The sequence below is a fragment of the Ovis aries genome, chromosome 2 (genome assembly GCF_016772045.2).
Source record: "Ovis aries strain OAR_USU_Benz2616 breed Rambouillet chromosome 2, ARS-UI_Ramb_v3.0, whole genome shotgun sequence".
Taxonomy (NCBI): domain Eukaryota; kingdom Metazoa; phylum Chordata; class Mammalia; order Artiodactyla; family Bovidae; genus Ovis; species Ovis aries.
Window position 1 is genome coordinate 185,074,538 of NC_056055.1, and position 224,629 is coordinate 185,299,166.

Sequence of the window (224,629 nt, forward strand, 5' to 3'; positions counted from 1 at the left end):
TGGTGGTCCAGTGGTTAAGACTCCACTCTTCCAATGCAGGGGGTGTAGACTGGATCCTTGGTTGAGGAATTAAGATCCCATGTGCCATGCAGTACAGCCAAAACTAAAAGTTAGAGAAAAAGAACACTAGTCACACTGGATGAGAGCCCCTCCTTAATAATCTCATTTTAACTAACTGTTTAGAGATCACCTCCTAATACAGTCACATTCCGAGGTATTATGGATTAGGATTTCAACATACGAATTTGGGGGAGGACGTAATTCAGCTCAGAACAAGTACCTTATCTAATAACACCCTGATTGTTTTCAAGGACGGGACTAGAATCCTGGCAGGGCAGCACAGGACACCCTGCCCTTAACCATGGTGCAAACCTACCTCCTCCTGACTTCAGGTCGTTCACTTTAATCCATTTGCTCTAACTAAATGCACCAGAGTTTCTAATAAGCATGTTACAAATTACTTTGAGGCAGACACAAAAATCTAAGAACTAATTTCTAGAATGTTAGTATAAGGCCAATAACATGTCCTCAACCATACTGAAATACCTCCACTTCTTCTTCTTCTTTTTTTTTTTTTTTTTTAAAAAAAGGCTCTCTTTCTCCACTGAATTGATCCAGTAACTAATTGGTTTGACATCATTGATACTCAAATAATTCAGAGCAAAATTAAAGCTCTCACCTTGTACATGAAGGAGTTTGGAAAGAGCTTCAAAGACACTTTGACATTTTTTGCTCTTTTCAAAACTGCCATTTTATGTTGTCTTCACTTCACAGGAGCTTTAAAACAGGACCACTTGTGGCTGTCCATTTGGTTAAACTTGGCTTTTATCTGGAGCAATGTGCTCCACACTCACAGGATTTATCTAGTTTTCCCCCCCCCCCCACCATTGGGTTGGATTTTAGCCAAAGTTTCAACAATCCGGGGGCAGCTTTAAAGGTATATCCCAAGAACCTTACGTCAACACTCAAAAGTCTCCCATACTTGGTCTCAACTGTATGAATACCTAGAGATTTACTCCTCATAAAGAGAGGGAGAATGAGTGTACAGGCTTTTAGGTCAATCCTTTCTCCACTGGTCTGAGCAGTTTTTGTGTTGTCTTCATCTCTGCAAACCCCAATCCTGGCATGATGCCCAATACACAGGCACCAGAAGGCACTGAACTAAGTCAAGTGCTCAGCCCTGCTGATGGGGTTAGAGGTCCTTGGATCCCTTCTACTTCAACCAGGATTTAGAATAGAGGTGGGGTGGCAGAATAGCCCCAAAGGACCGGTCAAAGCATCCTCTCGTAAAGGAAGTTGGGTGGTAGAGATGAACTTAGATGAGGGTTGATGGTATTTGAGAAATAGTCAAGTTGTTGGAAAACATATAGCTTCCCCAAATGACTAAGTTGGAGGGCAGTATCAATTTAAATGTGTAGATTCTGATATATCCTTGTAAAAGAAAGATCACCTTACAGTTATGCTTTATAGTGACATCTGCTCCCTCTTCCCTATACACCAAATGAAGATACAATTGCAATTATCTCCTGTTGGGTTTGTTTCTCCTCTTTTCCCCCAGGGATCAGATCAGTGTTCCTGTAAAATCCTTCCTTCCCCTTCTGCATCCCCTAAGCATAAACATTCATATATGAAAAGATTCTGATACATATGATCACTCCAAACATCATATGCCCAAAACAGAAACAAGGCACAGCCTTGGAAAAATTCTCAATTTACTACTGTGATGAAATTGGGATATCTTAAAGCACTAAAAAAAAAAGCTTAGAACAAAGAGCCAGGTGTAGAAGAAGTGGTAACAATCTAGGGTGTTGAGCCTGCCTGCTGGAGGTACAGCTAGAAGTGTGACAGCTGTCAGTCTGATGGTGGTTATTTATTACTGTTTAAGAGAGAGACACCTGCATGGAGTGGGTGTGAGCATCACATTGCTGGACGGAATGCTCCATCACAGAGCAGGGCTTCACCCCCTGTTCCCTAAATAATTGTCTCAGGCCTGAAGACCTTCATCCTGGAAGGAGGATATCATTGTAACAAACATCAGTGTCTGGCCCCAGGAAAGGGGAGTGGTTTGCTTTTAAATTTGTTTTAAAAGGAGAGTGATATTTGCTTTATAAACCAGTTTGCAAAAAAAAAAAAAAAAAAACCCACATTTATCTCATAGGTAGTACCAAGTGCCTGATCATGTGGATGTTCTGATAAGATCAGAGTTTGCCTCTGGGGAGCTGAGGCCTGGGACCCTGGCCCTGATGGCCCCACAGGGCTGTGACTGAGGGGGCAGAGGGGTCCACAGGCCTCCTGCTTAAAAGCACAAGAACAACCTGTGTGTCCTGTCACTACTGCACTGGTGTGTTTTTGGATCTCCTGTCTTCTTCGTGCCCCCACCTTCATGCAGAGCATGACAAAGTGCTGCCCTGCAGAGGGTGTGTCACCAGCTCACAAGTACAGAAATTCAGATTAAGCAGTTAAAACCTTTAAGAGAAATAAAACAGAGAAAATAATTTCTGTTGAACAGTGGGGCTTAGATTTTATAATATGTATTTGTTTCCTCATTTAATTTTCTCAGAATTTCTTTTTATTTGTATTTTATAAAAACGTAGGTCCACGAAGACTGGTCCTTCCACCCCAGGCAGTTTGAGAAGTGCTGATGTAGGATTCAGGGAGTCCCATTTTCCACTGATGTTCTGTTACTTCCAGTGCCTGTCCAAATGGGAGCTGTGGGTCTCCACCCTGTTGCACAGCAGGCTCACCCTGGAAGCTGAAAGAAATACCTACATCCATATCTAAAGAGAAGTCTGGGATCCATCCCAATCAATTAAGCATGGAGGTGGGGTCAGGGTAGGGCAAGGCTCCTATATTTATTAAAAAATGCCCTTGATGTTTCTAATGTGTGACCAGGGATGAGAATCCTTAATGTGGGCCATAGCTGATCAAGGAGCGCTGGTTGAATGAATGTTTAAACATGTCAGCCAGCCACCAGCAGGCATTTATTACACACCTGAACCACACCTGAAAGTGGTGTCCCAGGTGCTGAGTAACAGACTACAAAGGCACGAATATTAACCCAGATTTTCTAATGTGATGTGAAAGCCTCTTCGGACAAAGCCAACATATATTAAAAAAAAAAAAAAAAGATAAGCCCAGTAAACCCATAGGATTCATTTACAAATTAATCTACAGTTACACTCCATGAAGAAATGGAGTCCCTTTTCCCCCCTTAAGCAGTTTATGCAATCATACTCCACCTAATGGGAGATCGCTGAGGCTGGGGCTGCCATTTGGTCCAAGATGCCACTAGATGTCACTCAAGGTCCCTCAGGCTTCCCTCTGCCCAGCCTTCAATTCCTCACTGGATCATTTTCCTCTCCAGCCCTGTGCTGTCCCTGGCATCCCAGGCCCACCTCGTTCATTCATTGACTCAAGAAGAATAACCAAGGGCTGATTATATCTCAGACATTAGGTCAGGCTATGATGAAATAATGGTGACACAGCCAGGGTGCCCGCCCTCAAGGGGTTTAATCTGTGAAAGCACATCTCAGACTAATTAGTATTGTTTGTGTACTTATCCATTCTCCCTCAACTAGAGGCTCTCACACCTTTTTGACCACCACATCCAAAACAGGAAAGAGATTTCACATCAAAATTCACATACACACAAGCATAAACCTGAAGTTTCACAGTCCTTTGTTTACCTTCACTCTGTTTTCTTGTCTACTCTAGTTCATTTCTCTTTTCAAAATCCACTAAATTGATTTCAAAACCCTCTGATAAGTCACAATCTAAGAACGAAAAATTCTTGCCTTGAGGGCAAGGGCCACCTCTTACCAGTGGCTCTCAAATAGTATGTGAGCAATGCATGCGTTTTTAAATAAATGAAAATTATGAGAACTAATTTGCATTAATATTTACATTAAAAAGACTCATAGGTTAAGCGACTTATGGATGATCAGTGTCCTATGAATGTACTTATAAAGATTAATTCACCTACATCTACTATACATCTACAAATAATTTTTTTCAGATAATATATAGATCCTAAATTAGACACACCCTATATGCTATTAATACAATTTAGTATTTTAGTCATGATCTGGGGCTTATATATTTTATTATTTTTCTTTTAAAAAATTTTATTTTATTGAAGTATAGTTGATTTATAATGTGTTCATTTCTGCTGTACAGCAAAGTGATTCAGTTATACATATGTACATTCTTTTTTATATTCTTTTCCACTGTGGTTTATCACAGGATATTGAATAAAGTTCCCTGGGCTATACAGCAGGGACTTTGTTGTTTATCCATTGTATACATACTAGTTTGCACCTGCTAGTCTCAAACTCCCCATCTTTCCCTCCCCCCCTCAGCAACCACAAGTTTGTTCTTTATGTCTATGAGTCTGTTTCATAGATAAGTTCATTCGTGTCATATTTTGGATTTCACATATAAGTGATGTCATATGATGTTTCTCTAGGTCCATCCATGTTGTTGCAAATGGCATTATCTCATTCTTTTTTATGACTAAGTAGTATGCCATGGTATATATGTACCACATCTTTATCCATTCACCTGTCAATGGACACTCAAGTTTCTTCCATGTCTTAGCTTCTGTGAATAGTCCTGCTATGAACATGGAAGTGCATGATGCCCATAGTGGGATTGCCAGATCATATGGTAACTCTATTTTTATTTTGCTTTTAGAAACCTCCATACTGTACTCCATAGTGGCTGCACCAGTTTACATTTCCACCAACAGTGGAGGAGGTTTCCCTTTCTTCCACATCCTTCCCGGCATTTATCGTCTGTAGACTTTTTAATGATGGCTGTTCTGACTGGTGTGAGGCGGTACCTTCATTGTAATTTTGATTTGCATTTCTCTAATAATTAGTGACACTGAGCATCTTTTCACATGCCTTTTGGTCACCTGTATGTCTTCTTTGAAGAAATGTCTATTTAGGTCTTCTAGGGGGCTCAAATATTTTAAAATCATACAAGTAAAAGTATGTTCATTTTGGAAAAAAGTTAGAAATTCATGGTTTCAGATATTATAACTTATTAGAAACTCTAATAGCTTAAAAGTTTGATATTAGACATGGTGACTCATACAGTAATAGTTTTCAAAGATGATCACAACCTCATGCACAGGGTCACTGTGTGAATACATAGCTGACATGGTGAAAGAGACTTTGCCAATGTGATTAAATGAAGGCTCTTGAGATGGGGAGATGGTATTGTGTTGTGTGGGTGGATCCAATGTAATCACAAGGGTCTCTATAAGAGACTTTATAGAGGGCTTTAGAAGACAGAGAAGGTAACGAGACCCAGAGATCTGAAGATGCTAGGCTGCTGCTTGTGAAGATGGATGCAGGGGCCATGTGACTTCTAGAAGCTGGAAAAGACAAGAAAAGAGATTCTCCCCTGGACCCTCCAGAGGCACACAGCATGTTGGTCCATTTTAGATAATTCTTATGTCCAGAACTGCAGTTTAATAAATTTGTGTTTTAAGCCACTGAAGTTGCAGTAATTTGTTATAGCATCAAGAGGAAACTTATACACAGAGGAAAGATAGTTAGCTCTGTGCAGTAATCTAAAAAAATCCCTAATTCAAAATTTTGAATTTAGTATTTGAAAAAAGAAATTTACTGTTTGTGTGTGTGTGGGTGTAATGGAGTATTCAACAAGGTAATAGTAAGACAACTAGAAAACCATTAAAAAATTAAGCAGGATCCCCCACCTCACTCCCCAAAATTAAGCAGGATCCCTATTTCCTTACACCAGAATTATTTCCAGATGGGTCAAGACTTAAGTATTAAAAAAAACCTAAAAGTACTAGAAGAAAATGGTTTTTTCTTCTTTTGTTGTTGTTTATTTTGGACTGAGGAAAACACAAAACCTAGAAATGATAAAGAAGAAATTAATAATAACACACATAGTTGATGGGTGCAACTGGTAATCAAGTTGGCAATACTTGTCAAAATTAAACATATCAGATACTTCAAGCCAGCAATTGTATTTCCAGAAATTTGAAAGAAATGCTTTTATTTATGTACAAAGCTTTGTCATGAAAATGTACTTTACAGCATTGTATGTCATAGCAAAGAACCAGAAATGGCCTAAATGTTCCCCACCTTCATTTTTGACTATGCTGGACCCTAGTTCCTCGAACCTGTGCCCCTCTGCATTGGGAGCTCGTAGTCTTAACCACTAGACCACCAGGGAAGTCCCTAAATGCCCAGTAGAGAAGATTAAATACACTATGATACAGCCCTTTGAAAGAATGACATATATCCATATGTTCTATTAAGAACATTTGTAAGTAAAATATAGTAAGTATGGAAAAAAGACATTGATTGTAGTTAGGGGGAAAAGATATTAAGCTTATGAACGCAGAGAAAATTCTGGAAGCACACTCAAGAAGCTGTGAATACTGCTTACCTTTGGACGCTGGTGCTGGGAGTAGGAGGAAGTCTTTGATTTTTTAAATTTTACATTTTTCTGTATAGTTCTTGATCCCAGGGATTGCTAACGTGGATCTTTTCCTGCTATAGAAAGGAAGGGAGGGAGGGAGAAAGAAGAAAGAAAGAGAAGAGGGAGAAGGAAGGAAGGAGGGAAAAGAGAGATTGAGAGAGAAGTCAGGGAAGAAGAAAGGAAGGAAGGAAAGGAGGGAAGGAAGAAGAAGAGAAAGAATAAGAAAGAATTGCTGGCAAGTGAGGAGGAAGCAGGTTATATCTAAAGAGTGACCAGTCTGGGTCACCTGCCTTAGAGATACAAGTTATGTAATTTTTAAAAATAAATACCTATTTTTAAAAAGTACATTCAAAGGAACTCTACGGGTTTTTTCTTTTTTCTTTTTTTTACCGGAGTATAATTGTTTTACAATGTTGTGTTAGTTTCTGCTGTACAACAAAGTGAATCAGCTATGTGTATACTTACATCCCCTCTCTCTTGAACTTTTCCTCCCACTGCCCCCACCCTTACCCCCCATACCACCCATCTAAGTTATCACAGAACACGGAGCTGCAAAGGAGCTCTACGATTCAAGAAAGCCCAAGCCATAGAGTTCTAAACTTCTTGGGAAAATGTATGACACTTCAAAGGTTTAAGTCTGAATTTGTTTGTCTTGTTTTGCTTTGCTTCAAGTTATGTCTGAAGATTCCAGACAGATGAAAGAATGAAATTAATCCAGCTAAGGCAGACAGATATCCAGTTAAGGTCACATGTCAGAGACCAGGTGTTTGAAACCCTGTTTTCCTTGTATGACCCACCTCACCAGCTTAGGTGACAAAACCGGGTCACTTTAAGTCACGTGTTTTTAATGTTAAAATTCATACCACTCTGAGTTCCACACAGCAAGCCAAGTCTAGCTTCCCGTGGGGTTGTCCTCCTCAGAAATCCCCAGTGACCCAAGAGTTTATCATTCTTCCAAAGGGGTCCTCCTAAGTTGTTGATGGGGAGGCTGGGGCGGGGGGAGACAGTGGTTGGTGAATTGGCCACAAGGCCTGATCAAAGCTCCTTCTCTGCTGCCTTGCAGCTGCCAGAGGTCACTGCCACAGCACAGGCAGCCTGGCTTGGCTGCACAAGCTAGAACGGATGCCTTTTCCATTCTGGCTATAGCTACCCGGGGTTGGGAGTCAGTCACGCAGTGCGAGGCCAGTCCTTTCTGCCAACACCCTCCAAGTGTGGACACAACCCTTGCTCCTCACTCCCAAAGCACAGCCAAGAGCAGGCACAGACAAAGGGGAAAAGTCACAGTCAGCAGCACTGTCTGCCAATATCTAGGAATGTTTGCTGCCACTTTGAACTGAAAAAAAAATCTTGCTCTCAATGTAATATTAAATTATTTAGATTATGTTTCTTTGTTTTATGTAAACATAAGATTAGGTATAAAGTACTCATTCTCATAGCCCTTCTACATCTATAAAATGACAATTTTGAACATTTTATTAATAAAGTTAAAAATTCAATTAATGTTAAGTATGTAATGTAAATGATGTTTTGCTGAAATTAATTTTTTTTTGTAATGAGATTCGGAAACTCACTGCTGTGGTAGGGTCTATTTTTTTTAATTTTTATTTTTATACTGAAGTATAGTTGATTTACAATGTTGTATTAGTTTCAGGTGTACAGCAAACTGGGTTAGTTATACATACTTGCATATCCTTTTCAGGTTCTTTTCCCATATAGATTATTACAGAGTATTGAGTATAGTTCCTTGTGTCTTACAGTAGGACCTTGTTGTTTATCTGTTATATGTATAGTAGTGTGTATGTGTTAATCCCCACTTCCTAATTTATCCTTCTGCCCCAATGGTGTTGTCTTTTTTAGACATGAATTTCTGTGAAATTTTTGCACAGGGTACCATGAGGAATATCAATAACCTCAGATATGCAGATGACACCACCCTTATGGCGGAAAGTGAAGATAAACTAAAGAGCCTCTTGATGAGAGTGAAAAAGCTGGCTTAGAACCCAACATTCAGAAAACTAAGATCATGGCGTCTGGTCCCATTACTTCATGGCAAACAGACAGGGAAGCAATAGAAACAGTGAGAGACTTTACTTTTTTGGGCTCCAAAATCACTGCAGATGGTGACGGCAGCCACGAAATTAAAAGATACTTGCTCCTTGGAAGAGAAGTTATGATCAACCTAGACAGCATATTGAATAGCAAAGACATTAGTTTTACAGCAAAGATCCGTCTAGTCAAAGCTATGGTTTTCCCAGTAGTCATGTATGGATGTGAGAGTTGGACTATAAAGAAAGCTGAGTGCCGAAGAATTGATGCTTTTGAACTGTGGCGTTGGGGAAGACTCTTGAGAGTCCCTTGGACTGCATGGAGATCCAACCAGTCCATCCTAAAGGAAATCAGTCCTGAATATTCATTGGAAGGGCTGATGCTGAAGCTGAAACTCCCAATACTTTGGCCACCTGATGCAAAGAACTGACTCATTTGAAAAGACCCTGCTGTTGGGAAAGATTGAAGACGGGAGGAGAAGGGGACACAGAGGATTGAGATGGTTGGATAGCATCACTGACTTGATGGACATGAGTCTGAGTAAACTCCGGGCATTGATGATGGACAGAGAGGCTTGGCGTGCTGCAGTCCATGGGGTCGCAAAGAGTTGGACATGACTGAATGACTGAACTGAACTGAGCCATGAGGACATTTGACCATCTCCTAGTTAGAAGGCTGTCGTGTCTACAAAGAGTATTCTATTTTTTTTCTGATTAGCTCAAGAAATGCAAGTTATAATTCTTGGTGCCAAATACAAAATCAAATGCCAGCATTTGATGACAAGGTGGTCATCAAAATTGTCCAGAATAGGCATCGATTACTTTTTATAAAGATTATAATTTAAATAAAAACAAACATTTATCCATTTTGATAGATAATTTGCAGATGGTATGATTCAATGTATATGAAATGCCCAGAGTAGGTGAATACCTGGAGGCAGAAAGTAGATTAGTGGTCAGGGGCTAGGGGAGGAGGGAATGAGGAGTGACTGCTAATGGGTATGGGATTCCATTTGGGGGTGATGAAAATATTCCAGAATTAGGTAGAGGTGATGGCTGTACAACTTTGCAAATATACCAAAAAGCACTGTAGTATATGAATTATAACTCAATTTTTAAAAAGTGACTTCATAGTTTTCCTAAAGAATAGTAGATAGATAGACAGTCCATTTACCTAAAGGACTCATCCTTTGGAGTTTTCCAAAACAAAGGGCATCCCCCTCTTGCCTCTCCAATCTTGAGACTCCAGTTATACTTATATTACAATCAAGATTTCTATTTGTATAGAAGGTCACTGTGCTTTATGGATGAGGGTAGGCAGAATGGGCTGAGGGAGAAGTTCTGGAGATATGAAGGTTAGTTGGAGGACTAGTTATAAAGCTCTACAGGACATCAACAAAGACAAATTCAGATCAGGTGAGTGTCACTCAGAGTCACAGCAATTTACCAGATTTGGAGCTGGTACTGGTCTCAAGACCAGCTGGAGCTGGTCTCAAGTACCTTCTCCAAATCGCACCAATTAAAGATTTAAGTATTTCGTTCTCTCAACAAACTTTTTTGACACTGGACAATGTCACTGTCACCCGGCATCAGAAGGGATACAAAGATGACCAAGACAAGATCCTTGACTCCAGTAGCTCCCCATGGATAGTGGGGATAAAACCTGCACAGGGATAAATATCCTATAATAAAAAGAACACTGTAAGAAAAAGGAGGTATAAACCTAAAAGTATCATGTCAAAGAGGAAGAAATTCTTTCTTTTGGTAGAAGTAAGATCCATTGTTGGAGGATGACTGAGTGTAGACAGGATGGAGGTGAAGGAAAAAGCATTTCAGTGGAAGGAACAGTATGAATAAAGGCACAGAGAACAGAGACACAGAAGCCAGAGAACCTGTCTGGGAAGGAGGAAGGAACCTGGCTGGAACCAAGCTGTGGGAAGGAAAGTCAGAACAACATGGACTGATGGGTTGTCTTTTTAAAACAGAAAAACTGAGCCAGGTGAGAGTCCCTAGAAACTGCAAATTTCACAGATCTGTACAGATCTGCAAGGTTTTAGCTTGCAAAAATCATCCCTGATTAGTAAATAGGCCTTTTGTCGGGTTGGAGGGAAAATGATTTTTGAAAGAATGTTTCATGAAGGACAGCCCTGGTGGGGTGCTGAAGCTAAGAGCGAGGAAGAGCAAGAAGGAGTCTGATGACAGAAGGGGACTCTGACAAAAATGAACGCAAAAATTCCTCCCGCCGTCATTTCCACTATCATCCAGCCCACAAGCATTTGTCTCACCGCCACGAAGTTTGTATCATCAAAAAGATTTTAGAATCACCTGGCTAAAAACCCTGACCTGGTGGTAACTGATTCATACACTTGGTTAGCATGAATTAATCTCATATTTAACAGCACATCGTTCCTGGCACACACAGGCACTCAAACGCTGTAAATGAACGTTGTTTGTTCTTTGTTTCAGGGTCTATATTTAGGAGAGGAAATCATTCAAATCTGCACCCTAAAACCTGTATCCTTTTTCAGCACTGAAGTTCGGACAACCTGGGGCCAAAAGGTCAGGTTTTCCACTTTAAACTGAGGTTTTTTTTTTCCCCTCTCTGTGGGGGTCCCTGGAGTCTCTAGGTCCAGCGGGGGAGGGTCCCAGTTTCAATAACCAATCGCCGCGGAGCCACAGCGCCCCGCCCCTCGTAGCCCCTCCCACCCGCTCAGGTCCCTCCTCCCTCGCACCTGCGCGTCCCCCGCGCTCGGGCTGGTGGGGCCGCTTCCAGTCCGCGCCGGCGGGGAGGGGGCTTGGCCTCACCTCTCGCGAGATCGCCTCCCGTGGCCGCGGCCGCAGCTCCGGGCGGCTGACTGGCGGCGTCTGCGCAGCCGCCATGTTCGGTTGCTATGCTGTGGCCTGGGAGACGGGGTGTGCTTGAGGGAGGAGGAGGAGACGGAGTAGGAGGAGGAGGAGGAAGAGGAGGAGGAGGTGGCGGCGGGAGGGACTGAGCGCCCATTGCACTCTCACACACAAACGCTGCTTAGGATTGCCGCCCGTTCGCTCTCGCCGCGCCGTTCCGCTCCTCCTCCTCGCGGCCCCACATTGTTCCCTCAGGACTCCGGGGTCCCCGGGGCTGGATTCTGGGCCCCGCTCCGGGGCCCCCACCCCCGCGACACCGCTGCGGGGCTGGATTAGCTCATCCCCGCAGGGAGGTGCGGGAGCGCGCGGCAGCCCCGCAGTATGAGGTGGTGCCGGCGGCTCGGGGCCGTGGCGCGGCCGCTGCGGCGCCGGCTGCTGGGCGGACGCTGACGGAGCCCCGGGGGCGGCGCGGCCGGGCCTCCAGGCTTTTCTTCTCCAGCCCGGAGGACGCGGCTGGGACACGAAGGTAAGAGGCTCCGGGTCCCAGCCGCCTCTCGGCCCGGCGTGGCACGCGAGGCTGCTACCTGCGGCCCGCCAGGTGGGGCCGGCCGAAGGCGTGAGGCTGATTTCAAGTCAGGGGGGAAGGATGCTTTTTGCCTTACTCCCTTTCTTCGTGGGACCCCTGCTCTCAGCCTCCTGGTGTTTTAGTTGGAATCTCTGTTCTGGGGGAGTCAGGGGAGAAGGGATGGAATAGGCGCGGAGATGGAATGTTCCACGGCCCCTAAACTCTAGGTGAGGTTTTAGAATCTTCAGAGTTTTCCATTGGTGATAGGATTCCTTTTTTTTTTTTTTTTTAAATTGGCTCCTTTGAAAGCTTCCTTCTTGCTACTTGGGCATACTGTCCTACCCTTGAAGTTTTAAGCCTTTTATGATTCTGCCTTTGCATGCTTGTGTTTAGAAACCTGTAGTTGAGCCAAAAGAAAAAGTTGAGGTGTAGCAAAATAGACGTACGGATGCGCTTCCCTGGGTTTCCTTAACATGGAATAGTTTACAGTGGCACATATATACGCACGGATGGTTCTGGGAAACTTAGAATGGGAGACTTTATGCCTGGGAGGCATTGTACAGTGAACCACAGCGGAGGACAATGTGTATGGGTAGGGTTTTTCAGGCGCTTTTTCTAGGACAGTCTGTGTATCTGCAATATACCAACTGCTGTTAAAATCAGAAATTGGAGTAATATTCGGTTTATGTAACCAAATCTTGGGCCCAGTTGCAACATTACAATTTAAACCATGTTTATGGAGAAAAAAAATCAAAACGCCCCAAGTATCCGACTTGTAAAGTATGGTTTGAGTAAAAAGAAGACTGTGGGACTGTTAGGCCGGGGTATTTTTTTATCCTGATTTTTGAACCTTAATCTTTGTTGCCAGAGGGGGGGGAAATGTTTTTTAAGGGGGAAGGAGATGACCTTAAAATAAACGATTGTTCAGAGCCCAAAATGTGCTTAATGGAATAGAGCTAGATAGTACATCAGTTAAATCTTGAATTTGAGAAATTCAACCTATATATATATATATTTAAAGGCTTTTTGTAAGCAAAAGTTTTTCTCTACAGAGCTTCTTTACTAACTCATAGTAGAACACAATCATTTTGTGGATCCCACCATTTTTTGTCAGAATAAATTTATGCTCTAATTACCACAGAAGCTATTTTTATGTCTCTCTCTCTCTCTCTCTTTAATGGCACCCATATCTTTGTCACCTCTTCTTTGAAACATGTGCATGGTCCCACAATATCATGATCTTGAGTGATTTTTAAGAAGAGACTTATGATCTTATTTTTGTATATGGAAGTGTTTGTGACTTAGCTAGCCTATTTTAAACATTTGGCAAGAGATTTTGAAAACAGGGAGCCATCACTGTTTTGCAGTTTTATTGAGTAGGTTAAAATTAGAAAATCATAGGTTCCTCAAAAGTAGTTATGGATGAAGGTATGGCTTTCTTATTGCCTGTTTTCCTAGAACCTGCTTAGATTATAGGCTGTGGGTATTGAATTGTTTAAACTTTGTGGTTTTCCCCTGATTTTCTAATTGAATATCTTTTAAAATATCCCTAGTAACTTTGTTACTTTAAATTTGTGACACCCGATTTCTAATTTAGACTAGGCATAAACCAGCATTGATTGAACACACTTGCTAAAAATACTTTCTGGGTCAGATGTAGTTAGAATGCAGCCTCAGGAAAATTCATTTGAACTATTCTACTGTGACCAGTGTACACTTCATTATTACAGAAGGACTTAAAACATTATAGACTCTCACGATTAGATTTCATCAGTTCAGGCATAGAAGCCTAACTTTAATGTATTAATATAAAGTACTTCATGTGGGATAGTAATGAAAACTTTCTACAGTGCCATTTTTTTTTTTAACTTATGTGACTTCCGTAGACTTATTAAACTCTGATTTGTGTATTTGAGATACTAATATTTTAATTTTGTCTACTAAACATAATTTAAATTGTGTGATAGTATAGTGTGCAATGTTATCTATTTCGTATTTACTTATGATTTATTCTGAGCTCTTTAAGGGTGGGTGTGTCAGTGGTCATGTTTTTAAGTAAATTATCTTTAAGGAACAAAATAAGAATGACAGATAATTTCAAGGAGACATTCTTACTGTTACTGAGAGGATTACCCCCCCCCCCCCCGCCATCCCTGGATTAATATAGTCAGTTTTAAACAACAAGGAAGCTTTAAAAATATGTAGAAACCTTGTTTGTGGATGTTTAAAGACATGTTTTAAAGCTGTCCTTTAATTGTTAGTTATTAGAAATGTAAAGTTACTAGAAATGGCAAGTCTGTGTGACTTAATGTGGGTAGTATGATTTGTTGCTTCTAAATAAAATTTAGTATTGGCAGAAATTCACTGGTTCCAAGCTGAGTTGAATTTTGTTGTTTTTCTGGGTAATAACATGCATGTTATGAAGTTTTTTATATTCAGTAGTCTAGATTTGTCAAATTAGTTTACTACGTTAAGCTGTGAAGCCTTGAAGATTGGCTTAGTATTCTGGAAATCTTTTGTTTGCCAGAAAAGTACTGTAGGAGGAAAGTTTTATTTCTTCATTTAATATTCGATTAGCACAGATGGTGAGAAGGAGTATAGTGAAGAAGGATTGTAGAGTTTTCTCTTAATGTGGAAGTATGGTACCTAGGAGGAATATAATTTATTTCTTTTTCTTTGCGTGATCAGTCAGTACAGTCATATTTAAAATGGAATGGGAAACTAGAGGGGAAATTTATTACATTCTCCTCCATTTCATTAGAGGTGATTTCCCCCACATTCATTCTTCATTATTCCTAAGCAGAAACACTGGAAGAGAGGTGCAAGTATTTGAAGGAATTGAGGGGAATAGAATGAAAATTAGGCACTGTGGATTATCTTGTGGGAAAGATATTCATTTGGGTGAGTTATTGCATTATTGTGAGTTATTGTATATCTTAACAAGGAGGTTTTTATAGAGGAATATAAAGGAAAAAGGATCCAGAATGGACGTGTTTATTGTCTGTTACATGCCAGACAATGTAAAGGGGCTTCTCATGTTATCCCACATAAGCATCAAGTATACTTTGGGAGGTAGAAATTATTAATCCTCTACTTCTCCTCCCCTCTTCCAAATCGGAGCATGAATAACTTGTCAAGGATCATACTGCTAGTAACTAGAATTTGACTAGATTTGTCTGATTCTGAAGCTTATTCTTTAGATCATGTTGTCCAGTTAAACTTTTTGCAGTGATGGCAGAATTCTTATTCTGCACTGTCAGATGTGGTAGCCATTAACCGTGTGTGGCACATATCAAACACTTAAAAATGTGATTGTTGTGCCCAAGGACCTAAATTTTAAATTGTATTTAATTTTAATCAGCTTAAATACAAATAATCAGATTTCGCTAGTAACTATAGTATTGGGCAGGACAACTTTAGATCTTGCTACCTAGAAAACCTGAGGTTTTGTTTGGTTTTGATTTGGGAGTTTTTTCCTTTTTTTTTTTTTTTTTGGCCAAGCCTCACTATTCATCTTGCGGGGTATTAGTTCCCTTACCAGGGATTGAACCCTTGCCTTCTGCAGTGAAAGCCCAGAGTCCTAACCACTGGAAAGTGAAAGTGAAAGTGAAAGTCGCTCAGTCGTGTCTGACTTATTGGGACCCGTGGACTATACAGTTTTTCTGTGTATTCTTGCCACCTCTGTGATGATGTGATCACTAATCTAGAACCAGATATCTTGGAATGTGAAGTCAAGTGGGCCTTAAAAAGCATCACTACGAACAAAGCTAGTGGAGGTGATGGAATTCCAATTGAGCTGTTTCAAATCCTGAAAGATGATGCTGTGAAAGTGCTGCACTCAATATGCCAGCAAATTTGGAAAACTCAGCAGTGGCCACAAGACTGGAAAAGGTCAGTTTTCATTCCAATTCTAAAGAAAGGCAATGCCAAAGAATGCTCAAACTACTGCACAATTGCACTCATCTCACATGCTAGTAAAGTAATGCTCAAAATTCTCCAAGTCAGGCTTCAGCAATACGTGAACCTTGAACTCCCTGATGTCCAAGCTGGTTTTAGAAAAGGCAGAGGAACCAGAGATCAAATTGCCAACATCTGCTGGATCATGGAAAAAGCAGGAGAGTTCCAGAAACACATCTATTTCTGCTTTATTGACTGTGCCAAAGCCTTTGACTGTGTGGATCACAATAAACTGTGGAAAATTCTGAAAGAGATGGGAATACCAGACCACCTAACCTGCCTCTTGAGAAACCTGTATGCAGGTCAGGAAGCAACAGTTAGAACTGGACATAGAACAACAGACTGGTGTCAAATAGGAAAAGGAGTACGTCAAGGCTGTATATTGTCATCCTGCTTATTTAACTTCTATGCAGAGTACATCATGAGAAATGCTGGACTGGAAGAAACACAAGCTGGAATCAAGATTGCCAGGAGAAATATCAATCACCTCAGATATGCAGATGACACCACCCTTATGGCAGAAAGTGAAGAGGAGCTAAAAGCCTCTTGATGAAAGTGAAAGAGGAGAGCGAAAAAGTTGGCCTAAAGCTCAACATTCAGAAAACGAAGATCATGGCATCCGGTCCCATCACTTCATGGGAAATAGATGGGGAAACAGTAGAAACAGTGTCAGACTTTTATTTTTTGGGGCTCCAGAATCACTGCAGATGGTGCCTGCAGCCATGAAATTAAAAGACGCTTACTCCTTGGAAGAAAAGCTATGACCAACCTAGATAGCATATTTAAAAGCAGAGACATTACTTTGCCGACTAAGGTCCGTCTAGTCGAGGCTATGGTTTTTCCTGTGGTCATGTATGGATGTGAGAGTTGGACTGTGAAGAAGGCTGAGCGCTGAAGAATTGATGCTTTTGAACTGTGGTGTTGGAGAAGACTCTTGAGAGTCCCTTGGACTGCAAGGAGATCCAACCAGTCCATTCTGAAGGAGATCAACCCTGGGATTTCTTTGGAAGGAATGATGCTAAAGCTGAAACTCCAGTACTTTGGCCACCTCATGAGAAGAGTTGACTCATTGGAAAAAACTCTGATGCTGGGAGCGATTGGGGGCAGGAGGAGAAGGGGATGACCGAGGATGAGATGGCTGGATGGCATCACGGACTCGATGGACGTGAGTCTGAGTGAACTCCGGGAGATGGTGATGAACAGGGAGGCCTGGAGTGCTGCGATTCATGGGGTCGCAAAGAGTCGGACACGACTCTGCGACTGAACTGAGCTGTGGACTATACATTCCCTGGAATTTTCTAGGCCAGAATAGAGAATACCCATTGGAGTGGGTAGCCCATTCCTTTCTCCAGGGGATCTTCCCAACCCAGGGATTGAACCCAGGTCTGCTGCATTGCAGACGGATTCTTTACTGGCTGAGTCACAAGGGAAGCCCAAGAATACTGGAGTGGGTAGGCTGTCCCTTCTCCAGGGGATCTTCCTGACCCAGGAATTGAACCAGGGTCTCATGCATTGCAGGCAGATTCTTAACCATCTGAGCTATCAGGGAAGCTCCTAGCCATTGGACCAGCAGGGAATACCCAAAAATCTGAGTTTTGATATTGAATCTGCCACTAGCTTATATATGATGTTAGTTAAGTTACTTAGTTCATGAGCCTCAATTTAATCCCTTGTGAAAATGAAGATGTTATCACTAAAAGATTGTCTCTAGTATCCCTTCTTGCTCTAAAGTTCTTTGATTCTTATTAAAATGTACTGTAGCATTTCATATTTGCAAGCATTATATCTGAATGAACCCCTTCCCCATATACTCACTCTTTCCCCATATATTCACTCCTTATATAAAAACTTTTGTTTGTTTAGTCAGTTTCTCTTTGGGAAAAGAGTTATGTTTAAAGTACATAAAGGATAATAGATTATTTTATTCTCAGTTGTTTGGCGAAAACACTGTGTAACCAAAGACAGTACTTTACTTTGAAACAAATTTTGAATCTTTAAATATCTTATTTTCAGCATGCCACTTGGTGGTGGTTTAGTTGCTAAGTTGTGTCCAACTCAAGGACTCTTGGGACCCCATGGACTGTAGCCTGCCAGGCTTCTCTGTCCATGGGATTCTTCAGACAAGAATACTGGAGTGGGTTGCCATTTCCCTCTCTAGGGGCTCTTCTCAACCCAGGGATCGAACCCAGGTTTCCTGCATTACAGGCAGATTCTTTACCAACTGAGCTACAAGAGAAGCCCAATGCCACTTATAATTTGAGAATATATTACAGTTCTTGTTGCTTGTCAGGTTAATTCCAAACTTTGGAATGAATTTGCTTGACCTTATAGGTTTCCTGCCAACTTCATCTCACTAACCCTGTTTCTCATTTTTGCTTAAAAAGAAAGCATTCTTTTTTCGTCCCCCTGCCCTCGTTTCTTCAGTTTAAACATTCCTGTCTCCAGTCCATGGGGCTTCCCAGGGGGCATTAGTGGTAAAGAACCTGCCTGGTAGAGATGCAGGTTTGATCCCTGGGTTGGGAAGATCCTCTCGAGGTGGGCATGGCAGCCCACTCCAGTATTCTTGCTTGGAGAATTCGCATGGACAGAGGAGCCTGGCAAGCTGCAGTCCATAGGGTCGCACAGAGTTGGACACTACTGAAGTGACTTATTAGCATGCATGCACATCTCCAGTCCACAAGTCTTCCACAGAATTCACTGTTTTTTGGAAGAATGCTGCTTAATCCAGTCATGATCAGCTTTTGAATCCTAGTAATGAGTACCCTGGTGTTACTATATGATTATTTAGATATAGTTTCTTGAGTTCTTCCTTCTCCTTAAAAAGAAAATAGTTTTATTTATCTTTTTGCTGTACTGGGTCTTTGGTTGCTTTGGGGCCTTTTCTCTAGTTGCGTTGCTCGGGCTTCTTACTGTGGTTTCTTGTTGTGGAGCTTGACTCTGGGGTGCAGAGGCTTCAGGAGCTGTGGCACGTGGGCTCAGTAGTGTGGCTCCCAGGCTTTAGAGCACAGGCTCAATAGTTGTGGTACATGGGCTTAGTTGCTCTGTGGTATGTGGGATCTTCCCGGATCAGGGATCAAACACGAGTTTCCTGCATTGGCAGGCAGATTCTTTACCACTGAGCCACCAAGGAGGCCCCTAGAGTTCTTCCTTATTAAGTTTTTATATGTTACTTACTGTGTGTCCTTAATAAACATGTTAAAAAATGAAAAATAGGGGGTGTTTGTTCTGTATTGCTTTATGAGTTTAGACCATTTCTCAGCAATTCTGCTTTTAAAAAGTTGCTAATAAAAAATTATAAATACTATAACAATGTTCACCCATATCACTACTCTAAAAGATATTTTTGTTTCCTTCCAGGCCATTGTCTTATTGTAGTTTTTTATACAGTTGTAGAGATAACAGTTTTGGAGTTTAATATATTGGAAATGTTGCATTGTAGAGGAAGAACAATATAGGGAAAAGGAGACAGACTTTGGAGTGAGGGAGATATAGGTAGGAATCTGGTCTCATAAACCTTGGAAGAACTATGTAGCCTCTGTGCTTACTTTCGTGTCTGTGAATTTAGGATAATGGTACTTGCCTTTGAATTGTTGGAAGGATTAGAATAATATATATAAAGCATCCAGCATTAATCTTTAAATAGAAGAGATGATCAGTAAATGGTAACATATTATTTCCCGTTTTCCCATTCCCATCTTCATGAATATAAACAATTGCTTAGACATTCAGGTGATTTATCAATCAGGTGGTTTAGTCTTTTACCTTTTGTTAAATATTTTGGTTGTTCTAAAGTTTCCACTGTTACAATCTGCAGTGAAGATTTTTGTGCTTACAGCTTGTTTATAGGTTTGTTTCCTCAGACTAAAACTTAAAACTCTAGGACTAGGATAATGGTTTGAATATCTCTCTCTGCCAAATCTCTTGTAGAACAATGGGTGTTCTTGTTTTGGGAAAAATATAAATTTTATTATAAAATTATGCTTTGTTGTTTTAGTTAATGTATTTTGAAAATTTTGGCTTATTGGGAAATGATATAGTGAACATTTATTTGTGTGTAATTAAACAGACATTTGAATGTCTGTTATAGAGATCACTGGTATACCAGTAAATAAGACATGATTCTTGTCGCTGAGCTCAAATTCTAGGGTGGTAATGTATGTCAACAATTACAATTCAGAGTGACAAGTGTAATAAGATCTGTGGAAAGGAGAGTGGCATTTGAACAGCGTCTTAAAGGATGAATAGGGATTGATCTCTGGGTAGAGAGAACAGCATGTACAAAAAGGCAAGCATGAGAGGATCCATGCTTTAGAGAAGTGGTCTGTTGGATGGGTGTTGGTGTCTGATTTTATGCGTGAATCCGTGTGCTTGTATATGTTTATTGACTGTAGTAGGAGATAAAACCTTGTGGGGGTCCTTGTTTGGGCTATGAGTGCAATCATATTAAGACCTTTAGAATGGAGCTTCCCAACTGGGCTGCCCTGATGGCTTACTATCGTGCCAGAGAATAAGATAGCTGTCAGTGTATGTGACCAAAGCACATTGGACCCACCAGGGTGGTTTCTTTTGACCCAGAATAATCTCCTTGGCTTGTCCTGGTGTGCTAAAAATTATTTTCTTTGGTGCAAGTTGGGAAAAGCATTGGGAAAAGCACTGTTAGTATTGGAAAGTTTATGGTACCCACACTTCTCCTGACATTCTCATGTATGCAATCAAAAATGAAACCAGTACCAAACCTTAATATAAAAATGAAGGAAGTCCTGTCAAAGTCCTCATCTTTTCTCTCCTCTCCCCTCCTCCTCCCCGCAGGGATTACTAGTTGATTATTTTATGTGTGTATCTGAAATATCTTTTTGGTGCTTCTGTATTGCTAGTGCCCTACAGGAGTCTTTTGTCTGCCTGTTGGGAAATCAACATTTACATTGGGAGCAATTACAGGTATTTAAATAAGGAAAGATAAACCTTGACTTCTAAATAATGATGCAAAGATATAAGGATGGTACAAAGATGAGGTTAGAAGGAGCAGAGAAACCAGTTAGGATGCTCTTGCAGTAGTCCAGGTGAGAGGTGATAAGAGCCAGAAATGAGGGAATAAAGATGAGGGTGTCAGCCTGGAACTGAAAACTGATGAGGCAGTTTCCTGAGAACTGAGAGTCCATTTGGTTGTAGTGGAAGAGGAAGGAGTTGATGCTGCTGCTAAGACTTCTCTTTGGGCAACTGGAAAGGGAAGACCAAATAATTTTTATTGAGTACCTATAGTGAACCAGGTGTTTCGCTAGGCACCAAGGTTTGTCATGAGTTCTCCCTGAATTTTTAAAATTAATTTATTTTGAAATAATTTCAAACACACAGAAAAATTGCAAAAATAGCACAAAGAGCTCCAGAATCCCTTTCAACCAACTTCCTTTTCCTTGAACTATTCTTGCCTCTTAAAAAAATACTTTTTGTAAGACTTGACTCTTCATAGCACTTTTAGTTTCACAGCAAGATTGAGGGCTTATGACCCATAAGCTCTCTCATCTCTACACATGAACCTCAACCAGTTTTGGACACAGTACTACATATATATTGTGTGTAAACAGAATATAAGCCTGCACATCTTGTACTTGGCTCACTCTAGGGGTTGCAGTGAAGCCTTCTCTTTCAGGTGCCCAGAGAAGGAACCTTGACATTGTCGTCAACCCTTTCCTTCTCTGTTACTGAATTCTCAAATTTCAGTGAAACTACCTAATCATCTTATTTTGGGTCTCTCATTTTCATCTCTACTTATAACCATTTCAGAGGAATGTACCACTTCTCATCTAAGTAGACTTTCCTGAACCATCTCAGAGCAAGTTGCAGACGTGATGCCTATCATTCCTAAATAACCTGGGACATGGAGTAGTCTCTACAAACATAGGCAGTCTCTTACAAAACTCCCGAATCAGGAGATCAGCATTGACATAGCAGTAGCTTCAAAATTCCAGATGCCTACAACTCAGTATTAAAAAAAAACCCAATCAAAAATTGGGCAAAATACCTACATAGACCTTCTTCTTCAAAGAAGACACACAGATGACTGACAGGCACTTGAAAAGAAGCTCAGCATTACCAATTATTAGGGAAATGTGAATCAAAACAACTGAATACAATGAGATATTACCTTTCACCAGTCAGAATGGCCATCATCAAAAGATCTACAAATAATAAATGCTGGAGAGAATGTGGACAAAAAGGATCCCTACAACATTGTGAAAATGTAAATTGGTGTAGCCACTATGGAGAACAGTATGGAGGTTCCTTAAAGGACTGAAAATAGAACTACCATATGATCCAGCAGTCCAACTCCTGGGCATATATTGTGGAGAAAACCGTAATTTGAAAAGATATCTGCACTTCAGTGTTCATTGAAGCACTATTTACCTGGCCATGGAAGCAGCCTAAATGTCCATTGACTGATGAATGGAAAAAGAAGGTGTGGTACATATATATGATAAGATATTACTCAGCCCATAGCAAAGAAAGAAATTAATGCCATTGGTGGCAATATGGATGGACCTAGAGATGGTCATGCTAAGTAAAGTAAGCCAGACAGAGAAAGACAAATATCATTCAGTATCACCAGGGAAGTACTATGTGTGGTTAGTGTTATCAAAAGGGGAAAGGAGGCAGGGACAGGGATAAATTAGAAGTTACACACTTGTAACACTTGCTGTTCAGTCTTAAGTTGTGTCCTACTTTGCAACCTCATGGACTGTAGCACACCAAGCTCTTCTGTCCTTCACTGTCTCCTGCTGCTGCTGCTGCTGCTAAGTCACTTCAGTCGTGTCCGACTCTGTGCAACCCCATAGACGGCAGCCCACCAGGCTCCCCCATCCCTGGGATTCTCCAGGCAAGAACACTGGAGTGGGTTGCCATTTCCCTCTCCAAGGCATGAAAGTGAAAAGTGAAAGTGAAGTTGCTCAGTCGTGTCCGACTCTTGGCAGCCCCATGGACTGCAGCCTACCAGGCTCCTCCGTCCATGGGATTTTCCAGGCAAGAGTACTGGAGTGGGGTCCCATTGCCTTCTTCTCACTGTCTCCTGGATTTTGCTTAAATTCATGTCTATTGAGACGGTGATGCTATCTAACCATCTCATCCTCTGCCTCCCTCTTCTCTCTTGTCTTCAATCTTTCCCAGCATCAGGGTCTTTTCCAATGAGTTAGCAGCTCATCGCATCAGGTGGCCAAAAGTATTGGAGCCTCAGCTTTAGCATCAGTCCTTCCAGTGAATATTCAGAGTTGATTTCCTTTAGGATGGACTGGTTGGATCTCCTTGCAGTCCAAGGGATTCTCAGGAGTCTTCTCCAGCACCACAGTTCTAAAGCATCAACTCTTCTGTGCTCAATCTTCTCCGTACATGGCTACTGGAAAAACTATAGCTTTGACTATATGGACCTTTGTCGGGAAAGTGATGTCTTTGCTTTTTAATACACTGTCTAGGTTTTGCATCTAGGTCATTTGATGTGAAGAGCTGACTCATTGGAAAACACCCTGAGCTGGGAAAGATTGAGGGCAGGAGGAGAAAGGGGCGACAGAGGATGAGATGGTTGGATTGCATCACTGACTCAATGGGCATGAGTTTGAGCAAACTCCAGGAGTTAGTGAAGGACAGGGAGGCCTGGCGTTCTGCAGTCCATGGGGTCACAGAGTGTTGGACATGACTTACAACAATAGCAAGGTTTGTCATAGGTTTCTTTTCAAGGAGCAAGCGTCTTTGAATTTCATGGCTAGGGTCACTGTCAGCAGTGATTTTGGAGGCCACGAAAATAAAATCTGTCACTGCTTCCGCTTTTTCCCATTCTATAGGCCATGAAGCAGTGGGACTGGATGACATGATCTTAGTTTTGGGTGTTTTTTTTTTTTCCCCTTTATTTAAATTTACAATACTGTATTGGTTTTGCCATACATTGACATGAATCCACCACGGGTGTACATGCGTTCCCAAATATGAACCCCCCACCGACCTCCCTCCCCATAACGTCTCTCTGGGTCATCACCGTGCACCAGCCCCAAGCATGCTGTATCCTGCGTCGGACATAGACTGGCGATTCGATTCTTACATGATAGTATACATGTTACAATGCCATTCTCCCAAATCATCCCACCCTCTCCCTCTCCCTCTGAGTCCAAAAGTCCGTTATACACATCTGTGTCTTTTTTGCTGTCTTGCATACAGGGTCGTCATTGCCATCTTTCTAAATTCCATATATGTGTGTTAGTATACTGTATTGGTGCTTTTCTTTCTGGCTTACTTCACTCTGTGTAATCGGCTCCAGTTTCATCCATCTCATCAGAACTGATTCAAATGTATTCTTTTTTTTTTTTTTCTATTAGTATTTGTTTATTTTTTTTTCTTTATGAGTATTAACATTTTATTTTATTTATTTATTTTTTTTTAAATTTTAAAATCTTTAATTCTTACATGCATTCCCAAACATGAACCCCCCTCCCACCTCCCTCCCCATAACATCTTTCTGGGTCATCCCCATGCACCAGCCCCAAGCATGCTGCATCCTGCGTCAGACATAGACTGGCGATTCAATTCACATGATAGTATACATGTTAGAATGGCATTCTCCCAAATCATCCCACCCTCTCCCTCTCCCTCTGAGTCCAAAAGTCCGTTATACACATCTGTGTCTCTTTCCCTGTCTTGCATGCAGGGTCGTCATTGCCATCTTCCTAAATTCCATATATATGTGTTAGTATACTGTATTGGTGTTTTTCTTTCTGGCTTACTTCACTCTGTATAATCGGCTCCAGTTTCATCCATCTCAACAGAACTGATTCAAATGAATTCTTTTTAACGGCTGAGTAATACTCCATTGTGTATATGTACCACAGCTTTCTTATCCATTCATCTGCTGATGGACATCTAGGTTGTTTCCATGTCCTGGCTATTATAAACAGTGCTGCGATGAACATTGTGTCTCAAATAGACATTTCTCCAAAGAAGACATACGGATGGCTAACAAACACATGAAATGATGCTCAACATCACTCATTATTAGAGAAATGCAAATCAAAACCACAATGAGGTACCACTTCACACCAGTCAGAATGTCTGCGATCCAAAAATCTGCAAGCAATAAATGCTGGAGAGGGTGTGGAGAAAAGGGAACCCTCCTACACTGTTGGTGGGAATGCAAACTAGTACAGCCACTTTGGAGAACAGTGTGGAGATTCCTTAAAAAATTGCAAATAGAACTACCTTATGACCCAGCAATCCCACTGCTGGGCATACACACTGAGGAAACCAGAATTGATCTTAGTGTTTTTAATGCTGAGTTTCATGCCATCTTTTTCATCTCTCCTTTCTTGCCTTCATCAAGAGGCTATTTAGTGGTATCATCTGCATATCTGAGATTATTAATATTTCTTCTGGTAATCTTGATTCCCACTTGTGATTCATCTTGCCTGGTGTTTCGCGTGATAGACTCTGCATAGAAGTTACATAAGCAGAGTGACAATATACAGCCTTGTCATACTCCTTTCCCAATTTTGAACCAGTCAGTTGTTCTGTGTCTGTTGCTTCTTTATCCACATACAGATTTCTCAGGAGACAGGTAAGGTGGTCTTGTATTCCCATCTCTTTAAAAATTTTCCACAGTTTGTTGTAATCCACACAGTCAAAGGCTTTAGCAGTCAATGAAGCAGAAGTAGATGTTTTTCTCAAATTACCTTTCTTTCTTCATAATCCAATGAATGTTGGCAATTTGATCTCTGGTTCCTGTGCCTGTTCGAAATCCAGCTTGTATACCCAGCTTGTATATTTGGAAGTTCTCGGTTCATGTATTGCTGATGCCAGCTTGAAGGATTTTGAGCACAACCTTGCTACCATGTGGAATGAGTGCAATTGTACAGTAGTTTGAACATTCTTTGGCATTGCCCTTTGGGATTGGAATGAAAACTGACCTTTTTCAGTTCTGTGGCCACTGTTGTATTTTCCAAATTTGTTGACATATTGAGTGCAGCACTTCAGCAGCATCATCTTTCAGGATTTTAAATGGCTCAGCTGGAATTCCATCACCTCCATTATCTTTGTTCATAGTAATGTTTCCTAAGGCCTACTTGACTTCACACTCAAGGATATCTGGCCCTAGATGAGTGACCACACCATTGTGGTTATCCAGGTTGTTAACACCTTTTTGTGTAGTTCTTCTGTGTATTCTTGCCACCTCTTCTTAATTTCTTCTACTTCAGTTAGGTCATTACCATTTCTGTCATTTATTGTGTCCGTGTTTGCACGAAATGTTCATTTGATATCTCCAGTTTCCTTGAAGAAATCACTATAGTCTTTCCCATTCTCTTGTTTTCCTCTATAACTTTGCATTATTCATTTAAGAAGCTCCTATCTCTCCTTGCTATTCTCTGAAACTCTGGTGGAGTGGGTTGCCATTCCCTTCTCCAGGGGATCTTCCCCACCCAGGGATTGAACTTGGGTCTCCTGCATTGCAGTCAGTTCTTTACCGACTGAGCCACTAGAAAAACCCCTTTGTATAAACTACTATGTATAAAGTAGGTAACTGATATGGACCTACTGTATACCACAGGGAACTGTACTCAATAATATGTAATAACCTGTAAGCGAAAAGAATCTGAAAAAGAACAAAGGGACTTCCCTGGTGGCTCACAGAGTAAAGAATTGTCCTGCAATGCAGGAGACCCGGGTTTGATCCCTGGGTCAGGAAGATCCCCTGGAGAAGGAAATGTTTACCCACTTCCGTATTCTTGCCTGGAGAATTCTATGGACAGAGGAGCTTAGCAACCTACAGTTCATGGGGTCACAAAGAGTCAGACACAACTGAGTGACTTAACACACACACACACACATATATAAAACTGAATCACTGTACTGTACACTTGAAACTTAAACTACATTGTAAATCAGTTATCAGTTCAGTTGCTCAGTTGTGTCTGACTGTTTGTGACCCCATGGACTGCAGCACGCCAGGCTTCCCTGTCCATCATCAACTCCCGGAGCTTGCTCATACTTATGTCCCTTGAGTTGGTGATGCCATCCACCCATCTCATCCTCTGTCGTCGCCTTCTCCAGACTTCAGTCTGTCCCAGCATCAGGGTCTTTTCTGGTGAATCAGTTCTTCTCATCAGGTGGCCAAAGTATTGGAGCTTCAGCTTTAGCAGTGGTTCTTTCAGTGAATATTCAGGACTGATTTCCTTTAGGATTGACTGGTTTGATCTCCTTTCAGTCCGAGGGACTCTCAAGGGTCTTCTCCAACACCACAGCTCAAAAGCATCAATTCTTCGGTGCTCAGTTTTCTTTATGGTCCAACTCTCACCATCTATACATACTACTGGAAAAACCATAGCCTTGACTATATGGACCTGAGTTGGCAAAGTAATGTCTCTGCTTTTTAATATGTTATCTAGGTTTATTTAGCTTTTCTTGCAAGAAGCAAGCATCTTTTAATTTCATGGCTGCATTCACCATCTGCAGTGATTTTGGAGCCCAAGAAAATAAAGGCTGTCATTGTTTCCACTGTTTCCCCATCTATTTTCCATGAAGTGATGGAACTGGATGCCATGATTGTCGTTTTCTGAATGTTGAGTTTTAAGCCAGCTTTTTCACTCTCCTCTTTCACTTTCATCCAGAGGCTCTTTAGTTTCTCTTTGCTTTCTGCCATAAGGGTGATGTCATCTGCATATCTGCTGCTGCTGCTAAGTCGCTTCAGTCGTGTCCGACTCTATGTGACCCCATAGACGGCAGCCCACCAGGCTTCCCTGTCCCTGGGATTCTCCAGGCAAGAACACTGGAGTGGATTGCCATTTCCTTCTCCAGTGCATGAAAGTGAAAAGTGAAAGTGAAGTCGCTCAGTCGTGTCCGACTCTTGGCGACCCCATGGACTGCAGCCCACCAGGTTCCTCCATCCATGGGATTTTCCAGGCAAGAGTACTGGAGTGGGGTGCCATTGCCTTCTCTGCTGCATATCTGAGGTTATTGATATTTCTCCTGGCAGTCTTGATTCCACCTTATGCTTCATCCAGCCCGGCATTTTGTATGATGTACTCTGCATATAAGTTAAATAAGCAGGGTGACAGTATACACCCTTGATGTACTCCTTTCCCAATTTGGAACCAGTCCATTGTTTCATGTCCAGTTCTAACTGTTGCTTCCTGACCTGCATACAGATTTCTCAGGAGGCAAGTAAGGTGGTCTGTTATTCCCACCTCTTTAAGAATTTTCTACAGTTTGTTATGATCCACACAAAGGCTTTAGAATAGTCAGTGAGGCAAAAATGTTTTTCTGGCATTCTCTTGCTTTTTCTGTGATCCAACGGATGTTGGAAATTTGATCTCTGCCTTTGGTTCCTCTGCCTTTTCTAAGTCCAACTTGAACATCAGGAAGTTCTTGGTCCACATACTGTTGAAGGCTGGCTTGGAGAATTTTGAGCAGACAGAGCTGGGAAATACATACATATATATATGCATTTGAATATACATATACGTATTTGTATACACATTTGAATCTCTTTCTTCATCTAACTATGTATATATATTTAAAAGAAGAACTGACTCATTTGAAAAAACCCTGATGCTGGACAGACTGCAGTCTGGAGAAGGGGACGACAGAGGATGATGAGATGATTGGATGGCATCACTGACTCAATGGACATGAGTTTGAGCAAGCTCCAGGAGTTGGTGATGGACAGGGAGGCCTGGCATGCTGCAGTCCATGGGGTCACAAAGAGTTGGACACGGCTGAGCAACTGAACTGATATTCAAAAGTTCACACTGATAATCCATTTCCAGTCCAACACTTGAGAGTTCTTTCCAGTTGTCCCTTTTCTATATTTTTAAGTCTCGTCTTCAGCAGTGAGAGATTGGCTCCATTATCCTTAGTACACTTGCTTATTTGCTCAGCCCCCTTGTAGGTGCCAGTCCCTCTGCCCCAGGTTAGTTGTTTCCTGCCCTCTACCTCAGGCCCGTGGCATGGGGTCCACAGGGCATGCTGTCAAGTCTGAGCTAGGAAGGGAAGGAGAATTCTCATTTAATCTTTTTATTTTCCTTATTTAATCCAAACAAAAATTGTCAGAAAGGTGTTATCCCTAGTTTTCAAGGTGTTATCCCCTAGCATAACAATGATGAAATTCAGAAAGATGTGTGACTGTGGATGTATTACCATGTAAATAACAGATACTTTGGATTCAGATGTGCATGATGTTGAAGCATCTTCTTCCTCCTGTACTGACTTCGTAACCTCCAACTTCCTGAAAATTCTTGGGAAATCAAAGTGTCAGAATTTAGTGTTATATAGATGGTAGTTGAAGCAGTGGATGTGACTTGTACTGCTTATGAAGTGTGTGTAAAGTTAGGACAAAGGCCACTGTGAGGGCCCTTCCAGCATCATGTAAAGGATAATGGCTCTCAGCAAAGAGAGAAGAGTCCAATTGTGTGGGGGAAGGTGATGGAAGAAGTTAGTGTAAGGTGTCAGATTCTACAGAGAGAGAGATGAAATCCAAAGTGCTTTGAATTTGAGGGAAGGTGGTTATGATCCTGATGACTGGTGACTCAGTGGTAAAGAACCCACCTCCCAGTGCAGGAGATGCAAGTTTAATCCCTGGGTTGAAAAGAAGGAAATGGAGGAAAGAAGGAAATGGCAATCTACTCTAGTATTCTTGCCTGGGAAATCCCATGGACGCAAGAGCTTATTGTGCTACAATCCATGGGGTTGCAAAATAATTATACATGACTTAGGGACTAAACAACAGCATATTATGACCTTAGCTAATTGGTTTTCAGGTGTTTAGGCAGACCACCTGTACCAGAATCAAGTGAGCTACTGAATAAAAATATCAATTCTGCAGGTTTCTTTTCAGACTGCATAGAGTTTTTAAAGGGTAGGTGAAGAATGTGGAGGTTACCACCAGGAAACCTGCTTAAATGCTGTGCTGCTGCTGCTGCTACAGTTATTCTAAGGTATAGTAAAGTTTGAGATTCATTGTAGCAGAAGAGTTACAGTAGAAGGATGTGATGAAAGTAAATAGAGGAAACTAGACATAGCAGTGAATGTAGACTAGATGACACTAAGAAATTTGGTCGTAAGGGGAAGAAGGAAGATCTCTTAGGTCAGAGAGGAATAGGGAACAGAATCAAGAAAAATATCTTATTTTTTGGTTGTGCCACTTGTCTTGCAAGATCTTAGTTCTCCAGTCAGGGATCAAACCCAGGTCCTGGCAGTGAAAGCGCCAAATCCTAACCACTGGACGCTGTGGAATTCCTGAAAAAATATCTTTTTTTTTTTTTAAGATTACATGTACCTTAATATTTTGGGGGGATTAAGAGAAAGAAACTGTAGTAATTATTTGAAAATAGGTAAGAGAAACTACATAGCAACAGCTGCAATCAAAAAAATGTCCTGAATGAACTTTGGTAGACAACTGAGCCAACTCCCTACACCCATTTCAAATGATTGCCATCTTACAGTGAGTTCTGGAGTTACTCAGGGGTCATTGTTACTTTTGCTATTAATTAAATATGTGTATTGCCCTTTTGTTAGATAATTGTTAAGTATGGCTACTTCATTCAAATTTCAAAATAATATAAAAAAGCATATAATTAGAAGTCTCAATACTACTCTTATCTCTGTCTCTCCCATCCCTGCTCTCTATAGGTAACCACTTTTGGTTTTGTATATTTTACCAGTATTTATGCAAAGAGAAATAAAATAAAAATGTAAATTATTGTTTTCCCCTATCTTTGTATGTAGATGGTAGCCCACTGTATTAATGTTTTATATAGTAATTCTTTCATTTAAAACATACCTTGGAGAGCCTTTGACTCAGTATTCAGAGAGCTTCCCACGTTTTTCCTTCCTTATTTAAATACAGTGACATGTTCTATTGTGTGGGTATACTCTTAGGCTAGCTGATCCTAATTATTTAAACTTATACTCTACTCTAGTTTTTTAGATTCTTTTACTTGTGTAACTCATTTACTTTCACCTCAGTATGGACTGGAGCTCCTGTGAGGCATTTTGCATCAGTGACCAGCCTTACTTTCTTTACCTGAAGTCCTCTAATGCCTCCTTGGCCTTCCTTGGTAGCTCAGCTGGTAATGAATCAGCCTGCAGTACAGGAGACCACAGCTTGATTCCTGGCTTTGGAAGATCCCCGGGAGAAGGGATCGACTACCCAATCCAGTATTCTTGGGCTTCCTTGGTGGCTCAGATGGTAAAGAATCCATCTGCATTTCAGGAGACCTGGGTTCAGGCGCTGAGTTGGGAAGATCCCCTGGAGGAGGACATGGCAACTCACTCCAGTGTTCTTTCCTGGAGAATCCCCAGGGACAGAGGAGCCTGGAGGGCTCCAGTCCGTGGGACTGCAGAGTTGGACCCGAATGAACAGCTAAGCACAGCACAGTGCCCCTTTGGGTAAGCTTTCAGACCTTGTGGCCAAGCAAAAGACTCTTATTTCTGTAGCTTAGATGAAACAACGCAGTAACTTATCTTTTTATAAGAAGAAAAGGATAAAACTAATATTCCTTAAACTCTCCCAGATGTTTTAATGTATGAGGTCACATTTCGTTCTCCTACCAACCCTGTGCAATAGGTAGTGTTATCTGCTTTTTATAGATAGAGAAGCTGAGGCTCAAAAAGCTGAGTTGTCTAGACCTTCACAGCTAGAAAATAATGGATTTAGGTTTTGAAAGTAGGTTAATTTGAGTACTGAACCTGTGTCTTTTCTGCTGCTGTCCTATTTTCTGTCTCCTGTTTTTGAATTCGTGAACTCCAGTATTATAACTGGAGCTCTGTACTGTGCTGTAAGCCTTTTCTTAAGAACCATGAAATAAGACATGTTTCCCTAATGTGTGTTTCTGACGGCTGGGGTACCACCTGCTTATCTGCTCTCTACAGCTCGGGCTCCGCTTCCCTGGGTCACTGCCTATTGCCTGGCACTCTAAAATGGATATCATTTTCTTATCGCCTGTCTGGATTGCCTCTCATCACTGTTCAGTTTCTCTTTCTGCCCTCATGGTGCTGTCTTGTAGCCCTGTCACCACTTGGCAGGATGATGCTTGGGCACAACTTTACAGGTGATTTTTTTGGAAAGGTCATTGTATCTTATCTGGACTTTTATAATAGTCTACTTAAGGTGCATTCCGCCATTGGTGTTGCCCTTTTAATCCATCCTCTTTATTACTACCAGAGTGATCTGACATGCACATCTGACCACTTGATACTTCTGCTCAGAATTTTGTTATTTCCTTTCCATCTACTTGTAAAGTAAAATCTAAACCCATAGTCAGCCCCTTGTCCACCTATTTAAGCCTCTCTACTGGTATTACATGGTACTTATAATGCCTTCAATGTGATATGTGCTCATTAATATAGACTACTGGTGGCTCAGATGGTAAAGAATCTGCCTGCAGTGTGGAGACTGAAGTTTGATCTCTGGGTAGGGAAGATCCCCTGGAGAAGGGAGTGTCCATCCTCTCTAGTATTCTTGCCTGGAGAATTCCATGGACAAAGGAGCTACATAGTCCTGGTGGGCTACATAGTCCATGGGGTTGCAAAGAGTCAGACACAACTGAGTGGCTAACATTTTCACTTTCAGTTTTCACTCTTCAAGTGAATAGAATTTTCCAAGGAGATTAATATTTGGGAAATTTCAGTCTTTAAAATAAGTTGGTATTCTTCTTTTTTTCTTTTTTTCAGTTTTCAAGATACTTCTTGTGAATTATAAAATATTTCACAAACTTCAAGAATTTCCAAATTGTGTAGTATGCCCAATCCATACTTGTGTCAGTCCTAGTGACTTACTACACAATCTAATGGGGAAATGGGGAATCTTCAGTGGAAAGGGTTTTTTGATTTGGAAAAGTTTCCCCAAGTGATCTGATATTGTGACCCACCTTGCATCTGGTTATTTTTATGGTTTTTGAATTACAGAAGTTTTTGTAATTAATTTGGCAGTCATACTTGACCTGTACTGATGTTAGGTTGTTATACATTATTCCCCATAGAGTGAACATTCTCTTTTAAAAAAATATTTATTTCACTGTGACGGGTCTTAGTTGTGGCTCATGAGCTCTCATTGTGGTGTGTCAACCTCTTTAGTTGCAGCATGCAGGCTTCTCTCTAGTTGTGGGGCGTGGGCCCAGATGCCCACCCTGTGGCATGTGGGATATTAGTTCCTTGACCAGGGATTGAACTTGCATTGGAAGGCGAGTTCCTAATCACTGGGCACCAATGAAGTCCTTAGAGTGAACATTCTTAAGGTTTTCCAAAGAAATTTTAATAACAGTGTGGCTAATACAGACAGACCCAACCAAGAATGTTACTTAATCTAAGGTAGCTGTGCACCTCTTTATAATTTAACTATTCTGAAGTTCAAAACACTTCTGAAAGTGTTTTGAAACCAGAGGTTTCGGATACAGGATTGTAGACCTGAAGGAATTTTTACTACTACTAGTTTCCCTAGAGGACAGTGATAAATGAGTTTGTTTTATTTTGTTTTAATAGTTAAACAATATTTAACTAATTTAAGTATTTAAAATAATTTTCTGACTATTTACACTTTACCTAATTAAGATATCTTTAATTAGAATATCTCTTTTAGTGATAGTGTAGCTAGGCTTTTAAAACAAATTACTGATTTCATTTCTTATTGGAAATACTAAGTTTTTTGTTCATTTTTCTGATAGGGTCTTAATTTTTTTTTTCTTGCCAATTTGTGATATTACAGACATTAACTGACTTTTCGGTTAGTGCAGTAGCATGCTTATGACATAGTCTAAGCTTTTTGTATCCAATACATCAGTAGGAAAAGAAGCAAGGTGAAAATTCATGAACTTGTCGTGTAAGAAGAGGGTGACTGGGTTCTTTTGCGCAAGGTCCTGTCTTACTTAGAAGTAAAAAAGCTGAGGTTTCTTACCACGGCCACCAAAGCCCTACGTTGCCTGCAGCTCCTGCTCGCTCTCTGACTACTCTCCTTGTCTACTTTTCGCAGCGTGCACTGGCTTCTTTGCTCTTCCGGGGACAGGCTTCTACGTGTGTGCTTCTACATCAGGTCTTCGTGCGGTTCTTCCTTCTGCCTGGAACACATTTCAAGGCACGTGCTCCAGGCAGAGTATCCATATGACTCACTCTTGCACTCCCTTTCAAGTCTGCCAAAAATGACCTTCTCAGTCATGCCTCCCCTGAGTACTGCATCTAAAATTGCTCTCTGCTCGCTCGAATATTCTCTGCTTTCTACCATGTAACTTTTTTCTTTCCTCATTAGAAAGAAGCTGCATAAGGGCAGGAGCTTTTACCTTCTTTTATTTGTTGATATAGTCATGTTGCTTCCCTGTATATCTAACATATAGACATTTAATTTGAGAGTTTTATTTTTTATAAATTTCAGAGTTTTATTGGTGAAATCAAAATACAGTAATTGAATATAATATTTTGTTGTATTTAGTCTAATAATGAGAAGAATATAATTCTTTTTTATAGGATAATATTTACCTTCAGTAGGGTTCAAAGTTAGTGTCCCCTATCATTGGGTCAATTGAGAATGTTCATATGAAAAATCATTCTTACCTCGTGACCCCAAAACAGTGAACAGGTTTGGTCTGTAGGCCATAGTTTGCTGACCTCTGGACGATGTGACCTTTGCCCAAATTAATGCAAATTCCTCCACAGTAGTTTTTAGTATCTTTCCACCTACAATGGTTGCTGTTCCTCTGATGAATTGTGTTCCATCCAACTGGATTACTGTTGTTTCTTGGATATTAAGTTTCTGAGGCTTTTAATAATACTGTTTTAATTCTGATGTAACTAGAATATTTTAATTAAAGCACGTGCGTTTCCAAATTTCTTAAAGTCAGTTTTTAGTATTTAGAGAGGTATTACCTAATAATGATGATAATATGGCTAACACTAGATATTTCTGAATGTCAGGTACTGTGCTAAAGGCTTCTTGTTATCTTATTTAATCCTCATAGCAGCTCATTTTATAAATGAGGAAACTGAGGCACAGCAGTTTGGCAGCTATCAAGGTCATAAAAGTAATAGGGATTTGAGCCTTGAAACATTCTGATTTCTGAGCCCACAGTTTTAACTATTAATCAGTGTTACTTCCCATAGTTGGTATTTTTTAGTCTTGAACCCTTTGCAGGCGACCTTCTCTTTTAATCTAACTTTATTTGTAAAAGACTAAGAATCAGTTCTTTACAACAAACAGAAAGGACCCATGAAAACATGAGAGAATAAATAGGATTGGATGGTGGTATTAGGAAATGTAAAGTCAATAGTTTTCTAACTATTTGCACTTCAGAGGTTAAAGCGTCTGCCTCCAATGTGGGAGACCTGGGTTCAATCCCTGGGTCGGGAAGATCCCCTGGAGAAGGAAATGGTAACCCACTCCAACATTCTTGCCTGGAGAATCCCATGGACAGAGGAGCCTGGCAGGCTACAGTCCACGGGGCTGCAAAGAGTCAGACACGACTGAGCGACTTCAGTTCACTTCGCTTAATTAAGAGGTACCTTCTATATCATGCTCTTGATAGCTTCTCTTTTATGCTATTCTATTTTGTTAAAAACATCAGTGTTTGGTCCACTAATTTGATTTCATAGCCAGTGAGTTTCAAATTATAGATTGAAACATTTCATTAAACATTTATATGCTATCAACTCTATTGTTTGTGGTCAGTTGCAAAGAAAACTACTTTCCTGAAGTAGTTGCTTTCTAAAGGAAGGATCAAAACTCTAGAGCCCAGCATTCTCTCTTTTTTCCTTCTAAAAATGCTCTACATTAAACCCCTAGTTAATATTCATTCATTTTGCTGAGTGAATAAGAGGGGAACACCAGAGCCACCAAAATGATATGACATAGACTACATGACTGGCCCTTTTTAGACAAGAAAATTTTTTTTTCATTGACTGTTGGTACACGAAGGATTGGATTTATTTTTGGAAGTTTACAAAATGAAGAGGGGAAGAGAGGGAAAGAACTAGTGGCTGCTGAAGTTGTTTCTAGTACTTAGGTAATGAGCTACAGACAGAAGAGAAGTAGTTCTTGGAGTCACTGGGACAGTTTGTTTATATCTTTTTTTAGTATTACTGTTTCACTGAGTTATTTAAAGTCTCTTTCCCAACTAGACTGTGAGCTCATTGAGGGCAGAGATCTAGAGATATATGTGTGTGTGTGTGTGTGTGTGTGTGTATCTAGCATATAATGCTGTGTCTAGTAACTGGGGCTGCTGACAAGTTAACATGAGTAAGCAGGTGTATTGAAGGCGCAGGATTAAGGAACTCTTCAGGGGCCTTAGTCCCTTATGTGTCTGTATCTCACAGACACACAGGCACATAGTACTTTAAATGATACAATGTATAAATAGGATAATGAGATGTAAAATATTAAGTAACAGAAAATGAAAAGCCTCAGAGAAGTAATTTTGATACACAGAATGGTTCCAATTCAATTCCTGTGTTCCTAGTTCACAATGAATATCATATTGTAGTTCAGTCTTTGTAGCAGGTCAGTAGCAGTTGAATAAAGGATATACAAAGCATGTGTGCATGCTAAGTCGCTTTAGTCATGTACGACTCTTTGCAACCCTATGGACTGTAGTCTGCCAGGCTCCTCAGTCCATGGGATTCTCCAGGTAAGAATACTGGAGTGAGTTGCCATGCTCTCCTCCAGGGGATCTTCCTGACCCAGGAAGATTGAACACGTGTCTCTTGCATCTCTTGCATTGGCAGGCAGGTATGTTTGGATTGATTCAGTCTTGGAAGATTGTATGTTTTAGAAATTGTATTGTATTTAGAAATTTATCCATTTCTTCTAGGTTGTCCAGTTTGTTGGCATGTAAATATCTGTAGTGTTTTCTTATGGTTTTTTGGTATCTCTGAGGTCAGTTGTAGTTTTTCCTGTTTCAGTTCTTATTTATTTAGGCTCTCTTTTTCTTGGTGAGCCTGACTAAAGACATCAATTTTATCTTTTCAAAAAATAAAAAATAAAAAGACGCTGCTCTTGGTTTCATTGATGTTTTCTATTGATTTTTATTTTGGTCTCCATTTATTTATTTCCTGTGATCCTTATTATTTCCTTCCTTCTGCTATCTTTGGATTTTGCTCTTTTTATAAGTAACTTCTGTTCAGTTCAGTCACTCAGTCGTGTCCAACTCTTTGTGACCCCGTGAATCGCAGCAAGCCAGGCCTCCCAGTCTGTCACCAGCTCCTGGAGTTCACTCAGACTCACATCCATCGAGTCCGCGATGCCATCCAGCCATCTCATCCTCGGTCCTCCCCTTCTCCTCCTGCCCCCAATCCCTCCCAGCATCAGAGTCTTTTCCAATGAGTCAACTCTTCGCATGAGATGGCCAAAGTACTGGAGTGTCAGCTTTAGCATCAGTCCTTCCAAAGAAATCCCAGGGTTGATCTCCTTCAGAATGGACTGGTTGGATCTCCTTGCAGTCCAAGGGACTCTCAAGAGTCTTCTCCAACACCACAGTTCAAAAGCATCAATTCTTCGGTGCTCAGCCTTCTTCACAGTCCAACTCTCACATCCATACATGACCACAGGAAGAACCTTGACTAGACGGACCTTAGTCGGCAAAGTAATGTCTCTGCTTTTGAATATACTGTCTAGGTTGGTCATAATTTTTCTTCCAAGGAGCAAACGTCTTTTAATTTCATGTAACTTAGGTTGTTTATTTGAAGGTTTTTTTGGTTTGTTTCTTGAGGTGTTTGCCCTAAACTTCCTTCTTAGAATTGTTTTTCCTGTGTGCCATAGATTTTGGAAAGTTGGGTTTTAATTTTTATTCATCTCCAGGTATCTTCTGTTTTCCTCTTTGACTTCTTCATTGACCCAGTAGTTTTTTTTAATAGCATGTTGTTTAGTCTCCACATGTTTGTGTTTTCCCATTTTTTCCCTCTCTAGTTAATTTGTAGTTTAATATGTTTTGGTTAGAAAAAATGCTTCCTATAATTTCTGTCCTCTTAAATTTGTTGGGACTTATTTTGTGGCCTAGAATGTGATCTGTCATGGAGAATGTTCCATGTGTACTTGAAAATAATATGTATTCCACTATTTTCAGATGAAATATCCTATAGATATCTACTAAGTCTGGTCTAATGTGTCATTTAAGATGACTGTTTACTTACTGATTTTCTGACTGATTGATCTGTCCTTTGATGCAAGTTGGGTATTAATGTTCCCTACTATTATTGTATTATGTTGTCAATTTCTCCATTTATATCTGTTAATATTTGCTTTTACGTGTTCCTATACCAGGAGATATATACTTACAAATGTTCCATCCACTTGTATTGATCTGTTTATCATTATATAATACCCTTCTTTGTCTTTTGTTATAGATTATTTTCAAGTCTAGTTCCCCCAGCTTTCTTTTCATTTCATTTGCTTGGGATATGTTTTTCCATTCCCTCACTTTCAGTCTTTGTGTGTCATTAGCTCTGAAGTAAGTCTCTTATAAGCAGCACGTAGATAGGTCATTTTAATCTAATCAGTCACCTCATCTTTTTTTCCTTTTTAAATTTAAAGTAGTTTGTATTGCATTATAGTTGCTTTGCAGTGTCGTCTTAGCATCAACTACATAGAATGAATCAGCCATACGTATACATGTATCAACTCCCTTTTGGATCTCCCTCCCATTTAGGACACGATGGTGCATTAAGTAGAGTTTCCTGTGCCATGCAGTATGTTCCCATCAGTCATCTGTTTTATACACAGTATTGATAGTGTATATGTGTCAGTCCCAATCTCCCAGTTCCTTCCATCCCACCCCTTTCCCCCTTGGCATCTATTCATTTGTTCTCTATGTCTGTGAGTTTATTTCTAATTTGCAACCAAGGTCATTTATACCATTTTTATAGATTCCACATATATGCCTTAATATTCTATATATGTTTGTCTCTTTCTGACTTATCAGTGACCTTCACTCTGTAGGTCACTCTTTCTGCCTTACTTCACTCTCTAGGTCTATCCAACACCTATGTCTTTTGATTGGAGTTTTGGTCAGTTGACATTTAAAATGATTATTGTTAGATAAATACTTCTTGGCATTTTTGTTGTTTTCTGTGAGTTGTTATTCTGTGTTCTTCTTAGTATCATTTCTTCCATTGTGATTTTATTTTATTTAGTGGTATGCTTGTGTTCCTTTCATTCTGATTTCCTGTATCTATTGTAGGTTTTTTATTTATGGTTACCATGGGATTCATATGTGTTGACATATAATTATATCTACTTGTTTTAAACTGATAGTTACAGAAGTTCAAACACATTTTAGAAGATCTACGTTTTTAACTCCCTTTCCCTACATTTTGTGTTTTTTAATTCATATTTTACATCATCATATTTATCCCTGAACAGTTCTTTGCAGTCATGATTGATTTTATGATTTTTGTCTTTTAATCTTCATAATAGCTTATTTAAATAGTTGATCCACAACCTTTACTATATATTTGGCTTTTCTAGTGTGGTTTTTCCTCTTCTATAAATTCTTCTTGTAGCTTTATCTTTTTCACTTAGAGAAGGCTCTTTACCACTTCTTTTAGAATTGATTTAGTATTGATGAATTCTTTTAGTTTTTGCTTCTCTCTTCTTCAATTCTGAATGATAATCTTGCTGGGTAGAGTATCCTAGGTTGTATTTATTCCCCTTTCTGCACTTTAAATATATCATGCTACTCCCTCCTGGCATGCAAAATTTCTGCTGAAAAATCAACTTAAAACCTTATTGGGAGTTCCTCTGTATGTGACTCTTTTCCTCTAGAGGATTCCCTTTATTTATTTATTTATTTTATTTTTTATTTTTTTACAGTGTTGTATTGGTTTTGCCATACATCAGCATGAATCTGCCATGGGTGTATACATGTTCCCAATCCTGAACCCCCATCCCACCTCCCTCCCCATACCATCCCTCTGGGTCATCCCCATGCACCAGCCCCAAGCATCCTGTATAGAATCCTCTTTGTCTTTAACTTTTGCGATTTTACTTACAGTTTGTTTTGGTCTCTTTGGTTTTCTCTTTTTGGGATTCTGTGCTTCCTGTACCTAGATACTTGTTTCCCTCTTCAGGTTCAAGAATTCTTCAACCATAACTTCATCAAATATTTTCAACCCTTTTTTCTCTTTCTTCTTCTTGACCTCAATAATGTGGATAGCATATGCTTAATATTGTCTTAGAGGTTCCTTTCTCATTTTTGAAAAAATTGTTTTTGTTTTTGCTCCTCTGATTGAGTAATTTCCATTATTCTATCTTTCAGAGTGCGTATGCTTTTTTTTTGTATCACCTGGTCTGCTGTTAATTTCCTTCCTTTTCATTTCAGTTATTGTATTCTTCAGCTCTGACTGATTCTTCTTTATATTTTCTGGTTCCTTGTAAGATTTCTCACTGTGTTCATTTGTTCTTTTCCCAATTTCAGGCAGCATTCTTACTATGAATGCTTTATCCAGTAAATTATTTCTTCCATTAGTTTTTTTTTTTTTCCCCTTCTTCTTTTCCAAGGTTTTCTCTCATGTTCTTTCATTTGAGGCAAATTTCTCTCTTTTCATTTTGGTTAACTCTCTGTGTCTATGAAATTGGGTGAAGCACATTATCTGTCCTGGTCTTGAAGGTATATTGACATGGGAGTGTCCCTATACACTGCAGATGCCCTGTGACTTTGGTAGGAGAGCTGGATCTGAAGTGAGCACGGATCACATGTTCACTCAGGGTAGACTCACAGCTATCATCTTGGTAGGAGATGAGACTGGAGATGAAGGTGCTGGAGCTGTTCTCAGGTTTGAGCCAGAGCTGTGCTTAGTGGTTGTCACTGCCCTCTTGGGCACAGAGTCACGTCCTACCATGCTGGGGGAAAAGCCCTGAAGTCTGGGTCTGAGGTGGTTCTGTTCCCTTTAAGTGTGTTCTCTCTCCCCTCTCAGCAATGGGACTGTTGTCCCAAAGGGGAACAGCACTAGAGCAAGAGGAGCTGGTATAGGCCAAGTTGTTTGCAAGGACGGTCACAGCATGCCACCCAGAGCTCATTACAGCCCCCATCAGTTGTCTCCATTAGTATCAGCAGTGGTTGCACGCTCCCTATTCAAGTGCAGTGTCTTGTCCAAGCCAACACTGTCCCCTCCAAGTGTGCACTATCCTTGACAATGCACACTAGCCTTCACTCTGCTGCTGGAGCTGTATCTCACAATATTGTGTGAGTCCTGGTATGACTGCTCCCCACCCCCACCTCCTGAAGTTTTCAACTTTTAAAATTATCCACATTGAGCTGCAAGCAGTTTATCAGCTGAATTCAGTCTTTCCTACCTGAGTGCTGGTTTCTGTGGCACTTTCTGCTTCAAATCTCTGCTCCCATAAGCTGTGACTCATTGTTTTTGCCTATTTCTCCAATCTTTGCAGTTTTCCCTGTGTCCTCTTATGGGTCTAGGAACGGTTGCTGATTTTCCAGTCTGTTCTGCCTTTTTTTTTTACTTGTTAGGACAGAATGAGGACTTCTGAGGTCTTTACGTATGGAACTGGAAATCACTGCCAGTCACTGTCTTTTTTTTTTTCAATTCTTCCATTTTATTTTTTATATTTATTTACTTACTTATTTTTGGTTGTGTTGGGTCTTAGTTGGGGTGAGTGGACTTAGTTGCCCCAGGGCATGTGGGATCTAGCTCCCTGACTGGATATCAAACCCACCTCCTCTGCACTGGAAGGCAGATGCTTAACCACTGGACCACCAGGGAAGTCCCAGTCAGTCACTGTCTTTTAATTGTGAATTTTACTTCGCTAGCCCATCTCTGTCAACGTGCCAAAGCTATTTTCTTCTATACAATTTTTATCCATATATAACATTGACATTTACTCCTAGCTTTAATCATTTTGACATGAGCAGTATGGTGTCAACAGTATTATTGAATACCATCGATTTGAATTGCAATTTATTATTAATTTTTACTTATTAAATTTCTCAGTACTTATTGCTTACTCATATATAAATAAGAATTCTATAGAGTTGTGTTTATTTGTAGTGTAGTTTGTTTCCTTTATCCATTTGTCTTTTGAAAGAGGGAAGTTTTATGGATTTTAAACTGCAAATTCTTGAATGTCTGAAAATGGCTTTAGCCTTATTCTTTTATATGAATGCTGATTTTGAGGGAATATTTTGACGGAATAGAATTCTGTTTCATATGATTTTCTTTCAGAACTTAAAAGCTACATTTCATTGTCTTTTAACATCATAACATGCCAAAAATGATACGATACCAGTTTTTCAGGGGATTTTTCGGTAGGCAGTTTTTGTTCCCTGTTAAGTTAAAAAATTGAGAAGCAAAGGTCTGTAGTCTTAACATTTCTAATTTGCTTTTGTTTTCCTAAGAATAGTTCTATTAGAATTAGTTTGAATTTGAAGATAGGTAAGATGAAGGGTATAGTTATATTTTAAAAATCCAAACTAATAAACTCCCATTTCCCCCCCATATCTTAAGCTTGAATAAAAGGAAAGCCCCTCGGAGTGAAATAACCTTCCCTCCTGTTGTCATCCTGCAGTGTCTTTTTAATGCTTGCGTCAGTGAGTAATGGCCAGTTGCCTGAGGTAGCATATTTTCCTTCCTCCTTTTTGACTACGCCTGAATTTATGTATTTTGAGTTGGAATATAGCTTCCTCAACAGTTTGTTTATTGTCTTCTTAATGGACAGTTCAAAATAAAGCTCCTCCTCCAGGCAATTGTAATTTTAGTTTCGATGATGAGCTAAAGATGGTGTCTTCTTTTATACCTACAGTTCCTATCCAGGTGTTTCAAAATTTGTAATTGCTTTTTAACTGGTTGTTGAAAAGTATATAATAACTTTGTATCTTTTTATATAAATAATTTATATATTCAAGTATCCCTTTATTTAGTTAATTTTTTTTTTCACCCTAGACCTTGTGCGGACAGTAATGACCTCACGTTTCCGATTGCCTGCTGGCAGAACCTACAATGTACGCGCATCAGAGTTGGCCCGAGATAGACAGCATACAGAGGTGGTTTGCAACATCCTTCTTCTGGATAACACTGTACAAGCTTTCAAAGTTAGTGTAAGTATTTTATGTCTTTAAAAATTTTGATATTTTGGTTATAAATCTGAATTTATACTGAGTTTTAAAGCTAAAATTGTTTAATTATAGTACAGTTTGAAAAGCCTTATTCAGTGGGGAAAGTCTTGTTAGTTTGGATTTGTAACTATGAAATACACATTCTAAATTCAAATCGGGTCTATTAAGAGGTTGACAAGCCAGCAGTGGATTATTAGTGGAGCACATCAGTAGTATGTGGGTACATGCATATGTGTGCTCAGTTGTGTCAGACTGTAGCCTTTGAAGCTCCTTTACCCATGAAATTTTTCCAGCAAGAATACTGGAGTGGGTTGCCATTTCCTCTTCCTCTTCCATTTTTTGCATATTCCCGACCCATGGATTGAACCTGCATCTTCTGTGTCTGTCGCGTTGGAGGCAGATTCTTTACCACTGAGGTTTTTGTAAATGTGTTTGAAAGTATGAACAAAGGCATTCCTCTTTTTTTTTTTTTTTAATTTAAATGATTTCAAACCTATAGAAAGGTGAAAGAATAATACCCACCTACCCTTCTTGCCTGGAGAATCCCATGGACAGAGGAGCCTGGTGGGCTACAGTCCGTGGGGTCACAAAGAGTTGGGCATGACTGAACCGACTTAGTGTGCACAGTCAAAAGACTCTGGACAGGCCTGGAGTTCCACCTGCCAGCAACACTGTCCTTCCTCCTAATTTAATAACATTTGGAAACCACTGACCTATTGAATAAGGTCCAGGGTACTTATTTAAATGTGCACATAGTTTTATATAGGAGAGCTAAGCAAATTGGGGCTTTGAAGAGTAAACAAAATGAAGTGTGATAGCACTGAGGTGCCTTAGAAGGCACGTTTCTTACTATTCCTTTGGAACCCAGCAATTAAAAGAGAGAGAGATCTGCCTGGTGGCTCAGATGGTAAAGCGTCTGCCTACAATGTGGCAGACCCGGGTTCAATCCCTGGGTTAGGAAGATCTCCTGGGGAAGGAAATGGCAACCCACTCCAGTATTCTTGCCTGGAAAATCCCATGGATGAAGGAGCCTGGTAGGCTACAGTCTATGGGGTCGTGAAGAGTCGGACATGACTGAGTGACTTCACGTCACCTACCCTTTTCCTGGATTGACCTGTTGTTAACATCTTGCTTGTTTCTTTTATCTTTCTTTTTCTCTCTTTATTTTCCTAGCCTTCTGAAAGTAGATGATACACTTTACCTGTGTTTCAGGAGCCTATTGTGTTTGTCATTCAGTCGAGTCCTACTCTGTGACCCCATGGGGTACATACAGCCCATCAGGCTCACCAGGCTTCTCTGTCTGTGGAATTTTCCAGGCAGAATACTGGAGTGGGTTGCCACTCCCTTCTTCAGGGGATCTTCCTGACCCAGGGATGGAACCCGGGTCTCCTGCATGGCAGGCAGATTCTTTACCATCTGAGCCACCAAGAAAGGCAGCCTAAGAATCTCATAAATTACTGCTATGCCATTGTCACATCCCCAAATTTAACATTATGAAAACAGTAGTACCTAATACATAGTCCATATTGAAACTGGAATTCCTCATTTCTGCATCTCCAGGATAAAACTTTGGTCTGCTTCCTGCTGTTACCCAGGTATTTCTAGACTTTGAAATCTTTATGTAATATAGAATATTAATCTTCAGAATTCCTCCCTTTTGTAATAGCATGGATAGACTTCACACTAAGTGAAATCAGTCAGAGAAAGGCAAATATGGTGTGATTTCACTTACATGTGGAATCTGAAAAAAACCTGAACTCAGAGAATAGAATAGTTTTGGCAGGGCCAAGAGATGGGGAAGATGGGGAGATTGGGTTAAGCTTTCAGTTATCAGATAAGTAAGTTTTGGGGAGCTAATGTACAACATGGGGTCTAATGGCAACAGTACTGTGTTACATGCTTGAAAGTTGCTAAGAGGATGAATCATAATTGTTCTCACCACATACTGTGCTTATGTTACATTTGCTATCTGACATAGTTTTCTTGTTGTGTACTTTAGTTGATAATAGTTTTATATTTTTCAATGTAATCAGTATGCTATCTACTTATTCTTTCAGGAAGATATATATTTAGTATATTTATTTTATATATGTTTAGATCTTTTTCATATGTTTTGTATACTTAAATATCATTTGTAATAGAGTTGAGTATATTACTAGGAACTTTCTGTATCATTACTTTCGGATATCAGAAAACTTATAGGAAACAATATAAGAAATTGACTGTTGGATATGTAATATATTTATTCCTCTTGGTGTCAGGTCTGGAATCATTCAGAGTGTCAGAGTTGCTTTGCACTTCTGTTACTGATGCTGCATATTTTAATCTATGTGAACAGTTCCCTAGTTACGCAACTTACAATCTGTGCAGTGGGTCATGATAGCCTGCACACTAGTAGAGGAGCTTAAAGTTTACTAGCTATTCTTCCATGTCCATTAAGTACCTGTAAGTCTCAGAAATCTCCATTGTGGACAGTTCTAGATTCTCCAGCATCCCTTCATTAGCAAGGAGAACCACTCTGTTTTGTTTGGAGATTACCAGTGAGTGATTTGTAACATCTTAGTTGTTGGAGCCATTACTTTGCCTAAAGATTTTTATATCATAGGTAAAATATTCATTGTTGCCGAAGCCTGCTTTTTTTTCCATCTGATATTCATCTCATTGAAGTTTTTCCTTTATATTTTTCTGAAACTGTTGTGCTAAAGGCATTGATAGAACTTTATTAGTTCTCTCTCTTTCTCTGTGTGGACATAGGAGTGACATAAGCTCATTACTGTTATTTCATTTTCAAATTCTGTTTTCATGGCCACTCATTTTACTGTAACCGGCCTATAGATCTGTCTCCGTCATGCCCTAAATTACCATCAGTTTACCAAAAACATGTTTCTATTAGAAACTTTAAAATGGATAGTATCTGTACTACAAAAGCAGAGACGTTACTTTACCTACCAAGGTTTGTCTAGTCAAAGCTATGGTTTTTCCAGTAGTCATGTATGGATGTGAGAGTTGGACCATAAAGAAAGCTGAGCACCCTAGAATTGATGCTTTTGAACTGTGGTGTTGGAGAAGACTCTTGAGAGTCCCTTGGACTGCAAGGAGATCCAGCCAGTCAATCCTAAAGGAAATTAGTCCTGAATACTCTTTGGAAGGACTGATACTAAAGCTCCAATACTTTTGGCCACCTGATTGGAAGCCCTGACTCCTTAGAAAAGACCCTGATGCTGGGAAGGATTGATGACAGGAGGAGAGGAGAATGATAGAGGATGACATGGTTGATTATGATGGTGATAGAGGATGACACGGTAGATGAGTCAGTTGTATCACCGACTTGATGGACATGAGTTTGAACAAGCTTCAGAAGTTGGTGATGGACAGGACTAGCATGCTGCAGTCCATGGGGTCGCAAAGAGACGAATATGGCTGAGTGACTGGACTGAACTGAATTTGTATTATACATGGATTGATTTCAGTCTATGATGATTTTCTCCTAATTTCTGTTTTTATTTTTACTTTGGTAGAGCTGTTTAGCAGTAGCCTGTGTGACAAGGAAGGGTTCTATAGAACCAGCCTGTTGCAATTATTAGGACCGTGCAAGAAATTATCCCAAAACTTCATGGCGTGTTTATTATCCTCAGGGATTCTGTGAGTCAGGGGTCCAACAGAGATGATTTATACCTGCTGCTGCGTATGTTGGACCTCAGCTGAAAGACTCAAAGGCTGGAGGCTAAAATTGTTTGAAGTCTAGCTCACTCGTATTACAGTTGCCTGAGACCTTAGATGGTCATCTGTATGTGACCTTTCTGTGTCCTGAGCTTCTTCACAGCACAGTGACTGCCTTCTAAAAGTAAGCATCCTTAGAGACAGCACCAGGATGTGGCCATATTACCTTTTCTCATCTGGTCTTGAAAGGCACATAATGTCAGCTCCATCATACTCCATTTGTCAAGACTATCACAAAGTCACACTTGGGATCAAGGAAAGGGGAATAGACTGTCAGTTGATGGAAAGTAGCAAGGTTCTAGAAGATCACATGGGGTCAGACAACTACTGTAGACTCTTTGGGGAAAGTATAATCTGCCAGCGTGTCCCTCTGGTGGGAGGCTTCCATCTAATACATTCTCTTCACACAACTATACCTGTGTTCGCCTTCATATGTTCTTAAGAATGTTCTCCCACAGTTGTCTCCCTTGCTACTTGAAAGATGGCTGGCATATTAGAGGTCAGAGATAAGAGGGAGATTTAATTTTTACTGTCTACCTTTTATATCATTTAAATTGTTTTTCTGGGGTTTATATATTTATTTTATATGTGAACATTTGTAAAATTGACATATATAGTGATATTTGGAAAAACTGAAAAATACTCAAAATGTATGATCATTTATTTAGCACACATGATTCAATGCACAGTTCTGAGGCACTTCATAGGTAGCAGTACTTAAAGACAAAACAAGACTTATGCGGTGAGGATTTATGTTTGTTTCTTTTTCTTTTTGTCCACATAGCATTATTCCCTCAGCTTCCTTTTTGTTCTCTTTGTTATGTATCTCTGATGTACTCAATAAAGAATAACTGATAATTTTTTATTGAAGTATTGATTAATTTATAAAATTATGTTGTTTCTGGTGTACAGTGTAGTGATTCATTTTTGTTGTTGATTATATTCCATTATAGTTTATTATAAGATACTGGGTATAATTCCCTATGCTATACTGTAAGTCCTTGTGGCTTATCTAGTCTATGTATGGTAGGTTGTTAATTCCATACCGCTAATTTGTCCCTTTCCTTTAGTAACCACATGTTTGTTTTCTGTATCTGTGAGTCTGTTTCTGTTTGCATATATATTCACATGTATTATTTTTCAGATTCCACAGAAGAGTGATACATAGCATTTTTCTTTCTGCTTACTTGATATGATAATACCTAGGTCCATCCAGATTGCTGCAAATGGCAATAATGTAGTCTTTTTTATGGCTGAGTAATATTCCATTACTCAGAGAATGGAGAAGGAAATGGCAACCCATTCCAGTAATCTTGCCTGGAGAATCTCATGGACAGAGGAGCTTGGTGGGCTGCAGTCCATGGGTCGCAAAGAGTTGGGCACGACTGAGCGACTTCACTTTCACTTTAATAGTCCATTATGCATATATACCACATCTTCTTTATTCATTCATCTATTGATGGGCACTTGGCTGAATTCTTTTCTTGGCTGTTATAAATTGTGCTTCTGTGAACATTGGGGCACATGTATCTTCAAATTACTGTTTTTGCTTTTTCCAGATATATACCCAGGAGTAGAATTGTTGGATCATATAGTAATTCTACTTTTAATTTTCTGAGGGACCACTATGCTGTTATCCATAGTGACTGCATCAATTTACATTCCTGCCAACAGTGTGTGAGGTTTCCCTTTTCTCCACATCATCTCCAGTATTTGTTATGATTTTTTGATGATAGTCTTTCTGACAATTCTGAGGTGATACCTCATTGTGGTTTTGATTTGTGTTGCTTTAATAATTAACAGTATTGAGAATGCAGGCAAAATACTCTTTGATGTAAATTATCACAATAATTCCTTAGCTCAGTCACCCAAAGCAAAAGAAATAAAAGCAAAAGTAAATAGGATCTAATTAAACTTGAAAGCTTTTGCACAGCAAAGGAAACTATTGACAAAATGAAGACAGCTTATGAAGTGGGGAAAAAAAAATATTTACAAATGATATGACTGAAAAGGGGTTAATATCTAAAATATACAAACAGCTCTTATAACTCAATATCATAGAAACAAACATTCTAATCAAAAAAATGGGCAAAAGACTTGAACAAACATTTTCCCAAAGAAGACATACAGATGATTAATAAGCACATGAAAAGACGTTCTGCTGCTGCTGCTAAGTCGCTTCAGTCGTCTGCGACTCCATAGACGGCAGCCCACCAGGCTCCGCTGTCCCTGGGATTCTCCAGGCAAGAACACTAGAGTGGGTTGCCATTTCCTTCTCCAATACATGAAAGTGAAAAGTGAAAGTGAAGTCACTCAGTTGTGTCCAGCTCTTCGTGACCCCATGAACTGCAGCACACCAGGCCTCCCTGTCTGTCACCAACTCCCGGAGTTTACCCAAACTCATGTCCATTGAGTCAGTGATGCCATCCAACCATCTCATCCTCTGTCATCCCCTTCTCCTCCTGCCTTCAAGCTTTCCCAACATCAGGGTCTTTTTGAATGAGTCAGCTCTTCCTATAAGGTGGCCAAAATACTGGAGTTTCAGCTTCAACATCAGTCTTTCGAATGAACACCCAGGACCTGTTTCCTTTAGGATGGACTGGTTGGATCTCCTTGCAGTCCAAGGGATTCTCAAGAGTCTTCTCCAACACTACAGTTCAAAAGCATCAGTTCTTTGGCACTCAGCTTTCTTTATAGTCCAACTCTCACATCCATACACGACTACTGGAAAAACCATAGCCTTGACTAGATGGACCTTTGTTGACAAAGTAATGTCTCTGCTTTTCAATATGCTGTCTAGGTTGGTCATAACTTTTCTTCCAGGGAGTAAGCATCTTTTAATTTCATGGCTGCAGTCACCATCTGCAGTGATTTTGGAGCCCCAATAAATAAAGTTAGCCACTATTCCCACTGTTTCCCCATTTATTTGCCATGAAGTGAAGGGACTGGATGCCATGATGTTAGTTTTCTGAATATTGAGCTTTAAACCAACTTTTTCACTCTCCTCTTTCATTTTCATCAAGAGGTTCTTTATTTATTCTTCACTTTCTGCCATAAAGGTGGTGTCATCTGCGTATCTGAGGTTATTGATATTTCTCCTGGCAATCTTGATTCCAGCTTGTGCTTCATCCAGCCCAGCATTTCTCATGATGTACTCTGCATATAAGCTAAATAAGCAGGGTGACAATATACAGCGTTGATGTACTCCTTTTCCTATTTGGAACCAGTCTGTTGTTCCATGTCCTAGTGTTTGAAAATTGTCATAGTGTTTGAAAATTCCAACATTGTAGTATGTGATAGATCCTTAAATCTTTTCTTTAATTTGAATATTTTGTCTCTAAGCTATAAAATATTAAGCACTAGAGAAATATCAATTAGATTTATAGTTGTGGATAAAGTCATATTTCTTGGTTTATTCTTTGATTGTTTTTTATTTTTATCACGCATGTGTAGTTCTTAGGTCTTGTATCACGTTTGTCATGTATAAGTCTTTACTGATAAAGACATTTATTTCTTTTTAAAAAATAAATGATAGATACTATTTTTAAAATGTATTTATTTTTATCTGTGTCAGGTCTTAGTTGCGGTACATGGGCTTCTCTGTAGTTGTGGCATGCAGACTTAGTGGTTGTGATGCATGGGTTTGCTCCACGGCATATAGGATCTTAGTTCACCGACCAGGGTGATCAGATATGAGTCCTCTGCATAGAAAGGCAGATTCTTAATCACTGGTCTACCAGGGAAGTCTCAAGACAGTTACTTCTGTTTAGAGATTTTCTTGGCAGTTATACAGTGATGAATTTAAAAGTTTTTATTTTGAAGATTTGCTAGTTCTGTGATTATACACAAGTTGTTCTCCCTTTCTGTATTACAAATTCTTCATTTGTTAAGAAAGAACACATCTTGCATAGGACATTTAGAATTAAATGAGAGTGTTTATGAAGTGTTCTGTATGTGTCTGACTCACAAGATTGATTCTTTATTGCTTGTGATCCAGTCGACCTATTCTCTAGTTCCAGAAGTGTTTTCTTCAAAGAATATTATTATTAAAATTTCACAAAATAGCCATCTCCTAATTGCTTTATACGTATATACACGTATAATTGCTTTATACGTATATATGATATTCTTACCATGTGCTTTGTACACCCAGCTTGTTTCTGGCATATTGATTAAAAACACATGTACAGAGGAACTCCTTGGCAGTCCAGTGGTTAAGATTCCATGCTCTCACTGCTGAGAACCCAGATTTAATCCATGGTCAGGGAACTAGGATCCTGAAAGTCAAGTAGCAGAGCCAAAAACAAACAAAAAGAAGTATACATGAAAATTGTAAAGATGCAAGTTTATTCTTAAAGAGTTGTCAAATGTTACATCTTTGAGAATTAGATATTTTTTATCCTGGCTACTACAGTAAATTGTCATTGTTCATGGACTTCATTTAATGAGTTATTTAGTGCATATTATACATTATGGGGAAAAAGTTTCAGAAAACAGCTGTAGGCCATTAAAATTTTGATGAATATAATGGGTTTTATTTAGAAAGATTCTGTAACTTAGTGCCCTCTACTTTAGAAATAATGTATAATTTTCTTGTTTATTTATTGTAATATGTATAATACATGTTATACAGTGTGGTACACAGATCTTTACAACTCAGTGAATGCTTATCTCCGTATGTATCTGTGGAACTACCATGCAGAGATTAAGATACTGAATACTTCCCTCAGCAAGAAAGATTCTTGTGTTAAGTATTTCTTACTCCATTTTATCTTTGCTAGGATAATTTTTGGTTAACCTTTTAATGTTATGCTTTCAATGATTACCTTAGAAATTGCAAAATTTGTCGACTTATAAAAGCCTACCTTTATTTATACAGTTGACTCTTTAACATAACATGTTTGAAATGTGTGGTTCCACTTGTACATGGATATTTTTAATGAATGCATACTGCAGTACTACACAATCCACATTTGGTTAACACTGGAGATATGGAATCATGGATATGGAGACTGTAAAGTTACACACAGATTCTCTACTATGCAGAGTATCTGTACTCCTAATCCCCAGGTTGTTCAAGGGTCAACTGTATTTATACCATGTTTACTCCAAGTCCAAAAACTTAAAGCAGTTTGAATCTGTTTACTTGTGTCTTTTTTGTTTTTTTGGTATCATTCTTATGTTTACCATTCTCCTCATATATTTTGGGGGCATCCTCCTCATGTTTTTGGGCTTCCCCGTTGGCTTAGACAGTAAAGAATCTGCCTGCAATGCAGGAGACCTGGGTTTGAACCCTGGGTCAGGAAGATCCCCTGAAGAAGGAAATGGCAACCCACTCCAGTATTCTTGCCTGAAGAATTCCATGGACAGAGGAACCTGGTAGGCTATAGTCCATGGGGTTGCAAAGAGAGAGACAGGACTGAGCATAGGATCAAAGTGGTCTACTACCAATTTAACTGGCTGTCAGAATAAAATCCAATACTATTTAGAGGAAGATAACACTCCAGAGCTTCTATACTAAGGTTGAATAGGGGTCAGCAAACCTTTCTCATAAGAAGCCAGCCCTATTAAACTGTCAATATTCTGTTTTCCTTTATATTTACACTATTTGCATCTATTCATTTCTTATATATCTGTGCTTTCATTTAGAATCTTTCCCTTCCTAAAGAACCTCTTTTATTATTTTTTGAAATAGAGTCTATTAATAAGTCTTTCAACTTTTTGTTTGTCTGAAAATGCATTTAGTTACTCCTTATTTTTGGAGGATAGTTTTTCTGGGTATAGAATTCTACATTGATAGGCTTTTTTCTTTGTAGTTTAAAGGTACCATTTCATTGGCTTTCATAGTTTCCCTTGAGAAGTAATATTTTATTCTTGTTGTTTTCAAGCAGGATGAGACATAAGTCCTTTCTCCCTCTGTTGTTTAGTTCTCTCACTTTATTTTTGATTCTAGTCTCTTGTCTATAATGTACATAGATATGGTTTTGTGTTTGTGCATTTGTCTCGCTTGGTATTCACTGAGTTTCTTGAATCCATAGGTTGATATCTTATAAAATTTGAAAATTTCTTATCCTTTACAGATTTAAATATTGCTTCTGGCCCATTTTTCCTTCTCTCCTTCTGGACTCCAGTTGCATCTGTTAGACTGTTTGACTACATCCCACATCTAACATATGTTCTGTTTTGTTGTTTATAATTTATTTCTGTGTTTTGAATAGCTACTAACTTGTTCTTGAATATGCTGATTTCATTTTTTGCTGTGGTTATTCCGCTGTTAAAATCATCCAACCAGTTCCTGTTTCGCATACTGTATTCTGCAGACATGATCATTTTTATAGATTATAACTCTCTTTTGAGGTGTTTCATATTTTAATCTATTTTGTCTATTCTGCCTCTACTGTCCATATGTTAATCATAATTATTTTGAAGCCCTTACTGACCAAGACCAACATGTAGATCCCTCATAAGTCTGTATTTTTGTTGACTGCTTTGTCTCTTGAGTATTAGTCGCTTTTCTTGCTTTATGTATATGATTGATATTGTGAGGGTAATGTAGAGTGTGTGTGTGTGTGTGTGCACATGTGTGTGTGCGCACATGTGTGTGGACCACTTTGATCCTGTGGAAACTTAGTTTTGATTGTTGGTAAGTAAGACAGATCTGTTTTAACTTTGTTTTCTTTCAGGATTTGAGCGTGGGTTGTCTAGGGTCTCAGCTCAATGCTGGTTTTTCTTCTCTGATGAAGGCTGAGCTCCATTTCTTTGGAACTGTGCAGCCTCTGAAATCTTCATTTAGCTAACAACCTCCTAACAGCCGTTCTCTCTTAGGCCTCTAGGAGCTTCACCCTATGTGTGTGCAGTCTAGAAGGCAGATGAGGACCTGGAGGGGATTTTTATGTAGATTTCTATAGCTTTTTTTTTTTTTTCACTGTTTTCCTCTAATAACCTACCCCCACCCCAATCTAGCTATCTTAGCAGTCCCAAAGTTTTCTTATCCCAGCAAGACAGCCACTTTGCTTAGGCTCTGTTTCTCTATACCATAATTTGGAAAATGCCATTAAGGATAAAGCTGGTGTGAATGTAGGATTTGATTGATCTGGATCTCTTCTATCTAGGATAATAGTGTTGTGTTGGTTGTCATCTAATGCTTATAAATAGTATTCTCTCTGTCTCTCTTTCTATATTTGATCCAGTTTCTGTAGATGGTTTATAGCAGAAGGGTATTCTAACACTAGCTGCTCCATCATGACAAGACCATAATTCTGATTGTTTTGAAATGGGAAGTATATCTCATTACATAATAGTGGATTTTGATTTGAGAACACTTAACATACTGCTATCAAGACAATACAGCAATCAAGATTGCTGGAAGAAATATCAATAACCTCTGATATGCAGATGACACCACCATTATGGCAGAAAGTGAAGAAGAACTAAAGAGCCTCTTGATGAAAGTGAAAGAATAGAGTGAAAATGCTGGCTTAAAACTCAACATTCAGAAAACTAAGATCATGGCATCTGGTCCCATTACTTCATGGTAAATAGACGGTGAAACAGTGGAAACAGTAACATACTTTATTTTTGGGGCTCCAAAATCACTGCAGATGGTGACTGCAGCCATGAAATTAAAAGACACTTACTCCTTGGAAGGAAAACTGTTACCAACCTAGACAGCATATTAAAAAGCAGAGACATTCCTTTGCCAACAAAGGTCCGTCTAGTCAAAGCTATGATTTTTCCAGTAGTCGTGTATGGATGTGAGAGTTGGACTGTAAAGAAAGCTGAGTGCTGAAGCATTGATGCTTTTGAACTGTGATGTTGTAGAAGACTCTTGAGAATCCCTTGGACTGCAAGGAGATCCAACCAATCCATCCTAAAGGAAATCAGTCCTGAATATTCATTGGAAGGGCTGATGTTGAAGCTGAAACTCCAATACTTTGGCCACCTGATGCAAAGAATTGACTTACTGGAAAAGACCCTGATGCTGGGGAAGATTGAAGGCAGGAGGAGAAGGGGATGACCGAGGATGAGATGGTTGGATGGCATCACCGACTTAATGGGCATGAGTTTGAGTGAACTCTGGGAGTTGGTGATGGACAGGGAGGCCTGATGTGCTGTGGTTCATGGGGTCACAAAGAGTTGGGCATGATTGAGCAACTGAACTGAACATACTGCTCTCTCTGTTCCTTGATTCATTGTTCACTTGAGCCAAATAGAAGGACTTGGATCTCAGTGTACAATGGTAAATATATGCATCTTACAAAATCAGGTCATTCTAAGATACATAGATTTGGCAAAGGGTATAAAATGACACTGGGACATTCTGTTGGCCCAGTGGTTAAGAATCTGCTTGCCAGTGCAGGGGACATGGATTTGATTACTGGTCCAGGAAGATCCCATGTGCCATGGAGCAGCTAAGCCCATGCACCACAACTACTAAGCCCAGGCATCTAGAGCCTGTGCTCCAGAACAGGAAAAGCCACCGCAATGAGAAACTTACATACCACAACAAAGAGTAACCCCTGCTCGCCACAAATAGAGAAAGCCTGCACGCAGCAATGAACAAACAGTGCAGCCAAAAATAAATAGCTAAAATTAATTAATTTTAAGAAATAAAATGGCAGTTGCTTTCCAAAGAATGTGGCCCTGACCAGGTGAGCCAACAGCTTGCTCTTTTAGAATATTTCAACTCACGAATTACTTGCCACATTTAAGGTACACCTTAACCCTAGATGAGCTGGGCTCAGCATCAGAGAAACTCTTTGGCTGATCAATTCTTAATGATTATTTAACAATTTTGTGTTTGTCATTTACATGTCCAGCATCTTTAAGACAATTTATTAATATTTTAACCCATAGTTTGTCTCTTAACTGCCATATTCACAGTATGCATGGAATGCAGGGCTGATATGCACTGCTGTATGGCTTGCTTAATGTTCTTTGAGGGAATAGTCATTTAAGTGTTTTTGCCATCATATGGAGTTTTTATATTGTACTGCATGTAAGGACTTTCTGTCTAGGCACTGGTTGCCAAGATTAATTTGATGAAACTCAGTGGTTAGCTGGGAGTCTGCTTTCTTCCTCTTGTTCTATGTGTGTCTCTTTTGAAGTTGAATGGCATGCCCTTCTCAGATGTGACCTGTTCTTTGGAAAAAGATATATGACATAGCTTTGTTTCTCTACTAGAATTAGCAAACAACCTGTCAGTATTCTTTGGAGTGGTGCTGGTGACCACAGAAAGAGATGGAGTTTTTTGTCACATAAGTGAGCTACAGGACTCTTTGAGGCCCCACTGCCTGTGATACCTGTGAGAGTGCCTTCCCTGGGTAATTCTCTGTCTTGAGTCCCTTTTGGACCCAACATTCCCCCAGAGGAAGCCCAGTGTGACCCTTTGCACAGAGGCTGATGCTGGGGCTTGTGGTTGGAGTCTCCTGAATACCATACTATAGAAAGGAAATTCCTTCTCAGGTTTGTACCCATTTAGGAGGTTAGGTAGTTAAGTATTTGTATATTAGAAATTTGCTTTTATATTAGAGGTAGCATCTGTTTAGCCTTATTGGAGTCTTTGCCTTTATTTAACATTATTTTTAATTAAAAAAGACTTAAAATAATTTTGCTTCCAAAAGTTTAAAACAACACTGGACTTGCATTGCATGTACACATGCAGCAAAATTGATCACTTTCAAAAACTTTTACTTATCCTGAAACTCTTTTCTCCTCCTGTTTGGGAATTCAGTATAGTAATATGTCTTCCTCTTAAATATTTTTCCTAGTAGCTGATTTTTTGACTTTTTTTGTTTGTCTTTTGAATTCCACACATAATTTTTTAATGTAACAGTTTGTTTAGTTTTCCCAAAGAAAAGCAACAGCTGTAACATATGAGGAATTAGTAGTACTGTTATGACAGACATTTTTCTGAATGTGCATATACTCCCTTTTGATGCTTCCTTTGATTTGTTTAAACTAAACTTGAGAGTGTATAGTTTTTGCTGTTTCTTTTGCAATTATTTAACTTTTTTTCCCACGATAAGGAAATCTGGAGGAGATAAGGCCCTTAATTACATTGACTAGGTAGGTACTCAAATTTGGTACTCGATTAATTTACAACTTTGGTTTCACTATGTATTCTTTTGATATTACTTTACTTTGAATTACTATGAGGTAACTTTTCTTTTCCTTCATCAAAAATACCTTGGATGGGAACTATGATAGTTCTACAAAAACATACTACATAAATCTGGTCCTGGATTCTAGGTATTGGACTATCACAGACAGATCATTTAAGCATATAGTGATGTCAAAATTAAGATCGTAAGCCCTGTATGAATTGTTACAGGAAGCATTGTGGTATGGTGTATTACAATGAAAAGTGCACAGACCTGGGAATCCCAAAGGCTGGAGTTGTATCCTGTACATACTGAGTACTTGCTCTGTGACATCGTTCCACTAAGTTGATTTTTTATATAATTTCCTTATATTTGAAGTAGAAAGACTGTCTTTAATACTAGGGTTGTCAGGGTTAAATGAATGTGTATCAAGCACGCAATAAAGATTCTAGTAGATGCTCTAGAAATACGACACCATCCTCACCCTTTTCCTTTGTTTTCTCTTCTCTTGTTCTTCCTTAGTTGCTCAGAGTTAGCCAAGGCACAGCTCAGAGGGCACAGTGATCCCCAAACTGCCTGCACTTCCAACAGCAGTTGCAAGCTTGGGAGATTCTTTTTGTTTTTGTTTTTTTAATATCTCTAAGGTTATTCCTCATTTTATCATATTTTAAAAATATTTATATATTTACTTGGCTGTGTCAGGTCTTAGCTGCATACATGGGATTTTTTCACTGCAGTGGCGCACAGACTCCAGCTGTTGCATGCAGGCTTAGTTGCTCCACAGCATGTGGGATCTTAGTTCCCTGACTAGGGATCAAACTCACGTCCCCTGTATTGCAGGGCGGATTCTTAACCACTAGATCACCGGGGAAGTTCTGGGAGATTCTTAAAGTCACCCTGAGTTGCAATAATTTGTTAGATGGACTCAACAGAACTCACTGCAAGCTTTAATACTTGTATGTTATGGTTTACTACAGGGAATGGATACGAATTAAAACCAGTCCAAAGAAACACTGACTGCCGTGGGCAGTCAGAAGGAGTCTGAATGGAGAGGTTCTTCTAGTCCTCCTCTCCCTGTGGAGTCAAGAATGACATTGCCGCTTCCTGGTCACTGCGTGTGGCACTTACCCTCAGAGCACTTCCAGCCAGTGAAGCTGCCCTGAACCGTTGGGTCCAAACTTTTTACTGGGACTCAGTCATGTACTTCTTGTGTGACTTATCCAATCTCTGTCCTTTCACAGAGGTCAGGCTAATACCCTTAATCTCCATTCCTCTGAAGTCAGAACTGATGTGATGCAGTCCAAAGCCTCCATCATAAATCATGTTGTCCAGTGACCAAAGTCCCCAGGCAGACAAAGACAGCCCTATCAGATAGGTAGGGCGTATCGGAGGCCTAGAGATCACCTCTTTGAGTAGCCGAAGACAAAGTCCAGCTCTCTCTTTGGAAAAGGTTGTTTCTTCACTGTACATTAGTGCTGTATTTTTGTAGTGGTTAATTAAATTGTTCAGTATTTAATATTTTGGTTGTTAATTCCTATCTAAATAACAGTATATGTAGCTCAGTTGGTAAAGAATCCATTTGTAGTGCAAGAGACTGCCTGCAACACAGGAGGCCTGGGTTTGATCTGTGGGTCAGGAAGATCCCCTGGAGAAGGAAATGGCAACCCACTCCAGTATTATTGCCTTAAAAATCCCATGGACAGAGGGATTTTTATCTAAATAATAGTATATAATGAATACTAAATAGTTTTTTAAAAGCCAAGAAGATAAATCAAATTGTAAAAGAAATAGATTTAAGGACCTAGATCTGATAGATGGAGTGCCTGATGAACTATGGACTGAGGTTCGTGACATTGTACAGGAGACAGGGATCAAGGTGATCCCCATGGAAAAGAAATGCAAAAAAAGCAAAATGGCTCTCTGGGGAGGCCTTACATATAGCTGTGAAAAGAAGAGAGGCAAAAAGCAAAGGAGAAAAGGAAAGATATAAGCATCTGAATGCAGAGTTCCAAAGAATAGCAAGAAGAGATAAGAAAGCCTTCTTTAGCGATCAATGCAAAGAAATAGAGGAAAAGAACAGAATGGGAAAGACTAGAGATCTCTTCAAGAAAATTACAGATACCAGGGGAACATTTCATGCAAAGATGGGCTCAATAAAGGACAGAAATGGTCTGGACCTAACAGAAGCAGAAGATATTAAGAAGTGGTGGCAAGAATACACGGAAGAACTGTACAAAAATGATCTTCCTGACCCAGATAATCATGATGATGTGATCACTAATCTAGAGCCAGACATCATGGAATGTGAAGTCAAGTGGCCTTAGAAAGCATCACTACGAACAAAACTAGTGGAGGTGATGGAATTCCAGTTGAGCTGTTTCAAATCCTGAAAGATGATGCTGTGAAAGTGCTGCACTCAATATGCCAGCAAATTTGGAAAACTCAGCAGTGGCCACAGGACTGGAAAAGGTCCGTTTTCATTCCGATTCCAAAGAAAGGCAATGCGAAAGAATGCTCAAAATACCACACAATTGCACTCATCTCACATACTAGTAAAGTAATGCTCAAAATTCTCCAAGCCAGGCTTCAGCAATATGTGAACCGTGAACTTGCAAATGTTCAATCTGGTTTTAGAAAAGGCAGAGGAACCAGAGATCAAATTGCCAACATCTGCTGGATCATGGAAAAAGCAAGAGAGTTCCAGAAACACATCTATTTCTGCTTTCTTGACTATGCCAAAGCCTTTGACTGTGTGGGTCACAATAAACTGTGGAAAATTCTGAAAGAGATGGGAATACCAGACCACCTAGCCTGCCTCTTGAGAAACCTGTATGCAGGTCAGGAAGCAACAGTTAGAACTGGACATGGAACAACAGACTGGTTCCAAGTAGGAAAAGGAGTATGTCAAGGCTGCATATTGTCACCCAGGTTATTTAACTTCTATGCAGAGTACATCATGAGAAACGCTGGACTGGAAGAAACACAAGCTGGAATCAAGATTGCCGGGAGAAATATCAATAAGCCCAGATATGCAGATGACACCACCCTTATGGCAGAAAGTGAAAAGGAACTAAAAAGCTTCTTGATGAAAGTGAAAGAAGAGAGTGAAAAAGTTGGCCTAAAGCTCAACATTCAGAAAACGAAGATCATGGCATCCGGTCCCATCACTTCATGGGAAATAGATGGGGAAACAGTGTCAGACTTTATTTTTGGGGGCTCCAAAATCACTGCAGATAGTGACTGCAGCCATGAAATTAAAAGACACTTACTCCTTGGAAGAAAAGTTATGACCAACCTAGATAGCATATTCAAAAACAGAGACATTGGTTTACCGACTAAGGTCCATCTAGTCAAGGCTATGGTTTTTCCAGTGGTCATGTATGGATGCGAGAGTTGGACTGTAAAGAAGGTTGAGCGCCGAAGAATTTATACTTTTGAATTGTAGTGTTGGAGAAGACTCTTGAGAGTCCCTTGGACTGCAAGGAGATCCAACCAGTCCATTCTGAAGGAGATCAACTGTGGGATTTCTTTGGAAGGAATGATGCTAAAGCTGAAGCTCCAGTAGTTTGGCCACCTCATGGGAAGAGTTGACTCATTGGAAAAGACTCTGATGCTGGGAGGGATTGGGGGCAGGAGGAGAAGGGGATGACCGAGGATGAGATGGCTGGATGGCATCATGGACTCGATGGACTTGAGTCTGAGTGAACTCCGGGGGTTGGTGATGGACAGGGATGCCTGGCGTGCTGTGATTCATGGGGTCACAAAGAGTCGGACACGACTGAGCAACTGAACTGAACTGAATGGAACGTGCCCTCCCTTTTCTTTTAGTGCTAGGTTCCAAATAGGTTTGGAGATTTCCTTCACGCATTTGGTACTAGTTTTCTATGCTGGTTTATATTTTCTGTTTGGGACATTAGCTATTGACTACCTATTACATGGGTTGAGAATTTCATATTCTTAGTACATTTTACATCCTCACTCCCCCTCCTAAAATTCTTAGGTCATAATTTTTAGTTAAATCTTCTTTGTCAGAATTGCATTTGGCTCTACTAAAAGAAACTGGAAATAGCAGTTAATAAATGAGTTAAGTTCATTTTCTTCTCACATAGAATTCTAGAGACTGACAGTCCAAGGAATGGGATAGCAATTTCACAGTTATCAGGGAACCAGGCTCCCTGTTTTTCCTTCAGTTTGCTGAGAGCATTGCTGTACATAAGATCGCTTCATTATCCAAGATAGGTATTAGACCTCTAGCAATAATGTCAGTTTTCAGGCAGGTTGGAGAAGGCAATGGCAACCCACTCCAGTACTCTTGCCTGGAAAATGCCATGGACAGAGTAGCCTGGTAGGCTGCAGTCCATGGGGTCGGTAAGAGTCAGATACGACTGAGTGTCTTCACTTTCACTTTCATGCATTGGAGAAGGAAATTGCAACCCACTCCAGTGTTCTTTCCTGGAGAATCCCAGGGACGAGGGAGCCTGGTGGGCTGCTGTCCATGGGGTTGCACAGAGTCAGACAAGACTGAAGCAACTTAGCAACAGCAGCAGCAGGGAAGGAAGGGAGGGGTGTTGGAGGGTGGAGAGGGGAAGGATGGAGAATCAAAAAGGGCATATGTGCCAGTTTCTCTCCCAGTCTTAAGAAACTTTGCTTAAAAGTTATACCCTGTAGCTTCTAGTTGTACTTTATTGACCTAAATTTAGTCACAGGCCCTCGTTTAGTCGGCACACTGGGTATTTTATGTTCCTGTTGCTATCTCAAACAATATTGAAATTTTGTTTAAAAGAAATAATAGAAAATGGATATGACAGAAGCAGTTAGTGCTTTCTCCCTTAATTGACTTCACTGATTACCTTTTTGTGACTATGCAAGTTAATTCACTGCTAAGCCATGTAGTGTAGTATGGTTATACAGTATTTTGTTCTTCTAGAATTTATTCATTGCATCTTTTTAAAAAGTATGGTTAGTTTTCTTTCTTCAGTTTTTTTCCTTTTCCAGTTTATTTAAAGAGTTAGCTAGTCCTACCTCTGTTACAAGTCCTATCTTTGTTACAAAGTAGCAGTCATCTGCCCCTGTCCTTATAGTGTGCTTGCTTGAGTGTGTGCTAAGTTGCTTTAGTTGTGTCCAACTCTTTGTGACCCTATGGATGGTAGCCTGCCAGGCTCCTTTGTCCATGGGATTCTCTAGGTCAGAATACTGGAGTGGGTTGCCATGCCCTCCTCCAGGGGATCTTCCTGACTCAGGGACTGATCCTGAATCTCTTACGTCTCCTGCATTGGCAGATGGATTCTTTACCACTAGTGCCACCTCTGAAACAACCAGCTTCATTCTTTTCAGTAGATTCCTTTGATATTTGCTTCAGTTCAGTTCAGTTCAGTTGCTCAGTTGTGTTGGAGTCTCTGTGAGCCCATGAATCGCAGCGTATATATCTCTAAATACCATGTTTGTGTTGCTAATACTTAATTTTTCAGTTTTAGGCATTATATATTGATTCCCCATTTTAAAAGATGAGAATTTGATTCTTCTAACCCTTCTCATTTTATCAATATAATTGACTTCTATAATGTGTTTGTTAGTATTCAATGGGTAGTATGAAAATGCTGTTCATAGCTGAGCCACATAGCACGTTATCCTTTTCTTTTGTACTGAGCTTCTTGGTTTTCACAGTTGGTACTTTACTCTTCTCTTCCTCTCTCCTTCCCTCCTTCCTTCTTTCTTACCTTACTGTCTTTTCCTTTCTCTCTCTCTCCTCTTAAATTCCTGTATATATTATTAATTACCCCAGACTCTCTAATAGTTGTCTGAATCTTCTCTTAATATGTTCTTTGTGTCAGATATTCCATCAAATTCACCTTCTTGGAGAAAACTAAGACCCTTCTGTTATGCCTATACACTTGGTGTGTAACTAGAGTCACCCATTGTTATCATCTTGTTTTGAAGGTTCATGTAGATTATTCACAAAATCCACTGGTTCCCATTATGACACTCCTCCCTATCCTCCACTATGCCCAGTGTCCCTAGGTTTGCAGCCACTTGTGTTTATCTTGGAATGTCTTGGAAATTGTATAGTCACTTAGCTTTAGCAAATGGAATTGGAAATTGAGGGATGTTACAGTTCCCGACAAATTTTTTTTTTACCACTTTTCTTCCAGATTTTAGCCTCATGCTTTCGTCTCGCCTTTTCTGATACGCATGCCTTCAATTTCCAAGCTTTTGCATGCCTTTGACTTCCTTTTTGTTGGATCCTTCTCTCTCTGGTATTTGGTGTTTAGCTCTACCATCTCTTCCTTATGCTTTCATTTTAAAAAACGTGTTCATATTTCTTTAACTGATGTCTTCTCTCTGCTGTGTCTTTGTGGTTTTTATGTTTTTAATGTCTATCCTCCTTTTTTTTTTTAACTTTTTAAAATTTTATTCTTGGCTGCACTGTGTCTTTGTTGCTGCTTGCTGGCTTTCTCTAGTTGAGAAAAAGCCCATGTCTGTCTTATTTTTTCTCTTCAATATAATGAGTTTTTCAGGAAGGAGCAAAGGTAAACACGTGTTCAGTTATCACATTTATACTAAGCAGAAACATTTTTAGAACAGTCTTAGATTGGACTTTTTTGGAATAGTCTTAGATTCACAGCAACATTGGGCAGAAAGTACAGGGATTTCCCATATACCCCTGCTCTCAAACATGCGTGGCCTCCCCCATTTTCAGTCTCCCCACCAGAGTGGTATACATGATGATATACACATTATTACTGTAAGTCCATAGTTTGCCTTAGGGTTGACTCTTGATACTGTGTGTTCTGTGGGTTTAAGCATATGTAAATGACATATATTCACCATTTAAAGTATCACACAGAGTAATTTCACTGCCCCCAAAATCTTCTGTGCTCTGTTTGTTCAGCCCATTTCCTCCTATAAGCCCTGTAACCACTGAGCTTTTTACCCTCTTCATAGTTTTGCATTTTCCAGAATGTCATACACTTGAAATTATACAGTATGTTGCCTTTTCAGATAGACTTCTTTCACATAATAATATGTACTTAAAGTTTTTTTCATCTTTTCATGGCTTGATAGCTCATTTCTTTTTAGTGCTCGGTTATTATTGTTGATTGTTCATTCTGTTGTTTGAATATATCAATACCTCAGTTTATCACTTCACCTACTAAAGGGGATCTTGTTGCTTCCAAGTTGTGGCAACTGTGAATAAACCTGTTGTAATCATTGTGTGTGAGTTTTTGTGTAGACATACATTTCTGTTCTCTTTGGGCAGGTACCAAGGAACATGATTCTGGATCTTACGGTGAGAGTCTTTGTTTTTGTAAGAAACTGCCAAAGTGTCTTCCAAAGTGGCTGTTCCATTTTGCATTCCCATAAGCCTTGAAAGAGAATTTCAGTTGCTCCCCATCCAGCATTTGGTGTTCTCAATGTTACGGATTTTGTCAGTTTTATTGATATGTTGTGGTATTTTACTGTTTTAGCTTGCATCTGCCTAATGCCATATGATGTACAGCATCTTTTTCTATGTGTATTTGCTGTCTGTATATCTTTTATATATTCATTTTTGAGTGTTCTGTATCTTAGTTGTTGCACAAGGGCTTTCTAGTTCAGGTGAGTGGGGGCTACTCTCTAGCTGCGTTGTGTGGCCTTCTCATTGTGGTAGTTTTTCTTGTTGGGGAGCATGGGCTCAGTAGTTGTGGTGTATGGGCTTAGTTGCCCTGCCGCATGTGGAATCTTCACAGACCACAGTATAAGCATACATTATTGATTTAAGATATTTTTTGTTTTTTAATGTAAGCATCTCAAAGCACAGATTCAGCTGTATCCTACAGTGTCATAGGTCATTTTTCTTCATATTCAGTTCAGTTCAAAATAGTTACTAATTTCCCATAAGACTTTCTCTTTGCTCTGTGGGTTGTTTACATGTATATTAGTTTTCAGATATTTGAAGATTTTTCAAATATCTTTCTCTTACTAATTTCTATTTTAATTCTTTTATGGCTACTAAACATACTTCATATGACTTTAGTTCTCTTAAATTTGATAATGTTTGCTTTTATAAGGTTTAAATTTGGTAAGGTTTATGGCATATTTTGGTGAATGTTACATGTACACTTGAAAGTGTATTCTTCTCTTTTTGTGTGGAGAGTTCCAGGACTGGGCTAGCACTGAGGCAGTGGATAGCCTCCCCCCCACCCCACTGCCCAACACACTCCAGTTGATAGAGCTCCTTTTCTGGTCTTACTAGAAAATGGCATTTCCCTTGTCTCTCTTGCTACCCATGCCTGCTGTGCTGTTCTTCAGTGTAACCCACCTTGGAGTCACAGTAGAGGGACAGAAAGTTAAAAAAAAGATAACAGAAAACTCATCATACTTTAGTCCATAATTTTTTTTCTCTATAATACATGGCTTTCAATAATTTGCTGCTTAGATTTCTCATATAACTGCTTTCTGTAATTTTATCTGTAGTCTTAGCAGTAATCAGCAGGAAAAGCAGCCTCTGGTATGCTTATGTCATATTAGTCTACACCAAGATTTAAAGATAAATCTTTTTTTAGCTACAGTATACTAAAGTAAGTTTACCTTTGGCAGTTGCTCACAACCCTTCCTGTAGTATTTTGGATATGTTTCTGCAGAAACAGGTTTTTTTTTAATGTATCCTAGTTAGTGGTGCATTGGATAATTGTACTGGAATCTGTCTCTCAGTTGTACCTTTGTATTCATATCTGTCCAGTGATCTTTCATATAGATGGCTGTGCTATTTCCTCAGAGCTTTCATATCTGTATTTGGTTCTTTATTTCAATATTAATGTGGTACAGCAATTTTTTCTTTTTTACAAATAGAGACTTCAAACCCAGGGGTTTTGTGCCTTTCTCATAAATACATGCCGTTAAATGACAGAACTGAGGCTAGAATCCTGGACTTTGTTCACACTAGTGTTTTATTTTTCATACTATCTGCTATCAATTGAACAGTTTTCTATTGCTTCTTTATATATTTAAATTTGTGATCAGTGACACAAATTTGAAACGTATTACCAATGTGGTCTGGAAGAAGAAGAAGCTGGAATCAAGATTGCTGGGAGACATATCAATAACCTTAGATATGCAGATGATACCACCCTTATGGCAGAAAGTGAAGAGGAACTAAAAGTCTCTTGATGAAAGTGAAAGTGGAGAGTGAAAAAGTTGACTTAAAGCTCAACATTCAGAAAACGAAGATCATGGCATCTGGTCCCATCACTTCATGGGAAATAGATGGGGAAACAGTGGAAACAGTGTCAGACTTTGTTTTTGGGGGCTCCAAAATCACTACAGATGGTGATTGCAGCCATGAAATTAAAAGACGCTTACTCCTTGGAAGAAAAGTTATGACCAACCTAGATAGCATGTTGAAAAACAGAGACATTACTTTGCCAACAAAGGTCCGTCTAGTCAAGGCTATGGTTTTTCCAGTGGTCATATATGGATGTGAGAGTTGGACTGTGAAGAAAGCTGAATGCCTAAGAATTGATGCTTTTGAACTGTGGTGTTGGAGAAGACTCTTGAGAGTCCCTTTAACTGCAAGGAGATCCAACCAGTCCATCCTAAAGGAGATCAGTCCTAGGTGTTCTTTGGAAGGAATGATGCTAAAGCTGAAACTCCAGTACTTTGGCCACCTCATGCGAAGAGTTGACGCATTGGAAAAGACTCTGATGCTGGGAGGGATTGGGGGCAGGAGGAGCAGGGAATGACAGAGGATAAGATGGCTGGATGGAATCACTGACTCAATGGACATGAGTCTGAGTGAACTCCGGGAGTTGGTGATGGATAGGGAGGCCTGGCGTGCTGTGATTCATGGGGTTGCAAAGAGTTGGACACAACTGAGCAACTGAACTGAACTGAACTTAACCAATGTGGTCATGGGAACTTCGCTGGTGGTTCAGTGGTCTAAGAATCCACCTTCCAATCCTGGGGATGTGGGTTCAATCCCTGAGCAGGAAACTAAGAGCCCATATACTGCTGGGTAACTCAGCCCATGCAGCACAATTACTGAGCTCTAGTGCCCATGCTTCACAACAAAGAGAAGCTCATGCACCTCAAGGAAGACCTAGCCCAGCCAAAAAAACGTGTGATCATGAAAGACTGGAAATAAGTAGTCTCTTGTGCTGTTTTTCTTACATTTTTATACTTAAGAATAATTAAGAATTTAATGGTGAGATCTTAAGGAAGGCTTACTGAAAGTTCACATTCCTGCCCCCACACCTCAACTTCATAGGTCCACTGGGGCTCAAGAGTCTGTATTTTAAATATGAACACAAGATGGTACTGATGCATGTAGTCTCTGGCCTTGCAAAGAAACAGCTGGGAGGGATGGAGACTGCTGTGGCCTCATTAACATTCTATTATTAGCCATTATTTATAGAGCACATCTTCCTGTTTGTTCATTGTATATACTCAATGGGACAGAATCAGAATCCATGTTAAATCCCAGCTGTATCATACTTCTCGTTGCTATCACTCATAGAGTAGGGTTTTCTGTTTACTGTTTTTCTAAAACTGAATGAGAAAGTAATCTATATTTTACTAGGGTAATCTCTAGCAAGAGGTTTTGTGCCCCTATACAGAACTGTGACTGTACCTCTACAGTAGGGATATTCAGATGGGACTGAGTTGGCGATGTCATAACATTCCTGGTTGTTAAAGTCCATGCAGGCTACTGGGATCTAGTGTGTAGAAACCAGGAATGCTGTTTAAAATCCTAAAATACACAGGATGGTCCCCCCATACCCTTACTCCCTTCATGGAGATTTATCTGACAAAAATTGTCAACAGTGCCATGATTGGTTGAGAAACTGTACTCTATAAAGTTAGTGTTCAATAAATATTTTTTGATGAATAAATTAATTTTTAAAAGAATCTTCTATTAGTTGCAGTTTTCTGCCAGTTAGGAGTTTTTACTTTTGGAAGTTGAAAGAGTTAAAACATTTAGTTTTATCCCCTTCACACCCCCCTACACAAATATTTTCTAAGTTGATAGTTTGCATTGTATATTTGTATATTAATCATGTTCTATAAATAAAAATGGCTAAATTAAGACAGATCAATGTGCAAATCTGTCTTCTTCCTGTGAAAAAATCGATTTGAGTTCAGCTTTAAAAGAAGGCAAAATGGGAAAGTACAATATTCCCAGTGTTAATTTTGAAGTAGGTAGTTCCTAATATGCAAAGAGTAAAACTGCAAGTTTTGTGTGCATCATCAGTAAATGAGAGTTCCCATTTACTTGCTAGTTTTCCTTGGTTAAACAGAAAACTGTTACCAGTTTAAATGAGTATGAGGTGGTATTTCATTGAGGGTTTTGATAGTGCATTCTGGGTGAAAGTAACTTTTTATTTGAGGTATAGTATGCATACAGTAGAAATCAAATCTTAAATACATGTAAGATTGGGACTTCCCTGGCAGTCCAGTGGCTAAGACTCTGTGCTTCCTATGTAGCGGACGTGAGTTCTGCCTGTGATTGGGGCACTAAGATCCCTCATGCTGCACAGCATGGCCAAAACTAAATAAATAAACATAAGATTGATAAGAATTGTAAAGCATAATACTTTGTGAAACCACCATTAGCTCAAGATGAAGATCATTACCAGTATCTTAGAAGGATAGGGGCTTCCCTCATAGCTCAGTTGATAAGGAATCTGCCTGTAATGCAGGAGACCCCAGTTCAATTCCTGGGTTGGGAAGATCCACTGGAGAAAGGATAGGCTACCCACTCCAGTAGAAAGATAGCTAGCTGTACTTTCTCCTCGTTAGTATGCGTTCCTTGCCTAAAGTAGTCAGCATTCTACTTCATCTGTCACCATAGATGAATTTTGCTTGTCTTTTTAACATTATTAGAACAAACTGTATAATCGTTATTTATATAGGTCATAATATTAACAGTTTCACGTATGGCTCAATGCATAATGCATACATTTCCTTGTTTCTTCATTGCTGTATAGTATTACATTTGTGGTAGCTAGTCTCCAAAGGTGGCCTCCCTCCACACCTCCTGCTACTAACACCCATGCAGAGTCCCTCTCCCCTGAATCTTGCCTGTCTTTGTGATGCCTGGTAAAGTAAGAAGTCTTCCTTCCACCTTCTAGTTGGGTCTCTTAGGACACTCACTCTGTAACAGTTCAGCTCAGCCTCTTAGCTGTCATTCTGTAAGAAGTCCATCCCATATGGAGAGACATAGGTTCTTTGGTTAACAACCACAGCTGATTGTCCAGCCAGCAGTCCACATCAGTTGTCAGCTATACCAGGGAGCCATCTTGTGTGTCAGGTCCAGTCAAACTTCAAGGACTCTAGTCACTGCCATCTAACTGCAATCGAAAGTGAGAACTGAAGCTAGGCTTAGTCAAGCCACTGAAGCATGAGATATATTAATACTTAAAAAAATTTTTTTTGTGGTGTGTTTACCGTATTAGCAATGGATAGTGAGACATTCTTGCATGAGTATATCAAAATTTATCAAATTTACCCTTGTTTTTTTTTTATAGTTTTGGGGTTTCTATGAATGCTGCAGCTCTAAACAAGTCTTATACATGTGTATATTTGTATATATATCAATATATACTTCCCTAGTGGCTCAGCAGTAAAAAATCTGCCTGCAATGCTGGAGATGTGGGTTCACTTGCTAGGATGGGAAGATCCCCTAGAGGAGGGCATGGCAACCCACTCCAGTATTCTTTGCCAGAAAACTCCCATGGACAGAGTTGCCTGGCAGGCTACGTTCCATAGGGTTACAGAGTTGGACACAACTGAAGCGACTGAGCACACACATAGTTCTGTTGAACAGATGTCTAAGGGTGGAAATGCTGAATCAGGTGTTATGAAACAGTTTTCTGAATTGCTTATATCTATGTACATTTTCACCAGCAGTTTATGAGATTTACATTTGTTCTACATCCTCATCAACACTTGGTATATAACATTTTTTGGCCATTCTGATGCTAGTGTTGTAGATCTGTTTGTGACTTTTTCTTCCACTAATGAATTTTTCAAACATTTGAAAATGATGTTATTCTCGCAGTTCTTCCAGAGAATAGGAGGATGCATAACTCATTTTATGATAACCAGCATAACCTTCATACTTATAGCTAATAATATCATTATACAAAAAAGAAATATTATAGACTAGTTTTTTGTGAGCAAGAATTATAAAATTTCCAAACAGATTATTAGCAAATTAAATCTAAAATAAACACACACACACACACACACACACACACACACACACACACACACACACTCTCATATAAATGTGTTAATACCAGGTTGCTGCTGCTGCTAAGTCGCTTCAGTCGTGTCCGACTCTATGCGACCCCATAGATGGCAGCCCACCAGGCTCCCCCGTCCCTGGGATTCTCCAGGCAAGAATACTGGAGTGGGTTGCCGTTTCCTTCTCCAGTGCATGAAAGTGAAAAGTGAAAGTGAACTCGGTCAGTCGTTTCGGACTCTTGGCGACCCCGTGGACTGCAGCCCACCAGGCTCCTCTGTCCATGGGATTTTCCAGGCAAGAGTACTAGAGTGGGTTGCCATTGCCTTCAGGTTAGGTTTGTTCATAGAATGTGAGATGTAAAATAAAGGAGAAAAGCCATATAATCTTTTCTTCACTGTATTAAAAACAAACAAAAACTTAGTGCAGCGGAAATAGAGAAGAATTTCTGTTACCTTATGAAGAGTATTTACAAATACCCTAGAGCAAACATCATACCTAGAAATGAAATACTGAAAATTTCTGCCTGTAAACTGGAAACAAGAATGTTCACTATCACCACCTCATTTTGATGTTTTTGTTACTTATGTTTGTATGATTTTTCCATATAATTATTGATCATTTAGGTTTCTAGCTCTTAACCTCACTCAAAAGTTTGTCAGTAATTTGGCTCCCCTTTGTTAAAATCAAGAAGATTTATCAGTTTCTTCTTATAGGACCTTTCAGCTTTTTATGCTGTGTATTTTTTAATATTTTTATTGAGAGATAATTTACATTTAAAATGTACAGTTCTTTTTAAGTGTATAATTCAGTGGGTTTGGGGGTATATTTTTGTGTGTTCACAGCATTAATTTTTCACTGTTAAAATGTACATACAAAACATAAAATTTATTACTGATTTCGCCATTTTTACATGTAGTTCAGTTCAGTTCAGTCACTCAGTCGTGTCCGACTCTTTGCGACCCCGTGAATTGCAGCACGCCAGGCCTCCCTGTCCATCACCAACTCCCAGAGTTCACTCAGATTCACATCCATCAAGTCAGTGATGCCATCCAGCCATCTCATCCTGTGTCATCCCCTTCTCCTCCTGCCCCCAATCGCTCCCAGCATCAGTCTTTTCCAATGAGTCAACTCTTCTCATGAGGTGGCCAAAGTACTGGAGTTTCAGCTTTAGCATCATTCCTTCCAAAGAAATCCCAGGGCCGATCTCCTTCAGAATGGACTGGTTGGATCTCCTTGCGGTCCAAGGAACTCTCAAGAGTCTTCTCCAACACCACAGTTCAAAAGCATCAATTCTTCCGCACTCAGCCTTCTTCACAGTCCAACTCTCACAGCCATACATGACTACAGGAAAAACCATAGCCTTGACTAGACGGACCTTAGTCGGCAAAGTAATGTCTCTGCTTTTGAATATGCTCTCTAGGTTGGTCATAGCTTTTCTTCCAAGGAGTAAGCGTCTTTTAATTTCATGGCTGCAGTCACCATCTGTAGTGATTTTGGAGCCCCCAAAAATAAAGTCTGACACTGTTTCCACTCTTTCCCATCTATTTCCCATGAAGTGATGGGACTTGATGCCATAATCTTCATTTTCTGAATGTTGAGCTTTAAGCCAACTTTTTCACTCTCCTCTTTCACTTTCATCAAGAGGCTTTTAGTTCCTCTTCACTTTCTGCCATAAGGGTGGTGTCATCTGCATATCTGAGGTGATTGATATTTCTCCCGGCAGTCTTGATTCAAGCTTGTGTTTCTTCCAGTCCAGCGTTTCTCATGGTGTACTCTGCATAGTAGTTAAATAATCAGGGTGACAATATACAGCCTTGACATACTCCTTTTCCTATTTGGAACCAGTCTGTTGTTCCATGTCCAGTTCTAACTGTTGCTTCCTGATCTGGATGTAGATTTCTCAAGAGGCAGTAGTTAAGTGGCATTAATTACATTCACACAGTTGTTCAGTCATTACAGTCACTGTCTATTCCAACACTTCTTCATCACTCCAAACTGAAATTTTATAAATATTATGCAATAACTCCCTATTTTCCCTGCCCCCCAAATTTTATGATTTTACCTGTTCTAAATATCTCAGAAAAGTAGAACTATATAATATTTGCTCTCTTTGGAAGAATGTCTGTTCAAACCCCTTGCCCATTTTGTAATTATTTGCCTTTTATTGTTGAATTATAAGAATTCTTTTTATATTCTGATTCAAATCACTTATTAGATATACCATTTGCAAATATTTTCTCCCAGTCCATAAGTTGTCTTTTCACTTCCTTGATGGTATCCTGTGAAGCACAAGTTTTACTCTTCGATGAATTCTAATTTATCCTTTTCTCTTTTATCATATGTGCTTTTGGTATCATATCTAAAATATCATTCCTTGGTCTATATTCACAAAGATATTTTTTCTCTAAGACTTTTATAGTTCTAGCTATTAATTTTTGGGGGTGTTAGTTGTAAAAGGTCTTGTAGGTCTGCATAGAACCGTTAAGCTTCTTCAGCATTACTGGTTGGGGCATAGACTTGGATTGCTGTGATATTGAATGGTTTGCCTTGGAAATGAACAGAGATCATTCTGTCGTTTTTGAGATTGCAACCAAGTACTGCATTTTGTACTCTTTTGTTGACCATGAAGGGATTCCTGTCTGCAGTAGTAGATATAATGGTTATCTGAGTTAAATTCCCCATTCCAGTTCATTTTAGTTCACTGATTCCTAGAATGTTGACGTTCACTCTTGCCATCTCTTGTTTGACCATGTCCAATTTGCCTTAATTCATGGACCTGACATTCCAGATTTGTACGCAATATTGCTCTTTATAGGGGACTGGAAAGCAAAAGTAGAAAGTCAAGAAACACCAGGCAAATTTGGCCTTGGAATACAGAATGAAGCAGGGCAAAGACTATTTAATAGAGTTTTGCCAAGAAAATGCACTGGTCATAGAAAACACCCTCTTCCAACAACACAAGAGAAGACTCTATACATGGACATCACCAGATGGTCAACACCGAAATCAGATTGATTATATTCTTTGCAGCCAAAGATGGAGAAACTCTAAACAGTCAACAAAAACAAGACCAGGAGCTGACTGTGGCTCAGATCATGAACTCCTTATTACCAAATTCAGACTTAAATTGAAGAAAGTAGGAAAACCACTAGACCATTCAGGTATGACCTAAATCAAATCCCTTATGATTATATAGTGGAGATGAGAAATAGATTTAAGGGCCTAGATCTGATAGATGGAGTGCCTGATGAACTATGGACTGAGGTTTGTAACATTGTGCAGGAGACAGGGATCAAGACCATCCCCATGGGAAAGAAATGCAAAAAAGCAAAATGGCTGTCTGGGAAGGCCTTACATATAGCTGTGAAAAGAAGAGAAGCAAAAAGCAAAGGAGAAAAGGAAAGATGTAGGCATCTGAATGCAGAGTTCCAAAGAATAGCAAGAAGAGATAAGAAAGCCTTCCTCAGCGATCAGTGCAAAGAAATAGAGGAAAAGAACAGAATGGGAAAGACTAGAGATCTCTTCAAGAAAATTAGAGATACAAAGGGAATATTTCATGCAAAAATGGGCTCAATAAAGGACAGAAGTGGTCTGGACCTAACAGAAGCTGAAGATATTAAGAAGAGGTGGCAGGAATACACAGAAGAACTGTACAAAAAAGATCTTCACGACCAAGATAATCACAATGGTGTGATCACTCACCTAGAGCCAGACATCATGGAATGTGAAGTCAAGTGGGCCTTAGAAAGCATCACTACGAACAAAGCTAGTGGAGGTGATGGAATTCCAGTTGAGCTGTTTCAAATTCTGAAAGATGATGCTGTGAAAGTGCTGCACTCAATATGCCAGCAAATTTGGAAAACTCAGCAGTGGCCACAGGACTGGAAAAGGTCAGTTTTCATTCCAATCCCAAAGAAAGGCAATGCCAAACAATGCTTAAACTACCGCACAATTGCACTCATCTCACACAGTAGTAAAGTAATGCTCAAAATTCTCCAAGCCAGGCTTTAGCAATACGTGAACCGTGAACTTGCAAATGTTCAATCTGGTTTTAGAAAAGGCAGAGGAACCAGAGATCAAATTGCCAACATCCGCTGGATCAATGAAAAAGCAAGAGAGTTCCAGAAAAACATCTCTTTCTGCTTTATTGACTATGCCAAAGCCTTTGACTGTGTGGATCACAGTAAACTGTGGAAAATTCTGAAAGAGATGGGAATACCAGACTACCTGACCTGCCTCTTGAGAAACCTGTATGCAGGTCAGGAAGCAACAGTTAGAACTGGACATGGAACAACAGACTGGTTCCAAGTAGGAAAAGGAGTACGTCAAGGCTGTATATTGTCATCCTGCTTATTACTTCTATGCAGTGTACATCATGAGAAATGCCTGGCTGGAAGAAGCACAAGCTGGAATCAAGATTGCTGGGAGAAATACCAATAACCTCAGATATGCAGATGACACCACCCTTATGGCAGAAAATGAAGAGGAACTCAAAAGCCTCTTGATGAAAGTGAAAGAGGAGAGTGAAACAGTTGGCTTAAAACTCAACATTCAGAAAACGAAGATCACGGCATCTGGTCCCATCACTTCATGGGAAATAGATGGGGAAAGAGTGGAAACAGTGTCAGACTTTATTTTTGGGGGCTCCAGAATCACTGCAGATAGTGACTGCAGCCATGAAATTAAAAGACACTTACTCCTTGGAAGAAAAGTTATGACCAACCTAGATAGCATATTCAAAAGCAGAGACATTACTTTGCCAACAAAGATCCGTCTAGTCAAGACTATGGTTTTTCCTGTGGTCATGTATGGATGTAGAAGTTGGACTGTGAAGAAAGCTGAGTGCCAAAGAACTGATGTTTTTGAACTGTGGTGTTGGAGAAGACTCTTGAGAGTCCTTGGACTGCAAAGAGATCCAACCAGTCCATTCTGAAGGAGATCAGCCCTGGGATTTCTTTGGAAGGAATGATACTCAAGCTGAAACTCCAGTACTTTGGCCACCTCATGCAAAGAGTTGACTCATTGGAAAAGACTCTGATGCTGGGAGGGATTGGGGGCAGGAGGAGAAGGGGACGACAGAGGATGAGATGGCTGGATGGCATCATGGACTCGATGAACGTGAATCTGAGTGAACTCTGGGAGTTGGTGATGGACAGGGAGGCCTGGCGTGCTGCGATTCATGGGGTGGCAAAGAGTCGGACATGACTGAGTGACTCAATTGAACTGACTGAGCTATTAATTTTAGGACTTGATTCATTTGTAGTTCATTTTTTTAAAATAAGGGTTTAGTTTCCTTCTTTTGTATGTAAATATCCAATTTTCCTGTAGATTTCTGCTCTTACCTGTATTACTCCCTTCCTTCTGTTTATTTTGCTCTTTTTCTGACTTTTATTATGAGGGAGCTTATACCTTAGTCTACTGATGTGTGAGGTCTATCCCTTTTTAAAAGAAATTTTCCTGAATCTTCTTTATCCTATAGATTATTTGAAACTGTGTCCCTGCCCTCGCTGCCCCCCACCAGGTGATTAGTTTCTAAATTTTTCTTCTTATCTCTCTGCAGTTTTCTATTTTCAATTGATTATGATTATATAACATGCTCTGTATGATACCAGTTTTCAGTTTGGTAAGGTTTGTTTTATTACCATAGACAGTTGAAATGAATGAGTATTCCGTTGTTGAGTAGAATGTTCTTTAAATGTCAGATCCTGTTTGTTGATATATCATTGAGTTCTATATTGTTGCTAATTTTCTATTTAATAATTCTAGCAATTACTTAATTGTTGACATCTTTAGTTATCCTTTTGCCTTTCGTATTTTCTAATTTTCTTTGGATTCTTTTAATTTTTGGTTCATTAGTTTTCTGAGTGTATTCTTTTGTGTAGAAGTATTTTTTAATGTCCTTTTTACCCCTGCTAAAGTTACTTTCTCTCAAACCTACTTTTTAAAATTAATGTTTATAGGATGTATCTTTTTCTTATCCCTTTCTTTTCAAAAGGGGTAAGAAACAAAACAGTTTTGAAATTTTCTGTCCCTTTGCTTACATATATATTATTGATATTATGTTTGAAGTAAATTTCTTTTAGGTAGCATGTAGTTGGATTATGGTTTTTTTCCTACTTTGTCAATCTCTGTGTTTTAGGATAAATAAGGTCCTACTGTATAGCATAGAGAGCTATATTTAACATCCTGTGATAGACCATAATGGAAAATAATATTAAATAAATACATAAAAAATTAACATAACATTGTAAATCAACTATACATCAATATAAAATCTCTGCATTTTAATTAGTATATTTAGACCATGTACTTTCCTAATATTATTATGTTAGTGTTTAAGTTTGCCATATTTTACTTGCTTCCTGTTTTTATGTTTTGCATTTCTTTTTCTTGCCTTTCAAATGCGTTATGTGAGCATTCAAAAGAATTTCATTTTTTTTGTTTTAGTATTTTTTAGTATCTCTGGGTAGGTTTTTTTGTTTGTTTTTGGTGGTGGTTGCTCTTGTTACTACATTTTACATATATAAATCATCATAGAATATTGGTAATAGCATTTTACCACCTTGAGTGGAGTATAGAAGACTTAGGTACCTTTACGTGTACTTTTACCTCCTCCCACCTTTATAATTGTCTTGATTTTTTTTTTTTCCGTACATTTGGGAGCATATCAGATAAAGTTAAATGTTTTGCTTTAACCATCAATCATAATTTAATACTGAAGAGGATAGGCTTTTATGTATTTCTCAGTTTCACCTAGTCATTGCTTTTCTATTTTTCTGCGTTTCTTCATGTTATTATGTCCTTTCTGGCTAGAGAGCTTCTTTTAGGCATTCTTTTAGTGGTAGCCTGTTGATGATAAATTAGTTTAACTTTTTGTTTTTCCTGAGAATGTCATTATTTACCCTTCATTTATTGTTGTTCAATTGCTAAGTCCTGTCCGACTCTGCAACCCCATGAACTGCAACATACTAGGCTCCTCTGTCCTACACTATCCCCTGGAGTTTGCTTAAATTCATGTCCACTGAGTCAGTGATGTTATCTAACCATCTCATCTTCTGCTGCCCTCTTCTTTTGCCTTCAGTCTTTCCCAGCATCAGAGTCTTTGCCAGTGAGTCTGCTCTTCACATCCAGTGGCCAAAGTATTGGAGCTTCAACTTCAGCATCAGTCCTGGCAGTGAATATTCAGGGTTAACTTCCTTTAGCATTGACTGCTTTGATCTTGTTATAGTCCACAGGACTCTCAGGAGTCTTCTCCAGCACCACAATTTGAAAGCATCAGTTCTTTGGCACTCAGCCTTCTTTGTGGTCCAGCTCTCACATCGGTACATGACTACTGGAAAACCATATCTTTGTCTATTTAGACATTTGTTGGCAAAGTGGTCTCTCTGCTTTTTAATACGCTGTCTAGGTTAGTCGTAGCTTTCCTTCCAAGGAGCAAGTGTCTTTTAATTTCATGGTTGCAGTCACCATCCGCAATGGCTTTGGAGCCCAAGAAAATAAAATCTGTCACTGCTTCTACTTTTTCCCCTTCTATTTGCCATGGAGTGATGGACCTGGATGCCGTGATATTTGCTTTTTTAACGCTAAGTTTCAAGCCAGCGTTTTTACTCTCCTCTTTCACCCTCATCAGGAGGCTCTTTAGTTCCTCTTAACTTTCTGCCATTAGAGTGGTATCATCTACATATCTGAGGTTGTTGATACTGCTCCTGGGTGTCTTGATTCTAGTTTGTGATTCATCCAGCCTGCCTTTTTGTATGATGTATTCTGCAAGTAAGTTAAATAAGCAGGATGACAATATAAGCTTTGTCATACTCCTTTCCCAATTTGGAATCAGTCAGTTGTTCCATGTCCAATTCTAACTATTGCTTCTTGACCTGCATACGGGTTTCACAGGAGGCAGGTAAGATGGTCTGGTATTCCCATCTCCTTAAGAATTTTTCCACAATTTGTTGTGATCCACTCAGTCAAAGGCTTTAGTTCAGTTCAGTTCAGTCACTCAGTCGTGTCTGACTCTTTGAGACCCCATGAATCGCAGCACGCCAGGCCTCCCTGTCCATCACCAGCTCCAAGAGTTCACTCAGATTCACGTTTATCGAGTCCATGATGCCATCCAGCCATCTCATCCTCTGTCGTCCCCTTCTCCTCCTGCCCCCAATCCCTCCCAGCATCAGAGTCTTTTCCAATGAGTCAACTCTTCGCATGCGGTGGCCAAAGTACTGGAGTTTCAGCTTTAGCATCATTCCTTCCAAAAGAACACCCAGGGCTGATCTCCTTCAGAATGGACTGGTTGGATCTCCTTGCAGTCCAAGGGACTCTCAAGAGTCTTCTCCAACACCACAGTTCAAAAGCATCAATTCTTTGGTGCTTAGCTTTAGTGTAGTAGTCAATGAAACAAGAGTAGATATTTTTCTGAAATTTTCTTTCTTTCTCCATAATCCGGTGAATGTTGGCAATTTGATCTCCTGTTACTCTGCCTGTTCAAAACCCAGCTTCGATACCCATTTTGTATATCCGAAAGTTCTTGGTTCACATTACTGCTGAACCTTAGCTTGAAGGATTTTGAGCACAACCTTACTAGGATATGAAATCAGCACAGTTGTACGGTAGTTTGAACATATTTTGGCATTGCCCTTGTTTTGGAGAGGAATGAAAACTACCTTTTCCAGTCCTGTAACTACTGTTGAGTTTTCCAGATTTGCTGACATATTGAGTTACAGCACTTTAACAGCATCATCTTTAGGATTTAAAATAGCTCAGCTGGAATTCTGTCACCTCCACTAGCTTTGTTTTCACTAATGCTTCCTAAGGCCCACTTGACTTCACACTCCAGGATGTCTGACTCTAGGTGAGTGGCCACACGATCATGGTTATCCCATCATTAAGACATTTTTCTGTATAGTTCTTCTGTGTGTTATGCCATTTCTTCTTAATCTCTTCTGCTTCTGTTTGACCCTTACAGTTTCTGTCCTTTATTGTGACCATCCTTGCATGAAATGTTCCCTTGATATCCTCGATTTTCTTGAAGAAATCTCTAGTCTTTCCCATTCTGTTGTTTTCCTCTGTATCTTTGCATTGTTCATTCAAGAAGGCCTTCTCTCTTCCTTGCTATTCTGTAGAACTCTGCATTCAGTTGGGTGTATCTTTCCCTTTCTCCCCTGCATTTCACTTCTCTTCTTTCCTCAGCTATTTGTAAAGCCTCCTCAGATAACCACCCTGCCTTCTTGCATTTCTTTCCTTTGGGATGGTCTTGGTCACTGCGTCCTGTACAGTGTTACAAACTTCTGTCCATAGTTCTTCAGGTATTCTGTCTACCAAATCTAATCTGTTGAGTTAATTCGTCACCTTCACTGTATAATCCTAAGGTATTTGATTTAGGTCATACCTGAATGGCCTAGGGATTTTCCCTACTTTCTTCAGTTATGTTTCTTTGCCTTGCAATATTTTCTCTTAATAATGAATTCTGGGTTGATAGTTCTTTTCTTTCAGTACCTAGAGAATGTTGTGCCATTTTTTCTGGTCTTATGGTTGCAGATGATAAACATATTCTAATTGAGCTATCATTCCCTATAGGTAAATTCTTATTGCCTTAAAGGTTTTTCCTCTTCATTTTGTTTTCAGTAGTTTGATCATGATGTGTCTTGGGTAGATTTGTTTGGATTCAATTTGATTGAAGTTCACTTGTATTTTTTTTTTAACGTATATAATTTTATTTATTTGGCTGTGCCAGTTCTTCACTGCTGCATGGGGCTTTGCTCTAGATGTAATGAGTAGGTCCTGCTGTCTAGTTGCAGTGAGCACGCTTCTCACTGTGGTGGCTTCTCTAGTTGCAGGGCACGGGTTTTAGGGCTCGCAGCATTCAGTAGCTGTGGCTCCTGGGCTCTAGAGCACAGGCTCAGTATTTGCTGTGCCTGCACTTAGCTGCTCCACGGCATGTGGGATCTTCCTGGATCAGGGGTTGAACCTGTGTCTCCTTCATTGGCAGGTGGATTCTTTACCAGTGAACCACTAGGGAAACCCTCACTTGGATTCTTAGATCCGTGTTTTTACTTTTTGCCAAACTTGTGAAAATTTTAGTGAATTTCTCAAATATTTTATCATCCTGAAGCTCTTTCTCTTCTAAGTACTCTAGTGCCATGACTGTTACATCTTTTCTTCTTGTCCCATAGGTCTCTAAGGATGCGGTCTTTTTTCTTTTTTTTTCAATCTATCTTCTCTGTGTTGTTTAGACTGAGTAATTTTTAATCAATTTGTCTTGAAATTCATTATTTTCTTTGTCATCTTCATTCTTCTATTGAGCACATCCAGTCAGTTTTTATTTCATTACTGTATTCTTTAGTTATATAATTTCCATATGGTTCTTTTATATCTTATGTTTCTTTGCGGAAATGTTCTATTTTTTAAACAACATTGTAATGGCTCATTGCAACATTTTCATGATAGCTACTTCAAAACACTTGTTAGATAATTCCAACATCTGAGTCATGTCAGTGTTGGCATCTGTTGATTTTTTTTCTTATTCTAGTTGCAATTTTCCTGGTTATGATTACTGAGTTTAGTTAGTATCCTGGACATTTGGGACAATCTATTATGAGATTGTGGATTATATTTAATCTGCTTTGTAGCACAGAGTCAACCTGGTAGTAAACACATCCTGGACTGCTTTTTTGAGTTGTGGTCCTAATGGCAATCTAGTTTCCAGATCCTTTGCATTACTGTTTTGGTGGTGTGTGTGTGTGTGTTCGTGTCAAAATTATACATGTGTGTGTGTTTTATCTAGAGACGTTACTCAAAATTATACATGTATTCCACACTGTAAGTTTTAAACCTTTGCTGTTTTAACTTTGGTCAGTTTTACATATGGTTCATTATTTAAATTTTTATTTCAGGATTTAGCTTTCTCTTTTTCTAGCAGCCTCCCCTCCCAGATCGTCCTGTTTCGTTTTGTTTGGCAGACGCTCCTACTGCAGCTGGGTGGAGGTGGGAGTCTAGGCTTCCCTCTCGGCTCCTGCTGTCACCACCCCAATGGAGGGATCTTAGCACTGCCTGTTACCACTAGTCAGAGGTTCAGCCTGTGTCTTCAGCTTCAGCTGATACGATGCCTGGGGAGAGACTATGTATTGCGGCTTGCTGTTGATTGGGAAAGAGTAGATGACTAGGCTTCCCACTTGATGCAGCAGTACCAGTAGGCAGATAGAACTCCAGGCTCCTTACTGGATTTCCATGGTGCTGTTGGAGACAGGTGCTGTGTTTTCCATTGGGTTTGACAGGATTTGAATCAGCATTAGCAGTATGGTTTCTGTCCTGCTTTAGGTATCCTTTTCTTGGTCATTTGCTGGAGAAAACAGGTTTACGTGGCCTCTTTCCATCCAGCCTATTGGTGTTTCTGGGTTGTAAGAGTCGCTAGTACCAAGTCTTTGGTATGTGGGAGGTAAAAAGAAAACTTGAGAGTCTAGAAATAAACTCATATATCTGTGGTCAGCAGATTTGCAACAAAGTTATCAGGAGTATTCAGTGAGGAAAGAATAGTTTCTTCAACAAATGATGCTTGGACAGTTGGATAGCCACATGCAAAAAATGAAATTTCATCCTTAGCTAGGTATATGGCTACCATATACAAAAACAAACTCAGAAAGACTAAAGGAACTACATGTAAGATTTAAAACTTTAAGAACATATATAGATAATTTTTTATGACCTTGGATTTAGCAATAAGTACTTAGATATGACACGACACTGAAAGCACAAGCATAAAAAATGAATAAATTGGGTTTCACAAAAGTTTAAAACTTCTGTGTATACAAGTATATGATCAAGAAAGTGGAAAAACACCTATGGTAAGGAATAAAATATTCACAAATTATATATCTGATAAGGGTCTAGCATCTAGAATATAAAAAGAACCCAACAACAGAAAGATTATCAATCCAATTTTGAAAATGGGCAAAGGACTTGATCAGACCTTTCTCCAAAGATATACAAATGTCCAACAAGCACATGAAAAAAAATGCTCAACATTATTAGTTACTATAAAAATGCAAATCAGATCAAAAATCTCAGTGAAGTACTACTTCATACCCAGTAGGATGGCTTTAATCAAAAGAATAGAAAAAATGTTGGCAAGGCTGAGGAGCAATTGAAGCCCTCGGGCATTGCTGGTAGGAATGTAAAATGGTTCTGCTGCTGTGGAGAAGTGTTTGGTGGTTCCTGAAAAAGGCAAACAATTTCCATATAACCCATTGATTCCACTTCTGCCTGTGAACCTAGAAGAGTTGGAAGTAGACACTCAGATACTTGTCGTTCAGTTCAGTCGCTCAGTTGTGTCTGACTCTGCGACCCCGTGGACTGCAGCACGCCAGGCTTCCCTGTCCATCACCAGCCCCGGAGTCTACCCAAACTCATGTCGATTGAGTCAGTAACCAAGCATCTCATCCTCTATCGTCCCCTTCTCCTCCTGCCTTTAATCTTTCCCAGCATCAGGGTCTTTTCAGATGAGTCAGTTCTTTGCATCAGGTGGCCAAAGTATTGTAGTTTCAGCTTCAACATTAGTCCTTCCAGTGAATATTCAGGACTGATTTTCTTTAGGATGGACTGGTTGGATCTCCTTGCAGTCCAAGGGACTCTCAAGAGTCTTTTCCAACTCCACAGTTCAAAAGCATCAATTCTTCGGCAATCAGCTTTCTTTATAGTCCAACTCTCACATCCATACATGACTACTGGAAAAACCATAGCCTTGACTAGATGGACCTTTGTTGGCAAAGGAATGTCTCTGCTTTTTAATATGCTGTCTAGGTTGGTAATAGCTTTCCTTCCAAGGAGTAAGCGTCTTTTAATTTCATGGTTGCAGACACCATTGCAGTGATTTTGGAGCCCAGAAAAATAAAATCTGCCATTGTAGATACTTGTACATAATGCCAGTACCCAGAAGGTGGAAACAACCCAAATGTCCACTGACTGATAAACAAACTGTTATGTTTGTTTATCAAACAAACATAATATATAATGTATAATATATAATTTATAATGGGATATTATTTAACCGTAAGAAGGATTTAAATGTAATTACATAGTACAGAATGGAACCTTGAAAACATTAGTGCTGAGTGAAAGGAACCAGATACTAAAGGCCACATATTGTTCAGCTCCATTTACATGAAATATTCATAGTAAGTAAATCCATAAAGACAGAAAGCAGATGAGTGGTTGCCAGGGCTAGGATAAGAGATACTGTTTGATGGATATGGTATTCTTTTGGTGTTGATGGAAATGTTTTGATACTAGATAGAAATGATGAATATAGTAATGCAACAAATTGCACACTTTTGTTTATTTGTAATTTATTTATTTACTTGTTTGTTTATTTTTGGCTGTACTGGGTATTTGTTGCTGCATGCAGACTTTCTCTAGTGGTGAGCAGGCTTGTTATTGCGGTCGCTTTTCTAGTTGCACAGCACAGGCACTAGAGTCTGCGGGCTCAGTAGTTATCATGGGTAAGCTTAGTTGTCCCATGGTATTTGGAAGCTTTGTGGACCAGAAATCAAACCTGTTCAGTTCAGTTTAGTCTCTCAGTCATGTCTGACTCTTTGCGACCCCATTAACCGCAGCATGCCAGGCCTCCCTGTCCATCACCAATTCCCGGAGTTCAGCTTAACCCATGTCCATCGAGTCAGTGATGCCATCCAACCATCTCATCCTCTGTCATCCCCTTCTCCTCCTGCCCTCAGTCTTTCCCAGCATCAGGGTCTTTTCAAATGTGGCAGCTCTTCGCATCAGGTGGCCAAAGTATTGGAGTTTCAGCTTCAACATCAGTTCCTCCAGTGTCCCCTGCCTTAACAGGCAGATTTTAAATAACAGAACCATCAGGGAATTCCCAAAACTGCATACTCATGAATGGTTACTTTTGCATTGTGTGAATGTCATTTCAGTACAAAGAAATAGAAAGAAAACACAAGGAGTTCCCTAGCCCTGCTGCTTGCTACTTCTTTTCTTTCAGAGTTAAAAAAAATGTTTATCTTCCTTTTGTTGTTGTTTGTTGATTTCACTCAGGTGGCGGTATAGGGGAAAATGCATCTACTCTTTTTTCTAAACAAGCACATTAGACTCACCTTATTAGCTTTTTAAAAACAGTAATGTTCAGTCAGTCTTAAAGACTAACCACAATGACAGAAAACTAACCAAACTGTTTACTTGGATCACAACCTTGTCTAACTCAATGAAACTATGAGCCATGGCATGTAGGGTCACCTGAGATGGGTGGGTCATGGTGAAGAGTTCTGACAAAACATGGTCCACTGGAGAAGGGATTGGCAAACCGCTTTGATATTCTTGACTTAAGAATCCCATGAAGAGTATGAAAAGGCAAAAAGATATGACACTAAAAAATGAACTCCCCAGGTCGGTAGGTATGGAATATGCTACTGGAGAAGAGTAGAGAAATAGCTCCAGAAAGAATGAAAAGGCTGAGCCAAAGCAAAACCAATACCCAGTTGTGGATGTGGTTGGTGATGGAAGTAAAGTCTGATGCTGTAAAGAACAATATTGTATAGGAACCTGAAATGTTAGGTCCATGAATCAAGGTAAATTAGAAGTGGTCAAATAGGAGACTGCAAGAGTGAACATTGACATTTTAGGAATCAGTGAACTAATGGATTGGAATGGGTGAATTTAATTCAGATGACCATTATATCTACTCCTGTGGGCCATAATCCCTTGGAAGAAATGGAGTAGCCCTCATAATCAACGAGAGTCCAAAATGCAGTACTTGGGTGAGTCTCAAAACGACAGAATGATCTCTCTTTGTTTCCAAGGCAAACCATTCAGTATCACAGTAATCCAAGTCTATGCCCCAACCACTAATGCTGAAGAAGTGGAAGTTGAACGGTTCTATGAAGACCTACAAGACCTTCTAGAACTAACACCAAAAAAGATGTCTTCTTCATCATAGAGGGCTAGAATGCAAAAGTAGGAAGTCAAGAGATACCTGGAGTAATAGGCAAGTTTGGCTTTGGAGTACAAAATTAAGCAGGGGAAAGGCTAATAGAGTTTTGCCAAGAGAATGCACTGGTCATAGCAAGCACCCTCTTCTAACAACACAAGAGATGACTCTACACATGGACATCACCAGATGGTCAACACTGAAATCAGAGTGATTATATTCTTTGCAGCCAAAGATGGAGAAGCACTATACAGTCAGCAAAAACAAGACAAGGAACTGACTGTGGCTCAGATCATGAACTCCTTATTGCAAAATTCAGAATTTAATTGAAGAAAATAGGGAAAACTACTAGGCCATTCAGGTATGACCTAAATCAAATCCCTTGTGATTATCCAGTGGAAGTGACCAATAGATTCAAGGTATTAGATCTGATAGACAGACTGAAGAACTATGGACGGAGGTTCGTGACATTGTACAAGAGGTGTGATCAAAACCATCCCCAAAAAGAAGAAATGCAAAAAAGCCAAATGGTTGTCTGAGGCGGCCTTACAAGTAGCTGAGAAAAGAAGAGAACTGAAAGGCAGAGGAGAATAGGAAAGATATATCTATCTGAATGCAGAGTTTTGAAGAATAGCAAGGAGAGATTAGAAAGCCTTCCTAAGTGAGCAATGCAGAGAAGTAAAGGAAAATAGAATGGGAAACACTAGAGATCTCTTCAAGAAAATTAGAGATACCAAGGGAGCATTTCATGCAAAGATGGGCACATAAAGGACAGAAATGGTATGGACCTAACAGAAGTAGAAGATATTAAGAGGTGCAAGAATACACAGAAGAACTATACAAAAAAGATCTACATGACTCAGATAATCACGATGGTGTGATCACTCACCTTGAGCCAGATATCCTGGAATGTGAAGTCAAGTGGGCCTTAGGAAGCATCACTACAAACAAAGCTAGTGGAGGTGATGGAATTCCAGTTGAGCTATTTCAAATCCTAAAAGACAATTTTGTGTAAGTGCTACACTCAATTTGTGAGCAAATTTGGAAAACCTAGCAGTGGCCACAGGACTAGAAAAGGTCCGTTTTCATTCCAGTCCTAAAGAAAGAATGCCAAAGAATGTTCAAACTACTGCACAAGTGCACTCATCTCACATGCTAGCAAAGTAATGCTCAAAATTCTCCACTTCAGGCGTTAATAGTATGTGAACTAGGAACTTATGCATTTTTAAACTGGATTTAGAAAAGGCAGAGGAACCAGAGATCAGATTGCCAACATCTGTTGGATCATTGAAAAAGCAGGAGAATGCCAGAAAAACATCTGCTTCATTGACTACGCTAAAACCTTTGAATGTGTAGATCACAACAAACTGTGGAAAATTCTTCAAGAGATGGGAATACCTGACCACGTTACCTGCCTTCTGAGAAATCTGTATGCAGGTCAAGAAGTAACAGTTAGAAACGGACATGTACTGCCTCCAAATTGGGAAAGGAGTAAGTCAAGGCTGTATATTGTCATCCTGCTTATTTAACTTACATGCAGAGTACATCTTGTGAAATGCTGGACTGGATGAAGCACAAACTGGAATCAAGATTGCAGGGAGAAATATCAGTAACCTCAGATATGCAGATGATACCACCCTTATGGCAGACAGCAAAGAGGAACTAAAGAGCCTCTTGATTCAAATGAAAGAGGAGAGTGAAAATGCTGGCTTAAAACTCAACATTCAAAAAACAAAGATCATGGCATCTGGTCCTGTCACGTCATGACAAATAGATGGAGAAACAATGGAAACTGTGAGACACTTTATTTTCTTGGGCTCTAAAATCACTGCAGATGGTGGCTGCAGACATGAAATTAAAAGACTCTTGCTCCTTGGAAGAGAAACTATGACCAACTTAGACATCATATTAAAAAGCAGAGACATTATTCTGGTGACAAAGGTTCGTCTAGTCAAAAGTATGGCTTTTCTGGAAGTGATGTATAGATGTGAGAGTTGGACCATAAAGAAAGCTGAGCACCGAAGAATTGATGCTTTTGAACTGTGATGTTGGAGAAGACTCTTGAGAATCCCTTGGACTGCAAGGAGATCCAACCAGTCCATCCTAAAGGAAATTAGCCCTGAATATTCATTGGAAGGACTGATGCTGAAGCTCCAATACTTTGGCCACCTGATGCAAAGAAAGAACTGTCTCATTTGAAAAGAACTTGATGCTGGGAAAGATTGAAAGCAGAAGGAGAAGGGTATGACAGAGGATGAGATGGTTGGATGGCATCACCAACTCAATGGACATGAGTTTGAGCAAGCTCCAGGAGTTGGTGATGGACTGGCATGCTGTAGTCCTTGGCATCACAAAGCGTCGAAGATGACTGAACTACTGAACTGAACTGTCTGCTCCCCTTTCTATCTTGGGCCAGTTTTATGAGAATGGTAGAGGGGTCGAGGAGCTGAGTTGCATTAATGTGGAAAATGTTCACAGGTTATTCAGATGGGGACCTTCATTGTGAAGCACTGTTTGAAGCACATGGTTCCTACCATTGATGAAACTGTATGAGGCCCTGAAACAGGAAGGGAAGCTTTTTACAATGAAGATTCTCCTTTTGAACCTGTGGGTTTTAATTTTGACATTGCTCTGGCCATCTTACTAACAGCCTATAAATGCAGCCAACATCAGGAAGGTAGATTAGAGAGGTGGAAACCTGGCACTTGATGACCCTTCTCATCTGCTGTTGCTTTTGCTAATGTTTCCAAAGTGCTTTCTGGATAGATAAACCTGTCTACAAGGTTAACAGCATCAAGTGACTTTCACCTTGCTCCTTGTATTTTACTTTTTGGTTGATTGTGGGAAACCTGGGCTTGATCCCTGGGTTGGGAAAATTCCCTGGAGAATGGAAAGGGCTACCCACTCCAGTATTCTGGCCTGGAGAATTCCATGGACTGTATAGTCCATGGGGTCACAAAGAGTCGGACACAACTGAGTGACTTTCACTTTTCGCTTTGCTCATAATGTGTCACTATGGTTTTCCACTTTGATTCTTTTATTGCTGAACGTGTTAGTAGTTTCTCCATGTTTTATTGATTAGTTACACTTTTCTTTAGAGAGTTATCATTCTGTTTGTTCCACAGCTTAGTAGCTATGGGACTTTGGCAAGTTGGAATTAACTATTCTATTACTACAACAGTAGTAATGCCTACATGATAAAATTGGTGTGAGGTTAAAATGAGATATTTTTCTAAAGTTTCCTGTGTATTTGCATAATTACAATAGTATCAGTTTCCTACAAATCAGTTTCTCGGTTTTTATTTTCTTTTTTGTGACATTATTTATTCTACACACGCAAATTTTAAATTGTATTTAGTCAAATATGTCACTTTCGTGTCATAATTTAAAGGACAATAAGACATGGATTAAATACAGCAGTTAATGTAGTAACAGGTCAAGAAGCAACAGTTAGAACTGGACATGGAACAACAGATTGGTTACATATTTGGAAAGGAGTATGTCAAGGCTGTATGTTGTCACCCTGCTTATTTAACATCTATGCAGAGTACATCATGCAAAATGCCGGGCTGGATGAAGCACAAGCTGGAATCAGGATTGCTGGGAGAAATGTCAATAACCTCAGATATGCAGATGATACCACCCTTATGGCAGGAAGCGAAGAAGATCTAAAGAGCCTCTTGATGAAAGTGAAAGAAGAGAGTGAAAAAGTTGGCTTAAAGCTCAACATTCAGGAAAATGAAGATCATGGCATCCAGTCCCATCATTTCATGGCAAATAGATGAGGAAATGATGGAAACCGTGAGAGACTTTATTTTCTCTGGCTCCAAAATCACTGCAGATGGTGACTGCAGACATGAAATTAAAAGATGCTTGCTCCTTGAAAGAAAAGCTATGACCGACCTAGATAGCATATTAAAAAGCAGAGACGTTATTTTGCCAACAAAGGTCCATCTAGTCAAAGTTATAGTTTTTCCAGTAGTCATGTATGGATATGAGAGCTGGACTATAAAGAAAGCTGAGCACAGAAGAATTGATGCTTTTGAACTGTGCTGTTGGAGAAGACTCTTGAGAGTCCCTTGAACTGCAAGGAGATCCAAGCAGTCAATCTTAAAGGAAATCAGTCCTGGGTGTTCATTGGAAGGACTGATGTTGAAGCTGAAACTCCAATACTTTGGCCACCTGATGCGAAGAGGTGACTCATTTGAAAAGAACTTGATGCTGGGAAGGATTGAAGGCAGAAGCAGAAGGGGACGACAGCGGATGAGATCTTTGGGTGGCATCACTGACGCGATGGACATGAGTTTGAGTATGCTACAGGAGTCGGTGATGGACAGGGAAGCCTGGCATGCTGCAGTCCATGGGGTTGCAAAGAGTTGGACACAACTGAGCAACTGAACTGAATAACCTGAAAGCAGAAGACATTTGCAAAGTTCTCCTTATATCTTCATTTTTATTATAGACTCTCTGAACCAATTTGCCCTGAGGCAGACTTTTTAAAGTACTGTGTAATGTATGAAGTCCTTCTGCTCAAGCAAATCATTGGCATGAAAACAGTTGCAAACTTATTGTGAGAGAAGAGTCCAAGAGTTTTAACAGTCTGTAAGTATATAGCCTGTGAGTTTGATTTCCTTCTTGTTTTTCTTCCAGAAACATGATCAGGGGCAAGTTCTATTGGATATAGTCTTCAAGCATCTTGATTTGACTGAGCGTGACTATTTTGGTTTGCAGTTGACTGACGATTCCACTGATAACCCAGTAAGTTTAAGCTGTTGTCTTTCATTGTCATTGCAATTTTTCTGTCTTTATACTAGGTCCTTTCTGATTTACATTGTTCACTGATTTTGTGAGTTTTAAAAAAATTTTTAATTTGAATGATTAGAGGTAATTCTTTAGCCTTGAACTTCAGTTTCTTATGTTTTAATCTGTTAGGTTATTTCCTTTAGGCTTTCATGATCGTAAGTCAGTCTGCTGATCAAATGCCTGTTTCTTTCTCTGTATGTCTTAGACAACTGAATGGCAAACCTCATTCGTACTTCTTTGCAAGAAATATTGGGCATAAAAGTTAAAATGTTAACACTAAAATTTTGAAGTAAATACTTAAAATACTAATGTATCTTGAGTCTTTCATAAATCAGGCTGTATTAAGAGGAAATTAGTTTTTTGTGGCATTCATGGCAAGCTGTTTCTGACAAAAATTCTTAATTTGTTAACTGTAAATTTTCCAAGTACAAAGATTCACAGGAGATGCTTCCAAATGACAGAGGTTAAATTTCAAAGGTCTACAACTCTTGAGCATTAAGTTCCTTTGATTGTTAACTAATTCCTTAGTAAATGCAGTAATGATTCTTTTTATTAGAAAAATCACATGATAGAAATAGATATCATGTGATGAATAACAGAAATAGTGAATTTTTTGTAAATTTATATGGTTGTACAGTTGGGGTTTTTCACAAAAGAATATGATATCCTTTTGATTAGTAAAGGAGAATGACTGTTTGGAAGGAAATGTTTTGTATACAGGAGTGGCTGAAGAAATGGTTCTCTAAATCAGAGCTTTAGAAATCAGTTTGTAAGGCCTTGTTAATAGAAGGACTATGGAAAATATGAATAACTCTTGTGAGAAAAGTAGAGTTTCTTTCTATCTCTTGTTCTCATGTGCTCTCATGGTTAGGTCCTGGGTGTCTGAATGAATGGTTAGTGGGAAGTAAATATAAAATGTTAAATATTACTTTTTCTTCGCTTTGCTTACTGATTTTGTGTGAAAACCTATGAAGATAATGTGGATGAAATAAAGCAAGATCCAGTTAGTCTCAGTGGAAATAAATGCTTTTGTACTGAACTGAAATAAAAACAAACTTTTCTCATACTCTTGACTTCAACAGATGACTTGGGCTGCTCCAAGGGCCTGTAAGAAACAATGTTATTTCTTAATAAATAAATGCATGTGATAATAGAAGTGAGGAGAAATGACAGTAATGCCGCCTTTCACTTAAAGATAAATTGTTAACCAGGCAAACACCTGAAAGGTATCTACTACAATGTGCAATATTGAGATTTAAAAAAATAGACAATTCTTACTTGATGTTGCTGACACTCATAGGTCAGACTTTCTAAATATAAGCCTGTCTTTAGATAGATTGAAGAAGTGATGAGAAAACAGAGGAGAAAGAGATCAATTATCAATACTTAACCACCATGGTCACTGAGAAAGTGTTCCAGAAGGACTTGTATGTGAGACCACATGTATTACAGGAAGTTAAAATTCTGTCACATAAATTTATACACAAGAAGACATTTCTACTCTAAAACAATTACAGCAGGATGAATGTGAGGAAGCAGAGATATTTTGAGCTAGGTTGGTCTTTTTGCTGTCTCCTACTTTTTCTTGGTGGCTTAGTTGTAAAGAATCTGCCTGCAATGTAGGAGACTTGATTTCGATCCCTGGATTGGGAAGATCCCCTGGAGAAGGGAATGGCAGCCCACTCCAGTATTCTTTCCTGGAAGGGGAATGGCAGCCCACTCCAGTATTCTTGCCTGGAGAATTCCATGAACAGAAGAGCTTGGTGGGCTATAGTCCATGGGGTTGCAAAGAGCCAGACATGACTGAGCATTAACACACGTGCTTTTTCTTAATTTGTTTTACTTTTCTATCTTGAGCATTCCTTCTGAAATAAGATACATTCCCAGGGGCCAGTTGCTGATGATCCAAAAGAATTTTACCACTCCCTGCGCACTACCCCCCACCCCCCGCCTTAGAATCATACAGTTTCAAAGAAGAGACCAAATTATTTTGTCTACCACCTTTAATTTTCATGAGAAATACCCCAATCCAAGGACATAAAAGAGATAAAGCCCAAGCTGAAAAAGAACGTTAGTAGCTCAGTCATGTCTGACTTTTTGCGAGCCCACGGACTGTAGCCCACCAGGCTCCTCTCCATGGGATTTTCCTGTCAGATTACTGGAGTGGGTTGCCATTTCCTTTTCCAGCGGATCTTCCCCACGCAGGGATTGAACCTGGGTCTCTTAGATTTCAGGCAGATTCTTTATTGTCTAAGCCATCAGGGAAGCCCTAAAGCCCAAGCTACATGCTGGTATTAATGAAATTAGACTTGAATCTCCTAAGTCCCCCTACAGGTCTTTTCACAGCACTACAACTTCAGTATTTAAATATTCAGAAGAATCGGTGTAATGGGAAAACATGTCTGAGGAGGAGCCTTTAGAGCAGAAATCTCATTATTGCCCCATTTCTGATTGTCAGTATGAAGTGTAACAAGACTTTAAGGATAATTAACGGACTGAAGGAGAAAAATGCCATTTTTAAAAAGAGAAGGAGTAAGGGCATAACATATGAAACATCTATTGTGTACTAGTTAGTAACCAAATTCTCACAATAATCTTATGAAACTGTTATTAAAATTTTCCTGAAGATGAAAAACTGAGGCTTACAAAACTTGTTTAATTACATAGATAATTAAGTAGCTGAGAAAGGATTTGAAGTCATATCTATCTGACTCCAAAGCCTTTATCTATCTACTGAAAAGTATTGCTTCCCAAGAGGTAATGATATAGGTACATAGGACTTATAAAAATGAACATACTGAGGAGAGGGGGTGATCATGCCATAAAATTACCAGCAGTGATCAAAAGGAATTTGGTAATATTCCTAAAAAATGAATTGTTGTCAATTCTTATTAGTTAACAGTTTTTTTCGTCTTAAAGCTTATATATGTTATTTATACATGTACGTGTATAAATGTATGTTGCATATGTATATACACAGACACATACACACTATATATTCACTTTAGGGGATCAGAATTAATATTGTCTTAGGCACATAGCTACTGATATCAATTTAATTGATAAACTAAAAAAGCGCTTAACATTTGATTGTAGAGTTATATGTGGAAATACAGAATCATAATTGACTATCCTTTGCTTTAGAATATTCCCTGGAAACGAGTTTCAGTGCAGCAAACAAAATTACTTAAAGAAAGGCTTTGAATTTTGAAATTTCTGCTGCTTTCATTGAAAACCTATTTATCACAGCTTTAGCTGTTAGCATAATGTCTTATATAATAATTTTGTTCAGTAAATATGTATTGAATGAGAGGGCAAAATAATGAGTAAATGGCTATAATTCATTATCCATGATTTCTTTAATTTCATACACACTTAATGGTGTTGTACCTTGGTGGCCTTTATCAGCATGATTTCATCAGAGCCTTGAGCCTTACATTACTTGTATGCATCAAGGGTGATATATTTATTCCCTCCCCCACCCCCCCCCCCCCGCCAAGTGAATTATAGTGCCTTTCAGTGAGACAAAGAGTGGACTAAATTGATTATTCTTAACTTACTCTTTCTACAGTTTCCATCCTTCTGATGATAGTTTTGTTATGGTTATGGTATTTTACTGGTTTACTACTATTTCCATATCCCCTAACCTTGTGACTTTGAAATTTGAACCGATATCAGAAACACCTGAAGGGTTTCCACAGTTCAGGATTTCTGGACCCTATGCTTAGAATTTCTGATTCAGAAAGTCTGGGATGGAGCTCAGTAATTCACACTTAAAACAAATTTCGCTATAATGCTAGTTTTGCTAGTTCAAGGGACCACATTTCGAAAACCATTGCTCTAACCCAGTGGGCTGTTAATTAAGTAACAAATGATTCATAGAAAATAATTTAGTCTACTATTTGAGTTAGTTTTACCATAACTCAGTATTTTTAAATTATTTTATCCAGTTTGAGGAAATATAGCAGTCACATTGAGGATGATTTGTTTCGACATGCCACATTTTAGTACAATATAGTTGCTGAAATGCTTGTTTTTATTTTCTGTCATGTTCCTATAGTATTTCTCTCACCTTCCATCTGTTTCTACTGTGTACCTCAATTCAGCTCTTGTTACCTGTTGTATAAGCCTATTCAGTAGTCTGCCAAATGGTAGATCTTTGTTTTTGTTCTCTCCTGGTTTCATTTGCGGAGGGAATGGCAGAGGGGTCTGGGGTGCAGAGGACTATTTCACAGAGAATCAGTAGCATATACAGAGTTCCACAGTGAAGAGAGGATGGCTGCATTTGAGGAACTGAAAAAAATCTTAACACCTATGGCTGGACTATAGAGCCAGAAGAGAAGATGGGTCAAAGATGAGATATGAGTAGTACAGTAGATATCAAGTGCTTTTGATGTGAGGTAAGGTTGTACTGGCCTAAGGATTTATTTACACAAGTATCATGAAACTTGTATTTTAGACATATCACTCTAGTTGCAGTATAGCCAGTGGCAAGTAAAGCTGACAAGTAGAGACAGTTGGGAGATTGTTGCACTAATGAAGTTACTAAATTGGCTGTGGTGATGGATGGGTAAGTGCTCAAGATATTTAGGCGATACAGTCAGAAGGGTTCATGAGGGAAAGAGTAAATTCAGAGTTTGATATCTCAGATTCTTCAGTAAGTAAATAGAAGAACCATCCAAATGGTATTGTTGATTTTTCTTTTTCAGTTATCAGTTATTTATTGAAATGGTTTATTTTTTATTGTGCAACCTTCCTAAACTCACTAATTCTTGTCACTGTTTGTAAATTCCCTAGAATTTTCTATAGAGATTGTCATGTAAACATATGGTCAATTACATTTATTTAAAAATTTTTAACCAACTCAGTATTCAAGAAAGAAACCAGTATATACACTTGATTCTATATCAACCTGGTATCTTAAGGCCTTCCTAAATTTACTTATTACTTCTGGTATCTTTTTTTTCATTGATTCCTTAGAATTTTCTGTATAAATCATGTTATATGTGAATAGCAACAGTTTATTTTTTCCTTCCCAGTCTTTATTCTTTTTCTTTTTTGCCCATTATTTTTTCATTCTTTGTTACATGAAAGCTGAGACTATGAGGATACTGATGAATAGAGGTGAAGGGAACAAACTGCCTCGCCTGTTCTCTGTCAGAGGGAGGTACTCAGTGTCTCACCATTAAGTATGCCTTTAGCTGCTGGGTTTGTTTTTTTTAAAAAAAAAAAACACAGTATAATTAGGGCATAATTGGGTAGTTTAGTTGCTAAGTTGTGTCCGACTGTTGCAGCTCCATAGACTGTGCAGCCTGCCAGGCTCTTCTGTCCAAGGGATTCTCCAGGCAAGAGTACTGGAGCGGGTTGCCATTTCCTTCCCCAGGTTATATTCCCAACCCAGGGACTGAATCCAGGTCTCCTGCACTGCAGGCAGATTCTTTATCAACTGAGCTACAAGGGAAGCCCCAAGGCATAATTTACATAGGATAAAATCCAACACCCATTCATAATGAAAACTATCAGCAAACTTGGAAAAGGAACATTGAGTTCAGTTCAGTCGCTCAGTCGTGTCCGACTCTCTGCGACCCCATGAATCGCAGCATGCCAGGCCTCCCTGTCCATCACCAACTCCCAGAGTTCACTCAAACTCACGTCCATCGAGTCCGTGATGCCATCCAGCCATCTCATCCTCTGTCGTCCCCTTCTCCTCCTGCCCCCAATCCCTCCCAGCATCAGAGTCTTTTCCAATGAGTCAATTCTTTGCATGAGGTGGCCAAAGTACTGGAGTTTCAGCTTTAGCATCATTCCTTCCAAAGAACACCCAGGGCTGATCTCCTTCAGAATGGACTGGTTGGATCTCCTTGCAGTCCAGGGGACTCTCAAGAGTCTTCTCCAACACCACAGTTCAAAAGCATCAGTTCTTTGGCGTTCAGCTTTCTTCACAGTCCAATCCGCTGTGATAAAGGACGTATACTAAGCACAGGTGCATCAGGTAACTGTAAAGTAAAAGCACAATGATATGTCACTGCACGTCCACTGGAATAGTTAAAAGATGAGAATCTCACAGTACCATGTTTTGGCTAGGATGTGGAGCCACTGTTAAGAATTGCTGGTAAGACTTTAAAAGGATACAACCACTTTGGAAAGTATAGTTTGGCAGTTTCTTATAAACTTGAACATAGGTTTAATACATATCTCCAAGCAGTCCTACCTTTGAGGTATTTATCCAGGAGAAATGAAAACACATTCTGAGAAACTTTGTATGCAAATGATCATAGTATCTTTATTCATAATAGCGCATTCCTGAATTAACTTCAGCATCTATCAGTAAGTGAATGGATGAAAAATAATTGTTATGTTTTTAGATAGTGGAATAGTATATGATATATACTGGATTATTCTATTCATAGTAAATTGTAGAGCAAGCAAAACTTGTCCATAGTGACTGAAAGCAGATTAGTGATTGCCTGGGGGCATTGAGGGGCTGATTGCGAAAGGACACAGGGAACCTCTCAGGGTGGTAGAAGGAGGTTGGTAGTGAGGCCCTGCATGACTTGGACTGTGGATGGAGAATGAGTGCGGTCTGGCTGGACCCACATCCAAATGCTGCTTCCCTTTGGGTGAACGGTTATCTCAATTATCGGAAATGAATATCATTTCCTTATATTTCCAACTGCTTCTTTTTCCTGGGGTTTTGGGATCTTACTGTGCATGCAAAAGCTGAACCGTCAACCAGAGTTGTGATGGCTTTTATATCTAGACTTGGGTTAAACCCTTCTACTGCTTCCTGTCTCTCAGGATTTCCTCCACCTGGACTCTGTCCATTGACACCTCAAGTTAGTGAGACTGTCCCCTACCTTGTGCTGGATTTGAGGTTGCCTTCAGGGAAAAAAATGCAAATGTATAAATCTTACCCTTGCAGTTTTTCTGTTTTTTCAAGATTAAACTTGGGTACTGTTTCTTCTGCCTGATTTTGGTTGCTTTCTGATGTCAAATATTGTACATACACACAGAATAAAAATGAGTGCCTTGAGCAGACAAGAAATTTTAAGGACTTCTTAGATTCTGTGCTTATAAGGATTAGTGGAAGAATCAAACGGAATCAAAAAGAGAATGTAGAAGAGAAATATGGTGGAGGTGGGAGAGTTTTCAGGGTGATACAGTACAGTTTGTCAAACAGTTCACTGAGAAACTGTTTGAAACATCTAGGCTCTTAACCCCTCAGGCAGCGTGTACTGTTCTTTGTGGAATAAATATATTTGTATGTTTGGCATGAAGGTGCAGAGAACTCATATCTTCTTAGCGATATAATTAATCTGCCTTGAGAGTCCAAATGAATCATTTGGAAAACTTTTTACAACTAGTAGGACTTAAAACTGAACAAAAAAAGTGTCAATCACTTTCTATGAACTGATTAGGGAACATAATCCAACAAAATAGCAAATTAAATAGATTTTCTTTTGAAAACCCCAATCCATTAAATATCTATGAATAAACTTTTGATATTAGAGGTATCAAAACTTATAGGAAGAAAACCATAAAACTTAACAGGAAGAGATAATAGACATGAGTAAATGAGGAAATAGCATGTTCAGGATGAGGAAGATTGAATGTTATGAAGATTTCACTAACAATTGCTAGTTAGAATCTGAACTGAATTTTTGGGGTGGAGGGAGTGAAGTTGACCCCATCACCCTCAAGTTCATCTTGCTCCATCTTCATGGTTTAAGTCAAGAGTATACCTCCTATCTAATTGCCATCACTGAGGAAATCTGTGACAGTTCCCAGTGCCTGTTAGTGTACTTCTCGAAGCTGTGCCAGCCTCACAGATCTTGTATATTTAAATGTGCGGATCTATGATATCAGAATGTTTTGAAGGGGAACTGAGTGAGGAAGGCAGGCTATGGGGAATTAAATGGTCCCAAGTTTTTATTTTAGACAGTAAAATAAATATAATTTATGCTTTTTTTTTCTAGAAAATATGCAGGAAAAAAATCACTAGATTAATAAATACATGAGTGAGACTGTGGATAAATGGGTGGATGCCTAGGGGGAACAGATATGTTAAGTAGGGGTAAAACCATCTGATTATTGGCACAGAAATAGAAACTGCGGAGTCATTCAACAGGGTTAGTTAGCCCTTCACCAGATAATTTTAGTAGATGGTATATGCTATATTTTGTGCTGGGTACTGACCCTTCAACTTTGAATAAATCAGGTATTATTCCTTACCTTAAGGAGTTCATAATCTACAAAAGAATATAGACAATAAAAAGTAAAACAAACACATTGCATTTAAAATGTTACAAAGGAATTTAATGTTCCTTACCAGAGGAAAATAACTAAGTAGATAGGAGCTTTGTGACATACTTTTGATAGGGCGGTCAATGAAGGCCTTTCTAATGATGTGAAATTTAAGTTGAGACAGATAACGAAAGCCATCAACCATGGTAAAAGCAGGGAAAGGACATTCTTTGCATCAGGGTGCTTGGAATTAAGGCATCTTGGAGAAACAGAAAGGAGGCCATTATGACTGAAGCTCGGAAAACTGTGGTGGAAGAAGTTAAGGAGACAAATATATCACTTAAATATGAAATCTAAAAAAAGGATACAAAGGAACTTATCTACAAAACAGAAATATAGTCACAGATGTAGAAAACAAACCTTAAGAGTTACAGGGCAGGAAAAAAAAAAAAAAAGAGTTACAGGGCAGGGAGGGAAGGGGGATAAATTGGGAGATTGGGACTGACATATACACACTACAGTATATAAAATAATTAACCAGTAAGGACCTCCTGTATAGCGGGGGAATTATACTCAATACTCTGTATTGGCTTATTTGGGAAAATAATCTAAAAGAGAGTAGATATGTGGATATGTAAAAAAAAATTTGACAGCCACAGATCTGGAATTGGCAAATCTGAACTGGACACCTATTTTGATTGGTATTGTAAGGCTTCTAAAACTTATCAGGAGTCTAGAATTGCCTCTTTGAAATATACATTTTTAAAATTAACTGAGGCAAATAAAACATTAAAGAAACAAAAAAAGAAGAGGTGAGGAGAGACCATGTAAGCCATAGTAAGGCCTTTGGATCTTAAATTAAATCATCAAGAGATGCCAAGCAAAGGAGTGACACTTTTTAAAGACTACTCTAGGGACTTCTCTGGTGATCTAATGGCTAAGCTCCCAAAGCAGGAGGCCTGGGTTCAGTCCTTGGTAAATTAGATCCCACGTGCCACAACTAAGAGTTTGCATGCCACAACGAAGGTCAAAGATCCCAAGGGCCACAACTAAGACCCAAAAAGAAAAAAAAAATAGGACTGGCTTCTGGAGGATGAAGGATGAGAGGAAGAGAAGAGACAGATTACAATTATTAAGAGGCTAAGGGATGGTAGCAGAGTAGGTGGAGAAGAATTGTTAAATTCTAGGGATGATTTGGAGGTAGAATTAGTTGGATTTGATATGTTGGATGTTATGGACAGTGGAAAGAAGACTAATGGATTACTTTCGGCCTCTTGTTTCTAAAATCTATTTGTGTGCACTTTATTGGATCTACTGTGGGTGGTAGTAGGATAGTTTATAAGTAACGGCATACAAGCTTATATTTTTCTAGTGCTTTAAAAATACTGCCATATCTATGACCTCGTTTTGGGTTGTTTAATTTTTTTGACTGAAACATTGGCTGCTGAAATGTTTTCTGAATTTATAGTTTTCCTGAAATAGAGCTTAAGTGGCATTCAGAAGTGTTTAGACTACTTGAAATTTTCATATACAAAAAAGCAGTCTTTCCCTAAACATTGTCTCTTAAAAAAATTAGTGTGGGATGTTTTTGGGGGGGAGTATTTTATTTTCTTTTTCGAGGAATAGAGAAGGAGTTAAATTTTTTTCATACTAGTAGATTTTCATGATGTGTAAATTTTGCCTGAATGAGAGCATAAAGCCAAGTGTATTTTTATGAGAGATAAAGAGAATTTTTAAAAATTGATAGGCTGTTAATACTTAACAGAACCACTTCATATTGTAGTGATGAAGCATTTTTACTTTTGGAATAGAGTTTATTATATACTGTATAACTTAATGAGAAATTAAAATCAAAATCTTAAATCACAAATATATTCAGTAACTTTCTTGTAGAATTTTGTTACATTTGATATGAGTTTGTAATTTAGTGATTTTTCCCCCTCACCTAGTAGGCCTTTTCAAAAAATGCAATTTTTAGCATTAATCTTCAAATGGAATAGATTTGTAAGAATTGATGTATTAGTTCATCAAGGAAAAAACAAATCAGTCTTATTTATTTATTTTTCAGAGGTGGCTGGATCCAAACAAACCAATAAGGAAGCAGCTAAAGAGTGAGCAAACATATTTACTTGATGTTATAAAATATACTTTATAAATATAAAGGATTAATATAATCTGATTAATTAGAACTGCTTTTATTAATTCTAGGAGGATCTCCTTACAGTTTGAACTTTAGAGTCAAATTTTTTGTAAGTGACCCCAACAAGTTACAAGAAGAATATACAAGGTGGGTTTATGGAGCATATTTTTACTTGAAAGTATTGTCAAAACTCTTACGAAATTTTGAAATTAGGCAAAAATAGATGACCATGACATAGTTCTGAGCTTCCCTGCCAGCACACAGAATAGGTTGTGGATGTTTTAAGATAAATTTCTTCCTCCTCTTTTGAATGGCTGGGAGAGATTTAGGAGGTTGTAACCCTAGGGCTAGCTCATCCAGCTGTAAGCAGTTTCCTGAGCCATAGAGATACTAACTTTATGAAAAATGGTTCAGAAGCACTGCTGTCACTAATTGTAGTAATTAGATGATGCTACAGTTGTATTCCAGGTATTCTGCATAGTGACTGTTATCTAGTTTTTTTTTCCCCCCTTGTGAAAGCATATTCTGTATTTTACTTCCATTGAAGAGAGCATAGAATTTATTAAATGTATAACCGCTGTGTGTAGAAGTGATGGTCAGCAGGTATCTCTGTAGAGCATGCTGGCAGAGAGTGCACTGGCACATTCAGGCTGAAAATCCCCACACCACTGGCCATTTTAAGTTTGATCTTCATTTACAGTTAATCCTGTTGTCCCTTCTACTTGACATAATGTACACAAGAATGACCCAGATGAGCATTTTGATATCACATAAATGTTAGGTGAACTGTTTAAGGTAGAAACCATGGGGAATAATTACAGTGTGGTAACTGTCATTATTAAAATAACTTGAATGATAACCTTACGTATTGCTTGAAAGACAGAATTAGTGGTTTTTGTTTCTAAAGACAGAATGAAAAATTAGTATATTATACCTTCCACACAATATAAGAATATAGGTCATTGGCTGTATTCAGAATTACTCTAAAAGATAAGTGACAAATTAAATATCTGAATACCATGGACAGAGGAGTCTGCTGGGCTACAGTCCCTGATGCTGCAATTAGTCTGAAAACACTGAAACGATTTAGCACGCGCGCACACACCTAAAGCTATCTGTAGGTAGGCTGTTAGATGCTAACGTCTTCATTATCCTTTAGAATAGTTCAGTAAAGTGGAGAAGCAAAGTACTGTTGAGAGTCCTTTGCTATGTGTTTGTTGTGGGGCAGGGTGTTACCATTTTTGTAACAACTCAGGCATATAGATCCAGGATTAGGTAGTCCTAACTTTTGACACTAATAATGTCCAATATAATTTATCTTGAAAGGCAAAGTTGTATCGTATGAAAACCTTAGTTTAATATTGTAACTCTTAATCAGTCAGATTTTGTTGTCGTTAAATAATTAAAGTAATAGGATCTTTTGTCGTAATAAATAGTTCTCAGTATAATAAAACATTCCCAAATTTTGGATGAACTGCAAGGAAACTGCTCTGAATTACTGAAAATTGGGAATTATAAAGCATTTTAAAATGCACTTTTTACTGGTACATGTAACTTGAAATCAAGTAACCAAGTATTCCTTAATACATATTTATGTAATTAGTTTTTAAATGTATATGAAAAATAAAAGACCAGTAATTTTTTATTGGATTTATAATGTGTTTAATGTTTATGAAAACTTTGTTAGCATAGCAATTTAAATGTTGTCAATTGTAGCTATAGTCATAATTTACTCCACTCAAAACACTGTCTTTAAATTTCTTAATAAGGTTGATGTGTTGGTTCTTTTATAGCCTGTGTTGAAAACATAACCAGGGAATAAATGTTTCACTGATAATTAAAGTCAAACTATCTTCATGAAGTAGAATAAAGTAAAATCACATTTGGTAGTAGTAGTGGAATTGTGTTAAAGTCTTATCAGTCTAAAATATGTTTTTCCTAGAAATAATGCATTATTTAAAAAGTCCTTTATAGTGTAATGTCCTGGAATCTTGTAACTGGTGCTTTTTGGTAAAATGAGTAAATGGCAAATTTTAATTTTATTACCATTTATACATCAAGGATTTTCTACTCTAATTACAAGTTAGAATCACCATAAGGGAGCTTTAAAACATACTGATAGCATGGCCAGACCCCTAGATATTTTGATTTAATAGGTATCAGATGAGACCTGGCTTCCAGGTGATTCTATTAATAATATGCAGCCAGGGTTTAAAAAAAAAGACTCCTTTAAACCTTTAGTGCTTGGGTAGCCTTCTTGTTATGGTCATGAGTAGGGGTAGGACACCTTTAGACACAGTGGCTCCGTTTTAAGGACCGGTTTAAGCCCCACAAAAAGGAAGTCTACCTCTGTACCTCCTTGCCTTGAGATTCTTTTTTGGATTAGTGGTTAAAAAAAGAAAAAAAAAAAGGAGTTACAGACCTTTCATCAGGTTAAATGTCATTTGTATTAACAGGTGCTGGCATAACTAGAGTTGGCATTTTCTTAGGGGTCATTACAATACACTGGAGAAGGCAATGGCAACCCACTCCAGTACTCTTGCCTGGAGAATCCCAGGGACGGCGGAGCCTGCTGGGCTGCCATCTATGGGGTCGCAGAGTCAGACGCGACTGAAGCGACTTAGCAGCAGCAGCAGCAGCATTACAATACAAATGACATTTCTTTTGTACCTTTTTAGTGCTCAGTATGTTCAGTACATAGTAGGTGTTCAGTGCATGATCTGTTACTATATTACTTTTACAACTTGAACAGATCATCTCTACATTTAGCTCAGTCATTATTAATCTGTCTTAAAGGTCTTTAATTGTCTTTAAAAATTGGGCTTTTATCACCATATTTAGGGCCCCTGGGATACATATACTAGGCAAGTGATATTACTTTCTTTTTACAAATAGAGAAACTAAGGCTCCACCAAATTTTAAGTAATTTGCCAAAGATCATAGGCTGGTTTAGCTTAGGACTTTAATTCTGGTTTTTATTCTATCAGTTCTTACTGCTCAGTGTGTAAATCAAATTCAGGAAGCATAGATGTTATTTGTATAGGATTTACAGTATTATATCAGGGATATACACATTTCAATCTTAACTATAAGACTGTTTCCCACTAGAAATTTTTAACTTTTAATTATGAAATCAAGTAAACCAGATAGAAATATGTTGTCTTGGGTTGAGTACATGGGTAATATTGTAATAGTATGTATTAAGCCTCACAAGAGTTTATGTACTTCACTAATATATGAAGTCAGGATATTGGTATCAGCTGTTTTATATCTGATTCTCTGAAAATCTTAATTACATTCTTTGGTAATTTGATTGTCATGGAACTCTTTAATAACTGTAATAGCCAAACAACTAAAATTGTAAATAATTTTGACTCTTGTGTACTCTTTTTAGGGGGTGAAATGAAAGTCTTAATTCTCTGTTTAAACATTAAAAATCACACAATTTTATCTTCTGCCAACATGATACAGCACCAGTGCCTTTACCCAGGCACCGATAAACCCAATCAGGGGATGACTGTACCCACCAGCAGGGACAGAAGGGCAAGGCCATCTTGTGAGCAACTTTGGTATTCTTAGTATAGGATACTTAAATTTTTGTTGGTTTTAAAGGAAATTGGCTACTTGGCAATATTAATAGTAGAGCAACAGTAGGGAAGGGAACTTTCCCCGCCCTGATCAAAGAGAGCTTTCTTAACTCAAATGAAGATGGAAAAGTGCTTTTTTACAGTTAGCAACTTCTTGTTGCCTGATGCTGTAGTGCGCAGCATAGGCTCACCACGTGGAGCTGGCCTCCTGGCTCAGCAGAAAGAGTGACTTTCTGCAGTTGATTGGTAGTGTGTTGCTACTGTCAGTTCTGTCTGTCTCTGACTTACGTTTCCTGTGCTTCCCATTTCTACTTTTGGCAAACACCAATCTTCAGAATATTTCTCCCTCATCTTTAGTCATGTAATTTTTAAAATCATGAAAGTTTTATAATAGAAGCTAGGGAAATAAAATGTTTGGAGTATAAAATTTCATTTATCAAATCTAAATATTTGGATTCATGAATTTATGAAAGTTTATTTTAAAATATCTTTACATGTGCTAATATGTTCATTAAAAAGCACATATTTCAGTTTTATTTGTTAATGTGAATATACAGTTTTTAAAACTCTAAATTTTGTAATTCCAATAAATACTAATTTTCTTTTTTTTTTCCCAAGGTACCAGTATTTTTTGCAAATCAAACAAGACATTCTTACTGGAAGGTGGGCTATTTTAAATTTTTAGTAATGGGCTTTAAAAATACTTTAAATTCTGCATTTAGTAGTTTGTGATCATTGCAAACAGATCTACTGAAAGATGATCTACTGAAAGATGGCCCTATGTAGCATGAATTCCTTTCATCAGATAAGTTCATTACTTAATAAACATGTAAATCACCTGGAAACTTCAAGTGTGAATAATATAGTTTAAATTATAATGGTTTTAAAACGATTGTGTTTAACCTTGGGTTATTTTCTGTTTTATTTTATTAGATTGCCCTGTCCTTATAATACTGCTGCTCTTCTGGCTTCATTTGCTGTTCAGTGTAAGTATCAGCCCAGTTTTTGGCCAAATAGCATATGATTGCATGGTTTCTGTTGATAGAGCATTACCTTTAATGTATGAGTTATTCAGACATATGTTACCATATAGAAAAAAGTGACTGCACAGAAAACATAATAAAACATCCAGTTAGCAATTACTTTGGTTCCTGGAAAGACTTTTTCTGAAGTTGTTTAAGACCTGGAAAAATGTTAAATGCATCATTATAACATGCTTAACTGGTAACAGTAGAAACAGATATTTTACTTCTAGAAATACAATGGAATTCATGACATTGTTGATTTGGCTATGAAACTTGAATATTTGTTTATAAAGTGTTAATATTTTTTCCATTTATTAGCTGAACTTGGAGACTACAATCAATCAGAAAACTTGTCAGGCTACCTCTCAGATTATTCTTTCATTCCTAATCAACCTCAAGATTTTGAAAAAGAAATTGCAAAATTACATCAGCAACATATGTAAGAATTTATTTACTTTTCTGCTTACTTAGTAAACTTCTTGATGTTATCTCTTCTAGAGAAATGTTTTAAATTATTTCTAATGTGGTTTTATTTACTTTATATAGAACAGTTGCTGTTATATAAAATAGTGTGATTACTATAAAGAAATGTAGGTAATTTATACTAAAAAATATCACTTATTTCATAGAATGCATGCATGCTCAGTCATGTCTGACTTTTTGCAACCCTGTGGACTATAGCCTGCCAGGCTGCTCTGTCTGTGGGATTATTCCAGCAGGAATACTAGGGTAGGTTGCCATTTCCTTCTCCAGGGGAATCTTCCTGACCCAGGGATTGAACCTACCAGTCCTGTGTCTCCTGCATTGCAGGCAGATTCTTTACCTGCTGAGACATCAGTGAAGCTCATTTCATAGAATATATGAGGCTTATTTTCATGTCTGTTAAGAAACATAAAGCTGTATGTTAATAGACATAGCATTTGCTATTCTACAAAGTTGCCAGTTCTTTAGAAAGGAATTTTAGAATATTAATAATGTACTCATAATATACAGATCAATCTACTTAGCATTCTTTTCTAGTTTTTAGCTGTGTGAAAGGAATCCATTCTGTTTGGTAATGACTCTGTATGTGTTAGTCAGTCGTGTCCAACTTTTGCGACCCCATGGACTGTAGCCCACCAGGCTCCTCTGTCCATGGAATTTTAAATGAATAAAAAACATTCTTTTGAAATAGTAACTTTTTTCATTCATAACAATATTCAACATTGATATTTTGTGAGTCTTAATTTTCTATGACATGAGTTTTCAAGAAGAGATTTATTGCTTTGAATAGAAAGTTGTATTGTTTATTGGTTTAGAGTTCAGTTTTGCTTTACCACACTTTTCAAAATAGTCTTGGAGTATTTTGCAGTGTTACATATTGATTGAAAGACTAGATTCTAAGAGTCTGAATCAGACTCATTCAGTCTGGTTTGAAATTCTAATGAGGCAGCCTACTATCTTAAAACCTTGGCCCAATCACTCTATTTCTCTGTTTCCTTATATGTAAATTGGGGATAATAAAGCAATCTACCTCTGGTGTTATTTTAAAGATCAAATGAGTTTATATATACAAAATACTCAGAATAGTGCTTGGCACATAGTAAGCACTGAAGAAATATTAGCTCTTAGTAATAAACTTAATTTCATTGAGTAATGGCCCATGTGTCCAAAACAGGTTAGCAAACTATGACCCCCTGTCGCCTTTTGTATGGCCTACAGGTTAATAAAAATGGTTTGTACATTTGAAATGGTTGAAGAAAATCAAAAGAAGAATAACATTTCATGGCACATGAAAGCTTGAGAAATTTCACTTTCCATGTCCATAAATGAACATTGGAACACAGATTCCCTCATTGTTCCACATTGTAACAGCAGAGCTGAGTTGTTGCAACAGAGACCTCTATGGCCTGAAAGCCTGAAGTGTTAGCTATCCACCTCTTTACAGCAAAGGTTTGCTGACCCCTAATCTAAAATAAGACTAATGACTGAAAATTTTAATAGATTGGCTTCATGAGGTGTGGGGGCTGTTTTGTTCTAAAAGTAAATGCCATTTATTATAAAAGTTCTTCATATAGCATATCTGAACTAAGGGTTTGAAGATAAATCAAATTTTTAAAAAATTTACCAATAATGGAAAGCCTCTTCTGTCAGAAGAATGTTTGTACATTTTACAAAGTGTTGGTTATATATTTCTATTTGCCTGTAAGAAATGATTCTGCAAATTTTTAAAGAAAAAAAAAAAAAGAATCAACCAGTGTAACTGTGGGCTTGGGGGAAAAGTAGAGTATTTATTTAACTTAATTGAATTTTATAGAAAACTGAAGTATATCTGCTTTTTTTTTTTTTTTTTTTGAGGAATCCTATTTTTATGTTCATACATTGGCAGGCTGCTTACTCCCTTTTCTGGTATCATTGGTGAATGGTTATCTTTGCATTTTTAATTTTCTGCTTTTACTCTGCTAGAGCCTGATATCAGATAACCAAGATTGTTAGAACTATGTATAATAGAACCTTTTTAAAGGCTTTGCATTTACAGTAGTAGTTCTCACACTTGTGTTCATAAGAATCACTGGAATATGTCTTAAAATATAAACGACTTGAACCCCTTTTATTCTAATACTGGGTTGTATAGAACAGTACTTCTGAAACTATCTGTGATGAAAGACCAACCAGTTTTTCCCCCAGTCTCTCATGGAACAATACTTCTGAAAAATATAATAAAAATGAATTACTCAAAAAACAAAATGGAGAAATAAACAAAGGCTTTAAAGATTACAGTTACTTTTTGTTGTCGGTAGATGCAACAGATGTAAAATAACTCTGCCAAAGTGGTACAAAAGGCTGTGACCCTCTTAATTTCTGTCCTTGTTATGAGTCAACACCTGTCTGGGCACCACACCCTGAGAAACCCTGCTCTGGAGCATGCCCCAAAGACTGCATGTCAGAAGTACCTTGTGTGATTAAAACGCACATGTGGAGTGTAGACTAAATTTTGAAGAATACTTGTTTTTGTCTGAGAGTGACTTTGTAACATCCATGAGTATAGCTTGGAACTTTAAAAACTTGACCCATTCTTGTGTTTCTGGAAAATAAGAACATATGCTACAAAATAGTTAGCATTACTTAAAATGTACCCTCCAGAAAAGGTAGCTGTTACTGTATGTAACTAAGAGGAATACTCGTACATTTTGTATCTTGTAAAAGATTTAATTAGAACGCTGAAAATTTTTTAGATAAATAACCTTTATGTAACTTGGTCATATTTGTGATTGTTACAGTTTTTAACCTAGTGATGTTTTTACAGAGGCTTATCTCCTGCAGAAGCAGAATTTAGTTACCTGAACACAGCACGTACCTTAGAACTCTATGGAGTTGAATTCCACTATGCAAGGGTAAGTGAAGAAAACATTCTGATGTTGTTGACTTTTAAAGCATAAATATTCAGTAAAAAAAAAAAAATTTTGATTCCCTGATAGGATTAGGCAACAAATGGAATAGTGAGTGCCACCAACATTGCATTGACAATTTCCTCTGAATATAAGTAATTTTACTAACCCAGTCACTCAAGATTCATTACCTGACAAGAAGAATCATGAATTTTACATATTATTTTTCTTCAAGGTAGTGTGTTACAAGGATAATTTTTGCTGACCATAAGAGACAGTATCTTTAGAATTTTTATTTTGCAAAATAAATGTTATAAGAAAAGCAGTTATTTGTATTTTTGTTTTTATGAAAATCATTATTATAAAAGATGATTTCACCTCACTGATGCCTGTGTTACTACATTCTTTTCATCATCTAGTGACATCATTATAAATTTTTACTTGTAAAGCACAGAATCAATTGTATTTGCATATTTTGGTTTTCCCCCTACACCGTGCCTTTGTTAACACGAAATTTTATAATTACTGGCTTTTCCTGTATAACACCCTAACTTCTTGTTCACTGTGTCAATTTGATGCTTCCAGACGGCTGTTCTCCTCCTACTAGAAGCATACATGTATGTGGCTGTGCTTGTTTGTGTGCCTCTTCACGTCTGTTCCTTTTTATGATTGTTTTATTAAGAGGCTATATTCCTTTAGAAGTACCTGAGGTGCAGCTGTTCTCTATACCTGATGAAAAGTGGAATTATAGGTAATCATCAGTTGAATTGGTAGTAGGTTTATGTTTTCTTGGGACAACTACTAAGCCTTATAAGGATACCAACCTGAAAGGGATTTAAGTTTTCCTTAGATAATTGTTCTGAATTTATTTTTGTATACAGACATACATAGACCCACAGACAGATAGTTTGAGAACTCAGAGTCCTACTCCATGTAATGGTTTTATATAGGGCTTCTCTTGGCCATTTTCTTGGAGAGGAGGATTCATTAGTTCTTACTTTTTGCAAAGCTTGTATCAGTCATTCCTTTGAAAAAATCAAATGACTTGCTTTACTCACATGACTGTGTTTGGTAATTCTGAGCATTTGTGACTTGAAAACCTGTCTGGTTCAATTTAAAGTGTTTTAAGTAAGTTGCTCTTGAACTTTTTATATTCTTTAAAATGGGCCCTTCACCCTTCCTCTCTCTTTGTGGCTATTACTTTTGGACATGATTCTCCAAAGGTAACAAGTTGTCACTAGATTTTGTTTTTTTATTATAATACAGCTTAAAACAAATGGAATTGTAAATATGTATACTAGACTGTGGTTAACAGTAAAGAGACCACTAAAGTCAGTCATTTTAGTCCTGAACAGTTTTCTAAAGGTAGTTTAGACTGCTATCTGCTTTCTTTGACTGTCAGTGAAGTACAAAGAATGTTTGTTGTTATTCTTCAGTCTCTAAGTCGTGTCTGACTCTGTGCTACCCCTATGGACTGTAACCCACCAGGTTCCTCTGTCCATGGGATTTCCCAAGCAAGAATACTGGGGTGGGTTGCCAGTTTCTTCTCCAAGAGATCTTCCTGACCCAGGGATTGAACCTACATCTCCTGCATTGGCAGGCAGGTTCTTTACCGCTGAGCCCACCAAAGAATGTTAGATACTCCTTTTTTAACTTAAGTGACATGGCTGGATCTCATACATAATTAACCGTTTTATTTTTTATTGATTTGCTTTTTTGTTGTTTAAATTATTACACTGTAAAACTCTTTCTCAGAAAACCATAAATGTGGAGTACCAAATTAAAGGAATTTAAATTTTAAGTATTTTGTACAGACTCCCAAAAAAATGAGCTAGGAAAAGGTGTTTCTATTGTGTATGGATATGGAGAACTTAAGAAAATGCAGATTTTAAGTGAACATGAAGGGAAATTTGCAGCATCAGAAACAAAAAGGGACAAAGGGAAGAGGGAAGAGGACACATAAAGAAAATACTTGTTTTAATTGAATATCACAGTATTTAATTGAAGATACAATAATACTTTATTTTGAAAAGCAAAGTAAGATCTTTTCTCTCTACCTCTAGACTGTAGGCTGAAGAAAGATCAGAGTGGAACCAAGTTACATATAGCAATCTGCAAGATACGAAACACCTTAGAACCTTCTTTGTGGTGCATCTGTCACATGCCTTATACACTGTAGGCACTGAGGATGACTTAGTGGACAAAACGTCAGTCATCCGTGTCCTCATGAAGCACACAACACAGTGAGGGGAAAAGACTAGACCTGTACAAATGAACATTTGAGAACATGAAAGGGAAAGTACAGAATGCTGTGGGATCCTATGGCAGGAACTTCTAATCCAGCTTGGGAGTAGCGCATAGAGAAGGCTTCTTAGGAGTAATTTACTGAAGCCAGAAAAAATGAGTAAGAATTAATTAGCTAAAATAGTAGTTCCCATCATAGAGCCATCAGAATGAAGGAAGACCTGAAATCAAGAGAGAACATGGCTTGATTGAAAACATGAAGACATTTGGTATGCCTAGAGGATTATATGAATAAGAGAACTGTAGAAAAGTAAAGTGTGAATGACAACTTCATGATTCAAGGGAAGGAAAAAAGATTTGAGGGGAGGGAGCATGGGAATATTTGTTTCTTAAAGTAACACAGTAAATACATTTTTTCTTGGTGTTCAGTTTTGTGAATTATAACACATGTAGATTTGTGTAACTACTGCCACAAACAGAATACAGGAAAATTCTATCACCACCGCCCCTGCCTTGCCCCTAAAAACCCGCACTCCTGCTCCGCCTGTGTAGTCCAGCCTCATTCTTACCCACAGTTTCTGGCCACAACTGGTCTATTCCCTGACTCCATAGTTTGTCTTTTCCAGAATGTCTTATAAATGGAATCATACTATAGTATGTAACCTTTTGATACTGGTTTCTTTTACTTAGGGACTTCCCTAATCGCTCAGTTGGTAAAGAATCCACCTGCAATGTGGGAGACTTGGGTTTGATCCCTGGGTTGGGAAGATCTCCTGAGAAGGGATAGGCTACCCACTCCAGTATTCTGGCCTGGAGAATTCCATGGACTATGTATGGTCCATGGGGTTGCAGAGTCGGACACAACTAAGTGACTTACACTTCACTGCACTTCACTTATTTTAATTAGAGTAATGCATTTGGGATTGATCTGAGATACTGTGCTTCAATAGTTTATGCCTTTTATTGCTGAATTGTATTCCGTTGTATGGATGTACCATAGTTTGTTTCTCCATTCACCCATTGAAGGACATCCTAGGCTGCTTCCAGTAATTTTTCTTTAATTCATTTCTAATTTCTATGTGAGTTTAAATTCTCATTTATGTAGAATGCAAATCCTAGAAAGATCTTTCTAGACCATGCAGTAAGTGTATATGTAGCTTTATATGAAATTACCAGATTGTTTTCTAGGTACCTGAGCCTCATTGCATCCCCACCAGCTTATTTACAAGTTTCAATAGTTTTACATCCTTTTTAGCATATGGTACTGCCCATTTTGTTTTGTTACTTTTTAAGCTTTTCTGATAAGTGTGTTTTACCTCATCATGGTTTTACTTTGTATTTTCTTAATGACTAATGTTGACGGGCTTCCTGATAGTTCAGTTGGTAAAGAATCTGCCTGCAATGCAGGGCACCCCGGTTCAATTCCTGGGTTGTGAAGGTCTGCAAGAGAAGAGATAGTCTACTCACTCCAGTATTCTTGGGCTTCGCTCGTGGTTCAGCTGCTAAAAATCTGCCTGCAATGTAGGAGAACTGACTCTATGCTTGTACATCACCAGATGGTCAGTACCAAAATCAGATTATTATATTCTTTGTAGCCAAAGATGGAGAAGCTCTATACAGTCAGCAAAAACAAGACCAGGAGCTGACTGTGGCTCAGATCATAAATTCTTTATTGCACATTTCAGACTTAAATTGAAGACAGTAGGGAAAACCACTAGACCATTCAGGTATGACCCATATCAAATACCTTATGATTGTATGGTGAAAGTGACAAACAGATTGAGGGGATTAGATCTGATGGACAGAGTGCCTGAAGAACTATGGATGGAGGTTCATGACATTGTACAGGAGGCAGTGATCAAGACCATCCCCAAGAAAAAGAAATGCAAAAAGGCCAAATGGTTGTCTGAGGAGGCCTTCTAAATAGCTGAGGAAAGAAGAGAAGTGAAAGGCAAAGGAGAAAAGGAAAGATATGCCCATTTGAACGCAGAGTTCCAAAGAATAGCAAGGAGAGATAAGAAAGCCTTCCTCAGTGATCAGTGCAAAGAAATAGAGGCAAACAATAGAATGGGAAAGATTAGAGATCTCTTCAAGAAAACTAGAGATAACAAGGAAACATGTGAAGATGGACACAATAAAGGACAGAAATGGTATGGACCTAACAGAAGCAGAAGATATTAAGAAGAGGTAGCAAGAATACACAGAAGAACTTTACAAAAAAGATCTTCACGATCCAGATAACCACTATGATGTGATCACTCACCTAGAGCCAGACATCCTGTAATGCAAAGTCAAGTGGGCCTAAGGAAGCATCACTATGAACAAAGCTAGTGGAGATGATGGAATTCCAGTTGACCTATCAGGTCAGTTCAGTTCAGTTGCTCTGTCATGTCTGACTCTTTGCGACCCCATAAACAGCAGAGTGCCAGGCCTCCCTGTCTTTCCAGCTCCTGGAGTGTACTCAGACTCATGTCCATTGAGTTGATGATGCCATCCAACCCATCCCAACCTCTGTCATCCTCTTCTCCTGCCTTCAATCTTTGCAAGCATCAGGGTATTTTTAAATGAGTCAGTTCTTTGCATCAGGTGGCTAAAGGATTGGAGTTTCAGCTTCAACATCAATCCTTCCAATGAATATTCAGGTTTGATTTCCTTTAGGATGGACTGATTGGATCTCTGTGCTGTCCAAGGGACTTTCAAGAGTCTTCTCCAACACTACAGTTCAAAAGCATCAGTTCTTCGGCACTCAGCTTTCTTTATAGTCCAGCTCTCACATCCATACGTGACTACTGGAAAAACCATAGCTTTGACTAGATGGACTTTTGTCTAGGACCTTTTTTTCCGAGGAACAAGCTTCTTTTAATTTTCATGGCTACAGTCACCATCTGCAGTGATTTTGGAGCCCAAGAATATAAAATAACTCACTGTTTACACTCTATCCCCATTTATTTGCCATGAAGTGATGGGACTGGATGCCATGATCTTAGTTTTCTGAATGTTGAGCTTTAAGCCAACTTTATCGCTCTTCTCTCTCACTTTCATCTAGAGGCTCTTAGTTCTTCTTTGCTCTCTGTCAACAAGGGTGGTGTCATCTGCATATCTGAGGTTATTGATATTTCTCCTGGCAGACTTGATTCCAGCTTGTGCTTCTTCCAGCCTAGCATTTCTCTTGATGTACTCTGCATATAAGTTAAATAAGCAGAGTGACAACATACAGCCTTGACATATTCCCTTTCCTATTTGGAACCAGTCTGTTGTCCCATGTCCAGTTCTAACTGTTGCTTCTTGATCTGCATACAGATTTCTCAGGAGGCAGGTCAAGTGGTCTGGTATTATCTCTTGAAGAATTTTCCACTGTTTGTTGTGATCCACACAGTAAAGGCTTTATTGTAGTCAATAAAGTAGAAATAGATGTTTTCTGGAACTCTCTTGCTTTTTCAGTGATCCAGTAGATGTTGGCAATTTGATCTCTGGTTCCTCTGCCTTTTCTAAATCTAGCTTGAATATCACATACTGTTGATGCCTGGCTTGGAGAATTTTGAGCATTAGTTTGCTAGCGTGTGAGATGAGTGCAGTTGTACAATAGTTTGAGCATTCTTTGGCATTGCCTTTCTTTGGGATTGGAATGAAAACTGACCTTTTCCAGTCCTGTGGCCACTGCTGAGTTTTCCAAATTTGCTGGCATATTGAGTGCAGCACTTTCACAGCATCATCTTTTAGGATTTGAAATAGCTCAACTGGAATTCCATCACCTCCACTAGCTTTGTTTGTAGTGATGCTTCCTAAGGCCCACTTGACTTCACATTCCAGGATGTCTGGCTCTAGGTGAGAGATCACACCATTGTGATCATCTGGGTCATGAAGATCTTTTTTGTGTAGTTCTGTATATTGTTGCCACCTCCTCTTAATATCTGTTTCTGTCAGGTCTCTACCATTTCTGTCCTTATTCTTGCCCATCTTTGCATGAAATGGTCCCTTGGTATGTCTGATTTTCTTGAAGAGATCTCTAATCTTTCCCATTCTATTGTTTTCATCTATTTCTTTGCATTTATCACTGAGGAAGGTTTTCTTATCTCTCCTTGCTATTCTTTGGCACTCTGCATTCATATGGGCATATCTTTCCTTTTCTCCTTTGCTTTTCGCTTCTTTTCTTTTCACAGCTATTTGTAAGGCCTCTTCAGACAGCCATTTTGCTTTTTTGTGTTTCTTTTTCTTGGGGATGGTTTTGATCCCTGTCTCCTTAAGTGTCATTAATCTCCGTCCATAGTTCCTCAGGTACTCTGTCTATGAGATCTAGTCCCTTAAATTTATTTTCACTTCTACTGTGTAATCATAAGTGAAAGTGAAGGTCACGTCGCTCAGTTGTGTCCGACTCTTTGCGACCCCATGGACTGTAGCCCGCCAGACTCCTCAGTCCATGGAATTTTCCAGGCAAGAGTACTGGACTGAGTTGCCATTTCTCTCTACTGAGGATCGTCCCAACCCAGGGATCGAACCGGGTCTCCTGCATTGCAGGCAGACTCTTTACTGTCTGAGCCACCAGGAAAGCAATGCAGGAGCTATAATCATAAGGGGTTTGATTTAGGTTGTACCTCAGTGGTTTAGGAACTTCCCTGGTGGCTCAGACGGTAAAGCATCTGTCTACAATGTGGGAGACCCGGGTTCAATCCCTGGGTTGGGAAGATCTCCTGGAGAAGGAAATGGCAATCCACTCCAGGACTATTGCCTGGAAAATCCCATGGACAGAGGAGCCTGGTAGGCTACAGCCCATGGGGTTGCAAAGAATTGGACACGACTGAGCGACTTCATTTCACTTCACTTCAGTGGTTTAGTGGTTTTCCCCACTTTCTTCAATTTAAGTCTGAATTTGGCAATAAGGAGTTCATGATCTGAGCCACAATCAGCTCCTGGTCTTGTTTTTGCTGACTGTATAGAGCATCTCCATCTTTGGCTGCAAACAATATAATCAATCTGATTTCGTGACAATTTTGTAAATACTACCCAGGTCATCCTTAGACTTCTTCCAGCCATTCCAGAAACCTTTACACCCTGTCCCAGCTCCTGCCTACCTTATGCATTTTTTTGTGGTTTTATCACCCAGTGTGCCTTTCTAGATACTATAATTTATTTTGCTTTATGTTTTTAACTGAATAACTTTAAATGCCTTTTAATGCCTTCTTCCTTTGCTGTATAGAATTTTTTTGTTAAAGAACTGGGCCATTTCACCTTTATTTTCCCACAGTCTGGACTTTGCGGATCACATATTCATGGTATAATTCAGTACATTCTATAGGTCTAATGAAGTTTTCACAGAGAAGTTGGACTTGATGTAGACTTTGGTTAGGTTTGATATGATCCATCAGAGAAACATTAAGAAGAGATGAGAACAGTATTAATAGAACTGTTAATACAGTATTAACAGTATTAATATAATTAGGGATATACAAAACAGATGGAAGTGACCTGATGGGAAACAAGTTTTTACTGTAGTAATTAGAAATTATTGAAACTATGTTTTAGAGATTTTTTCCTAGGGAGACAGTTACAAACTCTTGGTTATATTTTCATCAGTCAGTTCTATCTTCTGATCACATGAATGCTAGGGATAAAAGCATTATTGCCATATTAATTTGCCTATAGTATGTCTCAGATTAAGCTCTCTTGCATGTGTGCTCAGTTGTGTGAATCTTTGTGACCCCCATAGACTATAGCCTGCCAGTTTCCTCTGTCCATGGAATTTCCCAGGCAAGAATACTAGAGTGGGTCTCAAGTTAAGCAAAACTATTTCAAGACTTTCTAGCAAGTGAGGAAACTTTTAATTCTACTTACTTTGTTAATAGTTGCAAGTCAGTTGTTCAAGTTGAATCAGCATGAAAACTCACTCATCAAAACACAATTCAGATTTTCTTCCACTCTCTCCAACAGTGTTCCCCACTCTGTTTTCCTGTGATGTTTTTATTGTATTATGTTAGTTAAAGAATTTCTCCTAATATTGGAAATACTGTTTTATTATCAATTGCCTTTCTCCATGCTCTGAACTCCAGGTTGTTTTCACTTTTGCAATCCTAACATCATATTTATATAGTGATTGGATTGTAATAGTTTTAGAAATGGAAAGATGGATACTAACTTAACGTTCTGCGAGATATAGTCTTGGATTTTCTATCCCAGAGAGTCAGTTCCAGTTATAAACTATGGAAAAGTTTATTTTTGCTTTATATTAATGAATTTTAATAATGCACCATTTAAATTTGATTTGAAGTATGTCTTATTTTTATGGTGTAATAGTTATCATATGGGTTTATATATATTGTGCAGTTAACTGCTGCCTTTTATATAATGTCACATTATGTAAAAGAACTAATCATATTTAAAAATTTTATCTTTATCAGTTAAAACTCATTATCTTAGATTTCCCTTTTTTTGTTTGTTTTTTGAAGGATCAAAGTAACAATGAAATTATGATTGGAGTGATGTCAGGAGGAATTCTGATTTATAAGAACAGAGTACGAATGAATACCTTTCCATGGTAAGAACTTCTGTCAGTACTTTTCACTTTTACTATTGTATTACCAAATGTAGTTCATATTTTTGTTGAACTATTTAATGTTGTCATACAACTTTATCCCACTTATTTGGAATCTACTACAAAAATAGTTGAATTATTTTTTTCAAAAATTTCTTAGCTTAAAGAAAATACTACTTTGCAAGTTTTTCCTCTTCAGTTCAGTTCAGTTCAGTCGCTCAGTCGTGTCTGACTCTTCACGACCTCATGAATCACAGCACGCCAGGCCTCCCTGTCCATCACCAGCTCCCAGAGTTCACTCAGACTCACGTCCATCGAGTCCATGATGCCATCCAGCCATCTCATCCTCTGTCGTCCCCTTCTCCTCCTGACCCCAGTCCCTCCCAGCATCAGAGTCTTTTCCAATGAGTCAACTCTTCTCATGAGGTGGCCAAAGTACTGGAGCTTCAGCTTTAGCATCATTCCTTCCAAAGAAATCCCAGGGCTGATCTCCTTCAGAATGGACTGGTTGGATCTCCTTGCAGTCTAAGGGACTCTCAAGAGTCTTCTCCAACACCACAGTTCAAAAGCATCAATTCTTCGGCGCTCAGCTTTCTTCACAGTCCAACTCTCACATCCATACATGACCACTGGAAAAACCATAGCCTTGACTAGATGGACCTTAGTCGGCAAAGTAATGTCTCTGCTTTTGAATATGCTATCTAGGTTGGTCATAGCTTTTCTTCCAAGGAGTAAGCGTCTTTTAATTTCATGGCTGCAGTCACCATCTGCAGTGATTTTGGAGCCCCAAAAAATAAAGTCTGACACTGTTTCCACTGTTTCCTCATCTATTTCCCATGAAGTGATGGGACCGGATGCCATGATCTTCGTTTTCTGAATGTTGAGCTTTAAACCAACCTTTTCACTCTCCTCTTTCACTTTCTGCCATAAGGGTGGTGTCATCTGCATATCTGAGGTTATTGAGACAATCTCTAAATTTGTACTGTAGTATAATAGCTAATATCATCATGTATACTCTGTTTCTTGCACCTTGCCAGTTGCTTTGGATACAGTTGTTGTTGTTTAGTTGCTAAGTCGTGTCTGACTCTTTGTGATCCCATGAACTGCATCGTGCCAGGCTTCCCTGTCCTTCACTATCTCCCCGAGTTTGCTCAAACTCATGTCCATTGAGTTGGTGATGCTGTCCAACCGTCTCATCCTCTGCCGTCCCCTTCTCCTTTTGCCTTCAGTCTTTTGCAGCATCAGGGTCTTTTCCAGTGAGTTGGCTCTTCACGTTAGGTGGACAAAGTATTGGAGCATTGTACAAAGTATTGAATACAGTACCTCATTTAAATGAATTTGATGGGTGCTAGCTTATTAGTTGGAACACTGGCATGGTTTAGATTGGTGCTGGGAAAGTATGGTGACTCCATGTGGTTTGAAGCTCATGTTTCTTTTGTCTGATTGCTCTACTGCCCTTAGCATGTTGTCCTTGTCCTTACTGTCCATTGACTCACCAACCATCACTTCAGTATCCCAGAGTGAGGTAGAAAGAGAAGTAGCATCTACCACTACCCTTTAAGGGATAGCCTGAAAATCATTAAAACCACATTGATTTTTGTGCATATATCATATAAATATCTTAGGTTTAAAAAAAAAATAAACACAGTGATTTTTCACTAAGGAAAGAAAGGAGGAAAGTTAGTCACTTAGTTATGTCCAGCTGTTTGCAAGCCAGTGGACTGTAGCCCACCAGGCTCTTCTGTCCATGGATTCTCTGGGCAAGGATATTGGAGTGGGTTGCCATTTCCTTCTCCAGCGGATCTTCTCCACCCAGGGATCCAGCCTGGGTCTCCTACATTTCAGGCAGAGTTTTTACTGTCTGTGCCACCAGGGAAGCCCTAGGGCCAAGCCCAAGCCCTTTCTAAGGAAGAAATAAGTACAAAAGAATTATATTGGATCAATCGGTTTATTTATATATCTCTGAAATGAGATGGCCAGGCTTTTCAATATCTAATTATTATTGATAGATTTTTGTAATTAGTCACTTATATAACACTTAATAGAAATATGATAACTGACAGAAGCTTTTATTTTAGAAAATCACCACAATTATGTAGAGAAAAGAAACATAAATTTCGTTGGTAGGTCACTATCTAGGAAAAAATTAAATATAAAATAAAAAGTTGATGCAGTGAACCTCTTCAAAATTAAATATTTTTGTTCTCCAGAGGACACTCAAAATGAAAAGGTAAAACTCAGTCTTTTGTAAAGTATATATTTGATAAAGGACTTATCCAAAAAATGTAAAAGACTGTTAGGTCCTTAACTTTTTAACTTAATTTAAAAGAATAGGCAAAATTTGTGAATAGATACTTCCAACTAAAGGAGTTATACAAATGGCAGATAAATACAAAAAAATGCTCAGTCATCAGTGAAATGCAAATTAAAACCACAGTGAACTATTTCCATGCACCCACTGGAATAGCTCCAATTAAAAAGAACAGTGGGACTTCCCTGGTGGTCCAGTGGCTAGAACTCCATGTTCCCAGTGCAGTGGACTTGAGTTTGATACCTGCCCAGCAAACTAGATCCCACATGCCCAAATAAGAGTTCACATGCTGCAACTGAGACCTGGTGCAGCCAAATAAATAAATATTTAAAAAATTTTAAAAGTGATAGCACCAAGTGATGGCAAGGAAGCAGAGCACCTAGAAATCTCATATATTGCTGGTGGGAATGCAGAGTAATAGACCAACTTGGGAAAACTGGCATTTCTTAAAGATTAAATTAGATTAACCGTCTAATCTGGCAATTCTGTTCCTAGATATTTGCCCAAGAGAAATGAAAATGTAAGTTTATATAAAGATGTGCACACTGTGTTTATAGCTATATTATTCATAATAGCACAAAACAGAATTTAAATGTCCATCAGTTGGTGACTGTACAAGCAAATTACATCTATGCAGTGGAATACTGTTTAGCAGTGAAAGAAGTGAACTATTTGACACACTAAACAATATGGGTGACCCTACCTTCAAAACATGATGTCAAGTATAAGAAGCCTGACACAAAAGATGACGTACTCTGTTTCTATTTATATGCAATTCTAGAAAACACGTATTATAGAAACAACAGACCACTTGGTTGCCAGGGATTAAAAATGGGAGGAAATTGACTGCAAAGGGATGCTAAGGGGACATCTTCAGGTGATGCAAATTGCTATATGGTGATTTTGGTGGATGGATGTTATACAACTCAATACATTTGTCAAAACTCATTGAATTGTTCATTTAAAATTGGGATATTTCATTTTATATATAAATTATACCTCTCTGAAGTTCATAAAAGAAAGCCAAAGGTCATTTAATATTTCATGTCATATCTGTAAATTCTTCTGTGTAATTCAACTTGTGTTATGGTTAGAGGAAAGTACAAAACAGCTTGAGACATGGTACTTACCTAAAAGTGAGCACATAAAATTAATTACAAAACATAAGATTGGTGAATTAAGTGTTCCAGAAAAAACAGTTATGGTTGTTTATTTTCATGATGGTAAATGTGTATCTTCAATTTTAATGTTTTTCTGATTTACTGAAGAGAATTAAACATATTTTTTATAAACTTTACATATTATATAAATGTCAAAATCAGAAATTCTTTTCAGATGATAAGGGTTAAAATGATAATCTAAATTTTTCTGTATTTTCAAAATTCTTTAATGTGTGCATATGTATATATATTTATTATTATAAAATAAAGATTCTGGAAGAGTTTTTGACAAATTACTTTGGAAGTACCAATGATATAATTTTACCAGGGAAAATTTTAATGTCTTCATGATATTTAAGGTGATTTTTTTGTTTTGTTTCGGTTTAATTGGAGGATAATTGCTTTACAATATTGTGTTGGCCTTTGCCATATTTGAGGTGGTTTTTAAAGGATGAATAGAAATTTCCTCAATGAAGAGGGAGTATGGAAGAGGAATGTGTGTGTGGAAGGTTCAGTCAGAATTTAGGGTAAAGGTACCCAACATTTGCAGAGGCCTCGTAGTAAGAACCTGGACAAGGAAATGGCAGCCCCCTCCAGTACTCTTGCTTGGAGAATCCCGTGGAGGGAAGAGCCTGGTGGGCTACAGTCCATGGGGTCGCATAGAGTCGGACACGACTGAGCGACTTCACTTTCTTTCTTTCTTTCGTAGTAAGAAAGGATGTGGCAAGTTCAAATGATTAGATACGTGGTTTGATTTTTATTCATTTATATTTGGCTGTGCTGGGTCTTGGTTGCTGTGTGGACTTTTCTCTAGTTGCAGAGAGCTGGGGCTACTCTTTAGTTTCAGTGGCTTCTCTTTGTGGTGGCTTCTCTTGCTGAGGAGCCCAGGCTCTAAGGCACATTGGCTTCAGTAGTTGTGACATGTGGGCTCAGTAGTTGCAGCTCACAGGCTTTAGAGCACAGGCTCAATAGTTTTGGTGCTTGGGCCCAGTTGCTCTGTGGCTTGTGGGGTCTTCCTGGATCAGGGATCAAACCCACATCTCCTGCATTGGCAAGTGGATTCTTTACCAGTGAGCCACCAAGTAGCCCCTGACTTTTTTTTTTTTTTTTTTAGTTATCTTCACTGAGGACAAAGCAAGGGAGTAAGATTTTAAGATGATATTGCTTAAAGAGAAATTGGATTCAGAGTTTGAAGGATCTTGTACGTTCCATCTGCTGTTGTGCAGTTGCTCAGTCATGTCCGACTCTGTGACTCCATGGACCTCAGCACAACCAGGTCTCCCTGTCCTTCACCATCTCCCAGAATTTGCTCAAATTCATGTCCATTGCATCAGTGATGCTATCCAGCTATCTCATCCTCTGATGCCCCCTTCTCCTTCTGCCCTTAATCTTTCCCAGCATCAGGGTCTTTTCCAGTGAGTTAGCTCTTCACATCAGGTGACCAAAATATTGGAGCTTCAGCATCAGTCCTTTGAATTGAGTATTCAGGGTTGATTTACTTTAAGATTGACTGATTTGATCTTATGGTCCAAGGGACTCACAAGAGTCTTCTCTAACACCACAGTTCCAAGGCATCAATTCTTTGTCACTGCCTTCTTTTCGGTCTGGCACTCACAACCGTATATGACCACTGGAAAGAGCATAGCCTTGACTGTACAGACCTTTGTTGGCAAAACGATGTCTTTGTTTTTCAACACACTGTCTAGGTTTGTCATAGCTTTCCTGCCAAGATGCAATCATCTGCTGATTTCATGGCTGCAGTAAATATCTACAGTGATTTTAGAGCCCCAGAAGAGGAAATCTGTCACTGCTTCCACCTTTTCCCTTTATATTTTCCATGAAGTGATGGGACTGGATGCTATGATCTTTCTTTAATATTTAGTTTTAAGTCAGCTTTTTCATTCTCCTCCTTCACCCTCATCAAGAGGTTCTCTAGTTTGTCTTTGCTTTCTGCCATTCGATGGGGGTATCATCTGCATATCTGAGGTTGTTGATGTTTTTCTCCCGCTAATCTTGATACCATCTTGTAACTCATCCATTCTGGCATTTCTCATGATGTGCTCAGTGTATAAGTTAAATAAACAGGGTAACAACAAACAGCCTTGTCATACTCCTTTCTCAATTCTGAACCAGTCAGTTGTTCCATACAGGGTTCTAACTGCTTCTTGACCCACATATAGGTTTCTCAGGAGACAGGTAAGATAGTCAGATATTCCCATCTCTTGAAGAGTTTTCCCCAGTTTGTTATGATCCACACAGTCAAAGGCTTGAGCGTGGTCCATTAAACAGAGAGAGATGTTTTTCTGTGACCCCCACAAGAGACTGAGCCAGACTTGCCAATCAGTGTCCAGGAGTCTCCAGTGGAGGTGTAGGTCGACAGTGGCCTGCCACAGGGTCAGGGTCACTGACCACAACAGTCCTGGGAGCCACAGTGGGCTGGCCTAAGTCCTTTTGAAGGAGGTTAAAGCAAGGAAGAAAATCACTCATGGATTTTAATGCATTTTATTTGTACCTGATAACCCTGCAACTTGGATATCCTTAGCATTGTTTTGTGGATAAGGAATAAGAAATACCAGAGAAGCTAACTGGGCCAAGGTTAATAAGTTTGATAAATATGAAGTGGAACCTTAAACTTGGATCTTTCAGATTCTGAAAGACAAGCTTCTCACTTAACCTCTTCTTTCAAAAGTAGAGTTATGTGTAGAAAAGTTACATTCCATGTGATAAATATACTTCCTCATTTCTTTCTATATATGGTTAGCCCTAAATTATCCAGTTCAAGTTCATGCTTTTAAAATGTTGAGTATTGGATTGGGAATTACTTGGATTCTGTAAATTAGACTTCATTAAAATTATTGCTCATCAAAAAAACATCATTAGTAAAACGAAAAGGGAAGGGGACAGTTGTGGTTCCCAGTCTAGCAGGTAAAGATTTTGCAACTTGTTACTCGTATTCTCAAAAGAAAAAGAAACACTGCAAAAACTTAAAATCAACAGCTCTTTTTAGATCTGTCAGAGAATTGAAAACACAGGGCATACTGCATTTCTGAAAACTAGAGAAACAGATGAATACAAGAAATGACAGCTTACCAGGGCTAGAAACCACCGCTACAGCAGTACCTGGCAGGAGTACATAAAGGGTGGTTGACAAATTGCTGGAGACAGAGCAGAGACTAGCTTGTCAGATAAACACTCCCTCAGGCCCTGCTTACTTAGGAAGGGCCCTTTGCTACCAGAGATGAGATCTCAGGGCCAAGATTGACAGAAAATCCGCTTGTGATCGAAGGGCAGGATATAGGGGTTGAGCAGGAAAGTAGCTTGAAATATGCTCAGAGCCTTCTTTTCTTATTAGCAAAGATCTGTCCTAAGGAAGTTTATTTATACTTAATCAAAATGGATGTTACCAGGGCCTAACCGAGGTGGAGGAAGGGAAGCCCTCTCTACTTTTTGTTTCAGCTCGGGGGGGGGGGGTGGCGGGGGGATGAGTTGCAGAGTACTGAAGGGTGCAGCCAGGAGGCCCAGCCCACTAACCCACTGAGACCAGATCACAGGAGTAGAGACTGGCATCTGCCCAACCCCAAACTTAACTGCCACATCACCAGGGCTCTTGTATAATAACAAAGGTTCAAAATTTAACTATAAAGCTCAGACCAATTAAGAAGAACTGTCTTGGGAAACCCAAAGGTAAAAGGGGAGAGAAAATCAAGGACAGTAGAAGAGAAAGCCTCAAATGCTTACCACAGAAACTGTTCCTTCAGAATAGCCACAATTTGAATTGAATTAGTTTCTAAAGGAGTTCATGACATAGGGCACTGTTGAAAATAATAGAGCAGTGTGTTGGCAGTTAGAGAAGTTCACAGCTGGGTGTGGTTTTTGAAAGGATGGGGTGACTGATACTACTGTCATTTCAGTATTACTTTGGACACACCCAGGGCTGTGCCTTCCTGAAGAGCAATAGCAGAAACATAAACTGAAGATTGGGGTGCAGAGTTCATGCAAGTAAACTGCCAAATAATAATAAGCTGGGAAGATGGGATTTTCCAGGCAAGAATACTGGAGTGTGTTGCCATTTCCTTTTCCAGGGAACTTCCTGACCCAGGGACCAAACCCATGTCTCCTACATTGCATGTGGTTTCTTTAGCACTGAATGTCAGGTTCAGTGGGAAGCTCAGGTGTGTCATGTAGCTAATGCATTACAGTAAGCAAATAATGAGGCTCAAGATCCACTGGAAATTAGATCTTCCACCATCTAGGATCTAGTTGGTTCTAACCAGTTTTTGTCATGTCCTGTGGCTGTGTCATTCTTTTAAAGGTTGTGCCCTGCCCACTTCCCTCTTGTTTCAGTACTGTGCCTGGCAATAGCAAAATACATATTCCTTTCAAGGATACATAGCTCATTTATTAGAAGAAGCAATATGTTAGCTATAAAACAAGCTTCAACAGTTTTTTTTTTACTGAGTTATAATTAGCATAACATTAGTTTCAGGTATACAGCATAGTTGTTTAGTATTTTGTATACATTATGAAACAGTCACTACAAGTTCAGTGTTCATCTGTCACTGTATAAAACCATTACGTGTTTTTGACTGTATTCCCTCTGTGTGTATTACACTCCTATGACTTATTTTATACCTGAAAGTTTGTGCTCTTAATCCCTTTCACATATTTGTCTATATCTGCACCGACGCTTCCCCTTGGCAACCATTCATTTGCTGTTTATATCTATGAGTCACTTTTTCATTTTTTAGATTCTACATATAAATAAAATCATAAGGTATTTGTTTTTCTCTTTCTAGTTATTTCATTTTCATAATATCCTCCTGGTCCATCCATGTTGCCACAATGACAAAATTTCTTTTCTATGACTGAGTAATGATGCTTTTAAACTGTGGTATTAGAGAAGACTCTTGAGAGTCCCTTGGACTGCAAGGAGATCTAACCAGTCCATCCTAAAGGAGATCAGTCCTGGGTATTCATTGGAAGGACTGATGTTGAAGCTGAAACTCCACTACTTTGGCCACCTAATGCGAAGAACTGACTCATTTGAAAAGACCCTGATGCTGAGAAAGATGAGGTTGGGAGAAGGGGATGACAGGATGAGATGGTTGAATGGTGTCACCGACTTGATGGACATGAGTTTGGATAGACTTTTTGAGTTGGTGATGGACAGGGAGGCCTAGTGTGCTGAGGTTCATGGGGTCTCAAAGAGTCAGACACAACTGACCAACTGAACTGAGCTGAACTGAATATTCATACACATCTACACACATACATCACATCTTCTTTATCCATTCATTATCAGTGGACACTTAGATTGTTTCTTTATAGTGCTGCAGTGAACATTGTTGTTCAGTTGCCAAATTGTGTCTGACTCTTTGCAACCCCATGAACTGTAGCACTCCAGGCATCCCTGTCCCTCACCATCTCCTGGAGTTTGCCCAAGTTCATGTTCATTGAATCGGTGATGCCATCTAACCATCTCATCCTCTGTCTCCCCCTTCTCCTCCTGCCCTCAATCTTTCCTAGCGGCAGTCTTCTGATGAGTTGGCTGTTCACATCAGGTAGCCAAAATATTGGAGCTTCAGCTTCAGCATCAGTCCTTCAAATGAGTATTCAGGGTTGATTTCCTTTAAGATTGACTGGCTTGATCTCCTTGCTGTCCAGTGGACTCTTTAAGAGTCATATTCAGCTCCACAGTTTGAAAGCATTGGTTCTTCAGTGCTCTGCTTTCTTTATGGTCCTGCTCTCACATCCGTACATGACTACTGGAAAGACCATAGTCTTGATTATACACACCTTTGTCATCAAAGTGATATCTTTGCTTTTTAATACACTATGTAGGTTTGTCATAGCTTTTCTTCTAAGAAGCAATTGTCTTTTAATTTCATGGCTACAGTCATCCGCAGTGATTTTGGAGCCCAGGGAGAGAAAATTTGTCACTGCTTCCACCTTTGCCCCTTCTACTTGCCATGAAGTGGTGGGACCAGATGCCATGAACTTAGTTTTTTTGAATGTTGAGTCTTAAACCAGCTTTTTCACTCTTCTCTTTCACCCTCATCAAGGAGTTCTTTAGTTCCTCTTCTCTTTATGCCATTAAAGTGGTATCATTTGCATATCTGAGGTTGTTGATATTTCTTCTAGCAATCTTTATTCCACCTTGTAACTCATCCAGCCGAGCATTTCACATGATGTGCTCTGTGTATAAGTGAAATAAATGGAGTGACAATAAACAACCTTGTTGTACTCCTTTCCCAATTTTGAATCAGTCAGTTGTTTCATATAAGGTTCTAAATGTTGCTTCTTGCAATGAACAGAAGGATACATAAATCTTTTTGATTCAGTGTTTTTATTTACTTGGATAAATACCCAGAAGCAAAACTGCTGGATCATACAGTAGTTCTGCTTTTAATTTTTTGGGGGCCCTCCGTACTGTTTTCCATGATAATGGCACATATTTACATTCCCACCAGCCGTGCACAGAGATTCTCTTTTCTTCACATCCTTATCAACATTTGTTATTCCTTGTCATTTTAATAATAGCCATTCTGACAGGTCTGAGATGGTATCTCATTGTAGTTTGCATTTCTCTGATAGTTAGTGATGTTGAGCATCTTATAATGTCGCTGTGGGCCATGTGTATATCTTTGTAAAAATGCCTCTTCCAGTCTTCTGCCTATTTTTTTAATCAAAATTTTTTTGTATTGAGTTGTATGTTTTTTGTATACTTAGATATCAACCCCTTATTGGGTGTATCATTTGCAAGTATCTTCTCTCATTTGGTGGGCTATCTTTTCTTTTTGTTGGTTTGCTTCACTGTGCAAAATCTTTTAATTTGATGCAATCCCATTGTTTATTTTTGTTTTTGCTTCCCTTACCTGAGGAGACATATCCAAAAAATATTAGTAAGACTGATGTCAAAAGAGGTTACTATCTGTGTTTTCTTCTTGGAGTTTTATGTTTTTAGGTATTAACATTTTTGTCTTTAATCCCTTTTGAATTTGTTTTTGTGTATGGTGTGACAAAGTTGTCCAGTTTCATTTTTCTGCACATAGCATCCAGTTTTCCCAATACCATTTATTGAAGAGACTATCTTTTTTCCGTTGTACATTCTTTCCTTGTTGTCATAAATTAATTGGCCATGTGAGCATGGGTTTATTTCTGGGCCCTCTATTCTGTTTCACTGATATTTATATCTATTTCTGGGCCAGTGCCAGACTGTTTTGGTTACTGTAGCTTTGTAATATATAGTCTGATCTCAGGGAGCCTGATACCTCCAGCTTTATTGTTTCTGAAGTTTGCTTTGGATATTTGGGTCTTTTGTAGTACCATACAAATTAGATGATTATTTGTTCTAGTTCTGTGAAAAATATCTTTTATACTCCTCCCCTTTCATATTATGTTTTTAATGTTATATTTTGCATCTTTTAATTTGTATATCCCTTAATTAGTTGGTGTAGTTATAGTGTTTTCCACAAGTGGCTGTACTAATTGACATTCCCATCAACAATGCATGAGAGCTCTCTTTTCTCCACATTCTCACCGAACATTTATTGTCTTTCTGATGCTAGCCGTTCTGACAGGTGTGAACTGGTATCCCTTTGTGGTTTTGATTTGTATTTCTCTGATGATTAGCAGTATCGAGCATATTTTCATATTCATGTTGGCCATCTGCATTTCCGCTTTGGAAGCACATCTGTTCAGTTCTAATTTTTACTTGGGTGGTTTGATTTTTGATTTGTTTTTATGTTGAATTGTGTGAGCTGTTTACATATGTTGGATGTTAACCCCTATTGGTCATATCATTTGCAAATATTTTCTCTTATTCAGTAGATGGTCTTTTTGTTGTTGGTTTCCTTTGCTATGCCTAAGCTTTTAAGTTTAGTTAGGTCTCATTTGTTTGTTTTTATTTCATTTATTTTAGGATATAGTTCCCAAAAAATGTTGCTATGATTTATGTCAAAGACTATTTGCTTATGTTTTCTTCTAGGAGTTTTATGGTATCCAGTCTTATATTTAAGTCTTTAATCCATTTTGAGTTTAGTTTTGTATATGCTGTTAGAGAATTTTCTAACCTCATTTTTTAACATATAGCTGTCCAGTTTTCCCAGCACCACTTATTGAAGAGACTGTCTCCATTGTATATTCTTTGTTCCTTTGTCATAGATTCGTGACCATAGGTGCATGCTTGAGTTTATTTCTGGACTTTCTATCCTCTTCCATTGATTTCTGTGTCTGTTTTTGTGCCAGTACCGTACTGTTTTGATTTCTGTAGCTTTGTAGTATAGTTTGAAGTCAGGGAGCATGATTCCTTCTGCTGTTTTTCTTTCTCAAGATTGTTTGGCTGTTTAGAGTCTTTTGTGTTTCTATACAAAATTTGAAATTATTTGTTCTAGTTCTGTGAAAAATGCATTGGTATTTTGATAGAGATTGCCTTGAATATGTAGATTGCTTTGGATAATGTGGTCATTTTAACAATAATAATTCTTCAGATCTAAGAATACGGTGTATCTTTCCATATGTTTACATCATTTTCAATGTTTCTCAGCAGTGTGTTTCAGTTTTCCAAGTACATGTCTTTCGTTTTCTTAGGTAGGTATATTCCCAGGTATTTTATTCTCTTTACTGTGATAGTAAATGGGATTGTTTTAATTTTTCTTTCTGTTAGTTTGTTGTTAATGTATAGAAGTGGAGCCAGTTTCTGAATATTAATTTTATATTTTGGTACACTTTTTCATGCTTTTCATTTCTGTGCTTACATTGCCTGTCTTTTCTTGCTCTCTACTTTATCCACTGGAGCTCTTAGCATGTTAATTAAGTTGTTTTAAACTCTCAGGATGATAATTCCAGCACTCCTTTCACATCTGGTCCTGTTACATACTGTGTCTTTATGTTGTTTTTTTGCCTTTTGGTATCCCTTGTAATTTTTTCTTGATGGGCCGATCTGATATCCTGGTAAAAGATTGTTGTTCAGTCACTAAGTTGTATCTGATTCTTTGCCACCCCGTGAACTGCAGCATTCCAGGTTCCCTATCTTTCACTATGTCCTGGAGTTTGCTTTAATTCATGTCCCTTGAGTCGATGATGCCATCTAACCATCTCATCCTCTGTCACCACCTTCTCCTCCTGCCCTCAGTTTTCCCAGCATCAAAGGTCTTTTCCAATGAGGTGGGTCTTCACATAGCATAGCCAGTGTTGGAGCTTCAGCATCAGTCCTTCCAATGAATATTCAGGGTTGATTGGTAACCTTGGTAAAAGGAGCTGGTAAAAGGAACTGCTGTAAATAGGCTCTTAGTAACGTAGCCATGAAATTAAAAGATGCTTACTTCTTAGAAGGAAAGTTATGGCCAACCTAGATAGCATATTGAAAAGCAGAGACATTACTTTGCCAACAAAGGTCCATGTACTCAAGGCTGTGGTTTTTCCAGTGGTCATGTATGGATGTGAGAGTTGGACTGTGAAGAAAGCTGAGCGCCGAAGAATTGATGCTTTTGAACTGTGGTGTTGGAGAAGACTCTTGAGAGTCCCTTGGACTGCAAGGAGATCTAACCAGTCCATCCTAAAGAAGATCAGTCCTGGGTATTCATTGGAAGGACTGATACTGAAGCTGAAACTCCAATACTTTGGCCACCTCATGCAAAGAATTGACTCATTGGAAAAGACCCTGATGCTGGGAGGGATTGTGGGCAGGAGGAGAAGGGGACGACAGAGGATGAGATGGCTGGATGGCATCACTGACTCGATGGACATGAGTTTGGGTAAGCTCTAGGAGTTGGTGATGGACAGGGAGGCCTGGCGTGCTGCGATTCATGGGGTCGCAAAGAGTTGGACACGACTGAGCAACTGAACTGAACTGAATGTAGTGATGAGGGAGTGGTGGTGGGTGCAGTCCTATGACTAGCTTTGTGTTTTTTTGAGCCTCTACCTCTGGATTGTGAGCTTCACAAGTGTTTCTCAATTTTTTCTCCCTCTTTGGATGGGGCAAGATTTCTAGAGTGGACTAAAATTGGGTGTTTTCTTTCCCTGGATCATTTAAGGCTCTTGTTAACTTGTTTCCCCTAAATGCAGACCTTGTTAAGAGCAGAGTGCTCTGGCCTATTTCAACATGGTTTCTTTTCCCCTTTCCCTGTCGGAAACCTGAGGGTATTTTCCTCTGATATTTACTGTTGGAATTTGTTTGAGCTTCTGGAGATTAATCTTAGAATTCTGTGAGGGCCTCCCTATGACTGGGTCCTCTTGGAGTTTTTCACTCTCATAGTTAACCAGCATGACAAACAATAGTTTCAACAATTCATGGAATACAGTTCCAGTTTTCTTACCCTGGCACTGCTTCCTCTGGCAGTTTCTGCTTCCAATTCATCTCTCAAATCTTGGAGGTAGAGTTTGCTCTGTGCTCTTCTCTTTTGGATCCAAGAAGAATTGATGATGTTTAAGCCTTTTGAGCTTTTTACTTGTTGCTAGGATGTAGTGGTGATTTCTAAGCTCTTTGCATGTAGAGCAAGGAAACTACTTGTAGTTTTAAAGAATAAATAAACTATATTTTTGGTATTCTTGAATTTTTAACTTGTAATATGTGTTTTTATGTAAATTTCGGATACAAAATTGAAAAATGGATAAGTTCTCAGTAAATGTTCTGGTAAAACAGTTCAACTCACTGTATAAATTCTAATTATTTTTTCATGACAAACCAAAAACTTCTGATTTTTTTATGTATATATGTATATATATTCTTTGGTGTATATGTACATATAGTTCAATGGATATACTAAACATGCAATTAAAAGATTATTTTTAACTACTCTTTGGTTGATACTTTTATCTTTGTTCAATATTTTAAATACTTCAATTCATTCTCTTTTTATCCAGGTTGAAAATTGTGAAAATTTCTTTTAAGTGCAAACAGTTTTTTATTCAGTTAAGAAAAGAATTGGTGAGTATTGTTCTTATTAATATAAATTTTTTATAAAGAAATAAATATTCATTACAGAACTTTTAGTGTAAATAAAAGTTTTATTAATACTATTAATAACTGCCAACTAAGTTAATTTATAGTTTGTGACAAAGTATTTCTCCAGTGTTTCTGTGGTTCTGATCTGAGGTTATTCTAGATAGCTGTTCTGCTGTCTCTTGAACATAAAAACTAATTTCAGTTGTGATAGTCATTGTCAGTCCCCGTATTCTATTCATAAGGTCAGTAACTGAGGATTTATATGTCCTTTTTCTTTGTATCTTTCTTTTTGTTAACTAAATCTGTAGCACTTCCTTTTATTTGTAAGTTCATTTCATTGTAGAGAATCTGAGTGTTTAGTTTTGTTTGTAGTTCATGAACGTGTAGTACATTTCCTGCCTTTGTTAGAATGGTGATGGCCTTTTTTTATATTAGCAATAAATACAACATGTTGAGTTTTCATAGAAAGTACAGTATTGTAAAGAGTGTCATCTTATAAATGGTTTTTATCTATTTCATTGAATTAAATTAGCCTTATCCTTTGACTGACATTATTAGAAGTCTTGACAAATTAACACATATTTTAGGGTGTTTATTTGTGTGCAAAATGTATTTGAATCAAATGCATTTTATAGAGGATCTTGATCTATTGAGTATAATTCATCATCATTTATATTCACAAAATATGGAAGTTTTTTGAAGAGAGTTTTTGAAATAAATCAGGCGGAAATTAAGTGTAGTGCTTGATAGGTATATAATATACAATGTTATATGTAGAACATTACTGCCACCACAGAAGCTGGTATTATTGCTAATAGAGCTGATGCAGTAGCAGTTATTAACTCTCCCAAAAGGTAAATACTATTCTCATTTGTAGCATCATTAATTTGTTTGTCCTGTTTTGAACTTTTAAAATATGAAATCATACAGAATGTTTTTGTCTGCCTTCTTTCCCTTAGCATTGGGAGATTCCTCTGTGTTGTTACACAGAGCAGTATTTTGCTCCATTGCTATTTGGAATTCTACTGAATGAATATACTATCAATTAGTTATTCACTCTTAATTATGTTAATGGATAGTTTTGCCATTTCTGAATGTGGCTATTATGATTAATGCTGTTAATGAACACTGTTGTACATGTTTCAATAAATGTTTAGAGGAATAAAATATATTAAATCATGTCTGGAAACTGGAGAACAGACATTTTACTTTTGATAATTATATTGGTAGGTGATATTGAAGCCAATTTTTCCATTTTGCTTTCTGTGGTACTGTTGTTATTTGTAATAATATAGTATCTAACATTTCTGGAGATCTTACTACGTGCCTGATAATGTGTATTAACTATTTTCATATCATTTAGTCTTCACAGTGATTCTCTGAGGTAGTGTTAGTACATACAAAGCAACTCTTAAGCATAATTAAGAATTCTCTGATGATCAGTAAGTAATATTTTAACATATTTTCTAGCATCATTATTTAATATTTTTACATGGACATTTTACTATATTATACTTACAGAAAAAAATCTTCATGACCTTTTGATAGGCAAAGATTGCCTTAACAGGACATAGAAGGAAAACAAACATTAAAGGAGAAGATCGATAATTTAGGCTGTGTTAAAATTAAGAACTATGGCAAATAGCATAGAATATGTGTATAATAAACACACACACCATGTCCTTGGTTGTATATCCAAGCCAATCCAGAAATACATTAGTGACTTGAACAGACACTCCAGAATTCAGAACAGAACTGAAAATATCTCCTCGTCCAGTAATATGAACCTTGTTAAACAGCAGAGAAATACAAATTATAACCAGAATGTGATAATTCCTCACAGCCATCAGAATAGTGTAATGAAAAGATTGGTGAACCCAGTGATTTGGGAGTATGTGGAGCCTTCATTGCTTGTAGGGGAAGTGAATATTGAGCTAATCATCTTGTGAAACAGTTGGTATCTACTAGAGGTGAGCACATGACTTTCACTTTCAAAGTGGAGAGTGAAAAAGTTGGCTTAAAGCTCAACATTCAGAAAACGAAGATCATGGCATCCGGTCCCATCACTTCATGGGAAATAGATAGGGAAACAGTGGAAAGAGTGTCAGACTTTATTTCTGAGGGCTCCAAAATCACTGCAGATGGTGACTGCAGCCATGAAATTAAAAGACGCTTACTCCTTGGAAGAAAAGTTATGACCAACCTAGATAGCATATTCAAAAGCAGAGACATTACTTTGCCGACTAAGGTCCGTCTAGTCAAGGCTATGGTTTTTCCCGTGGTCATGTATGGATGTGAGAGTTGGACTGTGAAGAAAGCTGAGCGCCGAAGAATTGATGCTTTTGAACTGTGGTGTTGGAGAAGACTCTTGAGATTCCCTTGGACTGCAAGGAGATCCAACCAGTCCATTCTGAAGGAGATCAGCCCTGGGATTTCTTTGGAAGGAATGATGCTAAAGCTGAAACTCCAGAACTTTGGCCACCTCATGCAAAGAGTTGACTCATTGGAAAAGACTCTGATGCTGGGAGGGATTGGGGGCAGGAGGAGAAGGGGAGGACCGAGGATGAGATGGCTGGATGGCATCACTGACTTGATGGATGTGAGTCTGAGTGAACTCTGGGAGTTGGTGATGGACAGGGAGGCCTGGCGTGCTGCGATTCATGGGGTCGCAAAGAGTCGGACACGACTGAGCAACTGAACTGAACTGAGCACGTGACATCTATGATCCAGCAACAAAAATTCACACCTACATGCATCAGACAAAATACAGAAATATACATAGAAGCAATATTTTTACATTACCAAGCTAGAAACAGTAAATGTCTGTCAACAGTAAGTGGATAAATAAACTGTGGTCTCTTCATACAATAGAATACTGTGTAGAGTGAAAATGAGTCAGTTACTGCTTCACAATTAAATGGAGGACTATAGAAACATAATAATGAACAAAAGAAGTCAAGATACACGTGTATGCATCCATGTATATAAAATTGAAAACAAGCGTAACCAGTCTGTGGTCATAAAGTCAGAAGGGTAGTCACCTTTATAGAGGTGATCTGGTAGAAAGGGAGGATGAGGGATACTCACAGGTGCTGCTAATGACACATTTCTGAATCAGGTTGGGAGGGTCAAAGGTTACAGTCACTGTGAAAATCAGAGCTCTACATTTATGACATGTCTGCCTTGCTATAGATAGTTTATTATTTCAGTAAAACTGTTTACTTAAATAGTAATTGGTGCCAAAGTTTTTAAAAAGTTAAAGGAATACTTCTATTCTGTTGCTACTTATTTTTAAAATGAGTTTCAAAATAGTGTTCTGAAGTACTGAATGTTTTTATTTACTTATTTACAATCTAGACAGATTTATAAATTTAAAAATATTGTTGAAAGGTATGGTGATGTGTCTTAAAGTTTAATTTGTGGGCAAGGATTACATTTTGAAATGCTTATAGCTATTAAGTTTTGAAAATAGGTATATATCAAGTTTTAAATTTATTTGTGAACATTGCTCAGTTGTGTCCAACTCTTTGTGACCCCATGGACTATACAGTCCATGGAATTCTCCAGGCCATAATACTGGAGTGGGTAGCCTTTCCCTTCTGGAGGGGATCTTCCCAACCCAGGGATCGAACCTAGGTCTCTCGCATTGCAGGAGGATTCTTTACCAGCTGAGCCACAAGGGAACCCCTAAATTTATTTCTAACTATAAAGTAAAAGTTCCTATGAGTTGTAACATTGCCAAATAAGGTCCACATTTTGCCACCTATTTATATTACTGCTTCTTTATTGAATAAGCAGAAAAGACACAAGAAGGATTAGTGTTCGTAGGACTAGAATATTTATCTGTAAAAAAATAAATGGAGCATTAGATTCTGACATTTTCATGATATTCTCTGCCTTTTGTCATTTATTACAGCATGAATCTAGAGAAACATTATTGGGATTTAACATGGTGAATTACAGAGCATGTAAAAACTTATGGAAAGCGTGTGTAGAACATCACACATTCTTCCGTTTGGACAGACCACTTCCACCTCAAAAGAATTTTTTTGCACATTATTTTACATTAGGTTCAAAATTCCGGTACTGGTAAGTATTGCTTATGCTTTGATTCTTTACTGTTGATTTTTCCTCCCCTTAAATAAAGGTCTAGTTTATTGAACCAGAGAATCTGTTAACTCATACATGCCAACTGAGTCAAAATCTCCATGAAATTCGGCCTCCTTTATTTATATCAGCAAAAAGTTCTGTACTTTCTCAACATATAAACAGACTTAAGAAACCTGTTCCATTGACAATTCCAGGTCATAGTTTTCTAAAGAAAATCAACCATATTATTTACAGCCTACCCATGTTATAATTTCCATTGTATCTTTGTCAAATATTTACAAGAAAACCTTTTCATGAGGAAAATATTCACATGTGGCCCAGAAAAGATTTATATTATAAACCTGAAGCATTTATAATTGCCCTATTTGTAATCAGAAAAAAACAAAACATAGCATGTAGTGTAGTACAGGATATACCATCAAAAAGACATCCTCCTCCAAATAAGTAGTAACAGTAGCCCAAAAACTCATTATCAGCACTTAACTAGAATTAAGGAAATTGTAATCATAAAAAAGGCACAGAACATTCTTAAGTGGCTTGATGTTATGATTGACTTCCCTGTCACCATCCCAAAAGCCGTATTGGGAAAAGTAAGGTATTGGTACTTGTAAATTTAAAGGTAATTAGATTTAGATATTGAGTATGACAACAGTTGTGACAGTCAAGGAAAAATCAAACAGTGTTATCTATTGGTGCTAAATCTTAGTAGGGACAGATGAGATCCCCATGAGAGAGCAATGCAGACCATAACGGCGTTCCCCCAATAAACTGCATCCCTAACCTAAAGACCACCAGGCTTGTTATGCAAGAACTACGCTTTTGCAGAATTTTTTATTCCCTGTCTTCTTGAAAATATGATATACACAGTAAATATACACATACCACTTCATTTAGGCAATAAAAAAATTAATAATAGTAACCAGTCTTTAACCATAATTTAAAGCAGACTCAGGTGAAAAAAGAAAAGTAATTTACCCTGACTGTACCGTAGAAAACAAAATCTAATCATGATGACTAGATACAAAAGATGGTTAAAGAAACCACTTTGGGAGAAAATCATCCCTGAAACAGGATGAAATTTTTACCTGGATATTAATTAAAAAAAAAAAAAAAAAAGCTCAATGGACTTCCCTGGTGGTCCAGTGGTTAAGGCTCTGTGCTTCCTCTGCAGAAGGCACAGGTTCGATTCCTTGTCAAGGAACTAAGATGCCACATGCCACGTGGTGCAGCCAAACAAAACAAAAAAGGAGGAGGCAGATTTCTCATCATGAAAGTTAAAGTACTGAATAGTAAATTAAATAGTTCTTTTTGAAAAATGAGCTCAAGAACTATATAATTTAACAAGAAAATACTGGTTCGCGTGGGAGCGACACTTGCCGTTCAGGCTGTTCCTGCCCCTGGGGGAATGTGGATCTAGTCCTGGCAGATTTTACATTTTTAAAACAACGTAAGATATAATTGATATACAATAAGCTACCATTTTTAAAAATCAGAATTTTCTGTTTTAAATATATAATGTATATATACATCCTTGAACCCATACCACAATTAAGACAGTAAGTATATCCACCCTGGGATTTTCCTCATACTCTTCTGAAACGCCCTTTCTCCCACCTCTCTTTGTCTCTGTGTAGCCACTGGTATGTTTTCTATACCTAAATATCAGTTTGCATTTTGTAGGATTTTATATGAATTGAAGCACACATGTAAAATATTCTGTTTGTTATATGCTCTTTTTCTCAGCATAATTATTCTGAAATTGATCCATTTTTTTGCCTGGATTGATAGTTCATTTCTTTTTATTGTAGGGTAGTATTCCATGTGTAGGTATAACATAATTTATTTATCCATTCACTTAATTGTGGATATCAGACAGACTGTCTCTCCATTTGGATTGCTTTCGGGCTTGGACTGTTAGGAATAAAGCTGCTGTGGACATTAGTGTGGAAGGATGTGTATGGACATTTGCTTTAAGTTCCCTAGGAGTGGAATGACCAGATCATGTAGTAGATGTGTATTTAACTTTCTAAGAAACTGTTGGTCATTTTCCAAAGAACATGGATCATTTTTTGCACCTGCTAGCAGTGTTTGAGAGTTCCAGTTCCACCACATTCAAACCACTGCCTCCTGGTATCTTGTCATGTGGCTAGTTTTCTGAAAAGCATATAAGTTTGGTAAGTTCAGTTTACCAGTTTTTTCTTTCATAGATCTTTCTTTTGTCATATTTAAGAAATCTTTGCCTAACCGACAGAGAGATTTATTCCTCTGTTTTCTTCTGAGTTTTATAGTTTAAACTCTTATATTTAGGTCTGTGATCCATTTGAAAGTAGTTTTTGTATATGGTGTGAAGTATGGATTGAAGTTTATCTTTTTGTATATGGATATCCAGTTGTTCCAGCATTTTTTTGTTGAAAAGGTTACTCTTTCTCCACAGCATTGCGTTTGTACCTTTGCTGAAAATCAGTGTAGTCCATATTTGTGTGGATATATTTCTGGACTCTTTTTTAAATAGTAAGTCTTAGTCCAGCTTTCCCAGCAGAGGGGATGTTGGGGACCATGGCAGGTCTGGGTGGCCTCAGAGCCTGCTGTGCACTAAGCCCTGCACCTGTACCTCTGTCCTGGCTGCCAGTGGCTGGAGGTGCGCCCAGGGCCCATAGGACAGGTGGGCACAGAGTTCGTCTGTGCTTGGGGGGCCGAGTGAGGTGAGGTTCTGGTGCCCCTCAGAGTATCGCGGGAGTTTGGTGAGGGGCCTGCACACTGCTGTGCTCTCCATCCTTTTCCAATTCTGAAGCATCGAGAACACCATGAGGTAGCAGTCATTCAATGGGGAGTTTGTCTACTGTGAACTAGGGGCCTCCTGCTAGGGTCTCAGTTCTTGGCTAGTCCCAGAACACGAGATTGCCTTGTGTGTGCCAGCAACAGGTACAGTTATGGGCAGGAAAGGAAGGACAGTGACTCTTAGTCTGTGAAGATAGGCAGAAATGGTCAGCTATCAACGACCCATCTGTGGGTCCAGCTCAGTCCTGTGCGGCTGCTCCGTGGAGTAGTCCTGTGCATGTGGCTTTTGTCACTCTAGGACTCACTTCAGGACAGAACTACTCTGCAGTCCTGAGTTTCCCACCCAAGATGGGGTCCTGCTGCGGAGTCCAGGGCCCCATCCTGAGCTCCTCAGGAGAGTGCACCAGCGTGGAGCCAGGGGGCGTGCCCAACTCACACAACACTGGACATGCACATCCAGCCTTCTCACAGTGGTGCCACAGAGTCAGAGAAAGTCACAGCCTTGGGAATGTGTTCCAATGAAAAACAGTCTGCAAGCTTAGGAAAATAATTTTGTGTGGAATGATGCTGTGTTGAAAAACAGTTCTGTGTGTCTTTCCCACCTTGGTGTGGATCAGCAGGGCTGAGGCAGCAGGTGTGTTTCCAGAAGTATAACCAGAGATTGCCTGGAATCCAGAAACTCCAGGTCACAGCATATGCAGTAAAGAGGACAAGAGGAATTGGGGTACCATTCGTGTTGGTGGCAGGCAGGTGCACCCAAGACAGGGGTGTTCCACCGCTGGTAGCCACAGCCCATTTGGGGTCCTAACCCTGAAATCCTCAAGCCAGGTGGTCAGGGAGCTGCAAAATCTTCTGGGCCAGCCCAGCCTACAATCCTAAGATGTTCTTCACTGTGTTTGAATCATCTCCCCCGGACCCATGGGGAGAAATCTAGATGAGGCTTAAGAATTAGTGCTGAGAACTTGAGTCTTATAGTTAAACCTTGAAACACAGTGTTTTCAGCACAGGGTGTTTAAGTGAATGGAAGGATTTTAATGCCCTTTTCAAGGAGGGTGTCTCCATATTGGCAAAACTAGAGAATAAATGGGTCTTAAATAAACAGTCTTAAATCCAGTAGCGTTTGTCTTCTACCTTTGTTCTTTTTAAAAGTTGTTTGCGTTTCCATCTGAATTTTAGAATTAGCTGATCAGTTTCTATAAAAAACACTTCTGGAAATCTAACTGGAATTGTGCTGAAACTATAGATCACTTTCAGAAGAGTTGACATGGTATTGACTTTTCTGCTGAACTGAACTGAACTGAACTGAGCTGAATCTGCTAGCTCTGAGAGGGCAGAGAGTGTCTTATACAGTGTCTGCCAGCCCAGCTCCCAGTCTGCAAAAATAGGGGCTCTATAAAGACTTGTTTGATGAATCATTGAAAGAATTGCCTTCACTTTCTGTAGTTTAGTCAGTTGAAGGACTTTTCTAATAGATTCTAGATACATTGAAACAAACATGCATTCTTGGGTTCTAAGAAAGTGAAGGAAATTCCCAGGAGCATTGAAGAAATGGGAAAGAAAAGGACATCAAGATAAAATGCTTTAGGGAGCTGAGAGCTATAGGAAAGAAAGCTGGGGTAACACTTGGGGCAAATACTGGAGTTAGTGCCAGGAGGTTAAGTAAGCTTAATCCCCCAAGGGCTCTGCTCTCAGCCCTAACCACAACAACACAAGAGAAGACTCTATACATGGACATCACCAGATGGTCAACACCGAAATCAGATTGATTATATTCTTTGCAGCCAAAGATGAAGAGTCTGTACAGTCAACAAAAACAAGACCAGGAGCTGACTGTGGCTCAGATCATGAACTCCTTATTGCCAAATTTAGACTGAAATTGAAGAAAGTAGGGAAAACCACTAGACCATTCAGGTATGACCTAAATCAAATCCCTTATGATTGTACAGTGGAAGTTAGAAATAGATTTAAGGGTCTAGATCTGATAGACAGAGTGCTTGATGAACTATGGAATGAGGTTTGTGACATTGTACAGAAGACAGGGATCAAGACCATCCCCATGCAAAAGAAATGCAGGCCTTACAAATAGCTGTGAAAAGAAGAGAGGCAAAAAGCAAAGGAGAAAAGGAAAGATATAAGCATCTGAATGCAGAGTTCCAAAGAATAACAGGAAGAGATAAGAAAGCCTTCTTCAGCAATCAGTGCAAAGAAATAGAGGAAAACAACAGAATGGGAAAGGCTAGAGATCTCTTCAAGAAAATAAGAGATACCAAGGGAACATTTCATGAAAAGATGGGCTCGATAAAGGACAGAAATGGTCTGGACCTAACAGAAGCAGAAGATATTAAGAAGTGGTGGCAAGAATACACGGAAGAACTGTACAAAAATGATCTTCCTGACCCAGATAATCATGATGATGTGATCACTAATCTAGAGCCAGACATCATGGAATGTGAAGTCAAGTGGCCTTAGAAAGCATCACTACGAACAAAGCTAGTGGAGGTGATGGAATTCCAGTTGAGCTGTTTCAAATCCTGAAAGATGATGCTGTGAAAGGGCTGCACTCAATATGCCAGCAAATTTGGAGAACTCAGCAGTGGCCACAGGACTGGAAAAGGTCCGTTTTCATTCTGATTCCAAAGAAAGGCAATGCCAAAGAATGCTCAAACTACCACACAATTGCACTCATCTCACATGCTAGTAAAGTAATGCTCAAGATTCTCCAAGCCAGGCTTCAGCTATATGTGAACTGTGAACTCCCTGATGTTCAAGCTGATTTTAGAAAAGGCAGAGGAACCAGAGATCAAATTGCCAACATCCGCTGGATCATTGAAAAAACAAGAGAGTTCCAGAAAACATCTATTTCTGCTTTATTGACTATGCCAAAGCCTTTGACTGTGTGGATCACAGTAAGCTGTGGAAAATTCTGAAAGAGATGGAAATACCAGACCACCTAACCTGCCTCTTGAGAAATCTGTATGCAGATCAGGAAGCAACAGTTAGAACTGAACATGGAACAACAGACTGGTTCCAAATAGGAAAAGGAATACATCAAGGCTGCATATTGTCACCCAGGTTATTTAACTTCTATGCAGAGTACATCATGAGAAACGCTGGACTGGAAGAAACACAAGCTGGAATCAGGATTGCCGGGAGAAATATCAGTCACCTCAGATATGCAGATGACACCACCCTTATGGCAGAAAGTGAAGAGGAGCTAAAAAGCCTCTTGATGAAAGTGAAAGAGGAGAGTGAAAAAGTTGGCTTAAAGCTCAACATTCAGAAAACGAAGATCATGGCATCTGGTCCCATCACTTCATGGGAAATAGATGGGGAAACAGTAGAAACAGTGTCAGAGTTTATTTTTTTGGGCTCCAAAATCACTGCAGATGGTGCCTGCAGCCATGAAATTAAAAGACGCTTACTCCTTGGAAGAAAAGTTATGACCAACCTAGATAGTATATTCTAAAGCAGAGACATTACTTTGCCGACTGAGGTCCGTCTAGTCAAGGCTATGGTTTTTCCCATGGTCATGTATGGATGTGAGAGTTGGACTGTGAAGAAAGCTGAGCGCCGAAGAATTGATGCTTTTGAACTGTGGTGTTGGAGAAGACTCTTGAGAGTCCCTTGGACTGCAAGGAGATCCAACCAGTCCATTCTGAAGGAGATCAACCCTGGGATTTCTTTGGAGGGAATGATGCTAAAGCTGAAGCTCCAGTACTTTGGCCACCTCATGCAAAGAGTTGACTCATTGGAAAAGACTCTGATGCTGGGAGGGACTGGGGGCAGGAGGAGAAGCGGATGACCCAGGATGAGATGGTTGGATGGCATCACGGATTCGATGGACGTGAGTCTGAGTGAACTCCGGGAGCTGGTGATGGACAGGGAGGCCTGGCGTGCTGCGATTCATGGGGTCGCAAAGAGTTGGACTCGACCGAGTGACTGAACTGAACTGAACTGAGTTTTCTGAGTCATGAAACATGGTATCTTTTTATTTAAATCTTATTCCTCTGTAGTTTTCAGTATACAGGTTTTTCACATCTTTGTCAAATATATACTTAATTATTTCATTTTGTTGATGCTATTGGAGATTGTCTTACTATGTTTTAATTTCAGATTGTTCATCACAGTTAGAAATGCAGTTTTTTTTATGTTGTTTTACATTTTCTTAAACTTTGCTTTACCTCATGTCTTCTAGGAGCTTTTAAAAACTCTTTTCCAGCAGATTTTCTTCCTGGAGGATAAAGACAGTTTAATTTTTCCTTTCTGTTTTGATCTTTTTTCAAATCATTTGTTTTATTTTTGGCTGTGCTGGGTCTTTATTGCTGCATGCAGGCTTTCTCTGATTGTGCTTGGGCTTCTCTTGTTGCAGAGTTCAGGCTCTAGGGCATGCAAGCTTCAGTAGCTGTGGCACATCGGCTCAGTAGTTGTGACTTGTGGGTTCTAGAATGTGGACTCAGTAATTTGGCACACCATCTTAATCTTTCTGGACCAGTGATTGAATAGGTGTCCTCTGCATTGGCAGGTGGATTCTTAACCATTGGACCACCAGGGTAGTGGTGATCTTTTTTATTTCTTTTGCTTTACTGATTGCTCCAGTATAGTGTTGAGTTGAAGTGTGAAAGCAGATATCGTGTCTTGTTCCTTATCTTAGTGGGGGACACTCAGTCTTTCATTCTTAAGTGTGCTGTTGGTTTTGGGCTTTCACAGATGCTGTATATCAGGCACGTTAAGGAAGTTCCTCTATTTCTCATTTGTGGTAAGTTTTTATTAGGATTGGATGTTAATTTTCGTCAAAAGCTTTTTCTGCGCCTATTACAGTGATCATATGGGATTTCTTTTTTATTTATTGCTGAATTATATTGACTGATTTTTCAAGTGGTAAAGTAACCCTACATTTCTGAAAGAAATCCCACTTAGTTATGATCTGTTATACCTTTTGTATATTATTTTATTCAGTTTGCTTGCATTTATTTTAGAATGTTTGCATCTATGTCCATGAAGGATATTTATATTCAGTTTTCTTGTAATGTTGTTATCAGATTTGGTGTCAGGGTAATTTTGGCGTTGTTGAATGAGTTGGGAAGTATTGCTTCATTTTCCGTCTTCTAAAAGAGTCTCTGTAGTAATATTATTTACTTTTAAATATTTGATAGAATTTTCCTGTTCTGTTCTTCTAATGCAGAAGTGTGATTTTTTTAAGGAGGCTTTAGAACAGCACATTTTTTCTTTAACACAAATGAAGCAGTTCAGGTTTTCTTTTTCTTCCTAGGTGAGCTTTGACAGTTCATGTTTTTTCAAGGAATATGTTTTGTCTAATTTCTTTAACATTTTGGCATAAAAGTTGCAATATTTCTCTATTATGTTTTCAATATCTCTAGAATCTACTACTGTCATTTCTCTCATTCTTGTTATTGATAATTTGTCATTATCTCTTACTAGTCTTGTTAAAAGTTTAACACTTTAGATTAAATATTTTTAAACATTGTAAATGCTAAATAAAACCTTGCTTCAAGTTTATATGTAGCTTATGGGCCACCCTTTGTCTACCAAGTCTTAAAGGAAAAAAGTAAGCAGAAAATATTAAACTTAACCAGGTTCCCATTCAGAACAAGGGCCAGTAGATAAGCATTATCACATATATAAAACGTCAGGGAATATAACATGTCTGACCTCATTTTGAAAAAAATAATTTTTTTAATGGTAAGTTTAAGCCATTCAAGAGAAATCAAAATGACTAAGAATAATCTTGATGAGCTAATTAAGAATAAAGATTAAAATCTTTAAGTATGGAACCAATCCTTAACAACTATGAAAATTAAAACTATAGAATAGTATTAAAATATTATGAACTTCCTTGGTGATACAGTGGATAAGAATCCACCTGCCAGTGCAGAGGACACCTGTGTCCTTCTATTTCTGGTTCAGGAAGATTCCACATGCTGCAAACAAGTAAAGTGCAAGCACCACAGCTACTGAGCCCTTGCTCCAGAGCCCACGAGCTGCAGCTGCTGAGGCCCCATCCTGTAAGTGCACAGGCCTAGAGCCTGTGCTTCGCAGTGAGAGACACCCCCACACTGAGCAGCCTGTGCTCCACAGTGAAAATAGCCCTTGCTCACTGCAGCTAGAGAAAGCCTGTGTGCAGCAACGAAGACCCGGTGTAAACCCCTCAAAATAGAATATATGTTATAAACTTTGAGTACAAGCAATAATATAACTAAGAAGGCAAGAGGAAGCAGGGACTAGTGAACTATGAGAATGCATATTAACAATTAAATGTTAATATGCTAAGTTTTTAAGCTTTTCCCTGGCCTTTTCATTCTCCTTGTCCTTTTTTTAAAAAAAATAATGAATGGTAGCGTTTTTCTTTCTTTTAATTCAAAGGCAATCCATTTAATATTTTTATTGTGATGTATATAACATAGTGACATTGTAATAGAATTATGTCCATATTTGTAGCCTTTCCTATGTAAGTACAGAGTTTCAGAATGATTTTTGCCTACTTAGAATGGGGTTTATTTCTTAGGGGTATGGTTGTGGCTAATTCTGTTTACTTTTTTGTTGTGCTTGTATATGTTGCTTGCATCATTTAAAATAAACCTGTATTTTTTCACCAACTGGTATTTTCTCATTGTTTTAAAGACAAGTATCTTACTGTCAGAAGTTATTGTTCTTAGATTGTGGTACAGTTTTTCACTGTGTTCTAATTATACTAAACCCTTATAGAGTAATGTTATGGATAATATGATATATAAACAATTTCTCCCTTATATTTTAATTTAATCTTTATATATTTTTATTATGAAATTCGATTTGTTAATTAAGCCTTTTGAGTAGTGGTGTCCCGTTTGAATCCTCTTCACCAGAAAAGTACCATATCAGTTAGGAATATAGAAAGCCTTTTTGGTTTTGTTGTTGTTGTTGTTGTTGTTGTTGTTGTTTTTAGTTTTTAAATTTTAAAATCTTTAATTCTTACATGCTTCCCCAAACATGAACCCCCCTCCCACCTCCCTCCCTAGAAAGCCTTTTTGATTTTTCAAATAAAGACAACTTAATTATGGCAGTTGGTTACACAGGTGTTAAAAAGACTGAAAAATCCAAAAGGGAAGGGGGCTTTTGGAGAAGCAAACAAGAAGAATGGGTAATGCCTAAGGATTAGAAGCTCGTGTCACTCATGGGCTATAGAGCCCACAAATCTAGACCTGCTGCTACACTGTTGAGCACTGTAGGTCGGTTCTGGACCTGCCAGGGAGGTGCCGCTTTGACTGGGGATGGCGCCATCCACAGGGTTCTGTTTCTTTGTGTTTTCTGTCCCAGCAACTCCAGCATTTGACAGTCCCCAGCTTCTGACTTGCTCCACTTTCTGGTCTCCAACCAGAAACAGAACCTAACAAAGCCAGCTTGCAGAGGAGCCTCCGGCCTCTCGCAGAGCTGAGCTGAGCAGAGGACAGATTGAGGCCTCTGGTGGCTCAGTTAACATGCAGTTAAATGAGTGTATAAGTAAACCATGTATATCTATAGTTATAAAAGTTAGGTTTTATGTTTCTAGTCCTAAGAACTTTAAAAGACGTATCCAAAATATTTTTAATCACTGAAATGATTAATAGTATTGTAAATGATATAGGAATGGCAGCAGGACAAATGTTTGTCTGGACACAGTCCTGTGCCTAATGGATGCACATTAGGTAAATGCTTTTTCCCTCCCTCATAACAAGCAGTGGTTAGGAATACTAGGGGGCTTCCCTGGTGGCTCAGCGGTAAAGAATTCACCTACAATGCAGGAGTCACAGGAGATGCAGGTTCAATCTGTGGGTCAGAAGATCCCCTGGAGCAGGGCATGGGCAACCCACTCCAGAATTCTTGCCTGGAGAATGCCATGGACAGAGGAACCTGGCGGGCTACAGTTCATAGGGTTGCAAAAAGTCAGACATGACTGAAGTGACTTAGGACTTAGCACGTACACAGGAATACTAGAACTATTGTCATACTTAAAATGTTGAAATATTATGAAGACTGAGGGATGGAATTTGGAGTATCAGAGAATTTAGTACTCCCTCTACCAGCTTCCTCATATGCATACCCTTATTATCACCGTTCCAAAATATTCAGGGCATTTTAGTCCTTGTTCTAGTGTGGAAATAAAAAGCAATAGTGAACCTAAATCTGTTACCTTGTTCACAGTTGCAAGTATAGTTTATCCTTAGAGGAAATATGTTTTCTCAAGAAACATCAACTTGTCTAAATTTTAAAATCATGATAATTTTTCTGACTTTTCCATTAAAACTTCAACAAACATGCCATTCTGTTCACATTTATCTATACTTGTCCATTGAAGATGATCTTAAAATTGCTTGCTTAGCTTTGGAAATCTGTATTTGATTGCTTTTGTATATATTAAATTTCTATCTATGTAAATGGTTTTTTATTTGGTATTCTAGACATTTATATTCATTCACTCAGGTATGTTACATGTCTCTGAGAACCAGGTTTTTAACTAATAAATTTTCTCTGAACTATTGGAGTACCATAGAGGAATCTCACTTCTCATACATAAATGGTGTGCTTGGAGACAGATCAGCTCTAAGATAGTACCCAACTCCCAACCACATTCTATCCTTTGTTCCTTCTCTTATGACAAATATCTGGAGTTGCCTATCTCTGGACATGAAGAGCTTTGAGGATATATCTATGATCATTATCAGTAGATTAGGAAGAAAAGCTTCCCAGGGAAAGAGCAGTTAGTTCTTGGAGATGTCCGCATGTATCCGGCCCTTGATTGTGCTCTGCTGTGCTGTGCTAAGTCACTTCAGTCATAGTAGTAGTAAAGACACTAGCCAAACCACAGATGTGGGGAGTGATGGCTGGGCTTATATGAGCTGGTCTGAGTCTAGAGGGAGTGCCTTTCCAGAGCATAGCAGAGGGGGTTTCCTCTCACACAAAATTACTTCTTTCACACTAACTTCCAAATGAAAGAGTATCTGAAAACAGTGTCTTTGGAACAAGTTCTTGTTCATTAATGGAAGAACTAATTAAATTTCATCCATCCAGATTGAAGTGGATTATAGTCCATTTTTTTTACTCTCTGCTCTATTTTCTCCACTAGAAATATCATCTCATGTAGTTGTAATCTCATCATGTTGTGTGTTGTCATTTTATCTTGTAGTTCTCTTTAAGGTTTTCTTATTGTACATATTTATGTATTTCAGTGGGAGAACTGAAGTTCAGTCAGTTCAGTATGGCAAAGAAAAGGCAAATAAAGACAGAGTGTTTGCAAGGTAAGTGACGTCTAATTAAGTGTCTTGAGTTGTTTTCAAAGCAAGATTAAAATTACTAAAAACTCTTTTCCCACATATGATCACAGAGTTACCACATGATCCTGTCTTTAGTTAAACAATAAATTATGTTGAGGAAAAAATGCTACATTTTGTTGGAAGTTTTTTTTTTTCCTTTTGTTAACACTTTCGAAAAACAACTCATGTATTATCCAGCCCATTTCCATCTTTCTTGAAATCATATTGTTAAGTTGCTTTATTTGGGTACTATTTTGTTATCTTCATTTGTTAAGATCTATAAATAACCAGTTTGGTTTTTAAAAGTGAGATGACATGATCAGATTTGTGGTTTGGAAAATAGTTTTATGAGTAAGGACAGAAAATGAATTGGAAGTAAAGACTGGATACCCAGAGAGCAGTTAGGCAGTAATCCAAATGAAAATAGCCAAGGCCTGAACTAAAACACTGGTAATGAAATGGTTAATTGGGAACAAATTCGAGGAATTTACTTTGTGGGTAGAGCTAGCACAAATCCTTGACCAGTTGGTGGAGGTATGTGAGAGACAGGAGTATCTGGAAAAGACTATCAGATTGGAGTGATGCAAATTGGACAGGGGTTACAGGAGAAACAGAGAAGGCAATGGCACCCCACTCCAGTACTCTTGCCTGGAAAATCCCATGGGCAGAGGAGCCTGGTGGGCTGCAGTCCATGGGGTTTTAAGGAGTCGGACATGACTGAGCGACTCCACTTTCACTTTTCACTTTCATGGATTGGAGAAGGAAATGGCAGCCTACTCCAGTGTTCTTGCCTGGAGAATCCCAGGGACGGGGGAGCCTGGTAGGCTTCCGTCTATGGGGTCACACAGAGTTGGACACGACTGAAGTGACTTAGCAGTAGCAGTACAGGAGAAAACGGATAGTAATAGAAAAGTTAAACTGCACAGGTCTAGTTTGAGATGTCTGAGCAGTAATCTAACAGTATTATCAGTAGATGATTACATAATTAGAGCTGATGAAGGAGAATGACCAGATTGGTGGCAGCAAATATTAAATTGAAGACCTACCATGCTGAACATTATTTCAGGCCCTGGAAATACAGTGAAGAACAAGATAGACATCTTGAGTCTAATGAAGTTTAAACTCTAACTGGTGCAACAGAGACCTACAGTAGGTAAAGGACTGTGGCAGGGAAGGCCGTGAAGCTGGAGCCCATAATGGGCCAGAGTGTGCAAGGCCATAGTCAGGGAAATAGAGTGGCTGGCGGCAGCTGGAGTCTCCGTGGCCCTGTGCTGGGAATGGTAAGCACTTAGGAGTGTAAGTAGGAGCCACAGGGACTGAGAGCCTGGGAGGGATGTAAACTGACTTACATTTTTTAAAAATATGGTAGCATTCTCATGCTTTGGAGTGATAAACTGAAATATTTCCAAATATCATATGGTTTCTAGGATTTGCTTCAGAAAAATTGGTGGGAAAGGCAAAACAAGATTCTCATGATGTTGATGGCTAAACCTGGGTCCTGAGTACATGGAGTTTATCAAACTTTTCTTTCTACTTTGTTTATGTTTGAAATGTTCAAAATAAAAATAAAGGGGAGGGTGGAAGATTATCCTGGCTGCTGGGGTAGGATCACTCTATGGGGTGTGAATGGAAAGAGTGATCAGGTAATCTCATAATGGCTCATACTTATTTTGTACTTATCTGTGCCAGTCAGTTTTTGTATGTTAACTCACAGTTTCCATACTCAGTGAATTACTGTAGTAAATCTAATACAAATGAGAAAACTGAGTAAGTTTGAATAACATACCTGAGATAGTTATGTAGATAGTGAGGGATGCAGATGAGATTCTAACCAGGTATCCTAGGTTCTAACCACACTTTCAACCTCTTTGCAGTAGTTTTTGCTGTTCTGCATCAGACAAGTGACTGTTTGATTCCTTCCCTGCCACAGATGTGAACGATGATCCTATTTATTATCTGTCTCCTGCACTAGGATGTCAACTCTAGGAGGATGGCAGTTCCTCCGTCTTACTCACCATAGTAGCCACAGCTCTAAAGAGTTCCCGTGCTGAGAGTCTGCTGCCAGTGGAGGCCTGAGAGTTTTAATAAATGAGAATTAGGCAATTTTGTTTTTGACTTAAATTTTCTTCTTAGTCTTTATCCGAAAGACCTCTCTGTTTTGTGTTTCTAGAGTAAAAAGTTCTTGTTTCTTTTTTCTTTCCTCTAAAAGTATAAATTCTTTATTTTTTTCTACTCATATAAATGATAGTTCACTTTTTTCTTAAGTTCCAACAATGTCAAATAATGTAAAGAAAAAATTTGACCCCAAAACAATGTGTACTATTCAAAATTTTACCATATATATGCTCACCGAGATGTTTCTATGTATGTCTGTATTTGTTTCAAAAATTGTTTCATGCTTTTTCTTGCTTGTTTTTCTGTCAGCATATCATAGGAATTTTCTTTAGTGTTGAAAAATCTGCAGTCATTTATGTCAGTAAATCTTAAACAGCTAAGTCCTTTTAGCCTAATGTGTAGCTTTAACTCTTAAGATTCTTCCCTTTGTTCTGCCACTTATCTGCCTGCAGAGTCAAGGGTCATTACTTAATCTGAGGCTGTGCCAGCACTATTCCTGGAATGCTTGTAAAAATAAATAATAAATAATATTACAAGTACCTTTGAGTAAGGCATTTGAAACAAAATCATTAAAATGTGATTTTTGTGTATTTGAATAATAAAATTTACTTAATTTTTTTTCTTCTTTCCTGATTTACCTTCATCCTGATTTGCCTATGAATAATCTACCCAATTGGAAAATTGTTGGTGAAAAATACCTTGATACAGTAAAGATTTAGCTGGTCAGGGCTATAGCATTTTGCTGTGATGAGTTTAACTTGAATTGGAATGATATAATTCATTTTGGCATTTGTTCAAAGAAGTTTTGAAATTGGTTTATTTTGGCTTTATTTTTAGATTTATTGATGGAAATATTGTGTATTTCTCTATTAGATACAAATCTTAGTGTCATGTTAGTGTTTTGGTTATTCAGAAAGGAGAAAAAAAAAGAGTAAAAACACTTAAGTTGTCTACCCTAATAGATATGCCTACTGAAATTATTCAAATTCCTCCTTTCTACAGTCGTAGATACCCTTGTTTCCAGTTAGAAAATTCTAAGGACCTGTATAAAGGTAAAATGAACAGCAAAATGTTAATTTGAAATAATTTTCCATGAAATTGCTCTTGAGAAAGAAATAATTTACTTCCTATCAATTCTGCTTTAACTTAGAGTATATGTGTTTATTCTAGTTCTTAGTAGTATAACTTTTTTGCAACACTCCTTTCAGACTTGTTAAAATCAAAATAAATACTTTCCTGATTCTTCTCTGTTAAAACTGCACCATAACAAAATACTTATATTTTTTTCATTCTTTTCCTAACAAGAAGCTTAACTATTTTGCTGCTTGATATTTATAAAAACACTGAACATGATTTCAAAACTGGTTCTATTGTAATATGATATTCTACTATGAATACCAAATCATAGATGTATTATATGTTAATATTAATATCACATGCAAGTGACTTCCTTTATTTGTATGTGTTAAAGGTCCGTCTCGTCAAGGCTATGGTTTTTCCTGTGGTCATGTATGGATGTGAGAGTTGGACTGTGAAGAAGGCTGAGCGCCGAAGAATTGATGCTTTTGAACTGTGGTGTTGGAGAAGACTCTTGAGAGTCCCTTGGACTGCAAGGAGATCCAACCAGTCCATTCTGAAGGAGATCAGCCCTGGGATTTCTTTGGAAGGAATGATGCTAAAGCTGAAGCTCCAGTACTTTGGCCACCTCATGCAAAGAGTTGACTCATTGGAAAAGACTGTGATGCTGGGAGGGATTGGGGGCAGGAGGAGAAGGGGATGACACAGGATGAGATGGCTGGATGGCATCATGGACTCGATGGACGTTAGTCTGAGTGAACTCTGGGAGTTGGTGATGGACAGGGAGGCCTGGCATGCTGCGATTCATGAGGTCGCGAAGAGTCAGACAAGACTGAGTGACTGAACTGAACTGAATGCTTTAATATTTTGAACGTATCAGATTTTGAGAAATAATGCAGATAGTTACACCTGCATCTTAGTTCTTTTTTTCCCAGAGTGGTTCCCAATACATTTTATTTTTTCAATTTTATTTAAATATAAAAAAATTTTTTATTTTATATTGGAGTATAGTTGATTAACAATATTGTGTTAGTTTCAGGTGGACAGCAAAGTGATTCGGTTACACATATACAAGTATTAATTCTTTTTCCATTTTCGTTATTACAGAATGTTGAACAGAACTCCTTGTGCTATATAGTAAGCCTTTCAGTTCAGTTCAGTCCAGTTCAGTCGCTCAGTTGTTTCTGACTCTTTGCGACCCCATGAATCACAGCACACCAGGCCTCCCTGTCCATTACCAACTCCCAGAGTTCACCCAAACTCATGTCCATCGAGTTGGTGATGCCATCCAGCCATCTCATCCTCTGTCGTCCCCTTCTCCTCCTGCCCCCAATCCCTCCCAGCATCAGGGTCTTTTCCAATGAGTCAACTCTTCTCATGAGGTGGCCAAAGTATTGGAGTTTCAGCTTTAGCATCAGTCCTTCCAATGAACACCCAAGACTGATCTCCTTTAGGACGGACTGGTTGGATCTCCTTGCAGTTAAAGGGACTCTCAAGAGTCTTCTCCAACACCACAGTTCAAAAGCATCAATTCTTCAGCGCTCAGCCTTCTTCACAGTCCAACTCTCACATCCATACATGACCACAGGAAAAACCATAGCCTTGACTAGATAGACCTTTGTTGGCAAAGTAATATCTCTACTTTGAATATGCTATCTAGGTTGGTCATAACTTTTCTTCCAGGGAGTAAGCGTCTTTTAATTTCATGGCTGCAATCACTATCTGCAGTGATTTTGGAGCCCCCAAAAATAAAGTCCGACACTGTTTCCACTCTTTCCCCATCTATTTCCCATGAAGTGATGGGACCAGATGCCATGATCTTCGTTTTCTGAATGTTGAGCTTTAAGCCAACTTTTTCACTCTCCTCTTTCACTTTCATCAAGAGGCTTTTTAGTTCCTCTTCAGTTTCTGCCATAAGGATGGTATCATCTGCATATATGAGGTTATTGTTGGTTATCTATTTAAATATAGCAGTGTGTACATATCAGTCCCAAACTCCCAATCTATCCCTGCCCCTCAGCTTTCCCCATTGATAACTATGTTTGTTCTGTAAGTCTTTGAGTCTGTTTCTGTTTTGTAAATGAGTTCATTTGTATCATTTTTTAAAGATTCCATGTGATAAGGGGTATTGTATGATACTTGCCTTTCTCTGTCTGACTTCTGTCAGTTAGTAGTATGATCACTGGTCAGATAGTTCTTTGTTTTATATATACATCATTAAAGTGTGAAATTGTTTTAATTGGTTATCTTATAAAACAAATACGTAGTATTTAGTGACTGACAGAGCTAAAATTCCAATATGATGGGCCCCAAAGAAGTGTCATGTTTCTTTTGTTGCTGAAATTGTATGAATCCTCTTTGAAATAATAAGTCATCACTAGGATGGGGTTTTTATTAGTACTGTTTTAATGACCTCACTAGCTCTGAAAGACTAAGCTTTTCTGGGATTGTGGTAATCTGGTGCATATCTATCACAATACCCTGGAGGTTTTTAGCAATTATTTAATTATTCTGTTAGAGTATTAGAGATTTCTAGAACCCTTGCTCACTCCTTGGGATTTCAGTTGGCAGTATAAATAGATAGAAAAGGTTTCTCCTTAAACTTTTTATGTAACGTTGCTTTTTCAGCAATAATAAATATTAATTTATTTTTCTGATACATCAGTTCTTTGAATTACTTCCAGACTTTTTCAATTGTCACATAATATCTAAGGAAAAAACAAAAAAATGTTCCCATGCAACAGAAAAATAAGGTGCCATGGTCAGAAAATAAATTTACCACATTGCAAACACTGATGAAGTGTGGTATTTTTTTCTCTGAAATTTCCACACTGAACAGGAAACATCGACAGCAAGCTTGAGTGGGTGGGTCTCTGAGGTTAAAACTGTTAATAAAATAAAATACCTTGAAATTTAGTTTTAAATGCAAAGCGTTTCCATCCATGTTTAGTTTATTAACAACAGTAAAGTGTTCTGATGCTTTACATTAGGTGAGTATAACTAGATTTTTTTTCCTCCTTCAAATAACTCTTTCCCTCCTTTAGAAAATGAAAATAGGTGATCTCTGATTGTGGTTAGTGAACTCACTTAAACAGTTTACATTTAATAATCTAATATGTGAGTAATCTATTTATTTACAGTAAGAATTAGCATTAATAGAAAAGGTATAAATACTATTTATTGTAATAATCTTTATTTCAGTTTAAAAAAAATCTAATACAGGAGATTATTTACTTTTTTGTGAATGATGAGGCAGACTAAATAGTATACCGAGCTATTTTCAAATCAGAAAATCCTGTAATTTAAACTCGTGATAGTGGGAAGTGTTTATGTTTAAATTACTTCAAATTCACTTATGAAAAGTGAAATCTGAGTCAATGATTTTTTTTTGATTGATAACATTACTTCTCTTTTAGAAAACTTTTAGTGTTCATAAGGAGATGTCAGTCAACTATATTTCAATAAAAAAAAAAAAGAAAAAAAGCAATGTCATTGTCCAGTGTAAAAATATTTTGGCTATGAGTACATGAAATGATAGAGCATTTGTGTGGTTTTAATTCAGAAGTAAAGTTATTTGTGATTTAGTAAAATTAATAAACATTGCACTGCAAATTTACAAGCTCATAGGTCGTTTCAGAAGGTAGGGAAGGACCTTAGGAGCATATATTTTACAAGTAAATTTAGGTATTTAGATGTAGAAGCCTAAGTGGTTTTTCTAAAGGAAGGTCAAAGCTGGGATTGATGGTCCCCAGTCATTATTTTAATGTTTTCTACTATGTATGTAAATTTTCTTGGGTACTCTTGTTCAGTATTACTATGTTTTTTAAATCTGGTCTGTGTGCATTAGTGAATTTATTACTGAAATATAAAACTACTTGAGTTTAGAAGATGATATAGTATGTGTTTTTATGTAATTTACTTAATTCATTACATTAATCTTCATATGACTTTCTGCATGTCAAAAAGCTAAGCATTTAAATAGATATCATGTATGTTTCATAAACTTTGACCACTTTTTGAATTTGTATAACAAATGACTTCAATTGTTAATTTACCTAAAATTCTAAGGGTTTTTGTTCTCTGCAAAGATCACTTAGTCTCTTTATCACTATAGTAACTGACCATATAAAGTTAAAACATATGCTGTGCCCCACCATGAGACAAAATAGTTAACTTTCTAAATGTTTCCTAAAGAAGAAAAAAATCCGCTGGCCTACTGTATTTAAAAGGGGAAAATTTAAATAAAATATACACAGTTTTTGTGCTGTCCTCATTGAGTCAGAGGATCAGGGTTTCAGTTTAAGGACACCCAGGAAATGATACGTTAGGAATTAAAGCATCCCAAGATAAGAGTCACAGAAACTGTGGAAAAGAGACAGACAATGCCTATAATACTGATAGTATCTGGGAAAACTTGCTAACCAGCTCTTCCATTGTTTTCTTCTTTACTGTCCTTGCTTTGTTTCTTTTGTCTCCTACTTCCTTATTCTCTTTCCTTCTTTTTCTTAGCCTTCTCTCTTCATATAAAGCAGATTTACTGTCTTAAGAAATTGTTTGGTAAATAGCCTCCAGATGCATTGATTTCTTACAAGTAAAAGCATTATGTTTACTCATCTAGACTGTAATCTGTTAAGATGATTTCTAAAGTTTAGTACATAGTTTGGGGTTTAAAAATAAAAATTTTTACATATTATTTAAATTGTTACTCCAGATCCCCAAGTAAGCCCTTGGCACGGAAATTAATGGATTGGGAAGTAGTCAGCAGGAATTCACTATCTGATGACAGGTTAGAAACACAGAGCCTTCCATCACGATCTCCACCAGGAACGCCTAACCAGTAAGTACATCAGGAGTACGTTTTGCTAGGTTCTAAATTTTTGGCTGTATGTTTCTAGGGGCTGAACATCATAATATGTAAAATTTAAATAGTTCATTCAGGCATGATTGTCATTGCTCCAGGGCATTATTTTTCTTATCTTGGAACTCCCAGTGTAAGCAGAGCAGGAAATAAAAATGCTCGCTTAACTACAAAGCTGACCTTCATAGTCAGGCTACTGACCAATAAATGAAGATCTCCTAGTAGACTTAAAATCTGGGGGTATGGTTGTTGATGACATAATCCTTTTCCTTGTGTGTCTCCAACACAGTTTCTAAGGGACCACATTACTTGAATATGCTAGGTGCTGTGATTTTCTTACTTAAGCTCCTACCCTGCTCTTGGGTTGTGACTGTTCTAGGAAACAGTGGTCTCCAGCCTCAGTTCCCACAGGCGCAGCCATAGCTCTGCTGAGGAGCACAGATATTCAGCAATTTCTGTGAATATGTTTCATCCTAGCATTTCTCACAAAAGCTGGATGCTTGGGTGTAGGGAGTAATAATAATACACGTGTTCTGGCCAAAGATGTTATCTTAATTTTGTAGAGTTAACAGATGTGTTGTATTATATGTATGTAGTTAAGATAATGATAACAATATGAGTGTCAGTTGACTGTTGAGTGTCAGTTGAATTTGACCGTTAACCCCCAAAATATTTGAAGTTTGGCATGGAATGTAATATTTAAAGAAGTTCCTTTGGACTTATTTTATGCACATTAATGTTCAGTAAATGTGCACTAAATCCTAAAAGTTGTTTTGCTAATGAGTGTCAGTTTAAGAGTAAATTTCTACTGTGTTAGATGTAAAGTATGGTCATAAACAGTTTTTTTCATAGCATGTTGTCTTCCTTACTACTAGAAACAAAATAGACTCAAAGTTTCTCAGTATCTTGCTAAGTTATCTTTCTTATAATAGACTGTGTATAAATTCAAAGGCTTGAATTCAACCTGCTTGAAGAAGATCCCGAACCTGGTCTCTTTTCCAGCCAGCCTTTCTTGTTTCCAGTATCCCTCTAAACAATTACAGAAAATTGTAGAAAACACAAGAAATTTAAACCAGACAATTGAATTAATTAATTGTCACTAACTCTGGTCAAAATTTCTGGTAATAAAACAATTTTAGGTATGATCTGAAAAAAAATTTTTTTCCGTAAATTTTAAAGTGACTACGTCTCTTATGAGGATGGAAATATTGTGTCCAGTATCTCTATTCTTAGAAATTATAGAAAGCCCCATTTATAAATGAAAGAATTTATTAAAGGATTAAAAAAGAGTTCAGGCCAAATATGAAAAGATATTTCTGAATTATTTATTCCTTTTATTTTGTAAATGCTGCTTAAGATGCAAATCTGTAGTGACTAAAACCCAGAAACATTAAGGTTGGTAGAGATAACATGATTGAAATAGATAAAATCCCCATGGCAGATTGCTAACTATAGCTCAGATCTTTGACTTGCTGTGTTCTTTCTGTTTACCCCATGCTGTCTTTGTCAGAAACTCAGCTTAGTAAAATGTGGTTAGTCTTAAAAACACACACCCACTTTCTAATGCAGTCATATAATTAAGAAACTTGAAAATACTGAGGTAAATCACATTTTCACTCAGTTTCTCTTCCTCTTCTCGTAGTCGAAATTCTGCATTCACCCAAGAGGGAACCCGGCTGCGGCCGTCTTCGGTGGGTCATCTGGTGGGCCACATGGTCCACACTTCCCCAAGCGAGGCCTTTGGGAATCATCACTCTCCATCCTCCACACAAGCTAATAGCATTGTTTTGGAATCATCACCGTAAGGCTTTTTTTCATTTAGCTTCCTTCTTATAAATAATGATGCCCCAAATTATTTCATTTGAAATAATCTGGGAAATTATGGTATTTGATACAAGATTTTATTTGTGCAATGTTTTAAAAAGTCATATATTTGTAAATGTGCTTATATGTTCCTGAAGGTCTTGGTGGCCCCTCACTTCACAGAATCACTGTTGTTATTATTTTTGACTCTGTGTATACTTGAACTTTAGTTCATACTATTACATATTTCTGTAGTTTAATGTCTCACTGTGGTCCGGCAGTAAGGTGATGAAAGGTAGACTTTTCTTAATATTTTTCAGGAAGGGAGCCATAAGAATAAATAGGCAGTATTGGGGGAAATTAAGTAGCAAGGGAAAAGATCACACTGACAGTAAGTTCTAGAAAGCATGCATGTACCATTTCTAAAGTTCATTTATATCTCATTACAAACTGCGTAAATTAAACTTCATAACTCAGTATATCAGTTTAATGCCAACATGCTTACCTCATATTAATAGGCAGTTTCCTGATTTATTGGTTCATATAATGCAGTTAATTCATGTGGAAGTAAAAATACAGTGTACAAATTAGGAAAAAGATACTTTATAAGATAATAGATAAGATTTGTTAATTGTTGAGAAGGAAAAAGAGGTTTAAAATATAATGAAAGTAATCAGGGTTGAAGAAAGGGTGGGTCTAAATGATGGAAAGATGGAGAGCAGGTGGAGTGTTGTTCTCCAGGAAAGCCCGTCTGGTCCAGAGGAGCCACTGCTGTCCTCAGTGTGTGGCCAGCGGGGAAGACGGCCAAGCTGTCAAGACCACTGGGTGGTTAGTCTGGCTAATGTGGAGCTGCATGAAAGATTTTGACCGAGTATGTACTTTATAAAGGATGGAGGAATAGAAAGATACACACTGCACACCATGGAATGTGCCCTATGTGCACTGTGAATGGACGAGAGTTAAGATTGGTGGAAATTTATAATGTTTTATCACTGTAAAAATTATAACTGTAAACTTTTTGTTTGATTGTAAATAATAAGCAGGTATTTTCTACTTCTGAAACTTTAAGAAGTGTACAGTGATTAAGGATGTGATTGAAATGCCAGCTGATTAAATTTTAGAATGACATGCTTTCAGCACATGAAAGCTGACCACATAGAGGAATGACAAAGCCCATCTCATTATAGACAGATCAGTGTCACTCCCGGGGCCTGACCACATGGTCTCAGTCTGGTTTTTGAAGGGCTGCTTTCATGGAGACACATACACATCTGCATACACATACAGTTGAGTATTTCCTTTTGTGAATTGTATAGAATCACAAATCCCCCAAATCACTTACCCTCTTCAGAATACGTTTGTTGTCTTTTCCTAACCTGAAATGGAAAAGCAGGTTTGGCATAGACTGGAACCATGCAGAGTGTTTGCTTCCCCTGCCCAGTCCACAAGAATTTCGGATGTTTCAGGCTTTCTCTTTGCATGTGTGTTTTATGAAGCCTATATGTTTGTATTCAGTTTGAATCTATAACACTGCATCTGAAATTCGGCCAATTTAATGAGAGAGTTCTGAAAAGACAAGCATAATGGTAAACTAATAATAGTAACTAACATTAGTGGCTTACAATCAGTTTTTTTTCATAAATTATCTCACTGTTCTACTCAGAGAACTCAATAAAATAGAAAAGATATATAACCCCACTTTATAGAAGAGAAAAAGCCACACTTACAGCATTTGTTCCAAATTACAGAACTAAAACTCAGATTTTCTTACCTGAGCCAGTCTGTAGAACTTTGTAGAACTTCCTGGGCAAGGCTTTGCTGATTTTTTTTTTTCCATTTAGAGCAAATATTTTTCAACTTGGACTCCATAGATTTTAGTTTTACCTTGGTCACATGTGAAAAGAGTTCCAGCAATATGTTGGATTAAGCACAGAGCATCTCAGAGTAGTGCATGGAAGTAGATGTTGAGCTAGCTCACCAGTTGCCTGGTTTTTGAATGAGTCCATGGGAATTAAGGTGAGTCTTGACTTGGGTCACTGGGTGAGCTTGCCCGCTTCACAGGAGAAAATGCTATTAACTCACAGGTGTGTTTATTGTAGAAACAAATAGAAGGCTGTTTTATTGCTTAGAATAAAGTTACCATTTAAAGGCAGGGGTGATTGAAACTACATCCTACCATTTCCTTCCTTTCATTAAATGTTCCACAGAAAATCAGACTATTTTTAGTTTGTAATTTTTCTAAGATAATCATTAGCCGTAAATTACTTTTAAAATACCTAACAGATTTTTAAAAAAATAAATTCACACCACAATACCGATAAGTAACAGGGAAGTTTGATTATTTCTAAAAAATAATTGGCAGAGCATGTGAATGGGAGATGGATAAATTTTATTTTTATTATGATACAGATTGCTAAAGGCTGTAATAGAGAACTGTTTTGACTGCAGAGTAAGCAAATGAAATCACTGATGTTGTTGAAACATTCGTGAGGAAATTTAAAACTGACTGGACTGAAATAAGTCAGGAAAGTTTTTACCCACTTGGCTTGATTGACAATTTTAACAACTCTTTTGCTGCTGTGTTAAAATATGCCTGTAACAGCAAAGTGCACTTAAGTATAATATTTTCATTTTTTGCTCTTCACATAACATTTTCCAAAATGTCCGAGTTTAAGATAAGCATATTATTGAAAGTTGGGCATTGGAACACTTGCAGAATTGCATTCCTGGCTCTCCTTTTTTCTTAACATCCAAAAGTTAAGATGGGTGGTAACTTGTCCATAAATTTTTTATGTGGATAAAATTTGAACAGTATGTGTTTCAAGTCCTTGTTCCCATCCAGCCCCCACTTTGGATCATTTTAGGCAAGTTATTGGTTTCAGATATATCAAAAACCTTTCCATTAGGAATATATTATCTATTAAAGTAAATAGGGATGTTGTTAGAGCCCGGATCTTGTATTCTGTTCATTTTAAAGACAAACAGTTTCTGGTAGAATTTAAGATACTACCATTAAAAGCAGAATGGAATGAAAGAAAGTAGTCATGTTCAGCATTTGCTCTGATAAGGTCTGTTGAAGCCTCAGATACTAGTAGATAGGAGGGTTGCTTAATGAAGACAGGTGACACTAGTGATTGTAATTGAATGAGACAAGAGCTCCTGGTGTGTGTCTTAGTTTTTGTCTGTCTTAAAAACTGGCTTCTGAGCAGCATTTCATTTGAAGAAGAGAGTCCACTGCTACAGGTTTGCATGCATGCTAAGTTGCTTCAGTCATATCCAACTCTTTGTGGCTTCATGGACTGTAAGACTCAGGCTTCTGTGTCCATGGGTTCTCCAGACAAGAATACTGGAGTGGGTTGCCATGGCCTTCTCTAGGAGATCTTCCCAATCCAGGAATCGAACCTTGGTCTCTGGCAGGTGGATTCTTTACTGCTAGCGCCACCTGGGAAGCCCATAAAGTTTGTGTACCATGTGTGCGTGCTACAGGTTAAAAGAAACCCCTGATTTAAAATAAGTTTCCGCCTGCTTTTTGCAGTTGTTTTCTTTGAGGTGCAACTATAACTTAGTGTTAAGAGCACAAGCTCTGGATTCAGACTGGGTTTAAAACTTGGTTCCACCACTTCTAATTATGTGACCTTGGGTGAGTTATTTTATCTCTGTAAGCCTTAATTTCCTTGTCTGTAAAAGCAGGACGATCATATCTACCTCATAGGACTGCTGTGAACATTTAATGAGATGCTTATTAGTAGTTTAGCAGAGGAAAATGTACTTAGTATATGTTAATTATAATAAATACAAATACATCTTTCATTTAATTGGGGGAGGGTATATACCAGCAGCTTTTAAGTATATTATCAACCCTTTATCTGTCTGCATGTCTGAAGTATGGATGTTCGGTTGAACACAATGAGGAATTCCCCACATTCTCAACTTCATTATTCAGTTCCTAATCACCAGAGACTGCAGATTTCATAATCATCAAATGTTAAATCTAGTTCCCTGAGCTATTCTCTCCTAGACTGCCCCATTCCAGTCTTGTCTAGTGAGTCACTGTGTCTTTGTCCTACCTCTTCAATTCCTTTTGACTAGTCCTCAAAGCTTTGCTTTCCCTCTGCTTCTCTGAACTATTGGCATGATCACTTTGCCTGCAGGCTCAGTGTAACCCAGCTCCCATGCCAGTCTTGATCCAGTCTAGCCTGCAAATACTCAACTGCTCTAGGACAAGGAAATAGAAGAACGAAAGAGGGTTCGATGTAAGAGTATTAAGCCGCGGGCCTCAGAGGATTGACCATGTGAGATGCTGTACCTGTGAGAGCAGGACTAAGTGCAGGTGTAGGCTGTTTCACTGAAGTATGATTACCTGCCATCCAGCTCTGGCAAAAGTCTCCAGGACTTGCATTTGGAAGTGAAGGTTGGAGACTCAGAGTTTGGTTGAAACCAGAAATCTCAGGTCTGGCACCTTGATTCTCGAGTAGATGCCTAGTGATAAAATAATACGACATTTTCAAGTGTATTCTTCTGTTAATCATATCTTATGGAGAAAGAAATGGCAGTCCACACCAGTATTCTTGCCCGGAGAATCCCAAGGACAGAGGGGCCCAGCAGGCTACGGCTCATGGGGTCACAAGAGTCGGGCATGACTTAGCGACTAAACCACCACCACCAGTCATATCCTGGGGAGTTTCTAAACACTTGAATTGTCTTGAGCATAAATTAGTAATCAGTTTGAAATGGTGTTTACTTTGAAATACTCTAAATGTTACTATAAATTAGTCAAAATATCAAGAAGCCTGAATTTTGAACCATAATTTTATCTGTATCTCACAGAAGTATGGCAAGGATAAATGCCTAATGAAGACAGGTGACACTAGTGATTGTAATTGAATGAGACAAGAGCTCTTGGTGTGTATCTTAGAAAATAAGAGTTTTAATGAAAAAGGAGCCATCATTTCTGTTAAGTTTGTATTAGTGTCTACCAAGAGTATGGTTTTTGTTTTCTACTCTTAACTTAGAATAAACTTTTATATGTGTGAAAGGTATATTGGTACGGTTAAACTTTGGGCAGCCTTTTTTTTTCTTTTTTACAGTTTTCAGGGTTTATCCTGTTCATTTTTCTTTTTTATGAGTAATTATAATAATCTCTTTGGGATTATATTTTCTATACTGTCTGTATGACCAGTTTTTTTTCCCAGCTCCCATACTTAAAGCCAACTGATTACTTCTACTTGCAAGACCCCAGCCACACCCTGATCCCTCTTCTTACTTTGTTCCTGTTTCCCAAGTCCTGCCTAAACTACCTGATAGTAGATGCTGGTCTTCCTTTAAGTTATAGGTCCCTTCTTTCAGATGCTAGCTGTTATTCCTTGTAGGGCTTCATTCCACTCCACTGCCTGGTTGTCCTTCCAGAGTATGTGATGTCTCTTCATTCTGTTTTCCTTGGCAGTTTTTGTTTGTTTTTGTTTTGTCCTAGAAATAGAAGCTTTTTAAAGAACTGGCCTATTTCATGATATTATTTCAAATGTGTTATAATTTTAAATTACAGTACATGGTTTACCTATGAAAGTCATCTTCCGGTGGAGGCCGACTTCCTGTTGCTAGAGGGAGGGTGGGAGTGGGGCGGCTGGCTCGTCCATGTGTGGTTGTGTGGGGCGGCCTGGGGCGGCCCCGGAGTGGCTGATCCTCTGCCTGCAGGGACCAGAGTCACGAGGCGGCTGCCATGGTGGTGTCGAAGAGCCAGCTCAAGAAAATGGTGTCCAAGTACAAATACAGAGACCTAACTGTATGTGAAACTGTTAATGTTATTACTTTATACAAAGATCTCAAACCTGTATTGGATTCATACGTTTTTAATGACGGCAATTCCAGAGAACTAATGAACCTTACTGGCACAATTCCTGTGCCTTATAGAAATAATACATACAGTATTCCAATCTGCCTGTGGCTGCTGGACACAAATCCGTATAATCCCCCTATCTGTTTCATTAAGCCTACTAGCTCAATGACTATTAAAACAGGAAAGCATGTGGATGCTAATGGTAAGATATATCTGCCTTATCTACATGAATGGAAGCACCCACAGTCAGACTTACTGGGGCTTATTCAAGTCATGATTGTGGTGTTTGGAGATGAATCTCCAGTCTTCTCTCGCCCTACTATTTCAGCATCCTATCCACCATACCAGGCAGTAGAGCCATCAAATACTTCCTACGTGCCAGGTCTGCCAAGTGGGATTTCTGCATACCCATCCGAGTACCCTCCCAATCCCAGTGGTTACCCAGGCTGTCCTTACCGACCTGGTGGTCAGTATCCTGCCACAACAAGTTCCTAGTACCCTTCCCAGCCTCCTCTGACCACTTTTGGTCCCAGTAGGGATGGCACAGTCAGCGAGGACACTATCCGAGCCTCTCTCATCTCAGTGGTCAGTGACAGACTGAGATGGCGGATGAAGGAGGAAATGGATCATGCCCAGGCAGAATTCAGTGCCTTGAAATGAATAGAGGAAGACCTGAAGAAAGGTCACCAGAAACTTGAAGAGATGGTTACCCGTTTAGATCAAGAAGTAGCTGAGGTTGATAAAAACATAGAACTTTTGAGAAAGAACTCAGTTCTCCTCTGGAGAAAATGGAAAATCAGTCTGAAAACAATGATGTTGATGAAGTTGTCATTCCCACAGCGCCACTATACAAACAGATCCTAAATCTGTATGCAGAGGAAAATGCTATTGAAGACACCTGGGAGAAGCTTTGAGGTGGGGAGTAATAGACCTAGACATCTTCCTAAAGCATGTGTGTCTTCTGTCCCATAAACAGTTCCAGCTGAGGGCACTAACGCAGAAAGCAAGAAAGACTACCGGTCTCAGTGACCTCTACTGACTTCCCTGATACCAGATGGAGATTGAACTCTTCTAAAGTATTCTTTTCTTTTCTTCCTTTGTCTTATATCAGTGAAGTGAAGTGAAGTCACTCAGTCGTGTCCGACTCTCTGTGACCCCACGGGGTGTAGCCTATCAGGCTCCTCTGTCCGTGGGATTTTCCAGACAAGAGTGCTGGAGTGGATTGCCATTTCCTTCTCCAGGGGACCTTCCCGACCCAGGAATCGAACCCATGTCTCCCACATTGCAGGCAGACGCTTTACCGTCTGAGCCACCAGGGAAGTCACCTTAATTCAGTAGGTGCCCCCCCAAAAAAAGTTTACAGAGGCTAGAAAGTGCATTAATAAAAGCCAGTCTTTACCAAAAGAAAACAGAAAACATATTATTGATTCAAAATATTTTACACTTGAATGATAAACTATAATAATATTGTAGTTTATCATTCAAGTGTAAAATATTTTGAATCAATAATATGTTTTCTGTTTTCTTTTGGTAAAGACTGGCTTTTATTAATGCACTTTCTATCCTCTGTAAACTTTGTGCTGAATGTTGGGACTGACTACGCTAAATAAAATTTGTTGCATTAAAAAATGTCATCTTCCTAGATAATTGTTTAAGTAATAGATTGACTGCATGTAATACTTATACATTAAATATGAACACGGGAGTTATTTCTTAAAATAAGATGAGTTAATATGGGTATGTTTTTAAAATGTAATTGATAGCTTTTGCCCAGAGTAAGAATTTTAGGAGTCTGTATTTATATTCTTGATTACTTTTATACACTGTAGAAAGATAGGTAGGTAGAAAGAAAGAAAGAAGAGAGAGTGAATGTTTGGTTATTGAAGTTGAAAAAACAGAAAGGGTAATTGCTGCCAGGATTACTGGGAGAGCACCTAATTAGTGAAAGTTCCCCAGACCAACTATAATAACCCTCTGCAATAATCAGACTTGTGGAGAGCCTGTCTCACTCTCTGTGAAGTTACTTTAACAAAAAAGTAACAAAACAATGAAAGAAGACAGATAGTCCTATCCTGAAATCCAAAATTGTATTGTCTTTTCCTCTCTGAGATCTTGCCTAGTCCTTCCAGCCTGCACTGTATTCTCCTTACCTTTTCTTTAGAGTTCAACTCAAATCCCGACTCAGGCCAGTATACTTAAACTCTCTTCCTTCCTGTGTCTTCCTGCAGACTCTGAATAAGTAAAGGAGAAGGTATAGTCAGACACCTACCAGAGTGTGGGTGGGATTCACGTGGACTGAAATGCCCATGGTCACCCCAAAGCAGCAGCTATCACTTGGCTTTGTTCAGTTGTTAACAACTTGTAATGCTAGTCCATTTTTTCCAGAGCTTCCAAGTTTTTATTTCTGGAAATCCAGATATATAATTTTTTAAATGTAGTCAACTCACAGTTTTACAGTGAACAGGCCAAATGTCTGTAGCTAAAGTTGGCCCAGAAGCCATGAATTTGCAGCCACTGTTCTTGGACAATGATTTCTAATCAAAATGAGTGTTAGTTGTTTAGTCGTGTTTGACTGTTTGCAACCCAATGGACTGTAGCCTGCCCGGCTCCTCTGTTCATGGAATTTTCCAGGCAAGAAGACTGGAGTGGGTTGCCATTTCCTTCTCTAGGTACTAATCAAAAGCACATAATAAAAATCACGTCTATAGTTTTTTGGACTGTATACCCTTAGTCTCTAACCCCAGAAATGCGGATTCAGCAATGAGCAGAATGTCCCATGTTGTCAGTGTGTCAGCGCTGTCCCCTCTTGTAACTGAGTGCTGCCACCGTGATGCCCCTGCCCACCAGGCATGGCTCACTTAGACACTGTGCTGCCTATCAGGCTTACATTTGTCCCTGTTGTTTGTCTTGGCACTATGTTTAGACAGCTGAACCAAGGATAAAGATAGTTGCTCTGACTCCATTCCCACCTGATCTTAACCCTATAGTCTTGCCAAGACCTTTAGTTTTAATATGAAATGCTTCCCAGGTGTGACAGCCATACGCAAAACTAAAAAAAAGCTTCTCTTCACCTTCCCCTCATGGTTATACTTAGTCCTAAAGAAGGGATGAGACCTATTGATTAATCCATGTGAAGTCCAATGACTTCTGGTTTTTGTGAGGTGTTGGAGTATTTTAATCAACTGCCTTTTAGAAATTTCATATCTGAGGCTCTGCCAAGGGTTGCCTACAGTTACCTGTCCTAATCCCCTACAGCAGGCCATGGTGGAAGCACATATCTCTATTGTAATCTGTGAGGACATTTTCTTGGACCACCAGCCCTTGAATGTATTGGATCTTAGAGGCTTGCGTTCTTGGCAGTTGAAATTAGCAGAATAAAAACTAGTATATCTGGGACCTGGAGTCTCTAGCCATCAAGATAGACCTCAGAGAAGCTTTTGCTGAAATGGGGAGATATGCTGTCTGATGCGGTCTTTATAGACTTACCAGAATTTAGAGCATTTTGAGCCCTGAAGTCTTCCACGTAGACTGCTGAGTGGTTGTTATTGTGTATTTAGCGAGTATAATTTATGCTAGATTAGAAGAGCTATATTTTCTCTTAGGAGAAGTTAGATCATTCAGTGTTAATCCTGGCTGACTACCTTGGCACTAAGCAGGTTTTAGTATCACTACCATATCTACCAGGTGTCTAGCAGCAAGTCTCTCAGTAAGTTCATAGCTTCTCTACCAAGAGCAGCATGTCTCCAAGAGCCACTCTGGCAGTAACCTCTGTGTCAGTTATCTTAGGCCAAATTATGCCATGGTAGCAGACTCTCCCCACTTACAGTAACATACAACAAGGGTTCTTTCTTCCTTACATTCCGTATACTCACGGATCACCTGTGGCTCTGCTCTGTCATGGTCATTTAAGGCTCAGACTGATAGCAGCCCCTGTTGGGACATGGCTGGTTTCCTGCCTGAGGGAAGAGAGAAACACAAACACAAATATGCCCTTCAGAAGAGACTACTCATATTTCATTGGCCAGAGCACATCATATAGCCAGTCCTGATGTGAGCCAGGGAGGACTGAAGGGTACAGTTCTGCTTCTTGCAGGCCTGTAGATGTGCCTTTAGCATCTGTCCTAATTACCACAGCAGCAGCCATGAGGTTGAGACAGCAGCTGTCAACTCTCTCACCTGTCCTTAGGCAGTGGGATAAAAATTCTTTTATTTTCCCAAAGGATCTTCTGCTACCTCTGAGATAAATAAAAACCCCACTGATGGTCAGTTTTCCCCTTCCGGGTCCCTTCAAGTCCAGGACTTCTATGGACACAGGCTTTCTGGGGTCCAAGTTGAACCACTGGTTCCCCCTTCTGGCCTTTGTGAAAAACTCACCTTTTACTGCATACACTGTGCTCCTTCCTAAAAGGTGCATTTTTAACCTTGAGGTTTCCCCTGTCAGACTCAGCTCATCTGCTCCTGCTGCTTCTGCCTCAGGTGTCTGCTTTCTAATGTTAATTGGGTTTTTGCATCCTCACCTAAAATCAGGTTTTCCCACACTGTCTTCTCCAGCTTTGTCTCCTCAGTGAACTCAGCACTCTTACCCATTGTGTTCATCACTTCCATAAATTGCATTTTATTTCCAAATAAAATGGACAATCCCTTGATTTCTAAGGTGGCACCGAGTATATGTGTTATAGCTTGGTATCTGTGCACAGCTTGGCTCTCAGTTCTCATCTCTCTGCCTGCCCATAGAACTCCAGTGAAGACCTTAGAAAGGGGTTTTTGGAAATATATATACATTGTTATGGTAGATCGATAAATCTCTTCATAGGGGTATCCTTAAAGTATATTTTATTATTTATTATATAAACAATCTGTAGAATTGTTTACAGATTTGATAAATTAAGAAATTAGATATATTACTTTAAACTTCAAAGTTAAGAAAGTTTTCATTAAACAGTGCACTTGGAAATAAATATGGTATTTAAAGCTTGTCTCCTACTAGACATAGTAAATATCTGAGTTGCTTGACCCTAGCTTTTAAAATAATTATATAAGACAGCTTCCAAAATACTTAATTTTTTCCCTTCTTTTCCTAACTAGATCACAAGAGACTCCTGGAGATGGGCAGCCTCCAGCTTTACCACCCAAACAATCAAAGAAGAACAGCTGGAGCCAGATTCATTACTCACATTCTCAACAAGATCTGGAAAACCATATTAATGAAACATTCGATGTTCCATCATCTCCTGAAAAATCTACTGTAAGTAGCTTCTTCAAATATTCTCACATTTCTTTAAAAATGTTTAATTGTAAATGAAATTTCTTTTGTACCCTAGCCTGTTTTATCTGTAAATTATATTACAGTACTTTATCTTTTTCATCATATGTTTACTCATAAATTGTGCCACCCTATAACCCAATTGTGGAATTTTCTTTTATCATCGTTTATAAAACATTCATTGCTCTAGAAGTTAATTTTTGACAGATTTGTTGGTTTCAGTCTTGCAAAACACATTTCCAGAACAAATGCTAATAGCCTATTAAATACCATTAATTTTATTATATAATTAAGTGCAGCAACTTTATCATTTTAATCAACCTTTTGAAATTGAATGCAGGTCTTTGGAATATATAATTGCTGTGTTCTTAAAAATATATCCCTGAGATATTTTAGTACTTTGTACCAAACAGAAATGGTAAATTTTTAGAATCCCCTGATTTGTGAATTTTCATTGCTTTTTCAAGTAGATGAATCAAAGGTCAGATTGTTACTAAATTTTAAGGATACATTGTGTTTATGAAGAAGTATAGGACAGACAGAAATATGGGTGTATTTCAGGAAACTTAAAGGGATATCAAGGAATAAAGTGAGATACAAGGAGAGCAGGCCCCACAGCAAGTGTGGGTGATGCCAAACGCCCTGCTGGCCATTGCTCACTTACCCTCTTGTTCTTCACCCATAGTCCTCCTGCACTTTCTAAAAGTGAAAAGCCAGAGGCAGCCATTTAAAGTTCTCCCACACTCACTGTACCACCACAGACACATCATAGAGATCAAAATCCTTACTCAAAATGAATGACAGCTTTAGTGCTACCTATGTGGTGATTCCTATGTATCATTCATTGGTTCATAGTTAGCTGAGGTCTTTCTTTACCTACTAAGGTAGGTAGTGGTCGGGAAGGTTCCCTGGAGAAGGAAATGGCAACCCACTCCAGTACTCTTGCCTAGTAAACTCCATGGATGGAGGAGCCTGGTGGGCTACAGTCCATGGGTTCGCAGAGAGTCGGACACGACTGAGTGACTCCACTTGGGGCATACAAATACAAATCAGACATCATCCCTCCTATTAAATAACCTACAGTCTAGTTTGTTTTATTACTCAAGCAAAAATTACTTTTTGAATACCTGCTCTGTGCCATGCATTGTTATGGGCTCTGGGAATATAGTAGAATAAAATTTAAAAAACTCTGCCTTCAAGGAACTTATATTCTAAGGATAAGGATGAGACAAGCTGTAAACAAAGTAAATAAATTTGTAGCCTATTAGATAAATGCTACAGAGACAAGGCAGAAAAGGGCTAGGAAATTTCCAGAGTGGAGTACTACAGTTTTAATGTAGTTTGAGCCAGGGATGAGTTTGGTGATAAACCACATGGATACTTGACAGGAGAGCAGATAAGCCCAGAGAACAACAGTGCAAAGACAGGGTGTGACTGATCCTGTCAGAGGACACCAAGGGGGTCAGTGTGGCCAGAGCAGAATGAGCAAACCAGAAGGAACAGGAAAGGGCCAGATCCTAAATGCCTGGTCTTGTAAAGGTTTTGTCCAGTCTGTAAGTGAGATTGCAAGCAAATGGACATAACTGAGGAGAGAAACAAGTGTGCTGTCACTTAGGTTTGAATGGTTTCACTCTGGCTTTTATGTTGAGAAAAAAATCAAAAGCAGGGTGGCAGTAGAGAAACTGGCTATGAGGTGTCATCCCATGAAGCAGTGGTGATTGGACCAGCATGGCTGTGGAAGAAATAAGACCATGGCTGAGTTCTGGGGGAGTTTTAGAGTAGAGCTGACACAGTCTGCTGATGGACTGGTTGTAGCGTACTAGGGAGAGAGAATCAAGGATAATAAGAAGATTTGGGGCCTAAACAACTAGGAGGATGAAGTTGCCATTTGCTGGAATGTGAAAGGTTCCAGGTAGAACAGGTGTGGGGGGGATATCGGAAGCTCGATAGGGGCACAGTGATATGTCTGCTAGGAATCCATTTAGAGACATGATTCTGGAGTTGAAGGGAGGGATTGAAGCTGAAGTTATAATGTTGAGAGTTGATGGCATGTAGACAAAATATTTAAAAGCATGAGGCAGGAAGTGTAGAGTGTGCAGATTACCTTAATAAGAGATTCTGAAATTTTAGTCCTCCAAGCTATGAAGATGAGGGAGATCAAAGCAAAGGAAACTGAAAAGATGCAGCCAAAATGGTAGGAAAGAGAACTAGCCAGCTAGCTGATGAGAAGAAGGTCACGGAGAGAGTAATCACCTGTGTCAGAAGCTACCGGTGCTTTGAGGACGATGAGTTCTGTAGTTAGAAGTGATTTTAGGGAATTCACAAGTATATAAATACAACTAATTCAGCTGTGGATTTAAGGGAAGATTTCCCAGAAATGATTGTCTCAGACCTGTGTCTTGGAAGGATAAGAAAGAATTAGTCAGATACTTACCTTACAGAGTAGGCATACAACATTAAGTGAAAGAAGCTTCTTACAAATGACCATATATTGTATAATTCTACATACATGAAACGTTCAGAATAGTCAAGTATGTATATATAGAGGGAGAGAAAATAGATGAGTTGAATAAGACTTGGGGGATGGGGGCAAGCAGAGAGGGAGTGACTGATGATGGACACAGGGTTTCTTTGGGGGATGAGGAAAAGGTTCTAAAGTTAAATAGTAGTGGTGTTGGTACAATTCTGTCACTGTAGTAGAAATTACTGAATTGTACTCTCTGAATGGGTGAAGTGTAGTATGTGATTGTGTCTCAATGAAGCTGTTTTTAAAAAGCAGAGGGAATAATGAATTCATATAAAACTTACAGATACTTGCTCTGTGCAAAGCTTTGAGCCAGGTTCTAGGGACACTGTGGTTAATTAATTAGGTAATTAATAAAGGCCCTGTTACTCTGGCACTTATAGTCTAGTATACAGCGGTAAGGCAAGAGAGAAATTTGAATTATGATTCTTTATACACTTTAGGTAATATCAACATACACAAAGCATGCTTCCTGTATATCTGAAAGTAAGTAGCCTATAAATGAGAATGATGAGTCATCTATTTTTGTCTTTTTAAGCCTAATGGTGGTATTCCACATGATAATCTCGTTCTAATCAGAATGAAACCTGATGAAAATGGGAGGTTTGGATTCAATGTAAAGGTAACTTAGAATTTGTATTGCACTCATCTTTTAAATAAGGTGTTTCTGTATCTGTAATGCTGACTAATGCTTGATTTGCTCTAATGTGAAGGGAGGATGTGACCAGAAGATGCCTGTGATCGTGTCCCGAGTTGCGCCAGGAACCCCTGTGAGTTCAACAGCCTTCTCAGTGATCCTAGCTTCAAGAATACATACTTATTTTCTTAGTATAAATAAAACAATAAAATGAATCATTTAATTTGTCAAGTATCACATGTTGTTTGCTGAATCTCCTAAATTGCTGGGAAGTTAATTTTTATTTCTTCCCTATCTTCTAGAACAGTTTTTCAAACACTTGTTTTTACAAATACTCTAGACTCTATCAAAATAACCCCTCTAAATAGCAAAATGTAGACAGAGGTATAGTTTGCTTGCTTTTTCTTTGACTTCTTTTTTCATTTAGAATTGTTTACTTACATTCTATTTGTCTACTTTCTGTTTAAAATATCTATTTGAAACTCTTTATTGTGAACATGCTAAGCAAAAGTAAAGAAAATACTGTATGTACCCATGATGATGAAAACACTCCCACCCCCTTGCCCTATTCTTCAGCTTCAGTACTCATAAACTTTCTGCTTATGAATCATAAGGACAATTCTTAATAAATTGTGGGTACATCATTTTTATTGCTCATTATATAGTAAATACTGCTTTCAGATTCCCGTTTCTGTTGTTTATTTTGTTTAACTGCATTTTTCTTTAAGAACTTTGAGTCAGTACCCATTATCATTTAACTGTCTCTGTCCTGGGAAAGGTAGGAACCTGCAGCCTGAGAGAAAGAGACCAGTTATGGGATTTTGGTGCTTTGCAGCAACCTCAAAGTTGATTTGAAGATCACAGTCAAGATTGATCAAGGATATCATGATACATACTTTTGGTTCTGGTTTTTAAGAACTTGTTGATTGCAAATAATAGGGTACTTGTGAAATTTTTGTTGTTTTCAGTTGTTAAGTTGTGTCTGAGTCTTTGTGACCCCGTGGCCTACAGCACACTGTGAGCCTATGGACTCCAGCACTCCCTGTCCTTCACTGTGTCCTAGAGTGTGCTCAAATTCATGTCCATTGAGTCGATGATACTGTCTAACCATCTCATCCTCTGTCGCCCCCTTCTCCTCTTAAATTGTTCCCAGCATCAGAGCCCTTTCCAGTGAGTCGCCTCTTTGCATCAGGTGGCCAAAGTATTGGAGCTTCAGCATCAGTCCGTTCAATGAATATTCATTGTTGATTTCCTTTAGGATTGACTGGTTTGATCGCCTTACAGTTCAAGGGACTCTCAAAAGTCATCTCCAGCACCATAATTTGAAAGTATCAATTCTTTGGTGACTCCAAAATCCCTACTGAATAGAAATTCTGTAGCAGCCTTCTTTATGATTCAACTCTCATATCCATACATGACTACTGAAAAAAACCATAGCTTTGACTATGTGGACCTTTATCAGCAAATTGATGTCTCCGCTTTTGAATCTAGGGTTTGTCATAGCTTTCCTTCCAAGGAGCAGGTGTCTTTTAATTTTATGGCTGCAGTAATTTTGGAGCCCAAGAAAATAAAGTCTGTCACTGCATACCCCTGGCTTAATTATAAATACAAAATTTTTCGTACAGCTTTAGAGGTGTATCACAAAACCCCAGGACAGGAATGTAGTCAGACTTCTAGAAAGAATTTTACAAATCATCAGAACTACTTTTCATGTCCATTTCTTTTTTTGTGAATTTTTCTTTCTCAGTGTAAACTGGTTTGTACTAGAATCAGCTTAATCTCTCAAGCTACAATAAAATACATTCTAAATGAAAAGTGTACTTAGTAGCAGCTTCAAGCCAAGTTCCTGTAACATTAGCACCACAGACACACTCTTTGTTTAGATATGATGGTGACTCCAAAATTTCAACTAAATAGAAATTGTGTAGCTGTCACCATTATGTCCCACAGTTCTTTTGAAGGGATGTGCCTACCAGCAGCTTCTGGGTTTGTGTTTTATGTAACCAGCTCAGCACCCCAGAATCATTAGACTCCTCACTCTAAATTACAGATTCAGAGAAAGTAAAACCTCATAGATTCATCTCGGATCAAATGTCCTCTTTTAAACAAATCCCTTGTGATCAGAAGTGACAAGACAGGGACGTGATGTATAAAATAAACTTACTACACATGTGAAAGATAAGGGAAGTAGTCCAAAATTATTTGTTCAGTATGTATTGGAAAATATGTTTTGGGGGACGGGGGTAGTGCAAGATGAGGAGGTGAGAGGGGGGCTGTATTCTCATTTATCAAGTAGAAAGATAATGTCTAAAATAAAAACTAAACAATGAAATTAGAAAGTTACATAGTGATACTAAGGTAAATACAAAAGCTGTAGCTAAAATGTTGAAATAAGTTGCCTCAAACTGGGTGGCGGTGGGGGTGGGTGTTGGTGAGGGGAGCATAGGGAAGAATATAGGAAATGGTTTCTTGTTGTCATAATCTTACAGACCAAGTCAGCTTTTTAAACTATGCAATGTATAGCTTTCCCCAATACAAAAGTTTTAACTAAAAGTCAAATATATGTCTTTTGACCTGACAATTCTACTTTTAGGAATTACCTCTTATGAAACAGAACATAGGATATACAACAATGTTCATTGTAGTATTGTTTGTGAAAATTAAAATCGGAGGGAAAATCAAAATGTACATCATTACAGCTGACTAAATAAATTATGCTTTGGTTTGCAGCTATTGAAATAATAGATGATGTAGTTTTATGTAAGTATGGAAAGGTTTTCGTAAGATAGTATTTTGAAAAACATTTTACAGTGGAATACTACTCAGCTATAAAAAAGTGAAATAATGCTATTTGCAGCAATGTGAATGTACCTAGAGATGATCAAACTGAGTGAAGTCAGTCAGACAGAAAGAAAACAAATATTATATGGTATTATTTATATTTAGAACCTAAAGATAATATAAATAAGTTTATTTATAAAACAAAGATAGACTCAGAGACATAAAAAGCAAACTTATGGTTACCAAAGAGGGAAGAGGCTAACAGGGATAAGTTAAGAGTACAGGATTAACAGATCCCCACCACTGTGTATAAATAGATAAGTAGCAAGGATTTACCTTATTGCACAGGGAACTATATTCAATGACTTGTAATAACCTGTAATGGAAAAGAACTGAAAGACATACCTATATTAATATGTATAACTGAATCACTTTCCTGTACATCTGAGACTAACACAACATTGGAAATCAGTTATACTCAATGAAAATACATATTATAATTTCATATGTGTTTAATCCAGTTTTTTAAATTGTGAGTTATATTTTAAAAATCTGGAAACATGCTGAAATTGTTAGCAGTATTTCACCATGGTGGTGGAATTACTGATATTTATCTCTTGCTTCCTTTTTTTAATTGTCTGAATCGTGATGGTGAGCATGTTTTGCCCTTAAAATTAGGAAAGAAATCTTTTTTTATTTGTATGCCAGGTAAAGTCATAAAGTGAATATTGATTTTTTCTGAGCAGTGAAAGTGGATAGTTTGCAATTCAGTCAAGGATATTCAGGGAGCACTCTATAGACAGGTTAATTTCCAAACAGAACTTTATGATTCTATATATTCTTTTTAGGCTATACAGATTACTATATTGGTAATTTTTCCTTTCTACCAGAACAGTGTAAATAGTGGCTGACTTTAGAATCAATTAAATAAATAAATAATAAATGAAATATTATTAACTTAGAGACCATTACAGTGTTTAGAAGCCTCATTTTAGGTGATTGGTAGAAAAGGGCAGTGTTTAAAATATTTTAATGTCATTTTCTCTATTGGACACCTTTTGAAATGGACAGAGTAATTTTCAAGTTATTTCCAAGCCTGGCGTGCTGCAGTCCATGGGTTTGCAGAGTCAAACATGACTTTGTGACTGAACAACAGCAATTTCCAAAGTCGTATATTTCTTCCTGTCTGATCATATTCAAGCCAATAGCTGTTGTCCCAGCAGAATTCATCTGATGTAGACTCCAAATCAGAATGAAATGCAAGTAAGAAATTATCTGACAAAGAGCAGAAGAAGATTAAGTGTAAGAGGGTTCCCTTCAGTTATAACAGGTAACTAGTAGTGTGCTATAACATGCAGAAAAGTAGAGAAAGAGCACCTCAAGGGAAGGGTCTGAACCTTGATTTCGAATTTTCCCAGGCTTTAATTCTTTTCATTGAAATATCTCATTTTTAAAATTTTATAACTATGCATAATTAAAATAGATACCTGTTCCATTTTCAGAATTTCAGGTGTCTAAAATCACACATTTCATAAGCAGCAGTGGAAGAACCTGACTGCTGGATCAGTGCTCTTTCTACTAGTGACAGTACCTTGTTGGATTGTGTTGACCTTGTGTTGTAGAGTGAGTTTAGTCCTGCTTCCATCTTTCAAGCCTTTGCCACAGCCCTTTCTGTAAGGCCCAGCCCCATCATCCTGCAAACTTAATTCTGTTGTGTTCTCATTACTGTATTCCTGGAACAGGCTGTCCATATTTCTGTTGATTTCTTTTGCCTTATTTACTTGTTTGTTTTCACACAGTAGTGCAGAGCTATAAAGATAACCATGTGGCCTGAATCCATACCGAGTCAATGGGGAAAATTGTGTTTTTTTCCATGACTTTTAAATTTTTTGTCAAAACACTAAAATTTCTGATGCTTTCTCTTTTAAATATATTGGGAAATGAAGAAATAATAAAATAATACTGATTAATTATCCTGTAATTCAGAACGTCAGAAACATTGAGAATCAAAGTCTTTTATTTCTTTGTGAAAACTTACCAAAGGTAATTTGTGAACAGTGCTTTTCTTTTTCTTGTCATATAACTTATATTACAGGCTGTGCGTTTTTCCTTATTTATCTCAATAAATAGTGATAATTATTTCTAAGTCTGAATCCCACTTCCACTTGTCCTTTGCACTTTCAGTGATATGAAATACCTTCCAGGAGTTCCTGTATTGAGTTTTTGTTTTTTGAAGATGTGTCCATTTTTGTTTCTTCTCAATTTTTAATTTTTTTTTGCCACACTGTGGCATGCGGGGTGGTATTTCCCTGACCAGGGATAGAACCTATATCCCCTGCACTGGATGTGTGGAGTCCTAACCACTGGACCGCCAGGGAAGTCCCAAGAAGTTTCTTGCCAGCATCACTTCCTTGGACACCTTCATCCTTCTTGTCACAGCCACTTTCATCATTTGTGCTAATAAGTTCATCTTCTCTAAATTCCTTTCCCTGCATATCTAGGGTCTCAAACAATAGAAATGTTGATAGTTACATAGTCAATTACTTCTTCTATAACTCGATTTATATTCACTTTGAATTTTACCTTCAGCACTGCCCCTTTTTGTTTCTTTGCTGCTCTTGTAACTTTTTGGCCAGTTGCTCCTTACCCAAAGTGGGTTTATCTTTGGGAGACAAGGAGACCACACAAGTACCTGCTTTGCTATCTCCACATGAACAGTAACTGATGCATAACAACAAGCCACCAATACACTTGGAAAGAAGGGATGTGATTGGTCATTGATCATGCTGCATATTTATGATTTATATAGTGATTTTTGGACTGTCAGGCTAACAACGAATTTTGAACTTTATGCAGTTACTTGTAATTTATGCAGTAACTGAAATTCGCATGATGTTAGCAGACTGGTGTTATTTAACTCAGCTGTGCAACTGAAATTAGTATGTATCTGGACAGTGCAAAGTGAGAGCTACCTTGATCTATGCACTTGAGAGCATTAGTCTTACTTGTATGTCTGGAATTGTACTAGGGCATCAGGGGAAAAATTATTAATGAAGAAGGAAAAAAAGAATGTCTTTATAGGAAAGTGAGTTTTGTTTTTAATTCTTTTTGTTTGCGCTGAGTTTTCATTGCTGCATGCAGGCTTTCTCTAGTTGCTGCAAGCAGGGGCTACTCTAGTTGTACATGGGCTTCTCATTTTGGTGGCTTCTCTGGTTGCGGAGCACAGGCTCTGGAGCACAGCCTCAGTAGTTGTGGTGCACAGGCTTAGCTGCCCCATCTTCCTGGACCAGGGACTGAACCTGTGTCCCCTGCATTGGCAGATGAATTCTTCACCACTGGACCACCAGGGAGGTCTGAAAGTGAGTTTTCTATTTCTGTTTTTTTAATAGATGAGTGAATGGATAGATGATTTCTGTATGTAATTTTATTTCTGCTCTGCAGTCTATAAAAGTAAATTAATAGTTTCACAGTGTCCACAGCGGGAATGAACTGCTTCCAGAAAGCTACATGTGAATTTGAAACCTTTGCATCCCTTACTTCCAGAAAGCTACATGTGAATTTGAAACCTTCTTTGCATCCCTTGATAGGCTGACCTGTGTGTCCCTCGATTGAATGAAGGGGACCAAGTGGTACTGATCAACGGTCGGGACATTGCAGAGCACACCCACGACCAGGTGGTCCTGCTGATCAAAGCGAGCTGTGAGAGACATTCTGGGGAGTTAGTCCTTCTAGTTCGACCTAATGGTGAGTACTCCGTGATTTACTGCATGTTTTTAATAATTCCCTCATGTTTATTACTAGACACAGCAGCTAGAGTGGACTTCTTAGAACTTGGTCACATCAGACTGACCTGTGGCTTCCATTCATAGTGGTGGTTGTTTAGTCGCTAAGTCATGTCCAATTCTTTTGCGACCCCATGGACTGTAGCCCACCAGGCTCCTTCGTTCATGGGATTTTCTAGGCAAGAATATTGGAGTGGTTTGCCATTTCCTTCTCCAGGGGATCTTCCCAGCCCAGGGATCAAACCCATGTTTCCTGAATTGGTAGGTGGATTTTTTTTTTACCACTGAGCCACCAGAGAAGTGTTCACATGTAGAGTCAAATGCAAATTCTCAGCCACCTTGCCTGCCCGTCTGCCTTCCTCACTCTCTTCTTGTCTGTGCTGGCCTTCTTGATGGTCCTTCTGCTTAAAGCACTCCTCTTGATGTTTGTACAATGTATACCTTCACATCGTTCAGGTCTCTGCTGAGATGACAGCCTCAGGAAGTTCTCTCCAGACCACCATGACTGCAGTTGCCTCTCACCCCCAAGGTGCTCAAGGAGTCCTAGATACTCAGATATACTTGCTGTTCCACCTGTAGAAAACCAACAAGCTAGAGTTTAGTTTCCATGACAACCTCAAGAATATCCTGCTACGTGGAGTGCTCAGTGACTCCTGAAGCAGTTCATTCCCCCTGTGGACAGTGTGAAACTATTAATTGACCTAAAAGTCTATCTTCGTTCAATCCCAGCATTTCTAGTTCTGTCTCTCTGTGCTATGCAGAATAAATGTAATACAGAATAAGTTCAATCCCTCATCAGTGTTTTGCAGTGAGTTTTACTAGAAGCTGTCCTTTTTTTTTTTCCAGTTATACAATCCCAGGTCCTTCAACCTGTGTTCATAATGGCATAGTTTCAAGTTTCCTCAACATTAATCATTCTCCTCTGAGAAAAAATTCTTAAGTGCCTATACTGTCTAGTGTTGGACATATTCTTCTAGTTTTGTTCTGAACAGTTTATTGTTAATCATAGTTTTAGTCAGAAGAGTAATTATTGGTTAATGTCACATTGTTAGTTGCTGACTACATACCATAAGGAGCAAAATGTAATTAGAAATATCTACTCCCCTACACACCTAATTTTGCCTCTTGGGTACGGACATTTTCATTTTATCTTCTCTATAGGTAGACCTTGGAGATATTGCAGTTTCAGTTCCAGACCATCACAATAAATATCACAGTAAATAAATAAAATATTACAGTAAAGCAAGTCACATATTTTTTTATTTCTCAATACATATAAAAGTTTTGTTTATACTGTAGTCTGTTAAGTATGTAAGGTACATACCTTAATTTAAAAATATTGCTAAAAATTGCTGTCATCATCTGAACCTTCAGGGAATCATAATCTTTTTAAATACTAAATCAAAGATCTTTGATCATAGAGCTGCTGCTGCTGCTAAGTCACTTCAGTCATGTCCGACTCTGTGCGACCCCATAGACAGTAGCCCACCAGGCTCCCCCGTCCCTGGGATTCTCCAGGCAAGAACACTGGAGTGGGTTGCCATTTCCTTCTCCAATGCATGAAAGTGAAAAGTGAAAGTGAAGTCGCTCAGTCGTGCCCGACTCTTCGCGACCCCATGGACTGCAGACTACCAGGCTCCTCCGCCTATGGGATTTCCCAGGCAGGAGTACTGGAGTGGGGTGCCATTGCCTTCTCCGGATCATAGAGCACTATAACAAATATAATAAAAACAAAAAGTTTGAAATTTATTGGGAGAATTACAAAAATATGAGAGACACAAAGTAACAAATGCTGCTTGAAAAATGATACCAATAGGCTTGCTCAACACAGAATTGCCATAAACCTTCAATTAGTTAAAAAAAAAATTAGCTTTCTAGGAAAATTTAGAAGACTTCAACAGACCATTCCATTTTTGACTTTTAAAGGAACTCATTTATTTAGATCTGATATTTAGGTGGTTCATTTTCAGGCATTTTCTGTCACATAAAACAACTTAATTTTCATACTAAGAGTTGTCTCTGAATTTGATGTTTTTTCAGTTTTCTCTTGATAACAGATCCTGGAGAACTTAATAATCATATTAGCTAATAATTTTAAAATGCTTTCCATAGACCTGGCTCTTTCGTACCTTCTCATGTAATGTTTACAGCCATCCAGTGAGACAAGTGAATTAGCATCGTTTTATAGTTGAAGACGTTTATTCACCAAGACATTCATTACCTGCTTGCAAATTCATGACTAGTATAGAGAGAGAATATGAACAAAAGTCTATATAATGGAAAAGGCATGGTCATTTTGCAGTTTCGATTTACCCCATTTATACTTTAAACTAGGAGAGGAACCCACCTGGTACCTACTTCTTTTGGCAAATATCTTTCTAATACTGTTTTATCAATAAAATCTGGACCAGGATTCACTTTCAGTGCAGGTGTCATGTCCATTAAAAAAAAAATATGTATAATCAAAATTTTAAATTACGTTTGTCAAAAATATCAGAAAAGGACTTCCCTGGTGGTCTAGTGGTTAAGAATCTGCCTGCCAGTGCGGGGGCCATGGGTTGAATCCCTGGTCCGAAAGATTCCACATGCTGCAGAGCAACTAAGCCCATGTGCCACAGCCGCGGAGCCTGCACTCTAGAGCCTGAGAGCTTAGAACTCGTGCTCTGCAACAGGAGAAGCCGCTGCAGTGAGAATCTGCACCACAACCAGAGAGAGCCCACACGCATCAGCGAAGACCCAGCACAGCTGTCATCAGTTAATTAGGTTACAATATCAGAGAATAAGAGCTTGTTTTTCCTGGTCTTCTCTCCTTTAAATCTTATTTCTTCTTAGACAAAATGCATTTATATCTTTTTGTCTTTGCATTCTTCATTTCAGAAATCTGTTCTTCTCAATAATGCATTTATATCTGAGCAGGAACAAAGCCTCTTAAAGGCAGGAGCTTGACTCTGTCCTTTAGAAGGTTCTGCTCTTCTTGAGCTCTGCCGTCCCCATGGGGGTCAGGATTCTGCAGGACCAAGGGTGCATGCAAGCCAGCACCTATGACCTCTCCTTCCTTTCTAGACCACTTTTTTCAACTCTTCAGTTCTCTGACCGAATAGCTCTGAGCCTGCTTCCTGGGTTTTTGTGGCCAGTCTTCCCAGGTCTGTTCTCCCAAGGGTTGATGACAGGATATAGGCCAATAAGGTATCATAAGAAGCAGTTTCCACAGGGGTGTAGACTGAGCTTCTGTGTGGACTGAGATGTTGTCCATGGTATGTTTATAGGCCCCCGAATTACAGAGTGGAGCTGAGGGTGGAAAGAAGAGGAGGGCAGGCTGAGATTGGGCTAAGGATTACAGCTTAGAGTTTGGTTCCCCTCACTCCCATGACTATGAATTCTGGCCTAGAATTCTCCTTTTAAATTTGGTTTCCTGGAACTTCCCAGTGGTCCAGTGGTTAGAACTCCACACTCCCAAGGTAGAAGAGGGCCTGGTTTCCATTCCTGGTCTGGGAACTAGATCCCAAGTGCCTCAACTAAAATTTGTGCAGCCAAATAAAGAAATATATTTAAAAAAAAATCTAGTCCTCTAAGTTGTTTGATAAATATGTCGAGAAATAACAATAGAACATATCTAGTTTAGCATTCTCTTCAGTTCATGTGTAACTCTTCCTGTCTACATGTGTGGTGGATAGGCCTCTATTGGTGCTGTTGCCCAAGATTCCACAGATTAAGGACAGGTATGTTCAGAGCAGATCTTCTTGACATTCCTCTTTTTCTTACTGTCTCTGCAAGTTGCAGACATTTTCAGCAATAATGGCCAAGAACCCTTCTTATCCCCAGAGGTATTTCTTCAACTCCACAACACTCTTGGCCCATAAGCAGTGACCCTAGACTGAGATCTGATGAGTGACAAATAAGTGAATATTTTTTTCTGACACAAAATTAAATAATATCTGGTAAATTCCTTTTGCCAGTTCATTAAGGTTTCCATATTGGTTTTGTTTTTGTAGCTGTGTATGATGTAGTGGAAGAAAAGCTAGAAAATGAGCCAGACTTCCAGTACATTCCTGAGAAAGCCCCTCTCGACAGCATCCATCAGGATGACCACTCCCTGCGAGAGTCGATGATCCAGCTGGCTGAGGGCCTTATCACTGGAACAGTACTGACACAGTTTGATGTAAGTAACATGATATAGAAAAGGTGTTTGCCCATATTTTCTTGTTAATTTCATGACTTCTTAACTGCCTAATCTAGTATCAGTTATAATGTATTAATAAAATATTATTGAGAAATATTGGCAAAAAGAGCTGTAAAATGTAAAGCTTTAAAAGTTACTCCCCAAATTCTAGCTGTGGTTTCACTAATAGGTATCAGTTTAAAAGAGGGAGATAGGGAGATTTAATAGGTCTATGTCCTCAAACATTTTTTTCTATAAGTAGCTGTTTTTATGAAAGGTTGCAGATGAAGATAGACTATTATAGACTTAAAAATCCTGAATTAAAGAATAGTTTTTGTGCCTTGTCATATTTAATCCTTCTCTAATTTTTTTCAGTGTAGTTAGCCGTCATTAATATCTGTTGCTCTGGAGTATATGTTATAGATAATGATTATAAAATATTTAGGGCACATCAGTTTTCCTTTTAAACACCTCTAAATGAACGCTGCCTAAATGGGAAGAAAAATCTAACAAAGAGTGGATATATGTTAAAAAAGAAATAAAGGAGTACCTTCAAATATAAAATAAATGAAATAAATATTTCCTATAGATTTGCTATTTAAAACTTCAGGTACTCTTTCTGTAAGCAAAATTGTTTTTTACATGTTTTACCATTTTTCAAAATGTTTATAAATCATATTAGAAATTTTGCAGAATTCAGCTTTGCAAACCTGGTTCAATATTTTACTAACCTAAGATACATCATTGTATAGAGGAGGTATTCCAAGGTAAAAACCCATTTCTTGATAGCGTAGAATCAAGTCTAAAAAAGTAAAAACTCTAAATGGCTTTCTGAACTTGTCTTGTACTTTCTTTTTTTAGCAACTATATCGGAAAAAGCCTGGAATGACAATGTGTTGTGCCAAATTACCTCAGAATATTTCCAAAAATAGATACAGAGATATTTCGCCTTGTAAGTATCTATTCTCTTTGTAAGTATCTGTTATCTTCTTAATACAACTTTATTAAAATATTCTTTCTTTTAAATTTTTTCAGATGATGCTACACGGGTCATTTTAAAGGGTAATGAAGACTATATCAATGCAAATTATATAAATGTAAGTTTTTTTTTTAATTATACCTTAGTCATTTGGAATAAGAGGGGCTGATCTAAACTTTGAGGTTTATTCTAGAATCCATGATTAATGAGGATCAGCTTTACTTTGTACCTCTGATGAGAACTTTTTTTTAAAAGTTCATTTATTTCTTAATTGAAGGATAATTGCGTTACAGAATTTTGTTGTTTTCTGTCAGACCTCAACATGAATCAGCTGTAAGTATTATACATATGTCCCCTCCCTCTTGAACCTCCCTCCCATCTCTCTCCCCATCCCACCCCTCTAGGTTGATACAGAGCCCCTGTTTGAGTTCCATGAGTCATACAGCAAGTTCCCATTGGCTATCTATTTTACATATGGCAGTGTAAGTTTCCATGTTTCTCTCTCCATACATCTCACCTTCTACCCCACTCCCTGTGTCCATAAATCTGTTCTCTATATCTGTTTCTTCAGAAATAAATTCATCGGTACCATCTTTCTAGATTTCATATATATGTGTTAGTATACGATGTTTATGTTTCTGTCTCTGACTTAATTTCATGCTGTATAATAGACTGTAGGTTCATCTACCTCATTAGAACTGACTTGAATGTGTTCCTTTTTATGGCTGAGTAATATTCCATTGTATATACGTACCATTTGTATATGGTCCATTCATCTGTCGATGGACATATAGGTTGCCTCCATGTTCTAGATATTATAAATAGTGCTGCAGTGAATATTGGGGTACATGTGTCTTTTTTCAGTTTTGGTTTCCTCAGGGTGTATGCCTAGGAGTGGGATTGCTGGGTCACATGGTGGTTTTATTCCTAGAATTTTAAGGAATCTCCATGCCATCTTCCATTGTGGCTGTATCAATTTACATTCCCACTAACCGTGCAAGAGGGTTCCCTTTTCTCAACACCCTCTCTAGCATTATTTGTAGACTTTTTGATAATGACTGATTACAGAGTAATGACCTATAGCCTGCAAGGAACATTACTTATTACATTACATGGTGTGTGCACTGAAGAACCTTTCAAAAATCCCCTAAATTCTGAATTCCAATGCGTATATGAACCCGTGGTTTCTGATAAAAGCTACATATGTGTATATGGTATTATCAAATTTTCTGATATTTCAATCTAATAGGTAAAAAATGGTAATTTCTTACAGTTTGATTTGTACTTTCCTTTATGTGAATAATTTAAGTGCTTGTTGTTATTATTGTTCAAAGTGTTACAATAGTATGGTGAGTGAGGTAAAAGTCAAAGTTGCTCAGTCATGTCTGACTCTTTGCGATCCCATGGATTATATACAGTCCATGAAACTTTCCAGGCCAGAAGACTGGAGTGGATAGCCATTCCCTTTTCCAGGGATGTTCCCAACCCAGAGATCAAACCCAGGTTTCCCACATTGGAGGCAGATTCTTTACCAGCTGAGCCACCAGGGAAGCCCAGAAATAAACACACACACCTTTTGAATTCAGTGTTTAAAATGTAATAGGATGATAGTTTATCTTCCCCAAATAGTTACAGTCTTAACTTCTGGAAATAATGAATTTAAAATACTTGCAATCTTTTCATGTTATATATATATTATATATAATTATATGCATATTACATAATATATAAACATATATGTAATATGAAAAATCTAAACTAAAGCAAATGGCAGAATTTTTGCTCCTCACAAAATTTACTAATAAACTGTTTAGAGACAGTTTTTTTCTTTTCCATTTTAACTTAAAAGATACCGAATATATTCCCTGTGCTTTATAGTAGAACCTTGTTGTTTATTTTTATATATAGTAGTTTGTTTATTTTTATATATAGTAGTTTGTTTCCTATATAGAGAGAAATATTTTTTATTTCTATACCAAGTCCCTGCCTGTGAAACAGGATTCTCTATATAGATGCTTTTAATTTCATAAGAGTACTTTGGAAAATATTTAAATTTTTGTTTCCACTAATTGAAAGAAAAGTATATATAGCTACTGCACATTGCCAAGAAACTTCTTCACATAAAATAGTTGATATTTGTTTTACTGACTCTGCAATTTATTGAGATTAATTGCATTTAGTTATCATTTAGTAGATGATTTTTCTATATTTGATCCTAAGAAAAAGTAATAATGCAGAGCGATTTTGGTTTTGTGTCTTTTTCTTTTTAGATGGAAATTCCTTCCTCTAGAATTATAAATCAGTACATTGCTTGTCAAGGGCCATTACCACACACTTGTACAGATTTTTGGCAGATGACTTGGGAACAAGGCTCCTCCATGGTTGTGATGTTGACCACACAGGTTGAACGTGGCAGAGTAAGTCATACTTGAATCTTACACATTGCTCAGACATTTTTCAAATTATGTTACATCTGTAGTTAAAATATTCATATTGATTTAATCTCTTTTGTAATCTTTAAACTTCCTTTCTTATGGTGTCATGATTAAAATCATCATGGTTAAATGCTTAAAACTGCAACTAACACATACTATGTTAAAAGAAATGTGATGTTTGCCATTATTATTATTATTTAAATGGACTAATATATATTTGAATAAGTGATTTGTATTTATAATGTGTGAAGAATTCATATAACTTAGCCATGAAATAACAATATCCCATTTAAAAATGGCCAAAGGATCTAAATAGATGATTCTCCAAAGAAGACATTCAAGTGACCAGTAAGATCATGAAAAGATACTCAGCATCATTAGTCGCCAAGGAAATGCAAGTGAAAGCTACAATGAGATACTACTTCATAGCTAGTTGGATAGCTAAAGTAAATATGACAGAAAATAATCAGTGTTGGTAATGATGTGGAGACAGTGGAACTTGCTGTCTTACTGATGGATTTGGTAAATGGTGTAACTATTTACCCTTGAAGACACCCTTCATTTCATCAAGAGGCTAAACACAGTGTGACTGCAGCTCAGCAATTTCACTCATAGAAATACCAAAGAGAATTAAATACATATCCACACAAAAACTGGTGCACAGATGTTCACAGCAGCATTATTCTTAGTAGCCCATAGGTAGAAAGAAGCGAAATGTAAAACTTGATAAAATATGGTATAGTCATACGGTTGAATATTATTTAGCAATAAGAAGGTATGAAAAAATGATACATGTTGCAACATGGATAAACCTAGAAAACATTATTCTAAGTAAACAAAGCCAGTCACCAAACACAACATATTTTATGGTTCAATAATATGTGATGTCCAAAGTAGGCCACAGGGGACAAAAAGTAGAGCACTGGCTGCCCAGGTCTGGGATGGAAGGAGACAGGTGGATTAGAGGAGTTGCGTGGTCTTTACTAACGGATGTGGGCCTTCCTCTGGGAGTGATGAATGTGTTCTAAAAGTGATTGTGGTGAGGGTTACACAGCTCTGTGGATATTCTAAAAATGATAGAGTAGTGTGTTTTAAATGGCTGAATAGAATGTAACAGAATTGTATGTCATTAAATCTTATTTTTTTAATCCTAATTTACGAAAGTAAATGGATTGCATTTCCCATTTTAGTTGAAGAGTCTTTCTTACTATTAAATCTAAGAAATATAACGATTAGTATGCCATTTTGCCACCCTCATAGTAATAATTACTTCAGGTTGGAAGCTTCTTGTAAATAAGACATTTGAAGTTTCAAAATATATCCAAACAGACTCTCATTACAAAGAGAAGAAATGACCAAAAAAATGTTGCTCATTGGCAGATCTTTGTGAAGGGTATAAGTTCAGTTCACTTCAGTCGCTCAGACATGTCCGACTCTTTGTGACCCCATAGACTGCAGCAGGCCAGGCCTCTCCCAACTTGCGGAGATTACTCAAACTCATGTCCATTGAGTCAGTGATGCCATCCAACCATCTCATCCTCTGTCGTTCCTTTCTCCTCCCACCTTCAATCTTTCCCAGCATCAGGGTCTTTTCATATGAGTAAGCTCTTCGCACTAGGTGGACAAAGTATTGGAGTTTCAGCTTCAACATCAGTCCTTCCAATGAATATTCAGGACTGATTTCCTTTAGGATTGACTGGTTGGATCTCCTTGCAGTCCAAGGGACTCTCAAGAGTCTTCTCCAACACCACAGTTCAAAAGCATTATTATTCAGTGCTCAGCTTTCTATATAGTCCAACTCTCACATCCATACATGACTACTAGAAAAACCATAGCCTTGACTAGATGGACCTTTGTTGGCAAAGTAATATCTCTGCTTTTTAATATGCTCTCTAGGTTGGTCATAACTTTTCTCTCAAGGAGTAAGTGTCTTTTAATTTCATGGCTGCAGTCACCATCTGCAGTGATTCTGGAGCCCCCAGAAATAAAGTCTGCCACTGTTACCACTGTTTCCCCATCTATTTGCCATGAAGTGATGGGACCGGATGCCGTGATCTTAGTTTTCTGAATGTTGAGCTTTAAACCAACTTCTTCACTGTCTTTCACTTTCATCAAGAGGCTCTTTAGTTCTTTTTCAGTTTCTGCCATAAGAATGGTGCCATCTGCAAATCTGAGGTTATTGATATTTCTCCCAGCAATCTTGATTCCAGCTTGTGCTTCTTCCAGCCCAGAATTTCTCATGATGTACTCTGCATATCAGTTAAATAAGCAGGGTGACAGTATACAGCCTTGACATATTCCTTTTCCTATTTGAAACCAGTCTGTTGTTCTATGTCTAGTTCCAGCTGTTACTTCCTGACCTGCATACAGATTTCTCAAGAGGCAGGTCAGGTGGTATGGTATTCCCATCTCTTTCAGAATTTTCCACAGTTTATTGTGATCCACATAGTCAAAGGGTTTGGCATAGTCAATAAAGCAGAAATAGATGTTTTTCTGGAACTCCCTTGCTTTTTGGATGATCCAGCGAATATTGACAATTTGATCTCTGGTTTCTCTGTCTTTTCTAAAACCAGTTTGAACATCTGGAAGTTCGTGGTTCACGTATTGTTGAAACCTGGCTTGGAGAATTTTGAGCATTACTTTACTAGCATGTGAGATGAGTGCAATTGAAGAGTATATGAGAATTCATTAATTATTTAGTCACATTTCTTTAAGCTTGAAAGTTCTTAAAAATTAAAATATTAAAAAAATCGGAGAACCTAAATTATGTCTCTTTCTAAAATTTATTGATACCAGGTTAAGTGTCACCAGTATTGGCCGGATCCCACAGGAAGTTCATCCTACGGCTGCTACCAAGTCACCTGCCACTCAGAAGAGGGGAACACTGCATATGTCTTCAGGAAGATGACACTGTTCAACCAGGAGGTAGGGGAACGGGGTGCCTACTGGTTAGAGCTGTTATGTTCAAGGTAAAGGCTTTGAAAGATGAAAATGTTTTTAATCTTGAGTCCTAGTTATTAGGAAATACAAAAAATTATTGAACTATTTGCTTCATTAGGATACACTGGAATCTTATATGTTCTTTTAGTATAATATTTTCAATTTCTGTAGCTAAGTATGAATAATCCGTGAAAAAATAATTGAGTAAATAATACTTATTACTATTAGTATTTTCCCTGTTCATAAAAATCATACCAGGGTGTTGATTATACATCTCTTCTTCCAAGTAATATCAGTAAGGTATTGGAGTACATCTCCAATGGAAATGGAGATGGAAATGGAAATAACATCAAACAGCTATTAGATTATTCCTCCTTTTTAATGAGCGTTCTTGCCTTGAGGACTCCATGAACAGTATGAAAAGGCAAAATGGTATGATAATGAAAGATGAACTTGCCAAGTCGGTAGGTGCCCAATATGCTACTAGAGAAGAGCAGAGAAATAGCTCCAGAAGGAATGAAGAGGCTGAGCCAAAGTTATAAAAACACCCAGTTGTGGATGCATCTGGTGTTGAAGGTAAAGTCTGATGCTATAAAGAACAAGATTGCGTAGAGACCTGGAATGTTAGGTCCATGAATCAAGGTAAATTAAAAGTGGACAAAGTGGTCAAACTAGAGATGGCAAGAGTAAACATCGACATCTTAGGAATCAGTGAACTAAAATGGACCAGAATGGATGAATTAAATTCAGATTACCATTATATCTGCTACCGTGGGGAAGAATCCTTTAGAAGAAATGGAGTCGCTCTCATAGTCAACAAGAGTCCAAAATGCAGTACTTGGGTGCAGTCTCAAAAGCGACAGAATGATCTCTGTTCATTTCCAGGGCAAACCATTCATTTTGGCAAACCATCACAGTAGTCCAAGTCTGTGCCCCAACCAGTAATGCCGAGGAAGCTGAGGTAAAATGGTTCTATGAAGACCTACAAGACCTTGTAGAACTAACACCAAAAAAAAGATGTCTTTTCATCATAGGGGATTGGACTGCAAAAGTAGGAAGTCAAGAGATACCTTGAGTAACAGGCAAGTTTGGCATTGGAGTACAAAATGAATCAGGGCAAAGGCTAACAGAGTTTTGCCAAGAGAATGCACTGGTCGTAGCAAACACCCTCTTCCAACAACACAAGAGATGGCTCTACATGTGGACATCACCAGATGGTCAATACCAGAATCAGATTGATTGTATTCTTTGCAACTGAAGATGGAGAAGCTATATACAGTCAGCAAAAACAAGACCGGGAGCTGACTGTGGCTCAGATGATGAACACCTTATTGCAAATTTCAGACTTAAATTGAAGAAAGTAGGGAAATGACTGGACCATTCAAGTATGACCTAAATCAAATCCCTTATGATTATACAGTGGAAGTGACAAATAGATTCAAGGGATTCAAATAGAACTCAAATAGATTCAGATCTTACAGAGTTCCTGAAGAACTATGGACTGAGGTTTGTCACATTGTACAGGAGGTGGTGATCAAAACCATCCCCAATAAGAAGAAATGCAAAAAGGCAAAGTGGTTGTCTGACGAGGCCTTACAAATAGCTGAGAAAAGAAGAGACGTGAAAGGCAAAGGGGAAAAGGAAAGATATATTCATCTGAATGCAGAGTTCCAAAGAATATTAAGGAGAGATAAGAAAGTCTTCCTAAGTGAACAGTGCCTAGAAATAGAGGAAAACAATAGAATGGGAAAGAGTAGAGATCTCTTTAAGAAATTTATAGATACAAAGGGAACATTTCATACAAAGATGGGCACAATAAAGGACAGAAACGGTATGGTCCTAACAGAAGCAGAGGATAAGAAGAGGTGACAAGAATACACAGAAGAACTATACAAAAAATATCTTAATGACCCAGGTAACCACGATGGTGTGATCAGTCACCTAGAGCCAGACATCTTGGCATGTGAACTCAAGTGGGCATTAGGAAGCATCACTATGAACAGAGCTAATGGTGGTGATGGAATTCCAGCTGAGCTATTTCAAATCCTAAAAGCTAATGCTGTTAAAGTGCTGCACTCAATATGCCAGCAAATTTGGAAAAGTTGGCAGTGGCTACAGGACTGGAAAAGATCAGTTTTCATCCCAGTTCCAAAGAAGGGCAATGCCAAAGAAGGTTCAGACTGCCACACGATTGCACTCATTTCACATGTTAGCAAAGTAATGCTCAAAATTCTCCAAGCTAGCTTCAACAGTATGTGAACTGAGAACTTCCAGGTGTTCAAGTTGGATTTAGAAAAGGCGGAGGAACCAGAAATCAAATTGCCAACATCTGTTGGATCATATAAAAAGCAACAGAATTCCAAAAGAACATCTGCTTCTGCTTCATTGACTGTCCTAAAACCTTTGACTGTGTGGATCACAACAAACTGTGGAAACTTCTTCAAGAAATGGGAATACCAGACCACCTTACCTGCCTCCTGAGAAACCTGTATGCAAGTCAAGAAGCAACAGTTAGGACTGAATATGGAACAACAGACTGGTTCAAAATTGGAAAAGGAGTATGTCAAGGCTATGTATTGTTTCCCTGCTTATTTAACTTATATGCAGAATACATCATGTGAAATGCTGGGCTAAGTGAAGCACAAGCTGAAATCAAGATTGCCAGGAGAAATCAATAACCTCAGATATGCAGATGACACAGATGACACCACCCTTATGGCAGAAAGTGAAGAGGAACTAAAGAGCCTCTTGATGAAGGTGAGAGAGGAGAGTGAAAAAGCTGACTTAAAACTCAACATTCAAAAAACTAAGATCATGGCATCTGGTCCCATCACTTCATGGCAGATAGATGGGAAAACAGTGGAAACAGTGGCAGACTTTATTTTGGAGGGCTCCAAAATCACTGCAAATGGTGACTGCAGCCAGAAAATTAAAAGATGCTTACTCTTTGGAAGAAAAGCTATGACAAACCTAAACAGTGTATTAAAAAGCTGAGACATTACTTAGCTGACAAAGGTCTATATAGTCAAAGTTATTATTTTTTCAGTAGTTCTGTATGGATGTGAGAGTTGGACCATAAAGAACACTGAGGGCCAAAGACTTGATGCTTTTGAACTGTGGTGTTGGAGAAGACTCTTGAGAGTCCCTTGGACTGCAAGGAGATCCAACCAGTCAATCCTAAAGGAAATCAATCCTGAATATTCATTGGAAGCACTGATGCTGAAGCTGAAGCTCCAATACTTTGGTCACCTGATACGAAGAGCCAACTCATTGGAAAAAACCCTGATGCTGAGAAAGATTGAAGGCAGGTGGAGAAGGGGATGACAGAGGACCAGATGGTTGGATGGCATCACTGAATCAATGGACATGAGTTTGAGCAAGATCTTGGATTTAGTGAAGGACAGGGAAACCTGTCGTGCTACGATCATGGGGTCACAAAGAGTTGGACACGACTGAGTGACTGAACTTGAAATGAGTGGAAAAGACCAGTTTCATAATCTCCTCATTATTTAAGAGGGTAAGATTGTAGGCAGGACACTGTAACATCAGACAGATTGCTGCTGTTTTTTAGTTAGTAAGTCATGTTCACCTCTTTTGTGACCCCATGGACTGTAGCCTGACAGGCTCCTCTGTCCATGATATTTCTCAGTCAACGATACTGGAGTGGGTGTCTTTATAGCTTTTAAATTGTTAGTTTTCCTTACCTGCTCCCTGAGTCCCTCCATTTGGCTTCCAGATTAAAGCCAGAAGTGCAAACTGATGAATAAATGCCATCTCAGTAACCCAACCGGAAGATGTATGTGGAGGCAGAATCTGCTTGTCTTGTCAGGCTGCTGGTGCCTACACCAGCCATCCTGGGGCTAAGGGGCTGTAGGAAGAAAGGAGTGATTGCTGGAGAAGAGCCAATATCACAGGCATCCACGGTGAAGCCTTCGGAGATGAGACCACATCTCCCCTAACTCCACTCACACACCACTCCTAATGCACCCCCTCCCTGAAAGTGACTAGAAGAGTCCAGTGAGATGGGACCTTGCTGACCGGAAAGGAGAGGAGCTAGAAGTTGTGCTAATGTATACTGCAGGAATCTGGCACTGAATAAAACTGAAGTTACAAGAAAATACAGTTTCAAAACCTTATGGGCTAGAGATACTATCAGAATGAATTTTGGGTTTGGGCATGTGTGCTGTATAACTAGTGGTTGTATGTAACAAAGCAAGCCAAGAAGCTGTTTTTTTTCATTTTCCTAAATAGACATGAAAGATGAGCTTGTGTATGGTCAGTGGTCGCATCAGGTAATATGTATATCCCGTTGTTCTCCACCTACAGATTATCCGTGGCAGTTTTACATGTTATAGTGGCTTTTCTTTGCAGCCCTGAGTATCTCAGAACTATGCTGAGACACAAATTGTCTTCTAAGGTTTGAGCCAAATATAATGGGAAAATTAATTTGCTGCCATAAATACATACGTACATGGATGGATAGATGGACAAACAGATAAACACTACCCCAGAACTTAATAAAGTATGATTTTAATTACCCTTCTTGCAGATTAAGTTCTGCAAGAACTTAATTATTACCATTAAGTTCTTTTGTTAACAGTAATAGTCAAAGGTATTCTGTATTAGATGCCTTCACTTATCTGTAACAAGATTGAATTGAGGTCTCTCTGGGAATTCTTTTTTCTTAAGTACCTTTACTTTCATGTTCTTTGGAAGTTCATCCAATGTAAGTGACAGTAACCAGATTTCACAGTGTTGGAATCTGACTATGAGTATATGATTCCAAACAGCTGTGATTTGGGTGATTTGCAGGTCCTTGAAATGAATCAGTTTAACTTAAGACTGTCCCTTTTAGGTGTAGATGTTGTTTCATTTTTCAGTTGAAGAAAATGAGACCATGAAATACTGTCTTAACCGGCGAAATTGAGATTTGAACTAAGATGTATACATTCAATACCTTACTTTCTCCATTATACCAGTGGGGAAATTGGTTCCCAAAGAAGAATTAAATATTGATTTGATTTTGTGTTTTATGGTCTCCAGTTTTTAATCTGCATTTACCTTGAGATTTTATTTTCTTGATGTCCATAATTTCACTTGTGCTTATCAGGATTAGCCCAGCTTTGTTCATTAAAAAAAAATTTTTGTTAACCTTTTTTGCTCACCTAATTTTTATATTGTTTTAAACATTTCTCTGGAATCTTAATATACTTTTGTCTGTTTACCTGATTATCATCCTAAAAATACAAATATAGAAATTTAGTTGTAAGAAGAATGATAATCCAGGTGACTGATACTTAAATGGATACAGCTGTTTCTATAAAGTGGTTTCTTTCCTTCTCCTTAAACTTTTTTGAGTTTTATTGAATTTATACATTACTTTTGGGGCATAATGAAAGTAGTTTCTTTCGCTTCTAAAATTAAAATGACATGAATGTTTACATATATTTTAAGGATTATTTCTAAGTCAGTTGCATAATCTTTCATTTATATGTAGAAAAATGAGAGTCGTCCACTCACCCAGATCCAGTATATAGCCTGGCCCGACCATGGAGTCCCTGACGATTCAAGTGACTTTCTGGATTTTGTTTGCCACGTACGAAATAAGAGGGCTGGCAAGGAAGAACCTATAGTTGTTCATTGCAGGTATTTTATTTTCTGTCTTTTATGATTGAGTAACTGACTAGATTCTGTCTGAGCCACCAGGGAAGCCCAGAAGGAAATGGCAACCCATTGCAGTATTCCTGTCTGGGAAACCCCACAGAGAGAGGAGCCTGGTGGGCTCTGACCCCTGTGAAGTCACAAAGAGTTGGACACTACTGAGTGACTAACACTAAGTGACTAAATAGGTCATTTTTTAAAGGGAATACGTACTCTATTTTGCCCTCAAGTTGTGTTTGTCACTCTGGTAATTAGAATTCAAAGCTGTGTTCTGAAGGTAGAAAGCAAAGAATATGACTTAGCATACAATTGACAGAAACTGTATCATAAAAAGTAAAAATAATGCTAGTTCTTAAAAGTTTGTCTTTTTCATAGTCAAACATTTCTGAATTTATGTCTTAAATTTAATGGTATTATAGATTTGATGAAATAACAATATTGTAAGAATTAGATTGTATCATAAGGTTTGGATTTCCCCCTCCAGCGAGGTACTCCATCCTGGCCCCTCCTAAGACCTTTGATTAGCATTTCACCTCCTTGGAGTCAGTTCAGTTCAGTTGCCCAGTCATGTCTGACTCTTTACAACCCCATGGGCTGCAGCACACCAGGCTTCCCTGTCCATCACCAACTCCCGGAGCTTACCCATACTCATGTCCATTGAGTCAGTGATGATTCCACCCAATACTACCTCAGGATGTGCCACTTGCAGGAGTGAGCAGTAGCGGACACGCTCCTTCCTTTCAGATTCAGGTACCCATCTGCCCTCAAGGGACTGAAATCACTGACTCCAGCCTCACTGCCACAGACCCAGAAATTAGGAGCCAGGAATTATTTTCTCCTTCTCCTTGTTACTTCTGTTATTAAGTGATTTGATTCGGAGGATGTATTAAGGTATCTCTTTATCCTTATACTTTCCAGTACTTTTTAAGGGTAGACTTTCACATCCATCAAAACAGATTGTAGACTAGTTATTTGAGAGGCAGATGACAGGAATGGTGGGCACATTTGGCTGTTGGATATCCTTAGTTCTCAATAGCTACAGAATGCTTCACGAAGTTGTTCTTAACTACCTCAGTGGTAAAGTTTAATGAAAATTAAATTTGGCTTTAAAAGCTAATTTTTTGAGTGTTTTAGCTGTCTTTTTTGCTTTTGTTAATGATTTATTATTGTAATTCTCTTATTTTGCATTTTAAAGCTGTTATGTCACTAATCTTCTATACCTTGTTTAGATTTTAAAAACTGAAATGTAACACTTTTAAAGTTGTATATTGCAACTAACAGTGGGGGAGACGTGGTTACAAATCATTTAATCTGTATTAAGTGAAATTTTTTTGTTGTTTTCAAAATAGTTTCCAGTTGCCTTGCAACTTTTGTTAATATAAAATATTAAAATCAAGTTGTTCTTCTACTGTAATATGATTCAGTTCTATAAGTTTCTGCACAAAAGGCATAAGAAGTTTAACAGTTTCAGTAAGACTTTGCCCCATATTTGTCCTTTTTAGTGCTGGGATTGGAAGAACTGGGGTTCTTATTACTATGGAAACAGCCATGTGTCTCATTGAATGCAATCAGCCAGTTTATCCACTAGATATTGTGAGAACAATGAGAGATCAGCGAGCCATGATGATCCAAACTCCTGTAAGTACTACATAGCTCATGTGTAAGTGTATATTCTCAACGTCATGGTTTTTTGTTATCTGTGTATGTTCCAAACTATACTTTTCTCTTTTTAATTCTCTTCCAGGAGGTAATAACCCTAGCATAGGGATTGGCAGATACTGTCCATGAGCCAAACCTGGCCCGCCACTTGTGTTTATAAATAAAGTTTTTTTTTTTTTTTTGATGTTCTCTTATTTTTATTTTTATTATTTTTTTTCCAATTTTTTTTTTTTTTAATTTTTTAAATTTTAAAATCTTTAATTCTTACATGCATTCCCAAACATGAACCCCCCTCCCACCTCCCTCCCCATAACATCTTTCTGGGTCATCCCCATGCACCAGCCCCAAGCATGCTGCATCCTGCGTCAGACATAGACTGGCGATTCAATTCACATGATAGTATACATGTTAGAATGTCATTCTCCCAAATCATCCCACCCTCTCCCTCTCCCTCTGTGTCCAAAAGTCCGTTATACACATCTGTGTCTCTTTCCCTGTCTTGCATACAGGGTCGTCATTGCCATCTTCCTAAATTCCATATATATGTGTTAGTATACTGTATTGGTGTTTTTCTTTCTGGCTTACTTCACTCTGTATAATCGGCTCCAGTTTCATCCATCTCATCAGAACTGATTCAAATGAATTCTTTTTAACGGCTGAGTAATACTCCATTGTGTATATGTACCACAGCTTTCTTATCCATTCATCTGCTGATGGACATCTAGGTTGTTTCCATGTCCTGGCTATTATAAACAGTGCTGCAATGAACATTGGGGTACATGTGTCTCTTTCTATTCTGGTTTCCTCGGTGTGTATGCCCAGAAGTGGGATTGCTGGGTCATAAGGTAGTTCTATTTGCAATTTTTTAAGGAATCTCCACACTGTTCTCCATAGTGGCTGTACTAGTTTGCATTCCCACCAACAGTGTAGGAGGGTTCCCTTTTCTCCACACCCTCTCCAGCATTTATTGCTTGCAGATTTTTGGATCGCAGCCATTCTGACTGGTGTGAAGTGGTACCTCATTGTGGTTTTGATTTGCATTTCTCTAATAATGAGTGATGTTGAGCATCTTTTCATGTGTTTGTTAGCCATCCGTATGTCTTCTTTGGAGAAATGTCTATTTAGTTCTTTGGCCCATTTTTTGATTGGGTCGTTTATTTTTCTGGAGTTGAGCTGCATAAGTTGCTTGTATATTTTTGAGATTAGTTGTTTGTCAGTTGCTTCATTTGCTATTATTTTCTCCCATTCAGATGGCTGTCTTTTCACCTTGCTTATATTTTCCTTTGTTGTGCAGAAGCTTTTAATTTTAATTAGATCCCATTTGTTTATTTTTGCTTTTATTTCCAGCATTCTGGGAGGTGGATCATAGAGGATCCTGCTATGATTTATGTCTGAGAGTGTTTTGCCTATGTTCTCCTCTAGGAGTTTTATAGTTTCTGATCTTACATTTAGATCTTTAATCCATTTTGAGTTTATTTTTGTGTGCGGTGTTAGAAAGTGATCTAGTTTCATTCTTTTACAAGTGGTTGACCAGTTTTCCCAGCACCACTTGTTAAAGAGATTGTCTTTACTCCATTGTATATTCTTGCCTCCTTTGTCAAAGATAAGGTGTCCATATGTGTGTGGATTTATCTCTGGGCTTTCTATTTTGTTCCATTGATCTATATGTCTGTCTTTGTGCCAGTACCATACTGTCTTGATGACTGTGGCTTTGTAGTAGAGTCTGAAGTCAGGCAAGTTGATTCCTCCAGTTCCATTCTTCTTTCTCAAGATTGCTTTGGCTATTCGAGGTTTTTTGTATTTCCATACAAAGCTTGAAATTATTTGTTCTAGTTCTGTGAAAAATGTGGCTGGTAGCTTGATAGGGATTGCATTGAATTTGTAAATTGCTTTGGGTAGTATACTCATTTTCACTATATTGATTCTTCCAATCCATGAACATGGTATATTTCTCCATCTATTAGTGTCCTCTTTGATTTCTTTCATCAGTGTTTTATAGTTTTCTATATATAGGTCTTTAGTTTCTTTAGGTAGATATATTCCTAAGTATTTTATTCTTTTCGTTGCAATGGTGAATGGAATTGTTTCCTTAATTTCTTTTTCTACTTTCTCATTATTCGTGTATAGGAATGCAAGGGATTTCTGTGTGTTGATTTATAAATAAAGTTTTATTGGAAACAGCCACAGCTATGTATTTACATATTATCTATGGCTGCTTTCACATTACAGTAGCAGAGCTGAAAAGTTGCAGCAGGCCACCATGTGATTGCAAAACCAAAAATGTTTGCTATCTGGTCTTTTATAGAAAATGTTTGAGAGGGGGTTGGGGGGGAGAAAATGTTTGCCAACACTACCCTCGCTTGCTAGTTTTTGACTGCTTCAACAGGTGCAGAGAAGCAACTTATCCTATATTCCTTAGTCAAATGGAATGCTGAGAACGATAGTGTCCCTAGACTGGAATCACTAGTGTCCCTAGACTGGAGAATCTTGATAGAGCTGCTTTCTGTGAAACACTATAAGGAAATTGCCTCTCTTTTTTCCATAAGAACTTAAATTGCAACAGCAAAAATCATAGAAATTAAGCTATTAACTTACTGTGTTCTATAATAACTCTGAATTATGTTCCAAGAATCAAAAGAATCATGAAATTTTAAAGTTAATATTAAGATTATTTTTTATATTAAGCCATTGTGAAATGTTTGCATTGTTGGTGGCATTAAGGTTACTCAAGTGAACTGACCTATGTGGTCTAATAAATGCCTGCTATATTATTAGCATTTAATTATAGAGAATTTCAAACATACACAAAAACAGACAATGTAATATACTGAACACTGTGTTGCCTACTCAGCCCTGGCATTGGCCATCACGTTTCCTTTATACGACTACCTACTCTCCTCATATTTGAAGCAAACCCTGGATACCATATCATTTTGTCTATATGTATTTCAGTATGTTTCTCTAAAAGATAAGGAGTGTTTTTCCTTCTAAACAAAACTGTATTACCATTATCACACCAAATTATAACTAGCAATAATTCTCTAATATTAGCAATAGCCAGTATTCAAATTTCCAGTTGTTTCTTACTAATCATGTCTTCTCAAATTTTAGAATAGCTTTATATAATTCACGTACCATAAAATTCACCTTTTTAACAAATGTGCACTTCACTGGTTTGTAGTATATCATGGTGTTTGGCAACCATCATTGCTATCTAGTTTTAGCACATTTTCATCACTCCAAAAAAGATTCCCTGTACCCATTTTTCCTAGTATCTTCCCCAGCCTTCCCCAACCTAGTCCTAGGCAGCTATTAATCTACTTTATATTTCCATAGTTTGCCTATTCTGGACCATTCATGTGAATGGAGTCATATAATTTGATTTTTATAATTGGTTTCTTTTAATTAGCATAACATTAAAAGGATATACATTCTGTAGTATAATCAGTACTTCATTCCTTTTGCACTGAATAGATACATATTCTTCTATATTGTTTCCACTTTTTCACTATTGTGAATAATGATACCATAAGCATTTGTATATATATTTTTGTGTGGAAATGTTTTCATTTCTCTTGGGTATATACTCAGGAGCGAAATTGCTGAGTCATGTGAGGAACTGTTCAAAGCAGATGTACCATTTTGCAGTCCCCTGGCAGTATGTGAGCGTTCCATTTTCTCTACATCATTGTCATTGCTTGTCATTATCTTTTTTTAATTTTAGCCATCCTGCTAAATATAAAGTGGTATCTTATTATGGTTTTGATTTGCATTTCTTTAATAAGTAATGATTCATGTGGTCATTTATCTGTGTATCTTTGTTCAAGAAATATCCAAGTCTTTTGCCTGTTCTGCAATTTGGGTTTTTGTTTTATCATTGAATGTTAAAGAGTTCGTTGTATTTTCTAAATAAAGTCTCTTATAGATCTGTGATTTGCAAGTGTTTTATGCTGATCTTTCACTTTCTTGATTAATTTGAAGCACAAATTTTTAAAATTTTAAGTCTAGTTTTCTTTTTAATCACATATACTTTTGGTGTCATAGCTAAGAAATCACAGCCTAATTTAAAGTCACAAATATTTATCCCTCCCTTTTCTTCCACGAGTTTTATAGTTTAGGTCTCACATTTAGGTGTCTGATACATTTTGAGTTAATATTTACATATGGTTTGAGGTAGCGTTCTAACTTGATTCTTCTCTGTATGGACCTCCAGTTGTCTCAGCCCCATTTGTTGAAAAAACTATTCTTTCCTCACAAATTGTTTTTGGGTCGCTTGTCAAAAATCAGTTGACCACAAATACGAGTGTTTATTTCTGGAGTTTCAGTTGTAGTCCATTGATTTTTGTGTCTGTTCTTATGTTACTACCACACTGTCTTGAATACTAAAAATTTATAATAAATTTTGAAGTCAGGAAATCTGTATCTTGCAACTTTGTTTTTTTAAAGACTGTTTTGGCTGTTCTAGGTCCCTTGGATTTCCATATGAGCATTAGAAACAGTTTGTCCTCTCTTCAAAAAAGGCAAGATAGGGATTGCATTAAATGTATAGATCATTTTGCGGAGTGTTGCCATTTAATAATAATCCATGTTCAAAAGCATGAACACAAATGTCTTTCCATTTATTTATGTTTTCACCGATTTTCTTCAGCAGTATTTTGTAGTTTTCAATGTACAAATCTTGTACTTCTTTTTGTTAAATGTATTCTTAAGTTTTTTAATCTTTTTGGTCATATTGTAAGTGGACTTGTCCTCTTAATTTTGTTTTAGGATTACACATTGCTTAAATATAGAAGTAAGCTGGTTTTGTATATAGACCATGTAGCCTGCAGCCTTGCTGAAATCACTTATTAACTCAATTTTTTATATGTGTGAAAGTAGATTCCTTAAGATTCTCTCTATACAAAATTGTGTCATTTGCAAATAGAGTTTAGTTCTTCCTTTCCAATATAGGTATGGTTTTCTTTTTCTCATTTCATATCTTCTCTTCATCTTGCCCAAGTGCCCCAGCAAGAACCTCCAGTATAGTGTTAAGTAGAAGTGATGAAACTAGACATCCTTGTCTTGTTCCTGGCCTTAGAAGACAGCTTTCTGTTTTCTACCATGAAGTACCAAGATTTTTCATTAATGCTTTTTTATCAAATTGAGAAGGTTCCTTCTCACTAGTTTACTGAGTGGTCTCATGACAAAAAGGTGTTCAGTTTTGTCAAATGCTTTTTCTGTATCTGTCGAGATGATCATGTGGTTTGTGTCTTACTCTATTAATATAGTGTATTAGATTAATTAATTTTTGAATGTTAAACTTACCTTGCATTCCTGAGCTAAATCTTACTTAGACATGGTATATAATTCTCTTTATGTGTTGCTTGACTTGATTTGCTAGTATTTTCTTGAGGTTTTTATATCCATATCCATACATAATAGATTTATTTTTAATTGTTGTAAAATACAGAACACAAAATTTACCATCTTGACCATTTTAAAATGTACAATTCAGTAGTGTTAAGTATATTCACACTGGTTGCATAACCAATCACTAAAACTTCTTCATCTTGAAAAACTAAAACTCTGTGCCCCTTAAACTATGACTGTCCATTTTCTTCTCTTCCAGTCCCTTGGCAGCCATCATTCTATTTTCTGTTTCTGTGAATATGACTGCTCTGGATATATCATATACATGGAATCGTACATATATGATTTTGTGATTGGTTTATTTCACTGAGCATAATATCCTCAAGGCTCATCCATGTTGTGTGGCAGAATTTCCTTTCTTTTTAAAGCTGAAAAATACTTCATAGTATGTGTATACCACATTTTGCTTATCCTTTTATCCATTATTGGACATTTGGTTTATTTTCACCTTTTGTTGTTGTTCAGTTGCTAAGTCATGTCCAACTTTTGTAACCACATGGACTGCAGCACACCAGGCTCCCCTGTCCTTCACTATCTCCCAGAATTTGCTCAAACTCATGTCTATTGAGTTAGTAATGCTACTTTTAGGTTTTGTTGCCTAATGTTGCTGTGAGCATGAATGTCTCATGAATGTGAGCATGAGTGTCTTTTAGACACTGCTTTCAATCTTTTAAGATATATACCCAGAAGTCAAATTGCTGGATCATATCATACATAATAAGTTTTTGATTTTGTTCTTACAGTTTGTGTAAAGTCAATATTCAAATATGGTCTACATATTTTGATTGGTCTGTGTCTCCTAAACCTCTTTTAATCTGTATCTTCTTCCTACCTCTCTCTCTTTTTTATTTTGGCTGCACTGGGTCTTTGTTGCTTTTGTGCAGGCTTTCTCTAGTTGTGGCGAGCTGGGGCTACTCGATGGTGCAGTAAATGAGCTTCTTATTGCAGTGACTTCTTGTTGCGGAGCACAGGCTTTAGGCGCTCTGCCTTCAGTAGTTGCAGCACATGGGCTCTGGAGTGCAGGCTCAGTAGTTGTGGTGCACTGACTTAGTTGCTCCACATGTGAAACCTTCCCGGACCAGGGATCAAACACATGTTCCCTGCATTGACAGGAGGATTCTTATCCACTGCGCCACCAGAGAAGTCCATTCTCTCTTCTTTATCTTGCAGTTTATTTGATAAGCAAACCAGGATGTTTGTGCTGCATGTTTTCCCATAGTCTAGGTTTTGCTGGTTGCATTCTAGACGGAACAAGGTGGTGTTCTCTGTCTTATCTGGTAAACGGATCTTAGCCTATAGCACCTTCAGTGGTGTTACGTTCTTCCTTCGAGAGGCACGTGATGTGTCTGCCTTCGTTTTATGATGATAGCTGCCTTGGGTGATCAGTGTCTGCATCACTTATCCATTTGGCTTGCAAAATGATGATATTCTATTATTCCTTTTTTTATTTATTAGTTGGAATACTTCTTTAAAAGAGAAACTTCTCATCTGCTGTTTGGTTAACTGGTGATACAGTCTGCATAGGAAAGGCAAGATAAATACTTAATGCTTTCCCTTTACTTACAAGTTTTTAATGTAATGAATGTAATGAATTAGTTCATTGGCCTCTCCTAGTGGCGACCACTTACTTTTGTTTGTTTTGGTATTGTTTTGAATTCATGTATTTAAACATGTGTGATATGTTTCAACCCATTGCAATTATTTTTCTTAAATATGCATAGTTTATTCCATTTTTGGTTCCTGGGAGACTGTTCATTCTAGCTCCTGAGCCTTTATGTCAAGAGCTAGTGACTTTGATAGCTCATTTGCTATCAGTATAGATGTCCAGCTTGTACATTTCTTGTCCCAGACTTAGCATTAGTAATTTCTCCATAAAGTTCTGGTCCTTTTTATTGGGGAATTATTTTAGGGACCACCTTCTGAGGGATTTTTCTTGCTGTTGGGTAAGTGTCAGTATGTGTCTCTGAAAATCTTCGGTTGCCAGAAGAGGGAAAACAAACTTATCACGAGTTAATACTGGTGCTTCTGCTATAGATTCAGACCACAGTGTTTTCACTTACCATTTTCTACTTAACATCTTTGTCCCTTTTCTTCTTTAACAAGAGTGCAGGTTCTCCATGGTACTGGAAATGCTTGGAGAAGGCAATGGCAACCCACTCCAGTACTCTTGCCTGGAAAATCCCATGGACAGAGGAGCCTGGTAGGCTGCAGTCAATGGGGTCGCTAAGAGTCGGACACGACTGAGCGACTTCACTTCAACTTTTCACTCTCATGCATTGGAGAAGGAAATGGCAACCCACTCCAGTGTTCTTGCATGGAGAATCCCAGGGATGGAGGAGCCTGATGGGCTGCTGTCTGTGGTGTCGCACAGAGTTGGACACAACTGAAGTGACTTAGCAGCAGCAGCATGTCACAAGTACTCATTTGTTTTATTACACAATACCCAACAAAGTCTCAGAATAACAAAGCTAACACCACAAACAGTGTGATTGCCAAAAAGAATTTTCAGTTCTTTTCTAGTTATTTTGTTTTGGAATATATATTCTACAAAAGATATATAGTCAAATTACTGTTTCAAAGTCCTTTGAAATAGCTCCTTTCTGTGTGGTTATGCCATCAACTAGATAGATACGTGGATATATTTTGTATTTTGTTTATAGAGGCTTTTAAAATTCATGTTCTAATTATGGACTGTCTTTACATGATTCCAAAGTGAAATTTATGAAAGAAGAAAGTATATTCAATAAAGTCTGATCTCTAGCTCTCTCCTTCACCCTGTTGACTCCTTTCCTTATAGCAAGCCATAAAAAAAAAAAAAATTTATCCTTCCTTCTCTGTTTTCTTATACGTTGTTAGGTACATATTTATATCCCTGTCCCATTTCTCTTATAAAGATAATATATGCACTTTTCTCTGTCTTGCCTTTTTTTACTTAGCAAAATATCCTAGAATCATTCTATAATATTCTGTAGACTTTTTCCCTTTTCTCTCCATTTCATAGTACCCACTTTGAGAATGTACCTGATTACTGACCCAGCCCTTTACTGATGACCATTTGAATTGCTTCTACTTTTTTGTTTTTATAAATCTGCAGTGAATAGCCTCATTTATGAATAAATATTTTCAGTTTCTTTTTCTAGTTTATCTTTTGGATAGAGTCCTAGAAGTGGGATTGCTGGGTCAATAGATAAATTCATGTAATTTTGTTAGATACCGCCAGGTGTTCACCCATAGGGCTTATAGTATTGTACATTCCTATTAGCAATGTATGAATGAGTTTCGCCAGCAAAATATGTTGTCAAACTTTTTTTGCCAGTCTTAGTGAAAAATTATGTATCCGTGCAGTTTTACTTTGTATTTCTTGTATAAGCAAGCCAGGTGAGATGTTTACCTTTTTTGTTTGTTTATTTTCTAGTCTTTCTGATCAGTTCTGTTTTTTATATTTTATTTTTCAGAGTCAATACAGATTTGTATGTGAAGCTATCTTGAAAGTTTATGAAGAAGGATTTGTTAAACCTTTAACGACGTCATCAAATAAATAAGAAAGCAAAGGTCTGGGAAATGTATTGGAAATTGCTTTCTATTTTATAGTCACTGTGCCATAACACTGCTCACAGGAAATGGCATCTAAACAGACAAAAAAGAAGAAGAACTAAAAAAACTGAAAACTTCAGCACTGTTGCACTTTATGTTTTAAAGAAAAAGTCACTCTCTCAAAATCTATAATTCATGTGTTTGAAGACTATTTCATTCTTTGCTCCAAACAAATAGTGAATAACTGAGTATGTTCAGGGTAATTTATGACATCTTGTGGTGGTGCCATGCCGTCCCCTTCTGGTAGAATTGCCACAAACAAGGCTCAGAATTCTCAGCATCTCTGTTGTATACCTGTATCTTGAAAGCAAAAAGCATTCAACATCAGGAGTCCGCTCTGGTGTCTCCCAGTGATTTGTGTTCTTACTATACTGATGACCAGATGTTACTTTTTAAATGTTAGCAATATCATTCTCAATATTAGCCAATACACTGCCTATGGATGCAGCACATCTTCCCCTACACTCCCCCCGTAGAGACCTGCTGTTTGGAAGAAGAAAGTGGAATTTGCTTTTCCCAGGAAATGCTGCACATTGTCCATTTACCAGCATCTTATAGAAAGTATAAATATGAATCTACAAATTTTCTTGAATTTAACAATATAACTTACATTTATCATAAGGTTGGCTTATTCCAAATCATGTGATTTCACATACTTGATGTAAAGGAATGCATGCATTGTGTCTTAACCCCTTAAGTGCCTTGCGACGTCTTTGTATGTCTAATGAAAAGGCACTCCTTTGACCCTACTAGGAGGTATGTATGTATATTGTACATTTACAGTTTTATGCATTTTGAATCAGTTCACCATTTTTAAAATGGCTTCTCGTATTGAGAGTTATGCAGTCAAAGGAGGGTAATGAAATTCTGTTTCTTACTCAATTCCTGTATTTTGCCACAAGAAGCCAAGATAATTTGTGACCTACTGAGTGAGTGCTCTGCTGCTATGGAATTATTCAAAGCCTGCACATTCCTTTCCTGAGGGACAGGGGTTACAGTTTAGCAGCTGAAGTTAAAAGATGCTTTATTCTTCAAATTTCATATTTATTTTACCCCTACCTTTAGAAATGGCACCTAATATACACTTTGAAGTTAAACATATGAATAAGCTAAAGTTAAAGCAGCTAATTGTGACTTGTTTCTATCACTAACTAAATTACCCCTTTTTAGCATTCATTTCAGTTCTTGTCAAGCTTTGTTCACACTGGTCTGTTGATTGGGATACTACAAACAAAGTATAAAACATTATTGAGTTATTTCTAAATGTAATCCCTCAACAGCTAAGATGAGGACTTTCTTGTCATTTTGTGTACAATTAAATTACTCCAGTTTATATATACTTGTTAAGTTATAAGCATGTTAATATGGAGAGTTTTGATTGTCCAGCCTGATGGAGGACCTGATAAGAGTGTGTATATTGTCCACTTCAGGTTTTTTCGTTGCTTTTCTCTTTTTAAGTCCTCAGAGAGATAGAACTTTAAAATTATCCAGTTTTAATATAAGTGGGAATTTTCTCAGCTATTGAAATGTTACATTACAAATTACTTTATATGGATTATGGTTAAAATAGATTCATTTACTAGTGGTTTCTGAATATTTCTGTATAGTCTTGATAAAATTTACAGTTGAACGGTAGATATTTTGGAACATCATTTAGTGTGAGCGGGAAAATGTACATTTAAAAATCTTTGGTATAATCTAAATGATGTTATTTCAAATGTTAAAAATCCATAATAGTAAATCTTAGGAAGTTAAGTCCTAAACATTAATAGCCAAAATACCAAATACATTGTTGTATTAAAGTATTTTACTTTTTTTAAAAGAGAAAAGTAAGCATAACCTTTATTTCAAAGTGAAATTCTTGTATCTATTTCTGAATTTCACAGTCAAGACAGTATAAGGTAGTAAATAGCTACACAGTCTTATTTGAACATTCCATTCTCTGCCAACAGATAGGTGTGATCTAAACTGCTGTATGACATCATGGTAAGGTGAAATGTGAAAAAAGTAAAATGTTGGGAGTAACTGTTTTGGCAGTAGTTTTTTACCTGAATTAAAAAGAAAACCTATCCAACTATATGGACAGAATATGACAACCATAGACAAAGAGGTAAAGTTGTATAGATGTAAGCAGATCATAGTGTCATGTTTTTTGACTTAGGGTTACATTTACACTTTGAAAAGTAACTGGTCATTTATTGGCAGTGAGCACTGCTGCCTTTGTAAATCATTAACGCCAGTTTTTAAATGATAATATATTAAAATTTTTTAATTACCTTTAAATTTCTCATATATGGATTTTTCTTCTGGGAGCTACACCCTGTCAGTATTTTTATGTACAGAAAATATCCTTTTTCAAAGACATATTTATTAGGATCTTAAACTTAAATTATCCCTACAGCTTTTTAAAGTAAACATTGCTAGTTATGATTCCCTGGTCACCTAACAAATAAGAGTTTATGCCTGATATTTTTTGGCCACGCCTTGGGATCTTTGTTCCCCAACCAGGGATCGAACCCATATGCATGGCAGTGAAAGAGCCAAGTCCTAACCACTGGAATTCCATGGGACTCCCTGCCTCGGAATGTTTTTGATCTGTTCATAAATCTTAAGTAGAGTTCTAGGAATAATCCCAGTTTTCGTACACTTAGTAGTTCCAGGTTCCATTCATATCAATGTAATAGTATGTGACAAAAATGCCAAATTCCTTGTATCTAAACTACTCCCCTCTCCAGCAGCCAACCCTACCTCCCCCCAAACAACCCACACGTGCAAGAAATCAATGTTGCTATTCTCACAACTGGAAATAGGTACTGGTGAATCAAAGGACTTTTGTAAATGCTAAGAATGTTTGTAAAAAACCTTGCCTCTGATTCAGGATGGTTTTACCACATTCTTTTTAGGTGTTGTGTTGACCAGCTGACTTGTGTCAGCACTGTGTACACAGGTTGAGGAATATTCTGGAATAGACTGCATTCATAAGAAGAACACTTATTATTTATTAAATCAATGCATAATTCAAAATAAAGGCAGAATAAATAGCATAAGAATTCACTTCCTTTGTACAGCCTGCTGGCACAAGTAGGAAGGTAGAAAGGGTTGACCATGTTGATTAAGAGTAAAGAGAAAATTTATATATAAAAACTGACTGAGTGTATAAAAATGTTAAGCCATTATGACAGTTGCTTGAAGGTTTCAAGTACTAGTATATACACATAGAGATGTTTTATACGATTATGCATTTGTGTGTTTCACCAAGGCTGATACTAACAGGGGTAAAGGATTATGTTAACTATGGGAGTTGTTTATAATCTGTTGGCAGGTGATTAGCCAGGTCTAATCAGCTATTTGAACAAAAGTCTCCCGTCTCCACTAGAAGTACCACAACGTGAGAGCTGAAAGAAACTTGAAAGATTTTATCAAGGCTCACCTTCTATTACTATAGGTAACTTGTGAATATCATAAATTCTTGTGAAGTTTAGTCTATTTCAGCTCAAGAATTATACTCAGGCAGTATTTTTACTTAATTTAGAAAACAAGTAGGCTTTAAAAAGCAATCTAATTAGGGCTCCACTCTGTCTGCTTGTCATGCTTCCCTGATTAAACAATAGCTTTTGTCAAGTATTTGGGCTGATGTACATGCAGTGTGAAAACATTCGAAAATGCAAATTAGAAGACTGATTTTTAAAAGCACTTGAAACATAGAACGAAGATTTCGAATGTATGTCCAGTTAAATAATTTATGTTCATAATGTGAACATGTAGAATTAAAGCATTTATATTTGTTTTATAATCTTAAATCAGGAAGGAAGAAGGAAATAAGGATTTTTAACAATGTTCTGTGTAATATCTGTGTTTTGAATATTTAAAGATATTCTGATGGTAAGGTTGCCAAAGTAGTTTTGAATTCATAAAAATTATTTATACCACAATAATGTGGGATATGTTTACACCTCTTTTATTGTGTAGTAATTATTTTGTAGTTCTGATCAATTTGCATTTAAGTCATTTACATTAAGGTAAATATTTGTTAGAACAAATACCTTTTAATAATACAACAGAAAGATAAATTGTGCCACAACTTCTGTGTGTAAACGGCCACATCAACAAAGTAACTGCTTTATATTAATACAGCTTATTGCTACTCATGTTTGCTTCAGCTAGCCAACTACAGTTTCTGCAACCATTTTTTTTTCCTGGTGTTTCCTCTAAATAAAATACCTATGCTTTTAAAGCCCATTGGATTAATTTTATCAAGTATCAGAATTACTGATCTGTTGGCAAAGTTTTATTGGTGTCTCGGTGTGATCACAACACAGCTTGTAGCAACTGTTTTATAAAGTTTTTAGAGAATTGTATAGCTCCAAAGGAATTTGTATAATAGCAAAATTTATTTGAGGGCTAACTGCTAATAGGCAACTTCAGCAATTTTACAGAGAGCTCATGAAGTTAATCTCAAAATTGTACTTTTGGGGATTAACTTACTTTACAATGTCTACAACTGTTTTCAACACAACGTTTTACTGTACACAGACTTCATTTTTCTCAGTAGCAATTCCTACAGTAAGCCTTACAATGTTATCAAAAACAATCCCTATTTCAGTGAGAAATGACACATTTTATTTTTATAATCTGGGTGAAATTGTTGTGGGTAGACACCAAATAGTTATTTCTGTTCCCATATCTAAATGTGCTGCTACTTATTTGTATGTTTTTTCTAGTTTATTGTTGATTTCTAAAGTTTTGTGGTCATTGTTATCTTTATTGTCATAATCTAAGCTGATTGGGCAGCCAGGGGTACTGGGGTACAGTCCATCAATGCTGACTAGGCAGGGTTCAGTGAATAAATAAGTAAACCAGTTTTTGTTTTTGGTTTTGTTTTTTTAATTTACAAAGTGAAAGGTATTAGCAATATTGCAAGTTTAAGACTATAGGTTTAGGAGGAGGTTCTAATTGTTCCTAAAACCAGTACAAGAATGAAAATGTTTGAAAGCCTTGTTTTGCTCATAGAAAGTTTCAGTTAAACACTGTAGAACTTTCCTACCTATTGTTGTGTAAATTATATAGAAAATATTTTTCTATGGACAAAAGATTGAAACTGTTAACTTCTTTTGCTTTGTTCTTTAAAAAGGAAAAAAAATGATATTTGTATGTCTTTCATGCTGTAAAGAAATGAATGTATCTTTCAAATGTTACTAGAATTAAGACTTGATCTTAAGGGTAAGGATATGCTTTGTTTTAAAAAAAGTTAGCAAGGAATTGGAAAGAAAGAGTGTTTCCCATTTCATTATACAAAATGCAATTTTAGAAGAAAATGTCTCTTTATAAACAATGATCATTATTGAAGCATATTTCAAATACCTTCTTTTTCACTTTGCTTTGTGTTAGCTCTAGAACAGAAGTTTTCCAAAAAAATGTGTGCATACTGTTTTAAAGTATAAAATCATTAAATTGTAGACGTCTGGAGTGTGGGGGAGTATGTATGTGTAAGAGTAAGCATTCTGCTGCATGTGTTTACTGTGAAGAAAAGTTCTCAGGCTTCATCACTGTCTCAGCTACAGATGAGGACAGCAGTCTGAGTATGTGACTTCGGTGAAAACTGTGGCTAACACTCACCACAGTAAATCGGCGCAAAGGCCCTGACAGATAGTTTGTTTTTTATTCTCAATATTTTGGACAGGTAAAACCACTGAGCCCTACTCTGACCTATAGCAGTGGTGTCTTATATGGCTGAGGGTTTATTAATTTAGCTGAACAGAAGACAAAAAAAAGCCCTACGTTTTAAACCAACAGGCATGATTAATTTGTTCAACAATTTCTTTGAAAGGTAGTATTTATTATTCATCATGCACTGAGCTTGACTCAGTGGGGCCTTCATTATTTGGGCTCCTTTCTCCAAGGTAAAAAAGGTTTTTTAACTTCCATTTATAGTAGAGTCTTTGTGATGTAATAATTTCCTTCATTAACTTTTGTTATAGTTGTTAAAAGATTAATATCAGGCCCCCTCAACCTTGAGAGTTTCCAAAATTTAGCAGATAATCTGATAATCTTAACTAAAATGTCACATTGCTACATGAAATTATCACCATAAAATCATTAAGGAGACTCAGCCTTACAAATCTTAGGCCAAAATAGGTTCTGATTTGTGTTTTCCCTAAATTCACTGTAGGCACACTTGAACCCATTTTACCTGCTACTAAAAGAAGCTTCTTCATTTCTATTTCTGAATTGTGTTCCAGTTACTCATGCTTTCTTGTATCCAGTAGAGTAGGTCATATTTCATTGCTGAAATTGATTTTTTGAATTTCAAATAGCACTTTATTTCAAGCTTACTACTGACTTAATTTATACATTTAAAGATAAAATTTATCCTAGAGTCTTGTAAATATGGAAAAATATAACATTAGCACATAGAGCTCATTGGTTTAGACCCACGTTTAAATGCTTTACAATGATCCCTTGATTATTTGATATTTAAAAGGTAACTTGTGTGATTTTAGCTTTGCCACTCTTCTGTAATTTATTTGGTACAATAAAGACTACCCAGTTGACAAGTCTTGCTGGACTCTGAGTTCTCTCAGCTAGCTTCAGCCACATTTGGTTCACTAAAATCGTTCTGCTTTGCATTTTTGTACATTACATGATGAACACCTGGAATCCATTTGTTTTGTTTTGAGTTGTACTTAGGTGTTAAGTCAGTGCTTCACCACCAATAAGTTGAAAGGGGCAAAGTTCTGACGCTTTGTATACATGTTGAAGGACAAGATTTAAGAGACTGAAAGTTTACATTAAGCTGTTTTCCTTTTCTGTCATTAGAGTATTAGTGCTTAGGCAAATAAAAACTGTCCAGCCTGGTGTTCCAACAGCATCAGGATGTTGCAGTTACATCCCATATTGTAATCTTTTAAATAAGAAAAGCTAGTCTTTATTTTCTACAGTGTAGGCTTAATTTTAGGACAGATAGTATATGATAGATTCATCAGTGATATTTTTAAGTAGTAGTTTTAAAAATAATATTTCTATGTAGAGACTGTTTCAATTTGGGATTTTTTTTCTTGTAACAGGTGCTATATGTAAATATGAAGGGCAAAAAGTCACCTAGTTAAAAGTCTAGTTAATTTTCTAATTAGATTATGATTTTACATTGTTTGCTGCCATTTCACGTTTGGTTGTACTGAACTAGTAGCTAAATGGAATTAGCCCCTTAACTTTTTAAATTCTCTTCCCCCATTTCACAAAAATACCTCTTTCCATATGGTTTCCCGTAATTAGGAGACAAAGAATCATGTAGTTCATTTAAAATCTGTAAACTTTAATTTGGTCAACACTGGGTTATTTGAAATCATCACTATGCATTCTATGCATTTGTCACTGCAGCTTATTGTGTGCTTGAAAGACCTTGTGGATTTGTCTTAATTTCATGAAAAATTAGAATTCCTGCAATGAATTTTATGTACTAACAGCAAATGGGATAAAAATGTTGGTTTGCATTGAAACTGTTTAACCCTGAAAGCAATTTATGTGAAATGCAGTCATTATACGTATTTTCTTGGCCATAATTCATTTTGACTGAGAAATAGTTGTTCAGGTTCAACGTGAAAAAACTCTAGCTGTGACTTTAAATTGTTCAATTGCAAAATAAAGATGTGCTTTAGTAATTTAAGTATAAGAGTTTTAAAGATTATTTTATGGGAGTTTTCATTGTTGGGCTTTTCAAACAATGGTTATTTTCATTATTGGGTGGTCATAGACTAGGAGAATGTTAGATGCAAATTTTATTTCTAGAATTATTGATGTAGTGGTTGTGTTTGCGGGTGAGTGGGTGAGTCAGGAACTAAAAGGGGTTTAGAAGATTAAAGCACGTCTGATGAGACGCTCCTTGTTCACTGGCCACTGCTGGATTCCTCACTTCTCCCAGCACTAGCCTCTCTGCTCTGGTATTCCTACCATAAGACCTTGTCAGTCAAGGTAAATGACCTTTTTTTGTGTGTCTGAAGTCCACTTGCCTCATATCTTCCCTAAGTACATTTGGGTATGCCATTTCTCATCTATAAAAAAATTTCATGGAGAAAATTAACATTTAATTTTATGTCTAGAAATAAAGTGAAAGTGTTAGTCACTCAGTCATGTCTGATTCTGTGACCCCATGAACTGTAGCCCACCAGGCTCCTCTGTCCATGGTATTCTCCAGGCAAGAATACTAGAGTGGGGGTAGTCATTCCTTTCACCAGGGAACCTTCCTGATCCAGGGTTTCCCACATTGCAGGCAGATTCTTTACTCTCTGAGCCACCGGGGCAAAAGTAAATGCCATGCCTCTGTTCTTACGTGCATGATACTAAAGCTTCAAATAGTATAATGAAGACCCATGAGGAGTTATGAAAGCCTCTGTCCCATACCTTTGCCAGGGGGTCTTCCCAATGAAGGGATCTAACCCGAGTCTCCTGCATTGCAGGTGGATTCTTTACCACTGAGCCACAGGGGAAGCCTGCCCCTAAGAACAGTCCCCTTCAAATCAATGGCAACCTCTGTTAATTAACATTTCCATATCAACACACTCAGGTCTACTTCATTCTTTTTAATCACTGCCTTGACCTCCATCATACAGATGGATATGCTATAGTTTAATTTCTTAATTTGTTTCTGGTTTATACTGTATGAACAATGCTGCAGTGAACATCTTCAGGCAAGTATTTTCATTAAAGATTTGCAAGTCTATGCATAAGGTAAATTTCTAGCAGTAGGATCATTAAGCCATTGGGCACCTGCATTTTTAAATGTTAATAATTGCTCTCAGAGAAGATTTTTTTTAGCTTATGCTTCCACCAAACTTAGGAGAATGTCCATTTCCCCATATTCTAGTTAAGACTGATATCAAGTAATTTATTTGCTCATCTCATACGTGAATTATTATTTTGACCTACAGTTCACTCATAAACGGGTTGAATAGATTTTTGTATCTTTATTGATCTCTTTTATTTCTTATTCTCCAAATTCTATATTGATATCCTTTGCTCACTTTTATATCAGGTTGTTTAATGTTTATTTATATGAGATGGCAATTAATTAGTCATTTGACAGCCATATATGTTGCAAAACGTTTTTTCTTACAGCATTCTTTGACTTTATTTGGGTCTAGGGGAGGACATGATATTTTTAATACTTTTATAAACAAATGTATTAATCTGCTCCTTTATGACTTCTGAATTGTCATATACTTGCACAAAGCTTGCTCTAATTCCTACTAATATTCTGTCTGTGATGGGAGCTTTCTTAACTAGCATCCAAATACCCTACTCAGTATACTAGCACTCTGCTTTCTGCTCATGTTCTCCCCTTGCCACCGCTGAGTGCTCTCAACTATGCCAGAGCTCTGCTAATTCTGCCAATTCTGTTGGAAGCTTACTAAAATCAGTTCTGTCTATTTGCTAACCTACATATGCAAATATATTTATCTGTATCATTTAGAATTACCTGTTACCTAAGCCAATGAAATGTGCATGTGAAAAGGGGTAGCGTTTTTCCAAAAGCTTCTTAAAGGTGTCACTGAAACTTTGTGAAAGCTTGAAAATTACTAAAAATTGGTATGAGCAAGACAGTTATAAGAGACTCAGGAAGCAACAGTTAGAACTAGACATGGAACAGCAGACTGGTTCCAAATAGGAAAAGGAATATGTCAAGGCTGTATATCGTCACCCTGCTTATTTAGCTTATATGCAGAGTATATTATGAGAAATGCTGGGCTGGAGGAAGCACAGGCTGGAATCAAAATTGCTGGGAGAAATATGAATAACCTCAGATATGCAGATGACACCACCCTTATGGCAGAAAGCGAAGAAGAACTAAGGAGCCTCTTGATGAAAGAAGAGAGTGAAAAAGTTAGCTTAAAGCTCAACATTCAGAAAACTAAGATCATGACATCTGGTCCCATCACTTCATGGACAATAGATGGGGAAACAGTGGAAACAGTGGCTGACTTTATTTTTTGGGGCTCCAAAATCACTGCAGATGGTGATTGCAGCCATGAAATTAAAAGACACTCCTTGGAAGGAAAGTTATGACCAAACTAGACAGCATATTAAAAAGCAGAGACATTACTTTGTCAACAAAAGGTCCATCTAGTCAAGGCTATGGTTTTTCCAGTAGTCATGTATGGATGTGAGAGTTGGACTGTAAAGATAAAGCTGAGCACCAAAGAATTGATGCTTTTGAACTGTGGTGTTGGAGAAGACTCCTGAGAGTCCCTTGGACTGAAAAGAGATCCAACCAGTCCATTCTAATGGAGATCAGTCGTGGGTATTCATTGGAAGGACTGATGTTGAAGCTGAAACTCCAGTACTTTGGGCACATGATGCGAAGAGCTGACTCATTTGAAAAGACCTTGATGCTGGGAAAGATTGCGGGCAGGAGGAGAAGGGGACGACAGAGGATGAGATGGTTGGATGGCATCACTGACTCAATGCACATGGGTTTGGGTAGGCTCTGGCAGTTGGTGATGGACAGGGAGGCCTGGCGTGCTGCAGTCCATGGGGTTGCAAAGAGTTGGACACGACTGAGCAACTGAACTGGGATTGGAACAAAAAAGATGATACACTTGGGATCTGTTTTTTGCAACAAAAACTAAGGGATTATAACTAGGTTCAAACATTAACATGTTCTCAGAGCTGGGCCTGCACATAGCACTGTGCACATAAGTAGACTTCAAGATTAACAGAAACGTGTCAGAACTTTTCAAAGCCCCCTCTGGACACCTTACGGAAATGGCAACCAACTCCAGTATTCTTGCCTGGGAAATCCCATGGACGGAGGAGCCTGGCAGGCTAGAGTCCATGTGGTTGCAAAGAGTGGGACAAAATTGAGCAACATTGAGCAACTAACATTTATTTAACTGGACATCTTATTCTCAGCTTTTCATTTTGAGCCATGAATTAGGTCAAATAAAGTAACTTCTCTACAGGGTTTGAAGGAACTCTGACTCTGTTTTGCTCCCTCCAGTGGCCCTTTAGCTGCTGGTTTTAAGGCTGCAAAGGAATTGGGGAGAGAAGATGAGACTCGGGCTGGTCAAAATGCCATAAAACTCACTACTCTCACCAAAATTCAGCTCTTTTTCTTGATAAACACCTCTGGATTGTTGCAAAGCTTTGGTTAATATCCAGAGTTTTAAAAAAGTTAATTCTGACCATGTTTTATTGTTTGCTGTTTGCTATTCTGAAGGAGAGGATTTTCCAAGGTTCTTACACTGTCGGTTTCATGGACTCTGTTTATAGCCCATTACTTTCAGACCCCTTGTTTTTTTCAACACATTCACCCGACTATGTTCTGGTTGACTCTTGTCTGTTGCCAGGAATGGAATCCATCCTTTGAAAATAAAGATTTGCTATCACTGAGCAAACCAAGAAGCCTATGAAGTGGTTACTGCCTAACAGCCAGCTTCACTTCCCAACTCCCTCCCACTGCTTTCTGTGGCATTAACTGTGCTAAGAATGAGGTTCAGTGCCCCTAAAAGGCACATCTCCCACCTTTGTATTTGATCCTCAGAGCTTTATTTGAGGATCTCCATTTTACAGGTGAGGGAATTAAAACACAGTTTATTCTTTGGAAGTTAAGTAGCTAGTGAATGGAGGTGTCTGATTCTACAGCCAAAGTTAATATTCTCTGAGAAATTATTTTTTAAAAAATAGTACCAATTTATATGTTTGAAGTTGTTTGAACAATCACTGTCATAACTTTAACCTGACCTCACATTCTAAATCAGTGCTTAGAAAATAAGCGTTTAAAGTGGATGATTCTCTTTTTTTCCTCCAAAATTAAACTTTTTTTTTTTCTTTAACAAATTGGAGTTTAGTTGCTTTACAATGTTCTGTTTCTGTGCGTGCGTGCTCAGTCACTTCAGTTGTGTCTGACGCTCTGCGATCTTATGGACTGTAGCCTTCCAGGCTCCTCTTGTCCATGGGATTCTCCAGGCAAGAATACTGGAGTGGGTTGCCCTACCTTCCTCCAGGGGAACTTCCTGACCGAGGGATTGAACCCGTGTCTCCTGTATTGCAGGCAGTTTCTTTACTGCTGAGCTACCAGGGAAGCCCCTCTACTAGTTCCTGCTGAACTGCAAACTAAATTAGCCATATGTGTATATATAGCCCCCTCTTTGTCACCATAGCATTGCATGGAGTTCCCTGTGGTCTATAGTAGGTTCTCATTAGTTATCCATTTTAAACAGAGTATCAACAGTGTATATATGTCAGTCCCAGTCCTAATCTCCCAATTCATCCCACCCCTTCTTTCCTTCCTTGTTCTCTACGTCTGTGTGTCTATTTCTGCTTTGCATATAGGTTTATCTGTACTACTTTCTAGATTCTAAATTTATGTGTTAATATATGATAATTTGTGTTTCTCAATTCTCCTTTCAAAAGAATTTTGAGGTTTGGTTTACGTAAAATTAAATGAAATCCTCTTATGCATTGAAATAGATATAGCATCACTGATTTTAAGATCTGAAAGAGACCTCAGGAAGCATGTCTTAATTACCTCGTTTTGTAGATAACTGATACCAGGAAAGACAGGTGCTTGTCCTTGTGAATTCAGGGCAGCATGGCCCATGCTGCTCTTCCTACTGTGTGATCTCCTAGTACCTTCATGGGCCCTGTCACACGGTAGTCACAGGTATGGGGTCGTCATCTAAGGGCTTCCTTATTCAACGTGTAGCCTGTGGATGGCCAGTGTCACCAACGGCCAGCTTATGGGTAATGCAGACTCTCAGGTCCCACCCCAGACAAACCTTGTGACAAAATCTCCAGGGGACTCAGAGGCACAGTAACTTCTAGAAGCTCTGCGCCTTGGCTCCACCCCTTTTCTCTCAGTCTCATCCTGGTTTCACCACTGGGCAAATCTGATGGAAAAATGCTTTCACTTCCGCCTCTCTGTTACTCAATATTGCCTGGAGCCATCCAGGGTTTTCTGAATTTTTTTCCCTAGCAGAATAAACAAGGCGTGTCTACCACCAGATAGCAGTGTTCTGTTCCAGATAATTCTGAACAAAATGAAGCATGAAATATGGATTCATGGAATATGAATGCCCTGGTTTATTGCCCTGAATCTCCAAAAGTATGGAAAAGCCTGACTGTGCTTTGGAGGGAGAAGTGATTTGACTTCAGTTTATTTTGCACGTCCCATCTCTGCACAGCTCTACCCCCTCTCCCCATTCTTTTAAGGTGTCCTTCGTTTAGCCTGTGTGGCTAATACTTTAGTATGAATTAGTTTAAGATCTTACTCCTGCCAAGAATGCTTGCAAAGAGAGGGAGGGAGAACTTGCAGACATGAGATTCTGGCTCAAGAGGGACTTAGCTGAGTAAAGGAATCCATGCAAGTGCATGAACCCAGGTCCAGGCTACAGACCCCGCTACACTGCTGACCCTGCCTCTGCCACTGGCAGTGCATAAGTACCTTTGTTCCTTGGACGGTAACATTTACATTATATGTAGTGTTGTGTGCTTCTGAAAACATTTCAGATAAGTTATTTTATGCCAATCTCATACCTGCCCTGTTAGGAAGGTGGTATCATCCTCATTTTACAGACTTAAAGTTATTTTGGATCTTTTAGCTTCTGAATTGAAGTCTAGACTGCTGTATGCTAATGAAACTCTTAGTGGTATTTCCTAATGAGTTTTTGTGTTCTGTTTTTTCACTTATGTGCATTTTTGACTAGTTAGTACTCCTCTGATCCAGTGTCTGGAAAACAAACTCTTCCTGATTTCCACTGTCCAGTCAATCCTAAAGAAATCAACCCTGAATATTCATTGGAAGGACTGATGTTGAAGCTGAAGTTCCAATAATTTGGCCACCTGATGTGAAGAGCCGACTCACTGGAAAGACCTTGATGCTCGGAAAAATTGAAGGCAGGAGGAGAAGGGGACGACAGAGGATGAGATGTTTGTATGGTATCACCAACTTAATGGACATGAATTTGAGCAAGCTCTGGGAGATAGTGAAGGACAGAGAAGCCTGGCATGCTGCAGTCCATGGGGTCCCAAAGAGTTGGACACAACTGAGCAACTGAACAACAAACAACAAAAGGGTCTTTTCTTTCTTTATTCCTTTCTCTCTTTCTCTTTCCTTCCTTTTTTTCATGGCTTAAAATAGCAACAGATATTTACTACTGCTCATAGTTTCTGTGGGACAGGAGGTAGGTGGTTCTGACTCAGTCACAGATACATATTGGTGGGGCCTTGTCACAGGAATGCTTGAGGGGCTGGAGCATAGCCCACCTACATGACGGGCAACTGGGTGCTGGCTGTTGGAGGGGGGGCCTCAGTTCCTCTCCATCCAGGTGGCTACCTACGGCTTCTTGAGTATCTTCACATGGTGGCTGCTGGCCTCCAGAGTGAACAATTCAAGGGTCAAGGCAGACAGGACAGTGCCATTTATTGGAAGTCACACACTGACTTCTGAATTGTTCTACTAATCACCAGGGGTCTTTTCACAATGGAGGCTTTTGGAAGGCAGAGCCCCTTCAGCCTCCAGTAAGACTGACTCTCATTCTGGAATTCTTTCTGCTCAGGATGCCTCAGCATGAATAGCCCCACCAGTGTGAACCAGTTCAGCCAAATTGACTGAGAAAGTAAGGAGCTTGGAAATCAGGACAAAAGGAGAGGATTTTGTAGACTTGGGACCAATGTCCTCATTATTTAAAGGGCTGTGATGTGAAAGAGCAACTATCTTGTGGGCAAAGGCAGATTTACCATGAAGATCATCAGGTTTAAGCTTTAGGGCTCCTGACTTGTATGGGCCCCTTCCAAGACCCTAATTCTCATTTTAAATCTTAAAATTTGTCTTATTTCATTTAAGCCCCCCTCCCCCTGCCCCCCACAACTGTTTGGTTTTCAGAACTAACAAAACCTGGATCCACTCCTCTCTGTGACTGCAGAGAGAAAACCAGGACCTAAAATACTGGTGGAAATCTAGGGTAAGGATGTTCATTCACTAGAGGAAAAATCTTTCCATGGCCAGGACCATTCCACCAAAAGTGGGTTATTCTAGTCGGCACTTTCAATACCTTGCCCACAGTCATTCTTCCTAATAACACCCTGTCTTGCCTGCTAGTAGATCTTGGACTTTTTAAAGAAGCTGATAATGAGCCCTTAATCTCAGAGACAGCAGGTTCTCCCCTAAACCCCAAGTGTGAATTTTAATTGGTCTAAACCAATGATGGTATCCTTTTCTCCTGCTATTTCAGGCAGTTAATCCCATTCAATGAGACAGGGTGTGTTGGGACGTCCTTCCCTGAATTAAAGACACAGCCTTACTAGGAATTCCCTGGTGGTCCAGTGGTTAAGATTCAACACTTTTACTCCTGTGGACCTGAGAGTTCAGGAAACAAAGATCCTGCAAACCTTATGGTGCAACGCCCCCCGCCCCCCAAAAAAAGACAAGGCTGCAGGAAGAGGAGTTATTTTCCCCATTCCCTTTCATTTCTGAAACTCAGGAAGAAGAGCTGGAAACACTGCAGCCCTCCTGTGGTCAGCAGGCTAGAAGCATAAAAACCAGAATCAACATACTAAGGATGGCAGAATAGAAAAAGTAAGAGTTTGGATTCTATAGGACTGTTGACCTGAACCACTATAGGCAGCCAACTACCTTTAGATTACTTAGGTTAAAAAAAATCATGTTTTTAAGCTACAGTTAATCGTGTTCTCTATTACTTGCAGCCAAGTGTATTTTTACTTAATTCAGCTGTGTTTAAGGAGACCGAATTCTCTATCTCATGTAGGAGGCAGTTAGCTGGCTGCTGCTGCTGCTGCTGCTAAGTCGCTTCAGTCGCATCTGACTCTGTGAGACCCCATAGATAGCAGCCCACCAGGCTCCACCGTCCCTGGGATTCTCCAGGCAAGAACACTGGAGTGGGTTGCCATTTCCTTCTCCAATGCATGAAAGTGAAAAGTGAAAGTGAAGTTGCTCAGTCGTGTCCGACTCTTTGCGACCCCATGGACTGCAGCCTACCAGGCTCCTCTGTCCATGGGATTTTCCAGGCAAGAGTACTGAAGTGGGTTGCCATTGCCTCCTCCGAGTTAGTGGGCTAATTCACCACAAAACAGGAATGTTGCAGAGGGTATCTATGATTGAAGAGGGGATTTGGTGAGGGGATGAATTGTTACAGGGAATAATCTTTCATGATCAGAGCACACCCGCCTATGACTTAGGTCCTTAGGTTTCATCCACCAAGATTTCATATTTCTTTCAACCTATAACAATCTTTCTCAGCCTATTTCTCTCACCCCAACACCACCCTTGATGTGCACGCTGTATGCTAAATTGCTTCAGTCATGTCTGATTCTTTGCAGCCCCATGGACTGTAGCCCACCAGGCTCCTCTGTCCATGGGATTCTCCAGGCAAGAATACTGGAGTGGGTTGCCATGCCCTCCTCCAGGGGATCTTCCCAACCCAGGGATTGAACCTGTCTCTTATGTCTCCTGCATTGACAGGCAGGTTCTTTACCACTAGCGCCACCTGGGAAGCCCACCACCTTTGACAGGAGACAGCAAAAAGCAGAAGGGGAGAAGAGGACCCTTTCTCTCACTAGTGTGCTAGGCAACAATTTAGGACAATGAAGCAGGTTTATAAATATTGACAGAAATGTTTCTATTGTTGATCAGTAAACAGAAAAAGTACAATACAGCTTTCACCTGTATAAACACTGGTAATGCTTGGGTAGAGATAGCCCTGATAGACTGAGTGGATGGCACTCAAGACCAAACAGTTTTCAAACAGTGTAATCTAATTCCTGGTCTCAGGAAGGCTTTCCATGGGGTACATGGCCCAGATAGTTTTTTTATAGAAACTTTTTACTATGGAAAAAAATGTAAACCTGTACATGAAATGACAGAATATTTTAATGATTATATCACCCAGCTTCATGCCCTGGCCCTTTTTGGTTTCATCTGTACATGACCGGTTCCCTCCCCCAATGATGCATCATTGTCATCATTATTTTTTTTTTTTTAAGTATAGTTGATTTACAATGTTGTGTTGATTTCTGCTGTACAGGGTAGTGACTCAATTATACATATATATACCTTCTTCTTTCATATTCTTTTCCATTATGGTTTATCACAGGATGTTGAATATAGTTTCCTGTGCTATGTAGTAGGACCTTGTTGTTCATCCATTTTGTATATTATAGTTTGCCCCTGCTAATACCAAACTTCCAATCCATCCCTCTCCTACCCTCTCCTCCTAGGCAGTCACAAGTTTGTTCTCTGTGTCTGTGAGTTTCTGTTTTGTAGATAAGTTCATTGGTATCATATTTTAGATTTTAAATATAAGTGACATCATATGGTATTTGTCTTTTTGATTTGCTTCACTTAATATGATAATCTCTAGGTCCATCCATGGCATTATTTCATTCTTTTTAATGGCTGTATCATTGCTTTTTTATTGAGCTAAAATTCAAAGATCACTTATTGATGAAGCTATTTTTTAAAAGTAGAGAAAGAAAGCTTCTCTACTTTAATACTGTAATTGCAAACAGTTTTTCTTGGGCTCCAAAATCACTGTGGACAGTGACTGCAGCCATGAAATTCAAAGATGCTTGCTCCTTGAAGAAAAGATATGACAAACCCTGACAGCATACTAAAAAGCAGAGACATCACATTGCCAACAAGGGTCATATAGTCAAAGCTATGGTTTTTCCAGTAGTCACGTACAGATGTGAGAGTTGAACCATCAAGAAGGCTGAACACCAAAGAATTGATGCTTTCAAATTGTGGTGTTGGAGAAGACTCTTGAGAGTCCCTTGGACAGCAAGGAGATCAAACCAGTTAATCCTAAAGAAAATTAACCTTGTATATTTATTGGAAGGACTGAAGCTGAAGCTCCAATACTTTGGCCATCTGATGTGAAGAGCCAACTCATTGGAAAAGACCCTGGTTCTGGGAAAGATTGAGGGGAAGAAGAGAAGGGGTCAACAGAGGATGAGATGGTTGGATGGCATCTCCAACTGGATGGACATGAGTTCCAGAAAACTCTGGGAGATGGTGAAGGAAAGGGAAGCCTGGTGTGGTGCAGTTCATGGGGTTGCAAAGAGTTGGACATGACAGAGCAACTGAACAACAATAACACTTTAATACTATTAGGAAAAAAAAATAGAGGTGGAATCTTGTTCCTATCCCTGAAACTGCCTTCTGACATGCTTCACCCAATAACAGAGAACAGAAGTGACTTTGTGTGATTCTGGGTGTTGCCCTTAGTAGGTCTTGGAGCTTCAGTTTTCACTCTGAGGGGCTTGAGTCATTTCAAGTACCCTGCTGGAGATCCCAAGACAACCCAGTTGCTCCTAAGAGCCACCCCAGCTGAGATGCCACTCAGATGAGTGAAGCCCTTTAGGCAACTCCAGTTCCTGTTGAACTGCCCCAGCTCACAACACAGAGGGCAGAAGCCAGCTGTGCTTACCAAGCCCAGCTGTTCAGATTTGGAGCAATGCCAAAGCCTAGGAAGAGCCCTTCTTCCAGCCAGCAGGTCCTCCACTGAACCCCTCGATGCTCTGCCCAAGGTCTGGGGGCCCCTTCAGCTCAGTTCTGTCTTGTCTGACTTGCCTCTGTCCCAGGGCTCTTCCCTCTGCCCCTACCCCTAGCCACCCTGCTTACCGAGCAGGCCATGCAGGGGCGCGTCTTCACCTCCTTCAGGCCCTCACTCCAAGACTTTTCTTTTTCCCTACCAGTCTGTGTAAGATCACCAGCCCTCCCTCTGTCCCAGCTTCTAGTTTTCTTTATGTCATTTAGCAATGCCTAACTCTAGAGCCAGACATCCTGGAATGTGAATTCAAGTGGGCCTTAGAGAGCATCACTACCAACAAAGCTAGTGGAGGTGATGGCATTCCAGTTGAGCTATTTCAAATCCTAAAAGATGATGCTGTGAAAGTGCTGCACTCAATATGCCAGCAAATTTGGAAAACTCAGCAGTGGCCACAGGACTGGAAAAGGTCAGTTTTCATTCCAATCCCAAAGAAAGGCAATGCCAAAGAATGCTCAAACTACTGCACAATTGCACTCATCTCAATGCTATTAAAGTAATACTCAAAATTCTCCAAGCCAGGCTTCAGCAATACGTGAACCGTGAACTTTCTGATGTTCAAGCTGGTTTTAGAAAAGGCAGAGGAACCAGAGATCAAATTGCCAACATCTGCTGGATCATGGGAAAAGCAAGGGAGTTCCAGAAAAACATCTATTTCTCCCTTCTTGACTATGCCAAAGGTTTTGACTGTGTGGATCACAAGAAACTGTGGAAAATTCTGAAAGAGATGGGAATACCAGACCACCTGACCTGCCTCTTGAGAAATCTGCATCCAGATCAGGAATCAACAGTTAGAACTGGACATGGAACAACAGACTGGTTCCAAATAGGAAAAGGAGTTCGTCAAGTCTGTATATTGTCACCCTGCTTATTTGACTTCTATGCAGAGTACATCATGAGAAACGCTGGACTGGAAGAAACACAAGCTGGAATCAAGATTGCCGAGAGAAATATCAATAAGCTCAGATATGCAGATGACACCACCCTCATGGCAGAAAGTGAAGAGGAACTCAAAAGCCTCTTGATGAAAGTGACAGTGGAGAGTGAAAAAGTTGGTTTAAAGCTCAACATTCAGAAAACGAAGATCATGGCATCAGGTCCCATCACTTCATGGGAA

The 224,629-nt window shown here is 38.4% G+C and overlaps 1 protein-coding gene and 1 pseudogene across 10 annotated transcripts; both read left to right on the top strand.

Annotated features, from left to right (window-relative positions):
* Window positions 1–11,520: 11,520 nt before the first annotated feature.
* On the top strand, window positions 11,521–212,615 carry PTPN4 (protein tyrosine phosphatase non-receptor type 4). Of its 10 annotated transcripts, none has more exons than XM_027965040.3 (27): window positions 11,521–11,874; window positions 42,763–42,917; window positions 89,566–89,673; window positions 100,031–100,073; window positions 100,150–100,249; window positions 104,308–104,352; window positions 104,623–104,675; window positions 105,033–105,153; window positions 108,001–108,088; window positions 116,767–116,855; window positions 131,187–131,250; window positions 135,185–135,357; window positions 147,360–147,428; window positions 155,347–155,472; window positions 157,136–157,294; window positions 168,215–168,374; window positions 171,455–171,538; window positions 171,630–171,686; window positions 177,922–178,078; window positions 182,109–182,275; window positions 183,137–183,227; window positions 183,311–183,372; window positions 185,525–185,671; window positions 188,486–188,614; window positions 194,127–194,275; window positions 195,793–195,928; window positions 204,814–212,615. In XM_027965040.3, exons 2-27 carry the CDS (start codon window positions 42,780–42,782, stop codon window positions 204,898–204,900), a joined length of 2,802 nt encoding a protein of 933 aa, XP_027820841.1. In that variant the 5' UTR covers window positions 11,521–11,874; window positions 42,763–42,779; the 3' UTR covers window positions 204,901–212,615. The 10 variants fall into 10 exon arrangements, with proteins under 10 accessions (XP_027820841.1, XP_014948943.1, XP_042099900.1 ...); XM_015093457.4 differs by having other exon boundaries at window positions 100,171–100,249; XM_042243966.2 differs by lacking the exon at window positions 204,814–212,615 and adding an exon at window positions 202,814–202,883.
* LOC114113197 (tumor susceptibility gene 101 protein-like) lies at window positions 162,938–168,325 on the top strand (annotated as a pseudogene).
* Window positions 212,616–224,629: the final 12,014 nt, after the last annotated feature.

Coding starts and splice junctions, on each gene's coding strand:
- PTPN4 (XM_027965040.3), top strand. CDS start 42,780: ATGACCTCACGTTTCCGATTGCCTGCTGGCAGAACCTACAATGTACGC. Junction 157,295..168,214: donor ATTGTTTTGGAATCATCACC/GTAAGGCTTTTT, acceptor TTTCCTAACTAG/ATCACAAGAGACTCCTGGAG. Junction 171,687..177,921: donor GAGTTGCGCCAGGAACCCCT/GTGAGTTCAACA, acceptor ATCCCTTGATAG/GCTGACCTGTGTGTCCCTCG.